The sequence below is a fragment of the Micropterus salmoides genome, unplaced genomic scaffold, assembly GCF_014851395.1.
Source record: "Micropterus salmoides isolate LMB-PRFRI ecotype aquatic unplaced genomic scaffold, ASM1485139v1 Ms_hic_scaffold_13, whole genome shotgun sequence".
Lineage (NCBI taxonomy): Eukaryota > Metazoa > Chordata > Actinopteri > Centrarchiformes > Centrarchidae > Micropterus > Micropterus salmoides.
The window spans coordinates 1,330,092-1,573,119 of NW_024040374.1; the positions used below are offsets into that span (position 1 = coordinate 1,330,092).

Sequence of the window (243,028 nt, forward strand, 5' to 3'; positions counted from 1 at the left end):
AAGAGAAGCTGAAAGCGAGTATTGCAGAGGGTAACGCTGAGAAAGAGAGCAATTACAGTCGTAGACAGCCGTACTGGAGGAAATGAAACTGTCTTGATACTTGACCTCTGATGTGGTGGTCTTACCTTTTCTTTAGCTAATCGGTTTTGTAGAGGTGAAGAAGAGCAACGTTTAAACTCTTCGATCACATTGTTGGAATAAAACAACATTAAAGACAGTTTACCGAACATAATCTGTGACATTACAAAAACATCAATATTCGATGTCCAATATCCTTACATAACACTTCCATACTAATCAGAAAGACATAGATTTCTATAAAGTTAATGGCCCTCTTTCTCAGTATCACTTTGTCATAGCATTAAACAACACAAAGAGAATTGGAACTTGTTTCAGCTGTAAGCAGTGATGTTAAATTTGCTGTATTAAATTCAGATCTGAATACACCATAAACAGACAAATAACAGTTGTTTTTCAAAGACATCTTTTTTACCATTTTTCTTTTATACACAAAAAACAACAGTCAAGAGTACCAAATATGCATGCTGGATCTGTACGTATGTCAAAAAGGGTTAAAAGGGGGGAGGGGAAGGATGGGTGTCATACACTTTTAAAAAAAAAAAAATCTTTTTTTTAGTTTATTATTTTTTTTAAAGTTCTTTATTTTCATATATATATATATATATATGAAGCTGTTACTCGTCAAAGCTGTGCTGGGTACTGTGATCAGATAAGCAGTGGTAAGAACACAACACGACTCCTCTGAGAATCACAAACATATTCTAACCTGGCTGCAAATAAAACTTTGCAGGACTGCTTGAGGGTGAGTCGTAGTGTTTGTAGTAATAGTTGTAGTACAGGACAACAGACAGTTGCTATTTTATAACAGTCCTGGAGTGGTAGTGAGTATAAACACTCAACACACACACACACAAAAAAGTTACAGTAGGCTTATTCTGTACAGAGACTGCACCTTTTGTTTGAATCAAAATGTACCTTTTATTTTCTGAGAGGTGAAGCTAAGCCTGTTTCCTGGAGTTATTTGAGTTAAAGTTGAGTTTTGCAAAGTGAAAACTCAACTAAACAGTCTGTAAAAGTGAACTTGACAAAACACATATTTTGGTTTGTCCCACTAACTTTCCTTAACTGCTTTTCTTTCTTCCTGTTCTTAGTACTACTTTGAGCAAAACCCCGCCCGTTCAGAAACACCTGTACTGTGGGGGGTCGATGTACCTGAGGGAAAACATTCGCCCCTCCATCACGAACCCCTTTGCTGGCGGAAAAGGGACTATTGCATGTTGTAGTGGAGTGAGACACAAAGGGAAATCGTCCTGCAGAGACCTCAGATCTGTAAGTGTTGAATTTATTATTGATGGAAAAAGCAACACTTGAATGACCCTGATGACCTTCCATATTCTGTAGAATTTCCTCTTGGTGCTGTTGTCTGAAAAAGTTTTTAAATATTATTTAGGTACTTGGAAGTATCAAAATCAAACCTCTTAATTTGAGTGAGAATTTAAAGCACACCAAATACAGACAGAAGCTAAATCTAATTGAATCTGTGTCAAATTAAAGTGGAAATCCCCCGTCCCCCTCCCCAAAGTTCAAAAACCAAGATCCTAATCTTTCTAATTATTGTTATCATATGAAATCATAATTGTGTTTTTACCATGTGAAGCCCCCAAAGTTCTATAAATCATATTAGCATGTGCAAACTAGATATGGAAAATTTGAAAATCGCATTGCCACCAATTCTAAGAAAACCTAATCTAAAATACATTTTTAGTTCTTGAGATTTCTGCAGGACATTTTCAACACAGAAACAGAAAAGTTTCAAATTGCAAGTCAAACTAAACTCCAGCTATGGTCATCATGTGCAAATATATGAAGTGGCATGAGTGAGAAAGCTGTGACTCTTGAAACTTTTGGTCGTTTTCTTTTAAATCCTCAACAGAAGTCAGTTTATATCAACAGCACATAAACTGAAGAGTGCACATCAAGTTAAATCTGATAATTTTTTTTTTTTTTAAACCACTGGGACATCATTGAACAAGGATGGATTTAAAGATGGATCCATCTGACATGCCACAAAATTACCTGTTTGAACTCTTTTCAACACAAATGAACCAACAATCCTAGCTAGCTGTATGGGACACTTGTTCACACAACATGGTTGTATCTGTTGAGTTGTAATAATATCAAGGCAATGGAGATTAAAAAAACAAACAAAAAAACATCACTGAAACATCCCTTTCCAATGATCAACAACTGAAGGAATAACAAGAACTGAAATCTTTGGTCTAAATGTTTTGGGGGGGGGATGAAAACAGTCAAAAACAGCGACTACGACTCAAAACAACCCTTCAAACTGCAATATATTTAAGCTTTATATATATGATGGATGACATCTCTGTGTAAATGTGAGTCACGATGCATATGCGGACATCACAGGTAAATAACGAAAGTCTCTTGTAGATGATGTGTGCAATTTCAGACAAGCCCTCTGTGAAGGATCTGAACATATCGCTGAGAAAAGTTTCAAAAAGCGCCTCCTTACCTCCTAAAGTAGCTCTATGTTTGCCTGTAACGAATACTGTACATCTGTCATAAAACTCTAAAAACCTCGGCCCTGCTCACCGTAAAACAAAAGGGAACTCTTGGTTTTTTGTTTTTTTTTCTTTAATAAATGTATATTTTCATATAAAGACATTCAACAGTGAGCAATGCAATATAGTTCAAGTAGTAGAGTTAGGGTTTTTGAGTTCCCTATTGAAAAAAAACAAAAGTCAGCTAATAAAAAAACCAAAAAAATGAAAATAAAACCTTCAGAGTGTGTGGTGATGGAGGGGAAGGAAAGACTATGACATCCTTTTGGTGATGATGCTATGTTTAAGCTACAGGAAGCCATGAAGGACAAGCCTCTTGAAGTGAGGACACTGCAAAAGTCAAAGTTGTGGGGCTCTAGCTTAATCGACTGAGAGTGATTTAAGTATCAATGCAGAAAAAACCCTGATTTATGTCTTGTTTTTTTTTTTTCAAATTGCTGGCTTTGTTGTGTGGTGGTTTCTGCGGTAAACTTGAAACACCTGAGGGTTAATGACCGGAAACATAGGGAGACGTCAAGTCTGCCAAATCGAATGGGCCTGCATATCCGATAGCACCTTGCGAGTTAGGATCATCTTGTTTCCGTTACGGATGAACGTGACTGCGGTGCTTTTAAAAAAGGACCAAAAACATAACAGCTTTGGACCTGAACTGATACTTTTTTTGTACATTCATTCAAGATTTTATCAACAAACCCCGCTTTGCTGTCCCGTTAGTCCAAGAGAAAGAACAAAGACCGTCATCACAGGTGGACAGCAACAGATACAAAACGCGTTTAAAAAATAAAAATAAAAAAAAAGGCTGTGTCCCAATTCAGAGGCAGATGACCTGAACGCCGGCTACAAAAGGGGGAAGGCTGAACCTGGACTTCCTCTGCAAATGAGATAGTTTGCACAGTGTCATCGCTAATTCTCACAATGTGCCACCTGTAACCACAGTGGATTCTGGTTATCAAAAACACTTGATTGTATATGGGGGGGGGGGGGAGAAAAAAGCTAGAAGTTTTAGGGACAAATTTACCTTCAAACATCACGTTAATACTTAAAATAATCACAGTTTGTGCAGCCTGCCGTGAAAGAAAACAGCCGGGGAAACTGTAGACCTTTGAAACAGCTTCGGAGGCTTGAAAAATACACAAAATACACAAAATTTGCAGAAACATAATGGTAACTACGAGAAATTTATGTCAAAGCAACAAATGTTGTCAGAAACAATAAAAGCTTGAGGAAGCTTCAACAACAACAACAAAGCAAAGTCGAGCAGTCGCTTTGTGTTTTCAGTATTTTAGCTCTGAAATGACCGTCATATAGAGCTCAAAAATGTGTCTTCCGTCGACAGACGTATGTCAAAATGAAGTCAAGTTTCTGTGTACAAAAGACCACAAATTTGTCTAAATTTGGACAAAAAGTTCTCGACTGATTTCCAAAGTGGCCCCTGAAATAGGACACAGCTGCAATCTCACCACATCCTTTATGCTGCAACTGTTTGGTCCAGCTGTGTTGATACACTTCTACAAGCAAAATCCAATTTGGCCAAACAATTGGTTTGTGGCGTTTGGGTTTGATTTCTGTTGTTAATAATTCTATGATAACACTGCTTGCGGGCTGTATTAACAATTTACTCTTACACAGTTATTTACTTTTTGTTTTCAGGAACTTTCCATGCCTCTCGGTTCCAATCTTGTTTTTCGGCAGGGACGGTGCGACCCAAAACGACCCGGAAGTCCTGGTAAGTACTGCTTATAAATAATAGCTCAAAATGCCATCAATTTGAAAAGATATCAACAAAATGTTTTTTTATACTTGGCTGAGGTAGAAATCTTTCCATTGCCATTATTTAAACCTCGTCTTCAATATGCCAAAAGATGAAACTTACATTGCCGATTTTGATTCTGTAAATGAACATAAATGTAGGATTACAGTCTTGTTACACCTTCTCCGGAATATTTGTGTAATCCTGATGAACCGAAACTGATCTGATGTTTTTTTGGGGGGGGTAAATTTTCAAGAAATTGAGGTCATTTTGATGTTAACGTGACAACGTGACTGGTCTGAAAACAGGCCAAATTGGATCAAGAACTGTCTGTTTTCGGACACACCGAACTGATTCAGTGTCCAGTAAAGAAATTGCCGCTTGCTATCAATGGCTTTTAGCTCCACAAAGCTCACCTCCCCCAACTCGCCTACCTAATGTAAGCAGACTACATCAAGGGCTGGTGCGTGGATAACGATAAGGGTTACTACACTGTAGGGTACTGAGGAGGACATTGGGACGGGGGTTTAGATAAACATGTGGCGGGTACAACCAAGGTTGTATCATTCACTCACAATGACTCCTCAAACAATGGCCCTCTTCCTACAACCTGATGCACTCCTCCAGACGTACCTGTGTGTTTGTGGCCCATTCACTCTGCTGCTGGCTTATTATACTGGGAGAAACGCCACAGACGACAGAGGGAGGGCGGTGCTTTGTCTGACTTTGTAACCAGCGTCATCTTGTCTTTTACAAGAGTTTTTGGTAGACGCCTTCTCAAATGTTATGCTGTCAAAAAAAACACAAAAAGACTGGCTAGTGCTGAGCCGGTGTGTATCTCCATTTTAGAGAAAGGGGGCGGAGTCGACTGAGAACAGCTGCCTTTGTTTGCCATAAAAACCAGGGTCAAGAAACCACCCCCGCCTTCCTCGTCACCTTGGCTTTTCATTAGGATCTTAAAATAGCTGCAGATTATCAGCGAGGCGGCGACGGGACGGCCGTCTGGGGACACCAGGTCCCCGCGAGATACAATGCCTCCCCAGAAGGAACAGCCAATGGTTGAGCAGCATCTTTGTGAAACCGCCAATAAGGTAATACAGAATTTTTAATTTCTAGGAAGAATAGAATGCAACTTGGTTGAGTTTTTCTCTTGAAGTTTTTCAAGATATTTTTTATTGTGATGCTTCCGCTGGTTATAAAGTCAAGCACCAGCAAGAAGTACTTCAGTTTAAAAAAAAAAAAAAGTCTCTAAATAAGAGGAAACTGAGCAATCAGACAAACAATTTCACTCCAAAAGCTTCACTGTGCACTTTGATTATCTCTTGGACCTTAGTGCATCTCACTCTGCTTGACTGCTGAACTACTCAACGCTAGATTGCACGTTCTTTCAAGTTTTCAGTATTTTCTTCTAAAGCCTGTGTCTTCAGCTCGGGACATCGTCTCCGTCTACCTGCTCTCGTTGCATTACACATAAAACATTTTATCAAAGCTTATTATTTCTGAAGGTTTTGTAACAAAAACAGACCCAGTTTTTCAGCCCACAGTCGTTAGCACAAATTCACGCACGTCACTCTTTGTTTAAACCACACATAAAATGGGTTTCAGTTATTTTTTTTTTCCTCTGAGAGGATGATTTTGACCGGATGTAACCTTTTCTCGTCTGGTTTAACTGTAGCGACATCTGTTCCCTCAGCACTCTGTTATACTGTGATTTGGTCACATAGAGCAAACATTTTATTTTTACGTGTGAAGATGCAACTAAAATTATCTTCTCAATTACTCGTTTGGTCTTTTAAACACAATAAAAATGTATAAAAGCCGAACGCAATGTGCTGAAGTATGTTTTAGATTTAATAATTGCAGGTCGATTGACTGATCAGTTCAGCATAGTGAGGTGAGCGAATCGCAGAGTAACACAAAGTGCTGAGGTCACACATGGGACTTGTTTAAGTGCTTCATACGCGACCATCTGTATTGACAGAACGTCCTGGCGTTTCTGTTCACGTACCATTTGGTTTTCCAAAAAGGCCATTTGGTGCACAAGCACGCGGCCCAAAACTCGGTTTTATGTGTGGTCTCAAACACACCATTCGTTTGCTTTTCATCGCTCCTTTCTCCATTCATAAAAAGAAAAGAGGAGGGAAAAAAAAACCCCACACACACACACTAGCTGACTCTTTGACCCACTCGGCCCCTTTTCTCCTCCTCCACACCAACTTTGGTCTCTGGTTCTGATCTGTGACAGCCATTTACACATTGGCAAACAAAAAACCCCAACACTCTGCAGTTAGTATAAAAGCAAGCCTCTTGTCCTCCTTTCAAAACTACAAAACTGTTTTGTGTCGCTTGTGCCCCCCCCCCTCCCCCGAAACCCTTCAGCAGCAGTCTACGTGGATGAACACTTCATAAAATAAGTGTCCGTTGTCTCGTTATGCTACATTGTTTTTGCTTTTTGTAAGAAAAAGGGACAGAACAGACACTTGACATCATATCCTCTTGCATTTACCACAAACCACGTCACAAGTAAACAAAAGGAAACGGCTGAAGCGTGAAAACAACTCCCCAAACAAACAAAAGGTCATAATATAATCATCTGAGGTGGAAAATGAAAATAATGGGGAAGAAAAGAAAAGTTCTTAAAATGGGAATGTTTTGTTGTCGTCTTCGTCGGGTTTCTGGTAAAAAGTCTGAGCTGGAGTTTAGGTAGCAGCGGGGTCAACCTGAAACTCTGAAGTCTCCTACTCCGTTTCCTTCCTTCCTTCAGTCACTTATTTTTTTTTTTCTTCACATTCACAAACATTTAAAACTTCCTTGTGCAAATCAAGCAGTCTTTAGAAAGAATGCCCTCCGAAATTGTTCTTGTAAAAATATATAACTCCAAGGTGGCTGACGTGTGTGTTGCAGCAAGTGTTTAATCTGTTTCTATCTGGTGTTGGGGTCGCTTTGTATTTCAACCAATCCCCCCCCTTCCTTCCCTCCATCTCCCTTCCCCAAGAGGGGGGTTTGTTTCTTGTCTGTGGGGGTGCGGCCGGGCGGGGGTGGGGTTCATCTGCGTCCGGAGGGCATCTGTGTGTAGACGGGGTATGCAAGGCGCACGTTAAGGGAGTCGTTGTGCTGCACCAGGGAGGTCTGGTGGTAGTGGAGCACCAGGTCCTTCAGGCTGCTGTACAGGTTGTAGGGCTCAGCGAAGCCGAAGCCGCGCGGTGTGCTGTAGATGACGCAGTGCTTCACTTCACCTTCAACGCTGAGGACACACAGACAAGACAAGTTCAATCAAGCGGGCTCACTCAGGAGGGGTAAACATATGCGGATACTTTTAAAAGCTGAATGTTTTCTGTCAATTTCCTAGAAAGAAGCAGCTCAGTTATTCTTGGGAGAGTTCCAAGTCAACACTGTCATATGGTAATAATGACATGAAAACTTGACTCTTTAATAGGTACTTTTCCAATACACTCATTTAATTCATACTACTGCAAATGAATGAGCCTTTCTGTAAAGACAGTAACTGTTTGTGTACTCACACTACAGAGCAGGCGTAGCAGCCCTTTTTGCTGCTTTCTCGGATAAGAAAGGCTCCGTCCGGCTTCCCGAGGAGCAGCTCCTCCGCCTGCGTCCTGTTCAGGTCCCCGACGAACCAGCTCTTCTCATCGTAGTGAGGCAAGTTCTCATCCTCCTCACTCACAAAGTAGCCTCTGCACGCACAGATATACATGGTGAACAAGTAGGACTTAGTCGCAGAGCAGAAAATGTTATATTTTCAGTACTTTAAAAGTACAGTTATAGAATTAAACCCATTTTCAGCCAAATGTTTGGCAGAAAAAAGGAGTAAAAAAACAAAAGTAGAGACTCACTCATCAGTGTTCTCGTTCTTGATTCCCAGCCAGTCGTTAATTCGTTTTTGACGAACGCCTTTGTGATTGAGCCAGCTAGAGAGGGGGAGAGAGAGAGAACCATTACTACTACTAGGAATCAGATTAAACCGCTAATTTAATTTACAACATTGTTTATGGTGCAGTGAACAGAAATCAAATTAGCCAGCCTCCAACGTCTTCTCAGAATGTGTCCAGCTTTGCTGAAATGTTGTTCGACTTGTTCCTAGAAATAAAGCAGGAAATCTCCAGCTGAACCTTCAGTAAGAGGAAACACAAGTTTCTAATTGAGCAGCCAGAGCCACAGAATGTGTCCTGGGTGACAGGATGATAGAAAGCTTTACTGTTTTATCCTGCGTTATCAATCATTAATGTGATTAAGTGGCCAAAACCACATATAAGCGGTTCTCTACCTGAGAGTAAGCAGGATGATGTCTAATTTTTGCTTTTGTGTTGTGAAATCTAAAATAACTTTCTTCAGCCCGTGCTCCTGAATTTGTTTAGCACAGTAACAGGCTGATTTAAACGAAATCCTGCTTCCTGAAACACGCCCCCTTTATTGCCTGGATCCCAGAGAATGGGTCTGAACACAGCATGAGTCTCATCCACAGGGAACTAGGCAGCTATTCTAGTTTTGATAATAAACAGAAAGTATAAATAACTATATCACCCTGAACTGACAAACAGGACTCTCATGAAAACCAACATGAGGGCCGTGGTTCATCAATATATTTTAGTATTTAGTTTAATAAACTGAATGTGGCCTGACGTCAGCCCATGTCTTCACCTTTCATACCAATAAATATAAATTACTTACACTAGATACTGGTCCCTGATCTTGCGGAGCTGTATGAGGTCAGGCTTCAAGCTGTTCATCTTTTTGTCAGTCTCACGGTTGTCCATGGCTTGTGTCTTCAGGTCCTGCTCCAGCCGCACCTTGCTGTCATGGATCTCTCCGAGCCGAGACTTCAGCTTCTCGTAGTTCATCATGATCCGCTCAATCTCCTTGTCGTTGCCCTCGCGGCGAAAGCGATCGATGTAGTCCTTGCTGTAGCGTTCCTGCGTGTGGCACTGCTCCTCGAAGATCTTGATGGTCTCGTTGAAGGCTTCAATGGCCGTCCGCTTCATCTGGATCTCCTGGGAGAGGAGGAGAGGGGTGGTGGTGAGTGGACAGTAGGGATGAAACGGAATTTCTTACGACTGTTATCAGTATTATCACGTTTTTGTAAAAATGTGCCAAAAAATATTAAAATGTACTGATACACATGCAAACATATGAAAGTCATCTAATTGTGCATTATCAAGATTTTATATTATATAGGTAAGACAATTACATGAAAACAAATAGGTCTTTAGAAGACCGTGGCAGTAACTGCAATGAGCCCAACAACTGACTAAATACAGAGGAGTCACGCTGGTTGGTTGACTAAACTGCGTAACGTGTTATCATGTGCAGCGGACGAACAGACTCTGCCGACGCGCACAGCAGCAGAACAACCTGTAGCGTTTTTACAAGAGCAGCAACACAGAGCGACAAACCAAAGCTAAAAGTTAACTCATCCTGCGTTCACTATAAGGTCATTTTCTCATCAGGTTTCCCTCTGCGCTCTCATAAAAACTACGTTGGACAGTGTTTGCCGTGAGATTATAATTAAAATGTGTACGGTAATAATAAATTTTACCATGGTTTACCGTTAAACCGGTAATCGTTTCATCCCTAGTGGACCGGAAACATGCATTTTTACTGTTAAAACTTCAGTCATGCTATGGAAATATGTGTGTACCTGCGACGTCTTTGTGTATTCTTCGTACAATCTGTCGTACTCTTTGCTCTTCTCCTGGTACTGATTGTGGTATTCCTGCAGCTTCTTCCCCACAGCATCAATACTATCCTCCTTTACCAGCTGGTCCTGAGGAATTAGAGGAGAAGAAATAAAACAACATTAGCGAGCGAGCAGCGCACAGAAACTCAAGAAGGCAAAGAAAAAAGAAAGGGCTGCGTGTCAGAGTGTGAGACGTGAAAGAATGAGGAGCTATTTGTAATTAAGGACGGAGGGAAAAGTGCATGTTTGCTCCCTTCACCCCCTGATTCTGCTTACGAGGCTGACTCCTGAACAGGCTAGTTAATAAACCACCCACAATGCCATGGGTGTACAGCAAGGTGTGCACCCTCGGAGATATTGCATCGCTCCCAGTAATGACTTGCCTGACAAACAAGTGGAGGAAGGGAATAAATGCAACAACGGGCCTTTGACACCGGGGACGGCGTTTCCGCTCCATACTGCAGCGGCAGCAAGATCTTGCTGAATTATTGCACACCAGCACGAGTCACCGCATATGGAGGGGGTGGCGTTTAAGAAGAAACTGGTCAGAAAGATGTTTCAAATGTGCTACAAACTGATTAAACAAAGATTTTTGCAACTTGGGTCTAATTTGTGTGTCCCCCCCCCCTCCCCCTATTGGTTGTGATCACAGTTGACTCACCAGCTTCACTGCAGAGACCTACAGATGTGCCAACACCAGAGGATACAGCTTTACAAATGAGTCCAATATGAGCTTCCAGGCAGGTTTTAGGCAGGTTTTAATCAAATGTTCTAAACCACTTGTTTGGAGAGAATTCGAAAGGGAACACACCTGAATTGTATTTTATAGTCGTCCACTGCATTGTGTAACTGCATGCGCACATAACTCCAGTATATGGCCAAAAATGTGTGAAAAGCTACGTTACATCTGCACGTTATGGTTGAATATTTCACTTTAAGGCATTTTGGGACCTGGCTGCAGGGATTTGCTCCTATTCAGCTACAAAAGCATCATTGAGTCTTCCAGTTCATCCCAAAGGTGCTGTCAGTCAGGGCAGACTAGTGACGTTTCACACCAAACTGGGAAAAACTTTTTTGTTTTTAAATGGACTGGAGGCATTGTCATATTGAAACAAAACTGTTGCCACAAATTTGGAAGTACGCTGTTGTCTAACTGTATGCTAAGACGGTAGTTGACCCCTCCCCCCCCCGACGTTATACTGCAACTGAGATTAAAATAAGACCTTTAAATAGTCATAACAAACGGACATTGTGTATCTTGTTGGATGGATGTGCGTGTGCAGACCTGCTGGAAGCGGGAGATGGGGTACATGAGTTTGACATCCAGCTTGGTGTTGTACTGAGCCAGAGACTCGTGTCTGTAGTGGCTGATGAGCTCCACCACCGAGCTGAACGTCAGGGGGTCAGAGAAGCCGTACTTCCCGTCCCGATGGTAGATCTTTATCAGCTTGTTGTTGCCCCCTTTCCTGCACACCGAAAAAGGAAATAATAAGATGGAGGCAAGATGATAAGTACATATCTACATGAATTCGTATATAGTGAAAAATGCTGAACATGCATTCCAAAACACACTCCTCCTTAATATTCACACTTTAAAAGCTTCTAGTTCAGGGCTCAGTTCTTTAATCAAGCACTATATTTCCAGGGCATTGGGTGCAATTTGCTCCAATTTACCAGGATGCTGCATAGGCAAAATGCTTCTCAACACATGATTTCCCTCATTCTCCAGTTAACTAGAGGGATGGCTGCATAAAAGTGGAGCAGAAGAAGTAATCTACCACTCCTTCCAGCCTCCATAAATGCCCTTGTGGTTTTAAATGTGACACAAATGAATCTAAGACTTTACCTCAGTGTGAGCGTGTAGTCGCCCTGCATTTTGGTGGAAGCGTCCCGAACCAGGAAGGTCCCATCAGGCATGTCTCTGAGCTTATCATTCACCTCCTCCCTGAAGACAAAACAGAGGAAAAACAGCGTGTGAGTTGGTTGATGATCTTGTACAGACGGTGTTGCCGCGGTTGGCTTTTATAAAGCCTGCCTCCAGTTATCAGTGGCAGGCTGAGACGGTGCAGAGGTGACGGTGGACAGACTGGTCTCTGCTCTGGATGAGTTTGAGTTGATGCTCTGCCCTGTAGGTGTGGTTATCATGTGTCAGTATGTGTGTGTGGATTGTTCTCAGAGCTAACTTGAAGCTAAAGTAGTGACAAAGGCTTAAACAATTAAGACACTTTTTACAGATTCACACAGAAATATACAGATTTTTATCTATAAAAAAAGATTTGTTCCCAAACATCAAGATGTAGTTTTGATGGGAACATAGATATCTTAAGTAGAGCCCAACTGACACTAGTGTTTAGGAGGCAAATGCCAATATTTATCGGATTTAGTATTTAATATACCTGGATATGTCACCCCAGTACCATTCCGCCTCTTGCAGTGAGCTGACTGCTCCTCCGTCCTTGGAGCCGTTGCTGGTGCTTCCTCCCACCCCGACTGAGGAGGGCTGCTGGGGTTTCGCTGGCTTCGGAGGAAGAGCTGTGAGAGAGAGAGAGAGAATACGGTACTATTAAAAAAAGAGTGGTGTACACTGTGTAACTTGTGTTTTCTAAAACTCACAAAAACTTCACCACGGCTGCAGGTGGATAGGAGGAGGTGAAGCGATAAACTCTCCAGATATTTCATCACTTTAACATTTTGCTTCGTACGACCATATGCGCAATCACACCAGGAAAGGCTAAAGAATTTTTCACTTCAGTTCTAAAACACACGCACACGTACTTCATATGCAAATAGTAACACAGGAGCTGCATTTACATCTCCACACAAATGCAGCAGCGATTCAGTTGGTGACTGTATTGTTATTAATCACACAAGCAAACAGTGGCATGACAAAAGCAGCCCATACATCATCACGGTAATTATTCTGTGTGTCATAAACCACATACACACACGTTTAAGCGGAGTGAACGTTATCGGCTGCCTGTAAGGAAACACTCTTGTTTTCATACAGTTCCTCCTGTCTTTGAACTCATCCTCCCACTGAGCTGTTGCGGGGGAACTTCCGGTTAATATTCTGTGGTTCTCGCAGCAGATAATGTTAAGACATCTGGCAGAAACTTGACATTTTATATTCTGGTTTGTGCTCTGGATCGTATGTAACATATAAACAATAACTTTGTCTTCAATTTGTGAACAAAGCCTAAGTGAGGGATCGGGTATTAACAAGTACACACATATGTGTGAGTGTCAAATGTAAAGCCTACTAAAAAGAAAATCTGCATTTTTCCTCAAGAGATCACATCAGTGAACAGATAGTTTAAGATATAAATCAGAATTTTGCTCATTTTAGACTTGTAACTTCTTGTAAGGCTGCTTGTGTTTAACCATTTTAACATTTGAAAGTTTGGCTTCTATAGTTAAATAAAAAAAACAATTTTCAAAGTAAGGTACAACAAATGGTATCATGTTTCTATGAGGAACAAAAGTATAGACACCGACAACAAAAAATCTCAAACAATACCTAATCCTACTAATAAAATGACCTGGCACGGGTAGCAGCTTCAAATAGTTTGATTTTTGAACGTAGGGAGAATACATTTAGATCACAGACTGCACCTTTAAGTTTAGATAATATTAACCAAAGCAGAGCAGAGTGAAAGCTAACAGGCTAACAAACTCTGGTATTTGCTGCCAAGCTTTGTGCCAAACAAGAGCTAGCCTGAAAATGACCCACAATACCCAAACACACATATTTGAGCAGACTCCAGGCACATCTGGATCCAGTTTAAAGAACAGCAGTGTAACTACTGGAGAGCTCCCACATCACAAATCAGTTCTCACACACACGCACACACACACACACACACACACACACACACACACACACGCACACACACACACACGACTGATGTGGACGGCATGCTTTAAAAAGGGGAAAGTACACTGATGAATGTTCCCTGAAATGCCACCGGAGGAGCGTTCTCCTACAGCGCTCACGTGCGAGAGGTCCTGGAACACTCTGGCCTCGCAAATTACCAGACGACACGCACACATGGATGACAGAAACAGGCAGGGGAATTCCCACAATGCAAAGGGAGAGCTGAATAAAGTTGGCGAAATTATACCCAATATGATTTATGTGCCTGTGCAGTAACGCGGACATCATTACTCACTGTCCCAACGAACGTTAACGCGTTCCTCGCGGCTACCGTGTTACTGTGAGTCATTATAACGTTGAATACAGATGCCCCAGACTCTACAGTTCACTGTTACACAGCTCGATTCATGTTGTTGTCTTTAACGTTACAGAACTGTAAAATGTGTAATTAAAAAGGCGTTTTTACAATTTTCTTGGCCACGTGGGGGCAGCAGAACAAGCTAAAAACACAATCTGGCATGTTATGAAATATGATAAAGTAACAGCTGTTACTTCCACAGGTAGCAGACAGCAGCAACTTCATCATTTAAATCACAGGAGTCGTGTTTCTGATTAACGCGAGTCCGATATTCTGTGTACTTTGAGCTCTGGTTTGGACATTGATGGTGCAGCATCTATCCAGTATGTTCTAAAAACTACACTAGCTAGTTTGCATCAGCATCCTAAAAAGCTGCTTGGGGCCCTGAGCCAGCAGAGGGCCCCAAATCTAGCTAATTAACAATGTGAAGTGTGTTACTGTGTCACCATTAAAATTTTAAGATGGTTTTTGCAGCCACTTTTAATGGCTTTTTTTAGCCAAATTTAAATACTCATATAAAAAGGAACTCAACTGTAGCTAAGGGTTGCGGTTTAAAACGTCTACCTAGGGCCCCTTAAAGGCTTTCACCGGCCCTGGATGCTAATGATCCTCTTTGTTGATTTCAAAATACTGCAGGGCATTGTGTGTTATTGTGAGCAGCAGAATCCACGATCTGAATTGACAAAGATTACTGGTAACGGTGGTAACTGTAAAAACACCCTAGGACCTTTTGCTTAGTTCATGCTGAGAAGACGAGATGAGAAGTTGGACAGACTGCTAATAAAAAATAATTGGTACACACACACACAGAGTAGATGAGTTTTAGTTCAGAGGAATGTAGTGACCCACAGTGGCAGCTCTTCTTCCTCCTGTTCTTTGTTCTCCTTCAACCCTGCTGTCCTCCTGACTTTTTCCTCTCTCCCCCCCCTCTTTGAATCGTTTCTCTCCTTCCCTTTCCTCTCTTCACCATGGCAGTCAGTTAGTTACTGCAGCCAAAACTGTCATTGTGCAGCTGCACTGTTCCCCTCTGTCAGCACTTTACGGACTCTCACGCACGCATGTAAACGTCCATGTGCACTTCCAAGGATGTGCGGGGTAGAAATCCACTTCTTGTTGGAATAAAAACGTTTGCACAGTTTCGTTTCAGAAAGAGAGAAAAAAAAATAACAAGTCACGCTGAAAACTGCATGAACACAACAGAGTGTGTGTTTGCACACACAAAGGACAGCAGCGTGATCTTTTACATTTGCTAAAGTCTTTTGAGCAACACTTGAAAAAAAAAAGATAAATCTACAATGATATAAAAGTGCATAAAAAGCTGAAACTAGTTAAAATCTGCTGATATTACCTGATTAATGATGAAAAGTGGTGACTTGATTGATTTAAAAAAATAAATAAAAAATCATAATCACCCTACACACAAAGGTACACACACAGATGCACACACTGTAACTGTCACTGAGGTTTAAATTCCAGTGTAATAAATATTCTAATAAACATCTGTGGGACGCTTGACTTCTATTCTACTTTTTGCCTGTGACCCCCCCACACACACACACAAAGTCCTTTGTTGCAAAGGTCCATTGGAAACTGGAAGGCATTAAATCAAGCAGTGACTTCTGCAACATCTACAGAGCCTGACCCTCTGACACACTGATCTATACTTCTGCTACGTGTGCTCTTTTAACATCTGTCCTGCATAAAACAAGTCAACTTATTCATGACAACTGTCCTACCAAAGGGGACAGACTCAGAAGATGTCATAAAGTATAAAAACTATTCATGTAACACAACTGTGTTGTTAGAAATCTGTAAAAAAACAACTACTGCATAATAGTCTTAGAGGGACGGTGAACAAAGGCGACCGTCAGCGCAGCCTCCCCCCTTCCTCCCCCCCCCCCACCAGACAAAGGAGCAGCGCTCAACCACACACACACACACACACCCACCCCAATATCACCCACAACTCTCCTGAACAATGTCTGTCAGCTCGGACTGACACACATACACGATCAACACTTCAGCATCAATACGAGCCTCGGTCATCCTTTGGCAAAGTGGCAAGCTTTATATATCTAGTGTGCACAGTGCACACAGCTGATCGGTGGCGCAGTCTGATTTCAGGGTAGCACATCAGTGACAGTAGGTTACCAATTTTTATTTACTCCAACAAGAGTTAACATGCCAGTCAAATTGACTGCACACGCTGCAAAAGCAACTTATAACTCGAAACTCTGTTCCAAAGACATCTGCTACTCGACTTCCTTTATTTCCACAACTTTACATCTGGACTGACTAAGGAGCTGTAGGTGGTTTGTGCGCGCACATCTACCATCAGCGAGACGCTCAACAACATTAGACCCTTTAGTCTTTGAGTCCACACTGCTGCAACATTGGTGCTGCAACTAACATTTTGTCAACATGTTTGAAAATCACGATTTCCCACAGCCCATTGCAACATCTTAACATCTATATTTTTTGTCCGACCATAAATATAAAAATTACAATATATAAAAACAGAGAAAAGCAGTAAGTCCTCACATTTAAGAAGCTGGAGCCAGAGAGAGTCTGCATGTTTGCCTGATAAGTAATTTCTGCAGATCGTTAAAACACAAATTCCAAAAGTTGTACAAAAACACAGAAAAAGAATGAAGATCAATGCACACGGACACCGTTTTGAAGCTTTAGGTCGTGTGCTGCAAGAAGAATCAAAAAAGGTGGGGACTGAAAAAACATTAAAGATGACAAAAAGAAGAAAAAGAAGAAAGTGCAAAACTTACTATTACACAGATTGGAAGAGGAAAAGTGAGTCAAGCAACTTAGAAAGATGACAAACAAAGGCAGCAACAAAGGAGACTGAAAGAAATACACCAAAAGAGCAAACCTGTCTCATCCCGTCTCTTGCCTTCCTCAACCATCGCACTCTCCGTTAACTGCATGCTGCTTCTCGTCTCTCAGCTGTTTCCCTCCTCGTCTCTCTCATTCACTCTCCCTCTCTCTGTTGCACACTCTCTCTCTCTCTCCCTCCTCCTCCTCTACCTCCTCCTCCACCGCCACTTCCTCCTCCTGCTCTCAGCTCCGTCAGACTGAAGAAAAGAGCGTGCAAGGCTGATCATAAAAGACAGGGGACGAGCTAACACATTCCCGCACGGAGGCCCGCCCCTTTGGCCAATCGGGAGGCGGGGGCGGGGGTGGGGTGGGGGTGGGGGGGGACTGCACAGGAGAAGAAAGAAAGGAGGGACGGATGGAGGGGAGTTAATCTGTGATATATCCATTCCTTCTGGGATACCGCCACACACTAACAGCAGTGCAGCATCCAGCGCTAAATCAACAGGTCGTCCCATTGAAGACAGTGCGACTGTGTGTGAGAGACTGTAATCTAACAAACTTTACTGTAATCTAACAAACAGCTGGCTCTGCAAATAAAAAAGTATCAATTGCCTAATTAAATCAACGAGTCTATACATTTTTTTTTTTTTTTTTAGAAAATAGTGAAAAATGCTCCTCAAAGCCCAAGGTGACGTTTTCAAATGTCTTGTTTCGTTCAACCGACAGTCCAAAACTTTAATTTATTTTTTCATTTTCCCCTTACAATAACCTTTTGCCACAAAATATTAACACACGGGCAAACACATTCAACCAACTGCCAGTCCACTAAGACAAATGTAAAAGTTTTTTTTTGGCTTTACATATTAAATAACAGAGCTACAAAGTGAATCTTCATGTCAACAGATCCATCTAAATGACAACTGAGCAAACTATCACCAGGTGAAGACTGTGTGATATGGTCGAAAGCTCCGGAAGACGCTAGATTGTGATGCTGAAAAAAGGCTCTTATCACTCTGCGACACATTTAAACAGCAAACATTACGTCTCTGATCGGCCACGTGTGTCAATCCAGTCCTGCGGATGGGGATTACACATTATTACATATAGGAATATGCACAGAGGCTTTTGGATGCAGTAACAAAAAAAATTGCTCCAAATCATTAATTTGGATAACAGAATTTTGTAAAAACAACATAATATCATCATGAGTGGATTTCACTGAAATATTGACCATGGACTCTGACGAGCAATTAGTTGAAGGCAGATCTACTGCTTTTATTATTGCCAGTGCAAAAGAATGCAGCGTACAGTGCAGATGCATTTGTAAAAATCTGCACTACACTATCACACTTCCCCAAAATCAAATATAGGCGTGATGTAAACGGATGAAGAGCATTTTCAAGCCTGTGCAAGTTGATTCTGAAATAAAAAAAAAATTCCGGCATGGTCCTTTAGGTTAATGTCCGGGTGATTTTCCATTGAAAGATGAGACTCATCATTCACCCCACATCCACAAACACACAAAGTTGCCAGTGGAAACGAAGGCAATGCCCTCCCCCTGAGGGGTGGGGGTGGGGGGGTGGGGGCAGTGACACTCCACCTGTGCTAATCACCCCGCACACAAAGGCACACATACACACTTGCCTGTACACACACAGATACACACACTATAACTGTCACTGAGGCTTCCAGGTTTCAATTCTAGTGTAATAAATATTCTAATGAACATCTGTGGGACGCTCGTCTTCCTTTCTCCCCTACGTCTCTCCTCAACCCTTTATCACCCCCTCCTTCCTTCTGTCGTTTCTCCCACTTTTCCTCCTCATTTAGCAAATCCGTCTCTTCCTCCCGTCTCCACAGCTCTTCAGATTACACGTCAGGTATGTTAAGACAAAGACATGCACACACACTCTGCATACGATGAGACAAAGCCGAGCAGAGAGTCGCTTATATCTGTGTGAAACAAAAAGAGAGGGTTTAAGCGGATGTGATTGGTAACAGGATGAGCTCAATCAGGCAACAGAGGTGAGACACACACAGACCAAAAACACTGCTGCAACAAAAAGTGCATTTGCACTGTGAAGAAGCTTGCATGAATCCTGATTTTGCAGTTCAAAATGCACCCTTTTGTACATTTTCATCTTAGCTGATTGCATTAGTCACAACGTGGAATGAATGCTTTTTTAAAAATTGTATTGGTACTATTTTTCAGCAATGCCAATGACACCTTATATGCATGAACGAATGAATGGATGGCTCCGGAAGCTATAAACGCCAAGGTCCAGTGGCAGTCAAGTGTGTGAATCACCAGCAAAGAGTCAGCGTGTTGCATTTGCATCCCCCGACGCATTGAGGAGCACTGTCCATTCACTCAACTGTAGCTCCGAATACAATGCTTTTTCAAATGGAGAGAGAGGACGAGAGAAAAACGCTGGGGAAAGAAAGAAAATCAATTCCTCTCTCTTTCAGCCAGAAGGCGGCTTTAACTTTAGGATGCAGATAATGAAACACTGCACTTCAGGGTGCAAGAACTGACTTGAAAATGTAGCTGTGCATGCAGCTAAAACAATATTTTTCTCCTACCTACTGACACAAACTTCACATGGGGTGAAAATACATCTGAAATATAGTTTAAATCAACGTCATCTAAAGGCTAAAATATGTGATTTAAACAAGCATCTGAATCTACAGGAGTTTGTTTGCATTGTCTCTGCAACATGAAAAAGAGGAGACATAACACTAAACTTTATGGTGGCTGCAGAACATACAGCACATTGCAATAGATAGATGGGGGGGGGGGGGGGGGGGGGGGGGGAGAGAGAAAGGAATGGGACAGAGCCACGGGGCAAACTGCATTCAACAGCGCCTCCTGGAAACAACACAACGTCCCACATCTGCGCCATGATCCATTCAGCGCACAGAGGGGGGAGAGGAGGGAGAGGGGGGGGGGGGGGTGTCAAATGACACTGGCACAATTGCCGAGGAACGAATGAATGCACGAATGAATGAAACATATTCACTTCTGGGTGACAGTTGGCTAGAAATGGGCACAAAGACTTATACATGCGTGTCAATGAACGATGTTATGGTTATGAAACATTCGGGACCTTCTATTCCCGGTTTCGTTCATTATGCCGGTCCCTCTCTGTTCTCTGTGTCCCATCCCCCCCCCCCACCTCTTTCCCCGTTGTCGGCACCGGGTAGAACTGATTTTCGGGATGATCCGGATGGAACCGTTTCATTTAGACTTTTATTTTGGAGTAAGAACAGATAAAATGCATGCAGCTGCAGAAACTAGCCGCTGATTTCAAGGAGAAGATTCGGCTACAACGACCTGCGTTTTTTCTTTGGGGGGGGGGGGTTTGTGCCAAATTACTTGGGCTGCAATGTCTGCCATCTTTGCCATTCATTTATCATTTCAGATTGAATACAGACTTCGAGATTTCGGCTGCCTGTATGTACAGACTACATGGGACTGAGTGCAGGTTTGGAGAGCTGCAGATAACGTTACAAGTACAAAACCAAAAAGGAGCATTTCTGCTTTAACGAGTGCATCGGGGAGCAAGAAACAACGACAGTAATGTGTTTAACAGCGCTGTCATTGGTGTTGCAAACTGAAATGCAAATGTCGTCAGCTTCCCTTAAAACACACACACACACAAAAAAAGGAGTTTGCAAGGCGAAAAAAAAACTGTGACAACAATGATGCACGGCCAAAACGGAAAATGTCACCATAAATGAGCAGACACACGCGAACTCCCTTTTAGAAAGAAGACCCAAAGATATGGAGTAAAAGTAAAAACTTTCCACCAATTTGTACAGACACCAAACCGAACACCTCCGTCTGCAGGTAGCTCCAGCCTCCAACTCTCGTGTCCGATATTTAGCTCCTGCTGCCCGGCCACAGGCCTCCTTACCTGGCGGCTGGTCCATCTCCAGATAAAATATCAGCTCTGTGGAGTAGGGCATCATCACGTCCCTCCAGTCTCCTTCCTCGCCGGCTTTTTCCGATGTCCAAACTGTATTGTACATTGCTTTCGTTCGGCTTAACCTGACAATCGCTCTCCCAAAAAAAGGAAGGAGGAAAAAAAAAAAAAAAAAAAAACGCTTATAAAATTAAAACGGATGAAAACGACCAAAAAAACAAAAACAACAAAAAAAAAACAACTCAGGTTTTAAAACACTTGATTTGATAAACTATCTATCTTGGGAAGTCTTTTATCTGAATTCCTGCTTCAGACTGGAATAAATAGACGGACTGCGTACAGCAAGCACCGGGCTGCTCCCTCCGACATAATAATAGTGTTAATAACTTGGGGCTCTTCATTAAGGCCCTCTATGTGCGCACACACACACACACACACACACATATAAATATATATATGTATGTAAATGCGTCCAGTAAAGGGTGAGAAAGTAGATGCCAGCTCTACATTTCAGTCCACTCTCCTTCTCCTCCGCAGGTGCCGCCGGCCCGCTCGCTTCATTTTAAGAAGAGCACTGAGAAGAGGAGGCGGCTGGCAGAGGCTGACAGCGGCTGGGACAAACCACTCCGCCGCGGCTTACAGGGGGGGAGAGGGGGAAACACGCACACGTCTCCAACTGTGACACACCAAAACTAAAAGCAAATACATCCTTGCCGCAATGGAGGATATCGTAAGCGGGGTTTAAAGAGTACTGTTATGTAAGTGAGGAGGACATTTTTCCACCGTTTCACTCTGTCTGGATTTTTATTTTTGTGCTACGTCACCCCTCGGACACCCCTCTTCTGTCCCCGGCCCTCCGTTGACCCAGCCTCAGTGCGCAAGCTCAGAAGCTGAATTTCAAAGGGAAATTACTTCAGCCTCTGAAGAGCAAGCTGCAAATTCTGTGGTTTTCCAGTAATATCTTCACCCTCCCACCGACTGGCTGCATGTCACTACAAACTTGGGATATGACATAACAAGTTACATGAATAATGAGCTGCCAAACACTGTTAAAAAGACCATTTATTATTATTAATATTATTATTAAAATCACAGCAGATTTGCATTTGTGAATGTGCTTTTCATATGCTACAGGTATGGAAATCTGCTTGAAACAGGGAAACTTGCTTGAGTTATGCAATCCATCCACAGTGAACTTCCTTCTGTCAACTAACGCCATGAAATGAGCTATTCAACAATAAACCGATCACACTAACAAATACTGTTTATGTGTCAAAAGGCCTGATAAATCTTCTTCCTCTGTGCCTTAGCGCTCCAATGTTGTCCAATATCTATTAAAAACACATCAGTGAGCCTCACTGTTGCTCTGGGGGACATGTTCATTCATTACTGTTAGCACACACACGCACACTGTAGTTTATTTTGACTCTATCACATACACCATTCCTGCTGCCACAAACAATCATTAGTGCACCAAATGTGGATTAATCTGCTGCTGAAATAGTCACCAGCAAATGCACTATTTCATAATTTGAAATCGCAGGGGGCTTTTAAAAATGGAAACTCTGAATTTGTGAGCCATTCAAGTAAGAACCAGGCTTCATTCTTAACAGTTATCAGCTTTCAGGTGACATAATAGGGAAGCTGGAAAGTATTCAGTGACAGATTACCACATTATTGTTAGTTTTGGTATTTTCACAGGATTTGCTGAAAATATGAAATATGCGAATCTCCTGTTTGTTTTCAAAGTGATCATTGCATGGTAATACAGTGGAGACTTCCCAAATTATTCTCATTCAGTTGCATTAGCATGCAAAGTGACAACAGCGGTGGAATACACATAACAAGCAGGTTTCAAGTCTGTGTTTCAAGGTAATTTCCATACCATAGTGAAATGAAAGAAAGGCAAGAAAAACACATTCAAAAACCCAAATCACCACAGTTTGGTTTGGAAAATGTAATGAGACAGCGACTCGATGTACGTTAAGTTTAGGCACCCACTGCTGCTGTAGTGTGACACTGAACCCATACTTGCTCCAGAGGTGCTGCTCTGTATTCTAATCTTATACTATGACACATTTGATTAATTGTCACATGATAATTATACAGGCTTACTTCACGAAACCCGGCCCCAAACAACAGAGGAAAACGTACTTTCTTTGATCATAATGTCCTTTTCCGCTGCAGTGGTGTGTTTGGAGCCATAGTTTGTTTCTTCGGTGGGCTTGTTTAACCCCAGTGGAGGAAAAGGTCCCATTTACAAAGTGAACCGAGCCGCCTTCAGTGAGGTAAGTACAGTTACAGCAAATGATATAGGAGCTTAAACAGGAGCTTAGAGATGCTAGAGAGGCGCAAACATGTATTTAGGAAGCCTATAATACAGGGATTACTGCGCACACATATCAAAACACACCTGCTAAGATGGATTCTATGGATTTACAGGATTGTAGGTTTAGATCTGTTTCAGGACTTATACTGTATTTAGGGCTCCTCATTTTCAGATTTTTCTGTAAAGCTGCTGTAATCAATATTTCTATATTTACAATGGATCAAATGACGATGTGTTATGGTAAAGGGATCCCTCGTTGTGACGGACACAGAGAATTATTACCGGACTCTGCAGAGCTTTATAGTGTCTTTCAGCACACTGTTAAGGACCAGCAACTTTACTGTTGTGCTTATTTTTGTGTGTTTGTCTGATAGAGAGAAATTAGAGACTAGCCAGTGAAGAAATTGGAACATCTAGCAGCTAAAGACACAGACATTTTTCTCAGGAGTTGGTAAAGACACAAACGGAGCTAAAAAGGCCAGCGAATTTTGCACTTGTAATTAATCAGGTGGACGAAAACACGATTTCAAATGAATGCTAATGTTGCAAATCGTCTGTTGGATTCGTAATTACGCAACTGTTTGCTAACAAGTTTGAAAAGTGACAAAATGTTAGTGTTGTTTACCGTTTGTTTTTGCCGCCCCAAATGGCAAAACAATCTGCAACATTTGGGAATTTCTAAGTATTTATTCTGAATATGATAAAGCATTAAATCAGTTCACAATAGCCAGTTCTAGCAACTGAGATCTGACCTGGGATCTGAGACAGAATAGGCCGATTGCATTTTAGACTCATTATCCTAGGATTTTTTGGGTTTTTGGGTTTTTGAAGAGTTCAAACCTTTATTTTCTATCTGCAGAAGAATCTTCTGGGGTGCTCTGAGCGTGCAAACATAAAATTGGGATGACAGTCTATTTAAGTTGATTAACTGTTAAAACTGGCAAACAAATGAATCCCTCTCTCTGCTTCTATTCCTGTGTGCCAAGAACAGAAAGTAGGGGAAAAAAGGACAATGGCCTCATCATAATCAGCGCCCCCCAAAGCAGACAGTGTAGACGCAGACTGGCCCAGACCCCCAGTGATCCACATGGTAATCTCCTGTTAACAGCCTAACATCAATACGGTATCTTCAGTAGAGCTGCAAAAATTTGTCTATTTGTCGTTTAGTCGATCGAAAGTAAATGAATCGACAACTATTTTGATAATTGATTAATTATTGTCATTTTCTTAAAGCAAAAATGTAAAACATTGCTGGTTTAATCTTACTAAATGTGAGGACTTGCTGCTTTTCTTTTGATTCATTTATGATAGTAAATGAAATGTCTTTGGATTTTGGACTGTTGGTTGGACAAAAGCCGTCACTTTGGAAAATTGTGAGATCAATCTTTTTTCTTTTTTTTTTTACATTTTCCTGATATTTTATAGACTCAACGACTAGTCGATTAATCGTGAAAATAGTCGGCAGAGTACTCGATAATGAAAATAATTGTTAGTTGCAGCCCTAATCTTCAGATGGGGGCTGCTGCCACCAGTAATTACAGCTGCTCTGTCTATCTGTCTGTCCGCCTGGTGTCCTACTTCAGGGAGCAACAATAAATGAAAATTCTGCTCCCCAATCTGCCGTCCACCCATTCTGTCCTCCCTCTACATCCACCCACCCACACATCTATCCATCCATCCGTTCATCCATCCATTGAAAAAAAAGAAGAGGGGAATGTCAGTGAATTAATACTATTTAATGCAGCAGACACACACACATCATGACTGTGTGTGTGTTGTGGGTTGTTGTTACACAGATGGCTCGTGGCGGACACACAGCCCAAAAGCTCCTCTCTGTCAAGTGTGTCAAACAGGTTTAATTGCTGATGCCGCTATGTGTGTGTGTGTGTGTGTGTGGCCGGGCAGATGGATCCCTAACAATGACACAGGAACTGACTCTACCCCTTGTCATACAAAAGAAAAAGAGAGAGGAAGAAGACGGGGCAGACGGAGGGAGGAGGACGATGGGAACAGTATTAACCTGCGCTGTCCACGGCCATCAGCACACTGCTCCCCATTTAACCTCCCCAACAATAGAGCAGAGTGGCATCAAGTGGCCTATTTGCATAGCGTATGCATAATCACTTATGAAGCATAGTCACATATCAATCAACCCCTCCCATAACAGCAAATAAAACTCTAAACTATGTTTCCATCCACATGTATTTTGAAAACGGCAGAAATAAACTGAAATGTTGCCAAAATGTCGAACAAAACTTTTTCCAGCCTGGCTGAGGCTGAGGTGTTGGCAAAGTGATAAAAGCAAAGGTGCAATAATACTGTAGCTGGCAGAAAAATTGGAATAAATGTTGATGTGTTGGAACCTGCGTTAGCTTTCACTTTTGCAGCATTTTCACAAAGCTGTCACCGGTACGTTTCTTTATTCTGCCAAATAGACCAACAAATTAAAACTATAAAACGGCACGTGTGCCAGACAATACCACAAGTTCATACATTAAAATAACATTAAATGCCATGTTAGGAGGGACTCAGAAGTAGAATGCAGTGATGGACCAGAGTTACAGAAGAGTTACTGGCTTAATTTATTCATGAAATGTTGAAAATATATAAAAAAAAAAAAAACAATCATGATTGAAAGAAACAAACACTCATTGGTTTTAAATATCGGAGCAGAAGATAGTTAGCCTAGCATGACTGGATGCAGAGGAAATTAATCTTACCTCATGATAATTGGTCATTATGTAATGATTCATTAATATGTCTCAATTTATGTCAGGTCATTCCTCATTCGTTCCTCACTTGTTCCTTAGTAACTACTCACAATTATGTGTACTGTAGTGTAAATTGTTACCGAATCTGCATGTGTGCATGAGAGAGAGAATCCAAGGTGAGCTCCTGGGGATTAGGTGTTGAGTTTGCATTTTCTGTCACTATAGAGACCAAAACATCCAGTGAGGCACTAACAATGTCTCTTTTAAGGGGCTTTAAGCACAGACAAATGCGCTGACAGGAAGTTCATATCATATGCCACCTACTGAGTTTAATGCAGCTGGGAACTGCAAATCATGAGCACGTGATTTTTGACAGCATGTCAAAGCTGAAGTAATGTGATTTTTCTATAAAAATGTCCCATTAAATAATATTTTTTCCAGATAAATATCCTGCATCTGCTCGTCAGCACTTCATTTTGACTGAATGAAGAGATCTTGTGAATCCAGCCAAACATATCCGATGTCTTTGGAAATCTTTCCCAGAATTTAAAATAAAGTTGGCTGAGGCTGAACAATGTTTGGCCATGAAGCATGTATATTCATAGACCCACATCAGATCCTATCAGGGTTTTGTCTGTCACGCTTCAGTCTAGCAGATTATATTAAAATTGTACAAAACAGACAGAGTTTCAGATAAAACTGATCTAAATATGTCCCTGGATTTAGTCTGAGTCCAAAAACTTCTGCTTTTGCTCCTTAGGAACAAGCAGTTCAGTAAACTAGATGTAATCTGTGAGTTTCTGCATGTGTGTGTGGAGAGGCTGGTCGCTGTTTTAAGTTGTGCTTTATGTGTGAAGAACATTTAAGGTCACACACCACCTGTGCCCAAAGCAATGGCTTCCAAAACCCACATCAGAACACAGTGTTATTTTCTACAACCACAGCACATACTCCTTTAACTCAAACACTCTTTTATTGGCAGCTATTGTACTTTGTGGAATGAGATAGAAAGCTAGACGGCACGAGGAGGGGGACTCACGCTGACACGGCTGAACGGAGCTACCGTGACCCTCCAACACCTGTGAACCACCAGCTTATCTGCATTATTTGCCAGAGAGAGAGAGAGAGAGAGAGAGAGAGAGAGAGAGAGAGAGAGACACAGAGCAATACACAAACTAATTGATCTTAACTCTCAACTCTCCAAAAATGAAGGATTTCTTACACTGAAACAAAGACCATACTGTACGGCCAAAAGTATATGGACACGTTCCTTAGTTTTAGTGAAGGGAAATCTTAATACTAGAGTATAACATGATATTTTAGACAATCACCAACATCAGTGTTGTACCATGTCAGCGATAAACATTTAACAAATATACCATGAAACATCATGTTAATACTTGTGAAGCCACGCTTGTGTACAAGAGAGAAGTTATACGAATGCATGCGATACGAAGAGTAGCAACTCCAAATATGGGTTTTTAAGAAATATCTCTCTCTCTGTGTACCAGTTATCTACATCCATGTGTGTAATGCGTTGCAAGTACACACAATACCGAGTGGGGAAAAAGAAAGAGTATTAGTTTTGTTCATCCAGCTCGGGTCAGACGTTTAAAGTCAGGATACTGCTGCGTCTGCTGCTTCTAAATTGACCAGTATTTAATTAATGTCTTTATTTGAAGTCCTCCAAGTGCAAAACAACATCACTTTAGTGTTGCTTAAAGCAAAATACATTTGAAAGGCTTATTAAACACTTGGTAGACATCATTTTGAAGTCTTTGAGAGTCATCAGTCGTATTTTACTTGTGAATTTCTATTTGAGTTTTTCTTCCACTGCTTGTGTCACCATGGGCATATGTGCAGTGTACAGTCTTGTGCTTTATACGTTTAATTGGTCCCCTGAGTGAGCGTGTGTCTGTGTGACTTTGTGTGTGTGCTGTAATAAAGCAGTGATTCAGAAAGACACACAATGGTGTTGTATATCTCCCTGACACGTTCCCCGGCGTCAGGGAGTCACTACTGTACAATCTATCAGCCACTGAGCACGAGGTTAAACCTTCTTTTGTCTTTTACAGGAAAAACCTACAGATTGAGTATTTGCTGTCATGGGAGACACAGAAGCAGTAGACTGAGGGAAGGATGGGCGGAAGGAGGGGGGAGGAGAGATCCTAATCTGCAGTGCTAGACTGAAGTAAATGGTGCGCAGGAGAGACAGAAACAGGAAGGCAAAGGTAAAGAAGGGAGACTTCCATTGTCCTAAAGAGTCCATGAATATATGAGTGTGTGTGGGGGGGATGTTTGACTGTACAGTGATGAGGCTGCGGTGTGCTCACTGCCCGCTCTATTTCTGTGCTTATTATCCATGGCCCTCAGCGCTTTTCATATTTTGTCTGCTGCTGTAATAACTAGAGTGGAAAGTACAATTTAACTGTAGACACGAAAAGGCTGCTAAACATAGACATTGGTGGAGTGGGGTCTGGGAGAGCAGCACACACACAGACACACACAAAGAACAGTTGCGTAATATGGCGCGGCACTTTTGTATATATTATGCATAAGTGTTTTTGGAGGGTTGCAGGGACGTACACAGTGTGTCATCTGCCCGCATCACTGCTACAACTATCGTTAAAAAGCACAATGTGACGGGGCAGCCACTTCTTCGTTCTCAACATAACTCAACACTTTGTTGCCGTGTATATGTAACATTCATACTGACTCAATTTTAGGGCAATGTGTAGAAAATGATGCACAAAATATGTACAACTTGATCAGCCATGCTGGGCTGCAATAATAAACTCAACAAAAGTGTTTACAACAAGCAGATGTGTAAGATAAAGTCTATAATTATGCAGTGTGGCAATGTCTTAAAAGGGACATTTTGTATTTAGACAAATATTAGAGCATAAAACACTTTCCTACCAAATATGGTAAGACAATTGCAGCCTGCTCGCTCAATAAGGGACCAATTTAAAAAAAATGTTGTTTCAATTAGTCATATAGACTCAAAAACATGGGAATATAGGGTTCAGGTTGAAGAACATAAAGCTACCCTTTAACTTGTTTTTGTGAAAGAAATTGATTTCAGGAACATTAATGCAGTTCCCAGGTGAAAAAAAAGATTCACAGCTAAATTACACATCCAGAACAAAGAAGTTCAGAAGACCCCTGCTAAGTACATTTCTTCTGAGTGAATGAACATCTCCGGGGGTAAGACCAAGCTTAACCATCATGGACTAGACACTACGCTGTAGTTCACATCACAGAGGCTGGTTTGATCACGCCGTTTGATGCACCGCTGCCTCCGGTGGATCCTGCACATTGGATTTACATTGGCTGCTTTGGTCTTAGTGAGCTGGGTGCTGGTCGCGAGTCATGTGCCCTCCAACTCAAGCACACAGATTAGCTTCGCTGTCTCAAACTTTCCAGCTCAACTAATTCAATGAGGAGCTCTCCTGATCTATCGTCTATCCAACGAAGCGGTGGGTTTATTACTATTCAGAGTGGATTCCCTTCCTTTCCAGGCATTGACTATTTCCTGACTCACACAATCTAACTAGTTAAAAAATGCTCAACCTGTGCAACCTCAGGCTGTCTCACACTGCAGGCGAAGGCTCAAAGTAACTAAAAGGATTTACATTAATTATTGAAAACACCCTGCTGAGAAGCTTGTCTGCGTCTACTGTTGTGATCTACCATAAAGCAGCCGATTTAGGTGTTACTATACATGGATATATAACCATAAGTACAGTTTTAATAAATAAATAAATAAGGGCTGACATCAGATCAGAAACCCCACAGGACCTGCTAATAAATGGAGCTATTGGGATTTGGATGTGAAAACTAAGGAATTCACATGCTTTAGCTCTATTATGTGTGATTATTTGCTCAGCTTGAATACTCACACAGAAAATAATTACAGGGTCAGGAGTATAAGTAATAGGATCAGGTGAAGGCAACATGGAAATTACAAAAAAACATTTTAGTATGAGGTCATGACATGTGATTAACTTATTTTCAGAAAATTCTACTTAAAATGTACCCTGGGTCTTTGGATGGAAGCTCTGGAATAGCCACATGGGAAATAATTATATAAAGTAACAGGATTGGGTGAAGGCAAGATTGAAAATACCAAATTTAACTTGACAGGGAGAAATAAACCAAGCGACAGAGGAAGAAAATTTCCCTCTCGTGTCAGCCTTGTGTGCATTTTTTGGTGGTAGAAGGACTAAAAATATGATTTTTACTGTTGCACTGAAATGGGTTTTTGCTGTTGCAGTCAAAAATAGGGATAATGCCTTGCCTCTCAAACTGCTCTCTTTCTATTTTTGGGAGCAGTGGACAGTCAGAGAGCCCAACAGGGATACAGCTTTAGAGCTGGGCAGGAAATAGATGACACACACTAATACACTCTAACTGAACCAAACCCAAATCCTCCTCCTCCTCCTCCTCCTCCTCCTCGTCTCTCTTTTTCAGATTGCAATATCATGCTGGCACACAAGGCTGAAACGCTTCACGAGCACCTGCGTTTCCCCCCCCCCCATTCAATTTATGTCGGTCTGTTCATCTGTCCATCTCGCTCTTTGTTCCGCATGCTTTGAGATGAGCGTGCCAGACAGGCAGGCAGGCAGGCAGACAGACAGACAGAAAACTGAAACAATCCACCTCTCTCTCTCTCCCTTTCTAGGCAGGCAGACGGAGCCAAGCAGACAAGAGCTGACTCGGTAACGGGTGATGTCATCCTGCAATGTGAGCGTCCCTCTGGTCCTGATCCCATGATGCAACACTCTGGTGACACTGTGAAACAGGTTGCTGCTGCAGGCTGCATCCAAAACTGCTGAGCCGCCTCTCTTTCTTCCTTGTTCCTGTCTTCTGTTCTTCAGATGCCTCCTCTGTTTTTGTCTTTGCATCTCCTCTCCATTTCTCTGCCCTCAATAAAGTATTTTCTTATTACTCCCTCTCTCTAAGTCGTTCTATCTTTTTCATTTCTCTGCCCTACATTTCCATTGTTTCACTTGATCAGATCCCCCCCAAGCACCATCCTTCGTTCCTCCTCCTCCTCCTCCTCTCCCCCTTTTCTCTTTTCTATATTTGCTCTCTACCCACACAGACCTCCCCCCATCCCTCTCCCACTCCTCTCCTCGCTCTCCACTGGTTGTCAAGGCAGCAGGGCACCATGGCTCAGCATTATTCATGCAATAGCAGTCAGTCAGCCGCTCAGACAGGCCGACAGTCAGACAGACAGGCAGTCAGATGGGCAGAGAGCCAAGTAGGCAGGCAAGAAGGCCGTCAGCTGGTCGACCAGAGTCAGGAAGACCTTATTTGGAAAAAAATGGAACCCTTTCCTCTCTCCATCTTAAAGGATAATTCCCGTTTATTACAACTTGGATCTTGATTTCATAGTTTTGGTCGCCGTTCCTTCAACACAGCTGTACTCACAAAGTTGCCATAATCGCTAAGATCTGGTAACATTCTGACGTAATGAAAAAAGATGTCTGACGTAGTAAAGATCAAGCTACAAAAATATGACCCAAGCTGTAAAAAACTGAAATCATATAGTTCCTAAAATTTAAAGAACCATTTTATGCTTTTGAAGAAGTGACATACAGTAGCTCACATAAGCACCCCTCACATTTTTGTAAATACTTGATTATATCTTTTCACAACACTGAAGAAATGACACTTTGCTACAATGTAAAGTCGTGTACAGCTGAGTGTACAGCTTGTATAACTTGCTTGCTGTCCCCTCAAACTAACACACCACACAGCCCTGAATGTTTAAACCACTGGCAAGAAAAGTAAGTACAGCCCTAAGTGAATCCAAATTGGGCCCAATTAGCAATTTTCCCTCCCCGGTGTCATGTGACTTGTCAGTGCTATAAGGTCTCAGGTGTGAATGAGGAGCAGGTCAGTTAAATTTGGTGTTCTCACGCTCCCTCACACTGGTCACTGGAAGTTCAACGTGGCACCTCAAGGCAAAGAACTCTCTGAAGATCTGAAAAACAGAATGGTTGCTCTACTTAAAGACGGCCTAGGCTATGGAAGATTGCCAAGACCCTGAAACTGAGCTGTAGCACGACCATACAGCGGTTCAGCAGGACAGGTTTCGCTCAGAACAGGCCTTGCCATGGTCGACCAAAGAAGTTGAGTGCACGTGCTCAGCGACATATCCAGAGGTTGTCTTTGGGAAATAGACGTACGAGTGCTGCCATCAAATTGGTCTGCATGGCTGTCGTCCTAAAAGGAAGTCTCTTCTTAAGATGATGCAGAAGAAAGCCCACAAACAGTTTGCTGAAGACAAGCAGACTGAGGACATGGATTACTGGAACCATGTCCTGTGGTCTGATGAGACCAAGATAAACTTATTTGGTTCAGATGGTGTCAAGCGTGTGTGGTGGCAAACAGGTGAGGAGTACAAAGACAAGTGTGTCTTGCCTACAGTCCAGCACGGTGGTGGAGTGTCATGATCTGGGGCTGCATGAGTGCTGCCGGCACTGGGGAGCTCCAGTTCACTGAGGGAACCATGAATGCCAACATGTACTGTGACATACTGAAGCAGAGCAGGATCCCTTCCCTTCAGAGACTGGGCCGCAGGGCAGTATTCCAACATGATAACGACCCCAAACACACCTCCAAGACGACCGCTGCCTCGCTAAAGAAGCTGAGGTGATGGACTGACCGAGCATGTCTCCAGACCTAAACCCTGTTGAGCATCTGTGGGGCGTCCTCAACCGGAAGGTGGAGGAGCGCAAGGTCTCTAACATCCACCAGCTCCATGATGTCGTCATGGAGGAGTGGAAGAGGACTCCGGTGGCAACCTGTGAAGCTCTGCTGAACTCCAGGCCCAAGAGGGTTAAGGCAGAGCTGGAAAATAATGGTGGCCACACAAAATATTGACACTTTGGGCTCAATTTGGACATTTTCACTTGTGCTGTGCTCACTTTAGTTGCCAGCGGTTTAGACATTAACGGCTGTGTGATGTGTTATTTTGAGGGGACAGCAAATTTACACTGTTATACAAGCTGTAAACTCACTACTTTACACTGGAGCAAAGTGTCATTTCTTCAGTGTTGTCACATGAAAAGATGTAATCAAAATTAACTAATATGTGAGTGTGTACTCACTTTTCAACATGTCCTGGGACTGCAAATAAAAAAAGACAGCTATATGGTTAAATCTGTCACATTTATATCATAATGATAGAGTGCATTGTCCTGATTAGTTGACTTTGTTTTTGTTAATGTCATCCTATGTTTCAGGTGGCCATTTTTTTAAATATATCATTTTATAATTAATCACTTTGCAGAAACTCAGATTCAGTGCAGTTTTAAATGCAGTTTAATTGGACAAGTAAATTAAACTGGACAGAATTAAAAGCAGGCTGACGATGGACACCTATTTAAGCCGAATGTCATTGTATAGAAGTTGATTTTATATTGCACAATGGCTGCCTGAAGAAAAAAAAATCCATGCTTTGCAAAATGGTTGGAAGTAAATGTAAAATGTACAGAATATGATTTGTGGTAAAACGGCTAAATTTGCTAAAACACTACTATATTGTTTTAAGGCCACAGGAATAAAAGCCTGATAAAAGCCTAACAAATGCAAATCAATGCACGTTTGAGCTTCAGAAGAACTGTGTGATTGTGTGTGTGTCAGTCTACTTCCCATTCAAACCTTTGAGGCCTTGTTTTGCAACAGCTAACGAATAATGATCAAGCTCTCAGAGAGACAGCAGCACTGAGGCAGAGCAGCCCTGGATGAGATTACGGCAGAGAACAAACTCCTTATCTGATTTCTAAATCAGTCAGGAGGACGACCTTCCATCTTCTGCTCTATCCAGACCTCTCCGCTGACTCTCTTATTCTGCCTCCACCTCTCTCTGTTATCTCAGCTATTAAACACATGCTCAAACCAACTGCAAAGCTTCCTCTACACAGTATAAACCATCTGATGGGACACACCTGTTACATAGCAAGTCTAACCTGACAGATTAATGTGGGCATTGTCATGGTGAAGAGGCAGCTAAGCACAAAGGCGAAGCTCTCTATTTGCCCGTTCACTTAGGCTCTGACCGTCACCTATAGCCATGAGCTTTGAGTAATGACCGGAAGAATCATGAATCACGCTACTGAAACTAGGTGCACAGCTATGCAGCAAGATAAACACACTTCCAGTAAAAGCTCAAGACAGAAGTTGGCCCCAAGCAACTGTGAAACACTGTATTGATTAAACACAACAAATTTAACAATAGCGATTACAAATCAGAAAAAAAATAGAGTAAGACCAAAAATATTGTGAAAATGAATTAGCAGTTACCAGTGAAGTTGTCCCTCATGCCAGGAAGACATGAAGGGCAACACAGTAATACATATATATATATAGGCTCACAAAAGCAAAAATAATAAAACACCTGAAATGTTAGCAACACTTCAATGGCTAGCTGTAACCTACCTGCAGAAAAACTAAATTAACTGATCCTGCCTGAAAGTAAGAGCACTTTTAACATCCAAAATAGAACAAATACAAGGGCGTCAGTTTGTGTTGAAAAGTGGTGGGGACAGATTAGGGGTGTGACGATACACTTAACTCATGAGATGTGACAATGCGCAATATTGAGGTCATGAATATAAGTCACTATCTTGAAGAAATATTCAATGCTGAAATATATGAGTTGGGGGTTTTAAGCATTAAACACTTAATTTCCAGCATTCTAGAGACATTTTGCACCGATTTATGCTGAAAATGTCTTTATTTAGAGAGGAAACACACAATTCAGGTGGCAGGTGACAATTCAAAATCTAAAAATGTGATGAACTACAATTCAGTACGCCTAATCAGTAGCTTGTTTTAGTTTTTTTTTTAGCTTAAGTTACTTTTTTTGGACATGCACATCTTTTTTTTTTCATGTTTTCTTATAGTGAAAATAAACCTCTTTTCAAAGCATTTTCATTTTTTAAAATTTCTTGTTGCTTTCAAAAAGCAAAATCAGCCTTTTCAAAAAGTGGTTGGGAGATGTCCCCAGCGTCCCCAACGTAAATGACAACTATGAACAAACAACATGGTTGAAGTGCAGTTTGAGCAAAGTTGAGACATTTATCAAGCGTTTAGATTTACTGCAGAGACAATAATGTAGATGTAGCAGCACATCACGGTTCATCATACTAGCTTGATGTCCCAGGAAAACAGAGATAACCTCATCTAACCCGGTTTATGCCGAGGAGGAGCACAATTAAAGTGTCAGTGCACAGGCTGGCTTCCTATGGATGGATACAGAGAGCTCTCTTCTAAACTGAGGGTGTAAAAGCAAAACAGCAGGTCATTTAAATGGACAGTGGGAGAACCGGCAGCAACCCCCTGGCCAGCAGCATTTACAGGATGTTTGTGTGTGTGTGTGTTGGGGGGGGGGGGGTCTGTGGCAGGTGTACAAACAGATTCACTCTGAGAGCCAAAAGGAACAGACAGAGTTTGTCACACTAACACACTGCCTGCTGTGGGGTGGAGGGTCACGCAGGGCCACAGCACCCATACCCCCCCACACACAGCTACTGTATTTCCATAACACCCATAGCTTACGCTAAACTAAATGAAACACGTCAGAGCGAGCCAAGCTGACCAAGGCCGCCTGACATAAGATGGATTCAAACACCCCCGGGGCGGAAATGGAGGATTTCCTGCCAGCAGAAGGAAAAGTAAAGAGGGGAAGAGGAGGACAGGAGCATGAGGGGTAGACATGATGGTCTTGTGTTGGATAAAAGCAGCTGTGGGTGTTTGAGATCAAGAGCAGACACCGCTGAGTGTCGGCATCAGCTGATCTGATACCCAGAATACATTGAGGGAATTGATGTGACACGTGACAAAAAAAATAAAAATCACTTATCACTGCTGTGTCCCAATTCCACATATACCTATAGTTTACAGATTGATTACAAAGCATATTTTTTTTGCATTTAGTGAACAAAAAAACCTACAAATTTTCAAAATATTGATGAATTTTTTTTTTTAAGTAAGTAGCAGTGTATTGCAGAACAGTCCCACATATTTTAGGCTTTTAGTAATCCTCAGCGGGTTCCTAACAATGCATTAGTCTGTTCAGTCAGTGCCAGCGGCACCTTCTCCATCCCATCACAAGTCAAATGTGAAAAAGTCCCTACTTGTTTTCCAATACATACTTAATACATTTGTTTAATATCTTTTTAATCAATTTCATGGCAGCGGCAGGAAGGAAGGAAACACATTTATAGATGTAAACATCAAACAGTGATTCTAATACACTTAAAGTTCAAAGTTTTAAGGTAAAAGAAAGAGAATATTTTACCTAAAATAGTTTGAAACAACACTGTCTACTCAAGTTCTATTTACTAGCATTGTCATGAGCTTTTAATTTCATCACATGAAATGAAGTTGCTCAGTTATCATGGAGGTACATATCTTCACATGCAAGCTCAAAAGATGTTATTTCATCCACATGTCCATCTGTGTTGGCTTAACAGTTTAGCATCAAAGTTCTTGACCTTGAAATAATAGTTTGCCAAAATCAAGGCCCACTTACTATTTTTTTCCCCAGAACTTGCAACTATCACACAGTCTTCTCCAAAGTCCTCTGTCAAACAATCTCTGTCCAGTTTTTTAAATCTTGTAGCTCATATGTAGATGTTTAACAAGGAAATCTTTTTACTCTCAACCATAAATAAATAAACAAATTACTCCTAGTCTATTTACTATTTAGGTTAGGTTAGTATAGTACACTATTAATGTGTGACTCTTCTTCTAACTCTGTCTGTAGTCTGCAACCTTGCAGAGAGTTAACACTGGCATGCCAAACAGAAGGTGATCTGCTGCGCTGATCGGAGGTGTTGTGTTTTAATGAAACCAATTGATCTTTTTAGATTTAAAAATTTCTCACCTCATTATCATCAAATGTCACAAGGGCCCATTTGGTAAAGCAGAACAGTTGGACTGTGAATTGCTGACAGCAAAGTTCAAATGACCTGAATAGACTTCAGGAAGTCAGGAGTGCCACAATGCACAATGTGTATGTGTTTGAGCTGTCAGTGAGTTGCAAGCAGTGAGTGTGTGAGTGTGATCAGCTTGTGAACCACTACATATTAAATTAGAGGTGTGGCAGGGTGGAAGCAGCAGGGGGAATATGGACAGAAAGGATTTCTTAGTAGAAACAGCTAAGAGGCACAATGCCCCTCTCTCTTGTCCCCTACTTTACCTCATCTTCCCTTCTCCTATGCAATGTGAGCTATGCATAAATTACACGCACAGCATTTGCACATATTATTTAACTTTCTAAAAATATAAAGGACATTCTACTTAGCAGTTGTGAATGACAGCATTGGTAAGAATCCCCCGTTTTGAGAATTACTGACTTCATCAAAATTAGTACAAACTCTGACTTTGATAGCATTAAAAGTTGTACTTTGATGTACATTTAAATATGCCCTAGAGCAGGGGTATTCAATTAGATTTCAAAGAGGTCTAGTTAGAGAAAATTCCCTGCGTTATCATTCAGTACTATAACCTATAGTTGTATCAACACATGTTTTTAGTCAACAACAGACTGTCAAATCAAATAATATTTCAGTTTTCACAACAAACTGGAAGGATAATAAATAACTGTTCAAATAATAAATTCTAAATTTAAGTAAACTAAAGTGCCTAATTTTTAGAAAAAATGTAATAAAAAGTGTAGCTTGAAGTGATGAAGTGTAGTCTTAACCAATTTTATAATAAACACTCAACACATCATAACAAATGAACAGCTGTAATGACTCCTCTTCTCTTTCATTTCCTCTTACAGAGCTACCACTTTCCTACTTTCTGTTGTTCAGTGAGAAACGTGAGCTCCAGCTAGCATATTGGAGATCTATGAGATATTCTGGTTTTGAACTGCCCGTGGGAGGAATGTACATGTAAATATCATATATACATGTACATTCTTGATTAAAAGTCATGTGAAATCTCTTTTATCTTTCGTCTCCTCAATTCGGGTGTGTTTCCAAAACGTCTCTGGTGAATCTCGCGGACTCGACTCGCAAGCATCGGTATGCACAGATTTGATTGGCTGAGCAGCGTCACATGAGACGATTGGAGCACATGCGATTGGTCTGTGAGTTTCCTGGTCCTCTAAACCAGTACAGTAAATGCTAGAAAAGCTGCGCGGGTTAAAATAGAAACGCTCCGTCACGAGGTAGTAAGTCTCAATAATAAATGGGCTGTAGGTCGGCGGTCCGGAGGGGACGGCGGCTGGGTCCGGATCCGGGCCGCGGGCCGCCTATTAGTGACCTCTGCCCTAGAGTTAAACTATATACCACTATAAAACTTAATACCTAATAAAGAAATCTCTATCTCTCCATTGTCACCTGTTTTGGCAAAGTGAACATAATCCACTGACAAGATGATGTTAGTACGTACTTGATTAATGAGACTGCAGGTCCCTTGTTAATTTCTTTTAGTTAGTTTCTCTTCATTTTTAGTTAAGAGTATGTAGGTGTTTTATATTTTATTGTGTTGTTTCTAAAAAAAACTGAAAACTTAAATGACTGTAAGAAAAGACGGGAGAGCTGTGCAGAAGTAAATGGATGGTTTAGCTAAAGGCCAAATGCACCGATCCACTCAACCAGGGAGCCCGGTTATGTAAGCCCTCCATAAAAGTTAACAGAGCAACGTCAGAGCCTTGACATCCGCTCTCCTATGAAAAGACTAGAGTACAGTTGTTTTAATCTACCAAGTAGTGTATGAAAAAAAAAGCCCTTTGCTTCAGAGGTGGCCTGGATTCCCACCCTGGTTCAGATCAGGACAGCAGAGACGGAGGAGAGATCCTCACAGGACAACAGCAAAGGTAAACCAGGTGAGCTCTTTGGCTTGGTTCAGTTTCACGGACATGTATTAGTGTATCTTGTCCATAAATTAATGTATGTGAAACACAGGCACAGATGCTGTATCTTCCACAACACATTCACAAACACACTAAGCTGCGGCAATGGCAGCTGCTTCAGTAGGTATTTAATTCTAATGGGATTTTAAGTGTCTCCTCACTTAGTCTGATTAAGACCTTTTGGTGGAGAGCTGTTGCTCTCTCTGCAGGGTCTTCTTATTCTATCCTGGTGAATCTTCATTGGCATGTTATTTTGATCCAAAAACATCTAGGTAACAATTACATAAAAATAATAAGTTAAATAATAATTGTATATAATGAATTGTTAAAATTTAAGGGTAGTAGTGGCAGCAGAATGCAAATACTAGATATCTCCATAATCTAAGGGAGATATAAGTACAGTAGATTGTATAATATTTTCAAAAGGAGAAACAAGTTCTGTTAGTACAGGAATTGCATTTTAATCATTAGACACAGGCAGCAGGGTTTTAGGGACATCAATGTCGGTGAGTTTGTTGGTCCGCTACTTTGCGTTCAGAGTGAAATGTCCCTACATCTATTGCATTACTTACCTATTATTATTCATACACTGATAAAGACTGGCATGAAAACTCAGTATCCCCTGACTTTTGTTCTTTTATCATCAGGTATCATCTGGATAAAAGTGTATATTGCAGTGCTGAGTTGGAAACCAAATCTTTATTTATAGATTAAACAACAGGGGACCTAATATGGATCTGTGTGGGACACCTTTATAAAATATTTGGTGATATTACTTAAACTAGCTGAAGGCAGAATTTTCAAAATCAATGTAAAACAGATTATTTAACTATTTAAATCCTTAAATGTTGTGATTGGCCCTATACACAGAAACAGCAACATGATGCACTTCTTCTTACTTTGTTAAATCCTCAGTTGTGGAAAGAGGGTTAGGTTTCCCATTTCTTTGTTTCATATACCATTCTTTATCTTTCTCCCCCTCTCTCTGACATACATTCTGTCTCTCTTTGCAGGCGTCTCGTCTTGCTCTTTGTCTGTACTGTACATGGGGATCTGGTGGGCGGCACCAATCTAGGCCACACTGTCACCCACATGCTTCATCTGCTCACTCCTGTATTGCACAGGTGTGCCTCATGCTGGCCACAATAAAAGGCCACTCCAAAATATGGGGGGCATCAAATGATCCGAAATGCAAATGGCAAAAAGACGGTGTGTTCGAAAGCAGCACTTTCCCTGCTCTGCTCCCAGGTATTGCGCAATAATCAAGATGACGCCCGCCAAACAAAATCAGCTGATTTTTTTTACTTAAAACGGTGGAAATTACAAAAGTCAGCCAGCGGTTTTGACGGTCACGTGCTGCACTCAGTACCAGTGGTGTTGGAGTTCAACAGGTTTTAAGTCATTAAAGTCCCCTGCTGTACTTATTTCATTAATTTGAGTGAACATTGTGTATGTTTCTATTTTTGTGTGTCTGCGGTGTTTGGAGAGCTAACATCTTTACTTTTTACCGTGTGGTTTGTGTGCGTTGATGCTGAATTTGCAGTATTAGCTTCTCCTCTATGTGTAATAAGGTCAGAGAGAGCAGCTGTAACATGTATTAATCAGGCTTTTTATAGAGAGAGCGACGCCATGCACAGTGTGTGTAGACCTACCACGTGCACAATCAAATATGCAAACACACACTCGAACAGCTTCTACTTCACTCCATGGAAGGTTTGTCATTTTTTTGTTGTTTTCCTTGTATAATTGCTAATGTTCATTCTTTCATTTGCTTAAAAATTAAAGAGATTTTCTTGTTTAATTTACACAGTGTGGATTTTTAATTGCTCTTTATTTTGATTCCAACACATGAAACTAATATCCATCTACTTATCTGACTATGGTTTGGACAGCTAATATGAAAATGTCCTAAATTACTGGTGTTTCATTAACATACAGTGCGAAACAGTGAGTTCTCTTCTCCTGTAACAGAATGGAGTCAGAGCCTTCAGCTAACAAGCTCCTCTCAAGTGGGCGCTGAACCATCCCTTAGTTATGCTGCTATAGGCCTTGATTACTGGGAGACTTCCCATGATGCACCGAGGTCCTCTCGCCTCCTCTCCCTCTCCATCTAGATGCATTCTTATCCCATTAATGCAGGTTGACTTTTCCCTTCTCCAATAGATTTGTGCTTTCTCGTCTCTTTCTCCTCTCTCTTCTGTTGCTTTCAACTGCTGTTTCTGGCTCTGGTGCTGTAGAGTCTGGATTGGTGGTTACAAGCCACTTACTGTTCCTGCTCAACACCCACTGCTACAATTATTATTATTTAGTTTTTATTATTACCACTGCAATTGCTATTATTTTACATCTCTATGTGAAAAAATATATCTGAGCTATCAGTCGTGTGAAGGCACGTTTTTTATTTATATTTATTTTTTGCCTGCAGCTCTGTTACACAGTGTGAAGTCCGTTCAGTCCATCAGAGAAATGACTCAGAGCTCAGGACAAGGAGATGTGTTTATCAAACACACATCCTTTTAAATGGACTGCAACTATGTGTTACAGGAGGTCTTATCAGTTGCTTTCTGCTCAAACTCAGTGGGCAACAACACCAGACCCCTGAATGGCCACAGGGCAGATACATCATGTGTTTGTTTGTGTAGAAACATGAAGATTTGTAGCTTTGATTGTAAGTGAATGTATTTGAGGGCAGTGTGTGTGTGTGTGTGTGTGTGTGTGTGTGTGTGTGTGTGTGTGTTTATGACTCCTATGTGTCCAAAATGATGGATTAGTGTAGAGGTTTGGAGGATTGGTGGAAATTTAGCATGAAAGCTCTGCCCTGGGGCAAAGACGCTACCCACGACTGTTCACCAGTGTGTGTGTGCGTTGTGATGGTCATGGGGCTCATTGAGACATCTGTGCATCCAGATGAACAGCCTTAGTAGACAAATTATCTTAAAAGATAAGGATGGCATTATTCTGTTAATTTTTGTCAACAACTCCCATGAAAAGTCTCCTATTCTGTGGGATATATTCACTTTTGTGAGATACTGTACATAAGATTATCATCATGCACTCCTATTTTTTATGCCACTTTGCATGCAGTGTGATTTCTTTTTCATTCTCCATTCATACCCTATTTATATTTTACTATGCTTGTAATTTGTATCATTTGGAACAGAGACATGTAGATGCATCATTCTCCTACTTATTTTCTTTTCTGTAGTGTGTATTTTATTTTACTACCTATGTATAGTGATTATAATATTTATCGAATCTTAGATGGTGGTTTGTGGTGCTTTCTTATGAAAACTATTTGTGCATGAACAGATGGATGTAGAATTGGTGGGATTCATTCATTTATTATTGTGTGCAGGTGTGCCTACGCATGTTAGTCAAATGCCAACTTTCCTGTGCACATGGTTAGTTCTTAGGCACACATTTACAAACAGGTCTATAGACATTTTGATAAATGAGGACTCTGGAGAAACAGAATTTTTTTTCCCCCATGGAACTTTTCATAAAACAGACAAGCAGAAGGAAGTAATGAACTTATTGTGATTGTGTTTCTGAGGAAAGATAAATATGTGTATCGAACAGGCATCTTCTTTTCAACCATTGTAGGAATGTAAACAGCAACCTGAACCAAGCACACACCCACACTCCATCATCATCATCAACTACCACACATACTCACAAAAACAAACTGCCCTTTGACAGCAGTGATTGTTAAAATAAATTGTCAACACAAAAATCTAATGATCTGAGTCACGACAATGCTGCAACACACACACACACACACAATTTCCCAGAACATCACTGAATGAGCCAACATGTGTCCTCTCTCTCAACTCTCTGTCCGTTGTTTCTGTCCCAAATCTTTAAAAACACAATCAGTGGGAGCAGAAGTTAGTTCTGAGTATTACCACCAATCCTGGGGCTTTAGATGTTTTATTTGGGTTTTCCTATGTGGATTTAAAAAGTGTAAAAGCACAAATGTTCTTGCTCTGTCAAATGTGGAGTCCCAACTCGTAGCTTAAAGAAGCAGCAGGGAGGTTTTCTCATTATGATGATTATGATTCCATAAGGTTTCTTTTTGAAATTGAATTATGAAAGTTTCCGGTCCGTGCATGCTTCATAGGTTCGAAGCAGTATGGCAGGTCTCTTTATGGGACACATCTGATCTTTTCATGGTTGTCTAAATTGGTAAGAAACACACAGAATCAGATTTTTTCCCCGTTCAGACAGCCGTGAAGAGATCAGACACGAGCTGCAAAAAAAACAAAAAAAAAAGAGAGTCAAAAGTCAAAACTCAGTCTAATTAGGTTAGAGCTGGAGAATGCACAGTGCATAATGCTTCTGAGCTAAAATGTTTCTTTAAAAAGCAAAACAAATTACACGTAATGATGTTTAATTGTACTTGATCCAGGTCATTTTTACTTTGTGAAGTTCCAACATATGTGATCTCCAACAAAAAAGTTTATCTTCATGAAAATGAACCTCTGAGTGGAAGAGCCAGCCATCAAACTTGTGCCTGAATAAGACACTTTAGGGCTAAGACTTTTGACTTACATTGATATCAGACACGATTCAAGCCTGAAATCACTGCTTGATTATGCTGCTCAGTTTATCTTCACATGATGATTAAGTCCCTTAATTTAAGGTGTATTCAAGTATTAGTTTAGCAACACACATCAGCGGTATGTGACGCTTGTCAAAAACACCTCTGCCTATTGTGTTCGCCCAAAATCAGCTGGTTTAAGTTTCTCAAATATTATGATTTGTTGGTTTTCTGTCATTTTTGTCTGTTTTATGTTTTAATTGTATCTTTCTGTTTTGGAGTCTTTGTCAGACAAAGCCAGCAGTTTGAGTATGTACAGTTTTTATGTGCATAGATTTAGGAGATTGTATGTTTCTGACAACTGTTTAGTCCAAATGAATAATTAATTAACAGAAAAGAAACTCGATTATAATCGTTATCCTTTGAGTCTTTGCACCACAAAGTCTTGTATGGTACATCCAGAGTGTGCTAAGGTCATCGACTACCCAGATTTAGTCTAAACTGCCCATGGTTAACCTAAAATAATTTCTGAAGTGTGGATCTATTTTTCACAACCAAGCTGCAAATATTATTTTTAGTCCAGTAAAGAACACATGGCCTTGTTTGGTTAACTTTGAGCTCACTTTATTGCATTTTTTTTTTAAACTTAGCGGTAGACCTCACAAAAACCTGACTTTAATTATGATGTTAAAAAACTGACTGGTTGAGTCAGTTTGTGGTTCAAAATTTGTACGTGTAGTAAAACATTTAGGTTAAATTCACCCATTTCTCTCTATATATACATCTAACTCCATCTGTGTGTGTGTGTTCTCTGTTAGTTTATCTCCCTGCATGTCACAAGCTTTAACCTAACATTAATGACAATGACGTGCTGGTGATATCTCTCACTCTGACACTGGCCAGATGCACCAATGCCTGCAACATCAATGAATGACAACCTTATATATGTGTGTGTGTGTGTCTCAGAGCATCTACTGTGCACATGCAGGAGAAAGACAGGGATGACAGAAAGGAAGCAGAGTCGTCAGAGATAGAGAGTCATGAAAACAGAAGAGATGCCACTAGGAAGAGGAGGAGGAGGAAGAGGAGGAAGGTTAACAAAAAGAAAATTATGATATGGGTATTTGCCGTTGAGGAGAGAGGGGAAAAAAAAGGGAAGATAAAAGCAAAAGCGAGCGACATCTGCTCCTTCAAACCAATGTGACACATGAGGGAGGACGTCTGCCCGGCTGCCTGAATTTATTACACTAATAAGATTCTCCTCAGTGCCGTCTCAGTGCTCAATGTATGCTAAACAAACACTGTCAGAGCTGCTCAACAAAAATCCATTCTGCACCCCCAAACTTTGGACTCTTTATCTAACATTATTTTAATGACTGTTTGCTTTATATAGTTCTGAAATGGGAAAAGATGCTGGTTCAGGAAGTTTATTCACTCACAGTTATCATTTGAAAGTTTTCTTTTAATTATATCCTCAACATTATTGAATTTAGTTTTAATCATTTAAACTTTGTTCAGAGTATCCATGTTCCTTCATGTTCAACAGGGAACTCTTTTTTTCTTTTTTTCAAGTTTTAGGAAACTAAACTACATGATTAGAATTTTGTCCCTTTGAAAAATACAAGTAGTAATAAAAAGATGGCAGTTTACACTCTGGTTGTTTGTCTAGGGTTGGCTTCTGATAATGTTTAAAAGATATGAATGGCATCTTGTAACCAAGCGGGAAGCTTCCGGTCTGAAATAAAGCCAATGCGGAAGTCCCTGAAACCTGCATTCTATTGAACGGCCAGCAGGGGGCGACTCTTCTGGTTGCAAAAAGAAGTCCGGCTCCATTAGAAATAATGGTAAAATGAAGCTGATTTATTCCCTCAGTAAACACTTTCCTGATGAGTTTGAAGTCGCTAGTTTCAAGTCTTCTTCAACACAGCATGATGTTCATTTAGTAAATTATGGTCCCATTTAGAGGAACAGAGACCATAAAGCAGAGAACGCTTCAGGGTGGGATTATCTATAATTGACAAGTCGTTACCATGGCGACCTGTCAATCAGGCTAGAGTGACCCGTACCTACGGCACTGTGTAAATTCAACCAGCGCCATTGAAAAATCTTATCAGGAGTCGGCTGTTCACTTCCTCTGGTGAGTACATTTAGTTTTAAGACTCGACAAAATGATCAGCCCTGTTAAAATGACAGTTAACGTGAATTACAGATGCACCTAGCTAAGCAAGCTAGCTAGCTGCGCACACGGCCGTTAGCTCCGCCGTCTCGTCCAAATATAGTCACGTCTGGTGCTGCTGGTTGCAAAAAGTCAACATGGCGGCGCCCTATCGGCCAAACTCGAGGCTTCAAAACGGCAGTCCCCAAACCAACGGGTGACGTCACGATGACTACGACCTCTTATTATATACAGTCTATGCTTGTAACACAGAGAAGTTAAGGCCTCAGTATGATTCAAATGAACTGCTTGCCGGGAAGTCATCAGCCTTTTGAAACCCCTCTCTGTCGCAGTATGCAACATGTTTAGTACATTTTCCAACAGTCCAACAATCAGACCCATTTTACACACTGATGGGCCAGTTGTGTGTGTCAATCACTGTGTAAAACGGTGTGAAAGTATGCACTCCATTTTTTCATTCTTCTCACCGCTGCTTAACTCACTGTCTATGTAAACAATCGAATACAACACCATGACTGCCTTTTAGGAGAGACAGTCAGAAAGTGTGCACCGTTCTCCTGTTTATAATCCATTGTGTGAAGACTACAAAGACACACAAAAGACAACAACTGGATACATATTGAGGTGATTGGATGAAAGTTCATACAACCTAGTTAGTTTGAAGCATAATGAGACCTTTACTCTACCACAATCCCTCAAAGTTGTCTTTTCGGAAGCACCACTTAAATGGTTAACAAGACAAAGTGCTGCGATCAGATACATATCATAGTTTTGCTAGACCACCATTCCTGAGCAGTGATTTGATGACACATACACACTGTTTCCAGTCACGGCCTGTCCTTCCTATACCGTCACAACAGGCTAATTGATTGTCAACAGCATAATAAGCGACATGCAAATGAAGCTAAACAGCCCATGGTGGTGGTGTGGGGATAATTAATGACGAGGAAGGAAAGAAGAAGCAGCGATATTAGAGAACAATGGAAATACCCAAATGTACACAGAACACCAGGCGAGGGTGGCGAGAGAACAAAAGCATTAAAACAGGGAACGAGGTGAGGCGTCGCCCGGGTGGGAAGGGGGGAAGCTGCAGGGTGACAGTGTGGGTTTGGGAGGGGGATCGGCGAATTGGCTAAGTAGAGACGAATGAGGAAAAATGGTGAAGGCTCAGGCATTAATAATTAAGAGTGTGACACACACACACAAACACACACACACAGGATGGGTAAGCCATGACACAGATAAAGGACAATGCCCTCTCCCCCCTGCATATTGCTATAACTATATTGGGCTTATCGCCTGGACACAGGGCACCATTCACCAGCACAATATCATCATTATTTACACCCAGATGGAGAGGGCCTATTGTTAGCTGGACTCGTGTGTGTGTGTGTGTGTGTATAGTAGATAGGGTGGGGGTGTTGAGAGGATGGTGGGGGGGTCGGGGGATAGATGGTGAGGCCACAGATTTATGTCCGCCCGTGTCTTGACCTCGTGGCCTCATCATCCATGGGAAGCCTCCTCAGGACTCTGTGAGGGGGGTGAGACGGGGTGTCTGGGGGCGAGCGCCACTGCTAACAATGGTGCTGGACAGTGAGGGAGAGAGAGAGGGGGTCTGGAGAGCACGTATGGAGGCTTGAGGTTGGGGTGCAGGGCAGGCAGACAGACAGAGTCCATGTTCAAAGTAATTGAAGGATCAGCATTTGGCATTTTCAATTAGTGCTCTGACCTCGGTGTTCCAGTCTGGTCCTGTTTTTAGTTCTTAGCAGTGGCCTTAATTGTGACCAGGCTTCTGATAGTAAAGCCTGGTCACAATTAAAGCCAGTCTGAGCCAGGTGTGAAGCAAAAAAGTTTATTATTGATTTATCACATTAATTTTGGTATCGGGGAATATGATGCCTAATAATAACAACACATTTCAGTACAGAAAAGCAAAATATATGTTTGAGGTCTTTTTGAAATACAGCTGCGTATTGAACTTTTTAGTTGCTGACCACAGCTTTTAAGTACCTAAAGCTGGATATACTTGATTTAGATAAAAAAAAAGTTGCCTAATTTTATACAATTATACACTCACCTAAAGGATTATTAGGAACACCTGTTCAATTTCTCATTAATGCAATTATCTAATCAACCAATCACATGTTGCTTCAATGCATTTAGGGGTGTGGTCCTGGTCAAGACAATCTCCTGAACTCCAAACTGAATGTCAGAAGGGGAAAGAAAGGTGATTTAAGCAATTTTGAGCGTGGCACGGTTGTTGGTGCCAGACGGGCCGGTCTGAGTATTTCACAATCTGCTCAGTTACTGGGATTTTCACGCACAACCATTTCTAGGGTTTACAAAGAATGGTGTGAAAAGGGAAAAACATCCAGTATGCTGCAGTCCTGTGGGGTAAAATGCCTCGTTGATGCTAGAGGTCAGAGGAGAATGGGCCGACTGATTCAAGCTGATAGAAGAGCAGCTTTGACTGAAATAACCACTCGTTACAACCGAGGTATGCAGCAAAGCATTTGTGAAGCCACAACACGCACAACCTTGAGGCGGATGGGCTACAACAGCAGAAGACCCCACCGGGTACCACTCATCTCCACTACAAATAGGAAAAAGAGGCTACAATTTGCAAGAGCTCAACAAAATTGGACAGTTGAAGACTGGAAAAATGTTGCCTGGTCTGATGAGTCTCGATTTCTGTTGAGACATTCAGATGGTAGAGTCAGAATTTGGCGTAAACAGAATGAGAACATGGATCCATCATGCCTTGTTACCACTGTGCAGGCTGCTGGTGGTGGTGTAATGGTGTGGGGGATGTTTTCTTGGCACACTTTAGGCCCCTTAGTGCCCATTGGGCATCGTTTAAATGCCACGGCCTACCTGAGCATTGTTTCTGACCATGTCCATCCCTTTATGGCCACCATGTACCCATCCTCTGATGGCTACTTCCAGCAGGATAATGCACCATGTCACAAAGCTCCAATCATTTCAAATTGGTTTCTTGAACATGACAATGAGTTCACTGTACTAAAATGGCCCCCACAGTCACCAGATCTCTACCCAATAGAGCATCTTTGGGATGTGGTGGAACGGGAGCTTCGCTCACACATCAGTTCACAGTAGATCAGTTTTAACAGATTTACACCTGCATTTTACAGCAGGTTCACAGATTCAGTTAATTGGGATCCTCAGGTGGTGAGACATACTAGGACGAGAGCTACTAATGCCTCGGCTGCTGCACTGAGGCTCAGAATTTTATAGTCATGTAGTTATCTGAAACATATGTCAGCTACAGAAAGACAGGTGCTCGGAGGGCCAACGCTGCACATTCACATAAATGTGTCACTTTAATTAGAAATGCTTCGTCTGCATCTGGATCATTCTGCCAAATTTCTGTGATTTTTGAGATTTACAGCTAAATAACAGACAAATAGGACTGAAAACATAATTTACAGGGATATCAACATAAAAAGCTATGTTTTCACTAGTGGAAAACTTTATAAAACTTTATAGCCTAAATCAGTGCTACCCAGCTGAGACCCAGGTAGGGAATTCTACACATAGGATGCAAAAACTAATATGCACATTCAAATTCAACTACCCTCACTGTGAACATACAGGACAAGAGCTATACATGTAGAGAAATCAGGAATTTGTCACTGTTCCCATGAGGCCATGTTTCTTTAACCTGACCGTCTCCTCTTAGTTTTCATTGGTGAATTTTGGCAAATGAGAACAAATTTGCACTCGACATTTGTGTCAGGTAGGCATGGGCTGACAGGGATGTAAAGATTGTGAAGTCTAAGGGGAGATGTTAGGGGAATGGTGTGGAATATTCATCAGCTGGGTGGAGAGGGAAGGAATACTACTAGCCCACATTTGTCGCTAAAAAAACCCATCAACATGCCTTTTTATTTTCTTCATTTTACACTCGTACTTACATACTGTGAGTACGGTGCACTATATATATATATATAGTGCTGGGCAACAATTACGTTTTTAATCGCGATTCTTGCAATAAATCGCATTGTTATGCACAAAATTGAATAATGAATTCTAAAGTGGTGTATTGTGCACTTTTAATTTAAGTGCAATAACATGTGGTTTGAAAACATTTTAAACAAATAAGGTGCTTTTTACCAGCAGTATTCCCTTTACACAGTAGCAATAAAATATTTCTTGTAAATCTCAACTTAAACATTAATGTAATCAAATCAAATATTAAACCAAAGCTATTTGCCACTGCCAGGCCATTACTTTTTATCTAGCTTGTTAAAACAAGTTACCATCAGAGTCCAGTTTTCTTGGGGGTTTTTCTTAACAGGTATCAGCATCTTTTATCAGGGAGCAGCAGAAACAGCCATGTTCAGTATAAAGTTTCCCTTTTAGAGTGCGTTGAAGCTGTCAAGCACAATGTGTAGAGACAAGCGGGTGCCTTCCCGTGAAACTGTTGCGGTTGTGCTCGCCTCACGCACATGCCCGCTGCCGAAGTTGAACTGTCTTGAACTTTTTGTAGGCGACGTGCAGCACAAATCATTGGAAGAGAGACGGATCCTTGCTGTTTGTGAGTTTCCAGAATCTATTACCGTTTGGCAGACCATCCCCACAAAAGTAGACGTAGCCTAGGCGTATCAGGTAGTAGTTCTGTAGCCTATCATTTTAATTTAAGTCAAAGAGGCTACAGCCATGCAGCGCACAGAATCCATTGCCATGGTTACTCTCAACACAGCGCCTGCTGTTTACTCGCAGAGCGCTTCTCCCACCCAACTATAGCCTGTCGAAGCCTCCCTCCACTGCTTGTTTGGGTGGGTGATTTGCAGGCTGATCAACATCCCACCCCTTCTTTCACCCAGGGTTTGACTGTTGGCCTATTTGTATTCAGAGCCAGCAATGGACTTTCAAAATAATAATAATAATTTTTTTAAAAACTGTGTTATGGTGCAATATAAAAATTTGGCCGCATTAATTAATTAATGCGTTAACGCAATAATAATGCGCTAACGTGCCCAGCCCTTATATATAGGCTATGTATTGCCACATAGGGAATACTGAAAATGTCCAATACATTCAAGTATAACAGCATTGCTCAAGGGACACTGATTAAATCAAATGAAAATATCTTCAATGTGACTGAAGAGGCAGAAGACATGGTGCATTCAAATATACACCCTAAGGCTATTAAGTTATACTTTGAGTGGCTGAATACTTTGGGGAGGTGATTTATAAATAAAAAAAGCCCCTGGAGAACCCTGGCAATCAAATGTGGGAGCCCTTTATCTGCCTGAGCACAAATCAAGCCCACATGTGAAAAATAAATGTTGGAAAGAGAGCGAAGGGTAATCAGGCAGATCTGAGATGAGCTGAGGACTCTGGGAAAATCCCACAACTGTCTGCTAAGGGCAACTTGTTTCATCTCATATATATATATTCACTGATACACACATGGCAAAACACTCACATGGGACACTCTCTGTCCTAGTACTTTCTGTCGGCAGGATTTAAAATCCAGACTTCAGAGATTTTAAACCTCTGTGGGATCAGTTTGCCTTTGCTTTACAAATGCCACAATCATCCCTATCTGATCATACGAAATCATCATTTCATCACATTTGAAAAGCTCAATTTTCCATCCTAAACAGACATATTGTACGTATCACACTTTCATTTCCCACAGAAACTGTGTTTATATAACCTCGTGATAGCCTATCGTGGGGAACAGAAGGTTTGCAGTGTCTTTACAATATGTAAATTGGGATATTTTGCTTTCATTGACTTACTTGTTGTCCTCGTTTGGGACTTGTAGGAGAAAGCAGCCAAAACTGACAAAGTGAACATGGAGAGAAAAAAAAAAGTCTTTTCAAATTCAGCTGGCTAGTGTGGAGAGGCTGAAAACTGTTTCCCCTGAAGTGCCAAAGAAAATGGTGGGTAAACGGTTTCCTCAAATTGATGTCTTTTAACTACAAACTGTGCACTCTCAAGTTTCCTGAGCAACAAAGGTTTTACAAAATAAATTGGTTTAGATCATCTGGATAAACTATTTTTTTCCCTGTCTGTTTGATGAGTTGTTGGACTTGTGATTTCACAGTTTTCCCAGAATTAACTTGCAATGATGCACCAAACAAAAATAAAGTTAGAATGTTAGAGTATCAAATTACTTTATCAAATATCTATCAAACGAGGGAAGAAAATAAATATACTGCGCACATAGATTTGAGGGATTGGCTGATGTAGCTTTGCCTCATTTTATATTGGTTCACTTGCGAGAGCCTAAAGGAGCCAAATAAGAATTTGTTTGGAAGCCTGTACAGTCCTTGTCAGAGTGTCGGACCAGCAGAATGTGTATTTTTGCGTCCGTCTGCCTTACTGTGAGCAGTAATATGCATACTTGGCTGCTCTGATGGACAACCCCATTCTGGCTGCAACAGCCTCTGTAATTCCCCCTATTTCTCTCTCTCTCTCTCTCTCTCACCCTGAGACACGAGGTCAATAATGTAAATTTGAAAAACTTGACTCTGCACACGAGCAAACACATTTAGGGTGCTCTGTGGGCTGCAAATGCTTGTGCTGAGCGTCGCAATTCGATTACACAGATTAGAGTTACACAATCCTGCCCTCAATAACAAAAGCAATTTTGATTTAGGAACACAAAGGGGAAATGGAAAGAGAAGGAGGAATGTGAAATAAAATGCTCTGCAGAGGAGGGCCTCCGGGATGCAGAAGGAGGGAGGTGATTTTCAGCACGCAGGCAGCGAATCCAGAAAATAGACAACTCAGTCTAAAATCTTGTTTATCCATGAATAAAATGATGGAGAGAAATGCCACAAAGTGTTTGTGTAACAGAAATACCTTTTTCTTTCCCATCTCTTTAATCTTCTTGTACATTGGAGGGTAAAAGCAGCTGAATCAGCACATGTACACACTGTGTACACATGCTAGATATATATACACAAACACACGTATAGGCAGAAAGAATCTTTACCTTCCTTTATTTAGTTTATTTAGAGTCTCTGCATGTGTAGGTGAGTGTGAGTGTTACAAACATGTACATTTACACCAACCGGCCATAACATTATGACCACCTGCCTAATACTGTGTAGGGTTTTTTGCCCCCAAAACAGCCCTTACCCGTTGAGGCATGGACTACACTAGACCTCTATAGGTGTGCTGTGGTATCTGGCATCAAGACGTTAGGAGTAGATCCTTTAAGTCCTGTAAGTTGCGAGGTGAGGCCTTCACGGATCGGACTTGTTTGTCCAGCACATCCCACAGACGCTAGATTGGATTGAGATCTGGGGAATTCGGAGGCCAAGTCAACACCTCGAACTCGTTGTTATGTTCCTGAACCATTTAGGGTTTGTGGCAGGGCGCATTATCCTGCTGAAAGAGGCCACTGCCATCAGGGAGTATCGTTTCCATGAAACAATGCTTAGATAGGTGGTACATGTCAAAATAACATCCACATGAATGGCAGGACCCAATGTTTCCCAGCAGAACATTGGCTAAAGCATCATGCTGCCTCTGCCGGCTTGCCTTCCTCCCATAGTACATCCTGGTGCCATGTGTTCTCAGGTAAGCGACGCATTCCAGCCATCCAACAGAAAACATGATTCATCATACCAGGACACCTTCTTCCATTGCTCTGTGGTCCATTTCTGATGCTCACATGCCCATTGTAGGCGCACTCGGCAGCTAACCGCTTTTCCTTCCTTGGACCACTTGCTGCCTAATACAACCCACCCACTGACAGGTGCCATGGTAATGAGATAATCAGTGTTATTCACTTCACCTGCCTGTGGTCATAATGTTATGGATGATCGTTGCATGTGGATTTGCATGTGGGTTCAGAGTGTGTGTGTGTACATGTGATTGTCCAGAACGGGATTAGTAAGTGTGACATGGTGCAGGAGATAGAGTTCTCTATCAGAGGAGACGCCAACATGACCGGGCCATTGTCTGAGAGGTCAAAGGTTGTCTATGAAGATTCTCAGTCATCCAGGTCATAGTTATCCAACAAAGGCTAAAGTCAAGGGCAACTGGACTTGGTTGAAGATCTTCAACCAAGTCCAGTTGCCCTTGACTTTAGCCTTTGTTGGAGGTCAAAGGTTATGTAAGAGCTAAGACATGTGTCTCTTTGTTTCTGCGACGCAGCTGTCGGAGCTAATCCGGTCAATTTCCAAAAATAAAATACTTTGTGCAGACTCCCGATCGTAAACCAAAAATAAACACTGTTAAAACAGACAAAAAAAGAAACAATTTAACTAAGTAGCCTCCTAATCATAGTAGAAGCACACAACGCAGGCACTGATTACCAAATCAACAAAAACATGTCAGCAAAATCAGGCATGAAAAAGGCTCTGATTCTGAAATGCTCCCTGTGGGAAATGCAGCCTGAAGACGACGGAACAAAACAGGGTCAAGAGAGAGCTGCGAAGAAGCTTCCAGTGAAAGTTGATGCCGGAAACTGTACAGCCGGAGTCAGTGGACTTCCGGAGTTTCACTGTAAAAAAAAAAAAAAAAAAAAAAAGACTGTGACTTGACAACAGCATGGAAACGTCACGCCTGTTCTGGCATGCCGGCTGTGGCTTTTGACACCGTTCTGCTTCTGTTACTACCAACATTCCCGGGCACAGAGACAGATCAAATCGGACCCCCCTTTTATACATGGCAGCGAACCGGCATATTGGTGTAATAATCGCAGAAAATAAGGCAGTGTGAAAGCGCCTTACGTGATCAAGTCAAAGAGTAAAAGTTGTTTATTTTTCAAGATGGGGTCACGTTACAGAACAAACAGGGAAGTATAAGCAACACTCAGTGTTTCATTTTTGGCTAGTGAGGATCAACTGAGGATTAGTGTGTAAATGTAAGGTGGTTTTATAAAGTATGATGTAGAAACATATTATAAACACCTTTTTAATGCAGGGGAAATATGTATGAAATGATCTATAAGACATCTATTTTATTTTAATGGAATAATACAGACATAAAAAACGTTTCGCATTTTATACAAAAGGTGTTGGGGAAATGTTTAAAGCTACTCTGAGGGAAAATTTAAGGGAGAAAATCAAGAAGAAATTCAAATGTGATCCAGCAAAATATTTCTGAAATCTGATATCACAGGTATCACACTGATACGTGGTTAAATTAGAGGTTTCTGCCAACCAGATGTTGTGGCTTTTGTGTTTGTGTTGTGGCTTTTGTATTTGTGTTGTGGCGTTTGTTTTACCGTTGTGGCGTTTGTTTTACCGTTGTGGCTTTTGTATTTGTGTTGTGGCTTTTGTATTTGTGTTGTGGCTTTTGTGTTTGTGTTGTGGCTTTTGTTTTACCATTGTGGTTGTTGTGTTTGTGTTGTGGTTTTTGTATTTGTGTTGTGGCTTTTGTTTTTGCGTTGTGGTTTTTGTATTTGTGTTGTGGTTTTTGTATTTGTGTTGTGGCGTTTGTTTTACCGTTGTGGTTTTTGTATTTGCGTTGTGGCTTTTGTATTTGTGTTGTGGCTTTTGTATTTGTGTTGTGGTTTTTGTATTTGTGTTGTGGCTTTTGTATTTGTGTTGTGGCTTTTGTATTTGTGTTGTGGCTTTTGTATTTGTGTTGTGGCGTTTGTTTTACCGTTGTGGTTTTTGTATTTGTGTTGTGGTTTTTGTATTTGTGTTGTGGCGTTTGTTTTACCGTTGTGGTTTTTGTAATTGTGTTGTGGCTTTTGTATTTGTGTTGTGGCTTTTGTGTTTGTGTTGTGGCTTTTGTTTTACCGTTGTGGTTTTTGTAATTGTGTTGTGGCTTTTGTATTTGTGTTGTGGCTTTTGTATTTGTGTTGTGGCTTTTGTATTTGTGTTGTGGCTTTTGTGTTTGTGTGGTTTTGTATTTTGTTTTACCGTGTGTGGTTTTTGTATTTGTGTTGTGGCTTTTGTTTTACTGTTGTGGTTTTTGTATTTGTGTTGTGGCTTTTGTTTTACCGTTGTGGTTTTTGTATTTGTGTTGTGGCTTTTGTTTTACCGTTGTGGTTTTTGTATTTGTGTTGTGGCTTTTGTTTTACCGTTGTGGCTTTTGTATTTGTGTTGTGGCTTTTGTTTTACCGTTGTGGCTTTTGTATTTGTGTTGTGGCTTTTGTATTTGTGTTGTGGCTTTTGTATTTGTGTTGTGGCTTTTGTATTTGTGTTGTGGCGTTTGTTTTACCGTTGTGGTTTTTGTATTTGTGTTGTGGCTTTTGTATTTGTGTTGTGGCTTTTGTATTTGTGTTGTGGCGTTTGTTTTACCGTTGTGGTTTTTGTATTTGTGTTGTGGCTTTTGTATTTGTGTTGTGGTTTTTGTATTTGTGTTGTGGCTTTTGTGTTTGTGTTGTGGCTTTTGTATTTGTGTTGTGGCTTTTGTATTTGTGTTGTGGCTTTTGTTTTTGTGTTGTGGTTTTTGTATTTGTGTTGTGGTTTTTGTATTTGTGTTGTGGTTTTTGTATTTGTGTTGTGGCGTTTGTATTTGTGTTGTGGCGTTTGTGTTAGTGTTGTGGTTTTTGTGTTTTACCGTTGTGGCTTTTGTGTTTGTGTTGTGGCTTTTGTGTTCGTGTTGTGGCTTTTGTATTTGGCCTGAGACCTATGGGCCACCGTACCTTTGTGCTTCGTGTATATTTATGTCTGCCAAATTATATTTAATGTACAGGTTCTATTCTTATCCAATTTTAATTGACCTCAATACCTTATTTCTGTAGTTAGACCTGCAGTACAAATACTAAATAATCCAATGAGGAAAAAGCAGAAAAAAAACAAATTATCCCACGTAGAAAAGTGAAAAACTAAAAATTATCTCAGCTCATAGCCAGACTATCATAGACAGGTTTACATTTTAATCAGAAGACGGACACAACGAGAAGGAGACAGCCTGTACATTTTAATTAGAGGCTCTTCAGTGCGACAGACGGACAGACACGCAGACAGCTAATATTCCCCCTCAGGACCTTCAGCAGTCAGGCGGGGCCTGCCGCCTCACTGCTTGATTGTCCATTTTATAGGCCTATTGATTCCCTATCACCTCCCCGCATCAATACACCTCAGCTCATCTCTCCCTCCTTAACATGCATGGAGGTCATGATAAAAGATCTAATGGATGGAAATCCTATTAGAGGAAGAAAAGGATGGAGGGTGGGACAGACTGAGGCAGACGTGGAGGAGGTTCTGGATTTTTCTATTGTCTGCAGTGAAGCTGCTCGATACAAACTGAAAGGGTCAAAAGCACCATTTCAGTGTAAATAATGTGTAGTTTAGAGGATTTTACCCTGATGCAAAAGATCACAGGTCTTTATATAATGAGCTGTGGAAGTGGGAAAAGTGAAGGGAACTAATGGACAGGAACGAATAATCTACCGAAGTTAAAGCTGTAAATTCCCAATAGAGAAGCAAATGAGTTATTTCATGCATCCAGGGATGCAGAAAAAACACTTTATTCTTCTCATAGACAATGTAAGGTGACTAACAGTTGGAACACTTTGAGGCTGAAACTACAAAAGATGCCTGCGTCAGAAAATCTTGGATTCTAAAGTCTGCAAGGCTGAGTTGAGCTAAATGCTAACATCAACATGCTGTTGGGTCCACAGCGACTAAGTTGGTCATTTGACTTATCTATATGTTATTTTTATCATGTCATTGAACTCAGTTTCCCACAGTCATCCAGGAAATCAAACTTGTTCTCACTCAACACTTGTTCTCATATAGTCGTCATATATGGATGCATGGTCAAGACCCCTTGGCGTAAGTTTGTAATGCAGTGGGGGAAGCCCTGTAGCGTCATTTATAAACGCTAAAAACAGGTGTAGGTTATAAATAACAGAAAAGTCAGAAACCGGACTCATGCAGGACACCGGCGTTCGTTTCCCGTGTGAAACAAAAAGACAACACTGTTGCTAAGCTACGTAGGTTGCGTACTGTAAGTACGTAAGTTAAGTCACGTAAGTAATGTAGTTATTTTAACCCAAACCATGATGTTTTCTTTAACTTAAAGGGGCATTATGTAGTTTCCAGCAGCCACTAGCGGTACGGTTCTAAGATTGCAACCAGGCGTGTGCTCGTACGCGTGCTCGCTTGAAGTCATGAGCGAGCAGAAATCCACCAGCATGCAGGCTGTGGCTTTTCACTCAGACATGTTCAGGCTCTGTTATTTAAACATTCCCGTCTCAGGGGCAGATCAACAACGGTGTCGTACCTCTCATTCAGCGCAGCGAGCCGCATATCGGCTCAATCCTCCTGAAAAAAGGCAGAGTGAGAGCGCCTATAGACAGACAGGGAGAACAGACAGAGCTGGAAACTCAGGTAAACTCCCACTGTAACGTTACAGTAATAGTTTTATCAGCTGCAGGTTGAACTAATCCGTGCTCGTTACATGATCACGGTACTTTTATTGCATTTAGCCGACATGCTACAGCGTTAGCTCGCCTGCTGCGTTCAGTAACCATCTTTACTATCTGTGAATCTGTGTCTCCGGAGGCTCAGCAGTGTCAGCACAGCTACATGTATTGAATGATAATGAAACGGGTAGTGAGCTGGACTGAATATTATAACGAGACTGTGTCACACTTTATAACAGTTAGACCGCAGTCATAAATTTACTGTAACTAGTGATAGTGGATGGCTCTTCCTTCCTCTGGGTTGTTGTGACCGGTTTGTTGCAGTGTTTTATGTTATGTGGGTTAGTTACAGCGACTGAGAGGTGGAGAAGCTGTGTATCTGAGTATTAAAACCACAATAAACATAAACTGTTACAAAGCAAACAGCGGCAGGTCCGAGCTCCTGTAGCGTTAGCCGGCTGCATCCCTATAGGCTCCTTTAGTAAACAAATCGCTCCACATTTGCTTTTTGCTGTTACATCCTTTCTTGCATGCTAAATCATCAGTGGTACACATGATAGTAACATGGGTGGTGTTAGTTGGTGAAGTAATGTTAAGCTAACGTTATATAACTTTGCACCGGATAACATCAGCAACTGCTCGTCGTTACCCAGCGAGCTAACGTGACTTTCTGTGTTTCTCCAGCTTTACTAATGCTCACTTTGTTCGTACTCGACATCATCTGAACCTGTTTGGTCTGATGGGCTTCAGCACATAAACCTTTATTGTTGTTTTGGATCCTTACGTGGAGCCCGTGTTTTGCTATGAGCTGGTTGTTTTATGGTGTCAGTGGACTGCATGTCGTTAGCTGCCGTGTTGCCGCTGTAGTCTGAGAGAGGCTTGGGAGCGCGCACAGGGCTGAATCCCACCCGGAGACCTCACATTAAAAGCAAAATAGTGGCTGATGCGAGCAACGGAGAAAACAGGCGTGTGCTTCATTTCTGAGTGAGTTTTGAGCCCACTGACAATAAGGCAATGAAAATTTGATTTATTAAAATCAAAAACTTACATATTGCCCCTTTAACCAAGTAGTTTTGTTGCCTAAATCTAACCAAATTGCAGCGAGATCTACACGTCCAAAAACAATGCAAAAGTGATGCCAAAGGGTCCGTATGTGACAAGTTGGGAGTGTGAATGTGTTGGGAAATCACACCTAGGCTGCAGGTTGTGCCGATTGTGTGTTTTTTTTCCTTTTGTCTCACCATACAGTAAAAGCCTCACAATACCTCTGCAATACCCACAAGACCTTCTCCGAGGTAGCAATAAATTACACCTCCTATTGGCATCAAAACTATTCAGTGTGCAGATAATTCTTTGTTTTTCACAATAGAGTACAGTTTCTCAATGAATGTTCCAAACACATCGCCTACCTCTTCTATGTAGAACTCCATATACTTCAACCTGCTAGATCTTGATTTACTTTTGGGTATAGTATCAAATTGATAGTTAAGTAGACTGGATCAAAGCGGTGGACCAACAGAACGACACTGCCATCCAAAGAACCATGATGCTAACATGGCTTAAACCTCAAAAGGTTCAAGCCTGTGGACATCCAAGCATCCAATCACCGAGCTTAAAAACACACCATGTGCACCGGTAAAAGGGATTAACATAAAAGATTACACTAAAGATTTGCTCCTTTGCCTGGTTTCTCTATAGTGGCAGCTGAATAATATTTACAGCTGTTAACCACACAAACTGACAGAAATAACATGATTTCTCCGAAACAAACTATTAGAGTGGTAACAATTACTTCTGGGAGCAGCAAACTCTAAAATCCCAACATTTACTCCCAGCACACTGTTGATATTGTGAAACTAAATTGTGAACTGGGATTTGGCCACTTCAACAATAACAGATTCTTTTCTCTAAATAGGTGCAGGTGCAGTAACATAAACTGCAGCAGAGTTTATTCTTCACTATTGAGGAATACTGGAGGATGACGCAGCAAAATACTTTTGTAATCGGAGACATCTGAATGACTGTAAGTGACAGAATGACTTCATCACTTCTCATAACACACACACACACACACACACACACACACAGAAACCCTCCACCTCTGTTATTCCCCAAAACAGGAGTTTACCATTGAAAGGTTTTTAACGGAGAGATGAAAGGAAAAAGAAACAGGGCACAAAACAGGGCTGATTTGTGTCTTTCTCCTTGTTAAATGTGTCCTAATATCAATGTTAATGTCCTTTAAAATGCACTTTATCCTGTTCATCCATTTACATGCATTACTATCCATTCTTTGTATACTTCTTTAATTCTCTCCAATAAGCTGGTCCTTTTCCAGTCCAGCTGCACTTTGCATCAAAAGTAGCACTCCTTCTCTGAGACATAACTCAGAGGACACTAGTATCTCTCATGTCTATCACAAATAAACGTCCAGAAATCCGCTTCAAAATCACAGATAAAGATGCTCATTATAACTGCAGAATCAGAATGTTTTGACAATCCAGTGATAGTTGTGTGTACATTCATGGGTACATTGTAAACCGGAACTAATTGTTGGTGGGAATTTGCCAAAATGCACACGAACAATGCCGGCGGTGTGCGTGGTGGTTACAACATTGTCTCAAAGGGGGTCCACAGTGTCAGCCTTTCCAGAAATCCTGTCCAAGAGAAATTAATCAAGCCACCGAAGCAACATGCCGAAATGGCACCATGTGACATATTTTCCTCAGCTGCAACTAACTCATTAATAACCTTACTAACATTTTGAAGTTGCGAACAGCAGACAAAAAAAATGTAAAAGAGCGAAGACAAAATAAAGTGTGAGAGCTACAGATCCTTTTAAATGTAAAGTTAGTTCTGTGTTTAACTTTCTTTATGAGAACAAATCATGTTTTTCTTATTTTCCAAGGATTTTGATGTTTCTGTGCAAACCACAATACCCAGAAATGGATTGACGTCTCACACTTGTCAACGCTGGTTGCTGAATGCAGTTCTGATGTAAATAAGACAGATTTCACAGATACATTTGACAGATACATCTCCTGTGGTGCTTATTATTTTTCAGGAAACACGATGTATACCTCATCTGCCAAACACACACAGTCTAACATGAACATTATCATTAGGATGAGGCCTTGACCGTCTAGTTGGGGACTGCGGGCCAACATGACTGAGATAAGGGTCCATCAATCTAACGACCCCCAGCCCGGGTCCACCTCTTTCTCTTTCCACATACATAAGATTCATGTGTTACAGACCAGATGGCTCCCCTGTGGCTCACCCTCCGTTAGTTAGCAAGGTGGCTAATCTGTTAGCCGAGGCCTCACGGTGTCATTACCTTCTCAGAGGTTACAGTTCAACCTCATCATTGCAGCGGACACACTCGCTCATTTCTACATCTATTTTCTTTCATTTCAACCCCTCGTTTTTCTTTATTTCTGTGCCTGAGCTGGCCTTCAGTTAGCATTGTAGCTGGGGTCCACACCACCAACCAACTATGCTGCCCTACAAAGGCAAAAGACCTTAACTCGCAAGAGTAAATTTGCTTTGTTGTCCAGTCAAATTAATTGTAGGTATAATATTGTCAATTCATTGTTGTTTAATAAAGTTATTTATCTACATAAAAATCTTGATCTCAAACATAGGGTGACCAAATGTCCCCGTTTTGAACTGTGTGTTAATCATAGACCGTATCAGGTGTTAACAGACTTGAAATCAGATTTTACGTGGTCAGAAAGATTGGACAGCAGAGCATACAGGTGTCGTGCTGAAAAGTGATTGCTGTCCGCGGGTGTGCACGCATGTCAAAAAGCTGTATCGCCCAGTCTCTTGACGTCCACAGCTGCTTTTATCTGGACCAGACAGACATAACGTGCAAATAAACATCACTTTATGTCTGTCTTCGTGATACTTCAACATTTCCTTTAACAGAATAATCACAGTTGTGGCCAAATAAGTATTTGCAGTTCATAGCGTAACCATGGCAGGCATTTAGTGATTATAGCCAATAACAGAAGCCTGTTGTTGCAGATGGATGATGTGTTTGGTAGGCCTACGTCTAATATGCTTGTTTATATTTGGAAAACGAAATGAAGCCTATAATTAACATGACTTATTGCTTAGTTATATATAAAATAAAGACAAGATCTCTTTTGCAATTATCCTTATGACTCTCCATTATTTCACTTGCTGTGTATCCAGTCCTTTTTACCTTTTAAAATACCTTTAAATGGCCAATACAAACCATGTAATGCAGTATTCCACTTTTCAGAAAGTGACTTATTGACTGAAAGGTAGATTCTGCCTCAAAATGACTTGATTTCATTTAGAAGAGTTATATTTGACAGATTATAAAACCGAAAGTGTCCCCCTTTTTTTATTTCATATATAATAACATTATATTTTTTAATGACTTTCTGACCACAGGTTTTCATTTCAGAAATCTGGTCACCTTACTCAAACATGACCTGTGACCCTTATTTGGGAGTTAATGTACTCTGGCTTTGCATTGTCTGCAAAATAATAAGGGGTCATGCCAAAGCAAAAGGCATTAAATTCCATTTGTTCAGGTAATCCCTAAATAAAATCTACTTAAAATCTACTAATCGCGGCACAATTAGGATTAATAGAATAAAAACTTAAACATAATATAAATGCAAATAAATTCAGGTCACCACCTTATAATTCCATTGTTGTATTGCTTTGAAACAAAACACATAACCCCTATTAAAATGTTATTATTTAATGCCAAATTAATTGACAAGAACGAATGCAAAATGCAGACTTCCTGCTCAAATTCTCTGGACCAATGGCAGAAAAGGATCCTCAAGAACCACTCATGTTATGGGTTTAACCTGTTGAACGTCAACGAGTACCTAATGCTCAAAACTCATGTTATGGATTTATTCTTCTCAGAGGACGTTGTTTGCAAGTATTAAAATTTATTTTTTTTTTATGAGGTTACAAGAAAAGGTAGGCAATGTATTTAGTTGTGAATTGTCACTGCTGAGCTTTTCTGTGTGTGATTAGGTAACTTAGGAGGTGTGTCGTGTGTCCGTGCGAGATCCAAGCTACTCGCGCTGTTCGTTTCCTCTGCTGTCAGTGTCACAGTCTAGGCTGCATGACATGAAGCATTCATTGCCTAAGCTTTATGATTACTTGGCTGGCAAGCCATCTAGTTATTTTTTGTTTCCGATGCTTTGTTTGCATTCTGATATGGGAGCAGTTTGTTTGCTAACTGTTCCTGCTAGCTTGCACTAGCTAGATAAGTAATTTTAGTAGATCGCCTAGACTATCAATGTGTATATTTCTAATAGCATAATCCTTTTAACCTTGATCTTGGTGTCTGCATTTCAAAGCCATCTCCACCAATATTTTTCCTCGAGAGCAATGGGCCATTCTTAAAAACGTAGCGTTGGTAAAACCAATCACTTCGATGACATGTATTTATTATACATGGGCATAAAACTAACTCCATGATAAACTGTATGTTAACTTCACTTTGAAGTGCGGCAAAACAAAGGCAGAGTACCTTAACTCTATTTGAGCGTTCCAGAGTGCATCAAAACAAAACTTGGCTTCTCTGGGGATTTTCAAGTTAAGGCAAAAACAAACCACTATTTTCTCAAAAAAAACCCCAACAAATTGACTCAAGATATTTGCCCCCATGATAAAGCAGATCTTTAATGTTCCAAAATTTTCGACCAAAATCGTAGTTACGGCCTTTTGCCTTTGCACGGCAGCATGTTTTCCTGAAACTGGAAGCTAAGCTCATATACTCACTTCTTCATAGTCTTTGCTTCATTTGCTTTCCCCATTATATTTCCCTCCCTATCTTTTTATTTCCTTGCCTTCCCTTGTCTCTTTTCTTTCCTTTCCCCTCTTTACATCACCTTTCCCTTTCCTCTCCTTCCTTCCCATCTAGTTTATTTCTTTTCCTTTCTCCTCCTCTCTCTCTTCCTGCTCTTTCCTTTCCTTTCCTGCTGTTTTGTCTTATGTCCTTTTGTATCCTCTATTTTCGGTTCCTTCTCTCTTACGTCCACTCTTTTCTGTCCTTTAATTGCTCTCCTAATTTGTAACTGCGGCCCAACTAGCAGCATCATTACCTCTGCGGGGTTAAAGATCACCATTATTGTCACACTTTTCTGTATATGCGGTGTATTTGCCTTGACCCTGCTATTAGTTTCCCCCTTTTCTTTTTCACCTCCTCCTCCTCTGTCCGTCCTTCTTTCCTTCCTTCCCTCCCTCCACAGCTAATTTGCTCTGCCAGTGTCTGCATCATTACCTCGGCTCAGGGTCAATGCTGAGCAGTCATTAACTGCGGCCTCTTCATCCAGATCACTCATCTCCACCATGATGCTATCTGTCTGCCAGGATGACTGCCACGACTCTTTACTCGTCTCTCTATTTTCATGACATCTCCTTTACTTCTCGTTCTCTCCTTCCCCCCTTTCGTTTTCTCCGCCTCTCTTTTTGTAGGTTAACCCCTTGCTGACGAGTGTGTCGTTTCAGACAGCGGAGCTCAGATTAGACAAAGGCCAGACAGCATTATGTGGACATCTGAACTAAGCCCTATTAGAGAGAGTCATTACCCCATATGTCTAGTCCTGCATGCACACATTCAGAGCAAATTATTTGTAAAAAAAAAAAAAAGACAAAAAATCCTCAATAAGTCCGAACTAAACTGTCTGAGATCATGATCTGCACTCTGATCCGAAATATTACAACTGTGGGTTTGTGTGGATACAAAGGGATTTTAAAAAGTAAACTTGAAGCAAGAAAAGGAATGTTTGAAGGAAGAGAGGAAGGGAAGTTAAAAAGGACTAAAGAAAGGAAGGATAGCCTGACAATTGGACAGAACTAACATTTTGCTTGTCAGTATGAAGTTGTGTCCATTGTGACTTTTATGCAAAATTTACATTTATTTATTTATGTTTCAAACCTGCCTCTGTATTAGAGTTTTATAAACCAATGAGCTTTCTTGATGCACAAGTTCACTTGAGGCATTTGCTAGATTTGAGTCACATCTGTGAAGCTATTCTTCCAACCACGGAAATAGACTTACATGGGAACCAGAGCTTTCTGAATAACTATTAAACAAACTAAAACGTATCCCATTTGAATATTTTTAAGTATGGCTTAAAGAGGTCATCTGGTGTTTTCAAAAAACACCATATTTTTGGTTCAGCTGTACGTGTTGCCGACCGGCTTGGCAACATGGACTGGAGCGAGAGTTTCAGAGCGGTGAGTTATTAATCTGTATCCATAAAGTTTTAACTGAGCTCTGTCTCTACATCACAGGAACAACTTTATGTCCACTGACTGCCTGGAGGGTAGCTAGTGTTTGGAAGGGAGAGGAGAGCTGTGTGCTGCAGCTCACTGTTTTTCCACCGCTGGACTAGCCGCTTGGCGAGCGTTATGACACGAAGCGGCTGAACTACAAAACGAGCTGTTTTCAGCCAGTTCAGAGCAGAGCTTTCTGTGGGAGATGGGAACTCCCTTTGGGCTTTTTCACTTTCCAAACCTATTCCATGCACAAAAAAGGTAAATAACTCAATAAAAGAGAGGGGAAAAGCCTAAAAGCAGAATACCACCTCTTTAATCTAATTAAAAGTACACCCATATAGGTGCAAACCACGTCATAGATTCCACTCACAAGAGTCTACATTTGTGAACAGCGTGTATAGCTCTTCTCAAGCACTACAATATTGGACATACTTAAAGTTATAAGGAAGGAGATGTTGCATTAGCAGCATTGTGGTAAAATGGTACAAGCATGCATAACACGCACACATACACACTCAGACCCATCGAGTCACAACCTGCTGATTATGATGGAATGAGAAGATGAGAAAATGGATCGATGAGTTGTGATGAAAAACCATCAATAAACTTTAATCCTGTAAAAGCTTGCCTGCCCTGCGTCTACACACAGATCACTCACACATTCAGCATTCATGCATTCTAGCAATTACGGCATTGTTCTGCATTGTGCCTTCATCACATTAATGTAAAACTGGTCCGTCTCATTCAGCAGCGTTCCACGTTCTATACTCGAGCGAAACTGGGAATCTCACTCGTATCTCAGAGCTTTTGGTGATCTTGTCACGGTTTTGCTGTTAGGTCACCGCCCTTTTAGCCTGGAAAACCAAAGCCACAAATGTGTCTTGTGTCATTGTTGTTTTGCAAGCTTCAAAAGGTCTTTACTTGGGCGCTGCTAGGTTATGTTACAGGAGAATGGATCAGCATTTAACCAGTCAGAGCAGCAACGCAATACGGAGATCAGTGGATATTTTCAAGACTTATGCCTCATAGTGAAGCTGATCTTGTAAAATTCAGATCTTTTTACTTGCTAGCTTTACTAACTAACTTTAGTTGGCAAAGGTGCATAGACAGACAGCATTCAGCTTCTCTTACGCCGCAAATGTTGCAGTGATAGATTTGCCTTACTGCTGATGATCATTAAAACTGCACAAATGAGTCGATCACCCACATGTGATGGGAGTTTTCGCTTGTGCCCAATGCAACAAGGGGTATAAAGTCGGCATAATAACACTTCCAACGTGCCAATCTTGAAAACTGTGCCGAACAATCGTCTTTGTGTCTAGTCAGTGCAAATGCAGACTGTAATTACTTATTTGAGCAAGTGCCCCAAAACAACATATGCTACGTTCAAGTGACAAACCCCTTGTGTGACCATAGTCATTATGACAGGAGCAAAGGAGAAAGTAAAGTGACAAGGTTGGAGTGGATGGATCAGACAGTCATCGTTCCTCAACATTAACTAACTGTTTGTTATTGTAACCGTTGCGAGAAATGTCCCCTAACTGTTCCGATGTAGTCATTGTAACCTAAACCATGATGATTCCCTTACTTTAAAACAACTTTTTTAACAATTAAAAGTTTTGTCCTAATTAGACACCTGTCCCTTTTACTGGCCTGGTGTGGCTAAACGTTTTGACAAATAAATGCAAGTCTCACTAGTTCTTTGGATGTATCACCGGGTCGCCTGCTTGAGCTAGTTCTAAACTGCTTAGATCGCACATACGAATATAAATGTTTAATCTTTTGTCAATATGGACATACTACACATCGTACATAGGTTAGATTACATTACATTATACGGAAACAATGATGGTCTTGAGGTTGGCCTAGATGGGCTGACTCTTGGGGCTAGATCAAATGAATTATTTGTTATTTGATAGGCAAGTAATATTCCTAACTGTTGAAATAAACAATCTGATTGGAGCCTTTTTCCTATCTTTGCTGAGCAACAGTTTTGTGAGAAAGGAAATAAAGGCCGGTCCCATATAGACCCCTGTGTGAGTGAGTTCAGTGATTGAAGCAAATAACAGCCTATGCTATGAATTGAAGTTTTACAGTATTTTAACCCAAAACATGATCTTTCCAGACATTTAACCAATTTGCTTTTGTGCCCAAACCTTTCCCATAGTGTCGTTCTAGAGCACATGGATGTATTTTGTCTTTAAATACTCTTGACACACAATCAGTTACAGCATATCACCAATCCATTGCTTACTTCACCCAATGGTGGAAAGACAGTCACCTCCTCCTCAACATCACCAAGACAAGGGAACTCATCCTGGACACACGCCATAAACTCTCCACCCCTCACTGCCCCATCTCCATAAACAGCCAGCCAATAGAAATTGTAGACAGCTTCAGGTACCTTGGCATCAGTATGGACAATAAACTGAGTTTTGATCAACAGACGCTGTTGTTATATGTAAACTCAGGACTCTCTCCGTCAAACCACACCCGCTTCTCCTGTACCCTAGTATCATTGAACCCATCCTCCTGTACTCTGCTACTTCACCATGCTCTCTCTCATCAATAAGAATAAGTTTCTTAAAATCACTAACACTTCCTCAAAATAATAGGTCTTCCCACTTTCAACCTGCCAGTCCTCATTAATACCGCCACTGCTCGCAGAGCAACTACCATAGAACAAAATCCCAGCCACCCTCTCAACTCATGCTTCACCCTTCTCCCATCTGTCCGTAGATACAGACAGCTGCTCTACAAAAAGGCACGCTTTGGGAAACATTTTGTACCCTGCGTTTTAAGAGCGTTAAACTCACTGACATGTTAATGTCACTCCTGTGTTGTGTTTGTAGATATATGTACATTGTCTGTATATGTGTAGAATTCATGTTGAAGGTGCTCTTTGTACAGACTGTGAAAACAACTTTCCTCTCTGAATCTTTAAATTTTGAGGACTGTTTAAGAGTTTTTTCAGTTTTTTATTTGTAAATCATCTTGTAAAGTTTGTTTTTCTTTTTGATAGCATACACGGAAATCAAAGTGCAAACGCAGGTTTAACTACACTTAAAACATCACATGCTATAACAAGACTCAGACTCCAGTTCCAGCACACATGCATGCACATGTTTTTTTTGAACCACTCTCTCACAGAGTGTGTCATGTCCTGACTTCACCTTCTTAGAAAGCGGCACTTCCATCTGCTCATCTGCATTGAGCTCCACTGACTGGCAGAATTAAGATGTATAGAAAACGCACTTCCTATCTCATCAGAGTGATCTGCTTTGTTACAGATGGCTGACATTAAACACCGGCATCTTTGTCATAGAAAAGGATATTATTTCACACATCAGTAGTTTGCAAGACAGTGATGACGTGCTGGACGAAACCCTCACTGGACTAAATCGATTAGCTTATTCACAGCAAATGAATCTGCTACAATTCTGATCACTGATTTTTGATTTATTGATCTTCAGCAATATATACAATTTGTGTACATGTTTTTAAATATAATTAATATTTAGGGCAATTCCTGCCTTTTATTGTCTTCTTTGCTATTGTACATGCACAAACTGAAAAGTATAAAAAGGTATTTTCTAGCTATTTCTGTTCTGCAGTATCAGCTTCATGAATGAAATCGAAAAAACATGTATTCCATCAATTGAAATTCTTCTTCATACATACACTTTGAGCTACTTAAAACAAGTTTCATGCGTTGTTGCAATTAAAAATACTTATTTACTAGCTTATCTCTGTTCCCCCAAAATCTGTAACTCTCTGCATTTCCTTAAGGATGACTTCTTTCATCAGTCTCCCAAAAAGCTGAAAATGTCACAGATGTTTTGCGTATCTTGGGGTTTGGGTATGTTTTGGACCAATGTGTTGAAGGTAAAAACTGTTTGGTAAGTGTAAATAATTAGTTAGAAAAATATAGTCATAAAAAGCCTTTTCTGACTCACTGCTGTCATGCTCTGCAAGTGTTGGCTGCAGTTCAGTTAGGGACACTGACTGGCTGTCTGACTTGACCCCAAGTGAGAACATTTAATCAGCTTAGCATGACATCCCTGCAGCCCTCTTCTGCATCTAAAACCATACAGCAAGGCTAAGCCATATCCAGTGACCCGCAGTGAGCTCTGCCTCTCACTCTCCCTCCGTTTACGCTCACACACAGCTGCACACGACGATGCACTCACAACATACTGCACATAATGTATCTATACACATCGAAATATGCACACAGGCATCCACCCACAGACAGCTGACACAGCTGAAAGCCTGCAGAGCTTCTAGGGGCAGAAAACACGGCAGACATGCTGAATCCTATTTAGCCAATGCTTTTAGCAATGTAAAGTGCATGAAAGTGGACATAAAAAAAGCAGGGGTATGTGTAGCGCTGCGGGAGCTTAGGCGACGTTATGAAACCGAGATTAGGTTAAAGTGAATTAGAGCGGAGAGATTCTGAGAGAACATAAGTCCACAAAGACAGAGGCAGGCTTATTAATTCAAGTCATTGCGTGTATGTGGCAAGACATTAAACATGTAGCAGGTACCTGTGTATATAGCAGAGAGAAAGAAATGCAGAGAAGGTGTGGTAAAAACTCTTAGTCTCTATTTCCCAGAGAGGAAACTGTGTGCAGTGAACGCCTCGTGTGCATCTGGTAAACACACAGATGAATTTCTAGTAGAGTACCCAGCAGAGACAGTTTGTATGGATACCCAAATAGAATATGGATATTGTATTGAATCAGTTTATGCTTTAAATCCATTGAACAACTTGAACAATGTTGTGCAAGTGAGGTCATTTAAAATGTGATATTTTGGGCAATAACGAAACCTCCCACTGCATGAAAAGTGGGATTTTCGGCATTAATGGCACGTTAAATTGCCGTGGAAGTTCAGGTTGACGGCTACTTATGGGAATTTTTGGCCAGCACCGACAACCGTCAGGAACTGCCGCTGATTGACGTGGATTTTGTATGTCAGTGTTGCCCCCATGACTCCCCTTCCCCTAGGTCTAGGGGGGCTTTCAGATGTAAATGAAATGACATAAAAGTGCTTGTTACACTGTCAGAAGCATGAGGAAGAAAGAAGGCAGCTGGTTCAAAGTACACTATGGTTTAATAATGAATGAATGAATGAATGAATTAATAACTTGAATTGTTTTTCAGTATTTTAGACCAAACAGTATGGTTGAGAAAACATGGTTTCTCCTTCAAAACACTACTGAAGGCATGCTTTTATAATCTAATTTCCAGGAGTTTAGTTCAAAATTTTTAACTTGATGATACAAGGATGGTGGACTGCTTTATTCTCTGATGCATTTTACACAGCGTTTGCTAACCACTACATTGTGGAACATAGGGCTGGACGATATGGCCAAAGATTTTATCACGATATAAAGCTTCATTTCTTTCGACGTCGATAATTATCACAATAAGTATCAAATACTTTTTTCATTCAAGTTTAAAGGATGATTTTTGCTCCTGAGTGAAAGTTGACGAAACCTGATGGTCAACAGAATAAACATGAAAAAGGGTTGTCCAGCCCTAGTGGAACATACTAAAGGCGAAGAATGAATATGAAACTTTATGATGTTTATTTACTTAAATACAGTTCTGACTATGAATGGTACCGTGTTACCTTTCTGAGCCAAGAAATATATGAAGTAAAGGTGATAAGAAACTATGCCTAACAAGATATCATGTTGCACCTGTGCCCGTTCCATGAAACGACAAAACAAGAACAATACACAAATGCAGTAATAAAGTAAAGTAGGTCACTGATTTCGGGTGAGTCTCAAGATGCCAGATTATAACCTTTTAGGATGCTACAATTTAGCATGTAAGACATAAATATTTTCGCAGATGAAGAGGAATCTTGACGTTTTCGGGCAATAGTCATAAGCTTTGGGTAGTGAGCAAAAGAATGAGATTTGTGGATGCTTTGCAGGGTGGCTCACAGAGTGAGGAGTCCAGGCAGCAAGAGGGAGCTCGGAGTAGAACGGCTGCTCCTTGACACTGAATGAGTCTGTTGAGTTGTTTTGAATATCTGATCATGATGCCTCCTGGATGCCTCCCAGTGGACTCACTCTGGATTCAACTGAAAAGAAACCTCTGGACGGACCCAGAACACACACTGGGGCGATTATATATTCCATCTAGCCCGGGGGAAGCCTCATACCATAATAGGAGCTGTAGGGCATCTGTAGGTCCGCGCTACTTTGGATTTACATGTAAGATATCTGCATTAAACTGAGCAGATAGTCAAATGTGTAATTTCGCGCAATGGGAAAAAACTTTTAAATTTGCATTTAGGCTTTTGAAATGTTTTCTGATATGAGTGTTTGGCCACTGAAATCCAACTACATGCAATGACATCACTTAGAGACTTAGAGTGAGATTTCTCAACCTACCTGATCAACAAATATGAAGCAATAATGGTTAGAGTTTCAGTTCTTTGATGAGGTGAGGAAACTTGACTTGACTTTCTTTGGCTGCATGAAGAATAAACAAGTGTGCAGTTTTGTCTCAGACTTGGTGTGCATTGCTCCTTTTTGAACAGTTTCACATTTATCTTTCTTTTGGGATACATTTTGGCATCTGAAATTCAGTCGGGACCCGGTTCTTCTTTCATGGTCATCAAAAGCTAATAAACCGCTCTTCAATCATTTTCTGGGAGGAGGTGATTTGGGACTTGAAGCCCCTTTGTACTCCTTCCTGATCTGAGAGATGCTTTCACACAGAAACGTCTTGACTACTGCCGTTTCAGGGAAAAAAACCCAGAGATTTAATGAAGAAAGAAAGAAGAAAGAGAGAGCTTCTAGGAGAATGTTCAGTTCGGATTCACCGACCTGTTCTCCTGTCTTGTTTACTCGCTGCAGTGCTGCAGACAGAGCCGATCAATCTACATTCTGTGTCACGCAAAGAGCAATGTCAAGAGCTATCCCTCCGCTCGCCGTTTCCTCCACCTGACACAGTGAGAGCAGGACAACAGGGAGATGTAGCGTGAGAGGGAGAGGGCACGCAATCCCACCCCGTGTGTGTGTGTGCGCTGCTTTTCACACACCAACACACACACACACACACACGTTATATCAACCTCACTCTCTCTCTGTTGGAGAGAAAACTCCCGAGAAGAAAAACACATGCGCTGAAGTGCTCTCAAGACTTTTTTTCTTAAGCTTCCAGCTTTACACACACAAACACACACACGCAGTTTCCTGTGTCCTAGAGATCTCTGAGCTGTCAAAACCATCATGACCCCTGAGGGCCATCCATCATGCGCGATGTGAGATGGAGAGAGGAAGATGTAGCAAGGGGAGGAGAGGATGAAGAAGGACTTGGGGAAGGAGACGATAGAGGAAAAGAGGACAGGAGAGGAAGGGAAAGATGACAAGAGGAGATTGGAGGCGAGATGAAAGGAAGGGGGGAAAGGTAGAAGGAGACGAGGTAGGTGAGAAGGACGAGAGGAAAGAGAGCAAAGGAAAGAAAAGTAAAAAGAGAAGAGGAGAGGCAGAAGAGGTGGTGAGGGGAGGAGAGAAGGAAAGGGCAGAGGGGGAAAGAGAAGGGGAATATGGAAGAGGAGGGTGAAAAAGTTTTAGTTCCAAAGGAAATGGCTGTCAGCAAAGTCAAGCACTGAAAATACTTCTGTACACTTGAACTGATATTGATTTTTTTTTTATCGGTCATTTAGGTGGCCAGAATATGTTTTGCTGCCGACCCTGTCCTCAGCAGGACATCGCTTAGCGTCCATGCCGGAACAACTCTCTGCTTCTCCAAACTGGGGACACGCCGTTAGAGACAGATAGAAAGATGCGACAGACAGAAAGAAGGATCGTGGGTGATGGAAAGGGCAGAGTAAGAAAAGAAAGAAAAGGAGTTAAAGATGGAAGAGAAAAGTGTGAGGGAGCGAAAACCCCCTCCCTCTCCGGGGAGCATTGGATCCATGATGCATAACCAACACCAATCTGCTCTTTTATTCACTGTTTTACACACACACACACACACACACACTTACTTTTCCTGGAGTGAGTGAACTACTCTAGCGAGAGAGCTGAAACCTGTCAGGCTCTGTCACGCAACAAGACTATGAGAGGCCACAGAGTGTGTGTATGTGTGTGTGCTCAGAGGGACTGTGTGACAGACCAACCATTTTTCAGAGATAGAAGGTGGCACCTCTCTGACTGTTTGCATGCTTCAGTTCATCACTCTGCAGAGCGTTGCCAGTGGTGTGTGTGCGTGAGAGCAGTCATCCCTCGGGGTCAGTGTTTGGACATGTTTTTATTTTACATACTTGCACACTCATTGACACTTCATCACCTTCATCTCGCAGTAAAGGATTTATCCTGGGCTTTTCAGAAATTCCAACAGTTGACAGTGGTCCTGTATATGTTCGGTTTTATTTTGGACATCATATAAAATTGTTTTTTTCCCCCCCATTGATATTGACAAATACAAAGTGCTAGTTTTACAGCATTATTTCCATTTCTAGATGGATATGTTTGGAGTAAGCTGTAGGCGCTACACTTTAGCAGCACTTTTTAGCCTACATTTCTTTACACTTTGGTTAATCTGCATTATGAAATATAATGCTGTTGCTAGAAGCTTCTGTTTGCACCGTAACCATGCATACAAACAATTAATTTTTAAATTGAAGAAAATTTCTAAATTAGATGATTCTGAAGCCATATATCTCATGCCATGAGAAAACAATTAGTGAAAGAGCTTAAAAACAAACTCCATTTAACAATGTTAAGAAATCTTTCTAGTAAATCACAACATTTCAATAAAATTTGTGAACAATGTTTGGAAAATGTTCTGCTTACAAACAAACAAACATCTGCACATCAAATGAACAACGCTGAAAACAGAGCCTTAAGATGAAAAAACCCTCATCAGAAATACAACAGCGCTCAGTGTCTGTAAAAACGCTTTTAAAGAAGTGCTAATGACGACTCTCAGCTTCCAAAGAAGGAGTTTCATGCCAGATCCTGTGACTCACAAACCTGTCAAACCTTAACCAAGTGAGCTTTTGTATAAACTTGGCCAGAGCTTCATCAGATTGCAGATCATCACATGGTCTTGGACTTGAATGTTAACCTTTCTAAATAATTCTAGTTGACACGGTTTCAGGTGTCTGCCTCACAGCTGTGACTGAGGCCTCTGAGCATTTTATTATTATGCAGAGTTATTTTACGAGCTAATGACGGGGCGAGCTGCTGACACCGTGGAGAGATTAACGCCTCCTAACTGGTTTATGTATTTAGGTCAGGAAATGTGAACAGTGTGAAAATTCTGATGAGTGAGGAAAAGGATTTCACGCGGTATTTAAATAAACTTCAGCCTGCGCCTGGAGAGGCCCAGGGCACTGTGAAGACAAGACTATTGACACTGTGTATGCATGTGTGTGTTTAATGTGTGCTAATATGCATATGGCCGGCCATGTGAAGCTGCTTCTGAATCTGTCTAATGAAAATATTCATCCAGCAGGGTGGATATAGGAAAAGTGGATTTACAGTAGAGATGAACCTATCAGTCAATTAATCAATAGAAAATGTATTATTATTATTATTATTATTATATAAATGAATGTGATTCCCTGGTTTCAGCTTCTTGAATATTAATACTTTCTGTTTGTTAGTCTGTTATGATATTAAACTTCATATCTTTGGGGTTTAGACTGTTGATTGGATAAAACAAGTAATTTGATAGTGTAGACTTGAGAAAAAGAAGTGAATTTTATGGACCAAAAAAATGAACTGATTAATCGAGTAAAGAAGAATTAAAAAAGCAGATTAATCAACAATGAAAATCGTCAGTAGTTACATCCACAGGTAACTCCACCCAACCGAAGTGTTTTTTACCTCAACCTTTATTTTTTTGAATACTACTTTTCTATCTGTCCAAAATCCAAGCCCAGGTGGTGCCACGGAGGCAAAAAAATAAAAATAAAATAATCGGTAAACGAGTGCAGAGTTTGTGAATGTGAACCAGCGGGTACAGCAGCTGTGAAACAGAAAAGCTCCTCTATGTGTTGAGTTCAGACATTGTGGTGACACAGTTATGTAACAGACTCAGACGTGTCCTGTCAAAATGTTTCCGTACATGCAAGAAAAAAACAAAAACAGGGAATGACACAAGTGTGTTAGTGTGCGTCCATGTGTGGCGTGCATGCTTATTAACAGGGGGTTTATTCTAGGAAATCCCTGGGTGACGCAGGTAAAAGGGGAATAAAGAGAAAAAGGGGAAGAGGTCTGGGGATAATCACACACCGGCATGAGCCCTCAAGGACAACCTGGAATCCCAGGCTATGTGTCACACAGTGACTGTGTGTGTGTGTGTGTGTCTGAATGTGGGCATACTGATAGATTTCCTCTTTAGAGGGAGAGAGAGAAAGTGAAATAAAAAGAAATGGATCAGTAGAAGAAAAGAATCATGAACAATTCAACCCAATAAATAATAAAAATCGTGCATATTCATGGTTGCAGTATGAAAGAAGACATGCTGGCGTGTGGGTGTCAGCCAGAGGGCAGCCTGAATGAGTTTGACATCAACAATACTGCTTCTCTGAAAGGATCTTTTCTACCGTCAGCCTGAGTGAAGAGGGTCTGAACCGGTCCTGATCCAAACATCAGTGCAGCCTGCACTCACAAAGAGGACATTCACACACAGTTGGAGCACTAATGAATAATGAAATTGAAGCAGCTCGCTTAAATCGCACATTTGCAGTTAGGTCCGGAAATATTTGGACAGTGACACAATTTTCATAATTCTGGATCCGTATGCCACCACGATGGGTTTGAAATTAAACAACCGAAATGCAATTGACGTGCAGACTTTCAGCTTTAATTCGAGGGTTTGAAAAAAAAAAAAATATCATAAGAAACGTTTGGGAATTGCAACAGTTCCCTTATTTTAGGGGCTCAAATGTAAGTGGACAAATGAACATAATCATAAATAAATTGTTAATTTTTAATACTTTGCTGAACATCCTTTGCAGGCATCGACTGCTTGAAGTCTGGAAATTACCAAAAGCTGGGTTTCCTCCTTTGTGATGCTTTGCCAAGCCTTTACCGCAGCTGTTTTTAGTTGTTGTATCTTCGAGGGTCTTTCTGCCTTAAGTTTTGTCTTCAGCAAGTGAAATGCATGCTCAACCATTGCAGAATATTCCACTTTACTCCCTTAAAAAACTCCTAGGTTGCTTTAGCAACATGTTTTGGGTCATTGTCCATCTGTGAAGTGTTGCGTTGTCTCATCAACTTTGCTGAATTTGGCTGAATCCGAGCAGATAATGTATTCCTATACACTTCCGAATTCATGCGGCTGCTTCTGTCACATCATCACACTAGTGACCCAGTGCCATTGGAAGCCATGCATGTCCATGCCATCACACTGCCTCCACCATGTTTTACAGACGATGAAGAGTGCTTTGGATCATGAGCTGTTCCAAGCCTTCTCAATACTTCTTTCTTCCCATCATTCTGGCACAGGTTGCTCTAAGTTTTATCTGTCCAAAGAATGCTTTACCAGAACAGAGCTGGCTTTTGTAGATGTTTTTTGGCAAAGTCTAATCTGGCCTTATGAATGGTTTATACATTGTGGTGAAGCCTCTGTATCTGCTCTTGTGAAGTCTTCTCTTTATGGTAGACTTGAATAATGATACACCTACCTCCTGGAGAGTTTTCTTCACTTGGCTGGATGTTGTGAAAGGATTTTTCTTAACCATGGAAAGGATCATATGATCATTCACCACTGCGGTCTTCCGTGGACGTCAAGGCCTTTTGGTGTTGCCGATCTCACCAGTTCGTTCTTTTTTTCCCCTCAGAATGTACCAAAATGTTGTTTTGGCCACTCCTAATGTCCCAATGTTATCTCTATGATGGATTTTTTTATTTTTTGCAGCCTAAGGATGGCCTGTTTCACTTGCATTGAGAGCTCCTGCTGTGGGTTCGCAGTAACAGCTTCCAAATGTGAATGCTACACCTGGAATCAAGACCTTTTACCTGCGTACTTGAATAAGAAATAACGAAGGAATAGCCCAAACCTGTCCATGAAACAGCTTTTGAGGATTGTGTTAAATTACTTGAAAGAGAGGGGGCTTCATCTGTAATTCCTAAACCCTTCCTCCCTTAGTGGATGTGAATACCCTCAAATTAAAGCTGAGAGACTGCACTTGAAGCCCATATTCATTATTTAACTGTAACTTCAATATGTTTCAGTAAATAGACAAATAACAAAACTTGTGTCACTGTCCAAATATTTCCAGACCTGTATTGCACATTATCAATAAGTTCTCAAATGTGCAGTGACTCTAAAGCTGCAGGATGATGGATTACTGTTTTGGGTTAGTTTAGCCTGATCACAGACCTCTGAATTGCTGCACACTTCACATTTCTAGTGATTCAAAAAGTATAAAGTAATCTAAATGTAAAATAAAACAAAATTCAGTTAGATTATCAGGCTAGGGTTTTGAATGACCCTGTTCTCAAAAGACAGCAACAGCGCAGCTCGATGGGAAAACAGTAGCAGAAATATACAAATGAGGCAAACGCTAAGTGGGGAAAAGTTTGCCAGCTTGATTCTTAATAAGACTAAGAGTCCACAGCCACGCTAGCAGCTCTGTGAGGCTGTACTTAGGCACAGTGATCTTTCCCATTGGTCTGCTAACAATTTCAATGTTAACTAACAATGCTGATGTTTAGCAGTTAATGTTCATTTTTGTTTAGCGTGTTTTTTTCCACTAATTTGAGAAGTAATTTCACTGATTTGAGATGTGCAGGATTATTAGCTCACAGGTTCCTTCTCTCAGTAGGTAAACACGCCTGTTGGTTGTGAAAATATGCAATTTCAGGTAGGTTTTTAACTCCCACACTCTGCAAGACTGAAAACTATTTAAAAACAAATTTCCCTATATCTTTCAGTCATTCAAACCTTTATTTAACCAGGATAAAAAACTCCTTGAGATTAAAAATCTCTTTTACAAAAGTGTCCTGGCAAGAGGCAGCAGCGCGGTTACAAATAGATAGAGAGAGACTTACAGGTAAATACATAAACACACTTTCACTCATCATATTCAAACGACAATGTCATCTTAAAAAACCTGGGTCCTAAATCAATTTAAAAACAGTGACAGACAAGCCTTTAAAAGAATAAAGTGAGACCAACTCCTTCAACTGTAGTTCATTCTGAAGCTGATTCTATGCAGATGGTGCTGCAAAATTAAAAGCCTTTTTCCCAAAATCAGTGTGGGCTTTAGGGACAATAAAAACAGATCCTGTGAGCGCAGGTGATATGTCCCTGCAGGCCTCGGGAGGATGTAAGTGTTCAGAAGTGTTATGAATATGTTGGTGATATTATGAGTGGATGTTGTACATTTAACAGTAAAGTGATCACATAAAATGAAACCGTGCACTTGTCAAACCAGCTCGCTAGACATTGTGCTAAAGTAAATTGTTGATATTCTGTAGCGTGCTGGGTCTGAAAGGAGCCAATTGTATGACTGTCCAGTAAATATTTTCTTTTCCTATCCAGACAACAGCAGTGTAGAAAAAAGAAGCAAGCGTCACCATCCAGCGTTACTCTACACAACACAATCAAGGGGTTGTTACTAGTCAGTTAATGTGGTGTCTGGCTGAGGTCTGTAACACTAGCAGGCTTACGTTTTGTGAAAAGTACACAAAGAATATGTGAACCACATCCAGAATCATGGAAATACATCCAACAGTTGTGGAGATAGTTTAGTCTGGGAGCCTGGGATTTGTAGACCAACCAAATGACCCTGCCGTACACAGACCCACTAGCATGACTAGAACTTGCATTAGTCCCAATATAAAGTATAGTAAACTCCACATCTCATAGGACAGACAAGTAAATGAGCTGACATTTAACTCCTGCTGCCCTTAGTGTCTGAAGAAATTTGTCATCTTGTTGTGTAATGAGGCTGTTCAGCCACCAAATTCTAAATGTCTTCAGCATTATATCACACAACAAAGCACTGTGGCCAGGATCCAGGCTGTCACAAATTGTGATCTGGCCTGCATACAAATGAAGGTTGTAAATTCATTCTGGCCCTTCTGGTTGCAATTAGTGGTAATCTGTAAGTCTTAGCTGCCACACAGGGCACGCTAAAGCCCGCTGCATATCAAACAGCTGCAGCTCTCGCTCACCCGTACAGCGATACAGACAGCTCGGAGCTCAGAGGTTGGCTCAGAACGAAGGTTCATGTGTACACAACTGAACACACTCTTAACAAGTCAGAGGATGGTTTCTCAGCTTTAGAGCTAAGAAAATCAGCTTAAAACTTTTTGAAAATCTACTTGCAGTTGATGAGAGCATGTCAGAACATTTCCAGGTGGAGCTGAGTGAATACCAGCACAGAGAGCTCAGAGTTTGAATCTCATCAGGACGGGTGTGTTTGCTCATTTCAACTCAGGATATTCAGAAGCACAGACTCCTCAGCGCAGGCATGAACAAATACTCTCTGTGATGAAGACAAATCTTCTCATCTTAGGCTTTGCTCCAGTTCTCTTCCTTAACCCTTTCCCTCAGTTTGTAAGTTGTAAGTGTGAATCTGGTTGGACAAAAACCTACATTTTTAATACCACGTTGATAATCTTGCAAAGAAATTAAAAATCACATTGGGTTTTCTGTACAGGCTAAAGTCCTGTTTCTCCATGGCTTCACAAAAACGCTTAGTTGCTGGCTTTTTCTGTCGCAGATTGACTATGGGGATACTATCTACAGGTTTGCCTCTCCATCCACTTTGTCCAAACTTGACCCCCTTTGTCACTCAGCTCTCAGATATGTCACTTACTCTAGTTTTAGGACACATCATTATATACTGTACAGATTGGTAGGACGGTCATCTCTTCACTTGCGCAGGCTTGAACATTGGTATATTTTCATTTATACGATCATTTTAGGTAAACTTCCAAATTATTGAAACATGGCATTTTTAACTTTTCCAAGCCGTCATCATCTCAGGTCACATAACTGGCTACAGTTCAAAGTGCCTGCTATCAGAACAGACGCTGGAAAGCTAAGCCTGTTCTGTTATGGCCCCTGGTCTTGGAATGTTGTGCAGACCAAGCTCAAACTTCAATCCCTCATCTCTCTAAATGATTTTAAACATAGGATAAAGGAGGTGGTCACTGCTAACTGCAGCTGCTTTGCCAATTCTATTACCACTTAACTCCTTATTAAATATATGATCTAATACTGTTGTTTTTGTGTATGTAGGGTATTATGTAATACCTAAATGTTTGTGTTGTTGCGCTGTGTCTCGGTGTTGCACAAAATGTTGTTGTGGAGACTTGTTTTGCTGTGTTTTCTGTTGTACCTAATGATGTTGTTGTGATTGGTTTCTTATAGATTTCTTATAGATGCTTGGTTATCTGTTTGATCCCGCTATCTGACACTGTCTTGACTAGGTCTCACTTGTAAAAGAGGTTTTTTACATCAATCTGACTTTCCTAATTAAATAAAGGTTGAGAAGAATGGTGGAAAACTTTCTGAAATCCAAAACGTGTTTGTGAAATTGATGCCCATATATTCAGAGCTAAATGTGTTTACTTTGCGACTAAGTCTTGTGGTTGAATGTTAATAGTTATCATAGTATGATTGTGTTTCATGTCTGTTGGCTGTGATGTGGTTGATCGCTTTATTAGCGATGCATGACAATAGTGATCCAGCAGAAGACCCAAGAGGTCTAACCAGGTCTAACCTGCTGCTCTTAAAGCTGGTTAAAGCAAAGATAGAAGAGGATGAACAGGTAATACTGTAACACAGAGAAGTTCAGACGCGGTTGGAAGGCTGAAACCTTGACTTTGACAGAGGTAAAGCAGGATTTGAGCAAGAGAATATGAGATAAGAGAGCTCAGGTCAGAAGATTAGAAAAGATCCAGTAAAGAAGAGATGACCTGCTAGCTGCTGGACTCTCAGCAGCCATGCGCCTGAACTCACCGTCACACACACAGTTTGTCCTGATGTGTTATTTCTTGTGTGTGTGTGTTAAATGTTGCCAATACGTCAGCTAGGCCGTGCCTGGGAAAAGCTGCTACCGCAAAGAATGACAGAACGAGAGAGACTGACAGGGACAGCATGCTCTCGCTTTTTCCTAGAGTGACCTCGCCCTGCTGAGAGCTCCAAAATAAAACAAAAAATGTAGATTTCCATGTGGGGAAATTCCCAGGATCGTGTCAATTTGTCAGCAGCTGCTGTGAAAACATGAACATGAGAGAGAGAGAGAGAGAGAGGCTGAAAATGAGTGTCACAGTTGGGGTGTGTGTGTGTGTGTGTGTGTGAGAATGTGAATGAGGATATCTGTTTGTTTGGCTGTGTATCCAGGGAGCTGTAAAAAGACAATTCACTTTATTATCTTTTATAGAAGGTGTTATTTTTATAGTTTTGGCAATTGTATTTCGCAATTATTGAAATCTTGAGACCGACCACAGTTTCAAAACATACAAAAGAACACATGCAATCAGACAACCGGCCAGCAAGTATCCTGGCATTTACACTCAGTAGCTTGTTTTGAAAACACACCAAATTAGATTTTAAAATGAGCATGCTCGAGCATCAGTGTTGGACAGTAAGAGTGACGCATTACAGTAATGTATCCTTAACGGCTGTGGCTCAGGAGGTAGACTAGGACGACCATTAATTGCAGGGTTGATGGTTTGATCCTCAGCTCCTCCGGTCTGCATGTGGAATTGTCCAAATTGTCCAAAAATTTGTAACTGACTAAATGTTCCAAGTAACTTGACGAGCACTAGTTGTCACATTCCCAGACTCCCCCAGTGAAAATGTTCAGTATGTGAATAGTAAGAAAGTAAGAAAACAAAATAGAATAAATCCTTAAAGTATGTAATTGTGTGTGTGTGCGCGCGTGTGTTTGAGCGTGAGAGAGAAACTTTTCTGGCCTCAGAAGCATTTGGTGCCTTTCAATCAGCTGATGGGTACAAACACAAACTCCAAGAAAGCTGCAGAAAGTAGCTTCAGAAACAGAATCTGTGCAGTTTGTAACAACATGCTCTGTTCTGACTCCTTGTGTAATAAGTCAGTGTGTGTGTGTGTGTATATCCGTGTGCGTGCAAAGAAGCAGAAAGGTCTTTTTGCTCCACATTCCTCTTTGACAACATCATTAGCAGCCCGGCTGACCTGGCAGGGAGGGACGGGCTGGGCGAGACACTGGACACACACAGAGCCATTTTTCCACTGTAGTGATAAAACAGAATATGGGGAGCTCTCTATGTGCTGACCCACAAACTTTGTGCATGAAACAGATACACTGAACCCACATTTGACCTTTCACATAAGAATATAAATCCTGGATCTGGGCTGCCCTAAACACATTACTGAACTCTAACCAAACTATGGAGTTGAAAAGTGACACATTTAAGATAACCTATGTTATAATTTGGTGCTAAATTGAATTTTGGATGTCTGTTTTTGTCATTTCTCTGTGGTAGATGAGAGACTATGAAAACCATCCATTCTCTTTATTTTTTGGTCTTTGTCTACAGTACATCAAGGTCTAGAAGAACGCTTTATTAGCTTTTATCGCATTTTTTCTTTTACAATACGCCTTCTTTTCACTTTTCACCTTGCTCATTCATGCAAACTTTTTGAATTACTTTTTCTTTCAATTCTATGTGCTGTAGTTTTATTCTCAAGAAGTTTAAAAATCTTGTGTGAGTCTCACTGACTCTCTCTTTTCTCTGCCTCTCTCTCCTTGCCTCTTTTAAAATTTTTCCCTTCATCTGTTTGTCCACCTCAACGCTGAAAAAAAATAAAAAAATAACACCGTTTCCCCTCATCCATCACGTCTTTCTCTCTGCCTCCACTTGTTCTCATTACTTCCAACAAAGTGTTACACTGGAAACGGTAATAAGGCTCTAAGAAAAGCTACTTGTTAATGTTATTAGAAACATTATGAGAGCTGGAGGGAGGAGGATTCACAGGCTAAATACAAACACACACACGCACACATAATACGGCCCAAGTTACTATGGCTGCTGTGTATACGCAAACATTAATGAGCAGCAGTATAATATAATAGATATTAGGTGCCAGCTTTATAGCGCTGTAGAACTGTAGGAAGTCCAGCATGCTTCCACTCATAAAAGACATGAAGACACAGCGCAGACAGTAATGCCTACTTCATTCAACTAATGCAACCCAGACTAGTTTGCGGAAATCACATGCTTCAGGCTTAATATTCAACAGATGATAAAAGATATTGTGGAACAACATAGGCCTTAGGGCCCGTGTCCACCAAAGAGTTTTCAACAAGCTGAAAACGCCTGCTGCTTTTCTGAAGACACCTAGCCGGGAGTGCTAGGGTGCATTTTTTGAGGCGCAGCGTTTTTTCCGACTGCTTTGGTCGCTATGATACATAAAATCCCTGGTTGCAAGTAGTTCTAACTAACTTTACTGGATGTAAAAATGCCTACACAGAGTAGAGTACTTGCTCTGTATGAAGAGAAGGCTGAAGCAGGTAGAGAGAGAGGACGGACTCGCCGTATGTGGGGGCATGAGACTTTGAGGGCGAGGAAACATCTCGGCAAGTACCACCGTTTGGGTCAAGAGCTGAGGTTGGACGAAGACCGGTTCCAGAATAATAACCGTTACGCTACGGTGTAGTATTTGTCCCGCCCTTCCTCTACTGTGATGTGGGTAAAAAGTGGCAAGCGCAGCGTTTTTCCCCAAAGTTGAACATTTTTCAACTCTTGGCGACCGAAAACCCCCCCCGCTCAGCACCCAGCCCCCAGCGCGGAAAAAACGCTCAGCGCCTCGTCACACCGCTGGCTTTTTACCAGCTTGTAAAAACGCGGCACCCACCCTGCGATTACACTCTGGTCACATGACTCCCAAGAGTAAAGCAGTCTGCAGACGAAGCATCAACTTTGCACGTTACGGTGTACCGTGACTTGCTGTTGTACAACGGCCTTACTAACGGCGCTTGACAGAAGTATTTTTTGTTTGCTTACTGGGAATATTGGTTGAACTGTGGGTTTTGAATTGAGCTCTTACTGTATAACACACTGTGCTGAGGTAGTTTTTCTTGTGGTCTGTAGGCCGACCTGATGATATTATATCATATTATTTAATGCCATGACCTGAAATTATCTTTCTCATATTATTATAATATTATAATAATTTCTTCTCCACCATTGCTCATAATAATAATTCATGCATCACCTAACTTCATCACAACACTGGCCTGACCCACAGGAAAAAACAATGTATGTATAATGTATGTCTATCTAGTCCATTTTGAATAATACAGAAGGTAAAGAGCTTAAAAATGAATCACATTAAATCACAATTGCAATATTGGTAAAAAAAAAAAAAAGCAATTATATTATTTTCCAAAAAAGTTCAGCCGTAGTAAGTTCTGTATATTTAAATACATTCACATATTTTGGGGTCGAAATGACTAGCATGTACAAAGAGTTTTGGAATCTGTGCAGTAGATGCTTCAGTCGACAGCCGTGAACTGGCTGCAGCGTATTCCTTCGGGGAAATTGCGCAAAATCACATCCACAGAAAGTGTTTTTTTGGCACCGACAGGCTCAGACTGTTATACCAGGTGCCTGACATCATCATGGAAAAAACCCCTACGAGGGACTCTCAGTAACACCCTTTTGTTTTGCTCAAGGACAATTCTCACTCTGAAATCTCACGTATATAACAGCATCCATTCTCTTCCACTTATTTTGGTTTCAGGCTTTCAAACAGATGTTGAACCTGCTGCAGGGATTTGCTCCTATTCAGACACAAGAGCATTAGTGAGTAAGTGGTAGTATTACAACAAAAGTGTTGTCAAAACATCAGGTTGAATTCTAACAATGTTTTTGTTAAATTAGTTAAATGCTCTATTTTCAGTGCCCAGTGTGCTCATCGCATTGTTATAACTTAAATGCCACTTTAGCTTAGAAAAGGGCAAACAGCTGAAACTCTTGATGAGAAAATAAATTCAAAAGGTAAAGCTAGTACAACAAACACTGACCTGGGATAGGTGCAGGGCTTCATATAAGATTCTTAGTAATTCACCTCCAAACACCGACTTTACCAGACCAAAATATGTTAATGGGCGCAGAGTTTGTGATTTTTATGTTTTAACTACCAAAGTTTCCACACACTCATTTATGGATTTGGAAATGTATTACTTGTTACTAGGGCTGGCTAATTAATTAACGCTGACAGTTATTTTATCTCACATTAAAGCAGTTTTTATTATTTTTACTATTTTATTTTGCGCTTTATGGAGAGAAACCATGGCAACGGCTTCTGTGCGCTACACAGCTGTAGCCTATTTAACTTAAGTTTAAATTATGAGCTACATAACTTTACCTGATAGGCCTTCATCTAGTTTTGCGAGGATGCCCTGCCGTGCGAATTCCCTCCTGTTGATGTCCTGCTAACTATTTAGTCAACAGTAATAGATTCTGGAAACTCATAAACAGCGAGGATCAGTCTCTCTTCCAAAGACTTGTGCTGCGCGACACGTACAAAAAGTTCAAGACAATTCAACTTCGGCAGCGGGCGTGTGCGTGAGTCGAGCGCTTCACGTCACTCTAACAGGGGCACTCGCTACTGAACATAGACTGTTTATGCTGCTCCCTGATAAAAGAAAAATGTTTCTGCTGGTAGCTGTTCAGAATAAAAACAAGAAAACTGATTTATATATGTTAACCTGTTGCTCAGAAGGTGCCTGTTATGATGTTATGATCGTGGCTCTGGACTCTGATGGTAAAGCTATAAAAGGTAACGCCCTGGCAGTGGCAAATAGCTTTGGTTTTATATTTGATTTGATTACATTAATGTTTAAGATGAGATTTACAAGAAATATTTTATGCTGGTAAAAAGCACCTTATTTGTTCAAAGAGTTTGCAAAAAGAATTTCATTGCACTTTTGTGTATATAGCAGTACATTTAAATTAAAAGTGTGCAATACGCTTAATTAATAAATTAAAAATTTTAATCGTTGCCCAGAACTACTTAGTTGAAAAACAAGAATTTATTCTTAATTCCTGAAAATCTGAGTGTTTGCTGACACCAGTTTTTCATTTAACCAAAGCAATAAACAAAGGACAGACCACAGGGTCTGCATTTGATTATTTTAAGATATGACATTTCTAAATGACATTTACAAAGGATTAACAGGCACCTAATTAACATTGGGGAAAGGGGGGGAAACAGACCCCTAATAACAAAAGTCCCAGTTTATAACACACACGCACACAAACAGCAGAGTAGAGGTGGGTCATGATAATTAACCCTTATAATCAGGACTCGGCCCTTCCGTTATCACTGAGTAATTGCTGACTTCTAATCCTCATTTAGAGTAATTAATCATATGTGAACACAAAGCTGCTGCCAATTATGACACATAATTCATCATCACCACCTTTATTCTCCTCCATGTCTGCATCATCATCATCAACATTATCACCACAGTTATCATCATTGTCGTTATGATCGTCACTATTGACATCGTTATCAGTATATTTATCATTATTATCATTACCACCAGGGCTTGACTTTAACTTTTTTGCTCACTCGCCAATGTGGCTTGTGGTTTTCCAAAGTTACTAGCCACGCAGCATTTTCAATAGCCACATTCTTGTTGTTGCAAAATTACATTTTAGATGATTAAAGTTGACAATGGCACGCTTAAATTGGCGTGCTTTTTTTTTGAAAACATGTAGTCTATTAAGATAAACACATAAAAAGTACTGACAGAGATCATACCATCATGTTAAAAGCAGGCGGGAGGCTGACGGTCTACAGGTCTGAGGGACTGTGGCTGCCCTGTGACAGATTCAAATTTATATTCTCATTTGACAAAAGTCTGGATGTCATATTTGGCGCATGCACCCTGGCGCAGCGGCACTGCAGGAAAGATTGAGAGGCGCCTGTGGTCTGGATTGTCCTGCTATTAAAAAAGATCGCTATGTCATCGCAGCCGCTGGACAAGTTGGTAATTAACAGCAGGCTAAAACAGCCCTCGGTCCGGCGGCCAGTCCGTGAGTTTAATCTCCACAGTGTCTTCTTGTTTAAGGTGTTGTCAGTCAAGATAGGCTTCACGAATGGACCAATGAGCAAACACTATGTGCAGGTAGTAGCTACTCATGGGAGTTGTAGTGTCGTAGTGTCAAATTGAGATTGGTCATTTCAGAAGCCTTTTGAAAAGGCAACAATTTTTCAACAGTCAAAGGGGCTAGTAGGAGTGACTGCGTTACAGCTGAAATCCACCCGCATTTGGTGGGTTGGCGGGTGTTAATGTCAAGCCCTGATTACAGCCATGATCATCACCAAAACCAGAATGATCATTGTCATCACAATCATCAAACCAACATCACAGTAGGGCTGAAACCATTCATCGATAAACTCGATTCATAAAATGCTTCGACACAAATTCTTTGCATTGATGCTTTAATTTAATCCACGTAACTATACAGCGCAGTGTTTCGCAGGGACATTTATTACTGTCGCACATCACGCTTACGCTGTGAACACGACCTGATTACGATGGAGCTGTTTGCAAAGTGGAGGAAGAGAGAGAAAACAGCGACGGACAAAAAAGAAAGTGTCCAAAGTCTGGGATTATTTCAAGCTAAAGAAAACAACTACTCTGTAATGTTACCGTCCGTCCACCATAAATGAAACTTTTGTTGCCTCGGCAACAACACGACGGCGCCTGATCAGAAAGCAGCCGGTGTTCTGCCAGCGGACCACAGACAAGGTAACAGTAACAGCAACTTTAGCATTTAACTGAAGTCATGATTGATTGTTGAGTTGGAGCCAAAGTAAGCTGCAGTCCTCAGCTGAAAATGTACACGTGCGTTTGTTGTTCTCCTTTTTGGGCCGTGAGTTGTGACCTCACAGTCAGGAGTTAACTGGGTGTCGGGGAGCTGCACCTTTTAACTCCCCTCCAGCTCTCTCTGTAGCTCAGACAATCCCTGCTACCTGCGTGTACTAATCCATCCTTTCAACCAGACTCTTTGTCTTTATAATTGCCATCTTTATAGTAACAAACACCAGCTGCTTCGTGTGCAGGATCGCTCATTTCCTGTTTCACATTTCACGTGTGTTTTCTTGATAAAAGTGGTTTGGAGACCAGCGTCGGGTGCCATAGGTGTTGTCAGCTCCTGTAGTGTGTGACCCCCTGTCACTGATCAGTCAAGTGACTTTTGGTTGGCCGCCAAGCAAAAGTACTTCTTAAACGACGCATCGATGAATCGTTGAAATAATCTATAGAAGCTTTGAATACTAAAATCATCGTTAGCTGCAGCCCTACATCACAGTCACCATTATCACTACCATGATAATCATCATTATTATCAACACTTTAATGATTGCTATTATGATTTGATTGTCTGGTCCAAGAAGCTAACCACAAATGTTTTAGTTTAGTTGCAAAGTTAACTTATCTCGTTTCTGAACAATGCTTAATTAATATTGACAATGTATGCAAGATATATACAGTGTTTGGTGCTTTATTTTTCTTTTATTAAAATTTAAAAAACATATATATTTTATAAAACTGGTTTAAAAAAAAAAAAAAAAAAAAAAAAAAGGTATTTCTCGGGAACAGGTATCTGGTAATGTTTGATACCCAGCCCTAATCACGGAGAGTGATGCAGTACGCATTTCTGCTGACTTCTCAGTTATCTACCATCAAACAGTATTCTGCTCTAACTAGTGTGTCAAAGATAGTCCGTGTGTGCGTGTGTGAATATAATATCAGATATGGATTATCCCTATAAGAGGCCTGGCCACAGTCGTTGGCTGCCTCATCACTTATTAAACAGCCTCACTGTGAATCTCCGAGATGAAAGCCCAACTACCTCAGAGACTCCACGGCAGCCAGCTCAGTCAATTTTCAGCCTCAGTCAATAGAAAAGTTCTTCAACTTTTGACTCAAGTACAATTCAATAGGAACTATTGACAATAAAAGGAGTCAACAAAGTGCACGGTAAAACAATGGAACAACACTTTTGGGTAGGGAGGAGGCCCGGTGCTCGTGTCAGGGGGTGAAAACTGGTCCGTGCTTCACTTTCACACTCCTCTTTATTCCTTCACTGCTCTTCTTGAATAATAAATATAGAAACAGTGTGGGCTGCCAGTCCCTCTTTACATAAAACATTGATGCTGTCTGCAGATTGAAACTAAATCTGTGACCATGTGAATCTTTTGAATGTGGGTCCCAAAGGAAACAGCTCGTCTGGAACTAGTGAAAAACGGGAAAAACAGAGCTTCACTTGAGATGTGACCCCATCACCACCAGTTTTTAGTGATGTCTAAAAGATGCCACTTGGCTAAAACTGCCAAGAGGCATCAAGAAATTTTCCAATCAGTTTTAATAATAGTGATTTTTAATGTAAAACATTTCATGGTTCCATCTGGATGATTGTGAAGATTTGCTGCATTTCCTTTTAATAATTTGAATTAATTGTTAATAATGTTGAGGTGTGGACTGTTGGTTCCACAAAACAAGCATTGAGAGTACTATCACTGAATATAAAGATCTGAGTACTTCCTCCAACAGTGCCCCTCTATGTCCATCAAGGTAAACAAAGACTGAAATTATTACCTTGCATAGTTACTTCGTTTTCTAAGAAGTTGGATCTGCACACCCCCTGCATAACTCTGCTGTTGCCGGCTGAGCTCTGAGGTCTCTTTTCAGCAACCCACCAATAGCAGCTGACCTCATTTATTTTATTCACCAATGTAGTTTTTTACTTGCATTTGGCGAGTGGCGAGAGCTAATTCTGGACCCAGTCCAAAGGCTTCAGGTCCCTGTCAACTTCTCTCCTCTTTAAGCCACCCTCATCCTTTGGTGGTTGTCCTGCTGAGATCTGGACCAACAGGGAGACCTTTAAGTGTATTACAAGCTGACCTGAAACAGTGTGGCACCCTCAGAGATCGGGACAAACTGGTTTTCCTGAGTGACGTGAGGGAGGTTCTATTGTTAGGCACAGCATCTGGGATTTGGGCAAAATAAGTGAGCGCCAACCATGACTCAAGAGCAGCGGTTATCAGACGAAAGCCGCAGCCAGAGATTCAACATTTCACATCGTACCTGCAGCTGCCTCCAGTCAGTCTATGCACAGATGGAAGATCCAGATACGTCTGCAAAAACATTTATTTATCTACATTAATGACACTAAGTGAAATTTCAGGCCTTTTGTTGTTTTAACCTTGATGATTACGGTTTACAACTCGTGTAGATGAAAAATCTATATCTCAAAATATTAGAATAAAGAATGTATAGTACACAAATGCCTACCTGAGAAGAGCCTTTAATCTCTCAGTCTGTTCCAGGACACACAACCACAATCAAAGTTGACTGGAAGGTTAAAGTGTGTTGGAAAATGTGCACAAGCAACAGGGATGACCGCAGCCTTGAGAGGATTGTTAAGCAAAGCCAATTCAAGAACGTGGGGGAGCTTCACAAGGAGTGGGCTGAGTCAGTGCATCAACAGCCACCAGCCACAGACGGGTCCAGGAAAGGGGCTACCAGTGTCGCATTGTTAGTGTCAAGCCACTCCTGAACCAGAGACAACTTCAGAAACGTCTTAGCTTTGCTAAGGAAAAAGAGAACTGGGCCATCGCTCAGTGCTCCAAAGTCTTCTTTTTAGATGAAAGAAAATTCTTCGTTTCATTTAGAAATCAAGGTCCCAGAGTCTGGAGGACGAGTGAAGAGGCACAGAATCCAAGTTGCTTGAAGTCCAGTGTAAAGTTTCCACAATGAGGATTTAGGGTGTCATGTCCTCTGCTGGTGTTGGTCCACTGAGTCCATAGTCAATGCAGCGTCCACCAGGAGATTTTAGAACACGTCATGCTTCCATCTGCTGACAAGCTTTGGGGAGATGCTGATTTCCTTGGCTCCTGTCCACGGTGCCAAAACGACTAGTAACTGGTTTGCTGTTCCTGTGCTTGATAGGCCAGCCAACTCACCCGACCTGAACCCCCACAGAGAATCTATTGTGTATTGTCAAGAGGAAAGTGAGAGACACTAGAGCAAACAATACAGATGAGCTGAAGACCGCTATCAAAGAAACCTGGGCTTCCATAACACCTCAGCAGTGTGTGTATATGCGCAAAAGGAGCCCTGACCGAGAACATCTGCATGAAATAACCTTTCTCAAAAGTTTTCAACTTTTCAGGAGGACGCTTCTGTATTATACATTCTTTATTCTAATATTCTAATATTTTGAGATACGAACTTTTGATTAGTTGTAAGCCGTAATCATCAAGAATAAAAAGAGGCCTGAAATATTTCACTTTAAGTGTAATGAATCTAGATTTTATGAAAGAAACTTTTAAATGATATTCTAATTTTCTGAGATGCACCTGGTTGCACCAATACACTTGTTAGTACATAGAGATTAGTTGTTACTAAATTTCTACACCTAGCCTTAAGCATGTCATTATTGTCGTGCACAGATAATGTAAAAAGCCAGATGTTTGAGAATGTTATAAATGAATCTGAGGTTTAGCACAATAAATTTCCAATTTCAACATTCTTGTCTGGCAAAATATTTGGTATACAGCCTTAATGTTCTGTGCATAGAAAAGCTTCACAGTTTCTTTTGAAAGAATCTACCAGATTCCCGCTGAGACTTTAATTCTTCAGAGTCGACGCACTGCTGCAAACTGTCTGAAGCCTGAAGTGACACCAGAGCCACAATGGAGCATCCAGCAACCCCAAGGTTATAGATCAGAGGCATTATCTCATATGTAGAGAAGCAGAACCTCTGCATTAGCACTCTTTGACTCTCTCTCTCTCTCTCTTTCACACAACTTGCTCATTTGATTCGATCCGCAGCTAGAACCTCTTCCACTTATTGACTAATTGAATGAGAAACTCCTTTAGAGCCCTGTTTGTCGATTTGTGTGTATATACCTGTGTGGATGTGTGTCTGTGTGTGAGCTGTGTGTGTGTGGACATCGAGGGGAATCCTTTTAGGTCAGGCGAGCGGGTCGAGCCAGAATGAAGCTAATGAGATTAGTCAGAAAGTCGGGAATTAAAGTGTGCACACTGGGCTCGTTGGAAAGCTAATTTAATCAGGTCCTTGAACGCAGTGTTGGGCTCAGGACAGATCAGCCGCTCTCAGCCGTCTGATAACAAGTCACAGCACAATGAGTTCGTTCACCGAGGGCCAACTGAGGACATGTTTTGATCGGTTCCCACGTCACAGAGCTGTTGAAGAAGTTTGTAATTGTTTTATGTTAATCTCATACGGTTTTCATTGCCTAATCTGGAAACACTACCATCAAATGATCTGTTTACACATTCCTGACCTTTTGCATTAATGTAAATCATGCCTCTTTTCCCTCAAAGCAGATAACAGTGGGACAGTTACAGCAGCACAACACCTTTTACAGAAGCCTTTGTGTCGTTGAAGCAAAGCAAATAACTTTGACAGTGAGACTGATAAACTTGAGGCAAACCTGAAGACTAACCTACAAAGACTGGACAAACCACACATACAGGTAATTTCCTCCAACTTAGACGTTTTACTCTTTGACAGTCCATTTACGACTGAGTAAATACACTAAACACAATTATACACTGGTAAGTAAAAAGAGGAGTTCTGGCGGTAGAAAATCCAGCGAGAACATCAATTGTTTTGTGTTTTTGTACAAAAACAGACCTGGATGGCAGCTTTGTGTGAGATCCAGGATGGAGAAGCATGGGTAAAGTCAGTCACTTTTTATAGAGGAGACGCGCTACTCAATCAAATCCTCAATACAACTCTATGTGTAAAGCCTATAATGGCAAAAAAGCTTTTTAAACATTATTTTGGGGCAAAGTCGTCAAACTTTAGGAGACATTTTTATTAGATTTTACTGCAAATTCTATTCATGTAGTTTTTATGTCCCGGTGACCAGTGAGAATGCAGTTCTGGCTCTCTGCCATTCATTCAGACAGGAGCTTGGTCTTGTTAGTCTGATATAACTGCCCGGAGGTGTTGCCTAGATGGCTACCGAGTAGGACTTGCCTATAAGGACTTCGGTAAAGTGGACTGTAAAGGCTACAAAATATTTTTTTTCTTTATTTACCCTTGGCGACACATGTGACACCATCGGTCACCAAAGTCAGAATATCACACACTGTATTCAGTTCACCTTGGTCCAATCAGTCACCACATATATTCATAATCTACTCAACAGTCACAATGTGCGTCCTATGCAAATTGATTAGTCTTAAAACCTGCACAAATAGAAACCAGCCGCATGCATGTGACACAAGCTCTCAGAACAGTATCCACTGTAGAGGATGTAATAGACAGTGGCTGACGTATCCGCTCCTTTGATTGGCCACTTTGACTGGTCACTTAGGATACTGACCATGAACTTTGATTGGTCAAAGAAAGGCAACAGCTAGCACTGACCTTAACTAACTTATGCATTGTGTCTAAATCTTTTCGTAGCAATTGTAAAGTACATGAATCATATATGCTAATGCTGTTGACACAAATGTTGCTACATTTGGTTATGCAAGATTTACTTGTTTTAAGGGCAGTGTAGAGGTGGCTGTTCCTCACTTTACCCTTTTTTTCTCCAACATCTTCCTGATGATTCTGCTGCCAAAAAAGGGGCAAGAGACAGGCACCAATCAAAGCACAGTTGACATCTGCCAAAGCCTAGATTTTATGTCCGCAGGTGTTGAGACTAAACAACATTGTGTGTACATCTATGAAAATAGATAGGAAGGGGAGCCTGAGACTGCATTAGTACAGAAACCAGACGTTAGGCTGCTGCCTAAACTTTATTAAACTTCAGTTATATGGAGGTAGATCAAAAAGCTTTTATAGCTCATTTTGGAATTCTGCCAGTGAAAAAGGAGAGAAAAGAGAGGAGGGATGGAGGGACAAGGCCAGGAGAGAGGGCAGAGAGGAGAACGGAAGATGTAATTTGAATCGAGGTGTTGAGGGATGCAGGAACAAAATCAGCAGCAAAGCAGGGATGGATGGAGAAAAAGGAGAAGAGGAGATAGAGAGAAGGAGAAAGAGGAGAAGGAAAGGACATCTGCCGTTAGCTGCAGGGTCTGAGTCCACGCCAGAGATGAGGTCAGAGCAGCCTGCTGGATACAAACAGTGACCACCAGGCTGAAACACACAGGTAAGACTCCTTGTTTTACTGTTTTAGACATTTTCACTTACAAAATACTCAGATTTCTGAAATGGAATAGCTTTAGTTTAAACTTTAAATTGAAGAAAAACACAAAAGAGTTTCAGATTATGTTGTAGATCAGTCCCTTTAAGAAGTGTAAAAAATACTACACGAGGACAACCGTACCTTTTCTTCCTGCATGTCGGTTTTTTACTTGCTGTCCTGGTTTCACTCCAAAAGTGACACAGCTGTCCAGATGCAATGAAATATAAAACCAGTTGGAAATTTTCCTAAAAATGACTTCTTGTTATTGATGTCCCCATGTTGTCAGATCTCAGATGCTAACTTGATGATTGCAATATTATCATAACTCATAGAAATGACAATAATTAAAAGAATCACACCCAATTTGCAACAAACTAGCACATTATTAATAGGAACGTTTTTATCTATATGATGTGGAAAATGTTGCCTACTGTATGTAGCCAAATTGAAAATCAATGCAATACACGTTAAAATCACTTAATGTGTGCCAACACACTGTACCTTTCCAAGGGCACTTATATTAGGAGGTAGAGCATTCTAGAAAGGGCATATGAGTCTCATCGACCTCTCAAGGTGCTTTTACACTACATCACATTCACACACTGTGCTCAAACAAAAACAGTATCTTGCCCAAGGAAAACTTTGATATACGCGAGGAGCCAGGGATTGAACCGCCGCAACAGGCAACCCGATCCATCTCCTGATCCACAGTCACCACAGCAACCCACATTGAATAAATGTAATATATATATATATATATATATATATATATATATATATATATATATATATATATATATACACACATTTATCCAAAGCGACTTACAATTGCTATACATCAGAGGTCCCACGCCTCTGGAGCAACTAGGGGTAAAGTGTCTTGCTCAGGGACACAATGGTGGATGGGTCACAGTGGGGGATTGAACCCGGGTCTCTCACACAATGTGTCTTATCCATTGTGCTGCGCCACCCCCCCATATACATTAGACATAACCCACTCAGTGCTGTATATTTTTCAACACTGATAAAACTGTTAAAAATGAACCACTGTCTTCTTGCAAATATTAATTGAGCAAATTAAACTCCCCAAAGTCTTAAATATAATAAATATGTCTTTTGTCTGAGACAAAGATGAGGAGAGAGATTTTTATTATTCTTTTGAGAATACAAACTCATTAATCGTGATCTCTCGAAGGCACCACAAAATCAGAACATGTGGCCTGGTTTTGTGTGTTTGTGTGTGCGTAGCTCAGGCACATATACGGCCACATATACGTGTGCTATGAGATCTAGCAGATTACAGTCACCTGTGGTCCTGCTGCCTCAAAGCTTGGCCTGACAGCCACCAATTACAGCTCCCCGGCAGCCCATAAACCTCCCAGCATGATAGGTAAGGTGAGATTGTCTCTTTATGGGAACGTAAGGAGGGAAATGACTCTCTCTCTTTCTCTTTTATCCATTTCATTCCTTATAATATCAGGCAGATTTCATATCTTTCATATAAAGTGCCCTTGACCTTCAAGCAACATGAGGGGCTTGATAGAGCATCATAATGGGGCTCTATAACTTTCCATGTGGCTGAGCAGGGCAGCTTGCTACAGATTAGCTGTTAAAATGTGTTGCCATAACTCGTCGTGCCTGTAAAACATATAAAACACAGCAAATCTTTCAGTCTGTTGCTGAATGTGAAGATGTTCCCATGAAAATATCCAAAACACTACAGTGAGTATTTGGGACAGCAAATAAACTACAGTGTTTGTGTGTTCATGGAAATGAAGCATCCCGTCTTCAAGTGCAACAGTGTGGCTCATTGATGTGTTTTAATACTTTTTGGACAACAATGGAGCTCTATGGCACAACAATATCAGATATATCAGGCTTTGGATACACAGACAATATGTAATATGTAATGCAGATACATAAAGCAGGGTGTCATCAGCACAGCGGTGATTAGTGAAACCATGTCAATGGATAATTGGAGGTGGAGTGGGATATGAAGAAGAAGAAACCAACAGCCATCCTTGAACTACCCCTGTAGAAATGACCTGACACTCTGACATGTATCCTTTAGCCTCTATTAGCCTCTTGTAGCTAAAAGTTTTACTTTACTGTATGCTTCAGTTATCAATGTCGTTTCCAGCAGCAGTAGGCGGCTGTTTTAATCGAACAAGCTCTGATAAGCCACTACACACTACCTGCACAGCACCAAACAGCAGACAGACACAGTTAGAGACCACCTGATGAAGAAAGTGGAACATCTAGCAGGTTAGGAGCCATCATTTTTTCACAGGAGTTGGTGACCACAGCTAAAAGGAGAGTGAATGTTGGATTTACATTCATCGGGTGGATACAAACACAACTCTTCTGAGATGATAATGTTGCTGTGTCTCCATACCACATCTATTTGCTGATATGTCAGGACAATGTGTCTGTGAACACATTCTTCTGTCCCCCAATGGCCAAATAAACCAATACAGCTATAATGTAGAAATACTGATGGAAACAGATATATTTTATCACGGATGGATTTTTACTTTCTTTGCACTGTTGCTTACAGCAGGGTTTGCTGGGAGAAAGGAGGACAGATATAGTGGGAGGGGGGAAATGACTTACAAACACCTACTTATCCCTAGATGCTCCTTCATCACTTTATTCCTAAGCTTAGCATAAACAATTCATCACCTAGGTTAGCCAACAGAGGCTTAATTCACGTCATATGAAGTCGTGAAACCCCGAAGGCTGAATTCGCAAAGCCTTCCAAGGCTGAGAGCTGCTCCAAGCTGACCAATTTAGGAGTAAATTCGACAAAATAAAAGGCAGGATGAAGTGCTTTGTGCATGCTGATAAGCCCACTCAGTGACCAGCTGTTCCCAGAGCTGCCCAGAGGTAAAGAAAACCAACTCATTAGTAATTCAAATCTGGCTGAGTCAGGAGAAGAAAACAGTAGGTCTGATTTAAAAACAGAATTATTATTACTGCTGAAACCCAACAGATCCCGTGTGAAAAGTGAAGGGAAAGAAAGAGGACAGAACTAAGTAAGTAAGTAAAGCTTATTTATAAAGCACCTTTCACAGATAGAAATTGGTTAAGTGCTTCACAATAACATTTGATATAATACAACAAAGTAAAATACAGTGCATAAGAACATTTACATACAAATGGAAAACATATCAAACAACCATAAAAAACCCTAGTCTAAAAGCCTGCTTGAATGGCTTCAGTCTTCAGTTGCTTTTTAAAAGAATCGACAGAATTTACACAACATAGGAAGAGAGGCAATGTATTCCACAGCCTAGGTGCCACTGCTTGGATTAAAATGAAACAAGCAGATGTGAAGAGAGAAACATACATATGGATTCAAACCGACACCATGACCCTGTGTTCAAAATACAGCATGTTTCCATGAAACACTGTGAGCCATGAGCATGCATCTATGTTTGTTTCTGCATGTTAGAGCACGGCTTCCGCATTTTTAATAAAAATCTTTACAGTTCTCACAGAGCCATATAAACACTTATTAGACCATAATGGCTAAATTGTAATTATTCAAAGAGTAATTTCTGAATGTGTGTTGGGGTGTAGTTGCTTGTCTCACATGCTACGTAAACATTTTAGTATAGATGTCTACACTAACCCATTGCAAAGATCGAAACCAACGTGGTACTGAATGACATCTGTTGTGTTCACTGTTGCTTTACCTGGTCCGTGCTGGTAAAATATCCACCGTGTCCGTGTCTTACATAAGTAACATAATAACAACAACTCTCTTTGTGTTTCTGTGCAAGATGCTAAAATGGGTCGCCAAATATACCTGGGCGGCCCTCCCAAGTATAGTCTATATGTGGGAAACACTGGCACATGTGATACAAATCTTTTTACCTTAGGGTGGATTTTGTGCTGGACAGTGAGTTCCACCAAAATGCTTCCTTTGCAGACACTGATGGACTCCCAAAGGCTACTGACTCTGGCCAAAGTCCATATAGAATCGTAAAGCGTCGAAGTTGGATGAAGCTGCTCCTGTGGTGCTGCTGTTGCTACGTGATTAGTCTAGATCACCATCCACTGTAACCTCTTTACTAGGAAGTTGTGGTGTACTAACACTGCCACGTTACTTCCACTTTTGTTACTGAGAGGGGACAAGTTACTATTTGCACAACCACAAGAGGTAGTTTTACTTCCGGAGGGATGTTAAGAAAGTACAGTGCTGACATGAGTTCGCAGTCTGTAGGCTAGGTGCTTGGTATTATTTTAATTTTTTACGTTTCTGGTTGGACTTGGTCAAACACTCCTTTCTGTTTCTGGAGCAGGGATAACACATGTTTTTTGGGAACACTGCTGCTCTGACTGCCTCTGGCTCTGACTGCCTCTGGCACCTTCAGGCGTTGCCAGAGAAAGAAAGGTGGGGCTGAACAAAGAGAAAGAGCTAGGTAGAAAAAGAGAAAGAGGTGGTGGCAGACAGACATAGACAGAAGGCAGCACATTGGTATTCACGGCTGGTTTCAGCTCACCCATCCATCCCTGCCTCATATTCTTTACATCACATTTGCCCTTCAGTGCAGCAAATGCCTCACACACAGCTGGTGGAAACAACACGTCTGTTCCCGGGGGAGCTGGACAGTCGATCACATGCACACGCCTATGAATGCGTACATGTACGCTCACATGTCATCCCGCCGAGAAGAAGCAAGAACAAGCTTTTTTAATTGCTACATGGGAGAATCAGATGTTTCATTTTCAATTTATCACATAGTTATGTGCATCATTATAACTTTACGTCATAAGTTCAATGCATTATTGATGGCTTGGGTGGAGAAAAATAAATCATTTAACCATAAACTGCCAGTGAAATAACTGCGGCTCACTCCTTGAACGTTTTTGCAGCATTTCCATATTATTATGATTCTCTTCTGTAACAGATTCTTCTCTCAGTAGTAGATTGCCTCAACTTCAGAGCTTCTTTAGCTGAGCATCCAGACATTAAAATGTCTGTAGGGTTCTTACTGCTAAGACATGATGCAATATGAGCAGTACTCTGTTTTAATGAGGCTGCATCCCAAGACAAGGCTGAAATTTTGGCATTGAACAGAAAGTACAAGTCCACTTTTTTTTAAGACAGGAGTGAAGAGCACGGTGATCAGATAACACAGAGAGAGAGCAGGTACAATAAGTTAAGAAAAAGAAGTGTGCATGGATCTAATTGTATGCAAAGATGGGACGGATGGAAAACTGAATGTAGACTGTAGGAGGAACAGCAAAGAGCACAATTGGATCAATCATTCGGATAGTGCTAAAAATAACTACAACTATTATCATTTTTAAGAGGTGACTCCAATAGTCCAAGATTCAATGCTTTGATTGAAGGAGCCTGAGTCAACTGCCAATCTCACAGCCAAATCTTCACAGAGGCATTACGAAACGGGGATCGTGCCATTTTGGCTATATGGAGGTGCTCAATGTGTGCTTTTACATGGAACTGAATTCTCACAATAAGTTAAGCCTATTATGATATAAATCAACACATAATGCTGTAAATAACAATGTGAAAAATTAGAAGCTTTTAATAAATCTTTTTAAAGTTCCTAAATAAATCCGAACTTGTAACCCTAACCCTTAACGAGGTCAGAGCATATGCGAGGGTGTAGCGTAGAAGAGGAAGAGAGACTGAGCACCAGTGGTGTTCTGTCGAGTTGTCTGCCCCTCACGGGACTCTACAGTGACTAATGAATAGAGACTGAAGCTCTGCAGCTTCTCAAGATTAAAGTGGAGCTACCGTGTGCTCACGAGACGAGACGTGATATTGGGTTATATTATATATTGAGACAAGTTTTTCTTCACAACCTTATGGTGGAAATGTTTTTAATTATGTAAAGGAAAATACAAAATTCAGGTGGCCTGTGACAATTCAAAATATAAAAGTAGAACAGAATGTAGTAAGGCTCTCAGGCATTCTGTGTTTGCTTTCAGATTTGTTTCTCTCAAGTGGAAAACTTAACACTTAACAGAAATCTCTTAAACCTGCATTCTATTGAACGGCCAGCAGGGGGCGACTCTTCTGGCTGCAAAAAGAAGTCCGGTTCTATTAGAAATAATGGTAAAATGTGGCTACTTCACTAGCTGATTTATTCCCTCAGTAAACACTTTCCTGATGAGTTTATGGTTCATTTAGTAAATTATGGTCCCATTTAGAGGAACATAGACCATAAAGCAGAGTGTGCTTCAGGGCGGGATTATCTATGATTGACAAGATGTCTATGAAGATTCTCGGTCATCCAGGTCATTGTTATCCAACGAAGGTTAAAATCAAGGGCAACTGGACTTGGTTGAAGATACTGGAAGACGTTTCGTCCCTCATCCAAAGGACTTCTTCAGTTCTGACTGACTGGCAGGGAAACTCAGCTATTTAACCTCAGTGGGGTCGTTATCCCGGGTCATCGATACCGCTGGTTCGTTAGTGTTCCTTGTTGCTGTGACGACAGTCGTTACGGTCGTTAAGACTACCTGTGGCTAAGACTGAACGACCATCGTTGGCATCTTCACCTGAGGCCAATAGGTTACGTTTGTTGAGTTTCCTGGGAAGTGATGAAAGGACAGCATTGTAAGTGGGGGATAAGTGGTGGCGTAGACCCCCTCCCCTGTTCAATGACGGCTTCTCAACCCTGGTGTAGATGCTTCCTTGACACCTCTTTCAAACCATCCATCTTCTCTGTCTAAAATGTGCACCTGGTGGTCCTCAAACGAGTGTCCTCTGTCCTTCAGATGTAAGTAGACTGCAGAGTCTTGACCTGAGGAGTTGGCCCTTCTGTGTTGAGCCATGCGTTTGTGTAGCGGTTGTTTAGTCTCCCCAATATACAGGTCTGTGCATTCCTCACTGCATTGGACCGCATACACTAGATTGCTTTTCTTGTGTTTGGGTGTGCGGTCTTTGGGGTGGACCAGCATCTGTCTTAGTGTGTTCTTGGGTTTAAAAAACACAGGGATGTTGTGTTTTTTGAAAATCCTCCTGAGTATCACCTCAATGATAAATTAACTCATTTTAATTCAGTTAGAAACTCCTGCATTTTAATAGCTCCTGTGTTTCAGCAGGTTTTTTGCTCATGTTCAAAATTTTCTGCACATTCAGAATTTCTCCCACATATCTGTGTTCTCTGACATGTTGAGAAAAAAAATAGAGATTTCAAAATAAATTTTTAGGCCAACTTGCATTCCTATACTCTGCTGTGCACTACGTTATTGCTGCGCTGGTAGTAACGCCTTCAGACCATTTGGAAAAAGAAACTAACTAAAAACATCTTAGATCAGGCAGAAAGCTCACCAAAAATCCAAACACTTTACCTTCAGCACCTAAATAAATGTAACTCACATTCCCAAATACACCAAGGCAGCGCCTCAGTTCATAATGCATGTCACAAGCTGGCTGCCACTCACAGCACAAGCTCCTATTATTAAGGATATTTCCCAATATTGATATACTGCATATGATAGAATTTATCTAAAATTACATGTTAAATAATCAACATGGAAGTACTCAAAACTGCCAATCCTTGAAGTGATTTTTTTAATAAAAGTTACCTGTTTAAATTGCAGTAAGGCTGCCGTCACAGGTGGCCAGCCGCAGCAACCAGGCTTCATTCACTTCTCTTTGCCCATTTTGGGATTACCCGAGAGTTAGGGCAGTCATGGACTGCCAAGATGGCGACGGCCGGAGCCGCCCAAACTGAGCTTCATAATCGTTTGTCAGGAAACTATGGGTGGCGTTTTGGAGACTACGTCCATGTTTAACACAGTCTATGACCTACATATAGTGTTTCCAGGGGGGTAAGTGTTAAAGGGCTAATAAAAACCATGATAGACCGCACAAAATCATGTGACTGTTTTGGAGAATGGTAGTAAAACATGCAGTTAAAAGAAAAGTGGAGAAAAAAAAGAGATGCGAGGGAGGATTGAATTGAGGGACACATGGCAGGAAGTGTAACTTCTGTGACCTTATGATCCTTAAAATTACATATGAAGGGATAAACATGGGAACCAGGGGCTGTTTGATGTTAATTCAAGCTTTACATGAGCACATTACAGCAGAATTTGGACATTAACCAGGGGAGAGCTTCTTCCCAGAATAAATCATAAAACAACTCAACCAGAGAGCAGTGTGCTGGATGATGGGTATTATAAGATAATCTTCTAATAGAGACCGAGCTGAGGGATAAGGCAGTGTAGGGTTGAGAGACGTTGCTGTGTCGTGGGGAAGAGAACTACACTGCTGGAACTTCTATACTCTTGGGAAATGTCAAAACATTCAAGCCTGAAGGAAATAATTGACTCGAAGGTTTAGAGAAGACAGCGCTATATTATTAAATCTTTATACGGTCTGGGCTAAAGAAGAAATTTGGTATACGTCTAAAGTCTGTGCCATATGTTTTGTAACTGTAGGTAACCGTATTTTTATTGTACTTTCTATGTAACATCCTTGCCAAGACTTTGCTGTAAAATACACCATGAACTCTGCTCAGCCACATTCCTGGTTAAATTAAGTTAAACTACTAATAAATGTAGGGTGATGAGCCTCAAACAGTTGCCAAAACTCAGAGGTTTTATATGCCTCTGAAGCACTGTGATAAGTGTCTAAAGCAACTGTAACAATTCTGTGAGACTGTATGTCTGCATGCTAACCATGCTCACAATGAAAAAGCTAACATACTGATGTCTAGCAGATATAATAATTGCCCGTTACTAGCTTTGTTTTGTGTCATCAAGCCAAAATGTGTTAATGCTGAGCCTGATTGGTTTAGTTTTGCAGGAATTTGGTCATGATATGGTCAAAGAAAGAACATTAAGCTTATGAGGGACATTATCAAGAGGTATTCACTGGTAGAAAATGGCCATGTTTTGAAGATGTTGCTTGAAAGTTTCTTTGGAGGAGGAAGGAAATAACATGTGTTATAATATCCAAATATTTAACCTACATTTTCACAAATACTTAGCAAACAACATTCACACACAATCGGAGCCTCTCTACACAAAACAATGACTCTTTGGTTGGGATTAGCTGAAAAGGAAGTTTAATAAACAGGAGAATAGATAGACGGCAGTGTGTGTGCGCGTGTGTGTGTGTGTTATTAGCTGGTACACTGAGCCATGAAACTGTGTGCGGCTGAAAGAGCACAGGCTGGACAGACACCGACAAACATGCCAAATATTAATAAATACACACGCTGAAAGCTGAGTACTCGCTTGACCTTAATTACATTATACAATCATGATCCCATACATATATTCACATACGCTGCTCTGTGTGTGTGTGTGTGTGCGTGCCCTGTTGTTGACCCCGGACGGTAGGATTATATTGAACGTTAAGCTGGCATTTTCCTCTCAATGGGAGAGAATCAGGACATAACTGTGAACCCTTCATACACAAAAAACAGGGATACAGAGCTGGAATCAGGATGTGGTTAGTTCTAGTTTAGTATAAAGATTGGAAGCAGGGGGGAAATAACTGGCTTGGCTCTGTCCAAAGGGAAAAAAGTGCCTACCAACAAGGGTTTCAACTAACTTATTTTTTATTACATTATTATATTACTGGTCAAAATACCAATTTCTCAATTCCCTGATGAAGCATGTGGTCTATAAAATGTCAGCAAATACTGTAAAATGCCCAACAAGCTCCCAGAGCCCATGACATCCGGAGATGTATTTTGTCCAACCAACAGTGCAAACCTCAATGATATTTAAGTTACTATCATTAAAACCAAAGAAAACCAAAAAATCACCTTTTGAGAGGCTGAAAACAGTTCATTTTCACAGTATATGAGAAAAAAAACTTAAAAATACGTACATAAAAACACAAATTTTCCTATGTGCTTCTGTTATTAAAGGCTCTGCACTCTATTAAAAGCATATGGAGATGTTACATACATTATAAGCTACTATCACCAACCATCATAAGACCTTGTTCTGTTCAAAGACTAAAACTGGGGTAGAGCTGCAGACATAAATGTGACACATGCTTTCAAGTGGCTTTGTAGCAGTCCCTCATATCTGCCTAACGATCTGAAGCTCCACCTCCCCTCTTATGTATGCACTGACTGATCAATTATTTCTTCGTCATAAATCTCTGAATATTAACCCCTCTCCCTTTGCTTCACAATTTATTTATTTTTATCTACAATACACCATCAAGAACTAAGTGATTAATCTAATTAATTATTTGTTTCAGCTCTTAAATTGACTTATCAACATGTATCCTGTTTAATAAATCCATACACAAACAGAAATGTAAAGATAAATATTTTTAGAGGGATATTTATGCTGGGACTATTTCTTGGGGAAAAACAGTTACAGTGCACATCGCAGTGCCAGGTTGTGTCTTTAAACCTGTGCTCACTGACCACATCTGTCTCCATGTGCTACAGTCGCTAACCAGAGGAACTGGGCGGTTGGATAAAATGTTGTTGTCAACATATTTAATGAGTGAGATGGCTGTTTAAACCATGTAGTGATTATACTGAGAAGATAAGATCTGTCTGAATCAGAAGGGGATTTCCATCATATGATCATCTCACAACTTAAAATTAATCAGAGCAGCACATTGCAATGTCTGGTATCAGAGACGGGGACTCGAGTTTGAGACTCGTGTCCGATTTAAGTCGCACACACATTGACATCAGACTCCACTTGAGACTCGTCCTCAAAACACTTCAGACTTGACTCGGACTTGAGTTGCGGGACTCATGAACAATGTTTATTTTTAGGAAACGTCTGATGAACGTGCTCTTATTCCGCTCCCTGTGTTACCTATAACCTGCCTACCTAACACGCAGAATCTGTTGCGCATCATAAACTTTGGCTTTAAAACTTCATACAACAAGACCCAAACAAAGAAGCAAAATAGGTTAGTAACCTGTGGTGAGTAAACACCACCAGCTCAGCATTGGCCATCTAACGTTAGCTTGCTTCTTGCTTTAGCTACGACTTACGAGAGGTTAACTCCAACCGCCGTACATTATGAAAAGATGAATGAGCGCTTGTTTACTTGCCAAACTTGTGGTGGTCGATTACCGTAATCATTGACATCCCGCTGGTTGCCATCACGTTAATTATTACCGTTGGCTAGAAAGAGGTTACAGCTTTATTGTTGATCATGTAACCTTACAGTTTGATTTAGTTATAACGTTAACTGGTTTGAGAGTCTGGGGGATGTGTTGACTTACAGTAGTTTATAAGCTGTCATTGATTGCATTGCACATTGCATGGTTGTGCTCTGTGAAAAACTAGTTGCAGGGTTATTGCATGTCATAACGTTACTGTTTAACTTATTTAATATTACACTGGGTTTGAGGGCCTGCGGTTGGTGTTGACTTTCAGAAGTTAATGCTCTGTAAGTGAAAAACAGGTTACAGTTACAGAATTCCTTATAGCTATGCAGCCCGGATTGAACGCAGTAGATGATACAACATTCAGACTTGACTTGGACTCTAGATCAAAGACCTGTGAGCATCTCGGTCTGGTATAAAGAAAAGAAAAAACTCACAGTTGCAATGCAGGTCAGACAACAAGATGAAGGTATATTCACCATTAAGTCTGCATCGAGTAGAAATTAGTTTAAAGTATATATTGACCAGGTGGACCATCACCAGCTGTATCTGGCCGAAACACTAAAACACAGATTTTACAGTATAGAGGTGCTCTCATGTGTACGTTTGAACTCTGGACTAAACCAGCGAGAAAACACCAGAAGGAAGAATTTGAGCAGGGGACTATAATGATGTGAACAGAGGGAGACACGGTCAGCCACAACACGATGCAGCCAGCTTTCCGATGAAGTCTCTGAGCAATAGATTTCACTATCAAACCCTCCTTGACTCCATTACCAGCCAAATAAATTGCCCGAGAGAGCACAGAGGGAACCAGAGTGTGTGAGTATTTGTGTGTGTGTAAGTGTATGTCGTATTCTCGCCAAGCTGCGGGCACGGTTTGCGTGCCTGGGAAGGAAAACAGCTCATAACAAAAGCAGAGAGAGAGGGCCAGAATGTGAATGGGTGTGTTTGGGAGTTTACAATCCTCCCAGTTTTTTTCCTACTGATTCTAGCATGCTGGCTGACAGATTGGCTGGACGAAACAGAGGCTTCACATGCAAGTCATGTGCACATAGAGAGCCAAGCACACAACACACACACACACACACACACACACACACACACACGTTGTGCAGAGATGCTGAGTTGGAGCACTCAAGTGAAGCAGTACTGGTCGTATATTCAGACTCCATTTGGAGAACATGGCTTGGAGGGCAACTCTCCTGAGAGGTCAATGGGCATCTTCACACACATGCACACACACACACACACACACAGTCACAAACCTCTGTTAAGGGGTTAACATACCGCCAACAGGCACTGTGGTAACCCTTGACCTCCACTAATGCTGTCTGCAGGGGTTGCAGGGGAGGTAATGGGTGAGAAAAATGCTCACACATGAACCTGACCTCTCTCTGTCCCCCTCTCGCTCTTTCTCCGTCTGCATTCATCAAACAAAGGGAAGCTCAGTAAGACAGTCACCCTGTCCGGCGAGTGAAACAGCAACATGACCTGAACACATGCACACACACCTTTAGCCATTAAATGACTGAACATCTCGATGTTAGTGCTAACCTGCCAGGTGCTGAAAATGGTATAAGAATACAGAGACTCCAGAATTACTGTATTCCAGGGCAAACTATTGTAATTCACAGTGCAGTGAATATGAATTTGCACCAAAGGTGTGTACCGCGATTACAGGTTAGTGTATTGCATTGCTTAGGCTACAGAACAAATTATACATCCTAGCATCAAACATCAGCGGTTGTGAGTGGTGACTGTAATTGTCTCATTGGTTCTCAGCGATGTGACGTGTGATTCTGTCATTTTACAGATCATTTCAAAGATTATTGACTTAGTTAAAGTATAATGAATAATCAAATCAGTCAGTCAAAATCAGAAAGCAAAATATCCGATCTTGCCGTAAAATATCCTCTTGTAGTGTATGTTTAGGCAACAAACACTTTGATTAAGGTTAGAGAAAAAGAGGGTCTGGTTTATACAGAAAAAGTGTGTTTATTAACATTCAACCGAAACTTCAATCTGTCATTAAGCTTATTAAAGTTCTCTTGTTGCCTGAACCTAACCACAGAAAGTAGTCTGGATACTAATCAAAGCCATGCACTTTATTCACCCACCATCCACCCCAATAACAGCGACTCTGCAGTACATAAATGCAGCACTTCATTCAATCCAATAACCGAGACTGGCCTCCTTTAAGTCCTGCCTTTAAATGAGTGTATCATCATTTACATGTAACTCTTGTTATGTCATTTGCTATTTTATATTCAGATATGTGAGTCATATTTAATGACTTCAGTTTGTTGATTCCAAAGTTAACGGACTGTTCTGGTTTGTCTCTCCTGGTCAGAGTTAGCTAAAATACAGAATTAATGTGTATCGTGGCTGAATTCATGCCTGCCCTTTTTAAGCAGATAATTCAAGACTCAAGATGATATGATTACATGCAAATAAGACACAGCGTGATATCCTGATAGAATAAACGAAGTTGGAGAACAGTGTTACATCAGTACAATATCCCACTCTGTTCCCCTGATTACAAAGCAAAAACAGAGTTCTAAAGCTTTATTCACCCCACAGACAGAGAGGGTTGTGTAAGAGAAGTTAAAAAAGACACACTTCAAAGACAGCACCAAACAGCTCCCTCTGGTCCTTTTTTTGCTGTGACGTAAGCATGTCTGCTAACACACACACATACACACACACACCTATACGACACACAAGTAATCAATAAATGTAGCTTACTGACTTGATGTGACACACAGTGTTGGGGTAGTTACTCAAAAAAGGATTACACATTACTAGTTACTTTTTTTTTAAATGTAATGCCTTACTTTAAGAGATCCCTCACTGCTGAAAGTAACAAGTTACACTACTAGTTACATTACTTAACCCCTGTGATGCACAATAACAATATAAAGTTACACCTCATATATGCTCAGATCAACACAAATCCTTATTATAATGAGGACAAGCACAGGATCTGTCTTTTATGCTCTTTAATACTACAAAGCTGACAACAAAGTTGTGAACATCAGCCCAACATTTCTCAAGAGAAGAACAAGGCTAGAATATCGTACTATAATGCTTAGAACTTCATTGGAAACATTTATATTGTAAATAGTGAATTTCATTGCAACACAACTTAAAATAGGTTGTCCTTCCAAACAGTGCAAATATTAATTTGCAGAAAATATCACAAAAAAATTAGACTCTGGCCCTCATCAAAATATCAGATGATGCTGAGATTTCAAAAGGAAGAACAGTGAGAGCGAAGAATTTAGAAAGTTGCGTGGTGCTGAGGACAGCCCCCAGCTGCTGTAGTGCAGGGATCATGCATAATATTCATCCAGCCAGAGGGAACAATCACGAACCGTTCACAGCGTGTCGGTCGTACTAGCGACACAACCCGTACCGGAGAGTTAGTGGGGCGGTGGAGCTTACAGGGCCAGGAGATGGTCAATGGTCGTTCCCTCTGGCTGGATGAAGTCTGACGCTCCACATGATCCATGATAATAGAGAAATATAGATTAATGGCAATAAAGCATACTGTCAATATTTTAGAGACCCCCCAAAATATCACAAATCATGCTTTTAGGGGAGCTGATGTCTTATTAAGGGGAGCTAAGCTCCCTCTGGTTCCCCTGTAGTTTGCACCCTGGGCAGGAGTCTCTCAAATCGTTTGTCAGACAACCTGTTCCTCCTCGCGAAAGAGCCTCGCCACAGGAGCACTAGAGGGTATCGCTGTCCTTTTGCCAAACTAATACCATTCTTCCACCCCTCGAAAGACGTCTTTGGCAGCTCTGCAATTTCTGCGTCCTCATGAACTGGCGCTGGAGTTAGGTCTGAAAAGTGTTACGCAAACACGAACGAAAAAGGACGTTTGATTTATTTTTCTTTCCCCCTGTTATTTATTCACTACCAAAATACTGTCAGCCATCGCAAATGAAGAAAAAATACAGCCAAATACATATATTTAGAGACAATTTCTAACATGATGAAAGCATCAAATGAGGCCGCAGAGGCAAAACTGGGACACCCTGAGGAGGAGCTCTGTAAAATGTCGACTGTGTTTAGAATTTTTAAATTAATCTGAGCATGTCGAATGTGTTTGCTTCCCATCAGGCTACATTTTAACATTTGCATTTAAAAGATATTCAGAATCAGGAAACATCACCTCTCTCCAGCGTCTAGCCCCAACCCCTGACGAATCCATTCAATCTCCCCACCCAGCAGGGCAGAGGTTTATTCCAGGAATTATTGATCGTCCTTCAGAAATCATTCTGTCCTTTTGTGTGTCACCCACAAAAAATGAAAATCGAACAAATGACACAAGAGTCCCACCTATGGTGGAGTCTGATTTGTAGCTCTATGAACTCTGTCTGTGATTGTCTGCTGTACTGCTTTGCAGTGAGTATTTCAGAAATACTTTATTGATCTTCCACCATACCTTAAAGCTGAAGTCAATGCAAAAGTATCTTAAGATACAGGTCAACTAAGGGTCAGTAGTCGCTGGCTCCAAAACTATTTCTGTCTATAGCATATAGATTTAAAATGTCAGAACTGTTTCTTTAAAGTCAGCATTTTTCACAAGATAAGGTCTCAATTGATGGTTCAGCCTCTTTTGATTTCTGTGAAGTGGTAATTTTGTGAATGCTTGGACACTGGCAACTATTTCTAGGAAAAAACGCCTAAAATAACCCAAAATAAATCAGTAATATCTCCTCAAGCATTAGTCCTAGATGCATAATTCTGGTCGCCTTTGAAAGGTCAGAAGCTAAGGAATATAAATCCATTGTATATTAACATATTTATTTTAACATTACAGACTACATGGAGATGCAATACAGAAAATATGATATTTTCATCCTCGCCTGGTAAAAAAAGCTTTATTTTAATGCAATAAACCATCAAAACTATCATATAGTAGATTATAATGCACCTGAATATCTTCTAATACACCTAGAATACAACTGTAACTGTAAATTTGATGAAAAGAAACTGATATACAACAGTTATTACACAATCTTTCAAAAATATACCAGGTGAATGTCCATGTTTTGGCCATATTTAGAGTTTAAATGTTCACTTTTATTGGTAGTTATCTTCAAAACATTATTTCTCTCCATAAAACCACATTCCAAAGAACATAAAGCTTCCAAAACATTGAAATATTGATACAAACAGTCAATATATATGACCAAAAGCACTCCCATGCTTAACAGGCCCACAGCTTGAGAACAGAACATCATACCTGTGGGTGGTCTTATTTTGTTCGTCTCAACGAGACGAATTCAGACATATCCTGCATGTCTGTGTAGCTCCTACGGGTCGCCAGCAGAGGCCGATAAAGATAGTCTCTGCCAAATCAGACTCTTCTTCTCCACTTCAATCTGATGACACAAATGAAACTTAAGACCGCAGCCGATCTAAACAAGATGGCGGCCCGCCAGACGGTCTTTGTTGACACAAAGCGCCGCTGTTTTTAGAGGGAAAACAGCTACAACTGCGAAAATCGATTATGCCACCCGTACCGGGTCAGTCTGTTCCCATGTATTCTCAGCTTGAGTAGAAATATATTTTAGGAACAAGATTAGATTATGATACTGGATATTTTCCTTAAAGAAGGCAAACTGGATCAAACTACAGAGTTTTCAGACGCAGCTACCGTTACCAGGTCTGAAAAAACAAGTCAGAACACCAACCAATCTGAAACGACACATTGAGTTGGATAAATAGGTGTAAGTTAATGATCATCACAAAAAATTATTAACAAAGGGTAAGACCAACTACATATTTCCAAACTAACAGCATTTTGAAAAAAAAAAAAAAAAAACTGAAGGAATGAACGGGATCTAATTTTTTGTTCAAAATTCGAAATCGTGAACTATGATCGTGAACTACTTCATTTTTATCTGTGTGAACTGAACTTTGAACTAGGTCGTGAACAGTGATAATGAAAGTAGGGAGGCCAAACAGACAAAATCTGTCAAAAAATCTGCATCACATTGATCTCGAATGTTTTTAGCCATCAACATTAAAAAAAAAAATTCTTGTCTTGTCTTATCTAAAGTCAGTAGGTTTATTTGAGGTACGCCTAATTTTGGAGGGAGGTTAAGATGAGTGCATAGCAAAACAAAGGGAAATATTACTTCTGATTTTGACAACTTCTCTGACCAAGAAGTAGCATGAATGGAAAGAAAAGAAGAGGACCTAAGATGGTACCTTGTAGAATGCCACAAGAGATTCTAGCTAAGGCAGATAAGAAAATGCCATTAAACTGAAAAGCTTCTGTCTCTAAGATAAATAAAATCAACCAGTCCAGGGGTGGGAAATTAATAATAATCATCTAATGAAGATGTTTGTGTTTAGGGTGATCTACCTGGTGTTGGACAAAGCTGATATTGTCCTGGTTATGTCCTTGACTGGTCATATTTGAACCATAAATATGACTCTCATCTAATTATTAGTCCAGCACCTTGCCAACATCACATCTGAATTTACCGCTGCTCCATATCAAAGAAACATAACCCCTGAGCAGTAACTATAAACACTGCTGCAACAATATGTCAATATAGACCATAACACCATGGCCTTCAACAGAGCAGTACAACCTTATAAACACACACACACACACACACACACACACACACACACACACACACACAGTCCTACTGACAATTATACACACACACATACACGCACTGACCCACATACAATAACCCTTAACGGACTGGCTTGGCCCTTGCAATCATTCATCCTCACAGAGCCTGAGTGATCTCTTCAGAGCATTTGATTTCTGCACATACATTAAAGACTCACATGCAGTTTAAAGCTTCATCTTTAGTCTTGCTAAAAAAACAAACAAAAACAAGCTACAGCAGTCTCTATATGTCTGTGCTCAATAAACAAGACTGAGGTGAACATTTTAGGACATTCCTTAGACCTCAGCATCAGTTCTCAGACTCATACTAAATGGAATAAAGTGGTCAAGTCCAATGTTTCATACAACTGGACATTAGGCAAGGTGGTCCAAGACTTAACAGCATTTGTCAAAACAGCATCACATAAAAAAAACTGGTTCAGATGAATGATATCAGCAAAGAAATGCACTAGTATCACACCAAGGTTGCTGTTGGAGTTGACTAGGAGTATCAGGAAAATTTCCTAACACTGTAATAGCTGAAGTTGAGGGTAACTTGGATCCCAAAACTCCCAAAATGCGAAACTCAAGCTTCAAACGGTAGTCTGTAAACCAATGGGTGACATCACGATGGCTACGTCCACATCTTTAATACAGTCTGCGGTTCGATGCCATACTGTGATGAGCATGACAAGCGTCATGTGACTTTAGAACGCTACTTATCGGTAGCATTTTTAACTTAGTTAAATACAGCTTCTCTGGAGCATAACTTTTATCAGATATGTTATGGCTGAAGTGCAATTACACATATCATATTTGACAATGTTTCTCCTCTGGCCCAAAACCCTTAAGTCTAAGAAAGGATGTTGTTTTTCTAGACACTCAGAGAAATCATGCCGAGGTCTGAGAATTATCTGTACACCGTACAGTTCATATACCAGACGTGCCACACTCAGTTCATACCCTCCCTGCTCTCAGCAAAGCTGAAATCCAAGAAGAAAAACATCATGAAACCGCAGTGTTTTGTTACCATAAACTCTGTACATTCACAGTGCAACTGAAACTAAAGGACAGCAAAGTTAAAGCTGTTATTTCATGCTTCATGCCCAATTTATCACAGCAGCTTGGGCAAAAAAGTTTGTGTTTTCCACATTTTTCATAAACCAAACGTGTGTTTTCCGCTGCAGTTTGTGGTACAGTGGGGAAGGGAAAGAGAATGTCATGTTTCCAGTGTGAGAAATGTATGGTGATACGCATAAGAAACAAACTTCAAACACTTTGTCAATGAGCAGAACATTTTGAAAATAAACTGAATGTATTAGTGTTGAGAGACAGAACAGATAACCTTTGGTGTGACCCAATCAAGATCATATGTATGCTGCTATACACCAACAAATAAATATTACGTTTGCTAAGAGGAAGAATAAAAGAGTGTGTGCATATGATGTATATCGATGGAAAAGGGAGAAAGTTTGTGTGTACATGTTTATTATCCGACCTGGTGCAGCCTGCATCTCCATGAGACCTCCTGTTGCGATTAGAGCCTCCAAGATCCTGACATGATGCTCTGGGTTCACATCCGCACTGTTGACAGAAACATAAACGTAAACAGAAGTTGTGGTGAAATTGTAAAGGACACCACTGAACTACACAGGTTTTGGCTACACACACAATCGTTGTTAGATCAATAATTCTTTGTTCAGTGTTGGTCTTTTCATGAAACGTATTGACAATCAAAAGCCCAAACAGCAGAATATGTGTGAATATGTGCCTAAATATTTGACTGAAGTGTATTCCAGAACCATTTAGGACTAATAAACATTTCCACACACAAAATAAGCTAACATGGGATCTGGTTGAGATGGCATGGCATGCTATGATGCCGCCTTGCTCTTTATCCGCCCGTTGTGCACGTCAGAGGTGAATTGCTTGACCAGGCTATGCAAACAATCATTGCTTCTGACTCACTGAGTACCTCCCCAAATCCACTACATCTCCACCGCACACAAGGAGAAATTCCTCAGTAATTTCTGGAAAAACAGACGCAGGCGAGCTTGTGCAGGCTACAGAGAAACAAAAAAATACCATCAGCCTAGTTAATGACATTTTCTCAGTGTTCAGACATCCAGCTCTTAAACTGCAGGATGTTGATATTAAAGCTGAGCCAAATATCAGATTTAGTTTTCCTGTAAGCAAGGGCAGAGCTTTTACTACAGAAACCAGGTCTTTGTGCTGGATCAAGCCAATCTCGTTCATTTATTTCAGTTTGGTCATGGAAATGAGCGATGGTTGTTTTGTGGATGGAGTTAAAAAAAGTGCCACTTTTAATGTCCTATATTCAGCCAAACTGTTTGTTTAGTTATTTGGTTGTAGAAAGTGTAGGAAAAAATGGAAAGACCCTTTTGCCCAAACGATGTGGGACTTTTTTATGCAACAAATGGAAAGAAATAGTTGAAATACTAAAGAGCATAAATAACAGTCCACAGCTGTACCTCTAACGGCTCTCTTTTTTTTTTTTTATCATTTGTGGTTTCCATGTTTTGATTAAAACTAAAATTTTACATATTTCTTTAAGGATCACGAAACATGCACATATTGAAATATGCAAACATGATAAACCACCAGACATCTTATCTTATTTTGAATTAGCTTTGTCTCTTAAAATCCTATCTTAGCATAAAAATATTTTAAATTTCCTGATACAGTTATGCTGTACTACACCTCTCTAATGGTATCACTGCTTCTCCAACTTAAAGCTGCCCACCAGTATCTATCAATTAGCAATATCGGAAAGGTTATTTAGAGCATCCAGGGCTCTGGAAATAAAAGTCACGTTCATTTCATGAACAGTTGGAGCACTTTAAGACTCAGATGGACAGGAAACGCTCCTGATTGAATCGTCAGTACAAAAAACGAAGTGAACAGTGTAACCTGGTTCTTTGATAAAAAGACAATGATAAAAAACTTGATTTTCCCAATCTCAATTACAGAGGTTAAAATGCTGTTTTTATGTAGCTAACAGCAAGCCCACGCTAAAGATTACACTTTATTGTTACCTAAATAAATATTCAGCAGCTTCAAATTTGCCACACCAAACTGCAAACAATTTAAACCGGCAGCCATTACGTAAACTAGAGTTGAGCGATGTCTACAAAATTTTCATCAGATGATGTTTACACTACATCGGGATGGACGATGGCATCAGGGGGGCGCGCACGCGGGGATAGCGGTCGTCTTATGTGCACGTGTTCTCTCGCACAGACTTCCCTTGGTTAAAAACTTGGTAGCCTATGATATTACACGTCATAGGCTACGGAATACGGAAAAAAAGACGAGTTCTGTGTCTTTTAGGCGGCTTTATAAAACGTACTGCTGATGGAGAAAGTAGACGGGCGGGACAAGCCGGTGTGTTTACCTGAGATGTAGGCCTCCTATGTGTCGGAGTGTGGGGAAAAGAGAATTCCGAGGAAGATGCGAAGCAAATTTATAATTTACAATACTAATAATGTTCGTGGTGATTAAAACCTGCTTTCACATGGAGGTAACTATTATTTGAAAATTTCTGATTGTTCTTGCTGGGGGCAGTTTTACAGTCACAATGCCTGCTCAACCATCGATCATTATTCAGCCATCGCCGATGGACGATGGCCCAACTCTAACATAAACCTGTTTTAACAATACATTATCTCAGAGACTCCTGTGTTTCTATGATGAAGATGAGTTACCCTGTCGCTCAGACTGATGCTGTGATTAAAAACCATACATATAACCCTAAATACCATACGGTGAAGTGGTGCTTCCAAGTGGATTGCCTTGCTTTCTTTATATGAACATCTGGAAATGTGTTATGTCTCTTATACCATGGCCACACAAAAACAAGACTGTTTAATTTAAATCCTCAGTTCAATGTGTTGTGGTAGTCAGTGTAACCCATGGTTAGTTTGGGGCAGTTGACTAGCTGAACCTTCAGTACTGCTGCTACGGTTACCTGCAGCTTGATACACCTTGAGCGTTGATTAAGAATGAAGGCTAAAGTGTTGAACTATGTTTTAGCTGTACCGGCAGAGGCTTTAAACGGCCACCTTCCAGCCAACTGAGAAATGTGTATCTTACGTGGCTGTGGTATATGGCTAAATATGTGCATGAAGAAATGCAATCAGGTAAAGTGTAAATGACTGAGGGACTGAATGAAGGGTGACACCTGTGTACCTCAGAGGAGAGTGCTTGAAGACAGCCTCTGCAAAGGCCTGTCCAAGCAGTCGGGGACCGGCCTGGCTGTGTTGGCTGACCCGGGCCAGATGTCTGCTGAGGTGGACCAGGAGCTGGTGGTTGGCCTGAGCGATGCTGGGAGAGTCCAGGATCCTCTTCAGCCTCTCTCCGCACTCCTCCACACTCTGAGTCTCTACAAGACAAAAACAATACCAGAATGGTTTCTTTAGATTATTAAACCAGGTGAAATAAAGTTTCATCAAATGTCCTTTATCAGCCTTTATTTTCCTATTCATTTCTATCTCAGTTCAATTCAATTTATTTAGGGCTAATTCAAAATAAAAGTTATGTCATTGCACTTTTCATATACAGCAGGTTTAGACTCAACAATTCCACCATAAAAACTCTTGTACAGTAGACTTATCCAGCCACAAACAAAGCACCTGTCCTTTGGCTGTATAGTGTATGTTTTCTATCCGAATGTGGAGATTTTCTTGCTAACCAACCAAAAAAGGTGTGTGAAGTAGACGAATACTCAAGAGAGAAAAACAGGATTACGTGTTTATAAGGACATCACTTATTCCCTTCTAATTAATCAATAATCCTGGTCCCACACAGCATTTTGTTCAAATTTAAGATGTTAGTCCCCCTAAATGAATGTCTAATACACCATGTACCATTATGGTGAGACACCTATTTTATTCTTTGTCTTTCTGCTGAAACTTATTCAATAAGGAAGAAGCCAAATCTTATTTTTTTCATTTAATCTGAAATATCTGTTCCCATTAGACTTCACCCTCTTTACCAATATGCTAATTTATCCTCAACTGAAAGCTGAAAGGATAGCTTAGGACTTGTGGATATGTAAGTATAACGGCCGCCTACACAGGGGGAAATTTGCAGCCGTGTCTGACAGAGCAGATACGGTTCTGTTTTAATCAACCCAGCTGTTTACTCAGGCTGCGTAAAGGCTGCGATCCGAAGTGCATGTTTACACTTCAAATCCATGTGTTGAACTCTGGCACTGCCAAAATGTGGGTAACCTACACTCGATGTGCCTGAACGCATCCTGTGTAGACACGACACTGAAGCTGCTGCTTCTCTGCTAAAATATTGCTTTAGCTATGCTGGCTTTGTAAACATGATGGAAGTGTTTATGTCTTTTACATCTATAATTCTCTGACAATATGTACTTTGAAAAAGTACCCTAGAAAGTAGTAAGCTGCTAAGCAGCTCAGTGTGCCCCTGGTTCCAACATTATATTACATTCAGATCAATTGTTTTACAGAAGAAAGAAAGGCTTGCTGAATCATTATGTAACCAGTACCAGACAAATAGGATGAAAGTGCATGCATCTGTGTGTCTTATTGCTTGGTGAACATCTGAGCGGACACCTGGATGCCACATGTATAAACATCTATCACATTAAAAAACATTTCACCATTTTACTCATTGAACACAGAGTGGACGTCCCTGTTGTGCTGCCAGGTGAGCAGCACCTCTTTCAATATCCATCTGAGCATATAGCCAATTTGGAGAGATGTATGGCCACTGCAGGACATCAGTGATTTAAATTCAGACACAGTCCAGCAGCCAGTTGTTGGCCAGCTAGCCTGATAGACGCTATGGAAAAGAAGCGGAAGCAGGGGATAATACCACTCCTTATCTTGTATTTTGTTTATTTTTTTAAACCTATCTAGAGCAGCATTAAACATCTGACATAAGAAAACAACTGAGGGAGAAAAGAAAACGAGAAACAGTCAAGAAAAATAAATAAAAAACAGCACAGCCATGAGAGCTGGAATTTAAATAAGTGACTTAAAGAAAAGCATCAAGAATAATTCTACTTGTGACAACCAGGAACAACCTAAAGTTGTTTGTGTGTGTGTGTATGTGGTGTGTGTGTGTGTGTGTGTGCGCATAAGCCAGTTACAGAATGTAGTTGTTAGTGAGAGTTGGACGCCACTTCTGCGCCACACCGACCCCAGCGACAGGCATCTTCTTATATTAGCCAGGGTTCAGACAAAGTGCCGTGTTTGCAGAGGACCAGATGTATTGACAACTCACCACAGGCGCTTTACCATCACAAACAAGCTGCAAACAAGACAACATCTGTGCCTGTGCCTGCTGGGTTTATGACTAAGGAAACTCAGGGGGAGAGCACAGACCTGACACTGAACGCCGTATGCATCAAGTCAATGTATTTCTGTCTGAATCTGCTGTCTGTTCTGGGACTCCATTTGTAACTTTATCCTTTTAGATCTTGAACTATTTATCCAGAGACTGAAAAGAGGAATTGAAGCCATAGTTTTCAAACCAAAATCTGATTAGGACTCATCGTTGGCAAAATCTCAATCATATCAAGATGCTGATCAGACATTTATTGCACAGGTGTGCCTTAAGCTGGCCACAATAAAAGGCCACTCGAAAATGTGCAGTTCCATCACACAGTACAATGCCACAGATGTTGCAAGTTTTGAGGGAGCGTGTAATTGGCATGCTGACTGCAGGAATGTCTACCACAGCTGTTGCCCGGGAATTGAATTTCCATTTCTCTACCATGAGCCGTCTCCAAAGGTGTTTCAGAGAATTTGGCAGTACATCCAACCAGTCTCACAACCGCAGACCATGTCTAACCACTCCAGCCCAGGACCTTCACATCCAGCATATTCATGTTCAAGAGACCAGCCACCCGGACAGCTGCTGCAACAATCGGTTTGCATAACCAAAGAATTTCAGGTCAGGAACTGTCTCAGGGAAGCTTATCTGCATGCTCGACGTCCTCATCGGGGTCTTGACCTGACTGCAACTTCGCACAGCTGTTGAAGAGGAGTGGACCAACGCTCCACAGGCCGCAATCAACAACCTGATCAGCTCTGTGTGAAGGAGATGTGTTGCACTGCATGAGGCAAATGGTGGTCACACCAGATACTGACTAGTTTCTGAACCCCCCACAGATCCTCACATTTTGGAGTGGCCTTTTATTGTGGCCAGCCTAAGGCACACCTGTGCAATACCCATGCTGTCTGATCAGCATCTTGATATGCTACACCTGTGAGGTGGGTGGATTCTCTCGGCAAAGGAGAAGTGCTCACTAACACAGATTTTGAAAGATGTGTGAACAATATTTGAGAGAAATAGGCCTTTTGTGTTCATAGAGAAAGTCTTTGATCTTTGAGTTCAGCTCATGATGAATGGGGGCAAAAACAAAAGTGTTGCCTTTATAATTTTGTTCAGTATAATTAAAAACTGACATATTGATTTATTGTTTAGTTAGTAGAATAGAATAGTTTTTGAGAAACATGCTTATTCACTTTCTTTCCTAAAAGTGTCAAGTCACGTTGTTGAGACTTTCTAAAGTTGCAGCTCATGGCCACGAAATAGCCCATAACTCTACGTAAGACCACACCTAGCCTGTACACTGGATCACAGCTCATTGCCTTAATATGCTTATTTTATGTAAATTTTCAAATATTGTTTTTAATATGCCTTATCTGCTCAGTAATTTGTGTTTGGGCCCTACGACTATCCGTCAATGTATCATTACCATTCAGTATTCCTGTATGTATTTTGTCATTATTCTTATTTTGGCAGTATGTTATATTCACAGCAACGACTCAGCAATGAGGGCTACATAAGGAAGAATTGTTTTCTGTTTCTTTTCTTGGATCAAACATTTGTAAAAGTTGGCTTTGTGTTGCCTTATACCTGAGGTGCATACGAATAAGCCAGATCACGATAAGCACACGCATGAATAACCGTGAATATTCACCTCTTATAGAGTATGGATCTTTTACTTTGATTTCCCTTTCCCTTTAATATTATACTGTATTATCTATGGTTCGGTTAACAAAGACTGTACAGTAGGGTATTTTTCAGTTGTTGTGGATAAATAAATTGACCTTGGCTTGTAGCAGATAACGACAGGTCGAACATACATGGGCAGTGTTTGTGGAAAGAGCTAAACTGGACCGCTGCTTGACATATAACGGATGTACTGTATTGTACAGTGATTTGTGTGATGCAGTACTCTGCATGTGTAAATGCTGTATGTATCCATGTGTTAGAATGCTGATGTGTATTGATTGACTATGTGAGGTATTGGTGTTTTAGGCCCTCTGTACAGGAGCTAAAGTGTTCCGATCGATCCCAATAACTGAGTGCCAACACAGAGCTGGACGAACCAACAGAACAACTGACTGTAAATTTGACAGATGACTGATTGGATGGATGAAGAAAGAAGGAGAAAGAGGACTCCATTTATTTATGGCTGTTCCTAGTGTAGGAAAACCTCATTCGGAAATCAGAAACAACTTTATTGCCAATTAGGTTTACACACCCATGGCATATTCTAGTAGGTAGAAAATAATAAATATAAATCAAGTACTGCAGGTAAAGAATCATAAAAATTAAATAAAATTGAGAATAAGATATTACAAAGATAAAAGAATAATAAAGAATTTGGTCAACACTGCTGTTTACAATTTGTGCAGGGATGTGCAAAAATGCACTGTATGAGTTTACTGCACCGTAAAGGGGGGTGGTTAAGGGGGATAGAGTCATATGAGAGGTGTCAGTGGGGGTCCTGGGCCTTGTTGATGAGGCTCGCTGCAGACGGAAAGAAATTGTTCATATGGTGTGAGGTTTTGGTCCTGATGGACCGCAGCCTCCTGCCGGAGGGGAGTGACAGTTTGTGTTCGGGGTGGAAGGGGTCAGGTACAATCTTTTCTACTCGCCTCACAGTCCTGGAGGCGTATAGGTCCTGGAGGGACGGCTGACTGCAGCCACTCACCTTCTCTTCGGAGTGAATTATACACTGCAGTCTGCCCTTGAATGACAATGACGTTCATAACAACACAAATTCCTAAAAGCCCTAAAACATAACCTTTCATAATTATAACATCCATTTTACTCCATTTGTCTAGATAGGGTCATTCATTTAAAAATAGTTCTCTTCTTTGCGGCCTACTGCAAACACCATTCCCCAAGGTCTACCATGAATTAAATGTCTACTATAACTCTGGGAATGGACAGGGAGGACCGGCAGCAGAGATTACAGCTAAAATGTTGGGAAAAAGAAGCTATAAGCACATGTTACAGTGTATTTTGTATGAGCTTCAAGCAACTAACATTTTAACTTTCAGGCCCACAGGGACTGCGTAATGTGAAAATACTTTTTTTTTTTTGAGTTTAGTGATTTAGTCCAAATCCTTAGGATTATATCCTGGTTGGTTCGGCTACACCTGTTGTTATTGGTGTGAATGGAACGTGTTTTGTATTAATCCAGGTCCCAGAGTTTATTTCCCAACCTGTTTTTAATTTTTGGTATTAATCTGAATGCCCTGAAACCATATCTACATGTGGAAAACTGTCTCTTACATTAGCTCAACCCTCGAGCATCATTATTTCTCTCCTTCTCTTTAAAATTTACTCAGCCAAATGTCTGAATAGTGAGATAATGGAATAGTGGGTTTGTCTGTGTCTTTACTGTATATTCCGGTCTTTCAAATATGACTCGAGCTTCTCTGTTAGAAATGCAAAGAAGAGGATAATATGATGCATCTGTTCACAGTGCAGCCAAACAAACCGTGGGCTGAGAGGATACATGATGTCATGTTCGAAAGACTACGCTCACACAGGCTGCTGGACTGACAGGAACAATTAAATGACTATACATATAATTAATTACAATAGATACTATCAAACTTGGGTTTGATATAAGAAATATAAAGATAATAAATAACTAAATAACTGTTGAGGTGGACGTGGTTTAGCATTTAGCTGCAGTAAGGAGGTGAGGAAGTTGGCTCAGGTGAGCGGAGCCATGAAGGACGAATTGTCACAACTGCTGATCATTGACTAATTATGCTCTCCCTCTAAATGCTGTAGCGTGCTAGACCTCAGATGACTACTGACATCATGCAACACACATACACACACACAATGGGAAAGCCAGACGTTTTGGCTATGGACTGTGTTTTGGAAGATATTTGTTGGGCTGTGATAAAGTCTGCATGGAGCCGGTCAGTGTGGGTGAGCCGGGCCTCAAGAGACACTGCAGTATTAAATAAAGAGTTGGTGCTGTAACAATCTTCTGTGTAGACATCTGTACAGGGGTAACCACAGTATCAAGACACCTGTGCTACAGTTAATTAACAAAAAATATAAATTTGAAATGTAGAAATGTTGACATTTTGAAAATGTAAAACATTTACAGGATCATTTTTGTTGCTGTCAAGGAGCAATGGGGAGCTCAAGGAAGTTCACAGACACTTGAGGTGTGTATGTGTTTTGGGTGGGCAGTAATGGATGGATGACAATCTGCCGCAGCCTGATGGGGGTCATGGAAGTCACCTCTCTCCGTCTGCACATAGATGACCATCTCACACACACACACACACACACACACACACACTGTCCTCCAGCCTCTGTTATTATGGATTGAGGTTGACCTCACTGGTCAATAGAGGTCAAGGCTGGAGAGAGAACTTGGCCTGTCCATCTGGCCCCGTGGGACTCTGGTAGACTGGACAACTGGACAGGGGGAGGGGGGCTGAGAAGACGGACCTGGGTCAACAAGAGCACTGACACAGGAATACAAGAATTGTAACTTCCTTTGTAGAAGCTCTTCTTCAATGTAATTGCATTACACAAATTTTAATTTACATACAGAGATAATTAATAAATGACCCAATCAGATAATCATAAGAATGAGGTCAGTCAAAAAAAAAGAAGATAAAAATACATCACAAACTAAACTGTTGAATGCTTTAAAAACATTAAAGGTAAATAAAGTTAAGGTGCTCTCCAACCTGGGATGCAGGATCGTTTTGGACTCAATATTCTCACAGGGCAGAGAATTTGGTGATCAACCAACCAAAGCAATTCCAAATTTGAGGGAATATATCTAAGTGAAGGAGGTACATGTCCAGGTTCATCCCACGTCCAGGTGTATGGCTGTGTTATTGAGGATAGGAGAACATGCCCTCATGAAGAAAAAAGAAATTATAATTTTAATTATATATATATATATATATATATATATATCAAATGTTGTCAGCCATGGTGTTATCTTGTGAGCAGAAGGCTCTTAGTGGTTTTGAGGGGTTAGGGCTGGGGTGAATGTCCACATACTTTAAAAAAATCAAAATAGGCAAATTACATTTTAAGAAAAAGAAATGATAAAGAAAGCTCTTATGAGATTAATAAGTGAAGAGTGGAAGTTGAAAATGTTTTGTTAATCGGATCACTTTAGTCTCATTAAACACGTTTGACCTGCATCTCATTAACACAGACCCTGTCTGCATCTCTGCTGTGACGGTCCAGATGGACAGTGGTCAGTCAGTCTCACTCAGCTGGCCTTTATCCTCACAGACGATGACCTCGGCAAAAACCATTAAGGTTAACTAACCCTCGCAAAACTAATGAATGAGAAAAGACAGGGAGAGGATAAAAATAGGCATGGGGGAGGGAGGCAGGAGGTGAGGATAAATAATGAAGAAAACAGAAAAAAGAGCAGAGGAGAACAAATGTAGAAGGTCTCATATTAAGTTATTAAGATTAGTGACTCAGAGAACAAAGACAGAAGGAGGATGACAAAGATTAGGGGAGGCGTGAACTGTGATTTTCAAATTTAGAGATTAAAATGTCGAGGGACAGAGGAAGATTCAGGCTGCAACTTCCTACTGACCTGAAATCACACTGATTCATGTCTCCTTTGCAGTCATCATTACTTTAAAAATGGTTTATGGCCCTTTCACACATGTCAAAGCATCGCAATCCAAAAAAAAAAAAAAGCAGACAAACAAAAGGCTGGTCAGAATGTTGCATGAACAGATGAGAGGAGAATTATAGGAGGATCCATCTGATACCAACAAATGTGACTTTTCTGTTAATGAACACACTGAAGATAATGTTATGACTAATTTGAGGGTTGAATGGAGTTTATGACCTGAGACCGTATAAAAGAAATGGACGTGGCCCATTGGTTTGTGGACTACTATTATTAAGCCTTGAGTTTGGCATTTTGTTTTTTTGAAACCAGAAGTGACAATATTTGGATGAGAGGGTGGAGCTGGGAGGTGTACAGATTGCTACGCCTGACAGGTCATTGTGGTAGAGACTTGTCAGTCACAAAGTTTATCGTATATTTTCCTCTAAATGGGACCTTAATTTACAATGAACAATTAAATGAACACCATGCTGTGTTGAAGAAGATTTGAAACTAGCGACTGAGACCAATAACTTATTAGGAGAGTGTTTACTGAGGGAATAAATCAAATGAGAAGTAGGGAGAATAATCAAACTTTTTTTTTCTTTTTGCCCCCTGCTGGCCATTAAAAAGTGTGCAGGTAAAAGGCACTTCCTCCTTGGCCTCACTTTTCAGATTGGGAGGTTGCGGTTGGGTTATGACACACATAAGCCTACATTTTTAAATTGATTTTAGGTTATTTTTTTAAGATTAGCTGCCAGATTTCATGTCCAAATGGAATCTTTTTACACACATTTCCCCCAAATCAAAATCTTATGACTCCTTTTCAGACTTATTAGGGGGCAGTTGGGCAGAACTGTGTGTCTCGACTGTCTCACTGGTGGGTCAAGTAGGGTTGAAAAGGTATTTGAAAATCTGTTCCAACACTTGACATTTTATCCTTATTTGTAACAGTGTATGGGTATTTCCCATGACGAGCCACTGACTGGAAAAATGGACGCAGATCAAACAGATCTCTCTCCCAGAGAGCAGGATAGCCAGAGGAAAGGTAACAAATAAAAAGGAATGAGAGGGGATTTTTACTGTTACAACATCAACAAATCTCAGGGATTAGACTAAGATAGGATGGACTATAACTGTCTTTATATGAAGCACATTTTACTGATTCCATCCATATGGATATGATCACCGGATGATGAGCTGGGAGCACACATTTATGATGCAATTGCAAAAGTTTTTTTCCCCAGACGTACTGTTTGCTGATGGCAGTAGAGTTGGATATATTTAGTTTGAGTCATTCCTCTGCTTATTGACTACTACCTGCCTAGAAACATCCGATTATATACATGCAGGTGTACAGTGTGGCTCAGATACTTCTCATTATTAGTCTGGTGACACGCTCATGCCAACTCTGTATGTTGCCATTGCACCCCACACGTCCCCAGGGCTGCAGGGGCTGCCAGTTCAAGCAGCCACTGTAAGTAATGTATGTATTGCAAACTGGGGCAGTCTGTTCGGACTTAGCTTGGAAACCGAAAGGTCGCCAGATCGAGTCCAGCCCGAACCAACGCCGCAGGTATCCCATGAGCAAGGCCCTGAACCCCGAACTGCTCCCCGAGCCCACTGTTCCTAAATAGGATGGGTTAAACACAACCTGTTCCATCTTCTCCCTATAGGCGCTACAGAGCACTGTACGCCAAAACCAACAGACACAATTACGGTTTCTTCCAACAAGTGATCACTCTGATGATTTCTGACCCACAGTGTCAGGAACAACTCCTGTGCAATAATCCAGAAACTCTGTCTCTAATCAACCACCTGTTTACTGGTCATCACTTATTATTTATTCACCATTCTCTATTTCGGTGCTGTTCATACTGTTATATTGTACTGTATATACATCCTTTGCACTGTGCTCCATCGCACTGTGTACATGCATGTATGTGTATCTGTATATCACATCCAACTCCGACACACACATAATAATGATAATATTTTACTCCTGCATCCTTTGTACTCTGCTCACTGCACTAATTGTCAATGTGTCTATATTGTTTTTTAAATTGAATCGGGTTGTACCAGAACAGGTTTACATGGTTTAATTTTCAAATAACACTATATTTTCTATCATACTGCACATTACTGCAGTTCCTCTTTTCAGTCCTGTGTCGTTTTAGCTTTCATCCCTGTGATGTCACAGGGGCGAAAGGGAAGCGGCTGGATTACAAACAAGCTGTATTCAGGCAGTTCAGAGCAGAGTTTTCTGTGGGAGATGGGAACTCCCTTTGGGCTTTTTCACTTTGCAAACCTGTTACATGCAGAAAAAAGGTTTATAACTCAATAAAGGAGAGGGGAAAAAGCCACAAAGCATAATACCACCTCTTTAAAGTCCTCCTACTTTTTTGTTTTTTAACTTCACAAGTCTACAGTTTGATTGAAGTCAAGCCTTTACTTGCGTTACCTATTCGCGCCACTTTGTAACATGTGTCATAAGTCTCAACTAGTGAGTCAGGCACACCCTCAAAAACACTGGGAACAGTGATAAGACTTCCGCCCGTGCCCCACCCTCCCTACCGAATGTCAGGCAGTCAATGGACATAAAGTTGTTCCTGTGATGTAGAGTTGCAAATTAAGTACCTGCCACTCTTGTTCCAGCCTAGGTTGCGAAGCTGGATCAGGAACGTGTACAGCTGAACCGAAGCCCTCGTTCCCAGCTTGTCAGGGATCTCATTACTTATCCTTGCTGTACAAATTAAATGCTTCAGATCTCAAAACCAATCTTATAATACCCTCTGATTTCACAGAAGGAATCCCAAGTGCTCCTCCATGTGACTCCTTCCTAAATAAGAAGTTCAGTGTCAGTGGCCTTGACCTTGGACGACCTGCACAAAATACTTGATGCATCCTTTCAAAGTGGTTTATCCTGACTTAAAATGTTTCCATGAATAACTAAAATTAAAAAGAGCTGTCACTAACAGGACGAGAACCAAGAGAGAGAGAAAAGCACTTACATAATTGAGGGGGTTTTCAGTTGGAGATACTGTTGAGGAGCTTTGCCAAGTAATATTTTGGGAGGAGGTTGCAGGGAAGCTGGAGCGAAACTCCCTGCAAGCGCAGACGATGCCTCTGTCCTTGCTAATACACACTCATATGTCCATGTCCCTGTTTAATTTCCACAGACTGGCACGCTCACCACCCACGCAAAGCACAAAATGCCGAATGTCAAGGTAGTGTTCATTAAGAATATATGAGTGTCCCTAAAAACCGGAGAGAGCAGGGGCCTTCTGGTCAAGGTGGGCGGCAGATGAAAGGGTAAACAGGCAGGTCAGCTGCACAATAAATGAGAAAAGAGAGAGAACCTAGCACCAAGCAATGTTTTAGCTCAGAGTATATAATCCTGAAGCTGTCAGGAGATTAGAAGAATTTGATGCTGATGAGAAGGTGCAGCCTTGTCGTCTTTACATCCAGATATGGCAGAAGTCTGTCAGGTGTGACGATTGATGATGTTCATGCCAAGTGACAGAGGCAAGAAAAAAACACTCTGAGCTCCATAGTTGCACTCTTCTCCACTTGTTCTCAAGAAAATATTAACATATATATATATATATATATATATACATACACACACACACACACACACACACTAGATAGACAATTCACAGTTCGCATAATTAACCTGAAATTCTTTTCTTTGTCAAGCGCTTAAGGATTTAAAGCATATGTCATGCAAGAGAGCCAATAAAAATAAATTAAATGCTTGAAGTTGTAATTAAGATTTTAAGCCTACAGTGTGTGAGAGTGGAGAACACATGGATGAGGACGCAGCTGGAGGCACTAAGACCCGTCACCAGCCATGAAAACGCTGCTTATAGCTACAGGAAAACTCTTAAAAAAATCTTAAATTTTATGTGGGTCATAGTTGTGTTGCTACCAAATGTTTCCCATAACGTTGGCTTTACCTGGTTAGGACTTTTATTTCAAGTAAAAATGAATAAATACATTTATAAAAAAACAACTTAGTTTTGGTGGTATTTGTCACCGAGAGGTTGAGAGACCCTAATCTATGGTAACAAGGACACTGTCCCTGGAAGGAGATGTTGTAGCACAAACCAAATCATATTTACATTCATTGTATTATTCTGGAGGCAGGAATCTGGAAATGTCAAAACCTTGATAAATTAAACCATAACTCTCTAAATGCGCCGATACCACTAGAGGTATGGGACAGTTTTACCCACGACTAACATCAGTGCACCTGTGTATGTTGCAGTGTACCGCACTGTACCTTGAGCAGTGTAGACCAGCTCGCTGTAGACTGTGGCAGGGATGACAGGGGCAGGCAGGTCCTGCAGGAAACCTCTGAGAGCATCAGTCAGAGAACCCACATCATATTGGTCCAGGTCCACTGAGACCGGATCTGTAAGGACAAAAGACAGACAGAAAGAGAAAGAGGAAGTGTTAGAGAACATGTATTTTATTTACTGATATGGGGCCTAAGCATAGAAATTAGGCTATTGCTATAGATATGCACGGCCCCATTGGTAGCCTGATAATCACTGAGTGACTTGATATTTCATTTCATTTATTCATTCTGACATTGTGTTCATGTTTCACTGAAAATGTAAAAATTTTCTCAGGAAACAATCAACACTAAGGAGTAGGATTATTATTAGAATTTATTGTTAAGTTACTCATTAAGTAGGTACCACCTACGGTAAGCTGAACTATACGAACTCATGGGGTCCTAACTTTGACCAAAGCTCTGTATCAGGAAAATAAATGGGGGATTGGTTCAGTGGTGATCTGACTTCTCAGAGTGAGTCAAGTCTTACGGTCAGTTGTTTATATGAAAAGGGGACTCCTGTCAGTCAGCCACAGATAAAAAGATGCTGAGAATGAACAAATCTATCCTCCAGTAGACAAAACAACAGATAACAAGCCAGTGTGTGTCAGCGGGTGTGACGGATTAGCAAAGGACACACCACACGGCACCACAGGACGTTTTATCTGACCTTCTTTCACCTCAACCTTCCTCCTCTACCTCCACTTGTCCTTATCCCAATTCTGCTCTTGATCTTCCTCCCCCTGCTTCTCCTCCTCCTCTTTCTCCTGTTTGCCTTTTCTCTTTCATCTTCCTACACCAACTTCACAGGCTCCTCTTTATGCTTTCTTTTTCTTTCATTCCTCATCCCATCCACCACCTCCAGACCCTCTCTGTACTACATCCACCACACCCTCAGGAGTCAAAACTGTTAAATCCCATTGATTTGCCCCTCTAACTAACGCCTGAATAAACGTAACCAATCACCACAGGCCAGTGAACCACCAGGTCATTAATATCAATGGATGACCTCTTCACATGGCAGTGCTGAGGCCTGTGTTATCATGCAGTGATTTGTCTGGGGGATTCGATCATCCCAACACCCAGACAGGGCACATTTGGTGTTGCCATGGGACTCAGGTTCATGAAAAGATATTAATACACTTTTGTGTGTGTGTGTGTGTGTGTGTGTGTGTGTGTGTGTGTGTGTGTGTGTGTGTGGAGGGGTACTAGAGCATTCAACAAAATGATTACTGAAGAGCAGATTGTAATTTGTTCATTTGAGAGAGCTATTATTTTATTATTAGGTTGGGATTTGTGTTGGTGACCGAAACGACCATGGTGATGGTTGTTATCCGTTTGCACTTCAGGCACAAAAGACACTGGCAATACAGGCTAACTATGATGCGTCCACTGGCGAAATTACATACAACCAAGCTTCTTTCTTCCACACTTAGTTTTACTGTTGTTGGGGTAATTCTTTAAAATCTATCTTGAACTGCTGTCCACCTCTATCATTTTTTAAATAATGCAGATACACTAATCTACCTTCCTTTTAACATTCAATGTATTTACAGCAAGAATGATTATTATTATGATTAGCAACAAAAGTGTAAACCTTGAACCCCAGGCTGTTTTACTTTGTTTTCTTGTTTACAAGCTTTACAAACAACACGTGTGTTAGCTAGGCATGTCATATACTGTTAAGGGCAACAAACACAGTCAGTCTTGACATGTGTTATCAAGTCTTGACCTTTCAGAAAAGCAGCAAATATGACACGTTTACTCCCCAGAAGAAACAGATCCTGGCTACTCAACTACCTTGACTACTACTTCTGTCTGTCTGACATGTTAGATGCGTCCTATGGGCATCAACTGACGTGCATGAAATGATGCATGATATGACACAGCCAGTGTTTACTGCTGCCTTGTTTATGCACTGTATTATGTGATGCATATTTGACATACCTGTTGATGCTGTTGTGATCTGGTGTTGTTGTTCCTGTCATGTGTTGGATGCATGATCTACACCCTGTCTTGGCTGGGTCTTACTTGTGAAAGAGGTTTTAATGTGTGTGACATGCTAGTTAAATAAATGTTATAGTGTGCGTTCCACAGGGTAAGTTAGGATATGGAGAAATGGCATCAACTGGTAGTGTCAGTTTATGAATGGGCAGAAGAGAAACTCAATGTTCCAGGGATGTACGAACAATGTTAATGGGACATTCTGAGACTTTCGATTTAGGATCAATAAAACAGGAAGTATATGATGTTACAATGGAGTCAGTCTGTTGGTTGCATAAATGTATAAAAGAGCTACATTCACCACAGTTGTCGCCAACCTGTCCTAGTGGCCAACTGTGGTACTGCAACAACAACAAAAGTCCCAGCAGCACAATATGCATGCAATATGCCCATGGACCACTATTTTAAAAAGAGACATCTCTGAGAATGTTTACAGGACACCTCCAGACACAACCAAGGTAAACAACTGTCTGTAAGGTATCTAGTCATGTAGGTCATAGTTATCCAAGGAAAGTTAAAATCAAGGGCAACTAGACTTGGTTAAAGATACTCGAAGTAGTATCTAGTATCTTCAACCAGTTCCAGTTTCCCTTGATTTGAACCCTCCTTAGAGGGTAAACAACTCTTTTTCTTTTCAAACCATGAAGGTTTTAGGTGTCAAACTGCCCTAGAGCCTCCCAAAGCTATTTTATGTGCATAACATCATCCCAATGAAAGTTCTATGGGCCAAGTAGGGCCAACCTGGAGGTGCCAGGGAGAGAAACACTAATGGACATGTGCAGTTGATGGCACAACCAGGACACAAGATAACTTTTTGGCTTATGTGCTGGTTGGGCAATTGTCCTTTGAATTAATTGTTTTTCCACATAAGTAACACTAATAATTTGCTAGTTTAATAAAAACGTATATAAATTAATTTTTTTCAGGTTGAACAACCCCTGACTTCAGTGAGAAATCAAACCAATCCCCTTGTTTGATTTGGTTGTTTCATTAAAGGCACAGTCACTCTGTACAAGGAGGGCTCTGTGTATACTTTGTGTCGGACAATGACAATATTTAGGTCTGAAAAACAGAAGTTTCAATAAAGCAGATATTGTACGTATGAATCACTCAATATTGGCTGGTCATGAGTTAGTTATGACTTCAAAGAGTTGAGGGAGGCAGCAACGACAAAAACTTTTGCTGAGACATGACTGTCTGTCTTTCCCACGCTAAAAGCAAAATGGCACGATTGTTCTGAAGGAATCCACATGATTTCTTTGAAGCCACTGGGTTCATTATTTAGTGCTGTGAAAAGCCAGATGAACATTATCTGGACACAACTAAATACAATTTCACAAGAATTTACCATAGGCCTTTCACAGAGCATTAAGAATTATTTTTATCCTTGATGGAAAACTCAGACAGTTTCTTTGGGCAAAACAACAGCAGCTATTTGTTTGTATCAGACACCAAGAAAATTGATGTCGGATATCAGAAACCACCTCATAAATTGGTGGTCTGTTTGACCGGATCTGTCTGAGCCCCATTGGGATTATTGCATGGTTCCTTTTGGCCCTAATGTCACTCCAGAGTGTACTGTATGTGAGCAACCCAGTGGACCTTCTGGTTGGTCCAGAGCAGCCTGGTAAGGATCAGCCACACGACACAGTAGCCATACAGGAAGATCAGAGATGTTTTTGTGGAATTCAATAAACAACAACAAGATGACTTGTACCCAAAATGAAAAATACAACGCAAAAAAAGAACCAGCCTTTCACAGCAGTTATTGCAGCAAACAAATATTTCTAAATAAATCCATTTCTTTCAATGGAATTACTGCAATCAGCAGAGTTACTCATTGAAAAAGAAGAAGAATTCACATCCAACTTTAGTGAACTCGGACACGAACGCGTTTGACTAGTTTTAAGCGGTTAAGTACTGACTTTTGAGAACATGGAGAACCAGAGGAGAAGGAAGCTATCATATTAGGTGTGTGTATACATTGTAAGCTTCTGAACTAGCAGTTAGAAAGCCAACAAGCATGACGGACTATCATGACTCGGTATGCTAGCATGTTCCAAGCCAACTAGCATACCGGCCCTGCAAATAGTCACAACATCACCAGGATTCGTACACCGCCTACGTCACACAAATTGACTTTGCTGTGCAACGTTCTCGCCTGTCCACACTCATAAGATGCTGTTTTGATGTAACAGGGTGTGTTTTAGCCTGAAAAGTGTCTGTCTAGAGGAGTTAAGGAATCTACAGGCCTGTATATATGTTTTTTTTTCAGCCAAGGACAGTAAATCCCTTTGTTAAAGGCTGCATGTGCATTTCTAATCCAATACACGTCTTGTTGTCAAATTCAACAAATATATCCAGAGGGTCTGCTCGCTGCCCGTTCTGTGTGTGCACTGAAAAGAAATCTGGTGTTTGTCCTCAACCCTGGCCCTATAAACGGGAAACAAACAAAGTGACTCAGACCGAGCCACACAAACCTATTCCAGCCGTGATTTGTGTGTCAGATAACATTAAATGCCTTGTCCTCAGAAATTCTGCTTACTTTCTAGTTCACCAAGATATACTATAGTAGCAGGAGAGTTGTGAGTATCGCTAGTGCATATTAGCTTTGCAGCAACAACTGTAGTGACATTTTGCTACTCCACAACCTAGCTAACAAAACAATACTTGCTATGTTATTGTTCGTTCTATATCATGGTAGTTATCATGGTATTGGATTTCTCCAGATCTGCATACCTCACCTTTCAAGAGAGGTAAGCGTCTGCTGACTTGTTTACTGCAGATGAAGACAAGACAACTGCTGTGTTTCCAGCTATGACACAGATGTACCCAACATTAAAACAGACGTTCCTAGAAATGGTTTCAGAAGTCAAGGAAGTAAATTTGGATTCAATATTTTTAATATTTCCTGCTGATGACCAAGCTGCACTAATCCACATTAACATCAACAATTGATCAAATGATTAATCTGTCTCTATCTTGCTTCAAAATTATTATTTCTCTCTTCATTAACTCTCATTTCTCTCTGCTTACGTCATATCAATGACCATAAGCTTACCCACACACACACACACACACACACACACACAGCCAGTTTCCTCTGCATACTTGATCAAGGCGTTGTCTGACACTGGATATGGATCAGTTGACAGATGGGGAGATGAAAGGATGGATGGATGAATGAATGAATGGATGGATTGCAGCTGGGTCGATAGTCAAGAGCAGAGTCTTGTTATTGGATTGTTGCATCTTACACAGGATCCATTTGGCAGGAATAGTTGATTGGCTTGAATGAAGCTTAGATGTACGTGGATAATTGTTTGTATTTCTCGTTTGAGGGTCAAGTAAAGTTGTTTTTACAGAGGGTACATAATCAGACCTGAGAAGACTCACTATACCTTAAATATACCTGAATTAATACCTTAAATAAAAAAAATAAAAATGTATTTTATATAATAACAACAACAAAACCACAATAAAAACAGAAATCAACACATTTAAAAACAAAAATAGTAAAATATGGCTCATCACTACAGATGTAGGCGTGTAATGTTAAAATGTAATGAACTACCCATTAGGCCTATATATTAATAATTGAATAAGTACTTCCATTACATTACTCGCTACTCTACTTTTGTCACTCATTTGTCATCTCTGTCAAAAATGCCTTTAAATAACTCCAACGTCTACATACCAACACATCTGATATTTTCTAGATATGTGGAAATACATAATTGCAGCTTGACAAGTAGTCAGCCTATATTTTGGAGGTATTTACTGAGCATCAAGCTCAATCTTATCATTACCCCCTGTGAAAGTCCTGGCCTCCCCTGTGAAAGTCCTGGCCTCACAGTACAGCTGCACATTGAACAAAAACTAGACCGTAGTCTAACATTAGTAAAAATACACAACATTTAAAAAGTCTACTCTGGAGTATCTAACATTCTAGCATTTTATATGATGCTAACCATTACTAGCATAGCTATGCAATTAGTAGCCAGTTATCTAAGAAAATATCATTATTTCCATTTGAACTTTTCTCAAACAAGTTACAATTACAAATGAGAAACTAGGATTTTTCAGAAAACTAGCATTCATCCAACTTGGCACTTGAATAATATTAATTAATAATAATAATAACAGATGTCATGTCAGCAAAAGTCTGTTGTATGGATATAGATACTGAGAGATTATACATTATACTAACCCTTAACCTCCACACAACTGTCTAAATTTGTTGATCATGTGAATGTTTACAAGTCATGAACATATCCTTTCAACGCTAACTTCCAAGGTAGCATTAACACAGTATTTGCAATGACTACTGGGACATTCTCTCAGTCAGTCCTGTGTCTGCCTGAACAATTTTGTGCTCATAGAAACAGAGGTAACATTGGAGGTTATCACAACATTGACAACGGTGATTTATAAAAAAGGTTCAATTTAAGTTGGTCAAGGTTGACAAATCAGAGCAGGCTCGGTGCTATCTGCAGCTGAGAGCTTTCCAGGAACAAAAAAAGGAAGAAACGCAAGGCCTGTTTGATTTTTTTTCACATTATTGTTGAAACCATGGCAGCAAGGCATTTAATAAAAAAAAATACTGAGCATGTCTGTTATCTGGAATCAGAACGTATAGGTACAGTAGATAAAGAGAGGTCACATCACAGGCGTAAAAGATGCTCAATGATCCAGTGAAGGACCCCGTCTCTTGAACTACTCGGCTGTTTTGTACTGTCCAAGGCTGTAACTTCCAGAATTGACGCAGAAGAAAAACGCACTCTTGCTGAACTTGAGCCACAGAAAATTTGAAGGACAAAACCAACCCTACATCACACACAATGACGGCAGTATGGTTTAATCAGATAAAGCTGCTTTAATCTAATACAAAAAACCTGTGTTCAACTCTGTGCATTGTTTCTCTCTGTTCGTGATGTGTGTGTGTGCGTGCGTGCGTGCGTGCGTCCTTGCATTCAAATAAGAGTCTCATTACACTACAAAAGCCGTGCGGTCATCTGCTCTCGCCAGCATTACTCTGATTCAGTCGAACAAGCAATTTTAAGATGAGAAACTGCAACGAAATCCAGTGGACTCGTGAAAAAGTGGTACTGGCTTATCCAATCGCAGTGTTTAAATTAAAGCAGAGCGTTAGAGACTGATAGAGGCAAAATTTGCTGTCAAACAAAGAATCAGAGTCATTTAAATAAATTTGAGAGGAGAGCTTCCATTTTAAAAAACAAGTCTCCTGACAATAATAAACAGTAGGGTTCTCGAGAAATACAAAGCTGTTGCGTAAATGTGGTTAAATATTTTTAGACTCAACATTGCCATGGCAGCAGCACGCTTTTCTGCTCACACCTGAAATAATTACCTTCATAACCTAATGTCAGAATCTGATATCCTGAGCAGTGGATTACAGTATTTAGTCAACGTGAAACATGGGTTTTACGGAATAAAAGATAATCCCAACATAATGCAGATTAAATTAAAGGAGGCATTATATGTTTTGTCTGCTGACTGTGTCACACATAAAGCAAAATTACTGTCTGAGATAGTTGGTACAGTCCATAAATATGCTATTCAAATATGAAATTTGGAATGAGATGAACAGAGACACGGGAAGCTCCAGGGGAAACACTGCTCTTGCAATTTTAATTGAATAAAAAAGAAAAGATAATCTAAAAACACCAAGGGTGAAGACCTTATTAAATTAAATGCACTGATTGATAATTCCAATCCATCTTTTGACAGATTCAAAGGGGGTCCGGTCTACTGCATGCTAGCACTACAACTAGAAAGTTTGACCATATCACATCAATATTAGCTTTCCTTTAATGGCTCTGTATCCGTGTCAGAACGGACTCAAAAGTGCTTCTAATGATGTAAAAAATTGTAAATGGGCTTGCCCCTTCATGCCTTTCAGACCTCCTTAAACCTTTTATCCCATCCCGTGCTCTCCAATCTCTGACTACAGGGTTTCCTGTATGTCTCTGGACTTAAAAAGAAGTCAGCTGGCTGCAGGGCCTTTTCCTACTGTGCCTCCTTCCTCTGGAATAACCTCCCTGTGGACGTCACACAGTCTGACTCTGTTGGGGTCTTTAAATCCAAAAACTCAGCTTTTCATCTAACCTTCAGTTAGCTGCCTATTTTTGATTACCTTGTACCTTTTACCATTACCCTTCCAGTGACTCTCTTAAGCAGAGTACTCACAGTCCACATGTGTCCTGCCGGCAAGAAAAATATAAACTTTCTGAAAACCCCTCCATCTCTTTAAACCTCAGTTTGTTTGTGCCCCACAAGCACCACAAGCTGTGTGCCTGTCTTTCCATCTCCCCCTGGTTTCTTCTTCTTGTCGTCTCTTTTCTCTCAGGCGTCTCTGTCCTTTGTAGCTCAGGTCTGTTTGGATGACTCCTAAAGTTTCTCAGGCCCCACTGGAACCATATTCTATACACTATATTGCCAGAAGTTTTGGGTCGCCTGCCTTTACATGCATATGAAAGTTAATAAAACCCTATTCTTAATCTGTAGGGTTCAATATGGAGTTGACCAACCCTTTGCCGCTATAACAGCTTCAACTCTTCTGCAAAGGCTGTCCACAAGGTTTAGGAGTGTGTTCATGGAACCATTCTTCTAGAAGCACATTTGTTAGGTCAGTCACAGATGTTGGACGAGAAGGCCTGGCTCGCAGTTGGGGTCAGGACTCTGTGCAGGCCAGTCAAGTACCAAACTTGCTCATCCAGGTCTTTAGGGACTTGCTTTTTGCACTGGTGCACAGTCATGTTGGAACAGGAAGGGGCCATCCCCAAACGGTTTCCACAAAGTTGGGAGCATGAATTGTCCAAAATGTCTTGGTATGCTGAAGCATTAACAGTTCATTTCACTGGAACTAAGTGGCCAAGCCCATCCCCTGAAAAACAACCCCACACCATTATCCCCCTCCACCAAACTTTACACTTGGCACAATGCAGTCAGGCAAGTACCGTTCTCCTGGCAACCGCCAATTCCAGACTTGTCCATCAGATTGCCAGTGTGTCATCCTGATTATTTAGGATAATTTTATTATGTTTGTCTATTCTGTACACATGATCTATTGTCTGTCTGCATTTGTTAGGCAGTTTTTTTCTCATCTGAATCAAGAGTTTTATGACAGACAGTGTCCTATGGTCTACAGATTGTGAAGCCCCTTGAGGCAAATGTGTGATTTGTGATATTGGGCTATATAAATAAAACTGACTTGACCTTAATTCTTAATAAGATTAGACAAAATCATATGAAAATCAAACAAGCCAGCAGAAAAGACCAACAATTCAGGTTTAGGAGAAGCATATGCTGAACTAAATAAGCAACACTGTCAACATATCATTCGAATGCTTAAACTACAGCTTGATGTTGACTGAAAACAAAGTTCAGTTTATATTTTACAAACATAAAGTGTGAGAAAAGTCAAAATGTTCCCAATTAACAAAATGTTAAACTGTCGAAAATGTCAAACACATTTTCGAGTGGTCTTTTATTGTGGCCAGCCTAAGGCACACCTGTGCAATACCCATGCTGTCTCACACCTGTGAGGTGGATGGATTATCTTGGCAAAGGAAAAGTGCTCACTTACACAGATTTTGACAGATCTGTACAAAAATAATATTTGAGAGAAAAAGGCCTTTTGTGTACATAGAAAAAGTCTTAGATCTTTGAGTTCAGCTCATGATGAATGGGGGCAAAAACAAAAAAGTGTTTATAATTTTGTTCAGTATACACTCACCTAAAGGATTATTAGGAACACCTGTTCAATTTCTCATTAATGCAATTATCTAATCAACCAATCACATGGCAGTTGCTTCAATGCATTTAGGGGTGTGGTCCTGGTCAAGACAATCTCCTGAACTCCAAACTGAATGTCAGAATGGGAAAGAAAGGTGATTTAAGCAATTTTGAGCGTGGCATGGTTGTTGGTGCCAGACGGGCCGGTCTGAGTATTTCACAATCTGCTCAGTTACTGGGATTTTCACGCACAACCATTTCTAGGGTTTACAAAGAACGGTGTGAAAAGGGAAAAACATCCAGTATGCGGCAGTCCTGTGGGAGAAAATGCCTCGTTGATGCTAGAGGTCAGAGGAGAATGGGCCGACTGATTCAAGCTGATAGAAGAGCAACTTTGACTGAAATAACCACTCGTTACGACCGAGGTATGCGGCAAAGCATTTGTGAAGCCACAACACGCACAACCTTGAGGCGGATGGGCTACAACAGCAGAAGACCCCACCGGGTACCACTCATCTCCACTACAAATAGGAAAAAGAGGCCACAATTTGCGAGAGCTCACCAAAATTGGACAGTTATAGACTGGAAAAATGTCGCCTGGCCTGATGAGTCTCGATTTCTGTTGAGACATTCAGATGGTAGAGTCAGAATTTGGCGTAAACAGAATGAGAACATGGATCCATCATGCCTTGTTACCACTGTGCAGGCTGGTGGTGGTGGTGTAATGGTGTGGGGGATGTTTTCTTGGCACACTTTAGGCCCCTTAGGGCCAACTGGGCCTCGTTTAAATGCCACGGCCTACCTGAGCATTGTTTCTGACCATGTCCATCCCTTTATGGCCACCATGTACCCATCCTCTGATGGCTACTTCCAGCAGGATAATGCACCATGTCACAAAGCTCCAATCATTTCAAATTGGTTTCTTGAACATGACAATGAGTTCACTGTACTAAAATGGCCCCCACAGTCACCAGATCTCAACCCAATAGAGCATCTTTGGGATGTGCATCCCACAAATCTCCATCAACTGCAAGATGCTATCCATCAATATGGGCCAACATTTCTAAAGAATGCTTTCAGCACCTTGTTGAATCGATGCCACGTAGAATTAAGGCAGTTCTGAAGGCGGAAAGGGGTCAAACACAGTATTAGTATGGTGTTCCTAATAATCCTTTAGGTGAGTGTATGTCCTATTAAAGAAAATTCCAGAACAACTCCTAAATAGACCTTGAGATTAGTAAAAGGAAAAAAAAACATTAAAAAAAGAAATGAACAGGAAAAATGCCAGATTAAGATTAACAGAACTAAAATTTTAAATAACAAGTTCAACTTTACACGAGGGCGGAGTAAGGCCAGATTATCATAACACTACACCACAAGCGTCCTGGAAAGAGTTTTTACAGTGGGCTGTGTGCACTGTACCTCATGGATACCTAAAGGCAAGAGGATAAAATAGGGGCCCACGGCTAATCTTTCCCCGGGGGCTCCCTACCGGCTTAATCCAGCCCTGGTCCTGACAGCGTAATGGTGAGGAGTTGAAACCGCCTCTGGGAATGAACACGTCCTGAATATTCTTATAATTTGAATCTGATTTTATTCTTCACTTGTTTCAAAGATGTGACTCTGTCTGCGATGAGTCCATCACCACAATGTGAAGAAAGTTAAAGTGATGTGCGGATAGATTATTTTCAGCAGTCATAGCTATAGTTAAAGGAAAAAAATGATATTCAATACAAGATGTAATCCACATTACACGTAAGGATTCTTTTAACACAGTTGTGCCAGTTTCACTAACTTACAGTAAGTGGAATTTTACTAGATTGTGGAGACAAAACACAGTAAAGACGGCAAGATCAGCAGGATCACTGAGGAAACATTTAAATGCACCATTAAAGACATTCTAAAGGTTTGTGATAAAATATTTCTGTTTAAAACATTATTACACTTTTAATGGAACTGCAGATACTTTTGCTTTATGTGTGTTTTATGTACATACAGGTATGTCTGATTGAAGTGTGTCTGCCGGATTTTACAAGATTATTAGGGCCATCTTTTCCTTAGTGTGTTTTTCCTCCTCAGAATTTCTATTATTTTCAAACAGGTAGTTCTCCCTTTGCTTCAAGTCTAATAGGCTAAACCCACCTGTCTCTGTACTAAATGCACATAAATGAGACTGATATTTTCTTATGTGACTCTGGATAAGAGGATTATCTCAAATTTTTTCTTAGTGATTGGACTGAAAAGGCCCTTTTAGGTCCATCTCAGTACAAGTGTGTGAGTATTTAAATGACAGAGTGAAAGTTTGTTTCAATGGATCCAACACAATCAGTGGATTTGCTCACACAGGTGAAGTAAAGCCCCACAAAGCTTGCCCATACAGATCAACTTCAGTGAACCTGCTCTTAAACTGCAAAACGTCTCGACAGTGCTGACTTTTAATGGAGAGAATAGCCAAAGAACGCACGCAGCATGTCAGTCATGAGACATGTCTCTTGAATAAACTGTGCGACTGAGCTAACTAGCAGCACGCCAGCAATTTTGACTGGCAATTCAGTATGAAACCAAGCTTGAATAGAGCTGAAGGGGCCAAAGAGCGTTGATAATGTAAGGCTTGCCCCTTATCCAGTGTTTGTTGGTTGTTTGTGAACTCAGAAAATTGTTTCTGGCATCACACAACATGTGAACAATTAAAAACAGATATCAGGAATAATGCTGCATTCACACATACAAAACAGAAGGCAGTACCTGCCCTCTCATGCAGAGGTAGTTCTGCATGTGTGTTGAGCTGAGCACATCCTCGTTTACATCCTCGCTTGGACAGTTGTGATCTGATATAGCCACCATACCGCACACAAGGATGATGTTCATTTCTTGTCATACAGTCTGTTTCCCAAGAACAGAAAAGCTTTGTTTGAGGTCTTCGCATCAATGACTGTATGCAAATCTATAGCCTAATCAGTCGATCATCAGTGAGTCTATTTTGGTTTTGCATCTTGCCGCCATTGAGTGATTAGAAACAGCTTAGGCACAGTTTAAAGCAACCCAACAGTGCTTTTGTTTTCACTGCAAGTACAAAATGTTGCTGTATTAAGATCCTGCTATGGAACAGGTGTAGCCTAAATCATCAGGGGGGTATATTATAATTTGAGAGGTGGTTTAAAAGGCTTTTTACCAGAATTTGCCCTCCACAATACTGGCCTTGTCACTTGCTGAGTGGGTGGAGATGAAATAATGTGTCAGTATGAACAGTCCATGTGTTTGGGACTTTTTATGGATTTTAAATGTCTGAGGAGGGGCCTTGATTTAAAAGGTGTCCACTTCTCTGTACAGCAGTTTGGCAAGAGGTAAACAAAGAACTGAACAACAGAGTAATGGACTAAGAAAAACCATGGTAAGAAAAAGTAAAAAAGAAAAAGAAAAGAGAGATGAGGAGGAAAAAAAAGGGGGAAGAGAAGAAAATGGTGTCAGAAACATTCATTTCTTACTGGCCACAGAACAAAGAGTACATGGTTCAGTACGTGTCTGTGTGTTTGTGTTTATGTGTGTGGTCCCCGAGGTGATAATCTCAGTCTGAACCCTCAAAACTAATCCTGTTTCCATACTGAATACAGTCAAATAGTTCCCATTACTGCTGCTGTGCTGTGTGTGTTCATGGAAATGTATGTGTACATTGTATGAGTGAACACGCTCTCCTCTCGGTCTACATCTGTCCTTGACATTCTGCTCACACACACACACACACTAATATCACAACATGATAGAGACATGCAGCAGGAGGATAGAGAGACAAAAAGAAAATAATCAAATCCTCTCAAACTGGCAGACAGAACAAAGAGAAGTGAAAAAAATGAACCAAATACCGCAGAGAGAAGTTCAACCAAAGGCCAAAATGTAATAATAGTTGAGAGCAATTCTGCATTGAAGGATAAATCAGCTCCTCTGTAAAAAAAAAAAAAAAAAAAAAAAGCACATTTCTCACACAATCTGTTTGTTTGACAATCTCACAGATTGCATCCCGCATCCATCCAAAAATGTGTGTTTTGTTTTCATTTCAAATACTTCATGTCATATTTGAAAAGCCACTAATCTGGTGCGAGACAAGCTTAGTCATTTTTGAGTTGTGAGTGTGAGAGTTTGGTCAAAGTGCGTAACCTCCTAGGTGCTGAGTCATAAATAAAATAATAAAATAAAAACACCAGATCAAATAAGCTTCCGTACTGTAGAAACGCTGCAATTTGAACAGAAATATGTCTTTAAAAGGGAAATTTCCAGAAAAATTATTTGATTCATCCCTACTGTATATTAGTGTTGTAGTCAAGACCATCCAAACCAAGACCAAGTCAAGACCAGAGTTTATGGAGACCAAGACAAGACCAAGACTTTTACACAATAAAAGGTGGAACGAGATCACAGGTACTTCTCAAATTGATCTGAAAGATCCACATTCCCATTGAAACGCCCACATACAAACCCAAGAGCTGAAATCAACGAGACAAGACTATCAAAAAGTGGTCTTAAGACCAGTTTCGAGACCAGGACCGGTCTCGAGTACTTCAGCACTACTGTATATTATTCAATCTTCATACTTTTGCATGGTCCGGCACGGATGATGACTTAAATGATCCACAATTAATAAATTAGTAAAAACATTAAGGGAGGAATTGCCTGTGCTAATGTTAAATTCAACATAATGTACATTTCCAGAGTACTATAAGAAATACTGTGTTCATTCCACTAATTACCTCCAATAACTTACAATACAATAATTTGCTGTCGTTAAACTACTGCCAACTAACATTAAGTAGTGAGTAAAGCAAATGAGACAGGATCAGCCTGGGAAGCATATTTCAGTATTACTGCACCATCAGGCCACCAATCCCAGCCAAGGAGCTGTCTGGATTTGTATGCCTAAAAGGGAGATCTACCTGTGAGGCTAAACTCGGGTAAAAACAAGCGTACCTTCTCGAGGACACACTTTCTTATTGTGGGTTAGGATTCAGAGCAAGATATGACTGAATAAAATGTTAGCTTGCAGGTGCAGAGTGAAAGGAAAAGAGAATAAAATGATGTCAAAAGCTGACAGACGGTGAAGCCACAGGTATCGCTTCAGTCGTTCATGTTACAGGGCAGCATATGGCAGAGATAAGAATCTGAGACAGGAAGTGAGCATACAGAGACGAAGAGAAAAGAGAAGAAGAGAAGGAAAGAGAAAGACAGGTACATATAAGCATGTTATAAATCTATTTACATACAGTAAATAAATCCACTGTGTGTCAGGGCGTGTTGCCAGACTACACTCCAGCGCTGTGCGAGAGATGACATCATTGAATGGGATGCTGGGAGCTTGTTCAGTGTTCGGGGAGGAGGAGGGGGACAGTGCTGGAGAGAATTTTCTGAGGGTGTGATGCACACTTCGGAAATTAGTCAACTTTGACTACTGCAGGTCTGAGGCGTTATGTTCACAAGTTGGATATGATGGTTTGCTTATTCCACATTATGCCACAGAAGTAACCATTTGCGTTGACATAAAGGTTTCAGTGTTAAAAAAAACAACATGTTTTTACCACTGACACACTGCCTCATTTCTGAATGTGTGTAAACATGCTATATTTATCATCTAGCGAGGCATTGCTGTGGTCAGTCAGATGTGTGACCATTCCTCTTAAATATTTTGTAGTTTTTAACTCATACTACTGTCTACATGTTTACATTCTTGTTGTGATAACCTCCCAGAATTGTAAAAGCCTTTCTCATAGTATTATAAACAGCTGTGCAGCTTAGTGGTGTCTGAACTTCTTCTAAACTCTTACATACTTCAGTGTGGAGATGAAAAAATGATGTACATGCCATATTGAGACAAGCATTTTCAACATCTGGTTAGAATGATTTGAAAAAATAATTCGTGGCACAAAAGTAGTCAAAGGTGGAGCAAATACCAACAACTTAAAACTACCTTTATCCATCATCAAAAAAACAACTACATCACCAGGCACACATGCACATTATAATATAACTCTGCAAAACAATAACATCTACTAAGTCAAGTATACCCTTTAAAGAAGATCTACCTCCCTACAATATCTGGCTATGGCCACTATGATATGGTCGAGGTTAAAGACAGACTTATGGTTACTAAAAAGACAAATACTAATTGCAGCCCTGTGACGAGACATGAACCTCGATCTCCAGTGTGAAAGTTGGACAAGCTACACACCCATCTCACACCCCGACTTGCACATCTTTACTTTCTGTCTCGGTACATAAACACACAGCTTCCTGCTTCCTACTAAATATTGGCACTGGACGTAAGTAGTGAGGTAAAGATTGTCAAATATGGCTGTAATTTCTAGAGATACAGCAGGGATGCAGCGATCCCACACTGATATCTGTCCGATACTGACTTAAATAGCTGGATTGGGTATCAGTGACAAGGGGGAGGATTTATGGGATGGATCTATGCGTGTACTATGTGATGCATCAGCAGTGTGCCGGACCGGCAGACCCGAACATTTTGCTAGGAGAGTTAACATTGTATGGAGGGAGCTGAAAAACAAAGGGTCAGCAGTTTGAAGGCTTACTACACCAACAAGTTCTGCAGCTACTTGCAATATCTGCAAAGCCCATGTTTTGAGAGGTGCAAAATATTACACAGCCAAATTAATCGAGGACTTCCAGAAGCTTCATGCCAAAGAACCCGATTCCCAGTGTCTTCCTTGCAGTGAGGAATTCATTTTACACTGGTATTGGATCGGCACTCAGCATCGGCCGATACCTAAAGCCCAGGTAGTGGTATTGGAACTGAAAAAGTCAGATGGGTACATCCCTAGGAAAGAGCTGCAGCTCCAGTTCAACTCTACAGGCTATTAAGATACACTGACATACCTCTGCAGACAGAATCTTTTATGTTTCCACCTCACGTCCATTGTGCATCAGTGTGTTAGTGTGTGTGTGTGTGTATGTTTGCACTTCTTCATTCCCCAGCTGACTGTAAAAACACTGGCTTCTGATAGGTTATTGACAGGCGCCAGAGGAAGATGATGACATCACCTCCGACCAATAGCGGGGCCGAGACCGACAGACGAGAGGAAGGACGGACGTGGAGGGATGGAGACGGAGGAAAAGGATGGAGAGATGGAGCAGAGGAGCTCTTTTAATTTGTGTTTTGCTGAACTCAGCGGCTCCTGTCACCGAGGCAGGGAGGGGAAGAAAAGGGACTGTGATGAATGAGTGAATAAAAAAAGGGAGAGAAGATGAGAAAGGAAGAGAGAGGGGGAGATTGAAGAGTACCTAAAGGAGGTGCAGCGAAATAAAAGATGTTTTAATGGTTCCAGGGCTGCAGATTGGTTGATTGGTTGTTAGCGGTGAGCAGTTAACGGATCGGATGGGAGGACGGGAAGAAAAGTATGTCTCCATCTATCTAAACCAAGAGGTGGAGGGAGAGGAGAGAGATGAGAAAGAGGTGAGAGGAGGAGGAGGATTCTCATTACGTCTGTTAAAGTTTGAAAAATTATTATACACATATAATGATTATTGATTGTTTATGTGTGTGGATTAGCGGACAGAGCTGCAGTATGTCCCGATATGTTTGAATATACAAGTGTTTGCATGTATATATAAAACAAATATATGTATATACAGTATGTGTGTGTATTACGTATGTCAGAGTGTCCAGTTTGTATTGAGGGCAAAGTATATTCTGCTACAGTCTGAGCTAACATGAGTCATCGTTTCCAAAACAGAGACTGCCCACTCTGTTGCCTGACCATTTGGCACAGTGTTTGTTTCTGTGTGTGCTTGTTAGTACATCCATGTAATCATCATACAAATTCTAATTAGGTCAAAGGGTACACACAGATACACAAGACCCGGCGAGTGATGGAAATGTTCATGTGTTCACTTATATATATATACCTGACATAATGTATTCGCTAAACCAATAATCCTTCAAACCTAAACCTGATCCTAACCTTAATCCAAAAACCACGTCTTAACTGTCAAACAGCTCTTTGAAAAAGTGAGACTGGGCAAAAAAAGTCCTCACTGTCCAAATAAATGCACATTACTCTCCAAAAAACCTTCATTTCCAGAAAATGCCCTCACTTTTCAAAGATGTCGCATTTTCCAAACAAATGTTGCTTGTTGTTACTGGCACAAAATATCCCAAATGTTGATGAATGTCCTCACTTCCTAAAAATGTTGCTATTTTCCAAAATGTGTCTGCTTTTCAAACCGTTTCCTAAATATCCCCACTCTCCTAAAATTCCCTCACAGTCCAAAAATGATTTCCTTTTCTACATATGTCCTCGCTTTCCAAAAATGTCCTGTGTTTAAAAATGCCAATACTAAATGTTCTAAATTTTCCAAAATGTCCTCAATCTGGCAAAATGTCCACTCTCCCCAACTGTCTGCACATTCCGTAAAGATTCACACTTTCCAAAATGTCCCATATTTTCAATTATTTTTAATACATTCAACATGTTTTCACTTTACACAAATATCATCACCTTCAGGTCCAAAACTCAATCTGGTCCTCACAAAGATAGAAGTGCAATCCCACACACCCAGAGTTACTGGGCCAACGCACAGAGCGATGTGTGGGCACGGCAGAACCAACCGGCTAAAAAAGGCTAGCTATCACCATGGCAACGTCCATGCCGTGTACCAATCGGAGGTCAACTAGATGAGGTAATGCTTTAGAAAGCTTTCCTAGCCTGTGTGACTCTCACTCTCACACACACACACACACACACACACACAAACACTCTCACTTTGATATGAAAAAATACTGTACATATGGAGCAACATAAATATATAGACAAATAAAACACACACACACACACACACACACACACACACACACGCAGATAAATCCGGTGGGATCTGAGGCTGCGGAATAACTCGAGAGTGCCTGTACAATGCAACAACTCCCTGTTACATAACATTAGTCCATAACTCATACAGCAAAACACACAACAAAGAGAGGCACACTGCAGCAGCCCTGGTACTCCTCCTGCACAGTGACTGTGTTCTGTAATGTTCCATGAAACATACCAAACCAGTTCTGCAAAACACTGATACAGACCATTACATGAAGTATCTCACTTCATTCTACATGTTAAGGAACCATTCTTATTTTTTTTTTTTTTTAGGTCTTTATTCCTGACAATGATGCTGAAAGGATCGGTCCACCCGTGTGGACCTCCTGGTTAAACTCTGACCTCTGTTGTTGGAGGTACATGCACTTTTAACCCCTCTAATGTCACTTAGATTGCAGCAATGAAGTCAACTGAAAAACTATGAAAACAAGTTGTAAAGGAACTAAAACACAACTAAATCCTTCAATTATTGTAGAATGCATCTGCAAAAACGTAACTCATCACCCCGTTCCCCGTAAGGTATAACAGCATTATTAAAATCTATTTTAACTGAAATATTTCTACACACTCAAAGCACAGTTTAGTCTACACTCAAAAGTTGATCTACATGTCTACCTCTCTTTGATGCTTCTTGTTCATAGTTACTGATAAACAGACGTAATACAACTAAAATCAGAGTTACATGAAGCCCCAGAATCATATTTATTAACCCTAGTGAGTCATAACTCACTCAAATCAAAACACACAGACATCATACACACACTGGTTGAATCAATAATCTGCTCACTCTTTCCAGAGATTGCAATATGCTGTTTGTTAATAAATTGGCTTAGAAATCAAAGAAAAACAGATCCTTATGAGTTAAGATCATGCCTCAAAATCGAATTTAGACGATTTTTATGTGTCTGCACAACCATGCTTACAGAAGGGATCTGCTTATAGCGAATGTGTCAGTTTTCCTCATGCAAATTCACTAGTGTAAAGAAAAGTGGCGCATACCTAAAAGACTGACTCCGTGGTAACATTAAATGTGGAAATAAATGGAATCCTTCACTTTTTCTTTTTGAACATGTTTTGACAGAACTAAGTCTAAACATGGTTTACACTTCAGCGGCCACTTTATTAGGTACGCATGTACAATATATTGCAATGTAATAAACGGCTCTGCCATGAATTCTGTCTGAGGATTATAATGTTCATCATGATAAACTAAGCAAAAACTTCTACAGGTTCAAAGGGTCCTTTTCTACTTTTCAGCTTGAAGTAACCAGTTTGACTGCATTTAGAGCAAGATAAAGAGAGACTTGACATTTCTATGTATTTTTCCTCTTTACCTTCATCTCATCTGCCTGCACAACTCAAACAGACAACTTTGACAATGAGAAGAGACTGAAAGAGAGATTTCTATATGAAACTACGAGGCATAGAAAGAGAGACATGCCTTTCTTCCTCTTTGCCCTCCCACTGTCCTTCCTCACACATCACAGAGTCTTCAGACCGTTCAAACCAAACTTTTCCTTTGTTTGTGTTCACGTAACTTCACAGCCTCATGTCAGCACAAATCTGTACACAAGCTACGGATTTCCATATATATTCCATAGGATCTGTCGGTGTCTATTAGAGCACTTACTGCACATAAAGCCGTCGTGACTGTGGGATGTCAGTGGCTGAATTTCTCTGAATTTTATACCATAACGTGCGTAGGATTTCTCTCCAGCAGACCCCTTTCTGTCTCAACATATATGTGGGTGTGCGTGTCAAGCCTGCATGCTAAATTGCGAAAGTGCCCACATGTCAGCTCCTTTCAGTCACTTACTTTCAGTATGTGCATATCTTTGCCCCCATGCTGACCTCCCACCACTGCCCAAGGAAGCTAGGTGTGTGTGTCGGTTATGTGGATGTTGTTTTCTACACTAAATCTATTCTAAATGTTCAATATACTGTGTTGGATTTGCAGAGTTGTTTCCTTTTTCTGCACAAAATTGAATATTATGGGATTAAGCATTTTATTGCCATTTTGGGTGTTATCATTCTGACTTCTTAAATCAAAATAGAGATAGACTTCTGGATGAAACATTTAAAGGGGAATTCCCCATTTAACACAACCTGGTTCTGATTTCCATTGTTCAAAACATTACTGGGAAAACACCACTTTATGAGTCAGAAGTTTAAAAGCTGCACCAGAAAATATTTTTAATAAAAAGCCAGCTGCCTCTTCCCATTATTTAAACAGCAGAAGACATCCCATAGGTTCGTGGTATTTTCCCAGATAAAGCTCTTGCACTCCAAATGACAGAATAAATCTTACAGTTTACTTACAGCCTTTAAGGAATTTAGATAATTATTAATAATTCTTGGCATGCTACCTCTAATAGCTGCCAGCAGGCTGATTATCTGCAGATTTAACTCAGGGTTTCATGTATCATACTCACTTCTATTTACTTTTTTATATAACTAAGGAATCTTATTATGAACAGCTACAACAGAATGACTGCTGATGGCTCGATAAATCCTGTTGAATTCTTCCAATCGAAACCAGGGGTCTTATATATAAACGTTGCATACATACAAAACTGGTCTGGAAATGTGCGTACGCCACTTCCCAAGCAAAGGTTGTGATCTATAAAAAAGAAACTTGAGGGGAGAATGTGCGGTCTTGTAAATAAACTCATGCGTACACACATAAAGAGGAGAAAAGAGAAACGGCAACTCACACGGCAGAAGGATGAAACGGTTTGAAATGAACAGGCCTACTGTTGTGGAAGATAAATCAAAATATTACCTCTGAGTATTATAGGCTTAAAGCCTTCCTGAATAAACAAACACCCGTTTGATTGATTTTCCCTGAAGTGTGCAACCCCCAACATAATTTAAGATCATTTGCAGTGCACACAAAAAGATCCAGATTTAGGATCATAAACACAAATTGAGATATCCGTTTCTGCAAAAGAACGGCTAAAATATGTTGTAAAGTTTAATCAGGAATCATATTAATTAATAGGCTACTTGCATGCAGTGCAATTTATTCTCATAAATAAGGTGAACAGGAGGACAAATTACATTTAAATTGATGCCGTTTTCAATGCGTCAGTCAAGCAAATAGAGCACAGTTTCATGTAGCCTTTTATTATCAGATGTTCGTTGCCTTATTGAGCCAGACGCTGTGTGCCAGTGTGTGGATGTGATGCGCTGCTTGTTAAATCACCTTAAGGAAAATACAACACTATTTTATCAAGTAAATCTTTTTGTCATTTAAAACAAGTCATATTTCTTTAAACTCATTGGCATCCTCGTTAAGTGAGTAGACTGTTTGTGTAGCCTAAACAAACGCTTCAACACAGGTGGAATGCATTTGGTTTACTCTTTTCTAACAGGGGAATCCAAATTATTAGCTGGGTTATCCCGTCTTGCATGCATTTGTTCTCCTCCGCCCAGTGACGTCACTAATCAAGAGGGATGCTGCCTTCCTGCAGATCGGTTATAAGGGGGCGGTGCTCCGGGGCCCCCTTTCCTCCGGTGCACATGCGTTGCGTGAAAGTGCGTTTTTTTACTCACCAAACAACTTCAGCTTCACCAAAAGGAACGTCAGTGTCACACTGAGTTAAATTTAATTTTGTAGCTTTTCTGTCAGAATTTGCCTCCTTTTCTTCGCGCAGTCAGGAGGAATTAATATTAATGAATTGTTTCACTGGCCATTTAGAGGTAACTATGGACGCTTAAAGGGTCGGACATGGAGCTCCCTCACATGCATCACATTTCAAGTTGATTGTGATTTATAAAAGGAACATTAGTTAGAAGTGTGCGTACACACGGTTTTATAAGTCTGAATATTTTTGGCCGTACGCCATTTTTGGCTTTTGGGCGCACATACACTTTTAGTGAGGATTCTACGCACAGTTTTATAAATGAGACCCCTGGTCTTTTACCTCTGTTACAAACCTGGGGCTAAGTTTGTTGAAATAACTTTAGATCCAAAGAAATGCCCTTTAAGGTGATCTGGATCATCAATATTTATAAAGAACTATGGGAAGCAAATGTATTTCTGTCAGGGCCCTCACCAAGGACACACTGCTTGTGGTAGTTTGTAAGTGGTATGCTGGTATAGGATATTCTTCATACTATTATTGCAAAGTTGCAAACATGGGACCAAGATCCATCTATTCCTCAGGTGCTCTCAGAAGCAAACTGTTTGGTTCATTTAGGCTGGTGTGAAAGCTTAAAATTTAACCATATACCCAGCGTGAACAAGAATAACTGAAACGGATGGCCTCAGTCTGCTTCCCAATGGTTCGTTAGTTGTGTAAAAGCAAACAATCAACCACAGATTTTAAGATTTGGATATATTTTTTGCATTAATTCAAAAACTAACCTACAATTAAATCCACTGGAAATGAGGGAGTTCTCTCTCAAGCAATCTGTATAAGATGTACTGTAATTGTGCTAAATCACATGTTAGGATAAATGAACAAACAATTTCTGTACAAGGCTGCATGACTTACTGTCAGAATTTGATTCCCCCTTGGGGTCCATTCAACATTAATGAAGAAGACCACCACACCAACGAAACTGCCCAATTAATGAGTCCGTCTGTATGACAGCATAGAGTCTTTCACACAAGGACTGCAACCCTGAACTTCTCCAGAAATTACCTGGACGAGATGTATGTGAGAACACGTGCCCATATCAGTTGAACTGGACATTAAATGGACCTTCACCAGCCAGTACCCTAGTGCAAATATATGCAGCATTCTTTCAACACATCATCATTACAAATGAGTCTTTAGCTTCGTCCGCTATCTTCAGTGTGCTGTAAAACAACACTTCTGCAGCGCGCTTTTGCGCCTCCTGCACGCTCTACCCAGGCCTACATCAAACAGAATTTCCAGTAGGTGAGAATGCATTTGACACAGACAATGTCCTGTTGTGTGCTACACATGTGAAAGGGCAACTCCGTACAATGTCCCGACTTGATTCTCAGGACACCGTACCTGTAAGAAAACAGCTCGTGCGTACGCCTATATTTATCTTTCCTTGGTCAGAAACCAAGTGAACTGAACTACAAGTGTGAAAGTGGCCTTAATTTGTTCATGAATTACCTGAAAAACAGAATAGTAACTTCAAAGTCAAAAACTATAGATTAATCTTTCAAGTGGTCATGGACTCCACCAGCATTCAAGAATAAAAATGCAGACAACAGATTTGTCACAGCAGGAAAAGCACCAGCACAAATAACATTACTTGATTCCTAATGTGCAGATGAGTCACCATGACACAGCAAACTATCATATTTCATGTAAATGTCACACCATACAGGTAAGGACACTTTAATATCTGCACTGTATAACCTTTTTCTAATCACTAGCATCAAACCGTAAGTGATAATACATGTTTTTGTCCTTCCTCCCTCCCTCCCTCCCTCCCTCCCTCTTTTCTCTCCTCCTCAGAGTAGAGTCAAGAGACTGATTTTGTGAGTTCCCCAACTAGCTCCCAAAATAAAGTACGGAGTCAGAGCACTCCCTGGTGGTGCCAAACCTGAACTTCAGCAACTCAAACTTACCCAACTTTTTTGTTTGATTAAGTTCATCTCCATTCAGCCTGTACAGCACAGTTCAGTATCAGCAGTTAGATTATGTTTGATTACAAAGAGGAGAGCAGGAGATCAGATTTGGGAGCTGTTGGTGAGGATCCACTTGTTGCTTCTACAGTATGTTACTGTGCAAAGACTCACAGCACGAGTAAGTGTTGCTGCCTTTAAATGCAAGTATAAAAAAAAAACACAACATATGTTGGTGTAGCTGTGGGCCAGCAGACAATTTAAATATTTCACACCACTACACATCTTTAAAGATATGTACCGCAATCATTGCAGGCAGTTGTACCCGGTCAGTACATCCCCTAAAGTGCTTGTTTTTGCCACTGACAGGCTCAGATCGTTATTATGAAGTGTCTGACAACATTGTTGAAAGGATCCCTACATAGCGAGACCTTTGAGTAAGATCACAATATCACTCTCGTCAACGCCACCAGACTCCACTGATAAAAACATTTTACCATGCAGAACACAGAAGTTGCTGGTGTACCGCCGCCTCGGTCGGTTAGTAAGTTTGTGTTATTGTGTGACTTTGGTGTTTTAATGGGCTAAAAACACCAAAGTCACACAATAACACAAACTAACTAATCGAGGCATCAGTAGATCAGAAAGGTAAAATGAAACAAACATGCACTTCAGAGGACGTATTCTGACAGGGCACAATTGCCCACAAGGACTTAGTTGCAGCCCTGTCTTGCTGCTGCCGACTCACTCAATACTGGACCACTTCCAAAATTTGTTGTCCCAATTAGTCACATTAGTCCCGTTTTTCTTACTTTAAGTTTCACACTTTTCAGACTTGGAATCTGTAACATTGCTGGTTTTGTTTGTTTTGTTTGTTCATCTCACGTGGAAATGTTCATTATGTCTCTAATCAAACATGACAGGACAGAGCCACAATAACTGCATAATATTCTGCACCTGGTACATAAGAAGGAGAGGTCATATATTGCGGTATATTATTTAAATGAAGAAAGAACAGTGTTCTCCCCGAGGCTGCGTCAGTGATGGATTTTGAAACCTATTTTGCCACTGAATGACTGAATGAATCTGTGTGGGTTAATAAATGACCGTGGTGAGGGGGAGGGACACTCATCCTGCATGTGATTGGTGGATGCCCCCGATGCATTTTCTCATCAAATTTTTTATTCATTAGATCAATTATAGAATTCTGCCTATGTTATGAGGCCCGATGGCATCCAAGCACAGTTAAAAGTGACAAGACGTTAATTGTGCCTCTAACCAGCTGTATGTAAAACGCAGGCTGGATACTGATACTGTCAGCAGTTGCCACAGATCAATGTTAAGCTTGTCAGACACGGCATTTTTATTAATCTTGTATATTGTCTTAACTCACGTTTTAATCTGCCTTTTATGCAACAACAAGAACCTGTGACTTTTATCTTCACACTGTATGCATCAATTGTCAATTTTTATTTTCTTTGTGCACAAGAACTTATGATTATAGAACTGTTACTCCAACCTCGTAAGAATACTATCACAACCTTTTCATAAATGTGACTTGGGCGCTTATTCAGACATAACCAACGTGTAAAACACTTTTACTGTATGTAACAAAGTGCATGTCTGAAAGGGTCTTTTTTTTCTCTCATTTGCACCACCTGCTCTGTCTTTTGTCTCCTACTGGAAGGCTTTTCCATTCAACCCTTTCCTTGACCTGCCCTACTTCTAATTTACGACTAATTCATGCTCATCATGTACATGTATTCTGGGTGTGAGATGTGTACATTTATTTACAGTCGGATCTGATCAACATTGTAAGATGTCAAATAAGTTATATTTGTATGTAAATGACAAGACGTTAATTGTGCCTCTAACCATGTCTGTAGGTGTCAGCCAGGCTTCCCTCTCTTGTCTCCAACTGGTTCAAAATGCTGCCGCTCGTCTCCTTACTGGATCTTGTAATCGAGATCACATCACCCCAGTTCTTGCCTCCCTACACTGGCTCCCAGTTAACTGTAGGATTGATTTTAAGATTCTATTGTGTTTTTTTTAAAGCCCTTCATGGACTAGCTCCAGCCTATATCACTGATCTAACGAAGCCGCATGCTCCTCATGCAAGGTCAATAAGGTCCGCGAACCAGTCTCCTATGAACTGCCTCTTCATGTCAGACTGGCCCCCCCAGCCTTCCGGTTTTTATTTATTGATTCTTGTCAATGTACAGCACTTCGGGCAACCTATTGGATTGGATATATGTGAAAACAAGCAACGGCTAGCAGCACGATAACTAGCAGATTGTGTATTACAAATAATGTGACAGGACTTCAACGTGACTCCGTGTGAGAAACCAGAAAAAAAGCAGTTAACTGTGTCGAGTGATGCTCAGAGGGACTTACTGAGCCCATCACAAGTTTCCACAGCCATGAGCGAAATCTTGATTTGAGAAAAGAAATGCAGCAAATCATCACATTTGATTGAATTTTGGAGTGTATGTACCTGAATCTAGAGCCTGTTGCAGCTCTGCAGGTCCACTGGAGGCTACTGGAGGAGCTTGATACAGAGACTCGCTGTTCAAACCTGCAGTAAAAACAAAATTAGAAGAAGAGAGAGGAAGTCGGCATGAGAAAATGTTATGGTGTGTGAAAACCTGAAAAAAAATGTTTCTCCTTTAGGCTACTACTGACTGACATATATTATACTTTATACATGATGTAAAGTCTGCTATCACTATTGCTATTATTGATGCTGAGTTAAATTACATTTTTATACAGTCCCGCTGATAAAATGCATCACCTGCGGCCCTTAGAGGAAAGAAATATGACACATTTATTTATTTTTTCTGTGTGGGAGGAAGCTGATTTCCCTTTAAATAAGCTGTTTAAATAATGTTTAACCCTTACCAACTGTGAAATGAGAAGATGGATATCAATCTCAGACCTGTGCGTTACATACGGGGTCAGAGGCAGGAAGTTGTTAGCTTAGCTTAGCTTAGCATAAAGACTGGTAGCAGTGGAAAACATCTAACCTGCTTTTCTCCTAAGGTAGTATGTCCTACAACTATAAATTGTTGTTTAAACTTTGCTGTTTATGTACATGTTAACCAGGTTAATATTAGCAATGCTTTTTCACAAGTGGCTGTTTAATGTTGTTCCTTTAATGAATGTGCTCGCTACACATGTGTTAATGTTCGTATTCTCTCACCGTGTTTCTCGATGGCCTCGATGAGCTTCAGAACAACCACAGGGGCTGTTTCAGACAGAGGCTCCGCCTCCACACCTGAGGGGGACAGAGAGAGAGAGAGACCTTATTATCTTAAGTAAATTAAAATAAAAACATGGCTCCCCAACTATTTATTTATTAATGATGTAAAATAAACTCCAATTCATTAACTTTGAATTTCTTTGCGTATCATATACACATTAGGAAAAAAAATCTGTGTGTGTATGTGTGTGTGTGGGAAAGAAAACTACTCTTTTAGGTGCTCAATAAAGTAGTTTCTGCACAAAACAAAATCACACTATGGCTTTAAAAATTGACAGGTTGACAGATCATTATGTGAAATATACATAGAATATGCCTTGTTTTGTTGCTGCTCATGTAGTATGTAGTAAAAAAACACAAGCAAGAAAATAAAAGCTGTTAAAAGGCCACACTGAAGAGAATCCGTGCATCATTCATTCTTTTCATATTCAATTGGGAATCCAAAATCAGAAAATGAAAAAAGATTCATTATGTTGTTATTCATTCTACAAATCCAACACAACAAACTAAAAAACTTCTTGTTTCTTGCACTTCAATTTTAGCTCAAGTGAATAATAGGAAATGAAAAAAAATGGGCCACGGACCAAATTTGATTTCAACATATATTGTGTCCGATTTGTGTTCCGTCTGTGGACGAATTTGGATTCCCAAATGAATATTAAAAGAACGAATGAAACACGTATACAAGAGCCTTTACTTAGCAATTTCTGCAATCCATCCATCTAAACAGATAAACCAGACTTTGTGTAACTATGTGTGTGTGTGTGTGCCCTGTAGGGAGTGTGTACTGCTGCCTGAAAAACCAGCACACATGCACACACACACACACACACAGCAGGGTAAATGCCTTGTAAATGTCATTTTTGAGTTCATGTTCAGGTCAAAACTTCCCATGCCACAAGCTAATGGCATGTCACATATACACACGCACACACATATCTGCCACTTGTCCTTCATTCTCTGAAAACTGGCATCCAAACAGTTTTCCAGAGATGTATGTTTACTATGAAAATAATCAGGTATCTACCAAAACGTAAAATATTGTGCATGTGTAGCCTGACAACTGCTAATCAGCTGGAGTGGAAGAAAAATGGTTAAGCAACATGTAGGATTTGATTACAGCCCGCTAGCTGCAGCAGCTGGTATACCTTCCACTATTGGGAATCAATTAGACAAGAGAAAAGAAGACGAGAGGAGAAAGAGAGGATTTTCCAATTAAGGATTACAATGCAAACTGCTCAGCTAATGCAGGATGTATTGTGATGGTGGAGGACAGAGAAGGTGGATATGAAGTGATGGAGGTATGAACACATGGAGCTTAAGAGGTTGTATTTTCAACTTGTAAAGTACATATACATCAAATACACACTGCACCTGGCTTTGAAGTGGCTCGAGTTGTGAAAACGTCAGAATAAGTCAAACCTTGTGAACTCCGATCAATCCTAAACTTTCCACTTACATATTTGACAATACCTCATCATCACTACACTTTCTTATGTGATTTACACAACCTGACAAAAAAAGAACCATACGCAGCTGTTATAAAAGGATTGCTTGGCAGTTTTTTTATATGTGACGAGTTGGGACTTTGGGAATTTGATTTATTGATTGCTGTCGGGATGTAAAGAGAATTTCAACAAATATAACAAAAAAGTGCTGCACAGACAAGAACAGCGTAGGGGGATTCCTTGAGAAATGTTTTTGCGTCCTGTACATGCAGAAATACAATAAATGTTTTATGTAAAAGTTGGATTTCAAATAATGAATGAACAAACTATGAATCAATAAAGAAAGGAAGATAGTGGAGTTAGCTGTACTGTAATGGCTCACAAGGTAAATTCTGCACAGTATTTTCCACAATACTGTTTCAGTACAACAATAGCCATGTCATACTGACCCTGCTGCTGCTGGAGTTTCTCTTTTCAACAAAAAATACAGTTTTCATTTACCATTCTATGTAATGCTGTTAAGCACCTGTTAATGTTCACCTGTTTGCACACTTTCTACAAATATTTTACATGAAAGGGGGGGGAAGGCCCCTCGAGCTGCTGGAAGTAAGGCTGCAACAAAACATGTTTTTCATCATTGATTAATCTGACAATTGTGTGGTGTCAGAAAACAATGCTCATCACAATGTATCCTTGTTTTGTCTGACCAATGGTCCAAAACCCAATTTACAGGTTAGTATCATATGAGACAAGGAAAAGTAGAACCTGCACATATATTTGTCATGTTTAGCCAAAAAAAAAAAAAGAATTACATCCATTATCAAAATAGTTTCAAATTAATATTCTGTGACTAATTAATCAACTAATTGTTTCAATCTAGATGGATAGCTTTTCATATGAAATGTCTGTTTTATTATATACTTAATGAGTGAGAACAGTAGTAATGACGTAAAGAAAAACTATTCGTATCATTGCACATATAATCTCCACCAGTGTACAACTGATAGTCTTTTCCCATTGTTCTCTCTCTATATCTTTCGTTTTTCTTCAGTCCTGGCTTGCCCATGGTTTCTCTATTCCTCCTTCATTTCCTATATAACTCATTATCCTCTGTCTTTCTCTCTTTCATCCTCTTATTCATCATTTTCTCTCCGCTTATCATTTCCATCCCCGCTTACCGTTTTCTGCTCACTTACTCTTTCTCACCCTCACTTCCCGGCTGAGCTCTTCCCTCGCTCTCTGACACGCTCGCTGTTGACACTTGTGTCATATCACAGCACACACAGCAGAGTGACAGTCAAACCGAGTTAAATGTTATTTGATGCTCAAACGCACAGTTGCATAAACACGTATGCGCATCTAATGATCTTATTTCTCGATTGTCGAGGAAACAACAACACCACATATCTGCTGTGTGTACAGGTGTATCTGCTGCGCTGATGGTTTTAGGTGTGTGTGTGTGTGTGAGAGAGAGAAACGAGAAGTAGTAGAGGAATTTCCGGAGATATAGGTCATTAAAAGTACAGTGCTGCCATTAACATCCCTGTCACAACGCATCAGAGATAATATCTCACCCAGAGGAGAGGACAATAAGAGATGATCAGAAAAGAACAAAGAGAAAAGAGAGGAAGACAACAGACATGAGGACAAAATAGAAGATGACACAAGAGTGGAGGAGAGACAAAACAGAAGATGATGAGGGAAAAAGATGGAAGGAGAAGAGGACAAAAGGACGGGAGGAGAAAAGAGGACAAGACAGAAGAGAAATAACAGAGAAGAAGAGAGGGGAAGACAAAAGCAAAGAAGAGAATAGAGACAAGGACAAAAGAAAGAAAGGAAGAGGACAAAGAAGAAGAGAAGGAGGGAAGAGGACTAAAGGCAGATGAAGAGAAAGAGGACAAATCAGAAGTGAGGGAAGAAGACAAACTGGAATTATGGAAAGAGCGCGACATGGAGAAGATGAGATGGGAGGACAAAAGAAGACAAGGCCATAGAGAGAATATACGTAAACGCAAAGATGAAGAGGCAGAGAAGAGAAGAAAAAAGAAGAGACAAGGCGGGACATAAGAGAAGAGGACAAAATACAGGAGAATTGAAAAGGGAGAATGAAGAGAAGAGCAAAGACAATGAAAAAGGAGACGAGGAGGAGGAAAAAAGACAAAAGAGAAAAGATGAGGACAAAACAGATGAGAAATAACAGAGAAGAAGAGAGGGGAAGACAAAAGCAAAGAAGAGAATAGAGACAAGGACAAAAGAAAGAAAAGAAGAGGACAAAGAAGAAGAGAAGGAGGGAAGAGGACTAAAGGCAGATGAAGAGAAAGAGGACAAATCAGAAGTGAGGGAAGAAGACAAACTGGAATTATGGAAAGGGAGAAGATGAGATGGGAGGACAAAAGAAGACAAGGCCATAGAGAGAATATACGTAAACGCAAAGATGAAGAGGCAGAGAAGAGAAGAAAAAAGAAGAGACAAGGCGGGACAAAAGAAGAGGACAAAATTCAGGAGAAGAGAAAAAGGAGAATGAAGAGAAGAGCAAAGACAATGAAAAAGGAGACGAGGAGGAGGAAAAAAGACAAAAGAGAAAAGATGAGGACAGCAGAAAAGAAGAGATGGGAGGACAACATCAAAGAGTACGCAACGAAGAGAAAAGAGGAGGACAAAGAAAAGGAAAGGTAGAGGAGAGGAGAAAAGACAGATGAATAGAAAGAGAAGACAAGGGAGAAGAGATAAGTAGACAGGAACAGAAAGAGTAGGACGTAGAGAAGAAAAGCAAGAAGGACCAAAGAAGCGATGAACAACGGAAATGAGGACAAAGGTTAAGAGAGAAGTGATGAGGACAAAACAGAAGAGAAAAGAAAGAACAGGACAACCAAAAGAGGACAAAAAACAAAGCAAAAAATAAGGAGAGACGAGGACAAAACAAAGGACGGGAAAACAAAAGAGAGGAGAACAGAAAAAAGGGGACAAACAGAAAAAGCAAAGATGACGAAGGGGAAGAATGGAAAGAGCAGAGAAGAAGAGATCAAGCAAAAAGGAAAAAATACAAGAACAAAGACGAGAGAAGAGTAGAGTAGAAGTGGCAAATGGGAACAATGACGCTGAGCTCTGCGGCAGATCAGCCTCATACCAGCTCCTGTATGGAGCCGCACGTGCACAAAGGCACAAACACCAACACGCAACATGCAGGCACATCAGAAACATACAGTAACACACTGTACAAACACTGCTGTGACAGCGAGAGAGAGGGACAAAGAGAGGAGAATGCACAAAGACACAGAGTGTATGTGCGTCAGTATTCAGCTCCCCCCCCCCACACATGGTCACCGAGGTGTCATTAAAACAGGCTCCATTACTCTATACTGCATAGACCATATAGCTACTGCACTGGTATACACACATAAACCTCCACTCATACCCTCTCTACTCGCTGCATGGACACACACACACATCTGTGTCCCCCCTACAGACCGCTGTGGTCTCCGATCAGCAATGTTTAAAAATGATTTATTGATCAGTGCTGGCTTTATGAAATACACCCTGAACCACTGTTCTTTTTTCAATTCAAACTGATAAACACACACACACAAAATCTGAACATCAAGATATGAGTGATTTTGAGATGCCTATATTACACAGAGACACATGGTGCCTATGGGGCTGCAGATAAGTCATATATTAGGTTATCCTCTTGATGTATAATGCATCGCACTTAGGTCAAATACTTAAACAAGGTGTATAAAAGGGGGACTTCATTTATTTTTTAGGTTCACAGATTAATAGCAAGTTTGATCTCGAGTCCATCTGCAGAGAGTCAAACTCTCTGATCTTTCTCCTTATTCTCTATCAGACAGCAGCGGAGCCCCGGCAGGTAGGGTTCAGTCCTGCAGTAACATGCAGGGACACCAGGGGGCAGCTGACTCCAGCCCTGGCTGGACAGTCCCTGTGGCCTTTTCACTGATAGCTGCTTCAGTGGGCAGTGAAAGGTTCAGTTTCCAGAAGAAATAAAAAATGTAAAATAATAATGTTTGCAAACACACCAAACATTCTTCCTATATTAAACATGACTGAATGAAACAGCTATGATGCCAAAATAAAGTTTGGTCTGAAGGTGAACTGACTTTGACTTCTGCGCCATACAGAAATTACGTATTCATGTCCACGAAAATGTTTCTGTTGTGAAGTACAAAGGGTTCAAAGTTTATCTTTTAATATTTGAACCTAACTCCACTTAAATGCCTTCAAGCTCGACTTCATATGACTTTTGTTTTGCATGGTTTTCTAGATTTTGTCTGGTCTGAGTCAGTGTTGTTTGAGTTGTTTTTCCCACTTGACTTGAATTTAAATTTTTACTATAAAATAATGGGAATGAGTGGAGCTTTACGGGTAGAGTTCAAGGACAGGACGTAAGTATCAAGTACTTATTTTCTTGCTTCAACTTGACCAAATGCCCTCTGTGTCCCACACGGCTGCAAAGTCACAACCAAGATTCAAACCAAATCAAAGTTTATCGTCACATACACTCATACACAGTCCAGTGTCTAGTGAAATTAAATCTCTGCATTTAACCCATCCTAAGTAGTGGGAGCAGTAGGCAGCTACTGAACATAGAGTCCCAGTGAGGAACCCTCCTCTTCTCTGATTCTGTACTCAGCTTGTGTCGTGATTTGCTGAAGGAAAGCCAACTCTCTCTGGATATGTTGAGGTGTTTTTTTTTTGTTCTGCTGCAGCCAGACCTTTCTCCTGTTCTGCCACAACGTTACAATTAACTTTAGGTCTGCATATGAGACAGACAGTCAGTCAGGTAGAAAAATAGATATAGAGAGCGATGAGGTGGACAGCTGAGGTGACCTGCAGGCTGCTGGGGCGTGACGGCCGTATCCTGTTGCCAATGTGAAGTCTTGAAATGACAATCTCCTCTGTACCGCTGCTCGTATAATTCTTTCCCCTTCCTCCTCTCCCTCGTCTTCGCGCTCCACCTCCTTCTCTTGTTGCCAATTGCTCCAGTTTTTCTCACTCTTCTGCTGCTCTTCCTCCCCCTTGTTTCTTTGTTCTGTACTGTTCTTTGTTTCTGTTCTACCGTTCAGCTTCTTTTTAGCTCTATGTCTCCACAACAGGTCCAACTACGTTTGTGGTCCTAAACACCACAGTGATTGGGGAATGAGGGGGTGCTTTATTTTGTTTGTTTATTCAGCCATGACTACCATCTAGGGCTGCAACGATTAGTCGACGTAATCGATGACGTCGACTAATTCCATTGTTGACGCATCGTTGCAGAGAGGCTGTTAAAGGGAGATATAGCAATCTTCTTATTAAGAACATTTCTGGTTGTTTATTTCTAACGGCAATGCACTACAGGAACTGCGGGGGGCAGTGTCGCTTCCACTGTCTGCCATAACTACGTTTTCGGGGTTGAGAAGCTCCACAAGTGCCAGCGGGGGCCAGTCACGCACACAGAGCACCCTGGTCCTTGTTACTCAGACGACAGCAGCAGCAACAACAGAGCTGCAGAGACAGAGGGAAGGCAGTGTTTCCTATACGTTCATTTGTTTGTGGCAGCCCGCCACAATATCAACGCTGACCGCCACATTCTGATTTACGTTTTTGTTTTTTTACTAGGCCAATTAAAAACTTATTTAATTGCAGATCAGTGCCGTAGGGCATTCGAGCGGCACATCCTCTCGCTCGTCTCTCTCTCTCTCTCTCTCACTCTCATGAACACTGCAGCACAAATCTGTCCAACACAACGCTGGCAATGTCGGAGACCCAGCTTTAAAAAAGTTATTAGTAATGAGAAATGGTTTAAAGTACATCAAGGAACATCCTACAGAACATTCTCCACTAATTTATTGCCTAAAACTTGGAAGCACTTTGGAAAAATAAACTACAGAAGTAGTATGAAAGGGGACTGTTGCTTTATTATTTACATTTTTGACGCTTTTATCCAAAGCGACTTACAATTGCTGTACATTTCAGAGGTCTCACGCCTCTGGAGCAACTAGGGGTTAAGTGTCTTGCTCAGGGACACGTTGGTGGATGTCTCACAGTGGGGGACTGAACCCGGGTCTCTAACACCAAAGGCATAGTCTTATCCATTGCGCTATCACCACCCAAATAGACATTACATTGTTAGTGTTCAGTACTTGCTTTTATTTTATATCGTTCCAAAGCAAAAATCTTTAAAGTTAGTATAAATCACTGTCTTCTTCCCTGGTTTCCCCCCGGCGTTGATACTCGTGTTCATTCGGAATAGCAAACCTTGTTCACTTAATGGTAACGTTAGCTAGTTAGGCTGTGAGATCAGTAAATCACTTGAAAGATATTTAATTAGTTAAATTGTTTAATTAGGGTTAGGGGGTGACAAAAATAACCGTGACTAGTCAAATAAATAATTAACAGATTAGTCAACTACGAAAATAATCATTAGTTGCATCCCTAGTACCATCTGTCTTGCTATGCACACTTTGAATGTTTGCTGTTTTCCACTTGTCTTTACTTTAAATTAATGTCCTGTGTGAGCTGATTCTGCAGAATTATGACTACAGCTGTAACATCAAAGCACTACGCTGCAGGAAATACTTTTTCATGTTGGACCACATTGCTCCTTGCTCTTATTTTTCTGCAGCGATTACACTTCACTGTAACACACTCAGCTTTCAAGGATCAATTAGTAGAATAAAAAAAAAAAAAAAAAAAAAAAAAAAAAAATCACAATTCTTAAATTGTCAGTTTACACAAATAAAAAGAAAAGAACAAAAAACTCAAGCCACATGACTAATTACTTAATTCCTGAATGGTGCTGATGTCATTAGTAGAAATTGGTTACCATGAAATCTTTTCACCTTTAAAACGAGAGCTAGCTTTGGCTTTTCGTCCTAGTTGGCGTAAACCTGATCTTAACCAGTGCACAGGAAACACTCTCTGCTGTGATTATATTAGCAGCTAAGCCTCCGTAAAATGCCCAGTGAAACAGCGATCCTCCATCTTCTCCTGACCAATCTCCCATGACAGCCTCCTGCTCTGAGGAAACCCTGCCTCTCTGCTCCCCAGGGGCCCTGACAGACAACCAGGGCCACAAGGCCAGCACACACTCACACAGGCTTACTGTATGTGCACCCTCTGAGGCAGACACCGATACGACATACATACGCATACATTAGCATATATGCATACACATACGCTGCATACGTAGGCATGCAAATGTGGACGTTGTCTGGAAATTCAACTTTAGATTTAAAAGCATCTGATGGTGAAACACTGATTTACGTTCATGAATCCCAAACAGACAAACGCTAAATGCTATCGATGATAGCTCATGCAAACAAATGCAAGTCATTTGTCTTGCTTTGTGACTGCACACACTGCTGTGCTACTTAATATACATCTTAAATGCACATGATATCCGTCTTCTAGGCTGTACTGCATTAATTGTACTTTAGTAGGAGGTTCCATCTGTACTAAAGATATGTTGATGCATGTATTTATTGCCCTGACTTGGAAATCACTTCTGCTGTTTGTCTTTGTTCACAGATTCTGACAAACAGAAACAACAGACATTAATCCTCATTAAATGCTAAGGACGTCCGACAGATGCAGTTACACAGGCCAACAATCAAACAAACAAACACTTTAGGAATGAACAGAACCTCATAAGCCATAAACATAATCAAAATAAATATATAAGTTAAGGACAATATACAAGTTTTTTTTTTTTTTAAGCACAAATAGAACCTCATACATTGAAGTCGGCAACACACTGCTGACCAAATTTAAAATCTATTTATAGTTGTTATGGCAGAAAATTGTGTCCTCTTACATTTAATCTTTTATGTATGTTCTTTTACTATTATCATTATGTCTTATGGATATATATGTATTGTGTTTTTATGCTTAACCTTTGCTTCTTCTATATTCCTTATGTTAGTCCATCAACATTTACTAGGGTTTAGGTCAGAGCTGTGTTTTCCCCCTCTTGTTGTTCCTCTCCTCTCCTTGAATCTTCATTCAAGGCTGGGAGACGATCTCTTTTCCCCAAAACATAGAAACCGAGACTGTGTAAATGATTATGCATCCCTTGCTCGGGGCCAGATGCCTGAAACTGCCCTAGACTGGACCAGCTGTATATGTTGTAGTACTTCTCTGTTTATTCTCCTTATTTGCTTAATCCCTCACCAGCAAGATACACACACAACGATTTTGACCGCTTGTTTCCATTCATTTTACAAACCATAAGTTTCTTGTAAACAACGGTTATGTTACATTCAGTGTTACTCACCAAAATAAATCTTGTGTATCCCTGAGCTCTAACAAACAAGTCAAGTGCATTTCCTTCCTCATTGAAAGACTGCCAAGCTGATTTAAGTATTTTAAATCCAGCTTTGTTACCGCCATGTGTACTAGCTCGCAGTCTTCTTCTTTGTTGGATCATTGCAGCATATTTTGATGCATTACTGCCTCCTGTAGGTGTACCGCTTAGATTAAATGAAAGGCTGCTCTGAAAGACATTCAAACATCTAAAACACTGTTTTGGAAAATAGACAGAATTAATCTAAGGTATGTATAACCTGTGGTAAAGAAGCTACAACAATGCACAATATAACCTTGACATGTTCAATATATATATGATATCCTCAATTTCCATGACTTTATAGCTGAATCTCAACTTAAACTAACTACTGCCACAAGACTGCAATTTTATCTGTTTTTGTAATTGTATTCACATTGTGGGGACAATAATGTGTTTTTACAGTCACACTGAAGACACTCACATCTCACCTGGGGACAAAAAGCAGGTCCTTACTGATGTAATCCCTGATTTAGGTTGACTTTTTTGAGGGTATAAGACTTTGTCACTAGGAATAAATGTTGCATACTGCCTCCTAGCAACAGTCAGTTCTGGTTTCTTTTATCCATAACTATAATAACAACCTAACCTTAACCAAGCAGCTTAAATTTAACTGAACCTTAACCACAGAGGTAGCAGATCATAAAACATTTCATTTTGGAAACTTACATCTCCACAACTCCATTCAAACCTTCACTGTAAGCGAGCTGCACATCTGAACACGCCGTTCGCAGGTGTTTTCAATCAGCTGTCAAAGGCAAAGCGCATGCTGTGACTCAGTGATTGTGTGTGAATCGGCCCAGTGTGATTGAAATTACTGCCGATCATTTTCTAAATGATACTGTACATTTTTAGATGGATTTCCTTCCCAGCAGCCACTGGGCTCAGATCATTCCAATACGCTATGAAAATCAACTTGCACAGAAAAGTAATTCATCACAGAAACCCGTTTTGTCACGTTTATATTTTTTGGACCAAGTTTTTGCTTTGTGAAAATGCAGTTGTAAAAGCAGAGACTGATTTGAAAACTCCCTTTCCAGGTGTGTTTCATTTGGACATCTGAGATCTGAGAGAAGAATGCTTATTAAAGACACTATCAAAGTTATTTTCACTGCTTTTTTTCCATTTTTATAACAACTGACCTAACTAAAAGAAACTGTTCTGGGCATCCTTGGTGACAGGAAGAGTTTTTCCCGCCCATGTGACTTCTCCAAAGCAATTATATATTTTGTTCACGACCTTTTCACAGCCCGTATCGCTCATAAGGTGAGTAATTTGTTTTTGCCGTCTCATGTGTCTCTCATCACTTACTCTCATTAGAATAATAATATTAAAGCAGTAAATATGATTTCAGTGAGTGGTTGGTTTGATTAAAAGCCGACAGAAAGTTAAACATCATATCTAGTTTGACCCTCTCTGTACCTTACAGAGTCCCTGTAATTCATCCCCCTCTCTCTATTTTTTGTATCATTCTCCTTCCTCTCATTTATCACCTCTGATAGATGACCCACCTCCTGCTACTCATCATCCCACTGGCATCATTGCACCAAACAACCTGACATTCTGCTCTGCAGGTGGTGTACAATGGGTTTATTAGATCTGGTTCAATGAAAACAGCTGCCTGCTGCTGTTGGAAACACTGAGAGTGAATCAGACAGGAAATGTGACATAAAACCTGAACTAGTGGCTAAAAAAAGAATTAAAGGTGCCATAAAGCTCAAGTCAGCGATAATTCTCTGTTGGTTTTTTTAAGGATGGAGAAAATGACGCACAATATCCACGGTCTTTGTTCTGTGTAAAAATACATCTAAAGCTCAGCCGAAGCTAAAATGAGTCTACAGTAGTCTGAGTCAGCTAAATCAAGTGGCTATCGTCATCCTGATAGTTGTGTATAAGCTACTTGCCAGAAATGTCCCCACTTTCCATATATTTTCTGACTTTCTAACTATGTTTCCAAAAATGTCCTGAGATGAAAAGATTGCAATTTTCAAAAGTCTGATCTGTCGATTCCATTTTTGGCCGATTCATGATTTAAGAACTATAATTGACAACATACACAAACATTTTTGTAGCTTTTCTGTAATAGAAAATGTATTTTATTCTTTCTTTTAAAATTACAACAAGCATAAGCACTGAATACTCTTCCTGGGATCCATTCAATTGCATGTTCATTATAAAACGTTGGTATATGAGACCAAGATAGCGAGATCACGAGGCTCAGCGGCTTACTAGATTTCGGAAAGCAGTGCTAATTTATCTGGTTATTTCCTGCATGTCTGCCCGCAAACTTCACCTACAGCAATCACTTTTGAACATCAACCATCAATGCTCCAACACACACTGAACAAAGTTATAAAAGCAACACTTTCGTTTGTATTTATGAACAATATTTGAGAGAAATAGGCCGTTTGTGTACATAGAGAAAGTTTTAGATCTTTGAGTTCAGCTCATGATGAATGGGGGAAAAAACAAAAGTGTTGCGTTTATAATTTTGTTCGGTGTAGTTTTGGACCATCTATTCTTCAGCAAAATCCTTCTAAACCTAAAGAGAACACCACTGACCACTCACTCTGACCATAAGTGTCCGGCGTCAGTGTCAAGACTGTAAACAAAGATGCATAACTGCAGTAATCTGCATAGAAACTATATTTCTGCACTTTTCTTTAGATACTAACTGCCTTTCATGAGCTCTGTACCCATCCTTCAAATAATGACAAAGTTTAAACTAAACTAAAATTAAAGCATGAAGCTGACTATCACACTGACCTCTGACCTTCAGCATAAGTATGTGCATGATGTGTGTGTCACACTTCAGTCGTGAGTATTTACACGTATGCATACATGCAGCAGCAGTCCATACAATTTCTGTGTGTGCATGTGACATTTCATACTACACACAGAACCCAGTCAGTGTTGCTCTGTGTTGCAGCCTCCGGAGGACCCAACCCAACTCCAGCCTTTTGCGTATAATTCAGTTTATTTCTGCTTGAAACGTTTGCCTTTGGCTGAACTCATCTTATTTGGTAAACTCCCATCATGCCTCACTCTTTTTATTGGCCAACAACTGCGAGAACAAACTAGAACAAAGTGTCACAGCCAATCAGAGCGAGCGCCAAGAGGCCGAGCCCAGAGTGAGGGTGAAGCCAAGGGCAGTATGTGTGTGTCACTGTGGAAATTATTTGTGTTTTTAACCAAAGCCAGCCACGAAACACACGGAAAATACACAATGTCCTGAAAAGGCTGCAAGTGTCAGGTCACCTCAAACACACGCTCAACAGTTTAACCACTTATTTGAATCTGTGCTACAGGTTAAAGTATATTAACATGCAGGTAAACATAGCAACAGTACTGATGCTTCAGACTCCATTGGAGGTTAACTGACTGGTTAAACTATGCTCAACTTAGATTGGAATATTGATAGGAAATAATGCACTTTTCCTGTTTAGTGTAAACTGTTTGTTTGTGAGGTGTTTCTAAAGATTCACTCTTTAGTAAGAACCAGTGCGTTTGGGACTGAGAACCACAGACAGGGTTGGGAAGACAGATTGCTTTTAAAGTAAACTGTTTTTATCTGAAAGTTCTTCCATTAATGGTGTACGCACAGAGGACAAAGAGAAAGAGAGAGGAAGATTTACATCCAGTAATTGCCACAGTTCAGGATTAGAGTGCAGAGACCACAACCTTCCAATTAAATTATTCCTCTATAAGACATCAGACACTTCAGAGTGTGTGTGTGTGTGTGTGCGCGCGCATACACAATCATACATGAGCATCTGTGTCTGTGTTAAACATTAATGAAAGCACAAGAGCTGGTGTGCATTCACAACTAAACAGCAAAATGATAAATGTAATGTAAATGTAATATCTCAACACTTTTCCGCTCTTGAAAATACCCATCAGCGGATTACTGTTGTCATGAATAAATATGCGCTCGGTGGCTATCAACCTTTAACCTTATCACTCACCTTCAGCATACAAACAAAGCAGCAACACAATCACCATTAGAAACAGCAAAATACGTTCTTTTTATGTACACTGTGCAGGCTTGCCTTGAAGGACCAAGGATCAGATTTTTATAGTATTTCTCAGGAACCTTCTCTTAAAGTGCTCTGATTATAACATAATGTTCACTAGATGCCTGGAGAGGGAACAAAGAAGATATGCATGGGAGAAGAAAATGAGAGAAGAAGAAATGGAAAGATGAATCAAGAGATCTCTAAAAAAAAAAAAAAAAATACAACTTCTTCACACATACCAAAGTTCACACACAAAACACATGTAGGCAATACACAGATGAGCACATTAGTATTTATGTACCTAAAATGATAATGTCTTATTTATGAAAATACCAAACCTGTGCCTGTTCCAGATTTACAGCTTTAATCATCATTCTATCATTTCCACATTGTTAATCCTTTTGGGATGTTTTGACTGTTGATCAAAGTTTTAAAACGAATACGATCTCCGTCCACACCAGCGTTTTAGCTGCATATTGGAGTTGATCTATATTAAAACGACTGAAAACGCACATGTAGTGGCACGTAAACTGGGCATGCACATGCTGGCGTAAACATGAAGCAGATGGTCTGCTCCACAGTTGCAGAAGATCTGGCGAAAGAAGAAAGTAACCACACAAGATATTTATTTTGCATGAACAAAAAGAATGAGCTGGGTCCGTTACAGAATGTAACACAGGAGTTAAAAGCGGAAAACAGACTGGAAGTTGTCGCAACGTAAATATGGCGACATGCACAGTTCGAGTGTTATTTGCATGGTGCAAAATATTGTAATAAAAATTCTAGGGCTGAAACGATTCATCGATTAAAATCACAAATTCTTTGCATCGATGCTTCGTTTAATCCATGTAACTCTAAAGCACAGTGTTCCACACGGACATGTATTACTGTCGCACATCACGTTTACGCTGTGAACACGACGTGATTATGATGGAGTTGTTTGCAAAGTGGGGGAAGAGAGAGAGGGACAAAAAAGAAAGTGTCCAAAGTATGGGATTATTTCAAGCTAAAGAAAACAACAACTCTGTAATGTTACCCTCCGTCCACAGTTAAACGAAACACAGCAACAGCACGACGGCACCTGATCAGAAAGCAGCCGGTGTTCTGCCAGCGGACCACAGACAAGGTAACAGTAACAGCAACTTTAGCATTTAACTGAAATCCTGATTGATTGTTGAGTTGAAGCCAAAGTAAGCTGCAGTCCTCAGCTGAAAATGTACACGTGCGTTTGTTTTTCTCCTTTTTGGGCCGTGAGTTGTGACCTCACAGTCAGGAGTTAACTGGCTGTCGAGGAGCTGCACCTTTTAACTCCCCTCCAGCTCTCTCTGTAGCTCAGACAATCCCTGCTACCTGCGTGTACTAATCCATCCTTTCAAGCAGACTCTTTGTCTTTATAATTGCCATCTTTATAGTAACAAACAACAGCTGCTTCGTGTGCAGGATCGCTCATTTCTCCTTTCACATTTCACGTGTGTTTTCTTGATAAAACCTGCTTTGGAGACCAGCGTTGGGTGACAGAGCCGCTGTCGGCTCCTGTAGTGTGACAGGGACACACACACACACACACACACACACACACACACACTACAACCTTTGAATACTAAAATCATCGTTAACTGCAGCCCTAAAAAATACCAAAACTAAAACTCTGTCAGTAGTACTGTGTTCTTGCTTTGCATGACTTATAAGCACAATGAGAGAGCCAAACGTGAGCGTCTGCTTCATCGTTTTTAACGTCCCCTGTTTTGCACTAAACTTCTCCGATTCGGATTCACCGTTTTAGTCTGGACGGGAGGAGCAAATGTAGTAAAAGGTCTCAGGGATACCATATAAACAAAAAACATAGTAGTGAGGATGGCCCCTGATTAGTTTCCTACTAGTCCTCACTTGAGATTTGGGAAATAGAGATGGATATTAGGAAGATCCCGATCATGGTTTTCGGCCCCGATCCCAATCAGAGTCCTTTTCTTAAATGTTGACGAAAGATGCATCTGACACATTGAAACAGCTGTAGCTATCCAAAGTTGGCACAACTTGTTATTCATGAGCTACTTGATCCAAATACTGGAGATCCTGGTTCAAAACTATAATGATTTTATAAGCTTAAAATATAATATAACATTAATATGATATTAAGGAGAGTTTAACAGGAAGAATTCATGACCTATGGAGTTTTTGGGAACCACAAAAACAGTCAGTGGTGTTACAGAGTGATGCTTCTTTTACCTCAAACAATTTTTGGCAGAGCACAGACACTAGCTTGCAGAGTACACACAAACCAAGCAGAAGTTTTATTTTGGCCTGCCATCAATTCACAATTAACATTAATTAGAGACAGAAGATACGATCTGCCGCCGGCTAAAAGTGAGAAGCTGCTAGTTGAGCATTTGCTCTTTGCTAATGAGAAAGAGAGAGGAGAGACAACCGATTGTTACTAACGGAGCTTAGGGAGTTTATTAAAATATAGATTAAAATATCCCCAGATTGGGTTAGGATCAGCTTTGAGACATCTCTAGTTTTTATATTTGACATTTCCAAGCCAGTAAAAATCCACTTATAGGGCAAATGCAATTTTCTCCAGGCGGCTGTCAATTTTCGCCCGTTGCAAATGCACTCACACTGAAGCGGTTGGAGTGTATGCTGATGGGGCGGTGCAATGCATTTGTTGGGAAATTGTTCTTTCGCCAGCTCAGGCCACGTCTAATGGTGAACTAACAACCATCACAGCCTCGTCAACTTGTCAAAGGAACGTCATGTAAACGACATGGCTCACTGACGTGGTTTTAATAGTTCTTGGACAACGATTTTTTTCTCTTTCTATGGCACAGAGATAAAAGCTAGAGTAGTAAACCAGACTTTGTTCAATTAATTTTTGATTTTGGTTTATTTGTAGAAACCTTTGTTAGAAATTTTAAAAACCCAGACTTTTCCTCTATATCTTAATAATAAAACTGAGTTCTTGTGATGTAGTCCGGCTGTACTAGGCTATCCAACCAAGATACAGAGTGAGCCCCGCATAGTGAGTGTGTAACCAGATCTGTGTCCCATATAAGTAAAATATAAACATACTAACGCAATTCACGTGCTTACAGGAATCAACAAGCTCAAACGACACAGCAGAGACCGTCCTGCTCACACAAACACAGTTCAAGTCTCAGTTAAAGTGTCAGCTGTCTTTTGAAGTGTGTATAATCCCCTATAGTGAGCTCCCCTAGAATACTCTCACAGTATTTGCAGCGAGGTAAACAGCAGCAGCTCGCTCACTGCTGAGGGATGATATAATGCTGTATGTGGCAAAGCTGTGGGCACTGACTTACATGAATATTTTACTAGGACTGTTGACATGCTACGAGTGCCTGTACACACACATACACGGAGCCTCAGATCTTCATCACTCCGGGCAATTTTTTGTTCTTTATGCTAGAACAAAGCTCATTAAAGGAGGCAAAAACAAGACAAATCTCAGTCTAAGATAACCGAATACAGTGTAAAAGTGTAAGAAAATCATACTTACACATACAGACACACACACACACACACACACACACACAGTATATGCAAAGACATTTAGCAGATAACATTCTCCATATGGAAAACAGATTATCAAGCTGTGATTGCCCTAAAAGATCAGTTGATTCAAAAACAAAATCTATCTCAACATCCCTGAGTAACCACGTAAAAGAGTTTTATTTGACCAAATTTGATGAACTCAGCTTCCACCTCAGTACAGTGGGAGTGAATGGAATTCAGCTTGTGATGCATGGAAAGAAACAATATTATCCAAACACCTCATTGTGGATTGTTTTTTTTGTTTTTTTCTTTGCAGATAAACTAAATAACAAAAACTGTCCTCACATTTTGATGCACCTCAAATTACACTAACATCACTGATGTTGGTTTTTAGCAAAAGTTTTCTTCTTTCGGTTTTTCTAATTTCTCATTATTATTCCACTCACTCGCTTTGAGACCCGTGGCGATCGAGCTTTTAGGCTGTAGCATCTAAGCCATGGACAGCTCTGCCTGCACCCTACAGTCAGCTGAGAGGATTCTTTAAAAGGCAGCAAAATACATTCCTGTTACTGTTCTAGGGTAACTATGAACCAAGTCTGAATCTTATGTATTTATTGTGTATTTTTACTACATACTGTGCATTTACTATGTGTTTTTAGTGTGCACTCTCTCTTCATGTGGCTCTGGAGGTCGCTTCATCTCCTGTGATTTCTTTGTTTTAATTATTACTTACTTATAACCTACAGTGCAATAAGGACTAACAACTAGTTTTGTGTACGAAAGATGCTAAATAAATGTACTTTTAGTAATATGATCTAATTAAAACTCACATAAATCAGCACAAAAGATTAGAATTTCTTGCAAGTGAAAGTTTTATCACTTTCCCACTGAGGCTTCCTGTTATACATTTGCTACCCCACAGATGTCGGTCATGGTTTATTTGTAGCTCCGTTTCACATCACTTCTCAGTGGGTTTTACACACACACACACACACACACGTCAGCAACAGTTCCTGAACAGTTGGAGTCGAAGACCAGAACAAAATCTCGAGGGAGCCTCCACGTCATCGATTTATTCCTGATAATGGACCCCTCGTCAGGCATTATCTTTTACTTAAGACAATTTCCAGGCTTCGTTATATTTCTCTGTCCTCAGGAATCCATCCCAAAACATTTCTAGAAAAATGTCTGTATTCATCTTCTCCACGATTCATTAATTTATTGTCTTCATACACAGTCCTCGTTCTCTCTGTCACAGCGGGGCGGGGGAAGTGACAGATAGCTGTGGACCCCCATTACAGCTCAAACAAGCAAAAAGAAGAAACAGAAACAAGTAACAGAGGTGAAGACAGCTGATCTCAGAGAATCAGTTTGTCTGGATGGGAAATTGAAATCGGTAATTTTACTACTTTATTCACTTTCTCCGCTGCCTCCCATGACTTTTTGAGTGACTTCATTAACCGTGTAATTTTCATACTCTCATTTTCTGACATTGCCATTTTATAATGGCGCAAGTCCCAGTAGCTCGTTAAAGTGACTCGTGAGGCCATGTTTCCATTCAAATGTAGCACGCATTTTAACGACTGCATGTTTCTTTCCACTACTATCACGCTGGGTGTGTCCTGATGAACAGTTTGTGGAGCTAATTCTTCAGCTGGTGCCACTGAACCATCGCAGAAGAAGAGGACAAAATGAGGTGATGTACTTAAAAAAGCTCCAGTCAAAGCTCAAACGATGGAAAACCATGTAGGAGATGTGACGGAAAAATGACACGTCTGTTAGTTTCATCTGAGAAAGGTTACAGTCTTCATGTCGCTGATGATGTTTTCGTCTCTACACTTGAAGCTACATGCTTCATGTACGTGATTATTTATTTGCAAAGTCTGTTTCCAGACTTTTATTTCCAGTTTTTCTTCCTCATCCGAGTCGAGGGTCTAAGGACAGAAGGTGTGGCATGCTGTCCAAATTGTAAAGTCTCTTGAAGCTAATTTGTGATATTGAGCTGTATTAATAAAACTGATTTAACTTCACTATTGGTTCTCAGATGACACTTGCATAAAGTCATGATGCCATGTTGCTGAGTCTTTGAGCCTAGATAGTGAGCGACAACATGTGTATTGAGGTTCAAATCACATCCTGTCACTGCTCCCGTCTCTCTTTCTTTATTTTATTTTCTAGCGAGAACAATGCACCTTCAACATCACTGTAAATGTGCCAGTGTAAGTTGCTAATTTTCTCGACTGATGTTAAATTATTCATAAAATAATGTAATGTAATAATGATGTGAGGTTACCCAGAATGAAAACAAAAACAATTAAAGCTGCATTTCAACAAGGCTGCAGCCACAGAAACAGTTAAAGAGAGAAATAAAATAAGCACCATGATAAACTACATACGTACTACAAACCCTACAGCACACACAGAGAGAAAAAACTGAACATCAATTGTAATTATATGAAACAGTGGGAAAAGGTTACAATAAGAACGCAACCCTCCACACTGCAGTGCCCAGCTGATGTTATGTCACAGTTTGGACTCACACAAAACCACAAATGAAATGCACATGGCCTTCAGCTGTGACGCGCGCACACGCAAACCGCACACACAATGGATTACATCACCGTCATCATCTCGCTCTGTCATTGAAGATTCAAAATGAAAATGTTGTGGTTTTAGTAATTCAAACCCCCCCCCCCCCCCGAGCTGTGTGACTGTACCACAGTTCTACTTACCGGTATTTCTGCAGCAGCTGACATCTGAAATGCTCGATGTTCCAAACAAGAACTGCGAATTCTCAAATGAAAGCCGGTTTTCAAAACAGGCACAATCAACCCGTTTTTTTGGGGGGGGGGGGTTTGATGTGAAACTCTGAAACTGAATTCAATTAATGAATCTAAACAGTATATTTGTTAATTAGTTAGGAAAACTCGTTACTTTAAGATTAGCTATTACAATATTTATGGTAAAACTAGGCACAAGTATTATCAATTTATCTGCAAATTGTTTTCTTGATAAATCGTTTGAGGTAAAGTCTTTAAATGGCTGGTTTTGTCCCAAAACCCAGAGAGATTGCATTTACAATCACTGAACACTAAGGAAACAACACATCAGTTGTCAAAAATGTTTAATATTTTGCTGATGAACTAATTGATTCATTCTCTAACTTTTTTCCTTTTGGGAAATTGATGAGGACTTGTCACTATTGGGTAATATAATTGGACAAGCACAATAAAACTCAATCTATATAATAAATAGCATATATACTCTATGCAACCTAATTTAATAGCGTTGTTGAGAAGATAAATAAAAATAAACTGAGTTTTGTAAAGGTTTTAAGGCTAAATTGCAATATCAGGGAATGAAATGAAAGACTTTTACACAATAATTAATTACGACAACGTTACATAAGTATGATGACCAGATCATAGACTAATATCTACAGCAGACAGGTCTTGATATGAGACAGTGAGGAACCAGGCGAGAACAAAGCAGCAGCAAACAAAGAATCTGTACAGGTTGTTTGTGTCATTTCGTCTCGGAAAGTATGTACATTAATATTCATGCATGCAGAACATACTTTAATATGAAGTGTGCTTGGAGGCGAAGAAGAACTGCAGGAGTGTGAAGTTGTGTAGGCAGCCATTTCTAAATATATGTGCCTGTGCTGTAAAACGGTGGTAATAGTGGAGCCAGAGTCGGTGAACCACATGTACATTTCTGTGAAATTAGCTTTGTATTACTACCTAAGCTACAAAGGCAGAAAACACCATAAATACCATCCCCACATACAGTATGTCACCCAGGGGTGCAATGGAGCGTAAACCTGCTAAACCTGAATTTATTCACATTTTCAAGGCTCAGATACATTTTCATGGCGTGCAGTCAGAATAAAACTGAGAGCAGCAGGAGGCTGATGAAACTTACATAAACATGCAGGTCTATCAAGGTAATAATGTGATTCTTTATTGATCCCTGAAGGAAAATGCTTTTCCACTCACTCCCCTGTAGCGTGACGACATGAGGTTGCCTGCTGAGTCGCTCTGTTGAAGGTGGCAGCTATTCAGTGCCTTGCTCAACAGCACTTCAGAAGGATAGATAGCATTTCACAACAGTCAAAAGTCAGGTTCAGACATGTGACACTTAGTTAAGAATTCCTCAGATCTGGTCTTCAAATCCATATCATACCACCATAATTTAATCAACAGCAATTACTGACCTAAACATACTGTATTCTACGTGAAAAGCTGGAATGATAGTTCTGAGATGATACATGTAAATGTCTTTGCTGATCTTTGCAGAGGACGGTGTTGTGACTCTTCCAAAGGAGCTGACGTACCCAACTGAAGAGATTGAATATAAATTCAGCTTTGAGTGTTTCTGTCACTCGTTTGTGAGGAGGCGATTAAGATAGCCGCACCTACATTTGCAGTGCAAACGTATTCAAGCCTTTACGGTAAGTGAACCGGCCCAGAGCGAGCTGTCAGCTTGTCTCTTTACAAAGACAAGTGTTGCAGTATGAGAGTCCTACCTGAAGAGAGGCTGTGAAGTTTTCATGTTACGCCGTACGAGAACCACGTACAACATTATTTGTCAAACCGGGTCGGACTGGATGAATTTAGCGCGAGGAGGATGCACATGTGACAACGTCTGGTTTTCAAAATAAGGCGTCTGTGCAGGATGGAAATAATGTTCGGTGTTTGCCAAATGTTTTCATTATATTCGGGTTTTGGCTTCGGCCAAGAATATTCAGTTTGGTGCATCCCTATAAATAATAGTATTTTGAAACGCAATTTTGGACCTGAAACTCAGGTTTCATATCGGCACTATTGTCAAAAAACTATTCGCAGGTTTAATGTATGATCTCTAATCATCAGTATATTTCAATTGTTCACAGCAGCATCATAAAAGTGCAAATATCCCTCTGAACTATGTTTAACATGTTTTATAGTTGAGGGTAGGGTTGTGCGATAGAAAAACGTCTGTCGTTTACAATTACGGTCTACCGTTTATTTCGTTGTGTCGCAAATTCCACACTTTACCATAATTTTTTATGCGAGGGGACGCCGCTTTGCACCGCAGTGAAGCTACTTTTACCAAAGTGTATCGAACATCCTCCATAAAACCCCAATATCCAACTTGAAACTAACTTCACCGCGGTCCGTTCTTCCACATATGCCGGTGTTGCAGAAAATAAATTTGCATTCAGGATAAAAAAAAACTTAGAGGAGAGCGAAGCTTCCTCAGAACTGGATAATACTGAACAGGAGGAATCAGACCATGCAAAAGCTAAAACGAGGAGCCCATGAAAAAAGAGAGGTCTGTTGGGCCACCCAACATGGCACAGCCCTAGTTGAGGGAAGTCAGAGATGGTCACAGGCTTTGTCCATTTTCAGGCTTATTATGTTTTAATGCACTGCTTGACATAACTGAACAGGAATCATCTTCATATCGTCAATCTGCACCACCCAAAATTCTATTGGATGAAGAATTGCACGACTAACGAGACAAAATTTACTATAGTTTCAGTAAAATGACGAGGGGGTGAACAGACATGACCTATTGTTCATCAAGCTCATGACAGTTCTTGAGTCATTTCTGTAGACAGATGACTGTTCTCCAGCAGAAGTACATCACTACGTTACAGAGCACAGAAATAGATCCTACTTCTGTGTAATTCCAGTGAAACAGGATTTTAACTAAAACTCCTCAATGAAACTTAAACAAAATCTGCCCAAACAACCTCAAACTGCCATTCTACATGACAGAAATCCAGCATGTAGCCTGCAGCAGCAGGAGATCATTACACCTTCCCACTCACCTACTTCTCATAGGTTCAATTAATTTACACGTTCCCTCTCTCCAGCCTCACACAGTTAAAGAGCCCCAGCAGGGTTCCTATGGACTGAATCTCCCCCAGGCTGTGCTGTGGATTAATCTTTTCAGGGTTCTCCTCTAGATGGCCAATGGACCATTAAATTAAGAGTGAGATAAATAGAAAGAGGAAGGAAAAGCTTCATTGTCCTCTCAGTGGGGAAGCAGCACTAGCAGATGGAGTCCTTAGCTATGTTATTTTATTATTTACTTATATTAAATATTCATGAAATGCATACATGCATGCATTTTACAACCAGAAAGCACTTTCTCCAAGCCTGCAAAGTCCTCTAAATCTGAGTAGTTGTCTGTCAGTAGTAAATCCACTAGTTCATGAGAAAAAGAAATCCTCAGAAATCGCATCGTCTAACCCAAAAGCAAATCGCTTGGTCGAACGAAATTACTGAAATATGTTCACAAGTTGTTAAAATATTCTGCCAACTAACAAGCAAACAGTAAAAGCAGGACCAAATACCAACATAATGTGGAATGTCAAGACATACGATAAAATCCTTGTGCCTGATTGGCTTTTCCTCTGTAATTGATAATTACCCATCATTTCAAGTTGGCAGTCCTAAAAAAAGATTGGACAGCTTCCCTTACTTTTTACTCTAAGTAGTAGTCAGATTAAATGCTTTGTTTTTTGATTAAGACATTTCTTCTTTATTACGGAAATAAAATAAGTGATTTGGTACAATTTATCCCAATATGACAGTAAACTGAATATCTGATTATATCAATAATTGATAAACAAATGAATTAATATTGATTTGGATTAAAAAGAGGTTATACAGCTGCTATAGTAAGTAAAATTTGCTATTTTAATAACTCTTAAGTTGGCTAAAAATCCGTACCCAAAGAAAGATTTGTTTTCTAATTTGTAAATTTTTGTTTTTTATTTTATACTGTATTTGCATAAAGCAGTAACGGTCTTTGGCCCGGCGGTGACACTGACCGACAGCCAGACACTAAAAGAGCCACAGACTGTCCACTTTCACTCCTTATCTACACACATGGACACACGTCTTATGTTGCGCCTCAGCTGGCTGACGGAGCACCTACCCCAGATTATTACTGAATATCAGCTTGCAAACAAGATGGCTCATTAGCTGGTCAGCTGTGGCACACTGAACATCTTAAACACCGGCCCGGCCCACTCAGAGGCTTGGAGGCTAAAGAAGAATTTCCTAAAACTCATGAAAGAACTTTTTGAGATGAAAGAGATCAACACTGATTACTTTTCAGATTTCAGGTGTTCTTTCCCAGAAGTCCTTTCTCTCACCACATCAGCTCGCTGGCTAATTTCTCTCCTGTAGTGGCTACTGAATGAAATTACCTCTTCAGTTGAGATTAGAACAATCCAGCACTAACCTTGAGGATCAGAGGAGCGCAGGGCGTCCTCCCTCCCGGCTCTCCGGCACTCATTAGCTAATTGAAATGACTCTGGCTGGGAATGGCAGCAATATGTCGGCTTAACGAGGGAGCCGTTTAGAAGTGATTTGGAAGGCAGAGACCGTAAAAATGAAAGGAGTCTCTGGAAACACATTTCAGACGCAGCCGATGACATTCACACTTCTCAAAAAGGGATAACGCTAGACCCTAATCCTGTCTGTTTTGGCTCATAGTCCATTCAAAGGGGAGATAGTGAACTTCACACAACACGACACACACAAAGCCAGATTAATCCTCTAAGTAGGTTTTGTCATTTTAAAATCCAGGATTATTTATCAAACAGCTGAATATGAACTTTAAACTTATTTACAAACAATCTAAATGTCTCACAACAGAACAGCTTCCCATCATTTTGATGATATCGCACCAATGGAAAAGAAGAGCAAAGGTCTTGAACATCTAAATGCCAGGGCTGCACCTAACCTAAGATTTCCCTAGTCGACTAGTAGCTGTTAGTTCAAGCCATCTGTCGACTAGTCGTCGAACGGTTATGACATTAATTTAATCATCTAAATATATATTATTGGGGCATCAGAAAATGGTTTGAGTTCCAGATTTTACAAGCTCAAACACGTGTCATTACAAAGCAGTAATGAGTCAGAAGTGTCTGAAGAACCAACATGGTAGACTGAACAGTTTGTTCATTTATTTCATTACAGAATAACATCACACACGTCTTGTTGTTCAAAACACGGGAAAAAATAACTTCCAACTTCACAAGAACGAATACTCGCAGACTTCTACATGCTGGATGATGTATAACTTTACTTTCAAATTAACTGGACCAATAACTAGCTAATGGCAGCTAGTACATTTTGCAGCTGTATGCTGGTAAGTGACTTCCGTGTTACAGGAGAAAAGGTCTGTGTTGCAACAATCCCGACACTTTCGTCCCGTTGACGAGGTCCAGCTCCTGAATGGAGTATGAGTTCATTTCATCGAAGGTTTGGTTGACTATTAGGGGGCAGCCCTACAAGATGCTACACTTGTTGGGACATAGGAATGAATGCAAGTCAACACAAAAAGTCATATTTTAACCTGAACATTAGTGGCTTAACAAGTCAAGACCTAACCCTTCACTTCACCTTGTCATAATTCTAGCATTAACCCTGAATTTAGCCTCTACTGACCCTTAGGTGCAGCTGCGTCTGCTCCTGTAACACTGCAGATTGTAGAATTACTTGGTTTTTAATAGTTTTACAAACATTTGTGTATTCTGAAAGCACTTTAAATAGCCTAGATGTTTGCAGCTCATCAATAATCAATATTACACTCAGTTGTTTTCTCATCAATTACAGTTCACAGCTTACTGCCACATATTTATTACCTGAACAGTTAGCAGAAGGGAAACCAGCAACAAAGCATTTTAAAAACGCCAGGTAGAGAAACCAAGGAGAATTTGTCAACACAACACAAATGCTGAGAATGAAAAGTTTATTAATGACCTTTGAAATAGCAGCTGGTGAAACAATCTCACTGCACTGTTTTGGAGTCCTCAGCAGATGTCCAGGTGTCATGGAATTGTTGAAAGGCATTCACAACTGGCGAGATTTTTTCGTAAACAACACGTAATGTGGCTCCTGAAGAACAGACGACTTATTTCTGAAAAGTTTTCAGTTTGTTGCAAATGACGGTTTAAGGTTTTGTGTAGTTTAAGCAACTGAATCTACTCAGGTAGGGAGAGAGTAGAGACACGATTTAAAGGAACCAATGTTAGCAGGCAATGTGACAAGATGTCAAAGTTATATATTTTTCAACCCTGACCTTCCCCCAAGAGTACATCCAATATTCACGCAAGTTTGCGAGTTCACTCATTAAAATGACGATCATTACAGTCCAGATCTGCATGCATTGATGTAGGCCTGCAACTAATGATTATTTTGCTTTTATTATCTAATGTTTGTATTCTTCTCATTAATTATCTTCTAAAATTAAAAAAATAAATCTTCAAATAGCTTGTTATTTTCTGACTACATGTTCAAAACCGAAGGAGATTTAGTTTACAAAGATGTAAAACAGAGAAAAGCAGCAAATATTTCATATTTGAGAAGATGCAACCAGCGAAAAACGTGAACGCCATCCCACCATAGACCTCTACAACACGCAGACACAAAGATCTTTGGTTCTGACTGTTTTAATACAGCTCAACTTGAAAAGAATTGACCACAGCATGAATGAAATCAGCACCAGTGTGTGTGCGTGTGTTTGTGTGTGCGTGCGTGTGTGTGTGTGTGTGTGTGTTACACTGGTTGCTGAGACAACAGACAGGGATGGGATGAGGGAGAGCTGGAGGAAGAAAAGCAATTAAAGCATCATCTCTCATCCTTGCTGCTCACCTGTTCTCAAGGGACGGAGTGACGAACACACGTGCGCACACACACACACACACACACACACACACACAGTCCATCTGGGGGAAGATGAGCTGATTAGGAGAGTCAGACAGGTTTATTAGGTCTGTGCGGACAAATGTGTGTCTGTCAATGGTCACCATCAGATGGGTTCTGCACAGCGAGCAGCACAGCTGGGTCATCGTGTTCATAATTAAGATTAGACTAAGAGGCTGCTGCTATCGCTCCTCTTTAATTTAATTCCCTCTTCCTCCCACCTCTTTGTCTGCTCCTTCATCTTCTCTGTTCCTCCCAGTTTCTCCATCACTCCCAGTCTTCTCCCAGCATTCATCGCTCCCCACCTTGCTCTCACTGCAGAAGGCTGAAGGTGACTATGTTACCTCAGACAGGTTACAGCCACCTGCTCTCTGTCAGATAACCTGAGCGAAATCTCAGAAAACTTCCTCTAGAGAGGCAAAGATAGCCCCGGTTGTGTATGTGGTCCTCGCAAAAGAGCAGAGAAGGAAGAAAGACAAAAGGGAAGAAAGAAATACAAAGAAAGAAAGAGCAATGAAAAGATATAAAAGAAGGGAAGGTATAAATAAATTAAAGCAGAAACAAAAATGACAGAAATGAAGGGAAAGGATGAATGAAGAAAGAGAAATGGAGAAAAAAAGAAAGAAGAAGAAAGAAAGTGACAAAAGAAAATGACAGAAAGACAAAGAAAATACACACAAAGCAGGAAAGAAGGAAAGCAAATTTTTCATGGGAGGTTAACAGCAGTTGCACCCATGACATTAGCTGCTGTGTGTAACCGTACGGGAGACAATAAGAACAAAGGCTTGTGAGAATGTGAGCAGTTCTGTAAGGGGTGCTGTGGTAGTGTTTGACAAGGTGGTTCGCCGTCCTGAGCTAAGGGAGGCGTGATCCAACCATGCGTTATATCTAAATGGTAATCTTAATTGCGTCCTCGACACGCTCAGAGGAAGAGCTGGACTCCTGCAGAAAGCCTCAGAGAAGGCTTAGATCTGCATAAATCTTATAGTATCTAATAGTTTGATATGAGAATCGGTTGCCAGCTGGTTTGCTGGACTGATTACTTTTAACATGACTTGTATTAAAAATCAAATACAAGTACAATCTCTAGTGGTGTATCTGTGGTAATAAGCATTTAGGCCATGTTCAGACTGCCAGCCCAAATCCAATTCCACTTGGGTTTCTAAAAACTACGTCTTCGTCCAGATGCTCTGTCGGATTTCAAAGCGTCTTTCAATGACAACACCAAATCCAGAGTGACGAAAGTGCCTAAGAGCAGCTGAGAAGAATCCACGCTACGCGCTGTAAAGTTGCAGAACTCCTCCGTCACGTGATTCGTCGGAGAAGCGAGATGATGGCTTTCTGTTTCTTATGCTTCCACGTTGGACATCTGCCTCACCAGCATAGTTACTATGTCGTTACCACATCAACCCATGCAAATAGGTGGGTGATATCACACACAAATCAAAACAGTGCGGACAGTCTGCCTCAAAGATCTGATTTAAGAAACAAATCTGATTTGCCTGCAGTCTGAAGAAAGACTTAAAGCTGCAAGTAGAAAACAAGTCTACGGCTATGCAAGCGGCACTGTGAGGCTGTGTCTGGACAAACATGGTGGACTCACCAACCTCAGACTGACACCGACATCCATAGAGCCCTCCCATAGCCAAAAGAGGAAATAAAAACAGCTGAAAATATCCATTGCTGGCTCTCTCCTGCAAAAAATTATTTTCTCATTTCACATTTTGGAGGAATCAGACCGGCACTAAGACCAGAAACTTAAAGACAAAGAAATATTCTAGCAAATATATTACAGATGCAACAGATAACGTTCATAAACTCATAAGTGATATAGGGATACAGATTATAATCCTGTCTATGTTTCCAGCCTAGTGGATACTGTCAATACAAAGTGAACAGCAACACACACACACTGCTAAATAAATGTTCTGTGTTTCTTGTCTTGTCTGGAAGGGAAGGAATTAACTTTAAAACGTGTCACAGATAGATTCCTTGCCTTAAAGTGAATGAGTTTTGAAACCATTTTAATCAGAAGAGGCGTTTTAAATTCTTGTTGTAAATACCCGAACAACCTTTTGACATCGACATATACAAGACATTCTACTTGCCGTAATTGTCGCCGTAATGACATAAAGCTCTTACTGTTCACACTTTTTCTTGTGAAGGTTCTGTGAGATCAAAGCGAAACACAGCACGCTCGCTTTCCATCAATGACACCTGGCAGCGGGGTTTTCTCTCTCGTCACGCCGCAAACATGGCAGGGTTCAAACAGACGAGACAAGTAAGCGGAGCTGTTTGCAGCTGAAAGGACTTCCCGGCTCGCTAATTGGCTCAACTTGTCCACATTGAGCGCATTCAACTCACATAATTACTGCAAGGCCTTTGCAACCAACGACAAAATGGAATTTTATTATTCCCTGAAGCTCTGCAGCGACTCCACTTTGTCACTTTGCAAGTTTATTTTTTTTGAAATGATCGTTTTACGTGCGTAAATCAGCCGCTGCTCGCCTCAACAAACAAAGAGAGGCCAAAGGAGCACGAGAACGCTCCGTCTCTCTCGTTCCTCTCGCGGCCTCGTCTCCCTCTCTCTGCACACCTTTCAGCTGGGTGATTAATGAAACATGTATCTCATTTATCATCGCTAATGTCACTTTCCTTAAGACCTGATTTTAATGCTGACCTAGTGGAAAAGACATCTGAGTGGAAGAGAGAGGGGAAAAATGGGAGAAGGAAGCAGCTTGCAGCTCAACCTTGAAATGTCTGTCCCTGTCAGATGTGAATGAGTGTGTGTGCGCATGTGTGTCTTAATGGGGTGATGTTGGACTATTAAAACCATTAGCGCTGATCCTCCTGTCACAGGCGGTCGTTCAACTCTACAGCTTTTGATTCACTCCAAGGGTCTCCTACTCTGAAATTCCCCCCCCCTCATACTCCCATTGCATGGGTTTGTGTGTTGCCCTTATTTACATATGGACATTTTGCTGAACACACACACGTTTTCAGCGGGCCACTTCACACTCACACCTGGAGTTTCACAGCACTAATGTTGTAACTTTACTGTTGCCCTCACTGCTTAGATTTCTGCTCTGGCTCAGTGAACGTACATCAGTTATTGCTCATATACAAATCTGTTGTAATTTACATTAAAGCTCATAGATGCGTCTCCACTTCCTCCTACTGTACAAAAAAATGTAGCCAAAATATCCCCGATACCAACACAGTCTCGCTCCCAACTCGTAATTTACGGACTCTTGGTGATGCCCTCGGCATTGGTTTTTAACTCACTGTGTATCCCTTTAGTATGGGACTAGTTTTGGGGCAATTTGGTTAGGTTTAGGCACTAAAACTATTTCATTTGGGTTAAAATAAGTATGTTAGTTAGGTAAGTTAAGTAACGTATCTTACATAACATACAATCAATACTGACTTTATGTTTCACACGGGAAACAAACACCTGCCTGCCTTTTACAAGGAGACCAGGCTTTGGTCCTTTGAGGTTATTTTTCCTAAAGAAAATTAAATGCACATGGAACTAGTGCATCCTAGCTCTGTTTTGTGATGACATGTTGTTAGGAAGTGTGGGATCCTGGTAATGTAGTCAGAAGGGGAAGAAGAAAGAGAAACCGTGCGTGAACAGGCCCTCTAACGCTCTCCCCTCCCTCTTTCTCTCAGTTTTACTCCCACTCTCTCTCCCCCTCCGGTAACCAATGTGTCTCGCTCTCCTTCACCCTCCCCACCTGCCTGCCTCTACGTGTGTCTGTCTGGTTATTAACCTGCCGTCAGGGGGAGGTACGGGGTACCATCCATTAACCCTGAGCACCTCTGGGCCCCTGGCCACCCTCCGTATCCACACACACAAAGTCTTGTGGTACATATGCTGCCCTGATGGAGGGCATTGCTGCATTACTGAGGCCACTGTCCACCTGCTTGTGCACACATGTATAGTACACATGTACAGTGGCAATATAAACTATAAAGTACAGGCTGATGCATTTATGCATGTACACTATAGAGGTGAGAGGCTGCTTTAGGCCGCATCCCAAAATATGCTTACAAACTCAGCTCTACGTTTGAATGTTAGCCAAACCTGCTATTGTTAAATGCTCACAGTTATCATGTTAACAACTGTAACCATGCTGCAGTTTATCATGAGCCATTTAGCATTTTAGCTTCTCAACGCGCTACGTTTGCACTGCCATCGCAGTACTAGAACTAGCCGCTATCGCAGCTAAAAAGAAAGCTAATAAGCATACTGTGACGGCCATGTTGGATTTCTAAGCTAAACGCAGGCTACTTAAGAAAAATGACAAGCTCAAGAACAGTAAAACTTTATGGATTGACTCACACATATAGTATTTGAATAATCAAATTGAAAAAATGCACTTACTCCTATTGAATGCATATATGTATACAAATGTATACAGGCGTTTCCTAAATGAAGTGACATTGCTAAGAACAACGATAGCAAGATCATTTCCAGCATCCTAAAGTATCTAACATTCAGCCTCAGCCTCCCCTACATTTCTGTGTAGACACTTGTGTTACAAACAGAACATTCTGACAGATGTTGGATAGTAAGCCTATAGCACTCGTATGAAGCATTTCTACACACACTGAAGGGTCCTTGTCTTTGTGTGAGAAAGAGCTGGTGACATAAACAGGGGCGGACTGGGACAAAAATTCAGCCTTGGCACGCCAGCCCACCCTACCACGTATCCCCACGAACGCACATTCCCCACTTAGGCTACATTTGTGTACAGATGGTGAAATAATATAAGCAGTAGGCCTACTGTATGTAACAGCAAGTGCGTCGCTTTGTGTTGAAAAGAGCTGATGACATAGGGTCTGAAAATAGGGGTGTGATGAAAGACTTCGGTCACGAGAACAAGATGAGAAGATATTTAAATACTATTTGAAATAAGATGATAAAATGTATGAGTGGGGGTTTTGATTTTGAGCATTAAACTCTTAATTTCGTGCATTCTGGAGACATTTTCTGCACCAATTTATGGAGTAAATGTCTTTATTTATATGAATGGCAGCACAAAATTCAGCAGGAGACAATTCAAAATATAACAATAAAATGGAATATAATGCAGTAAAATCAGTAGCTTTGTTGCTTAGGTAATTTTCTTGGACAATGCACATTTGTTTCTTCTATATTTAAATTGCATTGCATTGTTTTCTTATTGTGCAAATAAACAAAGCATTTTCATTTGTGATTTAACATTTCTTGTTCCAAGCTATTTGTCAGAACATAATTTAACCAATTTCGCTTTCAAAAAGTCTTTGGGACATGTCCCCAGTGTAAATGACACCAATGGTAACAGATTTCTAACATTTCATGTATGTGACTGGCACACAATGCTCAATAGTTTTTTAAGAGCACACAACAAATTTGCACATGCAGTTAAAACAATGGCTTCCAGCAACATCCATGAACACAGTAGCCTATAGAACATTGCAGAAAAATGTTTTCTCACTACTTAATTCTGCTCTCCTTGCCTTCACTTCTAATATTTCCACACAAGCACAGAACATCCACCTCTGCTCCAAACACAGTGGCTTGTCCTACATCTTTCTTTTTCTCTTTCCCTGTATTTGTCGGCCCTGTTGACTTTCTCCATCAGCAGTGGGCTGTTTTATGAAGTGGCCGAAATGACACAGCACTCGCGATTTTCACCCACGATACCGTTTTCATCCGCAGGTGCGCGGAGGAGGCTCGTGAATGGGGAAGCCAATCGAAACCGAAACCAACATTGTACCCAGTGGCACCTGCACCAAAGTGTTCACTGTTGCTTTACCAGGTCCGTGCTTGTGAAATATCCACCTTCTGAGTCTTGGATGTGTTTCTCTGCAAAATGCTTAAATGGGTCGCCAAATATTTTGTAAAGCTGATGTGTGGGAAACACTGATATTAATATCAATCTGACTGGCCCACAGTAAAACAAATAGTCCGGCCCCTCTGGCATATGCCAGAATTGCCAGGTGGCCAATCTGGACATAAAGCAGAGAGAGAGGGGGAGAGCAAGACGACATGAGCCAAAGAAACAGTGTTCTACACCAGACACTATCTAGAAAATTACAAAGAAGCAAAGAGTTAGGAGTTTTAAATAAAGCCTGGATCCTGAATCGTAGACGTTTTGTTTACTGATGGCTGCTTAATGGAATTTTGGACTAGCCAATTAAGACTTTTATAGGGTGGATTAAGAATGAGGGCGTCGTCCTTCTGAAGATCTTATGGAAATAATATTGTAAGTAACATTTTGTATTGGTCTCATTGTACCAGGATATGGCTGTTTATAGCGTAGTGTTTTAGTATTTAGGGAGTCTAGTTTAACTTTTGTTGCTGTTGTTAAATGTTTTGCAGCCAGAGGAAATGCATTCTTATTTCGGAAAGGATCTACCGACGTCTTTACAGAAACTGACCACAGATGCCACAAATTACAAGTTTCACATAACGTCATGATGAGAAGCTTAAAAACAGCCTGACAGGAGAAGGTCAGTGATACACAGAACTAAGAATTAGCTGCCCTGGGACAAGCTAAATTAATCAGAGATTTATGCTATGCTTTAATGGAAGTGTTTCTTTCCAAATAGGACTAGACTTTAAAAAGTATATTCTCCATAAACAGGCCGTCATCTTATAATAATCATGGAGGTCTCATTTGAGCCAAAACGGTATTTATTTGATCAACAAGACAAACACTAACACTACTAGCAACCATACCACAGTGTTGACTGAAAATGATCTACAAGATCTACACAGAATATTGATTATCTGACAATATGTTGCTGAGCCCTACACTATAACTCTCTCTCACATACACACACAGCACAAACCTTGGAATAGTGTGACTCTTTGTCTCTAAAGCACAAAGACAATGTTCGCAAGCTGGAATCTAATCACTGTGTGTTTATTTTTGTGCGTGTCTGTGTGCGCGGAAGAGAGAGCTCCGCCAGCGTTTTCGGAGGCAGAAGACCTCGGACATCAAACATTTATGGCGGTTGGCCGCAGCGTTGGGGGTCTACATGTGAGACAGCAGCAGGTGAGGAGGACAGGAGGCGAGCAACATGAAAAATGGATGAACTTCCAAAGAAAAGGGACCATCTATTCTGAGCAGCAGGAGGTGGATTCAGGTGAGGGGGCGAGGGATCACCTCTTGTCTGTGTCAGTTGTCTACCCTTGCATGAATCAGTTAGGAGTTTCAGACCTTTTAGAGTCATAGAGCGTTGTTGCAAAGTGAGGTCAAAGTGTTGGTGGTTTGAATGTTTTTGTAGGGACAAGCTGAGGGTCATCGGACTTTTTCTTTCACCAGTCTTTCTGAAAACCTGTGTTTTGTTCATATTTGAAGATAAATAGCTATTGTACTGAATGGCAAAATCTGAAGACATCATTTTAACAAAGACATAATCAGAAACAGGTGTATTAAATTGTCAGGAAAACAACAAACATTATGTAAAGGAAGCTGATCATGTACAAACTGAAAGTGGCAGTAATAATGTGGAGGATTAACTCTATTCTATCTCTTATCTTTACATCGTTGGTGATCAGATGGAGAGAAGAAAGCCATCCAAAAGAGTCTAGAAAGCCAGAAACCAAACTGGGTTCATCCTCAACTGTTGACATAAATCTACTAGTACAGAAATGACAGAGTTGCTGAATGTCACAGAGCCGAAGTCATGCCTGCAGCGATGCAGACCGTCAGAAACCAGGAAACTGTTAGAATTATGTATATGATGAGCCGATTTTGACAAATAAACACAGGTTTCCATTAAACGCCTGGTCTGGTTTTCAGAGAAGTTCTTTGGATGTATAAAACCTCTTAAACCCCACCGGGTCGCCCGCTTTAGCTGCTTCTAAGCTGCTTAGATCGTTAATACAAACCGTTCAGTTCATTTAATGGAAACAACAAGCCCAAAGTCTAATTCTTACGTATGTTAATGTTTATCATTTAAAAATCGTAGCTCATTGTTTTATTGTGCGATTCGTTTTCATTTTACCATTTTTAGTTTTTTATTTTACTTGACTCTTTCACTGCGGTGTCTAGAAAAACACATCTTATAACCTTGTTTTGAAAAGTGGTATGTAAAAAAAGTTTAGTAAATCATTCTGTCCCTATTATAGAGTCATGCATGCATAGTCAAGCGTTTAAAAAAGGGAGGCTGGAGATAAGTGGCATTAATGGGGGGAAAAAAGGGATCAGAGCGTGCGAGTTTGGCTTGGAGGCAGAGATAAGGAATTAGCACCAAAGAAGCAATAGTCTGAGCTGTCAACTGCAAAGGGAGCGAAAGAGCATCTGTGTGTGAACAAGTGTGAGGGTGTTTGTGTTCCCTGGGTGCAATTAGCGTTATCAGGTATGCAGTACAGCAGTAATAAAAGCAGCTGTTTGGAATATTTAACGGGCTGGTTGACTGACACAGGTGGAGAGACTGCTCTGAGGGGAGGGGGCTTTGTATTATTTACTACCTTAAACCATCTCATGTTTAGAACATCACCATTATCATTTATATTTGCTGCCTTTTACATTTTGCATGTGATGTTGTCATGTGATGGCTTTGGTCTTTTCAGGAAAATCGGTTTAGACAACTGAACTGAGTGACAGAGACAATGACAAAGAGAAATATTTATTTGGGACGATCACTTTAAATAGACACTTAGTTACAGTTTCCCCCAAGCATTTCAGGTGGTTTCACTGTCACTTTTACCTCAGGTGCAATATGAACACGCAACATGTTCAGAATGAACAAATATACCACAGAACAGCGCTGAACAGAGCTCTGCAGCAGCGACAGAGGGGAGTGCTCACGGGGTCACAGCGGAGCAGCTCAAGCTGGCGGGGATTATGCTGCTCAGGTCTGCGAGAGCGAGGTAAACTCGCGGGGACGGGGCAAATAAGTTTGATGATTTAAAATCAAGTGATAGGTTCCCAGTCAGCTCAGGTCAGTAGTGCACATGTGCACTTTCAAACGACGGGTTGTGTGTTCGGTCCCGCCTTGCGTGAACAGTATTTCTTTTTCCCCTCTTCAACAAATTAAATATGAAGAGACTGTTTCACATGCTCACAATAAAGCATGTGCTGGAGCGTGTGCGTCCGGGCGGTAGATCCACATCCATCCAACTCTGGACGCTTGTTTTCATTTCCCCAGCACCTCCAGGCAGAGGAAGTTCCTGCGCTTCTCATTCAGGGGAATCACCTTTCCTGAGGCTTTATTAAGACGCGTGTCAAGCACGCCACAGACTCTACTGAATGTCTTTCAGTACTTTTCAAAGTAAAAGCTTTTAAATTCAAATCGAATGAAGCATTACTGCAAAAAAACATTCCCAGGATTTTCGTTTTGAAGACACAATCACTTAAGATGAAGTGATCTATTTCAGCACCAGCCAATATCAAAGTATTAATTTATTTATTTGGCTAGCGGGCCGCCTCTTGCTTACCACTGCTGTAGGTGAAACCAATGTGAGACGCGCATTTTGAACGGGCAATATACTGGTTAAACAAATTGACAAAATATAGCTGTTAGAGTGCTATGGTACACTTATACATATTGTATAGTATAGTAACCAGTTACATACATAATTAGTTGATCAACAGAAGAAAATTACAATATCTATAATAATATTTTTAGTCTTAGCTTTAAAAGTTGGTTTCTAAATTTAGTAGATTTGCTTGTATTTCCATGTTTCATATCATTATAAATGAAATCAGTTGCGTTTTTGTTTAGTTAGAAGAAATCACAGAGGTTTCTGATAACTTCATTGTTATTCATGTTTAAAAGACTGATTGATTAATAAGACAAAGTTATGAATCATAATCAATTCTACCAGCGTCTAAGTATGAATATAATGTGTATGTGCTTTTCTTTTTACATATACACTGCACACATGCTGATGTGTGGAAGCAGAAACAAATATGCAAGCCTCTGTGGACAGTTTGTGCTCTTAATATGTGTATTTTTGAAAATGTCCCTATTGAAATTTAAGAGCGAAAACAAGAAGTTTTTCCATGTGCATGTATGTGCAGCTAAATATCTCTAGGCTAACTTCTCCCGCTGAGCCTCTTTTCTCTCAGCAGGGGTCTGTGTGTGCATCCATCTTTTTTTCCCCACTATCCCTTTACAAACAGCCTCCATCAAATTTCAACCAATAAGGTTTCATAAAGCCTTAAAAAGATGGGGGGGGGGGGGTCTAGTTGGATTACGAAACAGAGTCGCAACTTTGGAAACGGGTTCAAATTTATTTCTTTTAGTATGAAGCAGACATTGAACTTTTTCAGATGTCAAGACAAAGTCTGTCTGGAAAAAACCCTTAGAATTACTTTTATTTTTCAAATGTTAATATGATTTCATTATAGAATATTGCTAAGTGATAATGTACAATTTTCTATTAAATTTTGGGGAGGGGGCAACAGAAAGGCTTTAGAGAGTTCATCATGTATTTGGTCTGTAAGTGAAACCTCATACACAAACAGATTCTAAATATCATTATTACTTCTGCTGTATGCAGAGTCCAACCTGACATTAAGATGTCTATTGCTGGAACAGAGTTAATGTGCCAGGAGACCCCAATCGAAGGAGGAAGAGGAAAGAAAGGGAGAAAAATATGAAATGGTTAGTTTGTCTGTCTTTCTTTGTTCAATGAGATTAAGAATTCTCTCAAAAACAAGGAGGAAAAGTGGTTTAAGTGGGCGCTTAGGAAGATGAGGGTACCAGGTGTGGAAAATGAGAGATGATGAAGCAGAAATGATAAATAAGATGAAAAATAAGAGTAGATGGGGTAACAAAGGAAGATGAACATCACAGAAGTAGGAGAAATAAAAACTGGATAAAAATGAGAAAGGTGAGGAGGAGGAGGAGGAGAATGGAAAAGAACAGGGCAGAAAGGTATAGTCATTTATATGTAGACAACAGGCCTGATGTTTTAGCAAACACACACATGCATGTCACCTTCCTTGACATCCCCTGCAGGGACACTGCATGCTAGCGGATGTCTTGGCGATTAATGTGTGTGTCCATGACCAGTGCAGTACCTTATTTACATACATATTACATATATAAATAGAAACACACACACACATAAATGTAATGTAGGCATAGAGCACCAGCTCAAACACACAATTTCCGGAGGCATTTTTCAGACAACGCTTAAGGTTAAGTTTGACATTCATGCTCCATCCTCTTTTCAAACACGCAACATGCATGCATGCACGCGCGTGTGTCTGACAGGTGTCACTGCCTGAGATAAACCAATAATAAGTCATATAGCCTTCGTTGCTTATCTGTTGATAAATGCTCCGAATGCAAATACACAAACACACACTGACAAACTCTCAAGCAACACTTCTGCCCTTCCAAAAAAAACCTACTAAGCCTTCACACGGTGCATCTCCCCGATAAAGACCATCATATTTCAGACATTTCAGAAAATCAGAATAAAAAGAAAATGAAATATGCAAGACAAACATGGCAATCCCCAGAACCGCTTCACAGTGGAGTACACTAACATGTCACTGTCCAGTCTAGCAAGCTTGCTAGCAAGTACATCAGCAAGCTAGCAGACTAACTAGACCGATAATGAGCAAGCTGGCGAACTGGTGACTTTCAGCTATAATGTTTAGCTAGAGGTTTTCTACAGAGCCCATCTGGCTGATATGGTGAAAAAAATAAAAAATTACTAATGTTGCGTGCACATGGGGTGCTAAACCACTCGGATTAAACTGCGCGCACGGATTAATGAAGCCAGACAGTATGGGATTGTGGGATATCTCAATGTTGCAGTGTCAGACAATAATATGCATCAGCAGCTTTTATAAATAGAGCTTCCAGTCATCATTCCAATCATCGATCCAATTAAAAATGCAACAGCAGCAGGCTGAGCCGCATGAAAACCAGGAAACTGGACACTGTCAACTGTGTTTTGTATCATCACAAACTGCCACACTACACACTTTCTATTGGATGGGACAAGCTCGGGGCTCTCACTCGTTTGAATACATTTCCAGAACAATTTTCACCTAACTCAGATGTTGCTTATTAAGAGTTAGTTCAGTCAGTGGTCAAAATAATAGTGAAAATATCCTGAATAGCTCATTTAAGTTTTAGCAATGAAAGAAATTATCTTTTTGGTCTCCAGCAGTGCTATTTATTTCTATACGTACACATTCCTGCCAAAAGGTAATTCCACCTTCCCTCAATATCAAATGGACTTTATAAGCAAGCTGCCTTTTCTTGTTTGTGTGTTGGTGAGTGTGTGTGTTTTCGGGGGGAGTAAGATATAAACCACTGATCTGCTGCAGAGTTGACAGACAATTTTTCCCCTCACCCAAGACTCTGTTGAGGCAACAGCAATGAATTCTGTGTGTGTGGGAAGTGGGGGTGGGTGGGGTTTTTAGGGGAGGATAATGTGGTATACATAAGTGTGATAAAACAGGATTTTCAGAGATTTAGCTCAGCGCTAATACCTCGCTATCGCAATAGACAGATGGAAATTACTAAGCTCAGGTGATGTGTGTGTGAGCGAGTGAGTGAGTGCCATCCATTCAATGACAGCTAGAAGTGATAAAGGTTTTTAGTTACAATAACTTCAAGGCTTACCACTACCAAAAACACTGATTTAAAAAAAAATATGAAATCCAAAAATACTAAGATGACCCAATGTATGTTGATTTTTGTCAGCTCTTATTAATGTCTCTATTTTCTTGTGTTTTTATGTTTGTGAGCACCAATTTGATTGCATTTATAGAATTTGAGGATCTCATCATATATAAAAGCTAACACTTGTAACAGTGACTTTTCAATACACTACAGCGTGATAAGCCAAAGTGCCTATACCTCCCAGTGTTTCACTACTGCTATATTTATACATTTTGAATGACTGGTGCAACAAGCAGGCTTCAGTGCGACAAACGACTCAAGTCCTTGCGTGCAACGAGGTATCAACAATTAAATGAGATAAAGATTAATATGATAAACACTGAGATTAACACAAGAGGTGAGATTACGAAGCATGCAAGAGTGGAGGGAGGAGGGAGAGGTAGGTTTGTACATCCTGGAAGAGGAATCCCTTGCCTTTGCTAAGCCTAGAGGCTGTATAATGTTTACGCCGAGTCACAATTTCAACACATTTCCCCAAACCTTTTCATGGCAAATTAGGTAGGAAATTTGCTAAGAAGACCTACAACTTGGTGGATAAGAAAACAAAATCTAAAAATTCTGAGAAACACAACTGAATCTTATTCGTCTGTCCACTTAGGTATAAACCTGCAGTGAAGTTGTGAGACTGTTTCAGAGCAGTCAGATCAGCTGCAGCGTATAATCACTAACAGATTTCCATGTCAGCTGGTAAAATACTTCCACAAAGGTCAGTCTTGTGTCCTTGATCCTCATTCCTAGGTCCCTCCTTGCTCCACGCCTCCATGATGGTGAACCAAAACGAAGCCAGGATCAAGGAACAATTAAAACAAGGAAAATTGACGTCCCCTAAGTCTTCGGTCATGCTAGCTGTTCTGTCATGTTGTACTAGCTAAATGCCAACATCAGCATGTTTAGTTTGCTAATACAAAGTAGCCTACTGCAGAGGCTGAATGCCATTAGTTTTGCAGGTATGTGCCATAGACCAAATTATTGGTCAAACTGAAATTTTTATATGAATGTGGCAATAGATGAAATGAGAGCTCACATCAGCAGTTGTTGAGATATTTCAGTCTGGACCAAAGTCCAAGAGGGCTGCTAGTATAGCTAAAAGGAATGTTTAAAATAGGTACAGCGATAAAAAAATATCCAGACAGATCCTTCAGTGTGTCAAGCAAAGCAAAAAACGCACAATTCTATACTACTACTAACCAAACACTGTTTGTAATTAGTCCCCACCTGCCTGGTAAACTCCACACCCCTAGTTTGTAATGCAGGCTTCCTGTTCTAAAGTTCTAAGCCAAGGTGGAAAACTGTGTTCACAGGCTGAGTGGCACTAACCATGAAAAGTTAAATTTGAGTTGCCTTTTACGATGCAGGGAACTGAATGATTGGGCTTGATCCCCTCCCAAAAAAGGACTGCATGCCCACACACCCAGAGCAATTTAACAGCATCATCTTTTTTTTCCTGTTTCTTCTCCTGTTCCTTTTTGAATTTGTTCACTTGTGATTCCTCAAAGGATTTTATATTTCTTCCTTCAACAGTACCCCATCGCTCCCCCCCATCTCCTTAAATCACATCTCTATCTTCCCCTAAAGACATTTGTGGAAGTAAGTAACATTGTGAATATCTGCCGCTGCGATTAAACAAAATATATTTTGGCTACACTCCTCCGTATGCCTCTGAAAGTTATCTGTTCGCATTTCAATAAGAAAGGACAGAGAGAAGTAGAGGAAGCCTCGGGGTACCAGGTTCCCCATATCTCCCCAAATTTCCTAATATAACTCCAATCCTATTCACTCTGCCATCTTCTCTCTCTCCCCCACAGGCTTAAAACTCAACACAGCTCTCTCACACACACATATACATACACACACACGCGCAAATCTATGCCTGGAATCCCCACCACCTCCCTCCGTGGCTCTTCTTGCCAGCGCTGCAGGAGTGAGCCAGTGTTTGATCTTTTTTTAGGAAAGCTTCTGCCGCTGCTGTGAGATTCAATAGTCGAGCTTTTAAGCAGTGAAGACAACAAAGTGTGTGTGTGTGTGTGTGTGTGTGTGGGTGGGTGTGCAGGGGAAGAAACAGGAGCTGCAGGGATACATCAAGAGAATTATTAGGATGGAGGAAGGAGAAAGAGGTTACATAACTCCTCACAGCTGGAAGAAAGGAGTGCAGGCAGCAGGGGTGGGAGATTTTTAAAGTTCAGAGTGCAACAAGTGGGAATAATAAATGTTAGCCTCCAGGCAGTTAGCAGGAACGCTACAGGATCAAGAGAGTTTCACATATAAATAAATAAAAAACTAATAATTTTATTGAGTGAGTCACTAAAAAACTGCCCCCCCCCCCAAAAAAAATGTTTTTTTCCAAACCCCATTTTTTTCAAAGCTCTCCTAGGCAAACAATCCTCTCCAAAATCATCATATATTGACCAAAACTCATGTCATGACAACATGGAGACACATATAATACACATAGCTGCAAGATGAATGTTTGTTAGCTCTATATAATAAAATAATAGGTATTCCCACTCCCAACCCGCCATCCCTCATTAATACCGCCACTGCTCGCAGAGCAACTACCATAGTACAAAATCCCAGCCACCCTCCCAACTCATGCTTTACCCTTCTCCCATCTGGCCATAGATACAGACATCTGCTCTACAAAAAGGCACGCTTTGGGACAAGTTGTGTAACCTGCGCTATAAAGCCCTGGATATTCTTGCTTTTAACTGCGCGTTCGCATATGCAAGATGGCTGCCACGCGTATCCTGCGTTCCTTTGGAGCGTAGGCTGTGCACGTCTCCCGGAATTAACGCTACGCGTCCACGAGATGCAGTTCAGCACATGAACGTGGGGGCAGGATGTCGATCTGACCGGCGGGTCAGCAGCACTCTACTGTTCCCAACACCAGCCCAGGTGGTGGCGGTATGCAGTTGGTTTGCCAAACGCCATTAAACCCCAAAAGAAGATGAAGGTCAGCAGCAGACTTAGTGCTCTTTGTACAGACTGTGAAAACAAATTTCCTCCACTGAGGATAATAAAGAATGAATCTGAATCTATAAAAATCAGGTATCTGAATATTTGTGGTTTTTTTATGTGCCAGATGATTACATTTTTAAACCAAATGGAAGACGATTCTCATTTTATATTTACATCTATACCATTAACAGCAGATTTTTGACACATTTGTTTGTCAAATTCTAGAGAGCTGCTACAGCACATGAATAAAAGTAAGATAGTATGAGAAGCCAGCAAAATGTCCTCGAATTTGCACTAACCAATTTCTTTTTTATATTGAATGGATCGAGTGTCTGCGTTTTAAGTGGCCGCTCGCAGAGAAGAGGGTTAATTATACAACTTTATATGGTGATAATATATCAACGCTGTGTTTTCCACTTGTAATAATGCATCATATTTTATAACACCACATGTTTTGTTCTGCAAAGTAACTATTAACTACAGCTGTAATATAAATGAAAAGAAATAAAATATTTCCCTGTGAAATGTAGTGGAAGAAAATATGTGTGTGTGTGTATGCAAGGAGGAAACAATAACTTAGGGGGCTGCTCTGCAAAAAACTAAAATCCAGTAATTGGAAAGTAGAAACAACTAAAAGGCTAGCAGAGTTGAAAGAGACAGTATTTGCTCGTTATGGATGGCCATTTTTAGAAGGATATTCTAAGGAAGGAAAATTCTCCACTCCTCTGCCACTTGGAGACTGTTTAATGACAGCAATTTCCCCCTGCAGCTATCAGGCTCTGACACTTCTTCTCTTTCTCACCCTGCTCTCCTTGAGACAGTGATTGCACCGACCAGGGGTTCAGAAACCCCTCTTTTCTCTTTTTCTCACGCTCCCTCCGTCTCTCACTTGCTTACTCCTGTAATTGACGACAATTGGCCCTTTGTGGAGAGCAAAGAGTATCTGATTAGGTTCTCTCGCCTCGCTACTCTCTAATACCTTGCTCATTTTCTTTGACTTCTTTGAAAGTGCCAGTGTCTAATGGCAGTGCAGCAGCTTTTCAGGGCACTTTTGAGAAATAATAACTATAGTATATGCCCATAACTGTTTGTGGATTTGCAGAGATTTAGTGTTTGATGGCTGTAACGAGCACAGAGCTGCCAGTGAAGTGTCCGAACCACCAAGGCCGCTCCTCTCTGGGTGACAGGTTGTCAGGTTTCCAGCCTGATCCTCTGGGTCACGGAGGAACACACGCATGAGCTTCCATTTCAGAATTACAGATCAAGGGCTCTGAAAGATGGATTTACCGACAGATTTACAATTCAGGAGACACGATGAACGATATGTGAGCGAGGGAGACAAACGGATGCCGCTTTTCTAGGGTTTAAAGTTGAGGTGAATCATATGGTTTGAGATCGAAAAGATGGCTTTGGTTCAGATATTGGTGCTGCCTTTTCCATTTCTAAAATCAAGTCAGCAACAGATAGATTTTCTACAATTTGATCCAGTGGAAAAATAAATAAATAAATCGACAGAATTATCCACAAAAGAAGCAGCAGAGAAAGAGGGAAGAAAGATAAGAGGAGAGGGGGTTGCTTTAAAAGCCAAGTAATGAAATGATAAATGGGAAGAATAAATTGCCAAATGCAAGATGTATAACAAAATCTGCCAAAGAGGAGAGCGAAGACGGGCTGAGGTATGATTAGATAAGAGGCCGAGGGAGGAATGGAGGAGAAAAAGATAAATGAGGAAGAGATTGTTTTAGAGGTAATGGTGTAGTGAAGTGGTGTTTTATTAAATGAAAAAAGTAAGTGATGGAGGGAGTGTTCGAGCCGAGGGGTGTGTGGATAACAAGAACCGGAGAGCTTCAAAGAGTACGTGTTTGGACGTGTGTGTGTGTGTGTGTGTGTCCTAAAATAGTGTATAATTTAATCTCTCATGGACACAGTTGGCGGGCACACAGCAGAAGATGTATGTGTCGGCTAATATGGGGTGACAAATACACTAATATACGTGCACACAGCCATACAACAGTTGCGTGTAGAAATTATGCATGTAATCGAAGAGACATTTCTTGAATTTAAAAGTCGTATTTAGCACACATGGAGAGCCAACACAGGAGTGTTATTTTTGATACTTTGGGTTTTCAGCGTAAAGAAGAAACCGAGCAGCCAAGAGCCATGCTGATAGAGAAGACACAGAAAATGGGCTAGAGAGAGAGAGAGAAACCCCAGAGGGACTTGATAATTAGCACAGGAGAGGAGAGTGACTGAGAGACGGCTGAACAGAAAGATGGAGGCAGGTGTCACGGATGTGAGAAATGGGGTCAGATGGCGCAAAACGAGAAATGATTGAGATGTGAAACAGAGAAATTGAGCAAGAGAGAGTTGTATAAAGCCTTAGAGACATGCCTGTGGGGTTGAATGCCTTGAGAACCCGGGATTTATGGGGAATTATCACCAAAATGTACTCCCAGGCATGTGTGTTTGTGTATTAAAGGATACCCTATGAGGTGAAACCAATACCTTTTCTCCAAACCTTAAATCACAGTCACACAAAACTGTCTAAAATTTATATTTTAAAAACCGCTCCGTTAATGGAGAACCGTCTGTCTGATTAAACTACCTGTAGACTTTTAATTTACCGATTGTTGACCCTGTTTTGTTAAAAAAAAGTAACCGCGGCAGCTCAAAGCTGATCCAGTTAGATTACTTTAATAGCAATATTTAATGTCAAACTTCAGTTTTACACCATGACAGCTGTGTGATACCTTTAATAAGGTTTTGAGGATCAGTCTTTGTTTCAGAACATACGATAGTCTTCACTACACACATACATAGAGAATGCTACTATGCTGATGTTTAGCAGGTGCAATTTTTACCATGTTTGAGATATTAGCATAGCATGTTGGCCTTCTGGTGTCTGGTTTGATAGTAATTTAAATTTCGAGCAGCACACCACAAAAGCTTTTAGTCTTTTCAGTGTTTTCTTGCTTTTATCTTGTATTGTTTTTGTATTATTGTCTTTTGGGTATTATTGTCTTTACACTTGTTAAAGCACTTTGTAACTTGTTTTTGAAAAGTGCTCTACAAATAAAGATTATTATTATTATTATTATAAGATTTTCTAATTAGCACTAAACAAAGTACATTCAAAGCTAATGAGACTGTCATTAGTTTTGCATTTGGTCATAAAAGTATTACACTGACATAATTCCCCCACTGGTATTTTCTAGGGGTGACCCAGAATCAGACGATTCGATGCTTCGATGGGCGGAGCCTGATTCGACTGTCAACATATAATGCACCCGCGAGAAATCCAGCGTGCATGCAGCTGTCGGCCGCACGGCGTGCACGCAATACTCTGCACAAGAGCGGTGAATGGCAGGTGATCAGAGAGAAAAGGGTCAACGATAAGCCTCAGTTTAGCTGGAAATGTACAGAGTAAGTTACACAATGAACAGAGACTGTAGCTCTGCAGCTTCTCAAGATTAAAGCGGAGCTACCGTGTGTAACCCTCCCACCCGCTCGCCATTGCAGCGCATAAACACACATGATTTGACAATCAGTCGACTATAGGCGAGACTTGACTGTAAATCCTTAGTCGGGGGCAGCCCTAGTATTTTCCTAATTCCCAGTAAGAATTGTTGTTCTTAACTTCCAGTATTTAACCACAATACTGGCATTATGACCGGATGTTGGATGAACGCTGCTTGCAACTTTTCCGTTAATCTGAGGTTCAGTTGCAAAAGTTTTATACATCCAAGTTTGACGAAAGTTTGTGACGGTGATGTTAATCGTGTGGTTATTATTTACTGCAATCTCTAGTAAAAACCCATCACCAAACCACATAATGCCTAATAACTTTGGGAGGTAGGTAAACATTGACATAAATGATGCACTTGTACAGGTGAAACTCGAAAAATTAGCATATCGTGCAAAAGTTCATTTAATGCAGTAATTCAACTTAAAAGGTGAAACTAATATATTATATAGACTCATTACCTGCAACGTGAGATATTTCAAACCTTTATTTGATATCATTTTGATGATTATTGCTTACAGCTTATGAAAACCCCAAATTCAAAATCTCAGAAAATAAGAATATTGTGAAAAGGTTCATTATTGTGGGCTCAAAGTGTCCCACTCTAATCAGCTAATTAATCCAAAACACCTGCAAAGGGTTCCTGAGCCTTTAATTGGTCTCTCAGTCTGGTTCAGTGGAATTCACAAGACTGCTGACCTGACAGTTGTGGAGAAAACCATCACTGAGGAGGGAAAGCCTCAAAAGGTAATTGCAAAAGAAGTTGGAGGTTCTCAGGTGCTGTATCAAGGCACATTAATAGAAAGGTAAGTGGAAGGGAAAAGTGTGGAAGAAAAAGGTGCACAAGCAGCAGGGATGACCGTAGCCTGGAGAGGATTGTCAGGTAAAGGCCATTCAAATGTGTGGGGGAGCTTCACAAGGAGCGGACTGAGGCTGGAGTTACTGCATCAAGAGCCACCACACACAGACAGGTCCTGGACACGGGCTTCAAATCAAGCCGTTCCTGAACAACAAACAGCGTCAGAAGCGTCTTACTAAAGAAAAAAAGAACTGGTCTGTTTCTCTGTGGTCCAAAGTCCTCTTTTCTGAGGAGAGCAAATTTTGCATCTCATTTGGAAACCAAGGTCCCAGAGTCTGGAGGAAGAACGGAGAAGCACACAATCCAAGATGCTTGAAGTCCAGTGTGACGTTTCCACAGTCTGTGTTGGTTTGGTGTTGGTCCACTGTGCTTTATTAAGTCCAGAGTCAGCGCGGCCGTCTACCAGGACATTTTAGAGCACTTTATGCTTCCTTCAGCAGACGAGCTTTATGGAGATGCTGACTTCATTTTCCAGCAGGACTTGGCACCTGCCCACACTGCCAAAAGTACCAAAACCTGGTTCAATTTATTTTGGTGTCAGTCTGCTGTGTGACACTGCCCTCTCAATAAACCAGCAGAAAAGTGCACTGAAGTCTGAGGTTAAGTGCTTTTTCAGACCTAGTTAAGTTCTTTCCTCTCAGCCGTGATGGTAAAAATGTCCTTTCCACAGATTTGTCTTGGGTGACACAGAAGGAAACAAATCCAAACTTTTGTTCCCACTTCTGTTTTCCTTAAGATTGGCCTCAAATGGGCCGAGACATGCCTTGGAGAGACTCTGGAACTTCCTGATTAGAGTCAACTGGACCTATCGTCAGCATTTCGAGCGCGGCAGCCATGAGCCAGTTAGAGAGGCCTCAGGGATGAATTAAAGAAACACAAGAAGAAAGGCTGACAGCCAGCTCGACAAGAACCTAATTGATCAAACATATATTGTGAAAGGAGGTGATGAGCCATCAAAGCAGCACTCCAGGGCAAATGGAATAAGGTTCTTGGCTGACAGGTGCTAACATGAGCTAGATCCTGCTCATTATTTGATTATTCTGAAACATCCTTAACTAGGGTTGTGTGTTGTTGAATGCTAAAGCTTATGTGAAACTGGGTTTCAGTATCCTGAAAGTACTAAAAACACAACTCTGCCTAAATGCAATAATGTTAAAAAAATCAAAATGGAGAAAACGGTTCTGTAGAATTATGTCTAAAAGGGGAACTTCATGGATTTTCCACATCAAAGACACCTGATTACAGGTGATGGGGAGTGCTACTGCATATGTGAAGAAAGTTGTCTTTAGTGTCTTCAGAGGGAGCTGTGTGAAATCTGATAAATGTGCATAAGCTGGGGCTGAAGACTACAAGTTTGAAAATGAAAAAAAAAACTAGTGGTGTGGAGTTAAAAGGAAGAAAGTTAGTTTACCAGACCTCGGTAGCTCGCTCTTCATCTCTGCTTGAGGATTCAGGCAACATTAGCCGCTATTGGCCGCTATTAACACCTGAATCTCCAAGGAAGACAACCTCAGGCTGTTTATAATGGGTAAGAAGTTCACAAGTCTAGTTTGCGGCCAGACTTGGTATAGATTTTACAGTTATAAGTAAAACTGTGAAATCAAGTTTGAGATTAATCCAAGGGAGGCTAAGGTAGGGGTCAAATTTCTTTGAGAATTTAAGATTCTTGCTGTCACATGTTGGACCAACTGCAGTCGAGAATGAGAACTCATTACAGTAGTCCAAATGGGAGGTAAAGGCGAGGCCTCCAGGGCGGAAAAAAAGAAAAGAATGTTTAACTCTACAGCTTTCTTGATATAAGTATCAAAGCTAACATCACAGAAAAATACCCCCCCCCCCCCCAGGTTTCAAGCAACAAGTAAGTTGACTGAGCAGGTTATCATGGATCACATAGAAAGAAATGTGACGGCCAAAAATATTAATCTAAAATGCTGGAATTGCTGGATTCAAGATCCATAACAAAGACTGAGCATCTGGTCATAGGACGCAAACTTTCAGTGCTCGACAGGTTTTAATACTTCAGTATCATTTCACACAGCTCTAGTGTGTGTGTGTCAGAGGTGGCGTGATATGTTCAGCTCTACCCTGGAGTGCAGCAGTAGTGGAGACTTTAAAACAAGTTAATAGCAATAAAATAAAAAAATCAACTTTTGATCTGAACAAAGTCCGCAGAGACACAGAAGGAACGAGAGGAGGAGATGGATGAGCTATGACTAATGACTGGACGGTAAATGTCTCTCATATGTCAGCTTGTCCATTAATAAAACATTAGACTGTCTCTACAGAATGATACTTGTCATCTATAATTTTCTCTCGGCTCCCCACAGTCTAGTAAAGGGGTCGGCAAATAAGCTTGGCATCGGGCCAAATGTTTTTTAAGCTGTTACATGGCGAGCCAGAACACAGTCGGATTATTTTAAAACCCTACACATGTGCATGTTTAGCTCAATCCGTAGAGTGCGGGACCCCCTTTGGGAAAGCCGTATGATCGATTCCAATATCTATATACTTTTATTTTCTCCCTTGTTAAACAAATTGAGCACATGCTCACAATAAAGCACCTGCTGCAGTGTGTGCGCGTCCCAGAATTTCATAAACCTATGGACGCTTATTGTTTTCCTGAGGAGATTCAGGGGAATCCAATCACACTTTTACTGACGGCTTGACAACATGAAGCATTGCTGCACAAAAAAAAACAACGTTCTTGTGCTTTTATTTTGTAGGCACAATCACTTAAGAGCACGGGCCAGTTCTGGCCCGTAGGCCGCCTATGCCGACCACCGCTCTGGTAGATCTACAGACAGAAGCCGTTCATTTGAGAAGCGGTTACCGTCCCTTCACTCTGCTTCAAAATCGCCTCTTTTCTCGCCATAGATGTGAACGAGCGTTGTGTTCAGGTGCGAGTAGGGAGGGAGAGAAGGAGTAATAATCATGAGGATCGGAGATGGAAAGGTTGGAAGGTGAGATTGCATACACAATTTAATCACGGAGAGACCGAGAGGGAGGGCGTATTTCTGCCTGCATTGCAAACAAAGACGGTAAATACAGGTATTATTATCTGCTGCTGTAATCATAAAAAGAGGAGCGCCTGTATTTTTGACGGTATTGAAAGTCATTCCATTGGGATTTCTAAATACCCTGCTATCCTATAATACCATGATCCCACGCAAGCCTTCTTCAGAGAGCTCAGATTTTCCACTTGCAATCATTTTCTGGCCAGTTTGAATTTGAGTTGTATATAAGGGGTTAGGGAAACAAGTTTTATACTGTTTTGTTTTTTTGTTTTGTTTTGTTTTTAGAAAGAATAGCCCTTCAATGGTTTCAGAAAGACTTCAAAAAACAGTTGTTAATTAAAGCATAAAATAGCAGCATAATTGGTTATGTTTAATAAATGGTGATTCTGTGAGGTCATCAGATGCAGAGTGTGAAAACTGCTGGAGTCATTTAACTTCATAACGACGTCTTGTGTCTGTGTGACAGAGGGAATAATGTGAGCCCCCCCCCCCCACACACACACACACACACCTGTCTCCATACATGCATCAGTGTAAAGCCACGCAGCGTGACCAGGAAAAGGCAAGGCAAGGAATTCCAAAAGGCCAACAGGAAAATGTTTCCACTCAAATTACAAACACGGCAGGAATGAGGAACAATGGATGGGAAGCGAGAGAGTAAAGCAAAGAAATCAGTCATGAGGAACAAAATGCTGACCTTTGAAGCCGAACAAATGTGTAAAACAGCACCATTCACCATAAGGCATCAGTTGTGTTTATGCTTTGGTTTTCAAAACAAACACACACACACACACACACACACACACACACACAGATTCAGCTGACACGGCAGAACTGTCACAGGGAGGCTTCCACAACCAGCAGCATCTACAAGTTAGATCCCCAAGAATCCCAATCCACAAGAGTTACATATAAATCCACTGGGTATTAATAACAAAAAAGATGAAGATAATTAAACAAAGACAATCTGAAATTTGATTTTTAGAAGCTCTATGGAAATTTATAATGATTAGCATTTTATAAAATGATGCATTTGGTTTGTTTTACGGTTTCATCTGAGAATAATTTAGTAGAGAAAATCCACTTTCCCTAATTAGGGGCATTTCATTCTGTTCTAGCAAACTATAGAACAGGAAGTTAACTGCAAACATCTATTTGTCAAAGCAAAAAAAATCTCAGGTAAGAGTTATTAGTTATGCCAGTGTTTCAGTTAAGTGTGCACAATGCAAGGGGCTCAAAAACCGGAGCACAGCTATTATTAATATTTACAGTCAAACATGTGTTGGAAAACCTTTTTTACAGCATTCATGGCCAACTGACTAACTGGAAATGACTCTTAGCTCAACATGGTCCAAAGTCCAGATACCCCCAAACCTAACCCACACTGGCCATTTAAGGGGCCAGAGAAAACTCACATTTGATCCTGTAGTCCCACAAACAAGGCACATGATGCCCGCTGGCCCTAAAAGTATTTTCCCCACAGTTCATACAAATGAGAATGCTGTAAGAACATTTTTCCGGCGTATGTACCAGGGAGAAACCATCACTGGAATGGGCACCAAAAAATTAAACAAACATTAACACAGGGAAATAAGATTATGTCTCCGATGTAAATTAAAAGAATGATAAAATTCAATTAGAAACCAAGAACTAATTAATCAAAATTACTTTTTTGAAATGTGCCTACGGGGAAAAAGCACACAATAAACCCGTATGGTTTTATTATTGGTTTTTATTATCATTTAGTCTCTCTATTTTCCATCTCCACCTCATTATATCAGCCTTGGCTCACTCGAGGCAGACATTACAGACCAGACCAGCTTCCACATGCTGTTTTGAAATCCAAGCCTTTGCACCGAGGTTCGTCATTAAGGTTTTCGGAACAGTGAGAATTTTCACAACGAATAGAATAATAAAACACATCTGACTGAGTGTGCAAGGTTTCTGTGCATAATGAAAATACGAAAAATACTGACTGTGTACAAAGGACTTGTAGCACATCATCTGTATGCTGGTCTGAATAATCCATAAGGCTTCTTTTACAAATACCAGTTTATGCGTGGTGAATGAAATATGCATGTTTTATGAACATACGCATTTTTCAGCATTTGGTTCAATTCCCTGTCGTGTTACCTCCAACTTGTTCCAATAACACAATAATGGATATGTAGGTGTGAAGCCAGTACGGGATCATATCCTCTTTGCTACATTAGCGCCTCATACTCAGCAAAAGTGAATAAACTATTTAATAAAAAACACAAGCAGTGAGCACAGTGTGAATTACATGATAAACTAATCTATCTGCTTAAAAGTGACACCAAACTGCCCCCTATCATAGATCACTGCTATACATCCCGACAGATCAAGAGGGCAGAAATCACCCACAGACCGGTGATTTGTCATTTCAACCATCAAACAAAGGCCCCCTCTATTCCAGCCTGCAGTCACTGTCCCACACACACACTGACCGTGTCCCACAGCTCAGACCTGCGTGTTTAACCTCACCCGCCTCCACAAACACACACGTGTGCGGGGTCGACATGGCAAAATGTGTCCTGCGTAAGCAAACACTTTGATACCGTTTGAGTTTGTTCTCACATATTGCATGACCTGCAGGAAGAACTCGAAACGCTTTCATGTCACAGTGGAGGGCAGCAGGTGATCCATATTCATAGGATTATATAAACTGAGGCCTGAGGGGGGTGTGTGTGTGTGTGTGTGTGTGTGTGTGTGTGTGTGTGTGTGTGTGTGTGTGTGTGTGTGTAGACTGCTGAAATCATTCAGTTTTCTGCCTGTTTTTTGCAACGTGAGCAGATTTTTCTCTGTGAAGATGAAAGCTGACATGAAGAGTTTGACCTGTGGGCTCAATGAGGGCAAAACTCTTCCTTTTGCACATAGCAAACTTTCTTCAGTGAACAACAAAAACAAAGGAATTTATCTTACTGTTCCAATACTTTTGGAGGGGACTGTATTTCAGCAGCATAAGATGGATATACTTACTTTTAACTACGCGTTTGCGTACCTAAAATGGCTGCCATTATCCTGCATTCCTATTAGGGCTGAACGATTTTGGAAAATAATCTAATTCCGATTTTCTTTTTTTTTTACCAATATTGCGATTTAATATGCGATTCATTTTAAAGCTCTTTACCTTCTGTATTACTCAAAATGGAAAGCAGTAAATCAGTGTATAGCATGAACAACACACTATTAGATAGATAGAACTACACTGTTCTTTCTTGTGGGTCAGGCCTGTGTTATGATGAATTAATATTATGAGCAATGGTGGAGAAGAAATATCAATTTCTAATAATATGAGAGATAATTTGATTCAAGTCATGGCATTAAATAATATGATATAATATCATCAGGTCGGCCTACAGACCACAAGAAAAGTCCATCTTTCTGTATCCCAGTAAACAAACAAAAAAATACTCAGTTTGAGGTTCAATTCAAAAGTTGGCCAACATGTTTAATAGACAAGCTTAGTAATTCTCCGAGTCCCCATCCTCCCCCGCAGCCTGCGATGCTGGTGAGCAGCACACCGGCAGTAACCAGGCTGTAACTCAGGACAGACTGGGCCTCTCTCAGACTTGTGCGTTTGGTTTGAAACGCTGATTTTACCCACCACCAAGTTACCCGCGGGTGGCGGGTGCTAATTTCATTCCCCGTGTGACACTAAAGTTTATGTAGTGTCAGCTTCTGTCAAGCTTAAGGCCATTGTACAACAAGAAGGCAAGGTACAGCGTGATGCGCAGACGAAGCATCAACTTCACCTGCAGACTGCTTTCCTCTCGGGTGTCATGTGACCAGAGTATAATCGCAGCCTTTGCGATTAGAAAATCCTGTTTTATTACACCGCGATAATATCGCAAATGCAATTAATTACTTGTTTTTGGCAGTAAAAGTTAAATATCCCCATTGACCAAAAAGTAAACCTCCATATTGACTGACCCCCCCCCGTATCTGCATGAAATGGTTTGGTCCTGCCTCAGCGCACTCATCAGTGATGCTGTTTAGTTGCAGTCAGTAGATGCGCCAGAAATACAGTGAACACAATGTTGCCTAGTAAACCAAAATCCGGTTTTCAAAAAAGGAAAGAGAGAAAAGACAGAGAGGAAAGACAAAGGAAAGGATGTCACTCTGTAACCCAGTTTTTCACCAAGAAAGGTGGGCGGCTTTTAGTCTGTGAGTGGTGTTAACCTGTTGGCTTAACGTCCACAGTGACATAAGCTAGCTAGCTACAGACTAGTGTTAGCCTACATTTCCTCAACATTTAATCAGTGCACGGAAACATTTAACAACACATTCATATTAAATCACTGTCCCTGCCCCTTTTGGCAGACTAACAGCAGATGAGTCAGCAGCACCCCAGTGTCCCCATAACTGTAGCCTCCCTGTCCCAGTGAAGAAGGGCAGCAGCATTGTGTTAATGACAGGCCAGTTAGCATCATTTCAGGCAGTCTGTGGAGATTTCTCTGTCTCGCCTGCTCTTTTTATCATAACAAAAAAGAAAATGAAATGTTTATTAATGCCAGAAATTCAAACAAATTATTTTCTCACATAATGATCATTATGAAATAAACCTCCTGTCTGTACTGGATGCTGGACAGCAGCTTACCTCAGCCTGATTGTAAGACTATATTAAAATAATCCAGTTTAATATGTTCATTTAGACTGAATTATGGCCGTTAAATGACAACTATAGATAAATACTTTATTATTCCCATCATGGAGGGCAATTTATTTGAGAAGCAAATAGTGTACTGCATCCTGTATGCAGACTTGCATGTACAAATCACTGGCAGTAAATATTGTGCTAGTACTAATATTAAACTACAAAAAGCCAGACACATGAAAGCCTTTAAATAGAGTTATGTAAAGCTTTTGATGCAGCAGTCAAGTCTTAGAGAAGTAGTGACAGCTCTGTGCAGAGGGGGTCCAATTAGATTTTTTTGTCATGGGGCCTAAAATATGTGTGTGTGTGAGAGAGTGATACAGAGAGACAGGCTGAGATCATAATTAAATTCCGAGTAACCCAAAAAAAAAAAAAAGACTGCCACAAGGTGTGTTATTTTAGCTCTCCACATAGGGAAACAGATTTGGAAGGTGAAGAGACGCACGCTCCTTAAAGTGTCCGAAATAGACAGTCACAAAAGTTTTAACATGCAGTGTTGTTGTGGAAAAATTACCAAAGACGTTACGCTTTTTAACATCTGTTTTGCCACGCAGAGAGTGAGACAGAACCAAAGCCAGGCTACTTAAAGTCCGTCAGAAACTTTGGTGATGTATGGTGTTAACTACAACTAGGATCCGAATGTCTGTGGGCAAGTCATTTAGCGTTACCTGGAATAGTGTTGTGTGGTCCGGTTCGAGCCACTTTGTACCAACGCCGGACTATGAGGAGATGCCAAAAAGAAATGTATTGGATTAGAATGGAGTATATGGTGATATATATATTTTTGTGCCTTTCTCTCTGATTGCATTAATGTTAACAGCTCCAACAGAGCGGTAGGAAGAAAAAGTAAAGACAGTGTAAAACAGCTGCACTGCTCTTTAACCTTTGGGAAATCAAACTAGGGCTGGGGTCTGCTTACTTTTTGTCTCTACACAAGCACAGCACATTATCAGCAGGAGGACAGGCAGTCCGCATCTCAGAAATCACTGTTAGTGGTGGCAGTAAAGTTCTTTGTCTTAAAGTTAAGAGTCAAATGATGGACTGAGTGAACTGCAACATATAAAAAAAGTCTTGCTCACAAAAGTGTTGCTTGCAGGCAAATTTGATTGTATCCCCGTCTAAAGTTTATTCCTTTGCTGCTAAAAGGTAAAAACAAAAAACTACAAGCATGAATAATAAACAGACAAAGATGTTTTCACAACCCTTCACATATGCAGATCTTTTTATTAAGACATTATGTGAAAATGTGCTGTAATAGCTCTTATAAACTGCTCATTAATACCAACATTGCGGTAACTTGCAGCTGCATTAATGTAATGTATCTAACCCCCGAAACGCTTGACTGACACTGAGAACGTGATGCTTAAATTATTTTTACAATGACTTGTAGCCAAGTCTTTCGAGAGACTTCAGGGGGCATTAAAATGCAGCGAAGAGGAGGAGGAGGAGGTCGTAAAAAGCTGTCTGGTTTTATAGGTGCCCATAAACAGAAAGCATTTCTTTCACCCCTTCATTTCTTCTTAAACATGAAACCTTCTCCCGAGTCGCTGCACATTAATCAGGGAGGAAGGGGATTTACAGGTTGGGTCTCAGCTCCTGCTCCTCCTTTAAGTATATCGTCTAATCTGCAGGAGGCAGCAATGCCACTGTTGGACAATGTAAATGCTCCGTACTTGTATAGCGCCTTTCTAGTCTTTGCGACCACTCAAAGCGCTTTAACACTACATCTGCATTCACCAGTCACACACGTTCATACACTGAGCCTAAGTGCTCAAACGGAAACTAACATTCACACACGTTCATACACTGGCGGAACAGCCGCCAGGGGCAATTCGGGGTTCAGCATCTCACCCAAGGACACTTCGACACGCAACCCTTCAACCTTCCGATTAACGGGCAACCCACTCTACCTCCTGAGCCACAGCCGCCCCATCAGTTTTTTATTCCCCGCTATTCGCTTTATAGCTTCAAACTGGTTTAATTTTGAAGGTGTCCTTCACAAGTAAAAGTCACGCTTTTAACTTTTTTTTTTTTTTTTTTTTTTTTTTTAACTACAGTAAAGACAGGCAGCCGCAGTCGTAGCTACCAGTGAAGACACTGAGGTCATGGCTTCAGTGCTCAAACAACTGCTGGTTTAATCAATTAGTCAAATTCCATAAATTACTTAATGTCAGCTTGGGCTTTGAGAAATTCAGATGGGCATTTTTTCTGTTTTGTGACATTTTATGGACCAAACCTTTAGTCAACAAAGTAATTATAAGATTAATCAATAATAAAAATAATTGTTAGCTGCAGATAAAGGGGGCTTTATAGTCTATGGTTACACACACAGAGGGTACTTTGCAATTTCATTTAATATTGACTTAACCAACAACATATTTTTCTGGCAATGTGGAAAAAGCTTTAGGACACTTATTAAAAAGGGTATCAGCTTTATTTTACAGGGTTTTCATTTTCTATTAATTGAGGGATTAACTGTTTAAGTAATAACAGCAACAGCAAAAATATATTATGTACAGCTAACTAAATAAATAATACATGAAAATCTCAATAATAATAAGAAGAGTACATGTTAGTTGATCAAGCAATCTCCCCACAAGGTCCAATTAGCAGCTTCAACTTTGCATTTTCTCTGTGCAATTTCACTTCTCATCTATATTGGATTAATAAAAAAAAATAACAATTTGAACATCTACAGTAGAATTACATGATAACCTGGCAAACTCAATCTGTTGATGAAGGACATGTGATGGAATAGAAAGCTCCAGAACAGCTGCTGAATGTTTTCTCATCTTCTTTGTCTGAAGTCAAGAACAAACTTTGAGCCTCAGATTAGTGTTTAGGTTTACTGAAGTATAAAAATCTACTACCTCTATAAACGGAGATTTGTATGGCTTAAGATCAGCTAAGAAGGTAAGGTAGGAAAGGAGGCTGAAGAAAAGAAAGGAGTAAGGTAAAAAAAAAGAGAAAAGGAACATAGAAACAAAGAACATATTTCAATTTCCCCTCACTACATTTTGCTTCCCAGCAAATTTTAGTTATGTTTCCACAGAAAGAAAGAAAATCAGGCCTGGTTAAGTTTTATGTGTGTACACGTTGTTGTGTGCTTATTCTTTTACTGCTGACAAGTAAATCCTCCTCAGCTCTGGAGGAGAAGCCTTTCAGCTCAGTGCAGTGATTCCAAGGCCAATTAGGCAGCCAGTAAAATAAAAGCTTTATTGACAACAGCTCTCCCCGACGGTCCGCCTCACTGAGCCTCCGGCGCTCCTCTCGATGACCTGAACCTCTCACGGATGTATTCCCAGAACAGCAGGCTGCAGCCAGAATCTGCAGTTAAATTTCAAATTCAAATTTATATATATAGAAAAATCATTAGAGAAGTTATCTTAGGGCACTTTTCATATAGAACAGGTCTCTTATACTATTATACTCTTATAATATTTAACATACTGTACGGGTAGGTCACTGCAATGCAGCATCAAATAATTAAAGAGCTCCATCCTAGCAGTCTCCCAGGATCCTCTGCTCCAGTTTTATTCATGGCCCTATTTATTTGCATAATCTTCTCCTTTCACTGAACGACTCGGCGGCTTCACCCTAGTCATCAATATAAACACAGACGCTGTGTGGACCTCCGTAATTGACTTTCAAAAAAGGGACAATGAATCTCACCTCCTCCACAAACAATAGCACTTCAGAGATTAAAAATATTAGCATGCAGTGGTGGGAAAACATTTAATACTCAAATGCTTTTACTGTAGAAGAAAAAAAGTATAGCAACAGAAAAAACATTAAATATTCTCCTTTACAAGTGAAAACCATTTTTATGTTTTGCTATGTTTAGCAGTACAATGTACAAAAATATCTACAGTAAAAGTATCTATTGTGAAGAAGAATAGATTCTAGATGCTTTCAGATCAGCCAGGATAGAAAGAAGGCCGAGGAAATATGCATAAGCAAGGAAATAAGAAATGTGAAGAATAATGAAAAGATAAGAAAGAAGGCTTTTATTTTGAAAGTACACAACTTCATATAAATCGCACCGTCTGGTTGGCAGCCTCTTAAATCAGCTTCTTATTAGTCACCAAACTTGTCTGTTTTCCTCCAAACTATTGTCTTCACTTGGGAAATGCTCTGTTACTAGAGAAAGTCAGACTAACGACTGTGTATCTGAATCTTGTTCATACAGTATCTCTCAGGGGTGTTTCTGAATTTCCTTCTGGGGGTCAATACAGTTTTATCTGATCTTTTTTACCTGACAACATCCCTACTTACCGGGCTCTCATGCTGAATGTAAAATGTGAATCTGAAGTACATCTCTCAGTGGTCAGAAACATGTTGTGTTTTCAAATGTAAAAGAAATATTCCAAATTGGAAACACCAAAGATAACAGGACCTCAAAAATGTACTCAGTTCATATAACTAGTTTTAGAATTTCATTTCATGGTCTTGACTGTGTACAAGTTAAAATCAAACAAATGGAAAATAGTGATAGACAGTACAGAGAGGGGAGAAACCCCCACGACCATGACGTGTAAGATAAAGTACTGAAATATAAAATACAACAAAAGTATTCAAAAGTTTAAGTCTGCATATATTATGAATGAATGAAACGAAACAAATGAAAACAGACGTCACACAGGGTTTCTCCTGCAGAGAGAATTACGAGGCGGCAGCATCCTACTTGGCATGCAGCCCTGGCTCAACGCCGCGTCGAGCTGAAGTGAGTGAGGCCGACCAGCAGAGGAACATAATTGTGATTGGTCTCAGTGCAAATATTTACACAGGTGTACAGACACACGACGACTCCACGTAGTTGCAAACCTGCAGCCTTTGATCCAGCACCACAAACAGCAGCCAATCTAACAGCCTGCCCTGGAATCAAACCCCCACAGCCTGCTGCCTCCAACTATCAAACAACTCAAAAAGCTTTAGCCAGCCTACAGTAACAAAACAACACAAAGAAGCCTACACAGCATGTCAATAACCACAGAACAAAAAGCAATCAAGAAAAGCACAGCAACTCATTATACGCCTACACAGTATCAATGAAAGGAGGACAGCATCTGAGGATGATATACTCCGCTATTGTTGCTGTCCCTCGTAGGCTGGGCCCCGGTGCATTGTTCCAGCTGCACACACTGCACGGCAAACACTGCTGTGCTGACTTAAAACAGGAAACAGTTCATGCGCTGATGTGAACGTGTCTAAAATATCTTTCTTATATTAAGAAAAAACTGCCAACGGAGTGAGATTATTAACAATTCTGTTTCCAATAAAAATCAACTTGTTTGAACAATTCTGTGGAAACGCGTCACTTTCCTGAATCAAGTGTGTTGATTTTTTAATATAACAACAGACGAAATAACTTTTTCAGATGGATGACTGAAGGAGAATGAAATCAAAGACAGACAGGAAGAGAGAAGCAGCCAAAAGGATGTTCTGCCAAATCACACAACTCCACATTTCCACATGGGTGACACATGTCATCTACAGAAGAGGAGAGAGAAAAAAAAAACACTGAAACACACTCGCAAAACAGGTCAGTAAACACGTAAATATCTGTGACAAGGACTCCTCTTGCTCAGCCTCACTGTGACACGAATATAAACCACTGTGGAAACAAAGCAGAATGCGGAGCTATATCACATATAAATAGAAACAAGGTCTATAATAACTTCAGAAGGCAAAACTAAAAGTCTTAAGTGCTACTATCCACAATGTCATTCTTCCTCAAATTCAGCCTTTTTCTCAAAATAAGAACAAATTCTGTAGAGATCGTCATCAAGACAGAATGAGGCAGATGGAAATCCCTAAACAAATAAAATGTTTTTCTCAATCTCCATTACCCACATTACATCCCTAAAACTAAGAATTTAAATTAATTGTCATTTTTATCAAAAACTTGTCAAATGATACATAACCTCAGGGGTGATGATTCGTGCTGAGTGTCAAACCTCAATCATTTTTTGGTACCAACAGAAATCTGTCAAACAAAAGTTGGCATCACTTCTTTTTTGATCAGATAGTTTGTGATTTATATCAAATTATTATTATATTTTAAACTAGTTAACATACTGGCCCCAGTACTGGAAAACAAGAGAGAAAGAAACAGACAATGACAGAAAGACAATAACGCTTCCATCCCTCCTCTCGTCTCACGTCTCCCCTTCACATGGCTGCAAACGCCACCTTCTCCTTTCTGTACCGCATTTATACACTAACTCACACACTCTCACTCACACACACACACACACACACACACTGAACTGAAGGCCATTACAGTCTAACCAAAGAGCTTAGAGTCGAGCTAACTATAAATCTATAAAGGAGGCCCATTTAGCCCAGTTAGCCTGTTCGGGCCAATGCTGCAATCGCTGATTCCCTGAACTCATCGCACAGCAGTGAGCACAGAGTTGATTACAGGCTGTCGACACTAACACACACCTCAGTGAATACACACACTTCCACACTTGTCAGTTCAGTTACTGTGCAAGCCTCACAATTACTGATCTATGCATTTTCCTGCGGTCCCTCCCGTCTCTCTCTCTCTCTCACACACAATGAGTTTGATCTCCCAGTCATTATCCTGTACTGCCGCATTTCATCACCTGCCTGATCACATTGATCTGCTGCCCCGCTCAGCAGCACCTCTGAAGACACAGAGACACTCAAACTGTCTGGTGCGCAATTAAAAACTGAGTGAGTGCTATTGACAACCTCTGTTTGCTATGAATGTGTGTGCCAAGTGAAAAAATTTGCAGTACAGCAGGCCAGTCTGAAGGTAATGATGAATCATGTTTACTGTATTTATCTTTAAGATATGATAGAACTTTATGTGTAGATGCAAAAAACGTTCAACACTAGTATTTTGTACTTTACTTACTTTTCGTTTATTATTCATGTGTTAAAAGAAAATGCCATTTTGTCCACCAACGGTCTTCTTTTGTACTCAATTTTCCAGTTTATGACAACAATTTATTATTTTATTAACAGAAATTCTGTGTCATTAATACCAGTCGTTTATACTTTGCCACTTCTTTGTCGGTTCTTCCTGTGCTATTTTGTTGATCGCTCCTAAGCCGCTGTCAATGAAACTCAACACCTACTGTTAGATGTTTCCTATTTACATCCTTCCAGTGGTTCATAAGGTATATTTCTGCCCTTTTCCCTGGCACACTTTTAATGTGAAACATGTGCAGGAAGCGCTGAGTTTCATTGACAGTAGCTTCACCAAACAGTGGCGAATATATGACCCTGGCATTATTAGGGTCACATTTGTTTTACTTAACCAAATACCTAACTCTTCCAATCAAGGCCTCTGTGCAGAACAAACTAATGAGGTCTAGTCTTCTGGTGTACATCTAATTGCACCCTTTATTTACATAAAAGGGGAACAGTGTCTTGAGCTACAGGGCTCATCTGCAGAGAAAAAACACAAACTGCCTTATCGCAGCAGAACAGTGCTCTGCGTGCAATTAGCCCATTAGATTCAGCATGAACTCTGATTACCTGCCTCCCATAGACCTGTAGGTAGATAGTGACGAAGAGACCATCAGGGAATTCATTAGCTTACTGTCATAATTAATGTTGTATGGAGCCAGCAAACGGCTCCCCTCAGAGAAGGATAACGCATCAGGTTGGGAAATGTAGAAAGGTGTTCCCAATCGCAGTGTCAGCTAGTGTAACACATTGATTAGCGCTGCTGAGCCCTGTTAGAGCTATTACGTATCACTCCTGATTTACTCAGCGTGGTAACTTGGAGTGTTCAGGACAACAAGTGGAAGATGAGGGAAGGGAGACAGAGGCAGGAAAGGAAGAGAAATAAATGATGGGGAGATTGAGAAAGAATCAGAATCAGTTTTATTGCCAGGTATGTGTACACCTACGAGGAATTTGACTCAGGATTGTACATTGCTCACGATGTGCTTACTTGTACAAAAATACCATAACACAATAATAAAATAAAAATAAAATAAAAAAAATCAGACACAAACTACAGAATAGACAACACTAATATATACACACTATGAACAAAACAATATAGACATATTGATAAATAGTGCAGTGATCAGAGTGCAAAGGATGCAGGAGTAAACTATTCTCATTATGTACATGTTGAAGGTGGATATACAGGTACACATACATGCACACATGTACACATGTACACAGTGTGATGGAGATTACAAACTAAGAAACCAGGCCAAATTTTGGGTGAGAACCGAGAGCCATTCACAGCCAAAATAAAACTCTCTCACGGAGCAATGAGTGACTGTCATAGAGTCACTGTTGCATGAGCTGTTCAGGGCAAAATACCTTTTTGTACACGGCAGCATTGGAATGGAACAAACTCCCAGTTGAGATTAATTTAAGCCAGTCAGATCGCTGTTTTAATCGAGCATGTGGTGAATGGTTGTTCAATGCTAATTAGATTCGGAATTTGTAAGGGTCGATTGTACAGGGTACTTTCAGTCATCCGGCGCTTGCCTTGCCATCTTTATCAGATTACAACGAGGACAGCAATGGAAATAAGTTTCTTACTTTCTTGTGTTATCCTTCGACAGTTCTGATAAATGGATATTGTCACTGCGTAGGCATCTTTTTATGCATTTATTTGTGTTACTGTCCAATAAAATCAAATCAAAATCATTTCATGTAGTAGAAATTACTAGCTACCAAGTTTTCATTACATTTACTGTTGATAAGTTCAGCTGACTCGGATTTTAGACCACAATGGGAGTGCTGTAAAACCTTACGAGCATAGTGCCGGTTTGTGCTGGCTAACTACTGTGAGGCCACTGTGAGGCATATGAGGAGTGAGGACATAATCTTTCAAAACTTAAAAAAATGCACTGGACTTTGAGAACAAGAGCTGTTACCCTGTTGTGTTACAAATACACTGACTAGACGGTGACAGACAATTGTGGTTATATTTCAAATTATTTATCAAAATATTGCTGGGGACAATTCAGTAGTTGGTAGGGACATGTCGCTTCTAAACTGATTTCTACACTAAATAAAGTCAGCAAATGCCATGGCGTGCGCTGCATGAAACCACAGCCTGTGTGGCAAGAACACCTTCCCAAATAAAATGGCAAACATATATCATTTAAATCTAGATGGACACATTTCTGTGACTATACTAAAATGTGCACAATGTACAAAGATGAACTGAAAAAAGTTAAATTATGTAAATCATTTCAATATACTGTTCTAGCTGCCGGTGTTAGGGCTGCTTCAGCCACTTCGTGCTGCTGTTTGGTCACTAATGTCGATCACACCTTACACCTGCACTCTCCTTAAAAAAGGAGGATATTTTTCTATTTTAAGATTTATAACTTAGTTGCAAAACTGACATAAACACCATATAAAGTTCCAAAAGTTAACACTCGGCAGATGTGGAGCAACATTTGCATCCCATTGACGTTTCTGGCTGTCTAAGACAAATATTCTCTCTCTTTTTAGCTCTGGTTTGGTCTTTACCAACCCCTAAGAAAAACATCTGGCTGTTTAACTGCAGTTCACCAACATCTTTTAAAGCTTTTTATTACTGGGTAGGTAATGTACAGTGGGGTTTATCAGGGCTGGTTTGCACGCAGGTCCCATAGTGACTTGATTCATTGTTAATATAAAAATGATTATCATGTATTTAAATAACATCTCTAAATGCAAAATCCACTGCAAGTCTAGACAATTCTTTACAGGCCTTTTTATAACATAAAACATGCCTGCATGGTCAAATGTTGCACAGTCACTGACTGAGTGCTGGAACAGAGCAGGGCGTGCCTGAGTGTCAGCAGTGATGGAGGCTGCAGATGAGTTCGCTTCCCTCTGCACAGGCCGCCCTGTGCTGCTGCTACACCGCTACTGCTACGTGTGATTTGTGACTGTAGGAATGTAGCACGTCAGACGGACAGTGTCCCATCCAATCATTTATTCAGGACAACTACAGCCTGTGGCTGCGGGATGGATGGATGGATGGGAAACAAAGTATCAGCACAGCGAGTAGGGATGTATGGAAATAAGAACAAATGTGTTTGCTATTTACTCAAGCCTACAGCGGTATAGATGTCGGGTGATGGAAGACGGACTGAACCCACTCCCATAAAACAGATGGGAAGCCAGACAATTAAAGAGGGCAGAGAGGCGGCAGAAGAAGGAGAGTAAAGTATGTTGCTCTGCGTCTGACCTATTTAGCAAATGAAGAGCCATAAACACAGATCTGAACTCACTCTGCTAGACAGCCAGGGCTAAATCAGAGCTAACCACCACAGCCCTGTAAAAATGCTAATCAAAGCCTGCAAGGTTCAGAATAGCTTTATAAGTGGGGCAGCCTTTTTCGCTGTTCCTTTTCAATTTTGGGCTCAAGTCCTTCTCGTCCTCGTTACCGCCTATTTCTGCTCACTCCTAAATAAATCATCAAAAAGGCATCTGCACTGAACGAATACACAGAGCTCGCACGCTAGTGTACAGTATGCACTCAATCTTCCAACTGGAGTCAATACCAAGAGATACTGTAAGATATAATAAATATATAATCACGCAAGCAGTGGACTGGAAAGAAAGCTACTGGATCACATAGGTGTCAATAGTGAGGTTTCTGAAAACTGAGACAGGCCCCCACAGAAAGAGAACTGTCATCAGGCCTTTGCTGTATGGGCCCCTCAGCTGTCCCCATACACCTGCCAGGAGATCTCAGACAGGCAAACTCAGAACTCCTTTAATACTACTTAAGACTCACTTTTATCAACTGGCTTTTTTTTTTAACTGGTGGTATTTAAATTATTTAAATAATTACAATAATCATGTTCTGGATCCTATTTGCTTTTATTTTATGTTTTTATTGTAAAGTACTTTGTAACTTTGTTTTTAAAAAGGTACTATATTAAAAAAGTATTATTGTTTGTTTGTACACCGTTTGCAGTTGCAGTCTAAGCATGAAGAGATGTGAAGCAAAATGTCCAAACTGACGATAATAACGTAATAACGAGCAGGAGAAGAGACTTTCATTCAAATCCAATTTGCTTCCACAGGATATTTTGTTGAGAGACTAACAAACATGATGTGGCCTTGATTTGGAGATGAAGAAGAGATACTTGGGCCTGGTAGGTTTCATGCTGGGCTGGTATTTGACTGAGGGGTTTGCTTGGACTGGATCATGGTACATCAGCTCAGCAGCTGCACAGCTGCAGGTTATCAGCTGATTAGTAGCCTGGTAAACTGGCCTGCTGGCTGTGAGGTTCTGGGGCGTACACTATGTAAAAGTATTGACAGTGCTCTATGTTTGTGATTTGTATATAAGCAGTAAATTAAATTAAAGGGTAATTTCACCCAAATTACAAAACATATTTCCTCTGTTTCCTCTAGTGGTATCTACAAATTATTTTAGTTTTATTTGTCAAGGGTTTAAGATATGCACATCTGAGATTTTAGCCATTCCTCAATGCTGTGAGCAACTTCGATAAAAATCCATTCACCTCCATTGTATTGCAGTAGAGGCAGAGATTTGTAAGGCCACCATTTCAAAACCCGGACAAATTAAACCAAAACTATCTGCATGGATAGATAATATTAGAGGTAAATAATGTTTGTTGCTGAACCAGCACTTCAGCTGTTGGACTAACAGTAAAGTACATTTTATATAATTTGAGCTCACTCACATTATTGTGGAATAATATAGCATGTCAAGAACAAACTCCAAAACTGCAATTTTCAGGTTTAATGCGCAATATACTAAAGCACCTGGACAGGCATCTGGAGCCCATTGCACAAAAATGAAATGAAAGCTCTGCTTACGAACAGGTTGCAAAAAGTGCAGCCAGTATGTTGAACATTTTCTGAAATGGGCCCCAGGACAGCAGTGAAGACACGCAAGCCAATCTCCTCAGGCCTCACACTTTCCTGGATCACCCTGACACACACAAAGCTTTACTGTCAGTGTAATGGCTTTGTGTAGGTGAAAAGGTGATGGAGATACCGAGAGGTTCCCTCCAAAGCAAAATCTCCCCTTGAGTCCTGGAAACATTAATCCTGTGTCCTAAACACAACCACATACCGAATGGATGATAAAAACTGACCTGCAGACACTTGAGCTGAACTTTTCTTTTTGAGCTATTTGTACATTTAAACCAGAACTCAAGTTCATGTTACACAGCAATGTTGCACTCAGATCAAGCCAAGAACAACTTTAAATGTTCCCTACTCAAGCAAGCAGTGCTGAGAATCTGTAAATCTAATGTGCAAACAATCCATGCATGATAAAACTGAACAAGACTCCGCAGTGATACCACATGTGCTCACACACAAAACAGTGTGAGCAGAGCAGCTCATAACAGCACTAAACACATATTGAAGCCCAACATCATGTTTTACAGCCCAAACTGACAAAATGCTGTTTTTGTTCCGTTAATGTGGATTTTATGAAGGCAAACACTCAACTGATAAGCCAAACAGAGAACCCAAACAGCCACATGATGTGTTCGATCCTGTTGGGGCGGCACTCACCTGAAGCAGCAGCTGCTCCAGGAGGCTGAGCCCCCACAGCGGTCTGTGCCCCCACTGGGGTCGGCGGTACAGGCCTGGGCCAGGATTTAGCCGCAGGAGGGCTGACCCTCATTATCCCGACGTACTCCACAAAAGTCCCTGGAAAGTCTCCCTTCTCCTTGGTCCTCTCGTTGGTGCCGTGCAGCCAGCCTTTGGGGCTGCGCTCGTCCCCGTCCTGGTAGTCCAGCCCTGGCACCGCCATCAGCGAGGCCTTGGGAACGGTGAGCAGGTCACCCGGCTGGAGGCTGATGTCATCACCGCGTTCCCGCTTGTACTCAAAGAGCGCCCGGTACTGGAAACTGTCAGATGCCATGGCAACAGAAGTTCATAAAGCCAAAAATACTGATGTTGCCTGAGATTTCCTGCGTTAATACCAAAAATACCAAACGGAAACTCTGTTAGTTCAAAATCCCTGAGGTGAAAGTGGAAGTCAACCTAAATCTGGGAAACCTGTACAGACGCCTGAGATTTGCTGTGTCGTGCTGACTTGTATGACACAGTGGAAATGATAAAAATCTGATCCCTGAGGTGGAATTTGACACTTTTTTAGCCCTACAACCCCCTGAAGAGCCAGTCCAACCTTCTTAATCCAAAAATATAAGTCCTCCAAGTGCAATGAAGCTGAACTGATCAGACAGCTGGTCTTTGCTTTAACACTGCAGATTTGGTTAAATATCCGTGCATTTCTTTAATAATCCACAGTATGAATCCACCCGTCAGTCACAGCTCTCCAGTCTGAGGCCTGCAGGCTTTTGTGATTCAAATGGACGGACAGACTAACCAGCCACCAGACTGTGTCTGCGAAGGAGAAAGAAAAACAGGAGCAGGTGGAGGGAGGAGATCGGTTGGTTCATAAACTAGAGGGTGGCACAGTTTTCTAGGACGGGTCGACCTCCAGATGATGCCCCAAGCTTCTGCAGGTTCCTCCAATGATAATGAGAAAGTGTCTAGAGCCTACACTAAGTCTACTGTCAAGTCAGACATCCCCACACACACACACAGAGACACACTCACGCATACACACACCTGAGGAAATCCACTGCAGTGCAGAATTTGGCTTCCTATTCAGAGCACCCCTGCTGCTTTGCCTTTCTTGTCTGTGCAGCCTCCTGATGCAGACAGATGCTCCTGCAAACTTAAAATGAAGTTATACAGTTAACGTCACACACTTTTAACCAATTATTAGGAATTGAATGCTTGATATAGCTCAGGACTGAAACTCTTTTTGAGATACATTTAGGGAAAATCAGTAAAAGTACATCAAAATAAGGAACATTTAAGAACATTATAATACATACATAAATTTCTGTGAAAATATCCTTTACCACTCTGCTATGCAGGCTGACATAAACAACAAGCATGACTACCCAAATATGAACTTCAGGCAGACAGCGTGCCTGATTAAACTCGCCCTGCGCCAGTCTGCACTGCTGTCTGATACCCGCAAACACGCCGCAAACTCACCGTTCAAACTGCACAGACGAGCTCTTTTCCTCCACCGGCGCGTCGGCGCGCGAACTACCCGCTTGGACACTACCTGAACCCCGCTGTGCGAGCCCAGACATCCGTGAAGTCCGTCAGGAAGGATAAATGGATGGCGTGGCTGGTTCAGCAGACAGGCAGCCTGCTCGGTGCTGTAGTGAGCGGCAGTGCTGATGTCAGTAAACCCCTCCTCCTCCCGCCGTCTGCAAATTATGCCATGCGGCGGTGACGGGACGGGTCGGTGTGGCGCACCGTTGCTGCAGATGCAGTAAAACCCCGCGTGACCCGGTTATGATGATCTTAGTTTCTGCTGCATTTGTAATTTCGTCTTTTAATTGGAGTTGGTGATGTTATATTATAGATGCACAGGGGATGGGTGGGTGTAGGGTATTGGATGTTCAGAAGCTGCAGAGAGGTGATGAATTATGTAACAACTCTGTGACCTGGAAAATAGCCGCTGCATGTAGGTGTCCCTGTGCTGTAGGGTTGCATTTTAGGAGATAATAAATAAATAAAAGTCTACATAATAGAGGGAGGGCGGATAAGTAGTGGATGATGGGAGAACGGGCAGTCTTGCAGTTGCAGTCTAGTGCGCACATGACACAGCAGCAGACAGCGGTAATTTTGCTGTGTCATCAAGTGCATTTTCAGTTTGGAGCTTCAGATAACAGGTACAAACTGTTTGAAGCAGGAAGGAGAAGTACAAGCCTCAACCTTTTAATGTCTTTATGAGGCTGACTGGCAAAACCAGTAGAGAATATGACACATTTTTGAAGAGGTTATGCAGCTCCTTTTTTTTTATTATCCTCGATTCTGGTTTGGGATATGTGGTATAATAATATACGTGTTGTATATTATAAATCCTAATAGGTCAAAAAACTTTACATACTTACACATTTCTTTCATCCGTTTTCCTGCTTATTGTGAATCTATATGCTCAAATGAAAGTCATATATTGATGATGATAAAATATGGCTGCCACAGAGACACAGTCTTTCATCTATAATGCTGCCCATTGTTTCACGTTTTTTATTTTTTATTTAATAATGTATTAATTATAAGGGACATGATGTTTTATGGATCTATAATCATACTGTATGTGTTAGTGATTTATTATATTTTTTTGGTATGCCATTGCACATTGAGACAAATTTAAATTTAAAAAAATACAGCATATTTGCTGTTTCACAGTGGCATTAGAGGCTTAAATGCAATAGTGATGATGCTATTAATGAGCTATCATTAATAAAATACTTGTTTCTATAAACTAAATAAGTTTTAAGAAGTGATTTTAATTTACAAAAGTGGGGGGTTATAGGTGAAGTGTCAACAGTTATTGATGATAGGGAGATTTTCCTAAGTGCACACCACAGTATTTGGACAGTGACACATTTTTAATTTTGTAAACCGGTGCACTGGACATGCTTGGTAATTTAATTGAACTAAACTAAACTCAGATTAATTTAGGAATAAGCAACATAAAAGCACAACACTCAAATAATAAAGGTCTCAATACAACTTTTGATACAGGATCTCTGTTTAACACTACTACGGTGAGCATTTTCCCACATTCCCAAACAAAGTTACTGTTTTTTTTAAATTTTTTAATCCTGTCCTGCCCAGCAGCCTGGTATAGAGTATGATGACCTGGATACCATATTGTGCCAGACAGATTTTACTTTAACAAGAGAGTATTAATATACTCCTTTGTCTGTTTTATTATGTATTTAATTATGTATTGATTTGTCACCGGGCCGGACAGGGGGGCAGACAGCACAGAGAAAGGACAAGACCTGTAAGAGAAGGGGATGGAAGGTGGGGACAACAGGGAGAAGCAGTGGGAAACACCAATTGCAGAAAGCAACAAAACCTGCAATAGAACAGAGAGGGGGGCTTGGGGAGGAGAAAAACAACAACAAAAACAAACAATAAAAATAAGAATAGTAAAAGACAACCAGCCGAACAGCAGCAATAAACAGCTGACATAGTAAGACAACTAAGAGAAAAATGAAAACAAGAAACAGTCAAAGTTACAGTTAATCACTACAAACAAGGAACGGTGGGAGGACAGGGAGGACGCCGTGGGGGAGGTCCGAGGAGGAGAGGGCCGGTGGATGAGCCCAGCCGACTGAACGGAGGACGAGGGTGAGTGTACCTGGGAGGGAAACAGACAGAGAGACAAGGTTAGGGATGGCAGCGACAAGACACAAAGAAAATGTGGAAAAACAAGAAACATGAAAGCCTGAACACGGAAGTGGCACCGGGTATGGGGGAACGACGATCAAGCGAGGATGGTGTGGAGAACCGGGGTTGAAATACAGGCAGTCATGAGGTGATTACTGGCAGGTGTGGCAGGCTGACGAGGTGGCTGATGAGATGCAGGTGCAGGTAGTTGGCTGGGCTCAGGAGCAGAGGGAGAGAGAAAGCACACAGGGGAGAAAACACAGGGAGGCAGGCAGAGAACAGAAAACCAAGGAAAAAACAGAAAAAACGATAAAAAAGGAGAAACAACCAGGACACTCACCGTCAGCCGGGCTGCCACCACAACAAATCCTGTGGTCCTGTTTTGATTTCCTTTTTCATTTGATGTGTTTTGAGAATGACAGGAATACAAATAAAGATGCTATTTTCATCTGTTTAACTTTTTTTTTCTAGCCAGGCATGCATGACTAAACTCTTGACGCTAGCAGGAATATGAATGTCCCCAGAATAAAAATAAACTTATTAAACACAGAGTTTTAAATATCATCTGGCAACTGCATCTGAAGAAACAAAAGCAAAACCCGCTGAGGATTAATGTGAAACTTGCCTGAGGTCTGTTAATACTTGCTGATATTTAGGAAGAATAGGGGTATGCATGCTCAAACTGAAGTACTGCAACTTGCTGAGGACAACATGTACATAACATTGTCACTGGAGTCTTAATTAATGATTGTTTACTTGCAAGAAGTCAATACATGCACTGCAACAAATACAGAATTGACTGGCGATAAAGGCGTGACAGTCTGCTATTAAACAGTTGGTTACACCCATTGTTTTTTTCCCATGATATACAAAGTAGCTCAATCTTTATCTATATCATATGTCACTCGAAGATTGACAGGAACTGTTGTCTAGCTTACGCCATGTCTTTGGCTTGTAGGTGTTTCCTGTCTGCTTCCAGACACCAAGTTCACTGAGAGTGTATAAGTTCATTAAAAGTGTTAAATGCTTCATTTTATTTTTGGACATGCTTGCAACAGTTTAAAATACTTAAGTATAGCACATTTTCCTAACAAACATGTAAACAGATTTTGCTATGGTTTTTCTAAGCCATATTTCTTGCCAACATTTGCTTACATTTTAGTAAATCTTCCCATAAAAGTCATGTTGCAGTAACGACACGGTTTACACGGAAGTACAGACAAAAATAAACTGGATTACTTTTGATACTCTAATGTATGTACTCAATTTGATTATCAGGCAAGAAATGAAGTTTCAAGGAGAACTTTTTTCATAAATCATTTCCAAGTGGACATATGGACTTCACTGGAAAAAGTAAGTCTCTGCGATTTCAGCAATTTGTGCATGACATCTACGAATTACCAATTTGTCTGTTGTTTCCAAACATTGAGGCAAAATGCATCAAACGCCCACATGACTGTCATGGCTGCATCGTCCGCTCTTCATTCTCTTGTTTCGGTGCACGGTTAAATCTCTGTCATTTATGTGACATTTACTCTGACACGCTGCCAAGTCACAAAAATCAATAAAGCACTCGCTGAGAAATCTAGAAGATATAATCAGGATAAAACAGGCGTTTAGTCATGCTTTTGTCTCAGACAGGGAGGATTGTCGTCTTTGTGCCTCTCAAGCTTACGTATTACTCGTCGTCTTATCTCTCATAACCACGGGCCAATCAGAGGAGAGACAATCTTTGTGAGACAGAAGTGTGACGTCCCAGAGGAGATGGAGGCTAGTTGTCCCAGATTAAATGTGTCGGATTATACAAGCATCGTCTTTCTCTAGCACATTGGGAGTGTGCAATTACTCACACATGCAAACAGCCTTTGCCTGTGTACAGAGCAGTGTTCCCATGAAAGTACAAGTGAATGTATTCTGTTGGCTGTCAGGTCAGACTGATCAGTGTTTGAGTCATGGTGGCTGACATGTGTTTCCCTTTAGTGCAGAACATTAGAACATTTCTTTTCTACATTACCGAAGTTATGAGAAGATCCAGGATAGGGTTGAATAAAGGAAACTGAGATCCGATATTTCCAGGGAATTTTCCATCCAGTTTTAATAGTTGGCTGAGGTGGAAAAGTTGGTGTAATGATAAAGCCAAAAACAGTCATTACATTTATAATGACTTTGTTTTGGCAAACGGAAGAGAAAAATTTGATAGCTGTTGTGTAGAGTTTGGAGAGTTTAACCTTAAAATTACAAGGTAAAAACAAGAAAGAAAAAGGAGGAGACTAGCTTCCTGCATTTAAGTGAGTATTAATGTGTCAGTTTTTGCATTATTTAAATCAGTGTGGTTTTTTTTATATATATATATATATATATATATATGAATTAAACATAGTTCAAACAAATACTGAGGTATAACTTTACAGTATTTCACAAGGAAAAGGCATTTTGTATCAGAATGTTTTTTCCTACCTGATGTTCATCTTTCCACCACACCTTGGATTCATCTTGTGACCCCGTGTGGGGGCCCCCAGCTTGATACTAACGGATATTGGATTTTTTTTAGGCCAATAGCTATTTAAATATTTAAGAGTTTAAAAAGAAATCAGATAATGGTAAATCACCAGTGCAAATATTCGCTCAGACTCATTTTCACTTTAATTAAATCCTGTACGGTAGACCGTGGTAGCTCAGTGGTTACGGCCACATAATTGCAAAGTCCATTTTCGATTCCCAGCCACCGGTGATGCCTGCATCTCGTGTGTGTCTCTGCGATCTCCTCCCAACAGTCCTTTATAATAGCTGTAATTAAACCTCTACTTAAAAAGGCTACTCTTAGTCCAGGGGTTTAGGACAACTAAAGTGAGATGAGGACTCACTCATGACTCTTGATCCAGCTAGACCTGTCTCTAACCTTCTCTTTCTCTCTAAGGATTTATTTGAGGATTTTCAGGATGTTGAGATCATCATAGCACAGAGACAGTAGTGAACATGACAAATGACCTTCTATTCGTATCCGACAATAGACTGTCTGCGTACTTGACTTGTTAGATGTTAGCGCTGCATTTTACACCAATGTACAGAGACTGGAAAATTGGTGGAAAATTTAATTGGCATTAAAGGAACCACTATAGGCAGTTTTTGTCAAGGGAGTCTGGTGGTTTTGATGAGAGCAACATAGTGACAGTTTCTGGTTAAATAAAAAGGATCTTACTCTTTAACAAAAGGTGTATCTCTGTACGGGGTCTTTGGATAACACTGTTAAATACTTATAACAATCAGGAACATCCTGTCTCAAATTATGCAGAAATACTTCTAGTTACTTTTAGGCAGGATAGTTGCAGATAATTCCTTATTATCAGGCTGATTGAATTAGTCCCTTAAGACTCTCCAGCTGAACCAGAATGCTGGGGCTCATGTACTGACAAGAACCAGCAAAAGAGTTCATATTTCATCTGCATTAGCTTCTCTGCACTGGCTCCCTGTAAAATCCAGAATAGGATTTAAAATCCTTCTGCTCACCAACAAGGCCCTTAATGGTCAGGCACTTGTGGTTCCTAGAGTCTGCAGAAGTAGAATGGGAGCCAGAGCCTTCAGCTATCAAGCACCTCTCTTGTGGAACTAGGTCCCGGTTTGGGTTCAGGATGCAGACATCTCCACATTTAAGAGTTTAAGACTTAAGAGTCCTCTCTGATAAAGTTTATAGTTTATAGTTAGGGCTGGATCTGGTTAATGCATTTTACTATGTAGAATCAGGATCTGTGGTTGCAGGCTATCCCCATGTTCATGCTCGCTACTACTCTTAGAATTATTAGTCCTATTATTATTATTATTATTATCTTCATCATTGCGATCATTATTATTTTTATTGACATTTGTATTAATACCCCTACCATTATTATTATTCTACATCTCTATGTGGAACTTGCACTGTGACACTGTGTGTTGTCTTTCCTCCTGCTCTGGAGGCAGATGACCGCCCAGCGAGTATAGCTTGTGCTTGAGGTTTCTGCCTGTCAAAAGGACATTTTTCCAAGTGCCTGCTCATGGTTCGTAATTGTTGGGTCTCTGTAAATAATTTTTCAAAGAGTATGGTCTAGCCTGCTCTTTGAATTGGCGCTATATAAATATAACTGAATTGAACTGAACGCCAGTATATTCACAGGCCAGTGTTGACCTTCATGTGTGGCCTGCAAAGTTGCACAGATGGCCAAAAGAAACAATGATTCATTGTTTGGAAATTGTCATTCTAGTGATGTGGCATAATTTTGTACGCTACCAGATTACAAACTGACTGCAGCATCACTCACATACACTGTTGACAGTTACGGTAATAATTTTAACATCCTTTTTTGTGGCACTCACCTCGAAAAAAGGATGTAATGTACTGCTATATAAAAGCCACTATATAAATGTACTGCTATATACACAAACGTGCAATAACATGTGGTTTGCAAACTCTAAACAAATAAGGTACTTTTTTTTTTACCAGCAGTATTCCCTTTACACAGTAGCAATAAAATATTTCTTGTAAATCTCATCTTAAACATTAATGTAATCAAATCAAATATTAAACCAAAGCTATTTGCCACTGCCAAAGGCGTTACCTTTTATCTAGCTTGTTAAAACATGTTAGAGTCCAGAGCCACGATCAGAACATCATAACGGGCTCCTTCTGAGCAACAGGTTAACATATATAAACCTGTTTTCTTTTCTTTGTTTTCTGAACGGGTATCAGCAGAAACAGTCTATGATCTGTTAGAGTGAGGTGAGTGAAGTGCTCGCCTCACGCACGCTGCCGAAGTTGAATTGTCTTGAACTTTTTGTACGAGACGCGTTGCAAGAGAGACTGATCCTCGCTGAGTTTCTAGAATCTTTTACTGTTTAACTAAATAGGACATCAACAGGAGGGAATTCGCACGGCAGGGCATCCCAGCAAAACTAGATGAAGGCCTATCAGGTAAAGTTATGTAGCCTATAATTTTAACTTAAGTTAAATAGGCTACAGCTGTGTAGCGCACAGCTGCCATGGTTACTCTCCATAGAGCGCCTGCCGTTTACTCGCGGAGCGCTGTCTTTCTCCCACTCGCTGCAGCCAAGAAGTCTGCTGAAGCCTCCCTCCACTGCTTGTTTGGGTGGGTGATTTGCAGGCTGATCAACATCCCGCCCCTCCTGTGACCCAGGGTTTGACTGGATGTGTATTCAGAGCCAGTGAGCAACGGACATTCAAAATAATAATATATATATATTTTTAAAACTGCGTTAAAGTGCAATAGCCTAATTGTTGGCGTTAATTAATTAATGCGTTAATGTGATGACGCTATAGCATTATTGCTATAGCAACCTGGTCAGAGTTTGCTCACATATTGTCATTGTGTGTGTGTGTGTGTGTGTGTGTGTGTGTGTGTGTGTTACAGCTGCTTTTGCCACCCAGCCTTGATCCTTGGTTTGATCCCATCTGCATGTGGAAGCGTGTTCTCATCTTTCTGTGTGAGCGCACGTCGTGACCTTGCCACGGCACACATTTGGCAGCAATAACAAGATGCCTTCACAGACACATCAATGCCCTGCAGGTCCACACACACACACACACACACACCTCATTTATATAACCGTTCTCCGTTCGCTGTGTTAGGATGTGCTCCAGTGAGCAGCAGGGGTCAAGAGCTCATTGGTGGCCCAGGAGCGTTTCCTCCATTATGAGCTTGCTCCGCACGTCGCTCCACTGCCACGCCTGGAGAAACGCACTAGATAAGAGCTCGCTATGTTGTCAATTCAATTACTCCCCATATTACAGCAGGGAACATTTGTTTTCTTTATCACAGGCAAACATGCATTTTGAATTTGAAGAGAGTCGGAGAAAGGAGCAGGGAAGAGGTAAATAAACAGAAATTCCTGGTTTGGTGACAAATCTCTGGCCAAGTTAGGTCACAACTTCAGACAAGTGGCAGGAGGATTACAGCATTTACGCTAGTCTGTCCTCACCAGAAAGACAGACAGATGTATCGTACAGGTTTTCACAGTAGTATAGGTGATTGATGATTGTGCAGCAGCTTATTACAACCGACATTTAAATTTATTTTTAGGCCGCAATCTCTGTGAAAGAATATCAAAGTTGACTTATTTAAGTCACATGACTTACATTACTTAACCAGGTGATGTACATACAACATACATGGTATCAAATATTTACAAAACTGTGAGGGGTGTACTCACTTTTGTCAGATACTGTACTCATTTTAATCCAAAGCACAGTGTTTTCGTAAACCTAACCAAACTAACGTTTGGTATGTTCAACATCATGCAACTTATGTCACTCACTTAATGTACTTTAGGCTTGCCTTCTGCTAGACTGGTACTTTCCAACCGTCTTATATGTCGTTTTGGGACAATTGAACTATTTTGTCATTTAGGTATGAAGACGTTTTGTAGCCATCAGCCGGTTTTTGTATAAATTTTGTTGAAGGGTATGAGTGCAACTAGAGTGTCGAACTATAGCAGGTCTTATTTTTGTAGTTTAGGCCATTGTTATCATAATATGTAATGCATATGTTATCTAATCCACTAGGTGGGTTTCCATCCACATGGAAAACTCCTTAGAGCAACAAATGCACTATTTCATTTGAGTAACATTTGCTAAAACAAGCTGTGTCCAGCTGTTTTTACAAATGACTGAGCCTTTTTTTTTTTTAAATTTAACTATATATTTCTGGGTTTGGAGTTAAGAGCCACTGGCAAGAAGTCAGAAAGTAACAAAAGATGGACGAACATATTTTTTCATGGGATTTGTTGAGGTTGAAAAATATTATATATTTACAAAACACACTGTTACAAAGTGCTTCACATATATGATAGAATACACACACACACAGACATGACATTGACCTTCTCATCTAACTCTTGGAAAGAAAACAAATGCTTCCTGAGAGCAGCACCGTCTGCGCTCATTATGCCAACCCGGCTCGCCGTGTGATTTACATCATGTCTGTAACATGAGATTAGACTGGCAGGTCTCTTCATATCATCGCTGCTTCCAGATGACCCACTTACACAACATGATTCAAGTATCAGGAGGCACAGGATGCTCTACTGTCACACAGAAACTTCATACATCCTGAAACTGGAGGAAAACTGATTTTCCCCATATAGATGTTTTATTTTAAATATGCAGTAGTTTTGCACTGCTTCCAGAGGCGTCAAGTGTTTTCTACACATGGTCGGTGATGCTGGATCTCAATTTTAAACGAAAGGCACCTGCCTCTGGAGAACATCAACCAGGACTGTTCAAGTGGAAAAACGAGTGGCAAGTACTGCTTGAAATTGGCAAAGATTCAGCAACAGCATCACAATTTCCCTCCCTCCAGCAGCATGAAGGACATGTGCAGAGCAATCCTCTTCCCATTCACCACTGACAGGGAAAACTGGAGAGAGCTGATGGACGAGTTTTTTTCCTAAACTTAATATTAGCCTATGTTATGACTCTGGGGTCATATTTGTCATTTGTTTTCTTTCACCATGCAATGTCAACTGTTCTCCTCCCTTTGAGTGTGTGTGTGTGTGTGTGTGAGAGGGTGTGCTTGCGGGTAACGGAGAACAGGTGGGCACCACGGATTGGACAAGCAGAGTTGATTGCTGCGTCAAAATTGGCCAACTATACTGAATAAAATTATAAACGCAACACTCATTCATCATGAGCTGAACTCAAAGATCTAAGACTTTCTCTATGAACACAAAAGGCCTATTTCTCTCAAACATTGTTCACAAATCTGTCATAATCTGTGTTAGTGAGCACTTCTCCTTTGCCGAGATAATCCATCCACCTCACAGGCGTTGCATATGAAGATGCTGATCAGACAGCATGGGGATTGCACAGTTGTGCATTAGGCTGGCCACAATAAAAGGCCACTCAAATATGTGCAGTTTCACTGTATTGGTGGGGTCTGGAAACCAGCCAGTATCTGGTGACCACCATTTGCAAGTGCAACACATCTCCTTCGCATTGAGTTGATCAGGTTGTTGATTGCGGCCTGTGGAGTGTTGGTCCACTCCTCTTCAATGGCTGTGCAAAGTTGCAGTCAGGTCGAGACCCCGATGAGGAAGACGAGCATGCAGATGAGCTTCCCTGAGACGGTTCCTGACAGTTTGTGCAGAAATTCTTTGGTTATGCAAACCGATTGTTGCAGCAGCTGTTCAGGTGGCTGGTCTCAGAAGATCTTGGAGGTGAAGATGCTGGATGTGGAGGTCCTGGGCCGGTGTGGTTACACGTGGTCTGCGGTTGTGAGGCCGGTTGGATGTACTGCCAAATTCTCTGAAATGCCTTTGGAGACAGCTTATTGTAGAGAAATGAACATTCAATTCACGGGGAACAGCTATGGTGGACATTCCTGCAGTCAGCATGCCAACTGCATGCTCCATAAAACCTGCGACAACTGAACTGCACATTTCCGAGTGGTCTTTTATTGTGGCCAGCCTAAGGCACACCTGTGCAATACCCTGTGCTGCTTGTGTGTATCAATCTTTGTGAGTAGAGAAACAGCAACTTAGTGAAATTGAACACTGTTCGTGGCAACCTTGTTGGGCTTAGCCATTGTTCATTGTAAACATATGCACATATTGTCCATGCAATTAGCAGTACAAGTAGGAGTGAGAAGCCCTTTCTTTCTCCTGTTTTTGTGAAAGAAGCCTAGAAGGTCAATGCTTTGTCTTCTCTTTACATTTTGTTTTTGTTTAGGGAAGTTGTAGGTTTTGCCTAGAATTATTTTGTTTGTTATTTTGAGCACTTCTCAACTCAGAAAAAAAAGAAAGAAAAAAAGAACTTCTAATTTGTAGATTCCTTTTGTTCTCTGGCCTTGCTTGGGAGTGGGAGGAGTGGCGAGCCACACTATATGTTGCATTCAGGTTGCCCGTAGACCTTGGACGTAACACCTACAGGAATTGTATTTTTACTTTATTTTATGAAATTATTCTATTTCACCTGATTTGGGGTTTTTCAAAAGACGGTATTTAACTCTCTAACAGAGACAGTACTAAAGCAATGTTTCAATTCATACAGTATACTGTGATGCACTAAATTCACAATTTGAAATAACATGTTTATACTTGAACCATAAGTTGCAAAACACAGTCACCAAAAGGGAGTCAACTCAGCCAATTACACCATCATAAATTGACAAAATTAGGTGAGTATTAGTGATAAAATATGCAAATTATTACTCAACAATAGAAGTTCAAATATAGGAAAGGGGAAGAAAGATCATAACATCAACCAATCCAAGTATCCTTTCCAAGCTGTGACAAATATAAGAAGGACTGTTAGAGGATACAGTTGGTTCATCTTTTTTTATTTTTTATTTTTACATATTTAAATTTACTTTTTATTGTTAGTGGTTTTAATTTGTTGTCCTGTGAACCACTTTGTGACTGGATTAAAGTGTAAAGAGGGCATTTATTTAATTTTCATTAACTTAGGAAATGAAATGTGATTATGAAAATGGTCCTTTCGATAATTTCAAAGTAAATGGTACGTAAATGCTGTTAGATTCATTTGCATGACTGATATTTTATCAACGGCCCTAACAGGGTTAGTGTAGCTTATATAGCCTGAGGGGTGAAACACGGGGCAGAAAATGTCATCAGCTACTCAATAAGCTTATTGCTATGAACACAGTAATAAATATAAATAACTGTAAGTAATAAGTAAGTTTCCATTCCATTAACATGTTTATTAAATTTACTGGATTTTGGCGTCTGGACAGTAAGAGGACACAGCAAAACTGAAATGGTGTTTTGAAAAGTTAGAAGACATGATTATTATTATTAATAAGCCAAAAATGAAAGATTAGAAGATGCAGTTAGTGCTGTGGACTGTTATTTAAAGATTATTCTTGTGCCCCTGTGTGCGTTTGTAGGTTGTGTGGATGAGACAGAACAGTTTATATATCAATCTTCCACATTAAATACGGTTTGTTTCACTCAGATCATGAGTAAAGTGAATTTGTTGCAGGTGATGAATTTTTAAAACCACATCTTGGTTATAAATGTAGAAAGCCGGGATAGTTTAAGAAGAAAAAATCCACAGAAGATTAGTCACCAGCACATTCAAGAGATGATGAGCAACATGTCCAGGCTGCTAACAGGAACACACACTGAGTTAATCTAAATTCTTCAGTGGCTTTTTCATGTGATGGACTCACAGTGAGTTGTGACCATCTGAACTCATATTTCACACATGTAAACATTTTACTGGCACACTCATTTTGTCCTTCAAAAGATGATGGATGGTCTTCCAGCTCGGAAATAGTCAGAGCCTGAATTAGCATGCAGCATATATGTCTAGTCCTAATGAATTTCAGGGTCTTTGTAAAGACCCTGAAAAGTGAAAGATAACAGGATGGACAGGAGGGAGGAATGGCTGGATCAGAGTGTGTCCTCTAGCTGCCTGCGTTACAAACGGATTAAAGAGAAACTGCTGTAAAGCTGCTTTGAAAACAACACATCCTCAATCCTAAACCACATAATAGGTTGAATATTAATTGTTCCAAAATGTACATGTACGTCACGTGATGTCATTGTTTTACCTAACTACTTGGTTAGGTTTGGGAAAAGATTGCGGTTTGAGTTATAATAAGTACATTATGTAAGTCATCTACAAAACCTTATTTAACTTAAACATATCAACTCTGACTTTCAAACAGGACTCAAACCTTGATCTCCTGAGTGAAAGTCCTGACTTTACTTAACACATACATTCACCCACCCGCCTCCTTAAAGAGGTCATATTATGCTTTTGGCTTTTTCCCTGTCCTTTATTGAGTTATATACCGCTTTTTGTGCAGGTAATACATTTACTGTTTGGCAGACGCTTTTTCCAAAGCGACTTACATTAGAGAAACAACATACAAGCATCAACGAAGCATCAAATACAGCACAAGATCTACAATAATAGGTTTGCAAAATAAAAAAGCCCAAAGTCCAGCCCAAAGGGAGTTCCCATCTCCCACAGAAAACTCTGCTCTGAACTGCCAGAAAACAGTTTGTAGTCCAGCTGCTTCCCTTTCATCCCTGTGATGTCACAGCAAAATGCGCATCATAAGTGCCTACTCTGACACGCCCTCAAAAGCGCCGGTGGAAAAACAGTGAGCTGCAGCACACAGCTCTCCTCTGCCTTCCAAACACTAGCTACCCTCCAGGCAGTCAGTGGACATAATGAAACAGCCTTCCCGAGGAAATCAGGTCGGCTGAGTCAGTGAACTCTTTTAAGTCCCTTCTTAAAACATACTTTTATACGAAAGCCTTTCCCGATCTTATTTACTTTATTTTATCCCTTTTATTTTATTGTATTTTACTAATTTTATATTAATTTTTCATGCTCTTATCTTGTTTTTTTGGATTATTCTTTACACTTGTTACACTGTTTTTGAAAAGTGCTCTACAAATAAGGATTATTATTATTATTATTATTATTATTATAAGTTGTTCCTGTGATGTAGAGACAGAGCTCAGTTAAAACTTTATGGATGAAAGATACTTTTGTTACAGATTAATAACTCACCACTCTGAAACTCTCGCTCCAGTCCATGTTGCCAAGCTGGTAAGGGAAACATATACAGCTGAACCAAAGCCGGCTTCTCACTGACCCGCCCTACTCTGACTCTGATTGGCTAGTAGTCCTTAACTAGGAACTGCACATGTGCAACTCCCAACAAAGATCTTGTAGAGGTGAAATGTATCACTCCATAACTAAAATGAAGCGTTCAACACAAAAGGTGAACAGAGGAGCTGCAGCAATGTGCAGTATGACAAAAAATATGGTGTTTTCTGAAAATGAAACCATGTAAACCTGTTCTGGTACAACTACTAAATAATTAAGTGGACTTAGTTGATTTTTATCTTACGTCTGCTGAGTTCTTCCGCTACTTGAGGTCGAGGCCTAACAAAAAACTTAATCATGGCTCATAAACAGCTGCTGCATAATTGACCTAAACAGCCGTTTTTCTGGTGAGGACAGGTTATTTGAAAACATAGAAAACAGCATGAAAATATGCATTAATGCTCTCTGAACCAGGCTTGTATCTCCATGAGTAATATGAATCTCAGAAATAATAGCAAAACAAAACATCAAAGGCCAATGAAGTTTAGTCAGACTTCACAGTGTCTGCAGGCTATTTATGTACAGTACAACAGCAGGTACACGTGTCTGCCCCCATTACTGTATATGAAAGAGAGGGAAATCAAACACTGGCAGGAAGAAACAGGAACAATGCTTACAGCAGCCCTATCTTAACAGGAAACAAAGATCTTTCTTTAACCTAACTTTTCCTAACCTTAACCCGGTGCTCTGAGTGCCTAAACATAACCATAAAAAAGTTCAATAATGCCCTAATTCTGATGAGTGAGATCAAATGCATTGTCAGTGAACATTTTACTGACACGTTCTTACAAAAAGTAACATTGGACTTCTTTCATCAGGTGGACACAAAAAGGACTCCAATGGGAAATGAACAGACATTTCTTAGAGCCAACTGAAAACTGATGTGCTCAAAAGAAAACACTAATATGATACCTTCCATCTCCTGGCAGTAAAAACTGTGTAAGTAGGATTTTCCCCATATAGATGTTTCGTGTTTATTTTAAATATGCAGTAGTTTTAGGATACAGTTCCCAGTCTTCTGCATCCAAACAGTGAAACATTTCTTCTGTTTACATTACTGTGGTCCACTTGCAATACTGTATTGATATGCAGTAGTAAAGTAGATTTCTTATCTGTTGTCTACTGTGAACCTCCTCCAGTTTGGTTGTTGTTAGATGATGGCCCCTTGAAGCCCCTTAAACCTGCATTCTATCAAACGACCAGCAGGGGGCGACTCTTCTGGTTCCACAAAGAAGTCAGGCTCCATTAGAAATAATGGCAAAATGAGGCTGCTTCTCAGCTGATTTATTCCCTCACTAAACACTTTCCTGATGAGTTTATGGTCTGAGTCGCTAGTTTCAAGTCTTCTTCAACACAGCATGATGTTCATTTAGTAAATTATGCTTCCATTTAGAGGAAAATAGACCATAAAGCAGAGTATGCTTCAGGGCGGGATTATCTATGATTGACAATCAGGCTAGAGTGAGTCGTACCCACGGCACTGTGTAAATGTAACCAGAGCCGTTGAAAAAGCTTTTTAGGAGTCGGCGGTTCACTTTCTCTGGTGAGTACATTTAGTTTTTAGCCTATTATTCGCTATTATCATCCCAGTTAAAATGACAGTTAATGTGAATTACAGATGCACCTAGCTAAGAAAGCTAGCTAGCTTCACACACGGCCGTTAGCTCCACCGTTTCGAACAAATGTGGTCACGTCCGGTGCTGCTGGTTGCAAAAAGTCAACATGGCGGCGCCCTATTGGCCAAACTCGTGGCTTCAAAATGGCAGTCCACAAACCAACGGGTAACATCACAATGACTACGTCCACTTATATACAGTTATATACAGTCTAAGAGCTTGAACAAATGTGCAATATTTGTTTGCCCATGTGAGGACACTGAGTGCACAGCATGAAATTTAAGCTTAGCATTTCAAATGGCACATGAACACAAGAGGTTGTGCCAAATGTAGAGCATTGTGTGCAGTGTTTTGAAAAAAAGTGCGGTTCAGAACTGCAATCTGAGTGTAAGGCAGGAAATGTGTTAGTACTCTAACAGAATTGGTTCAGACAGGCACACACACACACACAACCACCCACAAACACTTTCTCTCTCAATGCTTCTCTCATTGCACAGACCTGCTTGACCCTAATTTCTGTTTCTCAAAGAGGCTCAAGAAGAGGAGAATGGATTAATGTCTGGAACATCTTACAGTGGATATTTTACATTCATGCCACATCCATTGCAGAGTAAACATGCTGTACATATGGAACAGAAAGATAACAGGGATGCACTTAGAGAAAGGCAGCAGCCATGAAGCTCTTATCTCTGCACAAAGTGATGAGACAAGGCGTGAGGCGACTTGAAAAGAGGCATGTATACCATGTAATTAGAGTAAATAAAACACATTTGGTATGTACATAACCTCCATATTTTACTGTATCTCTCCTGATAGCAGCACTTCACTTGAAAAAACAATGCATTAGCTGTGACGGTCTCTCTGAGTTTCCACCGTGGCTGTAATTTGACAGGTGAAACCACATAAAGTTCATTAAAACTTTATGGGTGATAGAGCTGTTTGCTGCATCTTTTTCTATAGGCTCAGCTTCCCTTTGGCAGCATGCAGGGACTTGTGTTGTTGTGAATGTTGTCAAAGCACAGGGGAAATTACCAACAGTGTCTCATTGCTGCAGTTTCACACAGTAGGGACAGTACATTACGCACTGTTTCAAAATACAGTACAGCAAATTAAATTACTATACTGTGTATAATTCAACTACACTACAGTTGGCTGCTGCATATAAAGAATAGCTCGCTGTAATTCAGATTATAATTAAGCTATGGCCTAAAACAATATTGTGCTGTTTACAAATGTGTCAGTAATGCCTGAAAATAAACTGTAGGCTATCAATGCTGAACTAGAAGCAGAATTTAAAACGTATTAATAAAATATTCAGATCTCTTTCCATATGTATGAAAAGACCCAAAATGAACACTATAAGCAGACTACTATTGATTACTAGAAATGTTTCTGTCCCAAGCTTTTTGATCCATGTAAGCAGTTGATCACTGTAACCTTGATCACTACAAGCGTTTCCATTTTATTTCTTTAGTCAACACTTGAGTTAGGGAAGATTGTGGTTATGATTAATAAAAAGGAGAATGTTAAATGCTTTTTTCCGTAGCTGGATGCAAATTCCAGTCTCCTCATTTTGATATAAAGGATACACTTCTGCCTGCATCACCTGTATTGTAGTATAGAATCATCAAATAAGGGAATAAAAGATACTGGGTGGCATCCTCCCTCTTCTATTCAATGGTCTAACCCACATGAAATCAATAAAAGTTGATCTTTTCTTATCTTAAACTATCTAACAATAAAAAAGTAGTTAAAATCAGCTCCATCTTAACCAGCTAGTAGCATGGCTCTAGAGATAGGGATGATGCTCAAACGATTTACCATTTTATTTCATACTGAAATATATTATATCATGTTTGTTTGTTGATGGCTTCAACAAGCACATGCTTGTTTTCCCAAAGCTCTACTAGTGCTATTACTTAAGCCTGTACCTTTATATAAGCCAAACCACGTTGCTACAGTATCACAAAAATTCCACTCGCTTTTTAGAAGCTTGTTTATTTTTAGCAGGAATTAGTCATTTCAGGAATACATTTGTAATTTGAGGGTATGACCTGTCAAAAGTTGTCCCTCCTGACACTCGCAGGGCTCCATCACCTCACAGACGAAGAACAAAGTCATCTTTTCAGGCAGCATCAGTGAAGATTTAAAGCTTTTTGATGTGATGCAGCTATTTACAACACATTATGTATGTATGCATTAAAACTATAAAGTAAAATTATACTGCATGTCAGGGTAAATCTAGAAATGCCATATGTAGAAAGAGAGAGATGATGTGATGGTATTCACCTTGGCCATCCACATAATTTGCTTTCAACTCACTTTAGTGATGCTTCACTGCTTGTGCAATTAAATATAAATCAAATAGGATTGAGTTTGACTAATAAAGTGGCTGTCTCTATCCCTGCATCTCCGTTTCACCTTTTTTTCCCTTTTGTGTCTCCTCTGAGAATGAATATACTATATCATACTCGACATGTGTCAAGTTCTATATTCCCCCTTGTCTTATTTCGCTCTTTGCATTTCTTTCAAGTTTACATTTCTTAAGATGGTGCTGTGCATTGGGTCCTGGTAACTGCGTTAATATTAATGTAGCGTCTCTTCGAAGTGCTTAAGTTATGACCAAAAGATTCCTGCCACATTTGTATTTTTATATGACTATGGAATTAATTAAACCTGAACTTAAAAGTTGAAATGAATTTCTTTGCATGACTGGATAAAAGCTGTTGTTGAAAAAGCATGTATATAACATAATATAATATATATTTTAGAGCGAATATAAAACAAATCATCAAGCAGAAACAAGTCAAATGGAAAATATATATAAATGCATGTATGGATATATACATAGACTCACACGCAGTACCATGCTACTGTATATGGATAAAAGTACAGAGACACCCCTGTACAAAGGCCCGTTAGCCTCAATGAAAGGAAAAATTTGTGTTTTTTGTGTGAACGGTTTGCGT

General features: G+C 40.5%; 1 protein-coding gene and 1 long non-coding RNA gene across 8 annotated transcripts; one reads left to right on the forward strand and one right to left on the reverse strand.

Annotated features, from left to right (window-relative positions):
* Positions 1–5,493: 5,493 nt before the first annotated feature.
* On the reverse strand, positions 5,494–224,783 carry pik3r3b (phosphoinositide-3-kinase, regulatory subunit 3b (gamma)). Of its 7 annotated transcripts, none has more exons than XM_038715007.1 (16): positions 224,607–224,783; positions 224,169–224,277; positions 223,104–223,504; positions 155,832–155,906; positions 155,127–155,207; positions 128,384–128,515; positions 116,388–116,580; positions 113,677–113,762; positions 12,445–12,580; positions 11,895–11,993; positions 11,334–11,514; positions 10,010–10,135; positions 9,043–9,362; positions 8,208–8,282; positions 7,878–8,048; positions 5,494–7,600 (listed from the first exon to the last, which is right to left on the reverse strand). In XM_038715007.1, the coding sequence occupies exons 3-16, from the start codon at positions 223,453–223,455 to the stop codon at positions 7,402–7,404; spliced, it is 2,226 nt and encodes a 741-aa protein (XP_038570935.1). In that variant the 5' UTR covers positions 223,456–223,504; positions 224,169–224,277; positions 224,607–224,783; the 3' UTR covers positions 5,494–7,401. The 7 variants fall into 7 exon arrangements, with proteins under 7 accessions (XP_038570935.1, XP_038570937.1, XP_038570936.1 ...); XM_038715009.1 differs by having other exon boundaries at positions 223,104–223,441; positions 224,607–224,782; XM_038715008.1 differs by having other exon boundaries at positions 223,104–224,270.
* LOC119900225 lies at positions 9,323–10,646 on the forward strand. Its single transcript, XR_005444030.1, has 2 exons — positions 9,323–9,387; positions 10,091–10,646. It is a non-coding gene; the product is annotated as an uncharacterized LOC119900225 (long non-coding RNA).
* Positions 224,784–243,028: the final 18,245 nt, after the last annotated feature.

Coding starts and splice junctions, on each gene's coding strand:
- pik3r3b (XM_038715008.1), bottom strand. CDS start 223,455: ATGGCATCTGACAGTTTCCAGTACCGGGCGCTCTTTGAGTACAAGCGG. Junction 155,907..223,103: donor TGGAGCAGCTGCTGCTTCAG/GTGAGTGCCGCC, acceptor TGTCCCCCTCAG/GTGTGGAGGCGGAGCCTCTG. Junction 10,136..11,333: donor CCATCTCCCGCTTCCAGCAG/GTCTGCACACGC, acceptor CTAATTCCTCAG/GACCAGCTGGTAAAGGAGGA.